Source organism: Mesocricetus auratus, unplaced genomic scaffold (genome assembly GCF_017639785.1).
Source record: "Mesocricetus auratus isolate SY011 unplaced genomic scaffold, BCM_Maur_2.0 Super-Scaffold_6730, whole genome shotgun sequence".
NCBI lineage: Eukaryota > Metazoa > Chordata > Mammalia > Rodentia > Cricetidae > Mesocricetus > Mesocricetus auratus.
This window is the reverse complement of record NW_024429184.1, coordinates 100,807,307-101,095,664: the sequence shown is the minus strand read 5'-3', so window position 1 is coordinate 101,095,664 and position 288,358 is coordinate 100,807,307. Positions and strand designations below refer to the sequence as shown.

The window sequence follows — 288,358 nt, the reverse complement described above, 5'->3', positions numbered from 1 at the left end:
AAATTTGCTCAAATATAGTTGTATTTGGGTTTGCGTTTTGTATTTCCTTCCTTCCTATCCCTCCCTTCCTTTTTCTTTTTTTTTCTGCCAGAGATATTTTCTTTATTTTTCCAGCCAATTCTGCAAGCAAGAATCTGAGGAAGAGAGTTCTTAGAAGTTCTTTTTATGGAAAGCAAACTCAGTGCTTTTTCACAGTAAAAAGGAATGTTTTCTGGAAATGGGCAACTCCTTCTCAGACACAGTGATCTTATCTATGGTAGAAGATGTCCTGAGCAGACATTTCTGGAGGCTTCTAATGCTATCATGGCTTCAAGGTGTCTTGCTCAGTTATTCTTGCATTTGGTAAATGGCTTCATTCAACCCTCAGTTTCTCAAGCTATGAAACTTGGTGGGCCGGCTATCCCTTCCGGCACCATCACCCATGGCCAGCTATAGCTCTGGCCTCCAATTACTGTGTGATCCCATTTCTCACCCTTAGGCCTCTGCCATTTCATGTAGGCTATTGTCCTACAGGAAACAGGCCACTGGATAAGCTCCTAAGTAATTACCTTCCTCCTCAACACCCGCCCATGCTTCTCATACACTATACACAACATTATGCAGTATTTCTCAATCACAAATCCAGTTAGGTCTCTGCTTATGGCTTCCCTCTGGGATAAAATAAAAAGCCATTCACTCTGCTTCATGCAAAGCTGCCTGATCCACACCCTCTTGTTTTCCTCCAACATTTACTGTGGCCAGCCAGGCTGTGCAGGGGTGCCTCTCATCGGACATCTGTGGGCATGCCCACACCTCTCTCAGAAAAGGCTTCTGTTTTGGCCCTGTGGCAGACTTCTACTTAACCTTTAAGATCCACTACAAACATCATCTTCCCTACAAAATCCTTTCTTATCCTGAAATATAGTTATGATCTCTTGTCCTTAGAGATGATTATTTATATATCTGTTTCCCCTCTACTCCATGATGCCCTTCAAGATTGGGACAGTAACACCATCAGCATACTCTAGACAGTGCCTGTTGTGAATCGATGGAAATTTGATTCAGGGCTTCTTGAGTGCTGGACAAGCACTTTCCCAACAGAGCCACATCCCCAGCCTGAGGTTCAGAATCTTTAGGAACAAAACTAAGAGACTGAGTGGTTAGCTGGGAGCTGCGTTTATTTCCAGATTTGTAATAAAATTCTACAATACTGCTCTCTCTGGGTTGTGGCAATGACCACTTCTCCCTTCAGCAAAGGCACTTGAAGTTGTAAAATTCAGAGCTCAATTTGGCTGGTACTGATCATGGGCTCTGTGTTCCTTATAGCTCCATATTTATACAAGTAAACACCTACTCATAATAACAAAGCAACAATCGTATAGCCATTTTGGAATTAGTCAAGAGAATTCTTATGTTGGCAATAGAAAAGCTTTGGTGTTGGAAGATTAAAAAGTCAATAATGCATTCATTTTACAGTCACCATTTTACTGAGACCAGAACAATATGGCATTGGCATTGTGCTTTCTGTGTAAATCACTCCCAGTGGGCCACATAGGAAAGTCCACTGAGATCCTAAAGAGCTGGTTGTCATGTGTGTGCTGGAAAACTCATGTAGGAGCAGAAGAAGCCTCGCCACCACTCAGCCACTTCTAGCGGGAGCAATGTGAAGAAGGATTCTTAGTGGAATGCATAGGTGCATAGTGCATTGGTCTAAAAGACAGCACATATAGTTCCAGATCATTGTTTCTGCCACAGAGAAAAAGAAGTGTGACAACAATGAAAATGTAGGGGTACATCACACACTTTGCCCCAAGACAGGCCAGTTAGTCTTTGTACGCTCAAAAGGATCATTTGGTGACTTTCTGTTGAAAGAAACACTGCCCAAGCATAGCGCGACAAAAATGATATTATTTGATGCACCACTACTGTGACAGAATCCCTTCCCTTCTCTGTCACAAAGATGCTGGCCTTCTGTAGTATGACCCTGAACACTTGCTCCCATGTTCCTCTCTTCAAAGTATCTGTGATGTTGTATGGCTACTAGGGATATCAATCCCGAGGTACCAGCTGCTGGCACAACATCGTGTGATCCTGCTAGGGTAACCACAACCTTTCTAGTTCTAAGTGGATCGCCTCACAGAGGAGGATTCAGTGGTTTGAACGTGTCAGGAGGGCCAGGGCTATAGCTTTGTGGGTTAAGTGCTTGCTTTGCAAGCATGAAAACCCAAGTTCAATCCCCAGAACCCATGTAAAATGCTGGGATTTTAGCAAGTACTTGAACCCAGTGCTGGGGAGGTAGAGAAAGGGGATACCTAGATCTTAGTCTAGCCTACTTAGTTCCAGGTTCCAGGCAGCCACAGACCCTATGTATTAAAAAAAAAATAACAATGAAGGCAACTCTTATAAAGAGGAAAACATTTAATTGGGGAGGCTTACAGTTCAGAGGTTTGGGCCATTATTGTCATGGTACAAAACATGGCACCATGCAGGAGACCTGGTGCTGGAAAGGTAGCTAAGAGTTCTACATCTTGATCTGCAGGAAGCAGGAAAAAGACTGGGCCACAGTAGGCCTAGCTTGATCATCTGAGACCTGGAATCCCACTTCCACAGTGACACACTTCCTCCAGGAAGGCCACACCTCCTAATAGTGCCAATCCCTATGAGCCAAGCTTTCGAACATGTGAGTCTATGGGGGTCATTCCTATTTAAATCACCACAGACAACATTCCCAAATGAGGCTTTAGTGACAGTACCAGGATTTGGGATTGTGTTTGGAGAGTATACATTGGGAATGTTTGTGCAATAGCACCTGCAGGATAAATAAAAACCTAAGCTGTAAGTTCTTGTAACTTGCCTCCATGGTTCTTCAGGATGTAACCCTATCATCATTTGCTTCCTGCTTCCTCAGTTGGCCCCATTATCAATGAATCCATTGTGAGTGATCATCAAACCCCTACCGGGGGCTCTTCGATTGCAACAAAGCCATTCCCTGTGTGTGTTTGGTTTTGCTGGGACTGGCTCCCTCACAGGGAATGTTGTCCAGCCCTGCCTCCTGTCTTACCTGTTGCCAACTTATTGTTACAAGTGAAGTTTGGCATCACAATTTTCTTTGATTTTGCATATTAAATAAAAAGTTCAACTGTTGATTTTTAAAATTGTAATTATCCTTTGAGAATTTTATACATATATAAATGTATTTTAATCATGCACACCTCTATTTCCTACTTCCAACTTTTCCTCCTAGACTCCCTATCTCCCCTTCTCAACATCTTACCTTTTTTTTCTTCTTTTATAATCCACTGAGTTCATGAGCTAGGTATGGTGACACACACTTTTAATCCCAGCACTCAGAAGGCAGAGGCAGGGGATCTCTGTGAGTTCCAGGTCAGTCTGACCTACATAGTGAGTTCCAAGACCATCAAGGCTACACAATGAGACTCTGTTTCAAAAGCTAAAAAATAAAATATAATTCACTGAATCCAGTTGGTGATGTCTTCATGACCGTAGGTGTAGGACTACCCACTGGAGTTTGAGCAATCTACAAGTGGTCACGCTTTTGAAAAAACTGCCTTTTTCCTCAGCAGCCATCAATCGCAGATAACTCTTTGCTAGGAATAGGGCCTCAGAAGGTTCCAAGTGTGTGGTGTCATAGGCAAAAATGTCTTCCCATCAAGTTCTGGTGGACAACTAAGAGCAATGACACTACCCTATATCGTTAGTGGGTATTGAGAGCAACCTGCCCCACCATCTGCCTAGCCCTGCTACAATTGCAGTTCCCAAATAATACACAAGACACTGTATTAATTATGAAGCTGTTGGTCGTTTGCTTGTTTCTTATTGGCTATTTCTGACTTAAGTATTTACTCCATAATTGTTAATTTAAGTATTTCTCTTACCGGAGAGAGACTTCTTACCCCTATGGCGGCTACATCATGACTCTCTGTGTTTCTCCTTCCCAGAGTCCTGCTCGACTCCTAGTCCCACCTATCTTGCTCCCCTATTGGTCAACAGTGCTTTATTCAACAACCAATAAGAGACAGATTTACAGAATGGTATCTCCCATTAAGTGGGGGCACTGGGGCACCCCTGACCAAGAACTTCAAGGGAGAAATCCCCAACTGGCACTCAGCTTTCGGTTTGATAACGTAGCTTCTGAACAAATGACGTGTTTTAAATCAGGAGACTCATGCAAACCCTGCACTCCAGGCGTCTGTCTGGTAGCACTGTCCTGGTTTCCAGGGTTACAACACAAAACTATCCCTGAGCAGAAATTATACCAGACACTTACATCTCACAATTCACCTTCACTTGCCCCCAGGCCTGTGACACATACTTCTACTCACACTAGACCGGGTTGGCACTTGAGTTTATTCTCTAGCCCCAGAAGGAGTTAAAAATGAACCATCTTCTCCTCCAGGGAATCCTCAGCCAAACCTGTCCCTCCCATTTGCTCCTGAGGAAGAGAAAGCAACACACATCACGTACGCACACACACCCACACCCACACCCACACTCACACCCCCACACACTCACACACACCCACACACACTCTCACACACTCTCACACACACACACACACACACACACACACACACACTCCTCCCACACCACTTTGTTCTTTTTTGGCTTCCCTTTCTCAGGGTCGATTCTGCACCCTGTAAGTAGAGTCAGTCTTTAAGCCACAGCATTGCAGCCATGGCATCAGGCTGCTGCCCAGAGGCACCATCTCACCCTGAAATCCCTAAACCCTTCTCATTGCTGTCTGCACTTTTCTGCTTCGGGCATGCAGCAGTTGTTCGCTCGCTTTTGCCTGGTGTCGCTAATACTAAAATGCCATAGAAATTAGAAACCACCGATAGAATGTGTTCAAACCAACTTATCCCCAGAACATGGTTCTTCCTAGGCAGAGATGAAGTCTCACTAGCCTAAGTTTTTTGTGTACCTGGTAAAGCTGCAGCATTTTGAGTCATTGTGACGTAAATTATCAATGAACTGCAGAAATGGGCATTCAAAACAAAGGATTAGAATCAAGTAGAGCTGCTGAAGGTGCTTGGGAAAGCACATGGTTTTTAGGAGGATCTATAGAAGTTTCCAGTAGCATAGGCTGTGAGTGTGTAGGCTTGGGCAAAAGAGGACATCCCATTTTTACCTCTACATCATGATACGGTTGAACAAACCAAATGGCTAATAGGTATGATATGGTGAAGACAAGCCACTGGCTCTGGCACTGATAAATAATAGGGACTTTGGGGCAAAAAGTCATTTTTATTCCTAAGAGAGGAAGGAGTTCCAGTGCTGAGAATCAAAAACTAAGCTGTTATAAGGACCAAGCAATGGCTTGGAAAACAGACACACCCCATCTAAAGGGGAAACTGACACAAAGCTTGCTTTAAAACAACCAGAAAATTTTGTTTTCCTGAAACATCTAATATTAAATGTTGTTGGTTCACTAACATATTTCACCACCTTGCCCATTCAAAGTGACATGGACCGTTCACTGAACGACTTTTGTCCAAAGGGAAAGAACTCAGCCCCTTGCTAATGCTGGCCCCACCCAGGGATGGAATTTTCCTCATCGGCTTGCCTACCCCAGAGCAGTGCCTCCGTACTGAATCCCCCCTAATAATTCACCATTCTTCACTCTCTCCTTAAATTGCTAAAAAGATTGAAACCAGCCATCAGCCATCCAAGAAAATTTTAATTGAAAGAGTAAATTGCTGCAATTACTCCTCTGCCTTCCTTGGGACCTTGTTTTCTAGAAGCACAGGGAGCTTTGAAAATCTTCCCAGTTCTGTTGCCGAAGCAGAAGCTGGGGGCTGAAGGAAACCCACCCAAGGCCGCAGTTTCCCTGTAAAGATCAAAGATCACGGTGGGATGGCCTATTCGGCTGCCCAGCTTCAAAGCCTGCCCCACTGGCCTCCGGGAGCCTTATCCTCCGTGGCTTGCACACAGTCAGCTTGACCTCATTTCCAAGGATACCCTTTGCCCTTTTTTTTTCTTCTTCCAAAAAATGAGCTGTACACATTCCCAGAGTCATTTCAGCTGTCTGTCCTGATTCTAAGATGGTCGTCAGGGCCCATACAAATGGCTCCACTTCATCAGGACTTAGCGTCAGAGAGTTCAAACCCACTATGGCTCTCTCTAGATAAAACAACAGGATGTCTGGCCTAAGGGGTGGCTACTGTGTGTCCTGCCTAAACAACAAAATACTTAACTCAGGAGATAGTCAGTTACTTGACGTTTCGAATATTGAGAAGGTAATTACACTTGCTTATTCTTTGTTTCTTGGTAAGGAAGTCTTTTGCCTTCTCCCCCTCTTTTGATGGAGGTGTAAAAAGACTGAAAAATAAACATGTACGGTTCAGTATTCACTGGACACCCTCCCTGCTCTATCTCTTGTCTCCTGTATGCCTTTCCTCAGTCCACACTCCCCCTCTCAGGTACACACCTGGCAAATCGGCTGGGCCTGACAGAAGTCCCACACATGGGCTACAAGAAATGTTCAGAAGTACCCCCAGTCAAGAACACAGCACAGTTTAACCAGGAAACCCATCCTCTCCAGACAAGGCTGGGATTATTCTGTTCCTTCACAGGCACAAATCTGTTCTATAAGCACAGGAGTGCATTTTTACACCTGAATTGCTCTCTGTTATATCCTGAGGGTGTGACTTGGGATATCTGTACTTTCATTTGAGACACGTAGCTCCTAGTTTTGCAACAACTGAACCCACTGTGTGTTGTGGTCAACTGAAGAAGACAGCTCTTTGAAGGCCCTGTCTTCAGGGCTGGGAAATAAAAGAAAAACTTTTGTTTGGCTTATTTACTATGATTAATGGACTGTTACATTTGCTCATAAACCAGTCACATTTTGAGAAGTGGTAGTTTCTTTACAGTTTCAGAAAGTGGCCCACTGTGTACCAACATAGTTTCCGTAATAAAATAATTTTCAGTAAATGAAAGCCTTTGGCATTGGTTTGGATTGCTTTTCTGAACTTTTCATACAAAACACTTCTGTTCTATTAGTATAATCCTATTTGGCTTGCTTCTCTTGGTCAAAGAAAGCGGGGAGGAACTATTATGAGAGAACCAGGAACAAAGGATTTCCCACCACTCCTTGGGCCTTTGATCCCTGCCTGGTCATAACAGGCCTCAGACAACAGCCAATAACTTCCGGCTTCAAAGGAGGAGAAATAGGCTTAAAGGGAATGTGCCTCCCAGTGATCCAGTGATGGCAAGAGGCTTGTGGCTGCTCGTCTGACCCCCCCCCCCCGCCCCCGCCCCCTGCAAAACCACTTCCCGCCCTCTGTGATGGCTACAATTACCATTTTACCTACAGAGAAATCCCCACTACTGTTTTATGGCCCATGAATTTGCCTGCCCAGTCTAACACAGGCATGGTGTTGAACTTTACCTTTCACACTGTGCATGGGTTAAGATAAAGAATGGGAAACCCTGAGAACCTTTTGTTCCCTTGCAAAAAGATTTTCAAACAATCCACCATAGCAAGGTTTTGGTACCTGAGTCTTATTGTTGATGGAGCAGTTGTTTTACTCAGAAAAAAATAAAAATAAAAATTTGATACAGGCCTGGATCTTCACAAACGAGGAAAAAAAAAAGTCATAATTTGGGGAAATTTTTCCATCTTAGAAACTCTATCAACGTTCAATTATCCGCAGGAGCTGGACTAACACTGCTATCAAGATTAGCTTGAGAACCTCCGGAAACCGTTAATTTTTTTAAATCAGACTTCTTCCGGGTTTTTTAGGTATCTCTTCTCTCCTTTCCATAGCCTTCCACATACTCTGCCTCCTCTCTCTTTGACTCCTTCTCTACCCACTCCATCTACAGCATCTCAACTGTGAGGACTGCAGGAAGACCCGGCGTGCCAGGATACTGCAGGAAGAAAACACTAACTTGAGAAGTTAGACAAAGTGATATAATCTACTAAACATGAGAAGATGAGTTGCTTCTCACAAGCAGTGCTTGATCTTTCCCAGAATCCTTTTTCCTTTTTCATAAGTCCTTTCCACTGACATCCTGTCTTCCTCTAACCTTTGGCCACATTTTAGTCAGTACCATGCTCATTGGAAAGTGCATGCCCTGAATCTACTTAGAAAGATCTGCCCTTCATCTCAGAATGCTGCTAAGTTCTCACACATATTTTAGGCATCAAATAAGTGAGAAAGCAGACCATGAACTACTTGCCCTCTCTTAAATTCATGTAGCATTCACTGTCCAGGGCAAGAATATATTCATGTAAGGGAGTTCCTTTGAGTATCTACTGTATCCCCAACATAATGCTAAGCCCTGCACTACAGCAGATCTTTTTTAATGCATAAAATTACTCAAGCAAGAAAAGATGACACATGACACAAGTATCTGTATGACAATGCAGAGTGTGATGAGTGTCACGAAAGATATATAAACTAATTTTATAATTCAAAAGAAGAGACAGATGACTTTTCTCCCAGGGAATTGCTTCAAGGATTTGCTTATTGTGCCAGCCTAGAGGAGATGCCAATCTCTATCACATTAGCATCTGTGGTCCTGGAGTCATCTGTCTGCTTTCCCCACGTGTGGCCTCTGTGTTGCTCATTCACACTTGCAGAGGCTGCCATCTTGACAATCCAACTAGATTACAGGCTCAAAATGGTGTGGATCTCGTCAGTTTTAATCCATTGCTCCATGGCTTCCTACATAATAGTCATGCAATAAATGGTTGATTTTACCTAACAAATTGTTATTTAGCCCTTATCACTTTACACACTCTCTGGTGTATGCAGGGCAGTTACAAAAATAAACACAATTGTAATACCCATTGTCCTCGTAAGTGAGTTCACAGTCCAGTACTTTCCTCAACACAGTGTGTGGCACACCTATACACCACACCTTGAGAGTCACAACAGTGGCAACCAACACTGTCCCTGTGTGAAGGTGGAGTCCAAGGAGAGTTTGTAGGACAATGGCAATTTGCCAGATGGACAGACAGAAGTGTTCCTGATGCAAGAAAGACATGCCCAGAGACCTAAAACAGCAAAGAATGTGAAAGAGAAGTTGGGGTAGGAAATGTCTTTGCTGGTCACACTAATATCTTGTCATAATGTCTGTTTATGAATGAATGATATGGATTTAATTCATAAACCATCCTAGCAGTAGGGTTTTCTTAAGGAACATATACATTTAACATATATGTATATATCATGTACAATATTTATTAAATCAGCTGACTTCAAAATAGCAACAGCTGGCCCACACATTTTTAGTCCCAGTACTCAGGAGGCAGAGACAGGCAGATCTCTGTGAGTTCAAGGCAAGCCTAATCTACTGACCAAGTTCCAGGACAGCCTCAAAAGCTACAGAGAAACCCTGTCTCAAAAAATAAAAATTAAAAAAAAAAGTAGTAACAACTGTCTCACACCTAAGAGTCTAAGCACCCAGTAGTTTCTTGGCCCTGTAGACTGGGTACTGTAGTTTTTCCTTTGTTTGCTTGGTTGCTACCCAGCTCACAAATAAGTCATGGAGACTTATTCTTACTTATGAATGCCTGGCCTTAGCTTGACTTGTTTCTAGCCAGCTTTGCTAACTTAAATTATCCCATCTATTTTGGCTCTGGGCTTTCACCTTTCTTCATTCTATATCTCTTTCTGTGCTTCTTCCTCCATGGCTGGCTTGTTGCTGGGTGGCTAGCCACTGGTGTCCTCTCTCCTCCTTTTTTTGTTCCTCCCTTGTCTCTCTTCTATTTTTTCTCTCTGCCTGTCATCCCCACCTATCCCTCTCCTACCTAGCTATTGGCCGTTCAGCTCTTTATCAGCCCAATCAGGTGTTTTAGGCAGGCAAAGTAACACAGCTTCACAGAATTAAACAAATGCAACATAAAAGAATGCAACACATCTTTGTATCATTAAACATATTCCACAGCATAAATGAATGTAGCACATCTGAAAATAATATTCCACAGCAGGTTACCTCAGCATCAGGAGTAGTCCCACTGTCTCAGACTAGAGAGGAAGAGAACCCAGCAGTTGCTTAGGCAACAAGTTGGATGTCTCAACAAAGTCTGACCCTCAAGAACTAGAGGATTCCTGGAGAAACGCTGGTCCTTAATCACTGAAAACAGCTGGAAAGGTTGGTGCTGCTGTTAGCAGAGGACTCAGCAGATCCACAGCAAGGCGAATCTACTTGGTGGTAAGCAGGGACATAACCTTCCTCCTGCCATGCCCTTTTTTACCTGGGGTGTACCAGAGGCTGCCACCCACATTTGGGATGGGTCTTACTCCATCTTTTAAGCCAGTGAAGACAACTCCTCAATATGCCATCACAATCCTTAAGCATAACTTCCTCTTTAGCATACGATTGTGAACTGGAACCAAGCTTTCCTTATATTATGATTTGGGATCATGAATTTCCCTTTCTCTCTGCCTCATAGGCCCTCTTGAGTTTGTGTCCCCCAAAATAAGCATCTTAGTCAGTTACTCCATCTTAGGGCTATGACTGTTTCAGACTGTAAAGGAGAAATAACTTGAGCACATACACAGGTCATTGCTCATCAGACACGCTATGACTGCTTCCTAAGGAAGCATTCCAAAAATGGTTCCTTTCAAGCAACTTGTCAATAAGCACTAGAACTCAGAAACTGGTAAGTCAGAGGCCTTTCCAGAACAAGTTCTAGCCAATGGCCACTCCCATGGAGCTTCTCTGAGATTTTCCATTATTGTACAAGAGGCAAGCAAACGGAAGACATTTGAACCTTCTCTATAGATAGACTTCATCACCACTCACCACTACTTCCCTATGGCTACCTTCCCTGCAAAATTGATAGTAATCTCCCTATCCTCATGCCGTCTAGAGACTTCTCTCCATGGTGACGGAAAAAATGTATGCCACTGAGCTGGTGGACATTGCACTTCCAAATTGCCTCTCCTATTAGGACAGTTCTAAAGGTAGCAACTTGGCCAGCAATTCTGAATTCCTGTTGAGTGTGATCTGAATGCAAGTAAGTACCCCACTGAAACATTAAGAGACAAGAAATAAAAGTGGACCTCGCAGCTCATAAAATTAAGAAACAAATTGTATAGGAGTCCAGGCAAGGGGAGGAAGGGCAACTCATTTCCAAGGACTCTCTTAGGTACTCAAGGGATATTGATGATGTTAGCAGGACGTAAAAATGAATGCAGTGTGTGTCAGGCAGGACAGGGATCGGATGTTCATAGCAGAGATTTCTACTTGTCTTCTTCGCCAGTCACCGCGCTTTCCAAGTTCCTACAAAGCAAAGGGTTTTCTCTGGAGTAGTAGTGACCATGTTTTTACAAGTTTTGGAATAATCCAACTTGATTCTATCCTGCAAGCTAGGAACTCAATTCTAACATTCAAGCTAGGTAGTATCTGGTCCTGATTACTGTTCTGTCCTCTTTATCTCTCTTAGGATCTGTGCCAGGCTGTGGTCACAGGACACAGCTCAGGCTGTCTTTTCTAGCTAAATCTGAGTTCTTTGTGCCATCATGACTTCAAAGGCAGTCAGGGTTATCCCCACTGTCCCTTACTTCTGCCCTTCTCTGAAGGGTCCCTCTGTATCACAACCCCCCATTCTACATAGAGCCCTTCCATACATCTCAGCAACTCAACACCTTTCACAACAACTGTGAATATGAATTTGCTACTTCCTCCCCCCTCCCCCTCCTCTTCTTCTACCTCCCCCGCCCCCTTCTTCCTCATATGCCTTGATCTGGATTTTGGTCTTGATCTCTCTAAAATGTGAGCAGGGAAATTTTAAGGGAAAAATATTAGCCACTAAATTAAAATGATCTACAAAGGAGCCAAACTGAACGCTATATAACACAGTAATGTATTTCTCCATCACCTGGGAAAACATTGCTATTGAGGACAATAATTATAATGGCTTCCAGATCTCTGGAAAATCGTCAAAAGTGTGACCATCTGTGATTGGCATTTATTGCCCTGCCCTCTGAGGTTACAGCTCTCTGTAACTTTGCTGTGGTTGAACCAAGAAAGAAAACATACACAGATTTCTAAAGCAATGAAGATTCATGTCTGTGGTCTGTCCTGCCTCCTGCATCCTTGATGATGTCCTTGGTCCTTGCTGCTTGCTGCTAAGGGCCATGTGAGGGTCCATGGTCCTACTGCATCCAGGGTTTGTGCTGATGTCTGTGCTCCATGTTACCAGGTAGGCCAGGTAGATCACATGGTCTGTACTACTGCCTGAAGTCGCATTGGTATCCAAGGGATATGCTGCCATGGAGGTGGTAGGGGGGTCATGTTGATGTTGGTGACCTAAGATGCTGGCAGGAACTATAATGGTGTCTGTGGTCAAGCTCCAGTCAATGACTGTGTTGATGTCTGTGGTCTGTGCTGCACCCGGAGACCACATGGATATCTGTGGTCTTTGCTGCCACCTGAAACCATGTTGAGGCCTGTGGGCTTTACTACCACCTGGAGCCATGTTGGTGTCCATGGCTGGTGCTGCCACTAGAGGCCATGTTGATGCTTGTGGCCTGTGCTGCCACCGAGGCTATGATGGGTCATGCAGCCAATGTCAAAGGTCTGTACTGCCACCAGAGACAATGCTGAGGTTCATGGTACTTGCTGATGCAGAAGGGCTTATGGATGTGAAAGGTCTCTACTTTTGACAGAAGTCATGTGGAAGTCCATGATCTATGCTCTCATGGACTGTAAACGGCGAGGGAGCTAGTTTGGCAGTGGTATTGATGACTGCACACTCACAGCTGAGAAAGACAGACAGAGAAGGCTTCTGTGACAACCCTGACCCCCACCTCACTCCACCCCACTCCCAAAAGTCTAACATCCAAAACAGAAAGCTATTGAAGAGAACTCTTAAAACCGTGGTTAGAATGCTGAAGTGGGCCAGGCGTTGGCGGCACACGCCTATAATCCCAATCCCAGCACTCAGGAGGCAGAGGCAGGTGGATCTCTGTGAGTTCGAGACCAGCCTGGTCTAAAAGAGCGAGTTCCAGGACAGCCGCCAAAGTCACAGAGAAACCCTGTCTCCAAAAAAACAAAACAAAAAACAATGCTGGCGTGTAGCTCTGCACGATGATGGCTTCTGACAGTGATGCAGGTGGAAGACAACCCAGTTTTCGTTAAGGCGCTGACTGCTTGGCATCTGACCATGTTCCAGTAAGTATATGGGCAACACAAATCAGACATGGTTCTTCTTTGTTACTTGTTTGCTTTACTTTAGGTTTTGTTTTTATTTTTTCTTCTTTTTTTTTTTTTTGGTGGAGGGGAGATCAGCAGGAGGGCATTCTGGGAGGACTGGGAGGTGAGTATGATCAGGGTGCTGTTATGTAAAATTCCCAAATAATCACTAAAAATATTATGTTAAAAAAACAAATGAAGATTCTATGAAGACACATTTTAAAGTGTGTGTGTGTGTGTGTGTCTGTGTGTGTGTCTGTGTAAATACAGAGATGCTTATGAGGTCAAAGAAAGGCATCAGATCCAAGAGCTGGAGTTACAGGTGGTTGTGGCATGGATGCTGAGAACCAAATTCCAGTACTTTGCCAGAGCAGCAAACATTCTAACCACCGAGAAACCTCTGCAGTCCATTCAAGAAAACTTAGGAGTATGGTGTCTGTAAAGCAAAGTGATTTTTAATTAAATTTTTGAGATTGTCACGTACAAGTACTGTATTTACATCGTTACACTCTTCCCTTTTCCCTCCAAATTCTCCTTGTTCATCTCTCCTCCCTTCCCCCACTGCGTCTCTCCTCAGCATTAGCCCACATCATCTATCACAGAGTGGATCTGCTGCCCACTGGCTGTATAAGGAAAGACTGAGGTGGGAATCGATGTCCCTGAAGGTAAAAGACTAAAAGGTATCAACACATCTGCCCGGTGAGGCACTAAGAACACTGGGGAAAGAAACACAGGGACTGAATCTAGGGCTTAGCTGGATGCCCTTATGGACTCCCAGTCTTGAAGTTATTGCACTTCTAAAGCCAAAGAATGGAAGAAAAGAGACAACGCTGGTTTATTTTGTCAATAGTAGTAAGAATGGGCTCTACGTTGCCAGCATGACAGGCTAAGCTAGTAGAATGGGTTTTCCCTAGCTTTGATCTCAAGGGAGCTGATCTCAAGTCTATTGTCAGCAGTTTGTTCACACTGAGAGCTAAACACTGTCTTCTGGGGAGTGACCTGGATGGAAATGGCTGGTTGGTCCACTGGTTGGTCCCTCTGGGGATTTCCACTTAAACTGAATGACTAAAGCCTGAATGAAGAAGGCCTCATCAACTCCCATAACCCCCCACAGGAAGTAGAAAAGGGATTTCAAGAGGGCTATCCTTAGGCTTCTTTGGCCTCACCCTTTGAGTCTGGGGAAAACGTCTTTCAGAAGGGCCTACTCAGCCAGTGTTCCCCCCTCTTCTTCCTCACAACCCAATTAATGCTCCACCAACATCCATAGCACATAATCCTGTAAATTCAAGTCACACTTGGCCCCTTGTCTCCATAACTGTTATCGTTTCCATTCAGCCAATCACAGAATTCTATCCAGTTATCTCTAAAATATTCCTTGACTCTGTACTCCCTTTGCCTATGTCTTACACATGTCCTAGACCACCGTCATCCCAAGTCTAAACCCTGATTTTATAAACATATGCCTCTCTTACTGCTCCCAGACTAAAACCCATTGATGTCATCTCATTACTCACCATTAGGATATGTCTTCTACATTTTCAGATAACCTCTCTTTTGTGTCAATTTTAACTCTGGTCAATGGTTGGCTTTTGATGGTCTAGTGTGGTGGTATCTTTGTTGCACAAATAAAGCCTGTCTGGGGTTCAGAGAATGGAGCTTGTCACTAGCTAACCATAGAGGTCTGGAGGTCTGTACAGACAGACAGGAAGTGATATAGCTAGAAAGAAACAGGATATAAGCAGGGACAAACAGGAAATCTCTCTCTTATCTGCAGAGATGCTTAGGAGGTAAGATGTGCTGTGGCTTGCTCCTTCTCTCTGATCTCTTAGCATTTCCCCCTATATCTGACTCTGGCTTTTTATTGTCTAGACCAATTAAGAACTCCTTTTACAGTCTAGATCATAACAGCCTTCCCAGTCTTGCCTTCTTTTCTTTGCTATTCATTCCTGCATACATCAGAACTCTCCCTCTGCAGACACTGATTCTGCCATATCGAACACTCAGCTTTCTATATAAGCCACATTCTTCCTAGTCCCTACCAATGGAATGCCTTTCCCTTTCTTTCTGTCTTGGAGGCTTTGGGCTCTCACATTTGGCCTGCTAAAAATAAATATTCACTGCCTACCAGTTGGGAGATCCACTTGCAATAGCTGTAGGGCTAGGACAAGATGACAATGGAAACTCACGTTATTTCAGGATTTCCTTCTGTTTTCTCCCATCACAGCTCAGTCATGGACTGATATGGGTCTGGCATTCATGAGAACACTGCAGTCAAGCACCCAAGCTCTGTCCACAATCTTTCTTTTAAACTTCTGTCTCTGCTCAATCCACAGCATTAATGTCATATGCTCTGGAAAGCTGGGTCTACCATAAAGCCAATTCATGTCCAAGAGACTTCTGAAAATATGAATGCAGGATATTCAGAGGTGAACACCCTCAGTAGGCTGGAAGCAGTGTGCTTTAGACAAGAGTTACCCTGCTGGCCTCAAGACTTCTTACCTAATGACCAGATGGGACCTCTAGTAGGACAGTGCTAGCTGGGGACAGCTGGCCTGACTCAGGGGGAAGTGCCACCCTTGCCATGATTTTAATCTCCAAATGAAATGCACTTGTCACACAGTCTTTAGCACAGCACGCAATAGCTGTTCAATAAATATTGGCTAAATAAATTAAACGCATTACAAATTTAGGGAGACAAAGCAGTGATTCTAGGAGGACTGATAAAAATATGTTAAATTTATTTTTCCCTCATGAGAGAAGCACTAATGGAACACTCAAAGTAAATGAGTTGTGGCCCTGCATTTAACTGGTTACAACAGCGAACATAATGCTCTTTACCATCTACAACTATAGGAGCTCATGGTGAGAGATGCTCTTAGACGTCCATTCCTTTTTTGAAAGAATACTTAAGGTCTTTTAAAGCATATGAATACAGGTATATATGCACATATGTTAATATAGGTGCCCTCAAATTCAAATAAGGATGTCAAATACCCTAGCACTGGAGTTTTACGTAGTCACGAGCCCTACGTGGGCACTAAACATTGAACTTGTGTCCTTTGAGAGGATAGTATATGCTCTTAACCACTCAGTCATCTCTCTAGTTTTTGACATTTATTTGTTAAAGTAAAGTATTTGCACAAAGAGATCAGTAGAGAGTTAAAATATCTCCATGGTAGGTGAGCATGCTTGGTACACAATTTAACCATGCTGGTTAATTTACCCACATCAGATTTTCTATAGATTCAGAAGCATTTGTCTTAGTAGCTCCTCCTGTCTGTGTCTATGCCTGGTCAGTGTGCAATGTGAAGTTTGTCTCTTTATCCTGTCCACCCTCAGCATGAAAAGCCTTCTTAAATAATTCTACCTTCCTGGGCAAAGCAGTGGTCAGCAAATGGTAACTGTGTAAACTGGAGCACTGAAGGGAGAGGGGAGCAGCTGATTGTGCATTGTGTTCCAACACAATGCTTATTACTATTCTTTGTACAAAACCTCTGATTGACACAGACTGCAGAACGCAAAGGATGTAGGCTTGCTGGCAACTGTTTACAGAGGACTGATGTGTTTGTTCCTGCAATCACAACTCTATGTCTCTAGATCTGCACAATTTCACCATGCTTTTTAATCTTCTTTGGTAAGCATGTCCCCTGGCCTTGAGGTCCTCCCTAGCCGGCTCCATTTGATTACAATTGTTTGTCTTCATTAGGGACTTCACCTGTAGATGAGTGCATTCAAGAGAGAGTGTGGTGAGTGTTTTAACCCAACATGCCGTTGCTTTTATGCTTATAATCAGAGGTCACATCTGTACCAGGCTTTTTCTTTTGGGCCACCAACCAGTTCCCAAATCATGACACAGAGACTCATTATTAGTTATGAATGGTCTGCCTTATCTTAGCTCTTATTTTAATCTGTTTCTCTTCATCTATGTTTTGCTTCGGGGGTTTTTACCTTTCTTTCTGTATATCTTACTGTCCTATTGTCTTTATGGCTGACTGGCTGGCAGCAGCTTGGCTTCTGGCCCTGGGTGAGTCTCCCTCTTCCTCCTCGTTACCTTCTCCTTCTTCTCTTCCCTTCTCTCTTTCGAGCTTAGAGTTCTCCTCCTAGTTATTCTCTCTGTCTTCCAGCCCCACTTATTCATTTTCTACCTAGTTATTGGCTGTTTAGCTTTCTATTAGACCAATCAGGTGCCTTACGCAGGCGAGGTGAAAGAGCAACACATCTTTTCATAATTAAACCAATGCAGCATAAACAAATGTAACACACGGTTAAACAGTTAAAGTAATATTCCACAGTACAAACAAATGTAACACATCTTTACATAGGTAAATACTCCACAGAACACATCCTGTAGATTGTGTGCATGTCTAAATCTTTGATTTGGTGACTTCAGTAACTGGTTAGACTGGGTCTCTTTAAGGCAAGCCAGTATTAAAGGTATTACTTGGCTAGCAGCCAAAGACATTAAGTCTCCCTTTATCTTTCCCCATTTCTAGTTTAGCAGACATCAAAAGCCTTCCAAATGACTTAAGTCAGTGGTTCCCAACTTCCCTGATGCTGTGACTCTTTAATAAAGTTCCTCTTGGTGTGGTGACCCCAAATCATAAAATTATTTTGTTACTGCTTCATAACTGTAATTTTGATACTGTTGTGAATTATAATGTAAATATGCGATATGCAGGATATCTGATATGCTACTCCCCAAAGGGATCACAACCAACCCACAGGTTGAGAAACACTGGTTTAAATTGTCATATTACTAGAAATAGATGGACAATACCACGAGGTTTGGAAATCTTTTACTTTACAGAGACTTGAACAGATGCTCAGAAAACTTCCAAAAGGTCATGGGATTTGCTGCTCACATTTTTTGACTACAGTTTCTTTTTTATTTTTTTAAACTCTTTTCTTTGTTGGGATGTCAAAGTCTCATCCACCTTACTCCCCTAGCTTTCCATTGTTTCTTTCAAGTAGCTAGGCTCACTGCATTTGCTGACCCAAGGGAGCAGTTGCTGAAGCAAAAGGCAAAGCTGAGGAAGTCTCTGAGACTGCCATAACAAAAACCAGACAGTCTGCTGACTGATTTTACAGATGATTGTGTTCTTTCACGTTTCTGGAAGCTGGAGAGCAAGTGACCCTACTAGTCAGGGCTTTTGATAAGGGCAGTCTATCATGGCAGGAATGTGTGCATATCTTCAGCCAAGAAACCTAGATAGCACCTGGCTAGCATTCTAAATCTCCTCCTGCTAGATACCAGCTCCTAAAGATTTATAACACCACCCCAAAACACAACCACAACCACGGATACCTAAGCATTATTTATGCCCCTTGGCCTCAGGCCTGTGGCCTCTACAAAAGGGTCAGCTCTGGAGAAATCCACTTACCATCTGTGAGCAAAGTACTTGCTTGCTCCAAGAAGCCATGACATTTTCTTTTTATATTCCCACAAAGGCAATGTGTCCCATGGAGGAGTCTAGAAGATCACATCTCTGGGACAATGATGTCACTCTTGTCCCAGATTCTGTCAATCCTGATAATCTAACAATATTTCCAATAAATTACAATACTCATGAGCCTTCAAATGACCCAGACATAAATTCTTCATAGGAAGCTGACAATGGAGTTAGTTTCAATTAGCTTGATACACCAGGGAAGAAGAAACCTTGTGTGAGATTCCATCATATTGGCCCGTGGTTATGTCTGTGGAAATTTTCTTGATTGCTAATTGACCTAGGAGGAACCCAGTCCACTGATACCATCCCAAGGCAGGGAGGCCTGGGCTTTATAAGAAAGCAAGCTGAATGTAAGCATGGAAGCAAGTCAGTAAGCAGCCCTTCTCCATGGTTCTTCAGTTCCTGCCTCTGGGTTTCTGCCCTGAGTTCCTGCCCTGCCTTCTCTTGATGATGGACTATATCCTATTAGCCAAATAACTGTTTCCTCTGCAAGTTGGTTTTGGTCAGTGCTTTATCACAGCAACAGAGAAACCAGCTAGGATAGCTGGCAATATGAAAGGATTAAGGTCTTACAACTTTATGGGGTCCAACTGGGTTCAAACCTCCTCAAGCCCTACTGCTTCCATCATTAGCTCATGACCTGATTTTAGTAAAATAGACTATCAGGTAAAAATTTATAGGAAAGACAGAAATACAGGGGATGATTTCAATTCAGTTCAATCAAATTTCCCAGAAACTAGCAAATGTTCAAGGAGCCATCAAGACCAACCAGTAAGCCATCTTGTCTTCTTGACAGCCAACCACTGCTGTCCCATTTTGGAACTCTATAGAGATGGCTAACTGTCCCTGTTGATGGGTCTCTGGATGTCCTTCTCATGTGGCCAACAACTAACTCTGACTGTCTGCATTTGGAGACACTAAAGTGACAGTACTTATTAGTCAACTCATGTTGAGGAACCGAACTGAGTTAACAAACCACATCCCTCTGAAGCTACAGATCAGCCCACTGGAGAGCTCAGCAGTAACGGGACAGGTTCAGTGCTTCCAAAAGCACTGTGAGCCTTATGTTTATTCTAAGACTTAATAGACAGAAACAGGGTACCATTCAAGATGCTATACAGTCATTTCTGTCATAAATTCATGGACACTTGTATTCTGACAAAGTACATGCCAATAATAATAGGACTTTGAAACTGAAGGTTCAACCCCTCCTCCCCCAAAAAAACCCTTTCTTTTCTTAAGTAGCCTTAGTCATGGTATCTTGACATAATAGACAAGTAACTAAGACATTATCTATTCTTAACACTGAAGATGACATTGCAATGGTAGCTTCAGCTTTCCTCTTGGGTTCTTTGAGTATGACCAAATGTTTCTCCTTAATTGTGATGAAACTTACTCCTAATGACTTCAAAGCATTCTTGTGCCAGGGAGACTCTTAGGCAAACCACATGACTTCTGCATTATAGTGACTGCTCCCCATTTATGAAAGGTAAGGCTGGTACAGTCACATTAAAGAAAGCATTCATTTTAGCAGGAGGGACAGCAGGGCTGCCGTTGTTCTGGTCTATGACAGAGGAGGCTATTAGAATGCCACTGTTCTCCTGGCGTAATGGATTTCTACTGCTGGTTAGAAGTAGAAGCCTGCACATTAGACACAGTAGGAAACAGCAAAAAGAATGTTTAAGAAAGTTAACATTCACTCAGGTTTTCTGTGAGCTGAGTCTGGCACCACTGAACTGACAGATTACACTGAGGCAAATGTCCAATTGAACAAGACAACAGAGTGTGCTATCCCTCTGTGGGTCCTGTTAGGGTGTATGTTCAGAGTCTTTAATGAGAACTAGAATGGAAGACCTACTAAGTGAGCAGCCAGAGATGCAGCTCAACCCCATCAAAACAAGAGGAAAAACTGAATATACCTAGAGGGTTCCTTCCTCATAGGAAGGAAGGAAGGAAGGAAGGGGAAGGAGACTGAGAATCATCTGATTTCTAACAGGTACCTAAACACTAATGATGAAGTATGGTGTGGACTTTCAAATTCATGCCGTGAACCTGACATTGTGTAATGCTGTCCCTTGCTCTCACAAACCCATTTCCAGGGCCGCCACAGTAGGCAACCCACAATGCTAATTACTATTCTCAACCCACAGGTGAAGTGAGGTCACCCCATGAGAATTGGTGTAGGTGCTAGCTCAGCACCAAGGAGAGCTCCTAGCCAACTGCAGACCCCTCCTTTCTGACCTCAGGAGGAAATCAAGTCCACATGCTGCTTCTCTAGGCTCTTGGCGTGTGGGCTGCAGGTGGAATTCAACTATCTATGCTGCTCCCATTTCTGGTCAGCCTGGCCTAACTCACTACATCAGGCCCCTGCTCCAGAATTTGTTCCAGAGTACAAAGGGGGAGAAATCAATTAGAGCAACATTGAACGTATAAGTGTCTCACTAAAAATGGGATTATGGGATTAATAGTGTCCCACAGATCTCCTGTTTATAACAGTGTGTGTGTTTGTGTGTGTGTGTGTGTGTGTGTGTGTGTGTGTGTGTGTGTGTGTGTAAAAACTTGTATGTGTGAAGTCAGTTCTCCATTCAGGAATACCATTTTATGGAGACAAAATCTACTATCTCTCCAAAAACTCTGAAATTGAGATATTACTAAATATTAGTCAAGTGGAGTTTTCCTCAGATGAAACATGAACACTGAGTTTCAAACAAAAAACCATTTCACTTTAGTCTTGAATCTTAATTGTATCTGTTTTTGTCCATTTTCATTCTCCCTCCCTGACATCTGCCTTGCCTTAAAGAAAGGGGGAACTAGAAATAACAATAAGAGCATGGGGGGGGGAGTGAGCTATGACTCACCCAGTATTTTTTTCTTCTTTTATTGCAAAAGAATAATCTGGAACAGGGAATACTTTTGTGAGGTAAACCAGATGATCCTCTAAGACGCCTGCACATTGTGTGAGTATTATTGATTTTTCTTCCTAAGTCATTTCAGAGATACAATCTTGAGCCGAGTGACCATCGATAGTAAATGATTTCCAGCCAGACACTCAATCGTCAGGCCTGCTTCTCTTAAAGGTTTAGCACTTCTAGTGAAAATACATACAGGGATTTGGAGGCAGTAGTGGGGTGATAGGAGACCTAAACTCCAGGGGACTTTTACTTATTATAATAAATGCTATACCTTGTATTATAGAGGTAAGAAAGAAGAAGGAATTATATTTTCTGCTATGTCTCTTTATATGTTTTTATTCTATTCTTCAAAAATTACATTGAGTAACTAAATCTGTTGCTTCCTCAGCCCTAAACCTAAAGGGACAATATTAAATCCTCTAGGATCAGATTTCTCATATCAAGGAGCACAAGAGACAAGTGACAATGTATCTTGTAGTAGCCATGCCACCTCCAAAGAGCAGTGACATCATTTTAGATGGACAATAGGGTCAATGGGACAGTCTTTTCTGTTCCTGGTGAGTTCCCGCTGAAGCTCCAATGAAGCCCATACTCAACATTATAAACCTCTTGAGCTTTACAAAATACCTAGGATTTGACTCCCAAATTCAAAGTCTCTGATGAGTGTATGTGTTCACATGTGTGAGTGTTTGTGACTATGCATGTATAAGAATGATGTATATTCATGTTTTTTATTTTTGTTTTGTTTTGAGACAAGATACCTCACTGAATCACAAGCTTACTGATTCAGCCAGGCTGACTGCCCAGTGAGCTCCAGCAATCCTCTTGTCTCTGTCTCCCGGGTGCTGAGATTACAGATGCGCACAGCTGCACCTGGCTCTTTTTTTATGTGAGTGCTTTACTTATTGAATAATTCCCTGTCCCTCCCCCAAATTCAAGTTTCCACATAGCTCTTAGGAATATAGCACTAAGAGTCCAAATTCATGGAGGTTCAATTCATTATTTCCCAACCACGCATATTGTCTTTGGAATGCCTTAGGGCCAGGATGATTCTGGTTGTTTTAATATCAGCTCTTGGAAAGTTAGAGTGCCAATGAACTCTACTGACATAGCTAACGGAAGTGAGCAGTTAACTGAGATAAAAAGAGGGATGCTATGCAGGGATAACTTCAGGTTCTAGTAGGCTCTCCCAAGATCATTTGTGCAGAGAGCAGCGTTTGAGTGCTCTATTGATGCAGCATAAGTGTGACTGAGCAAGACACACCTATGGTGTTTGAGAAGCCCACATGGTGCAAGCTTTATCACCTGTGTAGAGAGAATTTCCACAGGTTCACAGGCTCATAAATTTGGCCAGCCAGGTGGCTGGGTTTTATCTTTGTTTATGGAAAGGCAAGTCTTCTCACCAAGTAGATATTCATTAGATTTGCGTGTTCCAAACAACCCATCGCCTGATATCCAGCTGATCAGTTTAAATTACCACTAACTTCACTATAATTGCGTCTCTAATTATAATGAGGCTGAAAGACTTGGGAAATTACCGTGGCTTCGTCAGCTGACGTGAGCTTTAACCTCCCAAGTCTTAATGATGGGAATCTGCCCACCCCACCCTACCCCACCCTTCCAAAAAAAAAAAAGAGTCCTTGAAAATAAGAGAAGGTAGAGACAATGAAATGAGGTAAGTTTCTAAGTCCAAAGACTGGTTTGTTTGCAAGGACTTTTTCTTATCTCAAATATAAGAGAGTCAAGAAGAGGGTGGACAATTTATTGTAAGATGGGTGGCTTACAGACTGACAAAGTGCTTGCCTATGATGACAGGTACGTAGAGGGCTGCTCAGAGATCAATCAATACACTGCCTTCTGCTCCAACTGGTGGCAATTGTCATATAATAGCCTGTCATGTGCCTCCATTCCACACTATTTTCTCACCTTTGGACTATAGTTCCCGAGTTTTAGTGGTAAACAGTAAAATGTCTTTCCAGTGTTCTCACTCCTGTCTCCAGCTTCTTCTTAAAACTGAATCTGCTTCTGCTAGTCTTCCAGCAAAGAACTGGGAATCCAGAGGGAGAAAACTCAGTATACAGCCTGGAAGCTACCTTTGAGCTGAACTTTTACCAATGAGGACCACAGGTGGTGAAACAACTAGGAAGCAGCATCTACACACAGACCCATAACTCCCCTCGGCCTCCATCACCCTACCCAGACTGCATTACTCCCTCATCTATGCTGAGGTCAACACCTATGGCTGAAGGTGGGTACTGGCCATTCAAACTGTATGTTTCCCAGAGTTTAGGCCAGATATTTCTTTTAAATTGCCTAAGGAACCCCAGAAGCAAATGTTACACCACCAAGGTCCTTCATCTTACTCAATGTGAACCCAGTCCACTGGGTAACATCCCTGTTTATTCCTTTGAATATCATTTGGAACCATTAATCACTCAAACAGCCATCGCTTCTCATAGGAGATGTGGGGAAATGATAGTGTTTTATGTGAGTAATTAATCCTGTGGCAGATGTGGAGTTTCCAAGACTACGGCCATTAGTGAATTGACAGTCTTCTGAACACACACTCCAATACTGGTTAGTAATGATTTTAATATGCTAATACTATGTCGTTCATAAATAAGAGCCATTTGGGCCTTAAATTTCATGTAAGAGTTATTATTTGTTTTTTTTTTGAGAAAACTTATGATAGGTGTTGTATATTCTTATGCTGCTATAAACAGTGTCTGGTTAACATACTGGCTGGAAGGACACCATTCCTCAGTATTTCTTCTTTTTATAGCCGTCAACATTTTGTAAAGTGAATAAAAAATTTAGATGAAACAAATTCCCATTTAAGGAAGGTTTTTTTTCTAATAATATGGGTTTTAGTCTTAAAAATTGCAAAAGAAAAGAAAAAGAAATAGAGGTACAGAAAGAAATGAAAAAATACTGACTGCATTTATTTAAAAGATTTTGTCATACATGCTAAGCTGGCCTATGACCTGTCCAGGCTGGTTGTGTTAGCGCTATCTCAGAGTGACCTGCCATTCTTAGCTTAGCTGTTTATCCAGCATTGACACCTTCTAGTCAGAAAAACTCACTGTTTTTTTTTTTCTTTCTCCCTGGCTTATGTCGGGTAATAATCCCCAGATAGTCCAAGTACCTTCTGTCTGCCTTTCTTCTTGTCACATTTTCACTTTAAATATGTTTTAGTATAATAATAAATTGCCATCCACGGTAAATGTGCTTCATCATAATTTCGCTTCATCCTGAATTTGTAAGAGGCCCCAGTGCTGACAGGCAGTATGTAAAGCTAACAGCAGCAGCAGCCTTGCTGCAGGAGCTCACTCAAGGTCAAACTCTCAGATACAGAGGATAAAAAGCTGCCTCTTGGAGAGTATTGTTTCTTATTTTGTCACTTATTGTTTAGTGTTTAACTTGTTAAGAGGAAAGGGCTGCATCTACTAGAAAGGCATTGTAATAAATAAACATTTTTTAATTCCTTAATACAACAAATTGGGCAACATTTGCTTGTAGGTGCTTGTTGAGGCACAGTGGGGGGAAGGGAACTACCAAAAACCAAGGGACTTGAGCAAGAGTGGGCTTTTGTTTACTGTCCCTACAGATGGACTCTCCTTCATTCCAATTTATCCCATCAGGAGGGTGTGTCCTTGGCTTGTTTTGTTCCGGCAACTTTGCTACATTTCATGAACAAAATGATCTTCAGGAATATGGCCCAGGCCACCACACAGACTCCATGACCAGGGTTCAAGCACAACACAGACCTGATGGTAAGGAGATGTCAGGGGCCAAGCTCTTTTCAGAAGGTGTGGTTTCTGCAGGTACCTAGAAGCCCCCCACTTCCCACCCCGCCATTTCCTTTGTCTTCTGGCTCAGGGGAAGGGTATTTGATCAGTGTCCATGAGGACAGCCATGTCCCCAGCACTCTTCATTTAGTGCTCAGAGCAACCTTAGGAGACCAGAACTGTTTTCTCCATTACAGATGAGCCACAGCGTGGATAATTGAGTTACTGCAGGCCCAGAGATTCAAATCCAGTTTTGTCTGGCTCCAAATTCAGCTTTCATTATTTCCTCTCCTCATCTTCCCAATACCAATCATATTCCCTGGAAATTATCACTGAACGGAAAGTAGGGTACAATTACCTCTGCTTTGGAGAAAGCCGAAATTTAGCTAACAATTTTGAAATGTATTCCTTATATTATCTGAAGACATTTCCCCTGACAGGATGTTTGCTAAAATGAAACAACAAAAATCTAGATTTACATGGTAACTCTCACTGAAATTGAAAAAAGAAAAAAAAAAGCAAGAATAAATAAAACGTGCAACTGACTTGAAGCAAGCAAGATGGCTCAGTCTGTAAGGCACTGGCTATGAAATCCAGAGATGTGGGTTTTAGTCCCATTTGCATAGTGGATGGAGAGAACTGATTCCAGCAAGTTGTCTTTTGACCTTTGCACATATAGTCTGGTGTGAGTACAACTACACCCACAATGAATATATGAATAAAAGTAATAAAAAGTTAAAAGAAAACTGCAGCTGACTAAAACGTTTGGATACCTAGTCACTTCTTTTGAACAAAGTCAGACATGGGTTTCATGAGACAGTGGAGTGCCATACCCATCCAGTTATATATCTTACAATCAAGTCAGCAATCTTAGTGCCCCTTAACTATACCTCAAAGGTTAACTGTAGCAGTGCTTCAAAGATTGAATATTACTACGTGCCACACATCTAAAATAATAGGCTACCAATTTGGTGAGTTGGAATCAACTTAGATCAGTGGTTCTCAGCCTCCCTAATGCTGCAGCCTTTTAACACAGTTCCTCGTGTTGTGGCGACCCCAACCATAAAACTATCTCCTTTCTACTTCATAACTGTAATTTTGCTACTGTTAGGAGCCATACTGTAAATATATGGTATGTGGGATATCGGATGTGCAGCCCCTGTAAAAGGGTCTTTCAAAAGACACCCAAAGGAGTCAAGACCCGAAGGTTGAGAGGCATTGCCCCACCTTAGACACTACACAATTAGTGAATGTCTTCATAGCTTTCTGCTATCTCCTTGTTCTTCTGGGCAGTGCATGACGATTTGTGAGGTCTGTAGCATGCATAATCACAACCCTAGATAATGTCTGTGGAATCTTATGTCCATTCTCTGTTTAGAAAACTCATATTTAAAACTGGGTACGGTGGCGCATTCCTTTAATCCCAGCACTTGGGAGGTAGAAGTAGGTGGATCTCTGTGAGTTTGAGGCCAATCTAGTGTACAAGAAAGTTTCAGGACAGCCAGGACTCTTACACAGAGAAAATCTGTCTCAACAACAACCCCCCAAAAAACAAACAAACAAACAAAAGAAAACTCATATTTCTTCAATACATTACTTCACTGATTCAACAAGCCATCTCCCTTCCCATGAGATGCCAGAGCAATGTACAAAGGACAGTGACTAAGAAGCTGGGACAGGTGGGCAGATGGCTGAGCAAGTGCAGGGATTGCCTTACGTGCACCAGGACTGAGGAAGACTCCAAAATTCAAAACAAAACAAAACAAAAACTGCCAAGCTTAGTGGCTGGAATGTGCCTGTAATCTCAGTGATGGAGAGGCAGAGACAGGACAGGACGGTTACTGGGCTTCACCCACCAGTCAGCCAAGCCAGCCTGCTTACCAAAGTTCAGACCAAGGAAAGACACTGTCTCCAAAATAATAAGGTGGATGCACATCCTACATACATCTCACACACACACACACACACACACACACACTCACACACAGAGAATTCTAGAGCATCTAAGGCAGAAAGATGGATGATCATTCCAAGTCTCACAAAATAAAACATACAGAAATAAGTTGACAGATTATTTACTCTTTGCAGCTCACATTCAACATCAGCAAGATAGAGAATCATTTTCCTTTAGGTTTTGGTAGCTCATATATTCTCCAACACAACAGCATGCTAACTTTTCACACGTTAAACCAAAAGCAGCCACAGAAAGTAAATTAATGAGCATGCTGCTTTCTAATAAAAGGATACTTAGAGAAACAGACAGTGGAATACACTGCAGCTTATAGTTTTCAGATCCTGGCTCTACTAGATGTTGTTATAGGTCTTGCTTTTTATTATATACATTATCCAAGGAAACCATATATATGTGTGTACGTATATATAATATATATATATATATATTCGTTTTTAGAGAAAAGGTCTCTCTCTGTGTTGCCCTGGCTGTCCTTGAACTAACTCTGTAGACCAGGCTGACCTTGAACTCACAGAGACTCACCTGCCTCTGCCTCCCAAGTACTGTGATTAAGACATGCATCATCACTGCCTGGCTGAAAACCAACATATATATTTAGGTAAACTCTCTCTTATAATGCAATTGTAGAGTCAGAGGGAGTTAGTAGAAATACTATAGGAAAAGTCTGAGCATCGTTCTCTGAAATGATATTTTCAAAAACTAAGCCAAGCATCACAAGTGAGATGTAACCTGTCAGTTCAGGAATGCTGCACACGGCCCTTGTGTTGACACACCCACTTTCCTCACAACCCCCACACCCCTCTTAGCCTCTGCTAACCATTAGGGTCTGTGAAAAGCCCCCCAAAAGACCGCCAATCACAATGCAATCAGCAAGAGCTTGTATTACACCACATGCATGTGGGGTCTCACACTATCACCAAATAACGACAAACCTGAGAGAGACATGTAAACTCCTTTTCAGCACAGCTGCAGGAGTTTTGACAACAGTGTGACCATTCTACCTAAAATTGGCTTAAGCAAGTGGGAATCATATTAGTACATTTCTAATTGGTTAGGCCATAGTTTTTCCATTCTTGGGCAAGTCTAGACATGTCCCAGTCTTTGCTCTTATTTGGTTATCACCTGTGAAGGGTGTTGGGGAAGTCTTATGTCAATAAAGCACTGTTGAGCCAATAGGAATCTAGATAGGAGGGACTAGGAGTCGAGAAGGATTCTGGGAAGGAGAAACACAGGAGAGTTCGACATGTAACCACCATGGGGTAGGAAGCCCGGAACTATTCTCTGGTAAGAGAAATACTTAGATTAACAATTATGGGGTAAATACATAAGTCAGAGCTAGCCAGTAAGAAACAAGTAAGGCCAACAGCTTCATAATTAATACAGCGTCTTGTGTGTTTATTTGGGGAGTACAATGCGGCAGAGCCCAGGCGGCTGGCGGGGGATAAACCAAAGCAGCTAGCAAAGAAAAAGCTTCACTTAACAGGAGGGTGAGGGTGTGGGGAGTTGGCCCAGGCCTAGTACCTGCAGAACTGAGGCCTATGTCTTAACTGAGTTATTAGGGGCCTGTCATGATATCTGCCTGGCCCTCTCAGTAAACAATCATTTCTTCATTTTCATAGCTTCAATGAGCAAGCATAATGCTCTTTTTGGATTATAATTGTTATTAAGACAGCACAGAGAGTCACTTCTTACTCTGCACTTAGATTTTAAACCTAGAAAGTTTAGAAAATTAATAGCATCAATCAGTCTGCTTTGGAGATATACACACTAAGTCACTGTGAATGAGCTGAGCTGGCAGTACCTTCCATGGTAGACCAGATGGCTTTGTCTCTGCCCCAGCATCCACAGCAGGCACTAACTGGTATTTAAGTTATATATCTTGAGTATCCACTGTAATTGAATCCAATACTTAAAGAAAATAAGCATATGAAAGGTGGCATGGTGGTACATGACCATAATCCCAGGTCTTGGGAGCTGAGAGAAGAGGAACTGAAGTTTAAGGCCTGTCTGAGAGGCAGAGCAGGTCCTACACAAGGATCCTGGCTTTAAAAGGTGTGTTGCCAGGGTAGTGGGTAGGGGGTGGGGGTAGAAGTGGGGGTGGGGGATGGGTGGAGAGCAGCAGCATCAACAACAAAGCTACCAAAAAAAACCCCTGAAGTTTCCTCTTCCTGTTGCCAGGGACTGCCACATTTGGTCATTGAGCTGAATGTGCTTTTCTGTCCCCCTGTGTCTTTTTTTATGGTTTAATGCAAACTGCATATTGCTTACTAGTACATATGGAATTCCTTTGCTCGTCACTGGAGCGTTCACAGCACACTTCACGGTTTGGGTTGAGCTCAGCTAACTCACTAAAAATAACCAAGCTGCTGCCTGCTTCTGGGTGTGTTCTCTCTATCCAGTTTGCCTTCAGCCAGCTGGCATCTGACAACTGTATCTGTTATCAGAAAAAATAAAAATAAAAACACTCTTCTTTTCTTCCTTTCAGCTGACATTATACCACTTTGGTACTGTAAGTTTTGGCATAGTGCGTGAAGAATCTTATCTAAAATGGGCTTTTCATTGTACGTGAAGAAGACAAATAGACTTGATTTATTTTTTCCTTTTAATCTCTCCCCCGCAGTGTAGAATGCAAACATCTATAGAAAGAATTGATTCCAATCCTAAGAGTTTTGTTGTCTTTTGATTTTGAAAGACCTTGGTTAATGTCAAGAAAACCTGTACGGAGAGAAGATGAGAGAAAAGGCACACACTATTCACAAGAAACTGCGTGGTATAGCAAGTGCACCTGCAATAGGAAATGCCCCACACAAAGAGTAGTGACCTCAGAAGCTCACTTTACTATCGTTTCCTGGGAAATATTTGAAATACTCAGGTGTCTTCTACCTTTTTCCATCTGCATGCCTTCTAAATTTCCTTGTACAGGTGGAGGCGTGTGACAGAAAAGCAGTGTGAGCTGTCCAGCGTGTTCTGTCAGATTTCTGCAGTAAGCTGTGCCCTTCACATCAGTCGCTTAGCATGAAAGGAACGTCATTTCACTTCTGCCCAGCTGCACACCCGTCGACTGTTAGGAAATTGGAACTTATATTCCATTCAGGAGCCTAATCCCCAGAGCCCAGCTATGGGGGTGAGTAGCCACCCTCCCTCTCTTCCTTCATCCATCCCTCCCTCTGTTCCTTCATCCCTCCTTCTCTCCCTGGATCCTAGCTTTTGCCTACCTTATGGTCTTGGCTCCATTTTAGCACACATATCTGGTTGCCTTTTAAGGTAATTTCTATGATACCTGCTTCAGTTGTCCCAGCAGGTCCCAAGCTCTCATGAGCATCATTCTGGAATAGCATGTGCCACAAACCCTGGCACATAGTAGACACTCAGAAAATCCATGCGAGAATAAAGGCCTTGAGAAATATGCTATGGCTGTGAGTGAAGAAAGTCTGATATATCAGCTTGATTTGTCCACCAATCAAGGCAAGCAGCCGCAGCAACTTTTTAATACAGGGTGAGGAATGTGGGAAAGGGGAATTCTGGTAAGGGAGACAAATAACAGCAAAGAAGCCTAGCTGAAGTCGAATCCAGAGAACAATAGCAACATTGAATCCGAGGTTAACCTGAGGGTGTAAGAGTGGGGTGTGCCTTGGTGGTACAGAGCTTATCTGGCATGTTTAAATCCCAGGATTCCATCTGCGGCATCCCTAAAACTAATCCCAGGGGTAAATTCCAGCTCTGGTGCAGGACTCAGGTGGCTAAATCTTGTGACTGTTGCAAGATGGAAGACCGAGTCTGGAAAATGCACGCTAGCTAGCCTGGATCCTCCTAAGAGTCAGAGGAGTCCTGAGTCAGTAGCCTTTGACCCTGCTGTCAGGGAGAAGCGAGCTCAAAGAATGGCTACCGCAGGATCATCTCATTCCTGGAGATTCAGACAAATCCAGGTGGCAGTTACAACACTGAGAAGTCACCAAGCATGCAAGAAACTTTCTCAGGGCATTCCACAGAAACCTGCCCATCCAGGAGCACGATGATTTCAATATAGGGCCCTAAAAGCTGTGATTGTACTCAGGGGCAGTGCAAATCTGCAATCCCAGCACGTGGAAGGTGGAGGCAAGAGGCTCAGTGCCAGGGTTAGGTTCTCCAGAAATGGGCTAGGACAGAAAAAAAGGAAAAGAGAAACAGAATTCTTCTATTTTATAACTTCACCATCCTTAACACAGTCTACATGATGCCTGGGCTATCTCCCATCACAGCCCATTCCTGCCAACATGAAGGAGAAAGGGACAGACATGAGGAGCCCCCTTCCATGATACCATTGCATTGTACAGATGGTTCCAGTCTTAACTTCACTTGTCAGAACATTGTCATAAGGCAACAAAATGTTTATTCCTTGAAAACGCATTCCAGTCGGGCTGGGAAACCGACACTGAGAGCAACCCTTGCCAGCAAGCCTGACAGGAGTTTGACCCCGGGGGACCCACACAGTGGAAGGACTCACTCCTACAAGTGTTTTCTGACCTCTACACCTGCATGCACACATGCTGGTACAAATGCACAGACACACACACACACACACACATAAACAAATTAATTAAAACTATACCAATTAAAAATCAAAGATTACTTCTGAATGTGAGTTTCTGTGTGTGCACACTCACCAGCGCATAGTGTATGTACCTGTATGTGTGTGTGTGTGTGGTATAATTATTATATGTGTACATGTGAGTGCATGCGGACATATCATAATTACGGTTTCGATTGCTGTGAAGAGACACCATGACCATCGTAACTCTTATAAAGGAAACATTTAATTGAGGTGGCTCACTTACTTCAGAGGTCCAGTCCGTTATCATCATGGAGAAGAGCATGGTGGAATACAATGGTGCTGGCTACATCTTGATCAGAAGGCAACAGGAAGTCAACTGTGACACTGGGAGTAGCTCAAGCATAGGAGACCTCAGAGCCCACCCCCAGAATGTCACACTTCCTCCTACAAGGTCACACCTACTCCAGCAGAACCACACCTCCTAATAGTGCCACTCCCCATGAGCTTATAGGGACAATTACATTCAAATTACCACAGCATGGAAGACCAGAGGTTGACATCTAGCATCTTCCACTATTATCCCTCCTCCCCACCACCTTTTTTCCCACAGGTTTTCTCACTGAACCTGGTACTCATTGACTGGGCAGTGAACTCCAGGACCTGTCTGTCTCCGTGGATCCACCTGTGTCTGCCCCTAACTCTGACACCAGGGTTACGGATGAGCACAGCCATACATAGCTTTTATTAAGTTGGTGGAGGGGACATGAGTTCAGGTCCTTGGGTTTGTGCAGGAGGCATTTTACCAAGCAAGTCATCTTCACAGCCCTAAGGATTGCTTCTTTAAAAGGAGAGAGACAGGGGTGGGTCAAAGGGTTTTCCTGTAAGGCCGGCTTCTTGCTGCATTTTAAGGAGAGATCCAAAGCAAACATGGCAAAATCTAGCATCAGTTTAGTCTTTGTGGTGATCAAAAAACTATACTTTTAAAGAACTGGATGCCCACTAAGCATGGCCTCCCCTTCTCTTGCCCTTACTAGTCTTTGACAAATATTAGTAGACTTCATTTCTCTATAGGTTTACCTGTCCTGAACATTTGCTGTATAGTGCAATCACACATCACGTTTTATTTTTAGCATGGACAATGCAGAGAAGCAACATGCAAATAAAAAGCACCAGCCGTGTTTCACCCACAGGCCTCACAAATGCACTTGAAAATAGCAGCATTGGAATTTGGGTAGCAATTCCTTCCATTTAGCTTTTGCACAATTGTTAAAGCAACCTTGTATTTCATTTACTTTCTTTTCCCCCTTCTTGAGGCAGGATTTTACTGTACACGCCAGGATGGTCTTGAATTATCTATAATCCTCCTGCCTCAATTTCCCAAATGCTGCGATCACATATGATGGCACCACATTCAACTCATAGCTGAACATTTAATATTGATGTATTTTTTATTTTCTTTTCAATTTACTACACCATAAGTGTTTCCAATAGGTTTTTACAATTCTTCTGAAAGAATATTTAATGCTCTTTTAAAAACGTAATGCTGGCAAGTAATCTACTACAAAGATAAATCATGGTTTAACCCTCTATTGTTTGACATTAACAACTTGGAGGTACTTTAAGTGAATTTCATATTGTGGGCTCTAATTGTACAAGATTTACATTCTATTACTTTGTCTCAAGATAGTCAAGACAGAAGGAATCACTTGGCAATCCATGGGTTCAGTCATGATTCTTCAAGGAAGCAATTTCTGTTGTGCTAAAATAATCTCCCATGAAACTGATTTCATATGAGTCTTAGATTACAAGACTCTTGTCTTCAGACGGAGAAGCACAGGCAGAGACTCTGGCCCTTGAAAAAAGTCTCTCTTTCACACACACTCTCTCTCTCTCTCTCCCTCTCTCATACACACACACACACACACACACACACACACACACACACACAAACTGGGGTCTTCTGAGAAGAGGGGGCTTCTGTTAAGAAAATGCCTCTGTCAGATTGTGCTGTCAGAAAGTCTGTGGGCCATTTTCTTGATTATTGATTAACATGAAAGGGCCCAGCTCCCTGGGAGTGGTGCTGCCCTTGGGAAGGGGGTCCTGAGTTGAACAGAAAAAGCAAAGTGAGCAAGCCATGGAGAGCAAGCAAGTAGGCAGCATTCCTTCCTGGTCTCTGCTTCAGGCCCTACCTCTCTGTTCCTGCCCTGACTTCTCTGATGAACTAAAAGCTGTAAGATTAAATAAAACCTCTTCTTCTTAAGTTGCTTTTGTCAGGGTCTTTATCACAGCAACAAAAAGCAAACGAGGATTGTTACCAAGATGCTAATTTCTTTCATATGTTAAGTTCATCTTATGAATGAGAAAAATTTTTATTTGTGTGTGTGTGTGTGGTCCCCTCTTCACTCATATGCTTAGTAACTTTCGATTTAAAGGAAAAAAAGAAACACACCAAATTTTACCTTCCTTAGGCATTTTCATGGATCAAATTTTTGTCACACATGCATCTAAACATATTAGAACCATGTACTGAAAGACAGTTCAACCTTATTAAAAAGGTGGTCATCCATCTCCCTTCCTGCTAGTTAGCTGTGAACATGGCTAACCGCAGCCAGCTGTAATATCAACCTGCCAGGCAAGATGTATTCATTGATGCAACAGTGGCATGTCTATTATGGGGGTATCCAACTTCTCTCTGCATTGAAGTCCCATTCCACAAGAGGGAATTCATTTGTAGTACTATAAACCTGGTTTTTGGTTTTGGGTTTTGTTTTTCTAAATGCTAAGGAGGATATAAGTACTAGGATAAAGTTACGACTGTTTTTGCAAGTCTGAAATGTTATTAAATTGCCTTCTAAATACTTACATCAGCCTAATTTGGAGAAGCCCCTTTGCAGTGAACAGCAGCCAATGCAGAAACTAATGGATGGTTAAGGTGCTAAGAATAAGTGACTATCAAGTGCCCTGAATTTATATCCACCCTTCTAAGGCTCAGGAAACCCCATGGAAGGGGGGCCTGATGATGGGGATAAGGCCATGACACAACCACTATATATTAGTCAGGCTGCTCTAGAAGCACAGAACCAAAGGAATGGACATATATTTTATATTTATGAATTTATCAAATCAGCTTATGTGAAAACGACGACTACACCTGGGAGGCTAAAAGTCAGTATTTTCTCAGTGGTACTTGAAGCTTGGTGTCTCAGTCACAGGAGTAGTCCCATAGTAACTAAGCAGCCTGACAACCTGATAGTTGTTCAATCCCCAAGACAGGGTCCCTCAGCAGTCCCCAAAACCTGGAACCTTCTTAGATAACCACTGGTCTTTAGTCCACAATGGAAACCTGTTTTTGCTGTCGGTGATTGAATCAGCAGCAACAGCAGTCACAGCGATTTGGGCCACCTACAGCCTTGATAGGTCATCCCTCATCATTTAAGGCTAACAGCACAGTTCTTCAAGTGAGGTTCCCTACTCAGGTGATTCTAATTTGTGACAAGATGCCATTAAAACCAACCATAAACATGCTGCTTCAACAGCAGCAGGTGCCTACAGTGGGCCTGCACCAAGCCTTCCAACAGTCAGTGGTCCACAGGGAAAGGGCTCCTGAGAACCACCCTTCTCAGTGGAGTTCCTGGCAATGGATGGATGCTGGTAGGGGTAGAAGAAGTCATTGTCCTTAATTGTGTGGACGCTAGTGAGCCCGCCAGCATCTTGTGAATAGGTCCACACCTACGGTCATGTGAAATGCCTCTGCTAATAAACCTAGGGGATGATGAAACAAGTCGACATGAATGTGGAAAAGGACTTTGTAAGGGGCTTTTGTGGTTGGTGGGGTAGGAGAGAGATAAGAGAGTAATCAGAATGAATTAAGTGTATTTCTAGATTTGCTGAAGAATAAATTTTACTACTTTTGGAGAAAAAAAGATAAAAGTTATTTAGTACAGCTTTTAGAAAAGCTTTCCAAAGAACTCCAATTTGACTTGGTCATTCGTTCACCAAATATTCATTAAGCACACGTAGACTCCATTTCTGGTGCTCTAGGAACTGAGAGACTAAGCATGGATGAGAGAACAATTGAGACATGTGACGACTGTTGTAATTTGAAAAACAGCAAGCAAGAGAAAGATGCCATGTGACAGAGCGTGGGTGGAGGGGTTTTTTTTTAATTGGGGAAAAGTGAATGGGAAAGTAGGAAGGGGAAAGGGGAGACTGGCCTCTTGGGACAGGAGCAGCAGAAGAGAAGAGAGAGACAGAGAGAGAGATAGGGATAGAGGAGAGACAGAGACAAGCAGAGAAGGAGAGCGAGAGAGAAAGAGAGAGAAAAAGGGAGAGAGAGAGACAGAGGGACAGAGAGAGATCGGAGGTGGGCAGGGTCCTTTTAAAGAGGAACATAGTGAATGTGCGCAGGTGGTGCTCTTAGTGGCTGCAGCTGAGGGCATATCCTCAGAACCCCAAGGTCAGGCCAGTACAGATGCCTGAATACTAACAATGACATCTATGGAATGTGACAAAATGAGCTTGCAACTGTGTATGATGTGTGTAGAATAAAGATCTCCTCTTTTCTTTGATCTATGGATGCACAGTTGTTCCGGTCCTCTTAGATAAGCACTCAGACTTGAAGGTTCTGCCAGATTGCAGGGAGTGGTACCCTCTCCAGAGCCTCCCCTTGCTGCTCTTGACTCAGCTCCTCACAGCCGTTCGTTTTCATCTCCTCCTCACCTTCGCTCAGGTGGACTCTAGTACATGTTCCTTCCCTCATCCTTAGATGAATCATCTTCAGCCAGCCATATTTTGGGACTCGTGTCTGCTTGGATCTCCCCAGTGCTGTCATCATTATACCACAGCACAGTGGCTCCTAGGCAGATTCTATACGGAAAAGCGCACAGAACAAATTGGATAAACTCCACTAGTGCTTGAATTATCGTTAGCCAGCTTTTCAAAAATGGACATGGTAAATGAAACCCACAGTAAAGAACCAATAAATATTTGTTCAGTGGAAGAAAGAATAAATCAATTACGGAGCTTCTAGCGTCCGCTTAGCAGACTGCTGAGCACAGAGACTTCGATACATTTATTTCCCTTGTGGTGTGAAATTATGAATGTGGCAATAAAATTTTTTAAAAGTAGATACTCCTTTTCTAGTGATGTAGGTTGATGATTTGTCTAAAATATAAATTCAGTTATCCTGGCAGTACCTTTCCAGAATGTGTAGTTAGGTCTAGCCCTCAGTTCTGAGGTAGTAGATAGGAAGCTTTGTTTAACAGGTTCCCCACCCCAGTCCAACGGTCTCTGGAGGCTCACATAGGCTAGAACCCGTCCAGTGATGTCCAGTCTCTGAAAAACATGTAAAGGTCTTTCTATGTGTCATCTGATGGTATTTCTCTTAGGGGAGAGGTGCAGCAGTAAGAGGGTACCCAGAAGGTCAGATAACATTTCCCATGTGGCTTCCATACAAGAATCTACAGTGACATGTTCTGTTCTCTTCATACAGCCTGGAGAGTGTTCTCCAAAAACCTCCTATGTTGAGGTCCTAACCCACTGCTTCAAAATGAAACTGTCAGAGGATAAGATCTGAAGGGAGATATTTACAATAAAATGAGGTAGGTGGGATAGGTTCTGATCCATTAAGGCTGACGCCTTGATAAGAAATGAAAATTCGGACACAACCATGCACACACTAAGAAACACTGTAAAGACACAGAAGCAGACAGATAGACATCAAGGAACCAAAAAGGGAGCCCTTGCCAGAAACCAACCCTGCTACCAGAAACCAGCCCTGTTACTACCTGGATGCCAGACCTCACAGCCTCCAGAACTGTGAGAAAATAAATAAGACAGTCAGGGACTCTTTGTAATGTAGCTTTCCATTTCCAGTAGCAATACCATAGGCACACCATGTAACTTGCTTTATCATCACTACTATAATAAGGAACTATTGGAGACCTACCTGTGTGCTGATAAACAAGCAAGCTGGAAATCTATCAGCCAAATCACCCCATTCTCTGTGTGGCACAGTATGGAAGACCATCTCTCCCCTACCAGCTCTTATTCTATGACACTATGTTACTGTCTTTGTCAGTCCTAGCATAGGTTATGACCTATAGTTAGGTTACTCACCACCTTTCTTTCTAACAGGGTTATGAGCTGCATAAGGGCAGAGGTCATTTCTAACTTGTCCTTGTCTTTATCCCACATGGCCGACACCGTGCTGTACCCAGAGTCCTCCATGTTTGGTGAATCAGTCCACTTTATTCTTTTCATTCCCTTGAGTAAGGTTTTGATAAAACAATGCAAAAATAGGTTATTTTGCTCTTTGTTTATAATTCTCTATGTGTTGTAAACATTCCAGTGACATTCCAGAACTTGTCTCTTGGAAGAACCTTGAAGTAAAAGCAGATATCCTGGGCTCCCTGTGCACTGGCCCGCCTGCGGGCCTTAGATCACAGTCTTTATGATGCTCGATGATGTGGGAGACTTGATGGGGGAGAGGAGCAGGGCATGATCCTCAGTAAAATGATCCAGCATTCAAAGGAATGCCCCCATGAGGCATGTGTTATAAATAATAAGATATTGCCGGGCGGTGGTGGCAAGTGCCTTTAATTCTAGCACTTGGGAGGCTGAGGCAGGAGGGTCTCTGTGAGTTTGAGGCCAACCTGGTCTACAGAGTGAGTTCCAGGACAGGCTCCAAAGCTACTCAGAGAAACCCTGTCTCAAAAAAAAAAAAAACACAAAACAAAACAAAGCAAAAATAGTAAATAAATAAATAAATAATAGTACATACCAACTGTGCAGGTTAATTTATAACTTGCTCTCTGGCTTCTGTGCTGATAAACCAGGCAAAGCCTCCTCTTGATTTTGATGCCACAAGTAACTAACCTTGGAGAGTTAATGGCTAATCCTCATTGTCAACTCAATGAGATTTAGAGTCACCTTGGAGACACCACTGTGGGCATGGCTGGAAGAACCTCTTCAGAGATGTGTCAGTCAACCCTAACCTAACCCTAACCCTAACCCTAACCCTAACCCTAACCCTAACCACCCTAGTCCACCCTGAAGGTAGGTGGCACTAGTCCATGAGATTGTGTTGTAGATCGAATAAAAAGGTCAGAAAGTGACTGCAGAAGCAATGGGCCCAGGTGACTCTCAGTCCTGGCACCATGGCATCCTGCCATGACAGACCACACCCTTGTGTAGAAGAACCCCTCCCTTCTTCACATCGCTTCTTAAGTGGTGTTTTGTTGCAGCAACAAGAAAAGTAGCTGACACAGAGGGTTGGTGTGAGAGGTGGGGCTGCTGCTGTGGTAATGTGACAGTGTGCTTTCCAGGCATTTGGAACTAGTTGGCAGAACAAATATGGATTTCATGATGCATGTGTGGGAAACTAGAATGCCAAGAGAAATGCTGTCAGGAGATTTCAGAGCAGAACAAGGACTCTATCAGCTATAGAGACCATTCTTGTTACACTCTGAGAATCTGGCTGCATTCAGCCTATATTCTCAGACTTTGAGTGAGACTGAGTTCAAAAGTAACACATCAATTCTTTGGGTGTGGAAAATTTCAAGATAGGATAGCACTGGGACTGTGTCATGGTTGCTGCTCACTGCTCTTACCCAGTCTGTAAGAAAGGACAACAGAGAACACAGAACTGTTTTCTAAATGCACAGTTTGGACTACTGACATGGGTCAGTAAATAAGGGCATTTAGCACCAAACCTGATGATCTGAGTTCAGTATCTGGGACCCTCATGGTAGAAAGAGAGAACTGACTTCCATAAATTGTTTTCTGACGTCCACGCATGTGTCATGGCATATGCACTACCTCCAACACATACAAATAAATAAGTAAATAAATAAATGCAAAAAATGCTATGCTCTGTGGTAGAAGGAAGCATGAACAAGTCTGAAGCTTGGCAAGTCTAGTGTGGAGAAAAATGGTGCAATCATTAAAGAAATCATGATGGCCAATCTTAGTTGTCAATGTGGCCATATCTGCGGTCAACTAAAAGCCAAGCAGCTGGGCACATCTGTAAGAGGTTTCTCTTGGATCACTGAGATGAGAAGACTCACCGTAAATCTGGCTCACACCTTCTGGTGGCAGCCCCCATCAAAGGACATGGGAGAAGGAAACCTTTGCTTTTTGCCAGCTTGCCCTCAGTCTCACTGGCAAGTTCATCTCCTATTACTAGCACATTCATTCACCGGTACATAAACCTACTTCTTTGGGATTTGAAGGTACACTGAAGACCAACAGCTCTCTACCACTTGATGTGGTTGAGAAATACCTTGAAGACAAAGTTCTGGGCATATTTGGAAGAGCTTCTGCGAAGTTTAGCTAAGGATGGAACACCCACTCGGAATGGGTGATCCCGTACTACGGACTGGGATGATGAAGTACTAAGTACGTAAACAAGCCACATACCAGCATTCATTTCTCTCCTCTTCCTGACTAAGATGCAATGCAACAAGGTGCCTCACACTCTGACTGCTGTGACTCATCTCCCTACTCCGATGGACTCTCCCAACTCACTGCGGACCAAGGTAAACACCGCCTGCCTTTTAAGTTGCTTTGCTCAAATATTTTGCCACAACAATGAGAAAAAGGAGTAAACACACCCTCCCAATGAAATCTTTACCTCTTTAGTGTGAAGATTGCTCATACATTTTTTTAGCTTACCAAACAATGAGAACTCCACTGAATGAACTGGGCAGCCCTAGATTTTGCTTAAAGCCAGTGGCCTAAAATAAATAAATAAATAAACAAACAAACAGCATTGACCTTTGTCCCTCTCTATGCTTCTTGTCCCTCCCCCTCACCACCAATGGCTTTCCCTATAGACAATTTTCCACTGAAATCAAGATGATCAGAGAAAAAACTGGCCAGGAGCTAGTGCAGGAACAGAGACTGGAGTGTGAGGTAGGGATCAGCGTGAACAGTGGAGCTGTGTTGCTGCCAGTTTGTTTCAAAACCTTGACCCCAGCTTTCATGAAAAAGCCTCAACATAAAAAAGCACTACATTTTGTTTTAATTATGGGGGTTTATTATTTATTATAGTGCAACTTTAGAGTTGGTTCTCTCCTTTCACCACATTGGTTCCAGAGATTGAACCCAGGCCGTCAGGCTTGGCACCAAGTACCCTAGTTTTCTGGAGTTGGCCCATGGGAGGCAGAATGTCTTAACTCTCAGACAGACATTAGATCTGTTCTGGGACCCTGAGCAATCACAGAAGTCACATATGATGTGGCCAGGGAAACCATGGCTATGTTTCCAAAGCTATATTTTCCGATGATCAGAGCACTGCTTCCGTGGCTAAACATCATTGAAGTCACACATAGGTTGTTCCAACTATATATTTAAAACAAAAACTAAGATACCAGGGTATTTCCCACACACATCCAGTAATGAAGGACATGGACCCATCCTCCCTATGTGGCTTTTATAGAGGAACATGTAAAGAACACCCGAAAAAGGAGCTATGATACACTGATTGGGAGGGAAAAAGAATTACCTTAGTTCATGCACATACTGCCCACCCCATAAATATTCATGAAACATCTTCAATACCTACAACGAAGAACCCACTATGCTTCTGACCCTCTTTGGGACCACCAACTCCAATTCCTCTTTGGAGTGATAGCTTTGTTCTGTTAAACAAACTTCTGATTATATTTCTTTGTTTCCTTCCTTCAAGAAAAAAAGAACTTACATGTCTTAGTCTGGGTTCTCTAGAGGAATAGAACCAACTGAATGAATGAATATATATCAGATTAGCTTCCACAGTGCACACTGGGGAGCCCAACCAACAGTGGCTGTCAATATATGGGAGAGACTGAGAATCCAGTGTCTACTCAGTCCACAAGCCTGCATTCTTCAGCAGTTCCCATCTGGCAAGATTCCTGGAGAATCAGTGGAGGATAGAAGCAACAAAGTCATCCATAGGGTAGGTTCACTCACCAGCAAGGGTGAAGGCGGGCAGGCAAAGAGCAACATTTCCCTTGGCCTGCCTTCTACCTAGATCACTCCTGAAGGTGCTGCCCAGTCTGAGGGATGCAGCATCTTCCCACTTCAGTTACCAGAGCTTTCTGGTCTTCTAGAAGATTTGAGTTCAGTTCCCAGCACCCATGTCTGACATTCCGCAACTGTCTGTGATTCCAATCACAGAGGGATCTGATATCCTCTTCTGACATTCTCAGATACCTACTCCCATATGGCACACACGAACACATACACACACACACACACACACACTTATACATGCACACACACATACACATGCACACACACAGACACAACTAAAATAAATCTAAAAAATAAACCCTTACAAACCCACGTAGATGTATGTCTCTTAGTTGACTCCAGACCTAATCATGTTGATAACTAAAATCAACCACCACCCTGAGAAACACTTGTATCCCAAGCATCATAACAGTTGTCACTTTATAGTACCCTTAGAAAAATAATCATAGATGCAACAGATTGAGCCTTGTAAATTGCCTAGAATATGGGGGCACTTGGGAATTAGAAGTCTCCATTGTTGGTACTATTCACATAGTTATTAGATTATTGTCAGTATGAGAGAACTTCAGGGCCAAATCCGGAGCACAGGAGCTATAAAACGGTTAATCCCAATCCAGAGGCAAGCCCGTACAGGATGCTCTATTCCATCTACTGTCCAGGTTCAGCACTGAAGCAGGTGACAGAGGCAGCAGAGACCCATGAGAACACAGGGCAGATGTGTTGGAAGGAATGACAACAAAACATTTAGAAGAAATGATGTGTTAGCCTAGTGAGCATGAACCAGGAGAAAGACTTAAATGAAGGTTCATGAGGGTAGATGTAAGAGAGACTTTTTTTTTACTTGAAAAAATGCACAGCTGTTCATAAAGAGAAATAACACACAAAAGTAGCTTGAATAGCCTTTTTAAATTTTTTATTTAAATTAGAAACATGGATACTTCACATGTCAATCCCAGCTCCCTCTCCCACCCCTCCTCCCTAGGCCCTCCACCAGCCCCCCCAGCCCCCCATCCAATGCCCACATCATTCCCCAGGGAGGGTGAGGCCCTTCTTGGGGGGATCTTCAAAGTCTGTCATTTCATCCAGGGCAGGACCTAGACCCTTCCCCATGTGTCCAGGCTGAGAGACCATACGTCTATTTGGAATGGGCTCCCAAAGATAATTCATAAACCATGATAAACATTGATTTACGTCCCAATGCCCCAGTGATTTCTGTGGCCTCCTCACTGAGACTACATTCATGGAGTCTGGATCAGTCCCCTGTTGGCCTCTCAGGCATCAGTCTGGGATTCAAGAGCTCCCCCTTATCCAGTCAGCTGTCTTTATGGGTTTCACCATCATGGTCTTGACCCCTTTGCTCATCACTCCTCCATCTCTGTCACTAGGTTCCAGGAGTGCAGTTCAGTGTTTAGCTGTGGGTATCTGTCCCTGCTTCCATTGGTCACTGGATGAAGGTTCTAGGATGGCATATAAGGTGGTTATCAACCTTACCATCAAGGAGGGACAGTTAATGTAGTCTCTCCACTATTGCTTAGTTTGCCAGTTGGTGTTATCCTTGTAGATCTCTGGAGATCTCACTAGTGTCAGCTCTCTCCTCAAGCCTATAATGACTCAATCTCTCATCCTGCTCTCCTCTATTCTTACCTCAACTCAACCTTCCTGTTCCCCCATACCTTCTTCTCACATCCTCTTACCTCCTCTCTTTTTCCTGGCTCCCTCTCCCCTCCCCTGTTGTTCCCAATCTGCTCAAGAGATCTTGCCTCATTACACTTCTCTGGGGTATCATGCATCTATCTTGGGAACCTCCCTGTTTCCCAGACTGATTGGCACTGGGATTGTAGGTTGACACTCCCCTGATCCATGTCTAAAATCCATAGATGAGTTTGTCTTTTTGTGCCTGGGTTACCTCACTCAGGATGGTTTCTTCTAGTGCCACCCATTTGCCTGCAAATTTCAAGATTCCATTGTTTTTTTCCTGCTGAGTAGTACCCCATTGTGTAAATGTACCACACTTTTTCTATCCACTCTTCAGTTGAGGGGCATCTAGGTTGCTTCCAGGATCTAGCTATTACATATAATGCTGCAATGAACATGGTAGAACAGACATCCTTGTTGTATGAATGAGCATCTTTTGGATATATGCCTAAGAGTGGAAGTGCTGGGTCTTGTGGTAGACTGAGTCCCATTTTTCTAAGGAATCTCCACACTGATTTCCATAGTGGCTGTACGAGTTGGCACTCCCACCAGCAGTGGGGGAGTGATCCCTTTTCTCCACAGCCTTTAAGTCAAAATAATTCCAGGGTCTGAGGAGATGGTTCATCTGTTAAAGTACCTGCCTCTCAGGAATAAGGATGTGAGTTCAGTCCCCACCAGGAAAGTAAAGAATCAGGTATATACAGCAGTGTGAGTTTGTGAACCCTGTGCTGGGGAAATGAGAAAGTTGTGTATCCCCCGAAGTTTCCTGGCCAGCCAGCCTAGCCTAATGGCCAAACTCCCAATCCCAGTGAGACCATATCTCAAAACACAAGGCAGACAACCCATAAGGAACACTAGTTGAGGTTGACCTCTGGCCTTGCAGGTGTGCGTGCACACACACACACACACACACACACACACACACACACACACCTGCATATGTACACATGTAAAAAAAAAAACAAGGAAACCCCAAAATTGACTAGTATTTCATTGTCCCTTGGGACTCTCTTCAATATTTTCATTTTAAGCAGCATGATTGATAGCTGATCACTTAAACATCTGTTCTTCCAGTCACACTGTAATGTAAATGATGTTCTGCATAGTGTTGTTTGGGTCTGGAACTATCTCCAGTGAGGGATGGGTCACTGATTGTCTAACACCAGACGGGAAAGTCCAGCTCCAGTGTAGAGAGCCACTGCCTGTGGGAGAGGGGCCAGTGTCTGCTTCCTGGGAGTGAACACTGCCCAGTGAGGCTGTTTGAGGCAGCCACGTTGACCCCTGACCCTTTGTATAGTATTGGACAGTGGACAAAGTACATTGTATATTTAAATCTACAGCATCTTCACAATTCAATAAGAAACAAACATTATCCCCATTTTTCAGCAGAAGAAACTGGAGACTCAGCAAACTGAAGTGATTTCTCGAAGCCATCCGGCCTGAAAGACATGGCTTCTACTCTCTGGTACCCTTTGCATCACACCTCAAATTCAGTTTATGCCTCCAATTCCAAAATGAACCAAGTTGTCCTTTTTTCTGCTCTTCTTATCCCTATGCTACCACCAACACAACCCCAGTTGTCCCTTCCAAACCAGTGAAAGCTCAGGTAACAAACAGCTAGCGACAGCAAAATCACCTGATGCTCACTGGAGCCTTGACAACATCGACAAAGGCCTTGGCAGGCCCTTCTACTTTTGTGATCAATGGTACTGCAGCCAGGAACAAGCCACCCTGGCTCGGGGCTGATTTCTGCCGTGAAAATGTACACACAGAGTACACGTTCGTTTATATTCTGAGCACATGAGATGAAATCACTCTGCCTCGTGTCCATTTTTGTGCTGTTAAGGCAGACAGTTGCTTTGCAAGCAAAACAGTAGACTTTTATTTGCCAGCGACATTCCACCAAGTGCTTATAATTCAGCGTTAGCTTATCAGCCATCCGATCTCCCACTCGGGGGAATGTGTCAGCCATCAAAAGCAGCAGTGGAGGCACACTGCATCTTAATGGCGCTCATTTCATCAGCCTTACTTTCTTAAGGGCATTTAATCAATGAGGACAAGTCGTAGGCAGATTTTTAAATAAATGTGTCACTTTAGGTTAATCCACAGCACAGTCGAATGTATTTGTTTATGCGGCTCCCAAATATGTCTCTCTGTTGCTCAGCAGAATTGAAAAATCTGTAAATCAAAACACATTACGAGTAGTTTCAAACAGCTTTATTTGACCTGCTTGAGTAGAGCTGGCCAGGAGCTTCAGGTACAAGGGTGTTGAATGTCAAAGCTACGCTCCAGTGAAATGCCAGCTCCACTTACGACAAAGCTTTCTATTCAGCCTTTCTTCCTCGCTTTCTCTAACCAGGTGAACAATGTGCTTTTAGAAATGTGTTTGAGGTGACAATGAAGCGAGCCAAAGATGGTAAGCCCAGAAGCAAGGGGAACTACAGGAATCTTCTCCCTGTAGAAGAAAAAGAAAAGGAAAAGTGAACAGGGACCATGCTGCTGGGTGCCTGTATCACTTTGCATTGATAATACCAAAATACTAGCCCCTGTTTGCTCTCTCTGCTTTTTACATCCTTAATGTGGCTCAGGCAAACAGCAAGTCTGTAATTGTGTAAACACAGGGCCATGGCAAATAGAATCCCCACCCACCCACCCATCCGTTATCAGCTATCAGAACTGTCAAAATATGATTGTCACATCTGCTGGAAGTGTATTGGCCAGGTTGGGATGTAAAGGTGGGGGTGTTATTTTCGATTGATTCTCCGAATGCTTTCCCTTAAGTGTACCCTGTGCAGGCTGCTGGAGCCTTTCAGTTCTTTGAACAAAGCTTGAACTGTGTTGACGTTTGTCCCCAGGCAGTGGTGTCCATTTGGAGAAGGACCTCTGCTGAGGCTTTTGTGGCAAACGCTTAAATAATCTCTTTCTTCCGTTTCTCTTCTGAAGCAGAGAATGTTTACCAAATAAGACTGAGACTGTATGATCCTTTCAAGACTGCGGCTAATGACAGTTATTAATATTCTGTGGGCTTCAGAGCATGGATCTATTTAATGGTTTAAAAAATCATTCAAATCCAAGGCACAGCCTTCTTTGTAGCTTTTTATAGATAGAAAAGGATACCCAGATTCATTCTCCCCCATTGCGTGTGTGTGTGTGTGTGTGTGTGTGTGTGTGTGTGTATGTGTGTGTGTGTGTGACATTGCAGGGCAGATTGAGGCTTGATAAGAACTTAACAAATTATGTTCCTTTTCCCCTGTCCCTTTACAGACAGCCATAGAAGAAGCTGGCTCTCCTGGCCTTGGGAGATGGCTGTGCTATGCTGGTATGCATGAATGAACCCTATAAAGTGGCTTTCTATTTTGATTCATTTGACTAAATCATTTAAACAATAATGGCTCATCTCTCTTGAGGTGTAGAAAGGACTCTGTAGAGTTTCAGAATGCCACCTCTGGTACCTCAGGGTGCCAGGACCATAGTTGCTAAGACAAGCTACTCCCACACCTACCTCTGAACATATACAATAGTCATCTTACAAAAGAGGTGAGGCAGGGTGATGTTTATCAACCGGCTTGCAAACCAGTGCAGGTTCCTTCCAATGGTAAGACAAATTAAACCCATTCTGTGCATTCTGGTGGGCATGTATAATTACCTTTCACATGCTGTGCTATATTTGCTTATCATATGAAGCCTTTGAACATTCAAGGTCAACCCCTCCAGTCCCCTGTAGCAGTCATCTGAAGTGTGTCGCTCCCATGTTACATAAATCAAACCATTTGGTAAACCTTGTTGTAACCTTTTCCAACATCTCCGTGTGTTAGCTTTAACGTCATTATAAGCCATTGTGATGGAAATGGACTCTCTGTAGCTGGCGATAATGAAAATAGCCACTTTCCACAGGTTCTGCATGCAATTATCCAGGCTTTTCTCAGACTCCAGAGAAATCTAAGCTAATTGCTTTGGGACTTTTCCTACATTTCCATAAATTCTTTGTTAATTTTTCATGAGTAACTGTTATTGCAGTTGCCCTTAAAACTCCCATTGTATTCAATAATGTAAAGAAGTCATTATGGAAACAGAAGTGGTTTGTTAGTGTCCAGGCCAGAACCCAATCCCGTTGATTCTTGTATATTCTCAAGTAAGGTGGTTCCCTCCCTCCCTCCCTCCCTCCCTCCCTTCCTCCCTCCCTCCCTCCCTCCCTTCCTCCCTCCCTCCCTTCCTCCCTCTCTCTCTCTCTCTCTCTCTCTCTCTCTCTCTCTCTCTCTCTCTCTCTCTCTCTCTCTGGTGCAAAGCTCTTCTTCATCTGCGTTTACTCAAAGTCAATCTAAAAGCAGTTCTGTGTGGTGCCTACCTCGTCGTTACAGGACAGGAATTGAGTTTGCTTTATCTGACAGCTTGCCCTGAAATTGCTTTCATAGCTACTCAGCAACCCAAAGACAAAGGACTCTGTTTTAAGTGACAGAGGAGCTGCTGAATGAGCCCTGCTTCTCAGGGAATGCTCTGAAATTACCTTAGATGTTACCTTTGATTTATTGATTGCTTCAAGCCAGACTCACAATTTCTGTAGTTCCAATAAAGTGCAACCTTAGAACTCCTTGGATGGACTGAAGGATTCCGACCCCCCACCCTGGATTTGTTTCTTTTTTTCTTTCTGTTTTGGTCTGGCTTTCTCCTGTGAAGACTTGGATAAAAGAGCATGTCACTCTGAGGACACAGTCTTTCTCCTCTCCAGCAGCACTAAGCACAGACCATCCTGGTGCTTAAGGCATTCAAAAGTGCACACAGAGGAAGGGAAAGATGGTAGCCTTACGTTATCCAGCATCAGCAAGTGAGGCTATAGCCACACTACCTTGAGTGTATCTAGGGTCAGAAGCTAATTATGGTCAGGCCCTGTGCATGGCAGAAAGCACCACAATTAGCAAGCTGAAACCCTACTAAGGAAACTCTTGTAGTTTTAAAGATATAATACTTGTGTTTTATAGCTAGGAGTTCAAGATACATTTCAAGTCACGTGTGGGAGACAGACAAATTCATCACCTCCACTGACGATCTGGGTAGGCTGCTGTGGGAGGGGACACTGTCCTTGAATGACATGCAGAAGGGGTAAAGAAACAAAACCAACTACCTGATCTTATCATTTTCTGGAGTTTCTAAAAGCCTTGCTACAGCTTATGGGAAGAAAGTGAGCAGGGGTGTGGGGGGCAGTTACCAGGTCAAATGTGGCATGCTTGACCTCTGATTTTACAGGTTTGATTTTGGCTGGGCTTTTTAAAAACCATAGACACTCCCTGCTCTTTGTACTCTGTGTTGATGACATTATATGGAATTTTCTTATAACTAGGGAAAGCACAGAGTATCTAGACTCCACCCTTCATGTGGGGACATGAATGGTTGGTGGTCGGTGAGACACAGGCCTTTCCACAGGAAACAATGGAAGGAACTGACATTCCACGATGGGACAGGAAGGAACTCTACTTCCTGAGCTCTGTGTTCTCCAGGGATACTTTTAGCATGCCCACTGGGAAAACTGCTCATCTGCAAACAGACTCATGTAACAGAGAAACTGAAATTGTCTAAAGTCATTCAAGCTCTCTTAAGGGAATCAGAATAATCCAACATTTTTTTTTTGCAAATAAGAATTAAACCCACTGCCTTCCATTGTCATAAAAGCAAAGTTCTTGAAGACGATACCTTGGGAGTGTTTTCCCAAGGTACAACAACCAGTAGGCAGTTTTCCCGAGGGGTAATTGGGAGGCATCTAAACAAACATACTCTAAGTTAAATGAAAACTAAACAAAGTTGGGCAATCTGAGTGCACTCAGTTTAGGGTGTCTGAGTAGTTACCTGGTTCTTTGTCTTTGATGGGAGCTATCAAGTCACTAAAGGTATCCCAGCTTCTCCCATGTGGGAGTCACCCATGGCTTTACCCACGCTCTTCCTCCAAATCAAAGTGTAGCCAGTAGTCCTTTCAGTCACCATCAGAGCACTTCCTCCTCCTGTCTTACAGTAATGTTTTGGACTGGGAACAACTCCACTAGTCATACTGTGTGCAACAACAGCAACAGTTACATCACTTAGAACGTGAAATAAAGGAGCTCTGAAGTTCCGGTTCTTCATAGTTGACAAAGTCAAAGCTGGGTGTTGAATTGCAAGAGTGTTCTTTTCTTTTCTTATTTTTCTTCCCAGTAAAACCCATACAGAACAATTTCTTACATACCAGCACCCCCTTACCTAGCCCTGCCACCAGTGTGATTCAGGAAGCATCATTCCCGCTATACAGACAAAGAGACAGTTCTCAGGGCTGGGATAAACTGTCTGTGATGACCTGACAAGCAGCTGATCTGGGAACCCAGCCTACATCTCCACGGAGTTTTATTTCTTCTGTGTCACATCCAAGAACCAGCTCCTCTTTGGCAGCAGTTCTCAACCTTTCTAAAGCTGTGACCCTTTAATACAGTTCCTCATGTTGGGGTGACCCCAACCATAAAATTATTCCATTGCTACTTCATAACTGCAATTTTGCTACTGTCTGGGTTGTAATGTAAAATATCTGGTATTCAGGATATCTGAGAAGTGACCCCTGTGAAAGAGTTAGTTGTTCGGCTGTCCAAGGGGTCTCCACCCACAGGTTGAGAACTGCAGTTCTGTGTGCTTGTGACCTACTGATTAAAACTGGAGATAGAGACTGGATCCCAAATCAGCAGTTCACAGAATGTCTTTGTGGCTTCTGGTTCCTGGATCCTTGTTATCTCTTACCCTGCCTGAAAGCTATATGTGAGGACATGACTGAACTGAGATGGGACACCTGGACATTTGGACCAACTAGAGTGACCAACCAGTTCACCCATCTTCCCAGGCCTTACACCAGTTTCTGCTATAGTTTCTTCTTAAGGCCCCAGTTTAGCATTTTGATGCTATTGCATTCCTAGGGACCTTTCCTGCTACACAGGAGCTCTCTCTCTCTCTCTCTCTCTCTCTCTCTCTCTCTCTCTCTCTCTCTCTCTCTCTCTCTCTCTCTCTCCCCTTAAGCTCCTATAATAACCTTCTCCCTAAAATTACCCTCCGTTGTCCTTGAATTTCCTTCTTTGCACTGGCAAGACAAAAAAACCACTGGCTTGGGGAAGCCCTGGTGGCCTTTGAATTTTCCAGGACCCTAGCTCCAGAGCTAAGACCCACTGGGGTAAGAGAAAAGGCTAACTCAAACACACTACAAATTTGCTTTTATCACTATAGACTTGAACCAGAATTTTCCCCTGGGTTCTGGTCCCCTGCAGCATTCTGTGTGAAATTCTTCCACCGTATAGTATAGGATCACTGATTTTCTTTGTGGGCTTTTTACACTCGAGTACTCTGATAAACATCAACCTAGCCTATTGGTCCTGGCCTAGGCACTCGTGTGTTAGGAGAATGCAGATGCCAAGTAAATGTATACCAAGACAGAAGAACAGAAGGAAATTCAAAGAAGTAGAACCCCAGTCTTTCACTACCAGATTGGCCAGTATTAGAATGTTTTTCTAAAACAGGGTTGTTTTCCAGGGTAATAATGCAGTAAGGACTCAAACACTTGGTTGATTTGTATCAGCACTAGAACAATGATATATCATAGTGATACATACCCACACTTTTAATATACACTCCTTCCACAGCTAAATAAAAACCGTGCAATTGCACAGAAACCATTGCAGAAGTATTATTTGAAGTAGAAACAAAATGAAAGTTTCCTTAGGTGGGCTGTGTTTTGGATCCAGAGTGTCTCCCAAAAAACACAGTTGTGGAAGGCCTCGGCTTGAAGCTATCAGAGGATAGTGGGAAGCTTTAGGTAATTGAGGGCAAGTCTTTGAAGGAGATTGTAGGATTTTATGTTCTCTTTTCTGTCTCTGTCTCTCTTTTTTCTCTCCCTCTTCCCTCTCCCTTTCTTTCTGTATCTCCTCTCAACATAGCCATGAGGCCAATAGCTCCTCTACATATTTCTCCCAGCATGCATTACTTTGCCCATGCCAAGTGATCATAGTCTTGAAACCTGAGCCAACATAAACCTCTTTGTTATAGGCTGATTGGCTAGAGGATTTTGTTACAGTAACACAAAGCCAACACAATCTCTTTACTGTTTCATTGGTTTGATACCTGTCAATGCTGGAATACCATCTTATGAATAAGATGTAGTCCAACTGTTTAAGAACAATAATAGCAGCCGGGCGGTGGTGGCGCACGCCTTTAATCCCAGCACTCGGGAGGCAGAGGCAGGCGGATCTCTGTGAGTTCAAGGCTGGGCTGGACCGATAGCCTCCAAAACAATACAGAGAAACCCTGTCTCGAAAAACAAAACAAACAAAACAAAACAAAAAAAAACCCAAAGAACAATAATAGCTGGGTGTGTTGGAGATAGAAGGAGTGTGAGGTCAAGGCCCTCCTCAGCTACATAGAAAGCTTTAGGTAAACATGGGCTACAAGAGGCACTTGTCTCTTGGGAGGCAGAAGCAGGTGGATCTTTGTGAGTTTCAGAACAGCCTGGTCTACAGAGTGAGTTCCAGAACATCTAGGGTTACACAGAGAAATCCTGTCTCGAAAAACAAGAAAGAAAGAGAGAGAGAGAGAGAGAGAGAGAGAGAGAGAGAGAGAGAGAGAGAGACAGAGAGAGACAGAGAGAGACAGAGAGAGAGAGAGAGAGAGAGAAAGGGAGAGGAGGAGAGAGAGAGAGAAAGAAAGAAAGGAAAAGAAAATCATATCTAAATCTCTCAATTCCTTATTTCACCTTTTGCAAGGCAGGCAAAATATGACTTACTTCTTAAGACTAGTAATGGGGGTCAGGGCATTAATAAATGTGAAATATGCAATGTAGCACCTGGTCCCAAGTAGGTCTCTAATAATTATGATAGATACCCCATCCTCTGACTCCTGCAGATGCTGGCTTTATTTATTAGCCATCTTCGAGTGCACAGAGCTTGGAGTCTGAAAACAGAGAGAAATCCTAATTAGTGGGTTTGGGATGACAGCGACCTACAGAAAAGATTCGAAGATCAACGCAGCATTGAGAAGCGGACGATTCTCCAGTCTCCAGTCAGCTGTGCATTTCGTGCTTGCCCCAATGGATAGCGACTCAGGTTTACTTGGTACAGTGAATTGTCCCCCATCTTGGGCAGGGATGGGGTGAGGGATAGGGAAGTGGAGGCAGTCTTTGGAAAAATCGAGATAGCTGTTCACCCTGTAATTGATCATGTGCAGGACATTCACCTCTCCACCCTCGGAGCGGGGGTGGGGTGGGGGCAGGGGCTGGGGGGGGCGCTGGGCAGGAAACCAGTTTCACCTGAGCTAACCCAGTCCTTTTTCCCTTTGCCCTGGAGCTTTCCCAAATCATGCAGCAGCCAGAGAAGGCAGCTTTTCCCAGCAAGGCCTACTGGGGGAAGCTTTTCAGAAACCAAGCACATAATTTGCACGTCAAAGCCATTTGAAAGAGCGGTCCTGCCCCGGCTGGTCCCTCCCAGGGACAAATGGAAAGGTCTGTGTGTGCTTGTGAATGCACGTCATTCTCTTTGCTTTGCTGTGCTATCTGTCACCTCGGATGGCGAGGGTTAGACAAACAGTTCCTTGATCTGTTTAAAGGAACACTGGCCCTGCCCAAACAAGCCTGACTTGGATTTTCTCAACCCAGGGATAACGATAAAGAGATTGGACTTCGGCCTGTGCGTCCCAATCCGGGACCTATTGAGGGATTGAAAGAGAATGCACTTTTCCTTAAAAGTGGCCACCAAATGAAAGGGGGGAAAGGCTTTGTTTAGGTCTGGGCTCCTCACAAGCCTGGCTTTCATGGACTCCAACTGTGCAGGTCAGTGGCCACAAAGTACCTCCCTCAGAGACTCCCTCCACAGCTGCCCTTCCAGCCTGCTTTGCTGGCTGATGTGGGCCCGGCATTCTCCCTTCTCAAACATCAGTCCTTATTCAGAGCAAACAATCGGTTTTTTGACATCCTCCGAGAAGCCAGCATTCCATGCTCCAGCGGGGGAGAGTGAAGAGACTCAGCCACACAAATTTTAAGCAGTGAAACTGCCCCCTCCCACCCACCCCCATCCCCGCTCCATCTCCCCCCTAACCTCTCCCATCCCCCACCCCAACCCCCACCCCCGGCTCCAGCCGTTGCTGTCAAGACGGCTTCCCCAACCGCTGGTCCAGGTTTCTTGAACAGTCCTAAAACCTGGGTGGCCCTGAACGCCAATCCCCAGCAGGATGGCGGCGAAGTGTCCTGTGCCTCCCCGAGATGTTTATGGTTCCATTCTTTTCAGTGGTCACCCGGAATTTTCAGAGCTGCTGTGTAAAAGACAAGGACGGTTCTTTGCTTAGAGATGCTGTGTTATGATAAGCAGCTAGCCTGCCATTATTTAGCAGCCCAGGCGCTATAGTGAGGACACGGGCCTGTTGTTTTTATTAAAGGGGTTGTCAGGATAGATAATTCACACATCATTAGCTGCTTCATTAGGAAGACAGTAGCCCTGTGGGTCCTAAACTTGTAGACATTTAAAGACAAAGCAAGTGAAGACTCCTTCTGTGAGGCAGGAAGCATTTCTCCACAGTACCTCCATCAGTGGGAATGTCTCAAAAACTGCTATTTTTCAGGGGCGGGGGAGGGTGAGAAGCCTTTCCCTGACTCTGGAGCCTAAATGTGTAAAACATATTCACTTAAAACTGATCTGATTTAAGTTAAAAGCATTACTTTGCAATGAGCTGCGCAATCCCACATCATCCATCAAAAACCAAGCCATCACGAGCGGCAATGTGGAGTCACTTAAGCATTTTCATATGCCTGAGCCTTTTTGTGGAATAAAAAGCAAGACCATGAAATACACAGAAGGGAAAACATCAAAAAATGTGTCCATGGCCCATGACATTGGGATTGCTCTAGCGTGGATTTGACTAAGCATCCTTTATACAAACAGTGGAGTCAAAAACCCTGTTTTTCTTTCGTAATGCTTGTATTCTCAGCAGTAATTCTGCAGATCTTGAAATGCAATATGGGGGGCTCTGGTTTCCTAGTGAAATCATATGGTTGACCTGTTTCCTCAAACTACATGTGCCATATGGATCTGGCCTCAAGGCTTGCCGGCCTCAAGCTGAGAACTAGCCCAAGATTCTGTACCTCTTTTAGATCAATCCGCCCATGTACAGGCCATGGTTTTTCAAGTTCAATTCTGACCATTTTTTCACATGCTTTCCAACTGGTTATTTGAGTACAGTACTGCCTCTCTGCAGGTTTTAGTTTAGGTTATAGACTCTCCAGATTCTGGAACCAAAATTCATTGCCAGAGCCTGAGACTGTTGCGTTGTTTTGTGTGTTCACTGTATTTACCTGGCTAAGACTTCATTTTTTGTCAATTTCCAAAAGATTCATATCTTGGCAACTTGATCCCCAAATTCACATTAACAATTTGGAGGTGAACTGGATTAAATGATGCCCCCCATGATGTTAGTGGCTTTGTAGTAGGAAAGACAGCACTAGCTAGTTTCAAACTAGTACAAGCGAGTGCACTTAGTCTTGCCATGAAATCCGCTTTGCTGTGCTAGGATTCAGTAAGAAGCCCTTAGCACTTTCTTGTCAGACTTTCTTTGGGTTGCCAACTCCCCGATAATGACAATGACATGGAGACTTATTATTAATTATGAAAGCTTGACCTTAGCTTTTGCTTGTTTCTAACTAGCTCTTATAACTTAAGTTAGCCTACTTCTGTTAATCTACATTTTGCCACATGGCTTTTTGCCTCTCCTCCACTCTTCAGATCCACTCCCTTCAAGGCTTGCTGGTACCTCCTCACTCACCCCAGACTCCTGCAAAGTTCCCCTCTCCCCCTAAGAATCCCACCTATCCTCTCCTGCCTAGGTATTGGCCATCCAGCTCTTTATTATGCCAATCAGGTCCCTTAGGCAGGCAAGGTGAAACAGTGACACGCCTCTACCCAGTTTGCTCAAATATCCTGCAACACTCAGCAAATGCCAGCAGCATGTCCTTGAATTTTCTAGTCGCCACTGAGCTGAATAAACTTCTGCTTGTCACAAATCACCCAATCCATGGTAGTCATTTAAAGCAACAGAAAGCAGATACCTCTCCCCACAGCCTTCTTTCTTAGAGGTGTACTAGGGAACTGGAGAAGGAAGCCACACTGCAATGGAGCTGATTGGTGAGGTAAAAGACCCTTTGCTCTTAGCACTTGAACTTACGATTCAGTCTTTCAGTCTCCTAATGAGAAAGTCAAGTACAAATTATAGGTCCTGAGGGATGGGGTTACCACAGCTGGATTTGGAGAAGGCCTCCCAGCACTCGAAATCACACATATTAGCAACTGTCAGAACAATGATTCTCTGTGTGTGGTGCCCAGACCTGGTTACACCAGCCTCAGCCGAGGATTTGTTAGAATTTGGCCAGTAGCATCCCCGTTTTGCTACTTCAGGAATTCTGAGGTTGGAGCCCAGAGCCATGATTTTAGAAAGCAATCCAAGTCATTTATATTGCACATCAAAATTTGAGAGTCACGGACCTACACTGGTCACCTAGGAGAGAGCCAGAGGTCAGGCTCTCTTGTGAAAGTGTTCTGAGGTCTGGAAAGATGCTTCAGTGCTTAACAACACTTATTGCTCTTGCAGACAACCTAGGTTAGGTACCCAGCACTCACAAGCCAGGCTCCCAAGCACTGTAACTAGTTTCAAGGCAACCCGACATCTCTTCTGATCACCTCAGGTTTATGCATGCACATACCCAGACACACACACCTACACATAAAACTAAATAAATATTTTAACAAGATAATAATAATAATGATCATGGTAACAAAGTTTTGTTAAAGAACCCAGCATAGCAGCACATGGCTGTAATCTCAGCACTTAGGAGGCTAGCAGGATAGTGAGTTCAAGGTCAGTCTGGACTGTAAAGCAAGATCTTGTCAAAGAAAAGAAGAGGACTATGGAAGAAAGAAGGGAGGGAAAGACAGAAGGAGGTGGGAAAGAAAAGGAAAAAGAAAGGATTCGATTAAAGGCATGTTCTCCATAGAAACCTGTGAGGTGCAAAGTCTCAGAGAAAAAGGAGTGGCCTAGGACTGGTGTTGTCTTCCTCAAAGGCAGAGGGCTCTGTTGTACACAGCAAGAGAGCTGTCCACCTCTTGGGCTTCAGGTCTGGACTTAAACAGATAGACCAAGACAGACTTGTCAGAAGAATTATTAACACCACAGACAGACAGACAGACAGCATATCAGTGGCTCTGAGGAGAGTTCAGGCCCCCTTGGCAGAGTGAGATGGTCCTGTTCTTGTAGATCTCAGAGGAGGTTCCATGCTAAGGTTGGCGCATAGTCTATAGTGTATGCTCATAATCAGACTGTAGCTTCTGTCCAGGCTACACAGCTGGGTAAGGAGTCTCTCTTCCTGAGGACGGAAAGCGATTCATTTAGTTCACATGTATTTGTCATAGGAAGTGTGTCTTTGCTAGTGGCTGCTAGTTTGGAGTCTGCTAGCCTGGGGATCATTTGAATAATCAGCTACCACAGCTGCAGATGGGCCAGGCCTGAACAGCATCTGGTTTGGGATCTAACACCAAACTTTTGAATATAAGTTATGGCTCTTAGTCACCAACAGTGGGGAGGAAGGAAGCTTCTCTTTAGCTGAGAGCAGGTCTCTGGAGAAGAGGAAGCTGTTTGTCATTAACGACTCCCCATGTCCCAATAGCTTGGGGGTGAGCATGTTTCTATGGCTTGACTGTGTGTTCAAAAATTCATGTGATGGAACCATAATCCTCATTGCAGCAGTGTTGGGGGAATGTAATTCTAAGGGAGGAATTTCAGCTCAAGAGGGCTCTGCCCTCAGGAATGAACAGAAGCCAGTTATAAACGGGCTTGAGGGTAGGGGTGTGAACTCTTGCACCCCACCCCACCCTTTCTTAAACTTCCATTTCCTCAGCAAGATGATGCAGCCAAATGGTCCCTGATTGATGCTGACAGATTAATATTGGCCCTCCCAGCTCCTAGAACTAGAAACACTCAACTCATTGTCTTGATACATCATCTAGTGTGTAGTATAGTCTTAAACCCAAAGTAGACAGGTTAAGTAGGGAAGCATTAAGAAAAGGTGAATATAGATGCTACCAAATATTCAGTAAGCCTGAGGAACATCCATGTCCTGCTGCTGTCACAGCAGATCAAGTGGGAGACTCACCTATTCCTTCTGGGAACCTGAGACTGGTCGATCATGGGCCTGCTGCACCTCTAAGCTGCTGGCCAGATCTCACAGCCTGAAGAAAGCAGACTTGCATCCTCTACCCTGCAGGTCTCACTGAAACAGAGTCAATAAGTCATGATCTGATAATGACTGCACAACCCTTAATTTAGGATCTTGCCAAATCCCTGGCGCCTCCATGGACACTGGCTCCTACACTGTCCCAGACTAAATCACACGGTACGGAATTCCCCACTACCTCCTCAAAGGCTATAAAAGCCAGATGTCCTCTGCGTCCTGGTCTCATGATGGTTCTGTTTCTTACTCTTACTAAAAGCTATAGTTTTTTGTTTGTTTGTTTGTTTGCTTGTTTTCTGAGACAGTTTTCTCTGTGTGGCCCTGGCTGCCCTGGAACTCTCCCGGTAGACCAGGCTGGCCTTGAACTCAGAGACCGACCTACCTCTGCCCCCCAAGTGCTGGGATTAAAGACATGCACTACCACATCTGGCTTAAGCTATGCTTTTAAAACCTCTTCTCCCGATTTTAAATGGAAGCTTAATTTTTCCCATTAAGGTCCTACCATGTGGTCTTGGATATGATGTACTGTCCCTTTTTAATGTTTTCCTTTGCCTAGATTCCATCATGACTCCATGGATACATGGCCCTCTCTTCTAACAAAGCTCATTCTTGAAGACTGATTTAGTATCCGTTTCTTTTTCTATAGTCTTCTTCTCTCTTTGACAGAGTCCATTTGAGCATGTAAATAGGAAGCTGGAAAGACCAGAAACCATAGCCCAGCCCAGGGTAGTTACTAAAACCAATACCTACCTTGGTCATCTTTTGATAATATTAAGTATAGAATAAAGTTAGTTTGAGAGCATGAGATCACCGTGGGCCTTAATTGCCCTATATCTGTTTTTCCTTTCTTAAACAGGGCACCTTGTTTTCCTTGGGGGTATCTACCCCTTCCTGTTTTACATGGGTGTTGGTCAAGATGCCAATTACCATTCCTGTCTTCAGGTGGATAAGGGGTGAGGCACATTCCTCATCCTGAAGTTGATGGGCTGATTGCCTTGAAATTAAGTTCTTGATCAGAGTGGTACAATTGTGGCCAGAGGACCTTCAAGAAGTAATTGAGTCTTAAGTCACAGTTTTAGCAGTTTTTTCTACCAAGGGCTCCAAAGACCTCTAAACCTGACCAGGATTATTCCTTCATGGCCTTCCAGCCCCACATTCATCCAATAAATTCTTAAAACAAACAAACAATAAAAAACTTCAAACAAACAAACAAACAAAAACTCTTATTTTGAGTGTTGTTGCTTTCAAAAAATGAATCCTGCCTGACATACAGGTCCCATATTTCTTGATATGATAACCCATGTTTTTAAATCTGACATAAAATCCTGTTTGCATTATTAGCAGAACAAGCCATTTCAAAACCTGGCACTGTGCTCTGGGACAGAGTGTGGCGAGATGATTTCTCTCTTCTCCAAAATGTTCAACACCAAAACTCTGAAGACTGGAGTGCCTGGGCATAGAGGGAAGAGTGTCACTCATCAGCTAGGCCTGGATCATCCTGGGTGACTCAGAGTCTCAGTATAGCTGATCCACCTATGACCTTTCCATGTGACTTGGGCTTCCCATAAATGGTAGCTTTATAATATTTAAATGTCTATAATGGCTCAGGACTCCCAATAAAAAATATCCCAGCTAACAAAACAGAAAGCGATTGTCACTTATAACTTGGTCTCTGAAGCCATAAAGCTTAATTTTCAGTTCAAAGATTTTGTGTCTTTGGAGCAAGGGAGATGGCTTGGTGGGTGAAGCATGAAGACTGACTTTAAATTCCCAGTACCCACCTAAAAAGCTAGACGTGGAAGCTTGTTCCTAACATCCTAGTATCAGGGAGCAAAGGGAGGAAGATTCCAGGGATCCAGCCAATTGGTGAGCTCCAGGTTCAGTGAGAGACACTGTCTTAAACAATAAGGGTAGCGAGCAATAGCTAAACTTTCACCTTGATAGAGTAGAATCACAGAATTTGTTGACATGTTTTAAAATAAAAATAATAAAGAACACAAAGTAAGTACATATAAATCACCAAGTACATAGTTGGGAAAAAGTGTGTATGTGAACTTTCACACATTTTTGCCCTTGGAACCCTAGAAGTTTTCCTTATATCCCTGTCCAACATGGCCAGGACATGACTCACCCCTTATCTAACCATTGTATCCACTCTATATATACTATTCTCATAATTGTCACTGTAAGTCTTTTCAGGTGTTACATTACAATGTGTTCATGGAGACCTTGTTTCATTTAACAATGGTCTCAAAGCACAGGGCAATGGTGTGCCAAAGAGAAAACCAAGAAGTGTGTCCTTCAAGCATCACCTCATGTCACCACAAAGGGATGAACACCGTGCAATGCTAACTTTAGAGAGAGAGACCACACCTACATAACTTTGATTGTAACAGCCTGCTAAAATTTTTTTTGTTTTTTTGTTTTTTTGAGACAAAGTCTCTCTGTGTAGCTCTCTGGCTGTTCTGAAACTTACTCTATAGACCAGGCTGACCTTGAACTAACAAAATCCATCTACCTCTGCCTCCCTAGCGTAGAGATTAAAGGCTGGCACCACCACCACCACCACCCAGTATCATTTTTATATTTCATTATTAATATGCATTTTTAAGAGTGCAAATATCTCATTTTTTTACATTTTATTTACTTTATATATATATGAATGTTTTGTTCATTTATATTCTTGTGCACTATATGCATGACTGATACCTGAGAAAGATAGAAGGGGATGTTAGATCTTCTAGAACTAGAGTTACAGAGGGTTGTGAATCACCATGTGGGTGATAGGAATTAAACATTGACTCTCTGGAAGAGCAGTCAGTGCTCTTAACTACTGAGCTATCTCTCCAGTTCCAGTGTTAGTATATGTATGTATGTATATATGTATATGCATATATGTGTACAACACACACACACACACACACACACACACACACACAGTCATCCACTGGCTCCAAAAACTATCCATATACCCACATAGACAAGTGGAAAGTCCTTTCAGAAGCTTCCAGACTCCAGTCTGAGTCCTCAAGGCCACTTACATGTTTCTCATTGTTGTTGTTCTGAGTCAAATTCCCTTGCATACAGAACTCCCATACGGTTTGAGTTTTCTAGACTGTCTACCCATCTTTTTTAACATGCCCAGCGATTCCTTTTTGCTGCCTTTCTTGCCTTTACCCTTGGACTTGGTTATTTTAAGGAAAAAGAAAGCTACAGGAACAAGCCTTGGTCACATCTCAGCTTTTGCTTTATTGTTGTTGAAGTCATTCAAGTCTGGATGTGGAGGAGTCAGAAAAACTGCATAGGCTGTCTTACAGGACCCCACACCGTGTTAAACAAAGTGCACACTGTCTTATTGTACACTTTGATGTTAACCTAAAAGTGCCAGGCAGAACTTAATTGATTGATGATATGCCAAAGATCCATTCGAAATGTGCTAAGCTCATTTATTTTACTTCTGCTGACCATGAGAACAGCATGTTTGTTAGCATTAAGGCAATCTTTGAGTAAATCCACTGTCAGCGATGATGTTGCACAGGTCTTTTGACATGAGATAGGAAAATTCCTATCAACAATTTTTAATGGAAATAAATCTCAATTTAAATTTTTTAGCCTACCCTGTCAGCCCTTACAAGCATTTGTAAGTATCTGAAGTAGCTCTCTCGCGCGCGCTATTTAATCATTTTGTAGTTGGCCAGTGTAATCATAATCTTCAGGGGAACTATTACTGAGAAACAGACTAGTGGGGGGTCTCTGATGTGGGAAAAGCCTTTTGTTGACAATGAAATACAGATAACTACTTCACTTTGGTGTTTTTGTGTATAGGTCACAAATTATAATAGAGCCTTGGTGTAATTCATCACGACACGCAAGCTACAAAAATGACAACTCATGAAAAAATATCATTAGCCATCATTTACAAACAATCACAGTGTTTCCTTTCTCCTGAATCACCTCAAGACTCTATTTTATTTTCCTGAATTGGCCCTTCATCTTCCGCTGATCCGTTTATGCTTTGCGAGGCCTGATGAGAGGGGGTTGCTCAAGTCTCCTCATTTTCTTCTACAGGATGATTGCTCTTGCTCATCACAAGTACCAGGGTGCTCTTGTATTTGCCACTCGGAGAGACTCAGGAACAGTCACCACCACTACGTGCGCACGCGCGCGCACACACACACACACACACACACACACACACATAAACACACGCGCGCAGAATCCAAACCGCTGACATCAGTCTTGACTTAGAAGCAACATTCCCAGAGAGATTTAAGTCTAATGCCATCAGTTATATTGCTCTTCTCTCTGGAGGGGCAGCAGGCAGCAAACAAAGCCTGGACCATCCTTCTCACATGACGGGCGGGGAGGAGGCCTTTCTAACTCTACATAGCAGCTAGCAGCTCTCAGCTTAATTGCTGTGCTTTGATGCTCGCACTGGATAGATAGTTAGGCTGATTTTGAAGTGCCTTGAAGATGCTCAGCAATTGCACAAAAATAGTTGGTAATAGCATGCCTCCACCTGCGACGTGTTGGTACATTTCAATATCGATGTGTAGATTCTGATGCTTCAAAGATTTATTCTTTGCAGTGGGGTATTTTTTTAGGATACTTAAAGTATATGACTCTATTAGCCTTTGAACAGGACTGTGGGAAACATTAAATAGAAACTAGGAATACCTCTGCTTTGCCCCTGCATTAGTTGTTCTCATTGACCAGAGAGCCCTTGACGTATTGAAGTTGGAGCCCTACTCTGTACTTGTATGTCACTCAGATTGTTCGTTCCAGTACTATATTCAACATAGCTTTTCCATAAGGTCTCAGTTGAGTAGAAGTAAGTTCTGATATTGCTGAGGCTATATGCCTTTGAACCTTGTCCTGGTGCTTGGCCTACCTTTCGTATGGAGATATTCTCCAAACTTTTGAAACTTTGTAAATACTTCAGTGGTGGAATATTTCCAATGCCTTGCAAACAGAATAATTTTAACCATTTAGGAAAATGACCATCAAGTAATGTTCAATGATGTAATGGTTTTTGTTGTTGTTGTTGTTTTCATTTTGGGAGTGTTTTTTTGTTTGTTTGATTTGCTTTTTGCTTCTTGTTTTTGTTTTGTTTTTCGAGACAGGGTTTCTCTGTATAGCCTTGGCTGTCCTGGAACTCTCTCTGCAGACCAGGCTGGCTCGAACTCACAGAGATCTGCCTGCCTCTGCCTCCTGAGTGCTGGGGTTAAAGGCGTGCGCCACCACTGCCCGGTTCAATGATGTAATGTTATAAAATGATTTCATGGCTAAGGTTTTTGTTTGTAAACCCTGTGGCTTTCCAGTCCATTGTTACTACCCAAGTCAAAATCCCGAGAATGGGATAGAGAAATGGCTGAAAGTGCTTTCTACAGAAGTCGGAGGACCTGAGTTCAAATCCTCAGAGAGCACATAAAGTTGAGCACATAACACACATCTGCAATCCTGGTGCTTCTATGCTGAGACAGGAGGAGGGGCTAGGAGGAGCTAATTGACCAGATAACCTTCTCTCAAATAAGACACAAGACAAGGGCCATGACCAGATGTTGTCCTCCGACCTCTTCCTAAGTATATAAGGGGCAAATATTTCAGTGTGTGACTTGTAATTTCATTTTCTTAATAGTGTATATTACAGAGAAGAAATTACATTTATGAAGTCCCAGTTTATCACTTTTTCTTTACATGTTGGGTTTGTGGTGTCCATATCTAAGAATTCTTTGCCTCATATAAAGCTACAAAACTGTCTTTGTTTGTTCTAGAAATTGTATGGTTTCGTGTTTTACTTTTGGATGTTATCCTTTTTTACTGAGGTTATGTAATTTGAATTTAAATAAAAAAAACCAACTCAAACAAGGTTGCTAACTGATGGGACACTGGACGCTGGGCTTGACTACTCTGTGTCTTAGATCTGAGCATGACAGCGAACCTGTGACCATAGAAAACCTGGAAGTGTGAATCTGGGCTCCTAATTTTTCATTCTGCTTCCCTTAAACCTATTTCTTCTTTCCCTGGTTTTATGTATATCCATTAGATTGCCTTTTGGGATCCTTAATTACCCCTTTCCCTGGGTTAGCATTGGGGAATTTCTGAACTTTGACAAGAGAACTTCGGCATAGACAACTACACAATATGAAAGTCTCTCTCTCTCTCTCTCTCTCTCTCTCTCTCTCTCTCTCTCTCTCTCTCTCTCTGTGTGTGTGTGTGTGTGTGTGTGTGTGTAATGTAGATAAGACAATTTATCATATAGAGAAAATCATGAATTTTATCTGGTGTCTTTGAACGGTGTGTGTCCCTTCTCGCGTGTCCTGCTGGATACAGCATTAAGTCTATGAACGGCACTGATTCCTTGAGATTGGCTGGAGGCACACCTATCAGGCAACTTTGCTCCACTTCTCTGTGGAGCGCACAGCTGGTTGAAGGTACAGAGAAGAAAGACAGAACCAGACCCTTACAGACTGGGGTCTCCTTTGACCCAAGTGCAAAAGAACCTCACCATTTAGGTGCTAACTGTACCCAGTGATATTAAGTACAGCTGGTGACACTGGTCATTTGGCCTCTAGCTCAGACAAACCTAATGTTCCAGGCCTCTCTTAGGTATTACACTTCCCAGTAAGCCCAGCTGAAGCTATAAACTCTACCTACCTCTTTTAGCACAGCAGCATCCTGATTCTACTCCACTACCACAACAAGCTAAGCTACTTCCAGGTCCTGTAAGAAGCAACAAAGCTTGGGCCTTCATTTCAAAATACAAAATCCCAAAAGTTGAAATACCAGAAAATCAAAGTCCCCAAAGTTTAAACCTTAAAAAAATTAGAATAATACTATGCCAAAAAATTTTTAAATTCTTTTCAAATGTTATTTTAAACTTTATGATAAAAATTATTGTAAATCAAACATCATGTTATTTAAATTTCATATTTTTCAAATAATCTATATAAAATGTGACAATATGCTTTATAAGCTAATTTCTGAAATAAAATAAGCAGTGGGAGCAAACATACATATTTTCTCAAGCACAAGCCCTCAACTACTCCAGGTCACACTTGTATCCATGGTTATGAGAAAGAAGGTAAAAGAGATTTATGAAGAAACAGGTCAAAGCTAAAAGGGTAAAGGAAATAAAGCGCTACGGTAGATGTGCTTTCTGTTGATGAGGAAAAATAACTGAGATAATCAAAAACAAGGAAAAGTTCTTCTTTTCCCATCTACTCCCCACTTTTGAGGATTGCTCCAGCTGCCCAGATGTGCTCTGAGGCCCCAGGCCAGAGCCAATTTTGGTTCCTTCCAGCTGCCGTCAGGATTATCTACTCAGCCTTCAGCAGCAGCAGTCTGGAGGTAGAGGGTGAGATGGTCATCAGGACAGAGGGTAACACTGATGACTCAGTCACTGATGGAAATGCTTGGGCTGAAGGCCAAAGGAGACAGGGCCAAAGGCACAGTGAGCATCCATGTTGATGCTGTCGGTAGCCATCACCTACAGAAAGTCAGTTGTACTAAAAAGGCATACGGAAGGTACTTCAATGATTACATTAACACACTCAGAGGAAATTCAAAGAACCAAGACCAGAAAGAACAAAGCCCTTTGTGATGGGTGGCTGCAGAACAAATAAGGCACATTCTTGCTGATTTCAGTAACTACCAGTGGGAGCATGATTCCAGACAAGCTGGTCTCTCTCGTGGACCACTGTGATGATTGTGTGACTCCAAACATGATTTTCGTTTAGGATGGTTGAGAAGTGGAGACGTGTTAACAAACTGAGCAATTGCTTCGCATCTGTCACCTGCCACCGTAACTGGCTCCTGCTTGTCATTCACAGGACATTCATATAACATAAGTGATGCTGATGCCCTCATGAGCTCTGTTGTTTATCTGTGCTTTATTTGGAACAGAGGTCTCCTTGCTGTTCTTTGCTTTTATGGGTGTGTTTAAGCGGGGGGTTGGAGTGTGGTACATATGTTCATGGCTGTGTGCCTCGTCACTGAAGGGTAAAAGCCTGGCCTACTTCTATTCCTTTGATACAGGGTTTCTCCCTGAGCTGGAGCTAGGTTGACAGCCAGACATTTTACTGTCTTTAGCACCATAACAACTGGACTTCTAGGTAGGGGTTTTTACATGCGGTCTGGGGAATCCCAATTCAGATCCTCATACCTGCAACAGCAAGCACTATAACCACTGAGATACCCACTCGCTGGCCTCTGCAGGGTTTTGGGGGGAAAATGTGTCATTTATATTGTCTAAAATTAAAGTGAATTTAAACTCAGAGGAAGAGGAGGGAGGAGGAAGAAGAAGGAGGGAGGAGGGTAGAGAAAAAGGAAGAGGAGAGGGGAGGAGGCAGAGAAAGAGGAAGTCGATCTTTGGTTCCCAGTCTCAGTCTGTGATAGTGTCTCTCTCCAGCTCTGGGCCTATGGCAACTCCACACATCACAGCAAGGGCGGGTGACGGTGACAGAGCAATGCTCCTTAGTTCCTGGCAGCCAGGAAGCAAAGTAGAGGAATAAGAAGGGCCACGGTCCCTACTTCAGATGAATGCTTCCAATGACACAACCTACTACCACTACCCACACTTTCACCACACCTCAAGAGTACCAAAATCTAGGGCTCACACCGCCAGCACAAGCGCTACCAAGGACTAATTTAAAATCCAAACTCTCCCAGCTGGATATTGCATGTTTCAGCTTTCGGACTGTAGTCATCTGTAGGCGTGCCCTTCGGTGACTAGTCAGAACCGGAACAACACCTCTCAAGCAGTTGCCTGAAGAGCTAAGACCTGGAGACATTTTCCCTGTCATCGCCGCAGCTGTCCAAAAAAGGACGGCAATCTCTTCTTCACTTAGTAAAGCACATTTGACTAAGAATGTCACAATCACACATAATCACCCAACACTTAAACACAGAGTCAGTGGTGCTAATGCACGTTCAAAGAGAAGCCTTCCCAAGAAAAATGCATAAATGAGTCACAGCGCTAAGGAAGTCCGTGCTGCTGGGAATAGTAGTCTGGTGAAGTTACACTCAGCCTCTAGCGCTGTTTCAGCACATCTTATCTACATGCCAAGTATCTGGAACAAGGAGAAGACTGACCCGAAAATGCCGGTTTTCATTACAAGGCGAAACTTCAAAACATAGTGATTGGGTTTATAGAGACCACCTCTGGAGGCTAGAGGTCAATATTAGTGTCTTCTTCAATTGTCCTCCACTTTGTTTTGTGTAGGGCAGAATTTCCCGCCTAACTTGGGGCTTAGAGAGTCAGCTAAACTGACTAACCAGGAAGCCCCAGGATCCTCCTGTCTCTGCCTCCTTCTTACTAGGATAGCAAGCACCCAGTTTCAATGAGAGTCTGAAGATGGATACCCATGTATATACAGCAAGTAGTTCACCAAGAGAGCAACTTCCCAGAATTAGGATCTGCACTAGAAAGAAGGAAAACTCTGCAGAGACAGACTTTGTGTGAGCATATTAGACTACGTGCTCGCCTTCCTGGTTCCAGTCTGATGGCTAGAGGGACCCAGTCTCAGACTTCCCCCAGTCCCCAGATGAACATCAGAAGGGGCAGGTAAACCAGATCTCTGTGTCCTTACCCTCAACTTACTCACTCACTCAGGTCAAGCATCTTATGGCTCCTTCCTAACTCCCCTTCCCACTTCTTCCTCCAAACACCTGCAGTTAGAAGACAGTCATTACCCTCCTATCTGGCCCTTTCATTAAGAAATTGCCTATAGTGGAGTCCTTAGAAAAACAAATCACACTAAACAATCATGGACTGTTATCCTAACTTTACCACTATAGGACACTTTTACTTCCATCTATCATAGTTTTGTTTTTTAGGGTTTATTTTTTAAATTTATTTTTATTTCATCTGTGTGTGGGGAGGAGGGCCGGGTGCCTAAAGAGGCCAGAAGAGAGGATTGGATTCCCTGGAGCTGGTGTTACAGGTAGTTATGAGACCCGGGTGCTGGGAACTGAACTTGTGTCCTGTGGAAGAATGTCACACGTTCTTGCTCTTAATTGCTAAGCCACCTCTCTAGCCACTGTGATTCTTATCATAACCTGGAGTGACTGTTAATATACTCCTGCCTAACTTACGATAGGCAGGATTGCAAAATTCCTAAGGGTGTGTGTGTGTGTGTGTGTGTGTGTGTGTATTTAAAAGTCTGTCTTGGTACAGCGTCAGAAACATGCAAGATGTTCATTGAATACATGAATGAACTGTGGATTTTTCACCCCCATACCCAGACCTGAAAAGGGCAATCATTCTTACCTCTGAGAAATTACTGAATGAATTCTGGATAAACAACATTTGCTGAAATACAGGACACTGTTAAGTAGAAATGCTCCTGAGGGCTAATACATGGAAGATATAGGAAGAAGGGGGAAGGCGGGACCATGTGAGGGGAAAACTAGAGTTGGGCATTGTAAGCACAAAACAACCATTTCATTTTAAAGTCATGGCTAAGATCCAAATCCAAGACACTTTCTGCCTGAGCACCCACCTGCCCCAAAGGCGGCATAATAAGGATGTCAAGAGGTACTAAGCAGACAGAGTGAACGCAGATCTGAAGAGAAGGTTCTGATGGGCTAAGTGAGGCCCCTTGTCTTCTAAGGCAGGTGATGGGAGCTGCACCTTATGGCTGTCTACTGCCCCACGCGCCAGGCCGAGTGGAAAAGCACTCTGTCCTCTTGGCTCGCTTCAGGTGGCTCCCAAATGACCTTCACAATCTTCTGGGCAGATGGAATGGATGTGTGTGTATGGCTTGCCTCCCAAATCTGAAAGGGGAGCATACTCCTTAAGATGGCCGAAAATGAAGGCCACATTCCTTCTTCCTGAGGGGTTGAACCAACGAGCTGTATTTTGCAGTTCACTGTTGTGATTTCCATTTTGAGATTTTTGTTCCATCTGGAAGGCTGAGGTCATGGTCCAGCTTGGAAAGAAAGTTTGTACAGACAAGTAGAACCAGGCAATGAGCCACTAGAGGTGTGCTACCTGGTTCCATTCACACAGATGGCCTTCATTCGGAACTCCTGAGCATTCCAAATGAAAGGCTCTTCTTCAGTGGGAAGAAAGCAAAAGCTGGTGCTATTCTCCAGTCAAAGAAGAAGTTTAACTCATGAGGTTCTACCTCGTTTTGTTAGCCAATATGATATCTAACTTTATCTGTGGGATAAAGAGGAAAAATAACACTGTATATGAATGAAATTACCAAACACAAGATGAAAACGCCTGCATGAACTATCCTTTTTAGACCCCCGGCATCCCTCTGCTGATTCATCCTTGCCCTCCATCCTGGATTCTCTTGTTCTCCTGTATCACAGCTATAAACACAGAGAATTCTGAGTCTTGGTTTTGTTATTTGTAAAATGGCCTCTGTGTTAGATAGTTTTGTGTCAACATGACACAAACTACAGTTATCTGAAAGGAGGGACCCTCAATTGAGAAAAAGCCCACATTAGATCCAGCTGTAAGGCATTTTCTCTATTAGTGATTGACTGGAAATTCTCAGTCCACTGTGGGTGGTCCAATTCCTAGGCTGATGGTCCTGGGTTCTTTAAGAAGGTATGTTGAACAAGTCATCTGGAGCAAGCCAGTGAGCAGCACTCCTCTACGGGTTCTGCATCAGCTCCTGCCTCCAGGTTCCTGTCCTGTTTGAGTTCCTGTCCTGACTTCCCTTCATGATGAACTGTGAAGTGGAAATGTAAGCTATATATACACTTTCCTTTCCAGGTTCCTTTGGACATGGTATTTCATCACAGCAATAGTAATCATAAGACAGCCTCTATATCCCCTTTTTATGATAATCAAAAACTAAAATGTGTGTGGGTATCATTGTACAGGACAGAACACAGCTGCACATCCATCAGTGATAGCTTCCCTTTTCTTTTCTGTTCTAAATGGTGAGGACCCCACATGTCATGGGATTGAAATGTCATTCTCCAGTATTTGTGCTTACACATTTCTGCTTTGGCTTTTCATATGGCAACCCAAATTAATTAGCTGCATTTGGCTAAAAATGACCACAATCCCCAAAACCACATTAGATAAGAACTCAAGGGCACTGGAGATATGGCTCCATGGTTAAGAGCACTGGCTGCTCTTCCAGAGCACCAAGGTGAGGTTCAATTCCTAGCACCCACATGGCAGTTCACAACTATCTGTGGTCCCAGATCTATAGACTGTTAGGAGTGAATTGCCATTAATTATTTTACTCAGCCTCTACATCTTGCATGCTACACTACTGACCAGTCAGGCAAGATGTTGTAAGACTGCTTCAGGCATGTGTGCACACAGGTACAAGTGAGAGGATACACACACACACACACACACACACACACACACACACACACACACACACGCTTGCCTAAGTACATGTAATCTTAAAAATATACCTGTGAAAAATATTTGCTCTAACAGTGGTGATCTCCCTTGGACCAGAGACTAACAGACCATTAGTGGACAAGCTGGCACTAGAGAGGTGGGAAGCCAGAGGAAGGGCTATGAACAGACAGGTTGAAACATAGACCTGTGTTTTATAGTACATCCATCCTCCATAAATCTCAACTCAAGGGAAGCCTAGCATCTGTGCCTTACCGATTATCCTTCTGCGACCCTCCAATAAACTCCACTCTAATTTCCACCAAATAACATGCTCAGCTGTGGAAGAAACAGGCCATGTGAACTCATCTTAGACCCAGTAGCATCTGAAGACATGGCCTGTATCTTATTTGGGGTTTCTATTGCTTTGAAGAAACACCATGACCGTGGCAACTCTTATAATGGAATATATTTAATTGAGGTGGAGGCTAACTGTTTCAGAGGTTTAGTCCATTATCATTATGACAGGGAGCACGGTGGCATGCTGACAGACATGGTGCTGGAGAAGGAACTTCTACATATTGATATGCAGACAACAGGAAGTGGTCTAAAAGACACTGGGGTTGGTTTGAGCATATATGAGACCTCAAAGTCTGCCTCCATAGTGACATACTTCTTCCAGCAAGGTAATACCTACTCCAACAAACCCATACCACCTAATAGTGCCACTCCCTTTGATGGTCATTTTCTTTCAAATCACCACAGTCTGTTATGGATTTGGGGTCATTCAATGATTCACCAGTCTGACTGTGAATACATTTTAATAAATAAGAGGCTTTACTAAATACTGGTCAGCTCCATGGAGACTGGCCAAATTACACTGCTCAAGGGCTTATAAATGCAAAGCCCACATGGTTATGTATTTCCCACTTTCCTCAAGGGCAAGCACGCATCCTAACGTACCTCCTGCCTGTGTTCCTCCTGCCTACAAGTGACCAAGCGCACGTCCTGTGTAGTTGAACCAACCAAGCTTGTTTACAGACAGGAAAGCACATGGCTTGTTACCTTCCATGAACAACAGCCCCCAGCATTCCAAGAAGTTATCTGTCCACGGGTTTACAGGTTAGAGGCATTTTGTTGTTGTTGTTTTGTTTTGTTTTATAGATCTCTAAGCATAATAATTTAAACTGAAAACATAACTTTAGCCACCACAAACCTACCTTTCCCAAACCTGACTCAGCATACCCAGACTCATTAATTCTATTTGTCTTTGAGCTATATGTAAAATAGAGATCATAGCCCCAATTTGGCAATCTTAAATGTTAGCAGAAACTCATCTAAATTCCTTGCGTTAGGTATTCATAGGGACAGCCAACCAGGGAAATTACAGGACGTTTTGCCAAGAATGTGTGCAAGAAATAACTATGCAGACATTCCTTTGTTATCTACTAATATCAGTTGCCTGGCACTCTATCAGCAAAGGGAAAATAAGTGACCCTGATCTTTCAATTTATACATTCTGAAAGAGATAAGACGAAACAATAGATCCTATTTGGGAAGAAGCAGGCTGTTATTTTTGTGGTAAACAAAACAGGCTTTGAGTAAAGTCCTGTTATCATCAGATAAATAGCAGGAAAGATTGGTGGCTGAGATTAGAATTCTACCGTTGAGTTGGTAGGAGACACCAACAGCAGATGGAACTTGGAAAACTGTTGTGAATGTCAGAGAGCAGAAGCCAGCAACTGGGTTAGCTCCACTGAAGTAAATGAAGACGGCTGGAGCTCTCCAGGCTGCTGATCCTCAAGACAAATCAAAGATGTAGGAGCCTCGTCTCTGCCTGCTCACTCCAATGACTATACAATAAATTGCTGAATGTGTTTTTTCCCTCAATATATGTTTTTATTTAAATTAGAAACATGAATGCTTCACATGACAATCCCAGCTCCCTCTCCCACACTAAAGGTATTTTATGTAATCAATATGCACAGATAGATCAAAGTTGGTAAACACATGACTTTTAAAGCCAATTATTCTTACTTCACGTTAGTGGGAAACTCTGCTGAGTTCCAAAAGAGAACAATAGCATCCATGGAATAAAATCCTGTTGGGTTTTCCAAAAATCTGGGTAACCAACCCCAGCAACACTGAAAAAGCAGCTAGGGAAGGCAGATGCCAGCGGCTATTATGACATTTTGAATCTTAAATTTTCAATTAAAAACTGCATTCTTGAGCTTTAGAAAACACATTCACATCAGCTGCTAATAGGTTAGGAAGACAGGGTTAGATCTTCTATGTTCAAAATATGACAATGCAAATCTTTCTTTGTTAGCAATAAACTGCAATAGAGTAATTTCTTGTTTTTCTTTGTGATAGTCTCACTCCAAGTAACCCTGGCTGGCATGGAACTCTCTATGTAGACCAGGATAGCCTACAACAAAGAGATTCTCTTGCCTCTCTCTGCCTTCACAGTGCTGGAATTAGAGGCTTGGGCCAGCACTAATAGCAAAGAATATTTCAAAATTCGTCTTGATTAACTACAATATCATGCACATTATAAAATAAAGTACAAGTTAACAGTAGTCAATACAAAAGAGAGGGAAACAGCAGGTGGTGGTGGCGCATGCCTTTAATGCCAGCACTAGGGAGGCAGAGGCAGGTGGATCTCAGGGAGTTAGGGTCAGCCTGGTCTACAGAGCTATTTTCAGGACAGCTAGGGCTACACAGAAAAACTCTAAACTGTCAGTTTCTGACGACCTAACAAGGATTCCAGGGTGTTCAGTTTAATGCATATATTGGCATTCTTTCTCTATAAAATACAATAATCACACGTGACAGAATCTCAGGCTCCCAAGATTTGAAGAAGCAAACATCACTTGCTGAAGCCATTATTTATTTTCATAAAGCTGACAATAAAATAATAGTATATTAATATTCATAACAAGGGTGCAACTAGGCAACAGATACAGACAGCTGTGCATGGCCACAACTACAGCCAAGTAAATAACTGTTATTCTTTCTTTGTTTGTAGGCACATATGAAGGGATGTTGATGAGTTCACATGTCATAACTGGAAACAAATTCCATGTTGTCTTATGGTCTGAGATGAAGATTTTTTAATGTTCTTTACGGATAAGGAGATGGCTCCATGGATAAGACTGGGTGTTGCTCTTCCAGAGGTCCTAGATTCAGCTCCCAGCATCCATTTCAGGTGGCACAGAATTGCCTATAATCCGGCTTCAGAGAATCTGATGTCAAGCCCCTGCCGGCACCTGCACTCAGGTGGCATACATTTACACACACATAAATAGATAAAAATTAATTCATTTTAAAAATATTGCTGGGCAGTGATGGCACATGCTTTTAATCCCAGCACTCAGGAAGTAGAGGCAGGCGGATCTCTGAGTTTGAGGCCATCCTGTTTACAGAGAGAGTTCTGGGACAGCCAGGGCTACACAGAGAAACCATGTCTCGAAAATAAAACAAAACAAAAAATGTCAAATAGACTTGGGCTCAGACATCTAGCTAGCTAGCATTCTGTGTTGTCAAAAGTGTGCCCATGTATAAGACTGTTTTGAGGGCAAAATAGAGACAGGCTGATAGATATTTCCTGGTACAAAGTGTAGACTCAATAAAGGCCAGCTATTGTGCCACTGTTATGAACAACAGTATCAGTACCCTAGAGTGCTTACACGAGGCTTTGCCAATGCAAAAAGCAAGCTGGGAGCTGGGGCTTAGGTGAAGGCTTCCTGAATGTTCACCAGAGCTATTTCCACTAAGCCACAACCATCACTTCTGTTTCGTGCAGTTGTTAAGATCGCATTTCACAAAACTGATGAATGTGGCCTATCCCACTCAGCTTCACCTCGCCTGTGCAGTGAAACCGTGGGACTTGCGTGCAATAGGAGAGGAAATTCCATCGGAATGGGGTCTTAGGGCAGTTGGGGAAATTCCTCCTGTGCTCCATTAGTTTAATTATGACATAGTTCCTGACTCTGAGAAACAGTCAACCTGGGAACACTTGTTCTTCGAGCCATGCAGGCCATTGGCTGTGGCTCTATCCCATTCCTCAGTCAGGTGTCAGAGAGGGCAGAGATATAAGCACGCAAGCAAGTTCTGTTTAGAATACCTCCAAAAGCCAGCCAAGTGGCAAATGTGGACATCTGTGCTAGACTGTGGCTGTCCTGTTCCTGTTTTTTCAGTCTAATCTGTCGAGATAACCATTTCCCCATTCTCTTAAACAAACACAGACTTCCTTGTTTAAACACTCTAACAGTTCCAACCGAACACACAGCTTTTAATCATTCGGTGTTAAGTACACTCGCGAGAGCCCGAGAAAAGAATCAAAACATCTTAAATATAAACTAGCTGATTGTGCTCCTTTGTGAATCCCAGGAAAGAGAGAAACCTGGAATTCGAGATAAAAGGAATGCAGGAGTATAGAGGAAACTATCGGGGATTTAAAAATAACAAAGGAATTAGAAATTTGGAAATGCAATTGCAAACTCAACCCATCTATGAGAGAGAAACACACACACACACACACACACAGAGAGAGAGAGAGAGAGAGAGAGAGAGAGAGAGAGAGAGAGAGAGAGAGAGAGAGAAAGAGAGAGAGATCATGTTTTAGTTTCTTGTTCAGTAAAAGCGTTAAGTTTCCTGAGTATAAGTCCCTGTTTTCAGGTTGTTTTGCATAAGCTTCTAGAAGCTGGAGTGAACTCAAGAGGCACCCTGTTCTTAGGAAAGCTATTTAAAACCAGTTGTTCCCAGTCAAAGCCTTACTGAAAGCCCTTTAGCAGAAACCTGTCACCGTTGTGCACATTCTTTCTCACTCATGAAGTGTTCTGGGTCATTTCCTAATATTTGAGAATAGAAGTGTGAAGAGTTGGGGAGGGGACCTTCCCAGGGGAATAAACAAGAACATTGACAGCGCTGACAGGCTCTACACCTTTGGTCTTGCTACTCTCAGGTTCACTGGCAAAATATCTAAACACAGTCTCAGATAGGAAGTTAAAAACCTATGGAAAACCTGATTTTTTTTTTAGAGGAAAATAAGGGAAATGATAAATAATTCAACTCCTCATTGTCCATGCTTGACTTTGAAACATAACCAGCTTTGAGTCACATCCAGGAATCTTCCTGAGTTTTATTGAGACAGGGTTTCTCTGTGTAGCCCTGGCTGTCCTGGAACTAGCTCTTGTAGACCAGGCTGGCCTTGAACTCACAGAGATCCTCCTGCCTCTGTTTCCCAGGTGCTGGGATAAAAGGTGTGTGCCAACACCGCCCAGCTGAGACAGTTTCTTCATCTGTGAGATAAGACAAAAAGTCTATTCTGAAGTTCTTGGGAAGATGGAAGGACACTGTATTTATGCTGGCGAGTGCTTTACAAAATGAGCACTTACCAAATAGGCTGTCATTAACGCCTCATCATAATTAGATACCATTCCAGCTGATACAAAATTTAGGTTAATAGAGTTTATATATAACTTGAATTACCAGCTTCATACAATTAGAGATTAATTTAATGTTGCAATACAAAACCTGTTTCAAAGATATGACACCCTGAGTGACAGTCACATGTAAAAGTCCCTATGGAAGAAAAATTAAAAAAAACAGTAGCTAGAATGTTCAGGTTTTCCAGTCATCCCAACACAGCTGGTCTGCAGCTAGGCTCAGGTGGGCCTGGGACTCTGAGCTCTGGCACGTGTCCATTTGGTGGGAGGTTGTGTGACAATGCCATCTACCTGGCTGGAGAACAGTCAGAGACTGGAACTGGCTGTTCCTATCAGATCTCCTCGGAAAAAAAAAAGTCAAGGTTGAATGTCGGCAAGGATCAAGAAGAACTAAGCTTGCAAAGTGACAAAGTCCCAGCACGGGAACACCAGAGGCCTGTGATGAGGGGTCATGGGAACCAGTCCAAGAGCACTGAATTCGGACAGAAGCCAGTTATGGGCAGCAAATGAGATTAGTTCTAATCACACGTTATTGCTTTATGACCACCTACATCACACACCCTAATTGAAGCAGACCGCATTGGTCATCATTGTTTTGTGAGTTCAATTTTCAGTCCTCATTGCATCTTCTGTGGTTCTAAAGTCAGTTGAATGTCCCAAGTGCAGATCGCTCACAACTTTCACTTGAGATTTTATTTCTGGATTCTGATAGCTGCTACCAAAGAGTAAATGATGAAACTAATCAGGGTTTCTCAGGCTCAAGCTACCTCCTTTAGTTAAATACTTATTAAAAAGCTACTAAAAATAAGACATACTGCTAGGCAGAGGGAACAGCTAAAATTAAGTTTTCTTTGGCTCTTTTTTTTTTTTTGGTTTTGTCTTTTTCTGGATTGCTTAGGGGTTTTTTTTTGTCTTATCATAGTTTATTTTGTTATTATTCCTTAAATGCCTGTTTGTTTTCTAAGAAGAGACAGAAAGGGTATAGAGCCAAATGGGATGCAGTTGTGGAGATACTGAGAGGAGTTGGTGAGGAACTATAATCAGAAATACATTGAAAAAAATCAGTTTTCAATAAAAGGGAAAAAATGGATCCCATACTTTGACCGAAATGCAAAACTATGAAACAATGAATGGATTTGAACCTCTTTCTCCTCAGAAGAAGGGAAGCCCAGGGAGCATGTATGCACCTGTTCTTTCTCCACCAACCGTTAAGGTTTGCCCTTCCGGCTCCTCACTCACACATACTTCTGAGCTGTGGTGATGATGCCTTTCAATTGTCAATTTGATGAAGCTTGTCTAGCCGGGGTCGGCTTATGGACAAGTCTATGGGGGGTTTTCTTGATTGTCTTAATTCATGTGGGAAGCACCAATCTACAAATGGATGAACGGCACCATTCCTTTGGACTTTGTAAGTAAAGAAAGCTAGCTGGACAGTAAGCACACATACGTTCATTCTCTGCTCTTCACTGTGGGTGTAACATGACCAGTGGCTTCAGCTTCCTGTCCCTTCAACGCCCCTGTAGGAATGGACTACAACATGGAATCGTAAGCTAAAATAAACCTTTTCTTTTCCAAAACATAATGATGGTAATAACATTAAAAATGTAGCTACTGCCCCTCCCCCCAAATAAGGGTTTCCCTTCCAGCAATATGGGTCAGTGGTTAAAGACAATTGCCACCAAGCTGACAACTTGAGTTCCATTGCCACAACCCATAGAACCAGCTGACCCGAACATATGCATGGTGGCACGTATGTGTACACACACACACACACACACACAATCAAACAGGCATACACTTAAGTACAGCAAATAAACTAATGCAATTTTTTTTTAAATTCCAACTTGATGATGTTGGTGGGTTCACAGGTATAATTGGTTAGCGGATGAGGAATGCTAAAGAAGGAGCAAATGATCAGCCTCCTGGTGTGGATAACTGTAAACACCTTGAAATACAAGTGAGAGTTTCACAAAACAAAGCCGGTAACAGGGGAAGGAAAAGGCTGGGTAAGGACAGTGGGTGTTATTTAGAGAACAGTCAGTGTGGTTGCTTGGCTGGTGTGCAGGCAGTTTGCCGAGAGAGATAAAGATAAAAGGAAGTTTGGAGCCTGGGAAGGAAACACTTGTAATATCAGAACGGAGAATTCAGTTGGTTTAGTAGGTAATGGAGTCTAGTGAGGTTTTTGAGCAGGGGATGATATAATCAGCCAAGCTGGAGTCTGACACTCCCACTCTTGAGTAACTTTTCTATAAAAATAAGACTTTATCAAAATATCTTTATGAATAAAATAATGCACACTATAAAATAGGAATAAGCAATAGGAACACGATAAAGATTAAGAGAGTAAATGGTGTAATGTTTAGGCACAGTATGTCATCCATTTTGCTTTGGCAGAGAAAGGTGTCACTGTTCTCTCCAAATAATCACTCCAGGCAATTGCTTCGGCCAAATTTCTCTTTCGAGATCATGGAACAGACAGATGCTTGCTCTTCATCTGCTTCTTCCTTAGGCTGCCACGTGGTGTTGATTTGATGGATATGACCTGCTCGAGAAGAAACTGCAATGTCCCTTCATAATCCCTGTGCATAGATGGCCTATTTTATGGTAAGCAAATTATCGAGTGCAGTAAGGGATAAGAAGCATACACATCCATTGGCCCAGCAAGTCCATGACTGGGTGTCTAGTATCAGGCAAGACATTTTACAAAACAGAAGTGGGGGCGTGTGAAGATGGCTCAGAGCACCGGATATAGTGTTCAATTCCCAGCATCCACATGGTGGCTCACAAACCCTCTATAGCTCTAGTTTCAGGGGATCTGACATCCACTTCTGGCCTCCAAAGGTACCAGGCACGAAAGTGGTGGAAGACATGCATGAAAACAAAGCACCCATACACACTTTTAAAAAAGTTAATTAAAAGCAAAGCAGAAGGAAGTGATGTGAATTAATAAAAGTCAAATATTATGTACTGATATTCACATATTATATAGTGATTACAGAAGCAATTACAGTAGCAATAGAAATGCATTATACTTATGAAAAGAGTGAGCAGAAACTTTAAACTTTTTAAACAGAAGGAGTCCTAGATATTGAATTGAGTATTTCATGATCCATTTATACACCTAGTTTAAAAATTCTGAAGACTGGGTAGGAAATATAGCAATGGATCTATGTGGAGAATATACCATTATTTACAAATGATGTAAGCATCAAACCACTGTAAGAGGCTAAAAGACAGTAGATTTAAAACAAACAAACATATGATAACACCAGTTGTCTCATGAGCAGGACTTCCCTCTATTTTATTTCCAAAAGCTATTATATCATTATTAAAGAGTAAAGAAAAAAAAAAGGAAAGCAAATCTCTAATGATACAACACGGAAGAAAGAATCAAATATCCCTGAGTGCTTTCTTTCCCAACAGATGCCACAGGAGTTCGGAGTGCTATGGAATTCCCCAGAAACCCTTAGGCTGCCAAAGCCACACAGTGCCTAGTAAAACATGAATATCACAATGCCCTCTTTGGTTCTGAAGAGGAGAGTGAAGCAGGATGTGTGTATGGCATGTGGCTGAGTTGTAAAATTAGCATGCGACTCAGCCTCATGTCTGTTCTCCAAGACTACACGGTGTATGCCTGGCTTCCTCCTTCCAGAGTAAGGAACAAGAAATACGCAATGAAACACTGACAATAAAACCAGCTTGCCAGTTGATGCCAGCCCCGCCGACTCAAACACAGAGCTTTCTCTTTCTCTTTTTAAGCGAAAACAAAGTGCTGTCCTCACGATGAGGCCATTAGCTGAAACAATGATAAAGACTTTAAATGTCTTATCATTAGATAGTTTCTGGCCTCAGATGGGCATAGCATTATCTCTAGATTTGTAAGAATTATCTTTTCTAAGGAGTTCCTAAAAATAATTCTAAAGCATGCACAGGGACTAAAAGAAAAAGAAAATAAATCACCGCTACATACAATCCAGAAATTAAATTATTAGTTCACAATTATTTAAATATTGCTCAATGATAAATGTTGAGCTTAGACTAAAAGAGTTTTAAAGCGAAGGTCTGATGCAAAGGCAACTGTGCCACTAAATGAAATATTCTACTTTGGGAACTTAATTATTTACATGAGACTTTTATCATTAATTTAAACTTGGCCTTTGGCAAGGATACCATTCATATCGTATAAGACAGAAACAAGTATTCTCCCCTGAACCCATTTTGTGTGTAGCTTCTCCCACCGTTGTTGAAGGGTCAGACCTGGTTCTATGACCCGGAGTTCTCTTCTGTGTGTGCTACATACATCTTTCACACTGCTTCTCCTGACTATTGTGAGGGAAAGTGGACCAAGTCTTGGCAGAATTTCACACTTCACTCCAAGAAGAGGCAGAGGTTAAGAATGAGGAAAATTAGGTAGACAAGCATGTGTGACTGGGAGGAAGGCTTTGTATTCTGCAGAGGCTGAGTCCCTGGACACCAGCACAAGAAAGGCCAGTGAATGAGATCACGTCAACTTCCTCTGCTCGCACAGCAATGCTGGCCACCTTCCCTTCGGAAAGACAAGTCATCCATGCAGCAGAGTTCAGAGTCTCATTATCAAATGTTTTCCGAACTCCCGGTGACAACATACTGACACAGGTCCAAGGGACAGGCCCTCGAAGGCTTTTCCAGGTCTGGCCTCAGAGTCCTGTGAGAATTCTTCCGAGCTAGCACTCTGCATGCCAATGAAATTCAAGCCTCTGATTATGCAACAGACCACGACGGTCTAAAAACATGTGCTAAAGGAATGAGCCAGCATTCTGAAGAGGAAGCCTGTCTTCCAGAATCTCGGGATGGCGTTGAGTTAGGCTGAGGCTTCATGATGAATTTTTTTTTAATGTTCAGGGGGGGTGACTCTGGGTGTCTTTGCTCCTTATACTCATACAGGTAAAATTATCTCAGAAATCAACTCTAAGTCAGAAGTAGGGGTTTTGTTGTTGTTTTAATGTAAATCCATTGATTCACACCCTTGATTTCCTTTCTAATTCTGGATATATTATTTTTGTTCTCCCACAATGACTCTCGTCAGTTATGACATCAGTTCCCAGGGCAGACTGAAAGACTTGACATCACATTTCATGTCTTATACAAGAATGAAATTGCCGTAGCTAACACTGTATGCTACACAATTGTATACAGGCCAACTGGCCTCTGCTTCACTCAGCAATCTAGTCAGATGTCGCTACGGAAATTGCACATTAAAATCAGATGTGTACAAATGTCTTCATTTAATTTTTTGGCATATATGGTTTTTTTTTTTTTTTTGGTTTTATGAGACAGGGTTTCTCTGTATTGTTTTGGAGGCTGTTGGTCCAACCTGGCCTCGAACTCAGAGATCCGCCTGCCTCTGCCTCCCGTGTGCTGGGATTAAAGGTGTGCGCCGCTGCCGCCGCTGCCACCACCACCACCCCGTGCATATATGAATTTTTAAAGTCTCTGTTACAAATAAGTTGAAGAGACCCTGTTGCTTTTCCTTCCTTTCTCCTTCCTTCCTTCCTTCCTTCCTTCCTTCCTTCCTTCCTTCCTCCCTTCCTCCCTTCCTCCCTCCCTTCCTTCCTTTACTGACATGTGACTAGCAGCAATGCTGTCAAGTGGCTGCAGAGTGACTAGTATTGTTCCAACATCATTCCCTCCTCCCTTCAATGGAAGCTTCCAGGAAGTCAGTTATCTTCACAGTCTGAGGTATACCTTAAGGCTTCCAAAAACAAAGATATTTCTCCCAGCTCATTTGACAGCACAGTAGATAGTGTTAAATAACCCCCAAGTAACCAAACCTGTAGACTAGGTGCTGTTTTCCCAAGGCCTGGCTCTCAGTCACCACACACAGATGGCTCATCTTATCACTAACAAACTCCTTTTTAAACAGAATAACTCAGTAGTTCTGTGGCATCGTAGTTCTACTTCGTATTTTCTAAGAATAAGTTACATTTGCTCCTAAACTTACTTATATATACGATGTCTTTACACTGCACTGAAGAGCAGAAAATGACACATTCCTGAGGGCTTAAAAGAAGGAGTGAAGAACTCTGAGGAGTAGGGAGAGGTGTGGGAGGTAGCAACTTGAAAAAACATACAAAAATCCAGGAGACAAAAGCTGATGGTGCCAGGCAGTGGTGGTGGCATGCGCCTTTAATCCCAGCACTTGGGAGGCAGAGGCAGGCAGATCTCTCTCTCAGTTTGAGGCCATCCTGGTCTACAGAGTGAGTCCCAGGACAGCCAGGTCTACACAGTGAAACCCCATCTCAAACAAAGAAATAAAAAGATGATGTCTCCTTTTTGTAACCCAGAGCATGGCAGAATGAAGCAGGAAGATCACTATGAGCTGAAGGCCAGGCTGGACTACAGTATATCTCAAAATATAAACACAGTGTTCAAGTAGAAATATTCTGATGCTGTAAAAACAAACAAAAAATGACACACAAGTCTGAAATTTGGGAGAGAGTTCAATGAAAATACAGGTTGCAAATACCACAGACAATAGCAGTTAAAGTCCAGAGGCTTGAAGAAATGTAAAGAAAATCAAGACATAAATGGCTTAAGGGACAAATCTGTGATGGAGAGGGAAAGTTTGTGAAGAGTCACTAAGGAGACAAGAGGCTTCAAAAAGCGAAGAGGAGAATTAAAATCCAACTTGATTTTAGAAACCAAGGGAGCAGAGAATTGAGGAAGTGACAGATGGTCAGGGACATGGTCTTCAGGTAAGTGTCATTTAATCTGTCAGTCACCAGGTTCTCAGTGGAAGGATGAGAGAACACAACAGACTTCCAAAGGCTAAAGATTTAGTGTGGAGTAAGGAACAAAGGCAAGGACAATAGAAAGTTCATTAGCTTTGATGATTAACAGAAGGGAAGACAACATTACATAGTTGGAGGCAAAAGAGTAAGCATCTAAGATTGTTGAGGATAATGAATGGGGGAAAAACCATTTAAGATGGAGTTGTCAATAGAGATCAAAAGGAGTGGCTGGGGATTAGTTAAGCACTGGTTTCTCTTTCAGAGGACCTTGTCTCAATTCTCAGCGCACACATAATAGCTCACAACTGCCTGTAACTATTGTCCCAGGGGAGCTGATGTTTTCTTTTGGCCTCTGTGAGTGTCAGTCATGAAAGTGGTACACAGACATACATGTAGACAAAAACACCCATACACCTATTTCTGTCCAGATGGTCTGTTATTAGAGAAAGTGGAGACTGTAATCACGTACTAGTAGGTTGATACTGAACTCTGTCTTTAATTACAGTACATTTCTTAGGAAATTAAGAAGTGCACCAGAGTTTGGCGCATATATGTTTAGAATAGTAATGTTTTCTTGGTTAACTGTTCATTTGATTAGAGGGAAGTGTCCTTTATGTCTTCTAATTATCTTTGGTTTGAAGTCTATTTCTTTTCAGGTACCACAATAGGGACATCTGCTTGCTTCCCTGTCGTGTTTGTACCTTTGGGCTTCCCTTTTCTCTAAGGTGTTGTCTGTCTGTAAAGCTGTGTTTCTTATTGACAACAGATAGATGGGTTTGCTTCTTTATTCACTCAGCCTTCCTGTGTCTTTTGACTGGAGGATTAAGGCCATTAATATCTGAAGTTACTATTGAAAGTTATTGATTAGTCATTGTGTTCTGGATTTTTGGTGGTGGTGGTGTTCTCTGTGGGATTTTTTTGTTTTGTTTTAGTAACAATGGCTTCATATTTCTTTCTACAATCTCTTGGTGATTTTCATTCCTTTCTTCAGCCTCAAATACTGCTTCCTATACTTTCTTTAGCTGTGGTTTGTTGAATATAATTGTTTTAGGAGTTGATATTGTGAACAACTGTTCTTTTTCCTTCACCTTGTTGGGTGTATTAGACTAGGTTGACTGTCACAGTATTTTAGGAGTTGGAATGAATTGCTACAAGCTCCTTTGGCTTTTAAATTTTCCATTGAGAAGTCAGCTGTTATTCTGATGGGTTCTCTTTGTATGTGATTCTTGTTTTTTCTCTTGTAGCTTTCAATACTCTCTCTTTGTTCTGTACTTAGTGTTTAAACTATGATGCATGTGTTGTGGGAATTTTCTTTTCTGGTCCTGTCTGTTTGATATTCTGTGTGCTTCATGCACTTGTATGAACATGTTTTTCCTTAGTTTGAGGAAATTTTCTTCTATGATCTTGTCGAAGGTCTGGTCTATGCCATTGATCTGGGATTCATCTCTTACCTGTTCTTACATTTTGAAAGTTTGTTCTTTTTATGGTGTTCCACATTTCCTATACGTTCCTTTCCTGTGTTTTAAAACTTTTTTCATGTTCTTTTATTTCATCTAAATTTTCTACTCTATTTTTGAGTCCTGGAAGTTTGTCTTCTGCTTGATTCATTCTACTTATAAGGCTTTCCTTTAAGGTTTCTGATTGGGCTACTGAGTTTTGTTTTGTTTTTTTCAATTTTCATTTCTGCTTGAATCTTCTCCAAGGTTTCTTTCTCTTTAGTGAACTCCATTTTCAAATCCTGATTATCTTTATCATGTCCATCGGCCTTATGTTTGCATGTTCTTGGCATCTCTTGGGTAGAATCCATTGTGTTCTTTCTCATTAAGTTCACTGAGCTCTTCCTTTAAATTCCTTGAATTATTTGAAGAAGTTTGTATTTTTCTTTTAAATTCTGTATCCCTGGGTCCAAGTACACATTTCTATAGGACAGGTGGCTTGGAGTGAGATACAGTCTTGATCTTTCATATTGTTTGTATCTTTGTGACAATATCTGGGCATGTGAACTCCTTTTTTTTGGTTCTATGTCTGACAGAGCAAGTTGGAGCAGAAGAGTGGAAATATGGGTCAGGTTGGGCCTAGAGGTTGAATAAGCCTTAGGTGGAATGAAGTCAAGTAGACACAGGAACTGGACTGGTGTATAGAATGTGTATCCTGTTCCAAGCTTAGAGTTTGGAGGGTGGGGAGGGTGGGGCTGATGGAAGGAGAGAAGGACCAGGTGTATTCATCTAGCTATACACTAAGGAAGAATGTGTAGGATTTGGCTGGGTGGAAAGATTGGGTGTGGCTTGTGAGAGGTCTGTATGTTGGGAGCAGGGGTGATCAGACTGAAGCAAGATACTGAATATGGGATCCAGCTTAGGTACTGAGTTGGGAAGGATGATTTAAGCCTTGGCTGTTAACTAACAAGTTCAAGGCTAGCCTGGAGAGCATGAGACAGTTTCAAAAGAACAAAACCACAAAACCAAATAAACAAAATGAAAAAGCAAAATTGAACTCTTGTGCTTTCTATCACTGTTACAAAAATACATGAACTCAAACAGCTTCAAAAATGAAGAGCTCATTTTGTTCCACAGTTGCTGTCATTTGAATCCATCGCCATGACCCTCCAGTTTTAAGTCTGTGGTGAGCCATGTAGTATGGGGAAGGAAACGGTTCCTCTTACAGCATCTGGGAAACAAAGACAGGAAAAGCCTATGGTCTGATAGCCACTTCAAGAACACACCACAAATGACCTAACTTCCTCCCATAAGACTCTGCCTCTTGAAGTTTCTGTCCTTCCTCAATAGCACAATGTGCTGAAGAACACACAAATCTTTGTGGGACATTCCAGATATAAACTATAGCCCTCCTTCTCTCCTTTCTTGAAAACAAGAGAAAGGGAACAAAGAGGGAAGGGAACAAAGATGACCAAAGTTTCCTTGTCTACTAGCTCCATTTTGCTCAGTCACATCTTCTTACAAAAAGGTCAAGTTGGTGTTTAATTAATAAACATCATGAGTGTTAGTATGATTAGTTAAGGTAAGGGCTGATGGTTCTACACACACAAGGTATGTAAGAGAGGTATTTATCAAATGGGCAAACCATTAATAAGTCATGCAATGAGATTACAAGCATTCCATACCACTCAAACACAAGAAAAATACCTTTTGTTATTTGTTTTTCAATTTAGATAAACATTAAACAATTGTGTTACAGGTGGGCCCAGAAAAAGATTATATTCATATTTGGGGGCGTTCTCTTGAAGTTTGGTTAGGTAGCATAGTCATCTGGAGTCCCACTTTTCATGAGACAATCACATTGTGGAGTAGCATGCATAGTAGCATCATTGTTTTGCCAAATACTTTGTCCCTCCAGTTTTTACATAAGCCTGAGTTCAACACACACATTTTCTGTGGGTGCACTTGGTGTTTCTCAATGAAGTTTTGTCAGGCTCTGTGTGTGTTTTCTTTTGAAAAGTAAAACCTTGCATTAACAATAATAATTTCCTGTACCCTTGCTATAGAAGCCCTCCTGATGTGTGTCTTGACCCAGGCACAGCCAGTTAAAAGGGTTGACCATTAGCCAGGTAGATTCACATGTGCACTGTAGAAAGCCTTAAGAGACAAGGCATTTGGAGATAAACATGGATGAAATCAAGGATTGCTAGTTTATTTCTGTCTTATTTTGAACAAGGACTGAGCTTCCAGGAGCATGGAAAGAGATAAACACCACATCCAGTGCTCACGAACAATGCCCTCACAAATGTTACAGGGAGAGGCAAAGAGAACATGTTGTGGGTTTGAAGCATGCAAAGCCTTGCTTTCCCAAGATATCGCTCCCATGAGGTTGCCCAAGTCCCACAAAGGCTCATTTCCCTCTTGCTGATGAGGACACCACAGTGAGTCACCTCCCTTTATGAGTCACCTTTAAGAAGAGGAAAGCCCTAGAGAAGAAATTATCACAAGAACGTTACAAGTTAGTGGGTCAAATTAGCCTTTTGGCTATGGAGCTTTAGATTGAGAACAATTAAGGACAGAAAACAAGAGGACCAAAATGTCTCCACTCTCGATGAACCAAGGAATAGCCATCCTGGGTGGCAAGCTCCCCAAGGTGGATGATCCCTGAGTCATCAGCAGTGCTCACATGGGCCTTAACAATCAAGGGACTCAGTGGCTCATAGATTGGACCAATTCCTGAAGAAACATTTACCAAGGTCACAAGATTAGAGTTTACCAGACTGCTCCACAAATAAAACCCTAGTCTAATGACCCTACCTACCCACCACACACACACCACAGTGGTTGGATCTCCTCCATTAAAGTGAGAGAAGACTTCCAGGTGGACGTTAAAACTGGATTGCTTAGACCTTTTCTGACATCCAGTCTGGGATGCTGCAAATAATACTGCTACAAACTCACAAGGCTGAGCTTAGGATTTCCAGGGTTGTGATTAGCTAAGAACGAGAGTAAACATTTTGATTTCTTTAATTAATGGAATTATTACAGCTCAATTTCCATTTGTTTCTTGACTGGATACAAGTACAGAGAAATCAGAGGCTTGCAAATATATTCATTAATCCAGGTGAGGGAACCTATCCCTTTCATGCTCAGCTTAATATTTTTGGTTATTTTTTTGAAATTGAGAAGTGTATTAAAAACAAACAAACAAACAGAAAATGAAATGCAGGAAATGGCTATTGCATTCTTTAAACTTTATTTCCCTACTTAATTCTCTTCAATACCAGTTGGCTTCATTATTCACATTTTTAGATGAGATAATGGATGTCATTGAGGTTAACTAGCTCATCCAATGACACAGAATTCAGAATCTAACAAGATTCGTTTTATACAGGGAATACATCATCTCATCCTTTGAGGTACAAAATAGATACTTTCCACATATCACCCTGCATTTGGTGCTGAAAGTTAAATGTAGTTCTACAATCCAAGAATAGTCCCAGTCCAAGTAGGGTTCTTACTAAGTATCTCTTACCAAATAAAGAAGTTTGGGGACCAGTTCTGTTCACAGAATAAAGGTCAACAGATTGAAATGCGGTAAACCATTCTAGAAGTTTAAGTGCCAGACAGTAAAATTAAGTTTTGTTTGCTTTGTAAGTTAAAACAAGGACTCAAAGGCAAAAATGGGACGAGGTCCTTTAAAATGAACACATACTTTCATGTATTTCCAGGATGGCTGTCCATGCACACCCGACTAGGATGCGTAAGATGACAATGACCTAGAATAGAAACTATTCTTGTTTCTATCACCATTGCAAATCTGTTTTTACTCCTTTGTTTAACTTAAATGTTTGCTAAACTGATAATTAGATTCCCTTGAAATATAGCATCAGACTTGCTAGCAGTTATGTAATCATTATTTTTTAATCTATTCTCTAGTACAGAACAAGCTAGCAAGTAGGTCATGGATTTCCTTAAGTTAGAGTGAAAGAAAAAAAATAAGTAGGTTGCGTACCATATTACTTGAAAATAGTTTTAAGTGACATTGAAAAAAATAGATATTCAAGAACCATTTGACTATTTCTTTTTTTCTGTGTTGTTTTATTTTGCTTGTTTATATCTACTTTATGAGAGACATCTCTTCATTTAAAACAAAATGGGGGGAGTATTGCAGTGGCAGGCTGAACCCTCAGCTATATACAGGTGTGATATGGGTCAGCTGCTAGTGGATTGTGTGAGACACCCACAATTCTGAGCCAGAGGAAAAGAGACCTTGGCCAGTGCCCAGGGAAGCTATATTAGAGGTTGTGACACTCCAGACCACAGGGGTTGAGGACAAGGGACCTCTGATGGCAGTAAGATGGACGAAGTTTGCAACTTTGTTTTGAAATTCTTGGGGGAGGGGAATGGCCATTTTTAACCACTAGGGAAAAGGAGGTGAGAGCACAGTTATCATTGCCTGGAGGCCTGAGGGATTTCAGAGTCTGTGCCAAGTCCAGGGACCCAAAACATGTGTCTCTTCCCATAAGAAGAAGCAAAGGTAGAAGAATCAGGAAGTATGTGACCTTTGACCGCTTCTCCAGCAGATGCTACAAATCAGTTTATGGGTCAAACCTTACTCTAGGACTTTAAAGAACACTGCAGGAGCCCCGAATGGTAGCTGTGGCTCCCTCTGACTCTCTAGTCATCTATGAATGAGCTAACACATCCTCCATTTTTAGAATCATAAAATGGTAGAGCTCAGGATCTAGCCACTTCCCATGGACTTGCTAAATGCCTGGCCCAGAAGAGGAAGTAGGTTTTATCAAACAGTTGTTGAGCCTCCTTGGGCATTAACCATCCTTTTCTGCAAAGATGGTTTCCAGGTGTAACTCAGGATGGAGAGAATCATGCAGATACTTCCAAATTCTGAGCACACTTCAAAGTGAGTGTTGTTGTTCTCTAACCATTTTTGAGTTAGTATCTTGGGAAATTCTTTTCCATGCTTACATATCTGATTTTATAATAGACATCAATAGGGAAATGGGATTTGTTTTTGCAGAGATTCACTTTATAGTCAAATTTACTAGTGTGCATTTCATAATGTGAGAAATGAATTTATGTATGTTGATATCTATCATCCCTACATGTGTCTACATCTCTGGGGCCTTCTTCCTGCAACATCTGACACGAGCAAATTGACTGAGAGGAGAAAGTGGTTAATTCAGCAAATCCACCAGACTGTGTATGGGAGAGCACAATGTAACTGCTGTATCGTCGTCTCTCAGAACGCTAACACACAGAGTGTATCATGCCATCCTCTCCCCACTCCCTATGTAAAAAGAAAAGCAAACTAATGAAGGAAACTTATTCTCAGTCTGCTGCTCTCATCCTTACTTTATGAATCCCAAGACAGAGCTTCAGCAAGGTTATTTGATTTTTCTGTGGTCTCAAAATTAGGACGTATACCAGGAATACTAAGACAAATTTTCCTGCCCCTTACCCCAGCCTCCTGTATTTCCTTTATCCATGAGACAGCATTGCCAGAATTGATCCATCTACCAACGTACTGACCATTCTTCTTTCTCTTGCCTACATGCAGTCCTACTTTCCTCTCTGCCTATTCAATTTCAGTATCGCCTTCTTCCCCCATGTGAACTAAAGCAGATTCGTGAGTTCCAATTTCTCAGAGGCTGACTTTTCACAAATCGTCCCTAAAGTCTGTGATTGGAAATAAAGTTCTTGCCAAGCTTGCTTTCAGGTTAGAGCAATCTTTAAGCCAAACTACAGACTTAAAACCACAGACTTGGTGTGTGTTCGGGGGGTGTGGGGTGGGGGTGGGGGGGTAGAAATGAGGCAGTCTAGACACCCAGATGGGCTCTCTAAGTAGAATTTCAACCAACACCACCACTTAAGAGTCAGGAAGGAGACCCAAAGCACAGGAGTCTCTCTGAGCTTCAGATTATTCACTTTCCTAACTAATCAATAATTGTTATAATTAAAATTGATAGCTGCAAATAACATGACAGAAGGGTGCTGCCAGAATACTGATTGTGTCTTTGGCTTGGAAAGATAGGCAGCAGAGTGGAACACTTATTTTCCAATTTGCTTTTAGCTGTGTGCAAATTGCTTTAGCTGTATCCAGCTGATTTAGACCTTGCCTGGAGGTGCACTAGATTAATTGGCGGCCACACATTCATTGCTTACAGAATGGACTCTGTAATTGGCGAAATTTGTTAGTGCCAGTTATAAAATAACCATATAGTTCTACTTTTAGCTGTCCTTTCATTACTCTTTCCATAAGAGGCCACAGGAGGCAATTAGAAGGACTCTGATGATTAAGATGGGCTTTTCCACAAGGACTCAGAGGAACATGTATACAGTCGATATTTTATCCAAGCAAGCAGTGGTGTGAATATGGTATCGATTTTGTCCAAAAGTTGAAAAAGCACTTGAATACATGCAGGAATTTTTCCATCTTTGCTGTGACTGAGAGTTACATAAGAGAATCCACTTTGTTAGAATGGTGAGCAGGGTTTTTTTTTTTTAATGATTTTGTTCTCTCTCAGCCTCATTGGGTTATATAGAACAAGTACTCTTTCTTTCTTACTGTGAATGGAAGCAACAAGAACAATCCTGAGGCTACAGCTGGGTACCTGCAGTTTGTAGTTTTCCTTCTGCTCTCTTCTTTGTATCACAGGATTCCGTAGGACAGCCTGCACAGCATACTGAGGACATCAAGTGAAACTAAATAGACGTTTAAGTTATTTTTGTCAGGAAGGCTCTTCCCCCCCCCAAAAAGCAATAACTGGAAGGCCAACAATAAAACATAACCTATAATGACAAGTGAGCAAAATAAAGGATCTCTCTCTTTTCTGATAAGAGTCTCAAAAGTTGTTTTGCAGCAAGACATGTTGACTCACACTGGAAATCCCACCACCTGAGAGACTGAGGCAGAAGTCTAGGCCAAAGAGTGAGAATTTGTCTCAAAAACAAACAAACAAAAAACAAAACAACAAGTATCCTGTAAGACACACAAACATACAAAGCAATTACATCCTTGTATCCTCTTGGTGTAATGCACCAAATGGTACTGAGGTCAATCTCCGTTCGTGTAGATGATCAACACACACGTGTGCACAGAACAGAAAGACCTAGAAAGATCCTGCCACTCAAATGACAAGTCCCATTTATATTCATTTACGCAAACAAAAGGTGTTGAGAAGGGGCTGTGGTTCCAGTCTCTGGGATACAGCAAGAAGACGCTGTGTTTGTTGGATGACACAGTGGCTCCAGAGTAGGTCTTGTCTGCACTCCTCCATTTCTGACTTCTGCTTATTCTGTTATCTTTACCTGAGTAGAGCATAGGAACACTGTGAAGGAGGGAAAGTCTTCATAGAAATACTCAGGTAGATACCAAATGGAGAAATGGGTACTAGGCCGAGACAATAGCAAATGACTGTCACATGAAAGCTATGTAGCAAACAATTAGTGAATCTTTTTAATCTTTTATATTCTATGGGAACTTTGGGATCCAATTAAACCTAAAGATCATTTCTTCTAGAAAAGTGCCCACGTGATTACAGTATGGAAAAGGCTACTGCTTCAGAAGGATCCACACATCCCTAGAGCTCAATCACTAACATGAAGAATAGAAAGTCTTTCTGAAGTAAAAGACCATTCTGTAGGGCTGAGGAAATGACTCAGTAGGCAAAGGTGCTGAGTGCAAGTATGAGGACAAGAGTTCAAATCTCAGGCACCCCAGAACTGAGGGGCTCAATATAGGCAGACCCCAGAGGCTCCCTGGCCATTCAGCCCAGCTGAAACAGCAAGCTCCAGGTTCAATAACAGATCCTGGTTCAAAATATGAAATGGGGAAATACAGGTGGACATCTGAAGTTGCTCTGTGGGGCACGCACCTGCTTACCCAATCTCATTCTAAGCGCAAAAATTTTAGGTTTACTTTTCATTCCGTCTCCCCTTCCCCAAGTTATTCTTTTTTTTCTTAAATGGAATCAAGCTGAGGCTTAGTAAACATATTTTAATATAAGCTGTAGCATTAGGCTTTAGAGAAAGAGAGGTATCCAGAAGAAAGTAAGACACACCCACCTGAGAGCATGGGTGTAGGATTCTCAAAGAAGCATCATCTCTCCAAGTAATTCTGAGGATGGGAAAATCTCATGTGGTTCTTTGTCACCACTGAGCTCTACAAGCTCAAACTGTGCCAGTTCCTATTTTGTCCAAATGATAGGTGGTCCAGGACTAGAGGCCACACAAGTGATGCCCATTCTTTATTTGGCAGAAGAAAATGAGTATTCTGCACCACAACTTTGTGCAGAGTGTAATTTAAGCGCTCAGATTGAAGATAGAGCCAGCAAATATCAAATTTGCTTTGATCTTCTAACTTTGTATAGGAATATATGTGATCACCAAGGAGGAAAATTGAAGCATCATAAAGCAACCTCTTTTATGGTTAGGATCAGAGGGCATGTTTACACATTAAAGGGACTGCTCAAGAAAAGGTATTTCAGAACATTTACGTTGGAAATGTTCATTTGAATGTGTTTAAATTAAAATTATTCTTGTGATTTGATAAAAATGTTAGCTGTGTAAAAAGATGAAAATACTTTTGTAACTCAGCTGGTGAGATATCTCTGAAGGTAAGATATTTCTGTGGGTGAGGGTGCCCAAGTCAGGTTACCTGAGTTTGAGCCCCAGAACCCACATAGTGGAAGGAGAGAACTGACTCTGGGATATTTGTGTGTGTACATGCACATACACACACACACACACACACACACACACACCATACGATAGATACATAGATAGATACATAGATAGATAGATAGATAGATAGATAGATAGATAGATAGATGTTAAAACTTTCATAAGAGATAGAGAGGCTGGGTATGGTGGCACACACCTTTAATCCCAGCACTTGGAAGGCAGAGGCAGCTGCATCTTTGGGAGTTCAAAGTGTGCCCTACAGAGCTAGTTCCAGGACAGGCAGAGCCACATAGAGAGAAACCCTGTCTTGAAAAACCAAAAAAGAGAGGGAGAGAGAAAAAAGACAAAACCCTGAATAGTAGCAAAAGGCAAGATCAAAGTCATGAATTTATGTATAATACAACTTCTCATGCATACATAGAGAAATATTTTGTTGTGGACCATATATTTTCAATAAAAGAGCCAGAAAAAGAAGGAGGGAGCCATTTCTTTATTTCAATTCAGTTATACATGATTTCTGCAATGGAAACAAGCTGCGTAATTGAAACAAGATAAGGTATGACAGTGAGGATTTATGGAACAAACAAAAGGGCAATCTGGTTTGAAATATCACTTGTCTTTTTATCACCAGCCAGGCGATAGAATATAACAACCAGTCAGGACTAGAAAAAATATCCATAAACTTATATATTAAGTTATATAATAATATCACTAAAATATCACCAACTAGTCAGGGCTAGGAAAAATATTCATAATTTCTTTTAATTTTATTATTATTATTTGGTTTTTCAAGACAGGGTTTCTCTGGATTATTTTGGAGGCTGTCCTGGAACTCTCTCTGTCTCCGAACTCACAGAGATCCGCCTGCCTCTGCCTCCAAGTACTGGGATTAAAGGCATGCAACTCTAACACCTGGGCATCAAATCTATATATTAAGAATTGCTGAGCACCAGTGTCTACCCAGGAAGGTGGCTCAGCATGGACCCAGATCAGATTAGAGCTCTCCCTGTGTATGGAAAAATATGCCTGTCCACCACCGCAGAAGCAGTTTTCAGAAAACTGGTAACTGATAAAAACATTTCAGAAAATTGGAGGCTGGACAGTGTGGCTACAGCCAGGTCTGCAGTGGGGGATCCCCCGACCGTCGGTGGCAAGGCTTCAGAAGAGAAGACTGGGAACCCCATGAGTCAAGCTGCCCTGCAGGTTTCTAAAGAAACCTTGCCCTGATGAAAGCAACCTGAGAAATCCACGGAGTAAAGCCAAGCAGGTTAAAATCTGCAAAGCTACGATGGAGCTACCCGGGAGCTGGGAGCCAGATTCTGTTCCTGTGATGACTCCAACTTTGACCTGGTGCAGCCGCAGAAGCAGCGCCTCGGGTGCTGCAAGGCTTCCCTAGGGAAGACATGCTTCTTGGTCGGTCTTGTGGGCCACCATTCAGCCATTCGGAAATGCCTCCTAGGCAGCACCGGAAGGACCTTTGAGTGAATTACTAAGCCTAGGATTTTACCTTGCCTACTTCCCATTCCCAGCCAGAGGTGATGATGACTCTTAGTCCTAAACCCCATCTGTCTTTAGCTGAATTACTGTTTATCTTAAAAATGATTGTAGGTGGAAATTAGTTGTGTATGCAGGAGAACAGAAATGTTTGAGTCAGACAGCTTGAGGCAGATAAACATTCTTGGACTAATTGAACCATTCACTTTGCCCTAATTACATAATAGTGCAATAAGCAAATATGGAACATAATAGAACATTATGAAGAATGACCTGTGAACTGAGGTCAGTCTCTGAGCCCAGCCAGACTGGGATAGTTAGGTCTACCAGGAGCAGGCCTGGCCATCACCCAGAGCTGCTGCAGCCTGGATCACTTTAAGTTCTCTGTCTTGGGATTTACAGTCACAATAGCCCTGTCCATATCTGCCCTCGCCTTCATCCAAGATGACTTTTAGCTCAGACACTCTCAGGGTATACACTTGCATAGTTAAAAGATAGGAGAGGCTGGATGTGGTAGCACATGCCTTCAGTTCAAGCACTGGAGAGGAAGAGACAGGAGGATCATGAGTCCCAGGCCAACCTGGGCTACTTAGGAAGAATCTACCTTAAAAACATATAAAAATTAGTAATAAAAGGTAAGTGCCACCAATTAAAGAAATCAATATTTTTGCTCTTCTTTTTATTTTCTCAGTTCAATTACATTTTAGATACATCAATTCTAAAACTGTTGGTTTCTAGAAAGGACATTTGCTTGTAGTCTGTGATTAGTAGAGGAATGTTTGTTTACATGTCCATGCAACACAATTGTCATAAATTGGCTTTGGAATGAAAACATAGAACCACACAAAGGAATGCTGTTTTCTGGCTTGCTCCCCAAGCCTTATTCAGCCAGCTTTCTGATACACTTGAGGCCCATCTTCCCAGGGAAGTCACTGTTCTCAGTAGCATAGGCCCTTCCACATTCATTATCAGTCAAGAAAACACCCAGCAGACGTGCCCACAGGTCAGTCTGTTTGATGGAGGCAGTTCTTCAAGTGAGGTTCTCACTTCAAGCCAGGTGACTTTAGTCTGTGTCAAGTAGACAGAAACTAACCAGCACAGAACATAGGGCCTCAGATGACCAGTAATCAAGTTTTCTGAGGGGAGAAGAGCCAACATAGGCAAAGGCTGGGCTGTGGCTCAGTCATACAGGTCTTGCCTAGCCTAGGGGAGAGTGGGACATTCCTGGGTGACATTTGCCCCTAACACATATACCCAAATGTATCCAGTTGCCAGGGAAAATAAGTCAGAACAATCTACACTAAAACGTGCTCTCATAAATTAGTGGAGATTAAAGAATAAATATTAATCTGTGTTGTAAGAAAAAAGTAATCAAGTCATTTAAAATAAGATTGTTTTTAAAGTATGGAAGATGTTTTTTGTGGTTCTTTAAAATGCAATTAAGTAAAAAGCCAAGGGCTGTAAGGAAGCATGAAGGCTGTATTTGGTTTTTGATTTAGCCTGCTTGGTTTAGCTTTGTGAAACTATGTAGCAATGGTTAGATTTGAGCTCCCTATGTAGAGCAGGCTGGCCTACACTTGCCTCTGCCTTCTGAGTGCTGGGAATGGATGCATGTGTGCCATGACACCTGGGAAGGCCTGAATTTGGATTCTAGCATTCATGTAAAAACAGGTATGCCGGGCATGGTGTTGCATACCTAGGCAGATCCCTATCTGTTTGAGGCCACACTAGTCTACATAGTAAGTTTCAAGGCAGCCAGGGCTACGTAGAGAGACTGTCTCTACTAAACAAAACAGAAACGTTAGGTATGACCACATACACTTGTAATCCCATCTCTAGCAGGGCCCAGGGAGTCAGTGACAGGAGGGTCACTGGAACTTGCTGGCCACCATCCTACCAGAAAAACATTTTGAGTTCCAGGTTCAATGGGAGACCCTGTCTTATGGAAATAAGACATTGATGGACGGAAGAAGGCCTCTTCCCTCCTAAGTGGGCACGTAGAAATGGGCACATGCAACCCACACAGACACAGATACACAGACAGACACACACAATACACTATATCTATATATTTTTAGTTTTCTTTTTATATATGTTGTATATATCCACAATTAAAAGTTGTAATAAGATAGAAAACAGAAGAACATAAAAGCATGTTCTTTACACTGACAAAGCACGTAGGTAGTAAAAGTGCAATTGGCGCTATAAAGATGACAAGGAAAATATGACATTAAACTTGGAGGAAGGAACATACACAAGGAAGAAAGATCATATAAAGTAATTTATCACTGCAAACAGCATGGGACAGAGAAGACCAGCAGCCTTTCTATGAAGTGACCTTCAGATGAAGTAGACTTTGCTTGAGGTAATTCTATCTTGTTCTTTTATAGTTCTGGGTGTTGAGCCAGGGCCTCGTGCGTGGTAATCATTCACTCTACTGGTCTACCAAACCCCTCTTGAGGTAGTATATCTTTAACACAAGCAAAAAAAAAAATCATGTGAAATGTCTATATAAAAATACAAAGTGTTTGTACAAAGGAGGAGATGTTGCAGCTACCAGAGGAACTATGTTTATTAAATGAAGTAAAAATCACAACAAAAGAAAAAAAACAGAGCAGAAATAAACTTTTTTCAGAGCCACCAACAAAAACAAACTAAGCTTTATTCAAAGAAATCAATTTTTGGATTGGAGTTCTAAGAAACTTCTCTCTCTAGCCTGCATAAAAACAACATTCAGGCATTGATGGAGAAAAACACTCCAGGCCAAGACAATATATCAAAAATAACACCTAGTTTCCATTACCATGAGAAAATGGGTGAGTATCTAAGATGGAAAACAGAGCATTTTCTCCAAGAACTTGTTTGGGAGTCCTTCTGGGTCTTGTTCCAGTCACTTCCTGTAGGCCTGGGGAGACAAGGCAGGAAGAAGAAACAGCCTGTGTACTGTGGACACTACCAAACACCCTCTTCCATGCCTTGCTAAACATTTGAGTCCTGTGTATTTTCTGGCCCCAAGAGCATCTAAGTTACCCTTTTACATCATACCCCATGATACTGATGAGGATACTCGGGTCTAGTCCTCAGTGTAAGCGAGGCTTTCTCTCCATCATTGCAAAGTGAAATAAGATATATATTAAAAGAACTGGACGTAGATGTGTCCCCAGTACCCTGTTTTAAATTGTGGGTTATGAAAATAGATGTCTCCACAGCAGCCTGTTTTCAATTGTGGGATATGAAGTACCATATGAAGGAACTTACTCTATTATTAACGAGGGCATCTGTTCCTTTGCATCCTCTCTGACACCTGATTACTTTTGATTTGAGTCATTTACTCATAAGGTTTGTAACATAACGCATATCACGTTATCCCCCAAATAAAACATCATCCATTAATGGGAAGGAACAAACTTTGGAAAGTGTATTTTAAATTAATATCATTGTGATAAGCTCTTGAGCTGATTGATAGACATTCTTCCTTCACTGAAGACATACTAAATTAGTTAAGTCAAGATTAATTAGGTAAAGAGCGATTTCAAAAGAAAGATGATGAAGTTACAACATGCCACTTAGTATTGGTGGGAAAAAATATCAGTTTATTTTAAAATAATTCATGTCTGTCAGATTAAAAGAACCAAATGGTTCGTGATTATATTCATTAACAATTGAAGTTTCTTCTTTGGGCACTTTTCCTGCTTTTCTACTCATCATAAATAGCTATCATGCATAATTTGAGATAGTAACCTTCTAGATCTTTCTATCAATACAAATATACTGCACAAACACATATGCTTATGTATAAATTCAAATATTTAACATTTTGACAAACATATAAGTATATATTTATCTATTTAGAGAAAGATTTTATTCTAGTACCCTATGTGCAGAACCCAGAAGAATCAGTTACTAACAGCATATGTGAATTCATGGAGACTCCTTTAATTTTTTTCAACATAACATATTATGATTGTGTATGGGTATGCCTCCCTGATTAATATTTGAGTAGCTTTCTATTGTTTAAAATGAATATTTCTGTACAATATCTTTATGAGTGAGAATGGTTGTTCAAAAGGAAATTACTATGTAAAGTTACATATTTGTTTTGTTTTTATGTATGTATGCATTATGTATGTATGTATATATGTTTTGTATTATGTGTGTTTGTCTATATGTGGGTATGTGCATGTGAGTTCAGGTACCCAAAGAAGTCAGAAGAGGGCATTAGCATACCTGGACCTGGAGTTACAGGCAGTTGTAACCCATCTGATATGGGTGCTGAACTTGATACTCTGCAAAAGCAGTACATGCTATTGATATATGAGCCAGTTGTCTAGCCACTATACTTATATTTTTTGACATAGTGCAAAATGTGTCTCTACAATACTTCTCACTAACAATGTAAGAATTTTGCCCTCATTGTCACTAACACTCCACCTTTGTCATGTTGTTGTATGAGAGATAACCTAATATCCTTTTTGTTTACTCTCTGACTACACTGTCACTCATATTTTCTTCAGTTATTATAGTTCCTTTTCTCATTGTCAATTTTCATACTTTTAGACTGTGGGGTTTTTGATTTAGTATTTTCATTCTTTTTAGACAGTAGCTGCAGCTTTGGCTGGCCTGGAACTTGTTATGCAGTCCAGGCTGATCTGGAACCCATAGAGATCCATCTGCCTCTAACTCCAGAGTGCTAGGATTAAAGCCGTGAGTTAGTTTTAAACTTTCAGCAAATAGCTTGAGTAAAAAATTGGTCCTTTGCCTAAGAAATATTTTACCTTACAAATATTTTCTTCAGTTTTTTTGTTTGTTTGTTTGCTATTTGACCTTCTTTGCGATATTATTTTCCAAATGAAACTTAAATTTCTTTTAACAATGTGATTAAATCATCCATTTTTTAATGGCCGCTGAACCTTATGCCCTGAACAAAAGTACCACTCCAATGGAAATATAAACAAATACACCCATGCTGGCTTTGATATTTCACTAAAAGCTTTGTCCATCTGGAATTCATTTTGTTTTAGAAAATTAGATGGGATTCTAGACTAGTTTACTTTGGTATAGCTCTCCAGTGTGTGAAGATATGCTTAAAGGAAAAGCATAACAAATTTGTTGGTCTAACTTTTTTTAATGATTGAAAAAACATTGCGTTTATTATTTGTGTAAGTGTGTGTATTTTATAGTGTGTACGCCATGTCACACATGTGGAGATCAGAGGACAACTTGGGGGAATGCATTCACTCCTGGAACCATGTGGTTCCCAAGGATCAAACTCAGCAAGAGCCCTAATGCACGGAGCCATCTTGATGACCCCACAAAAACAATTTGAAATGACTTTTTCAGAGTTGTTGAAACAAGTTTTCACACCTGTTCTGCTTCATAATGAAACCATAATACTTTTGCGAAGTAGAAAATATTTCAGTATTCTTTCCTAGGTCACTGGAATTGTAGGGATGTAGAGTTAAATAATGTTTGCCTGCTATTCAAAAATCTACTCCAATGGGCCTAAAGACACCTACAAGAAATAACAAGACAGAAGCACCTCATAGCAATAGGTCCAGTTAATTGCAAAGACTTTTGATCTTTGTGTCTTGATCTTAAAGGTATTAATTTATCTCCTACACTTCCGCTAAAATTTCCAGGCTGGGTGTCTCTGTTTCTGAGATTGATGGATGTCTTTGTCCTAGCAGTGCCTACTTCTGTTCTTCCCATCCTGGGAAGGCTGCATTATCTCATACTTGTTTTTTGCTGTTCTTCTGTCAGCATAGCAAAATCACAATGGCTGGTAAGCAGAGAAGTAAAATTAATATCCATGAACCAAGTTCCCCTGCCCCCAGGCCAGGTGACATTCTAGTCACCTCCCACATGACACCATTCTAAAGCCAGTGCTCCTGGCCTGGGTCCTGCTCCCTGCCTTTCCTAACCTCTTTCATAGGTGTGAAGACTCATCTACAGCAGATCCTAGTTAATAGATGTCTCTCCTACCCACCTCTCCACCCAGTTCTTGGAACCAGACAATGGATGTTTCTGAATAGAGGACATTCCATTCTTCTGTGAAAGACAACAAAATAAATGAGATTGATGGATGTATATTAAAGGTATATTAAATTATTCACTCGGGAAATATGTCAGAGGAACCAAGTAAGTAGAGCATAGGTATATAAACCTAAATAGAAAGGAACAGGAAAAAAAAAGTCCAAGTCAACACTAAATATTCATGATACACTAAATATACATGAAATGCATGAAGGACTGAATATTCATTATATCCTAAATATATATGAGGGCATAAAATACTCAATATCCATAAGGTCTTACTTTAACCACTTAATGGTGACAGCTGCACACACACACACACACACACACACACACACACACACACACACACACACCTGTCTCCTACCCTCCAGCCCTTGGCTAGGCAGTTCAGTAGAGTAAGGGGGTGCTGATTGAAGTCTCTCCAGCCTTCCTCACCCTCCAATCTGGCCCTGGTAACTGTACTCTCAGTAAGAATGACTGGGCTACACAGAGGACAAAGGTGTACCCTTTGTGCACTGCAGAACTGGTGGAGTGTGGTAATCTGCTCCATTTCTCTGCACTGTATGTTGGGCAAAATTCCTTCAGTAAACTGGGTAATCTATGAGTTCTTTATGGGATGGCTTGCCTGGCTGGATGCATGAGAGGCATCAGCAAGTGAGTCCTGTACCACACAGCATCCCATCTGTCTCTGCTTTCTGCCTGGAGCCCAGCCACTCCATTCTCCTTGCTTTCTTTGAAACACTTCAAACACATTCTTCCTCTGTTCTTCCTCTGTCCTCAGGGTCTCTGTACTTACTCTTTCCTCCACTGGAGATGTTTTCTCCTGGCATCTTCATGTGTTTTCTCCTCTTCCCTTCCAGAATCTCCTCCCAAAAGTACTCTGTAAAATTACATGGTGTCGTGATGATTACTTATTTATGATTTTTATGTGCCTGTGTGTATGCACCTGTGTGAATTTATGTACCCCACATGTGGGCAAGAGCCCACAAATGCCAGAAGAGAGCAGGGTCTTCTGCAAATCGAGTTATAAGCAGATGTGGGCTTCCATGTAGATGGCTGGAAAATGAGCCCCTGTCCTCTGCAAGAGCATATAATAAGTGTTCTTAAATTTCATCACTTTCTAATAATTCTCTTTATAGTCCATTGCCAAGTAATACTTTAAAATGCAGCTCTGACACTTCTCTGCTCCTAAGATAGACCCAACAGGCTAAGTATTCAGTCCTACAAGACTAATCTATTTTCAGAAGCCAGCCACAAATGGGGTCCTCAAAGTACCTGGCCCCTACAAGTCTGATGTTTCCATGACCCTTCACTCTCGTGCTTCCTCTGGTTCAATAATTTGCCAAAATGACTCACAGAATTCAAGACTATGATACCTATAACTATGATTTTTATCATAAATGATACATCCCAGGAACAGAGGTAATGACACATAGGCAACACGGGCATTGGGAAACAGGATGCAGGGCTGCCAGGCCGAAGGTATGGAGCCAACCTTGAAGTTCCTTGAACTTTTCCACTCAAGTTTGGTATCCCATTATTTAGACATTACTGGAAATCATCAGCCTTTGGTAACTCAACTCAATACCCAGTCTTCCTCCTCAAATTACTGACCTACTGGTCATGTGACTGATTGCTCTGTTGACTAATCTCCAATCTGAGACTCAACTCCTTAGCATGAATCTAAGTATGGTTGGAAGTATGGTTCTTTACAAATGACAAATGGAGTCAGGAAGTTAAGAGAAGTATATTTTCAAACCAAGAGTTGAGAGGGAGCAGTGACATGATGCTCCCCTCTTCCCTCATCTGACTTCTTCCCTCATCTGACTGCACTCATGGAGTGAGTATCCAACATAGAAAAGGAGGAAAACCCACAAAAACTCTACGAACATATATAGACTATATCAGATCATGGGAAATGACAGACCAGTAAAGTGAGGCAAAGAGGGCTGAAAGTGCTTAAGGAGAACAGGGACATTTCTAGTCTGGATCTGTAATTCCAAAAGTTACGTAGTTGGCTCTTTTCTCTACGCCACTCCCCCTCCTGTAACAGGACTCCTAATCACAGGCATGTTGACTGTGCTGGGCTACATAATGCTGCCAACATTTCCCATGCCTGTACCAGCCATGTGTGGTAATTTCAATGACAGAAACCTATTACACCTGGCAGGGGATTTTGGAGCATGCACAGAAAGATGGGCCAGTTAGATGATGGTGCAAGTGAGCCAAAGTGAGCTTCAGTGCTACCCCAAGGCTTTTCCAATGGCAGAAGCAGGGAAGCTGAAATCAGCAGCAGAAGCAGTAGGAGGGACAATGCTTCCAGAGAAGTGTGTGACACCCCAAGATTAAGGGTTTTGAAACACCATGACTGGCCTGCCAGTTCCCTTCTTGCCCTTCAATACTATGAGATACTCTTGTAGCCTTTTAGCAAACCTGGTTTGTAAGTAAGCCAGTCTGCTTCTGCTATGAATGTTGTTCGGCCAAATGACTTAGACTGCAGTACTATATAGGTCTGATCCAAAGAAGCCCAAACCAACAACTAATCTAGCAGCCTCTTGCTGCTTCTTGCCCTTCACTGTGTCTCTTCAGCAGGCAGGTTCATCCCTTCCATGGGACTCATCAGATCCCAGCAGGCATATCCCAAATCCTGCCCCCGTTGAACTTGAGCACACTTTCTACACCTGACCACCTGAGAACGCCTCTGCCCTTGGCATCAATTGTTTTGCTTGTGTCCCTAAGGATCTTCTACTTACACCTGCAAAGACTTAGCCAAGGTGTGGTGGCACTGGTGAGTCAAAAACAAACAAGGAGCCCTGCCAAGCATGCAGAATGTTCAGCAGAGCCCATGCAACTATTCCCATTGAGTCAAGTGATATTCTATACTCTGTCTTCCAGGAGAATGGCACATTCATATTAGCTACCGATTTATCCATGTCCACCACTGCATGATACAAAGTGAGGTCTTCTAGTCAACCTTGAAATGTAGCTTCACATTTTTCAAAACACCCCACTCATCGGAGTTAGAGGACTCTCCCTGGCTCTGTAGGTCACCAGCATATTGCTGCAGTGGGCAGAATGGAGCTGAACCTGGGTTTCCGGTGGAGGTGTGGCTGTGGGGGAACTCACTTGCCTCTGAGCATAAGCCTCATTAAGTAAGAAACAAGAATGTCCAGCAGACTCCATTGAGGTGTAAAATCAGCCTCCATATCTTTCTGCCTATGGAAACATCTTCCACTCCCCGATGGCCAAATAACAACTGAGTTCACAGCAACATCAGGTCAGAGGTCTGGTGATATTCCAACCAAGCTGTTGGTCAAATCCATCTTTTATACACCCTATTTCACTTTGTCTCCCTCTTTTCCCAGGGTCTTCTGTAGCCCACGCTGACCTTGAACTTAATATGTGAAAGAGGATGACTCTGATCCCCCTGCATTTACGTCTTCAGGGCTATGGCTATAAGCATGCACTGCCACACTCAGTTTATATGGTGCTATGGACTAAATTTAGGGCCTTATGCACACTAGGCAAGCCCTCTACCCACTAAGCTGCATCTCTAGATCCTTAGTTGACATCTGTGTGTCTTATTAGTGAAGGAATTATGCAGGTTTGAGAATATCTGGTTTACAGGCATCTGGCAATTTCTGAAGCTTTAGAAAGTTCCACCAGAGTTCCAGTAGATACTTGTCTGCACAATAGGTCTTAAGGTTTGGCTTTGTTTGGCTCTTCAGAAGTATTCAGATTCTGCCAGAGGAGAGGGCTGTCTATGAAAGTCAATAGGGTAATGTCTAGACTTTCTGTATCTAGGAATCCATGAACTGGATGGAATCCTGACATCAACCATTTCCAAAGTTCCACGTTAGGTCTTTGTCAACTTGACACAAGCTAGAGTAATTTAAGAATTTCCTTAACTGAGGTAGTTAAGGAAATACCTCCATCTGATTGGCCTGTGGGAAAGCATGTTGGGCATTTCCTTGATTGCTGGTTGATGTGGGAAGGCCCAGCCCACTGTGGATAGTACCATCCCTGGGCAGGTGATCCTAGGGTATACACACAAAAGCAAACTGAGCAAGTAGAGCAAGCCAGTGAGCAATGTTCCTTCATGTCTTCTGCTTCAGACCCTGTCTCCAGGTTCTTACCTTGAGCTCTTGCCTTATCTTCCCTCAATGGACTATGACATATAAGCCAAATAAACTCTTCCCTTCCCTGGTACTTTTGATTGGGGTCTTTATTACAGCACAGAAAGCAACCTTGGCCACCCTTCTTATAAAAATAAGTTTCTCTCACCCAAAGATTCTAGATATGGTAGGTGGGCCCTAGACTATCTGTCCAGGCAAGAAAAACTCAACAAGTGACCATTTAGTCCTCCTTCCACTTGTGTTAGTGCTTTGTGTAGGAAGTCCAGACAAGATTAGGGAAGGGCAGGAAGCTGTGGCTACTACTTCTTCTTCTCTACATGACAAGTTCCACTGTGTGGAGGTAGAGATGACAGATCCCCTTTGCAACTAGACCTCCCTAGGACTTCCTCCCTATAGGTCTTGAATCAGCAGTGTCATTGCTTTCTGAGATCTAGGCAAGGATCTTCCTTGACCTAAGGCCTTAAGTTTCTCCAAGCCTATTAGGAATTCAAGTCTAAGAGCCTATCTAGGACTCCAAGTCTAAAGCTCATCCTCTCCAGGAATCTTCCTTGTTCCTGACACAGTGTGATTCTCTCCCTGCCAGTGACTAACCCATCCTCACTCTTCCCATTTTTGGTGTGCTCCAACACATGTGTTGTGTAACATCCATCCAAATCCTCCCCTCCTGTTTTTGTCTCTGGAGAAGGAATGTCCCTTTTCTTTCCTATAGAGGATAGTTGTGAGGCACTCTATATGCAGGAGGTAGGTCTATGTAGAATCCTGTGTGTGTATTTGAGAGAGAAAGAGAGAGAGAGAGAGAGAGAGACAGAGAGAGAGAGAGAGAGAGAGAGAGAGAGAGAGAGAGAGAGAGAGAGAGAAGTGTTAGGGAATGATGGGTAGGGACTAGGCTAGCATCTCTGTTCTCACAAATAGAGTCATAATTAACTTTGTCATGAAATAAAATGAAATCCAAATGTGACAAGTATGTGACTTACCCTTTCCTTTTCATTTGGGAGCTCAGCTCCTGCATCTGTAGGAAGGCCAACCACAACTGAGGCTCTCTGTGAGTCCCACTTGAGCACTCTTAACTACTACCTGCCCCATCCCCCAAAGTCATAGGTGTGGGAAGCAGTTTGCAGGGGCCTTAGTAATCATTTTCATCAGAAATGGTTTAGGGAGTGATCAGGAAAGGTTTCTTCATTCCTAAGAGAAAGACAGACAAGAAGATAGAATGTTCTCCCTGGGTAGTGATGCCTCTGAATGTGTGTTCCAAAATTACCTTAAGCATAGATCAAGCAGGGTATTGCAGAGGAAGAGCTATTGTAATTTATAAAAAAGCAATGGGAGAGAAAAGACACCCCACAGCAGACCTCCTGTGGCGGGTTTTTTCTTATTAGGGGACAGGTGATGGGAAATGGAGAGCCTGTGGAGATAGGAGCAGCAGAAGAGAGAGGCAGGGAAGGGGGGTTGGGGAGACAGTGATAGGTAGAGAAGCATATAGAGAAACAGAGAGAGAGAGAGACAGAGACAGAGACAGAGACAGAGACAGAGAGACAGAGACGGGCTAAACATAGTCAATGTGCACAGGTGGTGCTCTTAGTTGCTGCAGCTGAGGGTGTATTCTGTCAGAACCCCAAGGGCAGGCCGGTACAGATGCCTGAATACTAGCAGTACAGCCAGCTATATGAAGAACATTTTGGAGCTCACCAAACTTCTGGCTTCATACTTGGGGAGAGAAAAGCTCTCCTTGTAGAAGACAGGTTGTTATAGTGTAGGCTGCATGCTGCTAAAAGCATCCAACTGTCCAGCCACCTTGCTAGAACCAAGCTCCACCTCCAAGGTCATGCTGAATGCCATCCCTGTTACACAGGTGATCCAAGTTGTCCTCTCTGTGCAGAGCTGTGGGATAAGGGCCCACCTTTTGTTTCTGACCTACTGTCTGTAGTGATTGAATAAGGACAGGATGACTCTAGTCACCGACATGACTAATTAGCACATTGTGGCTCTAGAAAATTGCATTTGAAACAGAGTAGTTTCTAAACAGGATTATTTGACCTAAACTCATTGAGTCTGGGGAAGTCCTCCATGGTGGGAGTATATCTTGTGAGGACCTTCTTGCTGCATTGTTACATGGTGGAAGACATCCCCTGGTGAGGAAGAGGAAAGGAAAGGGACCATCCTTGTGTCCCTAATCCATTCACAAAGAATCCCACCCCATGGCCATTAACCACACCTCTAGAGCACAGCCCAATTAAGGCTTACCTCCTACCACTACTTTGTTTGGGATAAACTTTTGGATACATTCAAACCACAACACAAAGGTCTTTTGCCCAGGTCCTTGCTGTGTAATGGACAGAGTTCCTAACATCTGCACTCTGCTGCTTTCAGAAAACATGTCATAAAGTCCCTGGAGAATTAGGGCCAAACCAACTCGCCTTTGCTGATGTTGTTCTTTCAGAGAGTCTGATGAAGGAAGCCCAGTCTATTTCTCCTGTCATGAAAGAACATGGCAAAGTCTATGCCAGAGCAAGCCTCAACCCCTGTTAAACTCTAAACTCAGGCGGAGGCCTCCTCAGGAGCTTGGGGCCTGGGGACTCCCTGCTGAGGGCATTGCTGCAGTTGCTGTTGGGAGTTGTGTGCTTGTCCCCATCATTTTCATGACGTCAGATACTCTGTAATGTCCACTTGAACGCCAAAAGCCTAGAATGCCAAAGTTTGGCTGAGGGCTCCGAGGCCGAGAGGGAAATGCTGAAAGGGTTGATTCTAGTAGACTGCCAGAGGGCCCAAAACAGGTCGTTGCTGTATGCTGACAAAAGGTCTCAACTTTGTACTTAATTATTTCCAAACGATGACATTCTTCTGGTCCCAGAGGACTTGTGAGTAAGTTAGGAGAGGAGGATGTTTAAACCACAACTTTAAACTTATTTCCTGTAACTAGATCTCTCCTCCGGTACATTCTGTATGCACCGAGGAAGTAAGCAATGTGAAACATTGATTTGTACAATGTAAATGTTTAAACTAGAATTTCCTAACCTTGAATTAGAACTGCTTTTATTAGAACAAAAGCCTCAAAAAAATCAACAAAAACCAATCTAAGATGTGTCTCCTCCTCTTTCTCCCTTTCTTCTATCTCTCTCCTGCTCTCTTTTCCTGCATGTCTGCAAATGTGTGGGTCTACATGCGTGTGACAATTGATGTGCGCATGTGTACACACGTATGTGCAGCCTGAGGTTGATGTCCAGAATCTCCCACTATAACTTTCCTCATGTATTCTCTGAGATAGGTTCTTGCAATCAACCTCAGAGCTCACAGATTAGCTGTCTGGATGACTAGTCCTGGAAATTCCCTGTCTGTGTCTATGAAGGATGGACTTGTAGGCATTATACCAGCACTATGGAAATATCACTTTAATCTAAAATGGAATCATTTCATAATCTAAAATGTTTATGAGGTTTAAACCAGCAGTTGTATCTGTAATGCCTAGAATAGTATCTAGTCCATAATACTTAACACTATAGGTATTATGATGTCACCTACCTGTTATGGCATTCTATAAGACATAGCAGTATTCCTGTACTCTTACCTAGACAAAAGGAAAATTCTGCATGGTATGGTGATAGACACAGTAGTGGTCTGTCAGTGTCTGAGCCCTGAAATCTCTGGGCATGCTAAGTAACAGAGTAAAGAGTAAAGAGGAATTGAACTTGCAGATATGAGCCAACGAGATGACTCAATCAGTAAGGGCACTTGTTGTCAAGACCAACAACTTAAGTTTGATCTGTGAGACCGACGATAGAAGGGGAAAAGTGACTCCTAAAAGTTGTCCTCTGGCCTCCACACATGCACCGTGACATGATTCTGATTCCTATTCCTTCACTTTTCTGACTAGAAGATTAACCCGCAGCAGTGGTGGCAGGGTTGGGGGTGGGGTGGGGGTGTCCTTGAAAGCTATAGGATGGGGACACCACCTGTTCTTCTGAGGTTCAGTCTCTTGCAGAGATGGCAAGGCAGGCTCCATGTTGCATGTCAAGTTCAGTCTGTTCCCAGCAGGGCTGCACTGAGGTCTCCCTCACACTCATGTAGACAGACAGTGCTGCTGGGATCATGTCTGCTCAGGTGACAATTTCTGCACCACCTTACAAGCCATCCCACGTGAAAAGGCTTGACTGCAGGCACTCAAGCGTCAATCCATAGCCAGAGCAGACCCTCCTCCTGGTCCCAGAACCTGCGTAGGTATGGATGGTATTCCTGCCTCATGCTCAGTAAAATCTGGAAGATCTTAACTTCCCCTGTTTCTCAGTGTGTGTCTAAGGGGATAGAGGGAAGATCACCAAAGCCTATGCTGTATCTGATTATTTTTTTTAGGTGAAATGAATATCTCCATGGGAAGAAAACTTAAGTTAAAATAGAGCAAATCACTTAATTGCCCATTTTCCCAACTTACCCACCTTCATGCTCGGAGACAATATATGGGAAGGCCAATACAAATAATATTGCAGATTGATGGACTGCAAACTGAATTCAGCCTCAGGCATGTTTTTAAAATCACATTGAATTTCCACCTGTAAAAACAGTACTAATGGTTGTGTGAAAGTTTAGACCAGGGTCTTCTGGGTGGCTCAGTGAGTAAGGCTACTTGCCACCAAGCCTGACGACCTGAGTTCAATCCCTGGGACCCACATGGTGAAGGAGAAAATTGACTCCTATGCCACATATCCTCTGATCTGCACACATGTGTTGTGCTCTGTGTGTGTTGTGTGTATCTGCAAGCAATAAATACATAATTGCCACACTCGTACTGTAGGGATATGTGTGTGTGTGCGCACATAATAAATAAAATGTAACATGCTTTAAACAATAATTCAGAACCATCCAATTCTTTTAAACACAATCTGTACCAAACCTGTACAATCTGAGCTACAGAGCAAACTTCTCTCAAAAGAGCAAAACAAGTGGTAGATCTGACCCAATTTGGTCCACCACTAGTGAACCTACATTATGCCTCTACTGTGTTACCTGGAGCCACTGAGAGTTTTATTTCTGTGTACATGTACGTTCCTATGTACTTGTGAGCATGGGTGTGCATGTACCACAGTATACTTGAAGAGTTGAGAGAACCACCCCAGGTATTGGTCCACGCCTGGATTTGGAGAGGTTTCTTTCTCTTATTTGAAGCAGTTGTGCAGATGAGTCTAGCTGGCCTGTGACCTTGTGTGGGTTCTCCTGTCTGTTTCTGACTTTGCAGTTAAGAGTTTTACTATTACAAGTAAGTGCCACCAAGTGCCTGGCTTTCTGTGGACTCTGGGGCTGCAAACTTGGGCCCTCATAGTTGTGAGCCAAACACATTACTCATTGAGCCTCCTCCCCCACCCAGTTTCCTTGTTTTTTAAAGTAACAAAGGACAAAGAACTTGGGAATCTACTGTGCAGCTGGGACTGGGCAGAAATTCTAGACTCCCTGTGCTAGTTGGTGCTGATAGCTTGTTGGGGAGGATGTTTGCATCTCATCCTGGGTAGTGTGGAACATCCCAGAGCACCCAGGGATGTTTCCCAAACAAAGCACTACCTGGTCCAAAATGTCAGCAATGCTGAGGCTAAGAACCAGTCCCTGATTTGCATATGATTTGTTTGCAGAGCTAAAAGAGGATCCCTAGTGGAGGCCTGACTAATGGTCAACTTTGGGGTCTTCACCATTTTCTCTCCCCCAAGTTAACCGAAAGAAAACAGCATTTATGACTCAGAGGGCTGCAGGAAGAGGGAATAAAGTGACTGTGGTTAGTGACACACACAGGCATAAATGCCTTTGCCTGTCTTGTTTCTTTTTCAGAGTCAGAAAGAGACTGGACTGACCAGTAATTATCATTAAACGGCTGTTTCATCCTGTCTCAATCAGCTCTATTCATTCAGGTCATTCAGGGAGCCTTGGGTTGCAACCACGTTAAGTCAGGGTCAGAGCCAGTGTGAATGGAAAAGGCCAGCCTTTTCACTCTGCATGTGTTAATGACCTGGGCTGAACATCAATGGCAAGCTTCCATGAAAAAGCCATCTGAGAATCTAACCTAGAAATAAATGGTTCTATATAGAGCCCATTGCCTTGTTTTTAATATTCAGCATTCAATGGGACCGCAGCTGTAAACAGCTCTTCGTTTGCATTTCACCATGAAGTTAATTTGCACTCTGCCAGCACTGCAGGCTTTTTGCATATGTTCAGGACAAGCTGATATGAGCAGGCCTGGAATGAATAATGTTTAGTAAAATCAATAAACCCTATTATTAGTCACTAAGGGGACTGATTTTATGTCTATAAAAGTAAAACAATTAGAAGCATATTAATGGCAGATTCATCATAGTAATATAATGGAGCCAACCATGCTTGTCTTTGGGGAATCTTTAATTTACCATTCGGTGCTGAATATAGACTTTAGCCAGAAAAATGGCATGCACAATGTCAATGAGTTCTGGCCTTTGGCAACTCATGACTTGAGTAAAGACACCAATGGTAACCATCAGGGTAGCAAACAAAATTTCATTTTCTCATCACTGTAAACCGGTCATGAATAACATTCCAGTAAAAGCAGATGAAGGCTATTCAAAAGGCCTGGTGCTTTTGGTCATATATCTCTTCATATTTATCAGCATATCTCTTCATAATTATCAGCATTGCCATTGACTGCAAAAGTAGACATAAGCATGGTCTAATGTACCTATTTGTAATCTATTTAGCCACCTAAGTAGGAGTGATCAGAAGCCTGATAAGTGTACACGCAGGATTATACAACTGAAAGAGAAGACTGACTTCATGCCTATTATTTGAAAAATGCACAGCACTGAAAGTTGGGAAATCTTCAGAATCACACAGCATCTCCCAGCCCTCAACAGGAACGTGCTGCTATAGCTGGGGAGGGTGAAAACTGACCTGAATTTTGTTCTGATGTTTTGGCAGTTACAAGGTTGGTCAGGAACTGGAGTTGCAGGAAAGCCACCAACAGACAGACTAGAAAGCAACTGTTTGAACAGAGGAAACACGCGTGCTTTTGACTACAGAATACAGCACCACATCTTTAAGGAATAAAAAGATCTGGTAGCTTGAAGACATGACAAAAATTAGGTAAATTAGATTCCGGAGCAAATGACACACCAAGTAGCTTTGCCATAGCAGAGGAAATATTGCTCTGTGGTGACAAAAATCTATTTGTGAAGGTCAAGCTAAACAAATACACCCAGACAAGTTCCGTACTTTTAAGCACTTCTAAGTGAACCAGTTGGTAGAACTGTTATTAGCATTTAGAGGAAAGTCAGACACTGATGACTGCAATGAGTCAAGACAAGGTCAAGGGCTGGGGTATGTACCTCAGTGACAGAGGGCTTGTTGAGCATGCATGATGTCCTGGGTTTGAGCCCCAGCACAAGAAAAAAAAAATGCAACCAGTCCAAAGACAAAGTAAATTTGCAATGGCAGACTCCTGTGCTGGCTTTACCATGCCACTGAAGTGCTTCTCCCCCAAGTTTCCATGAACCTCCGGATCATCAAGTTAGTAACATCTTCCCAGACTACTCTAATCAGCCATACAAACTCCCACACATATTCAGTCAGCATCCTTCACTATTTTCATAGCATTTATCAGACAACCTACTGTGTGCATATATTTTGTTGTATGTTTGCACTGTCAACTAGAAAAGGCAAGTTCTGTGAGTATTGGGATTTCTGTTTGTTTTGTTCATGTAATCTATCCCATCTTAGGATGGTGTAGGTGGCACCATGAATGGAAAGAAGAGGTGGGGAAGAGAGGTAAAAATACCCTGGTATGTCACTCTAGTGCCAACTAGTTGACCTTTTATATGTTCTACCTATTGTCCACATGTCACAAGACTTACATCTTTAGGCTGAGCATAGTGTGGTACATGCCTGTAATATGATCATTGGGAGGAGGCAGAGACAGGACATGCCTTTAATCCCAGTACTGAGGAGGCAGAGGCAGGTAACTGGATCTTTGTGACTTAGAGGCCAGTCTGGTGTACAGAGTGAGTTCCAGGACAGCCACGGCTACACAGAGAAACCCTGTCTCAGAGAGAGAGAGAGAGAGAGAGAGAGAGAGAGAGAGAGAGAGGTTGGGAGATGTCATTCTGTAAATCTGTCTCTTATTGGTTGTTCAATAAAGCACTGTTAGCCAATAGGGAAGCAAGATAGATGGGACTAGGAGTCAAGGAGGATTCTGGGAAAGAGAGGCAGAGACGGACACCATGTAGACCACCAGAGTAAGAGATCCAGACTCTTTTCTCTGGTAAGAGAAATACTTAGATTAACAATTATGGGTTAAATACTTAAGACAGAGATAGCCAATAAGAAACCAAGCAAATGGCCAACAGCTTCATAATTAATATAGTGTCCTGTGTGTTATTTGGGGGTTCAGACAGCATGGCAGGGCCCAGATGACTGGCAAGGAATATTACACTCTACAGAGAGAGAGATGGGGGGGGAGGGAGGGAGGGAGTGAGGGAGAGGGAGAGAGAGAGAAAAAACAAAAACAAAAGACAAAGAAAGATTTATAAGCTTAGCACACTATTCCACCATTGTTTACTAATTTGGGGTTCTTTGTGTCCATGGTCTAGACTACATGCGCTCTAATTATGCACATATTCACTGAACTGAACACGGTGTTTGGTTGTTCTATCTGTGTGTCATGTATGAAGAGTTGGTGTCTGTGTGTTGTTGCCTTATGCATTCATAGTATGAAGAGCTTCTCTAAAAGTTAGACTTACTCCCAGCCAAGGAGAAGTAACATCAGACACACAAGAAGCCATTATTTAAAAAAAAAAACCAAAACCTTTTTAATTCTGATTGCCAAATTATTTAAGGCAGGTATAAAAAAGGAAAGCATTCAATATACATTTTACATAAAATAAACTAGATTACAGCATAAAACAAGTAACCAGGCAATGGCGTTAAAGTCCTTCTCCTCTAAAACTGGATAATTGTAAACATTAAAGAAAAGAAAAGAAAAGAAAAAGACTGCAGGGCTATTCAAGTAATAGAGCGGTCACAGATGTCTCTGGTATGCAGGCTATTGGGTTTTCTGCCATTCAAGATTATCAAAAAATGACACCTCATTATTCACAGATGCTCATTATTTCCCCATCTTAATTTTTACATTATATATACAACACAGCTTTTGTGGTTCTGGCAACCCCATGCCTTCCAAAAGTATTTATTTCCACAATAAACAAGTACAAACAGTGACTACGGGAACATTTTACACTGATGAGTCTTTAACAGGAGCCACCAATTCGACATCTAAATTGTACCAAGTGTCATCATCACAGTTCGCCTTTCTGAGGGACTTCATGGGAGAGAGATGAAGGATATGCAAGGTTCAGGCACACTGATACAGAACATTATTTATTTACAATTTAAAAGTAAAAGAAAGTAAGCAGCCTGTTGTGGCTAACACTTTCAACATGACAAATACATTTTTTTTTATTTCCTTTACTGAGTGGTTTGCAACTTGGCAGCAGACCCTGTGTGTGCGAGCCTGGTTACTGTTACAAAAAAGTAAAGAATATATATATGTATATATATATATATGTATATATACAGATATGTATACGTATATATATATATATAAAACAGAAGTTTAATTACAGCAACATTTGTTACTCTGTGATAAAATCTGTAATTTACAAAATGAAATGACTGGTTTTTGCCTGCCATTAAGGCATTTCAAATTAACACCATGGAACTGATGTCTATATAAAGCGCTTCCCCATGTGATCCAGTCACATGACACCGGACACTTCCGATCCTGTTATTCTCTGCAAAAGAAGAACACACCTTAGTATCGAGTTCTCTCAGCATTCGACAGGAAGACCTAAAGTCAGTGAGACTGAAGGACTTCCTTGTTAGCTCTATTTCATTTGTGGACTTCCCAGGGAAGTGAAGAAACACAAAGGAATGGACTACATTTTGAGAGAGTGTTAATCGTATACTGATAATCTTCTTTTACATTTATTTTTCCTTCTTATGACCACTTGTAGGGTAACTTAAATCACCAGGGCACAAATGTCAGCATTATAATAACTCAGTTCTCCACTTGCAACTTTATTTTTAAGTATAATAAAATGAGGGTATTTGTGTCCTGGTGTTTTATTGTATAACACTGAGGCTAGAACCTAGGACCTTGGGCATGTTAGTCAAGAACTAACCCACTGAGTGACACTAGCCTTACGAACAAAGTTGTAGGGATAACATTTCCTTAACCTAAGGACGTTACTCTCGTCTTAAGATTTTAAAAAATCAATCATTTCCTTACTGGTGTACATCACATTTGTGGAGTGAGGCTCATGGAATCTAAGTCCCATGTGAAGCATACTGTCATAATATGCTCATTCATTACAATAAAATCAAACACAAGGCATCAAGTTTTCCATTTCTCAAGTCTATCTTCTCTTCCTTGCAACCATCCTCACATCTCTGCCAGAAAGCTAATTTCAGGTGTTGAAAATATTTACCTTCTCTGTGCAGGAAACATTCCTGATGCAGATGCCTGGGCAGCCACCTGCTGAGAGGCAACGAGGGCAGCAGAGGTCAAGCCTAATGGGAAAAAACACAGGGTTCTCATGACCTGGGAAAAGGCAGGTGTAGACACAGGCCCAGTGGTAAAGGGCACAGAACCCATAGCAGTGATTTGTCTTGCCCTAAACGGTCACGTGAAACGTTTCACGTGGCTAGGGCAGACTACAAACTACTCAGTGTAGCCAACATCTATTCTTTGCTGAATATTTGATGGTTTTCTTAATAGGTATTCAGAGGATATAGCCTTCCAGCTCACTGGCTCTTCATGGCGCTAAGCGGTTTGCGAGTATTCCTGTTTAGGAAGCTCAGGATAAATAATAGGTACCAAGTAACAACAGGAAGCAGAAGCCAGAGAATTGTAGAAACAACATGCTATTTTGTTTAGAAAACTTTTATAATGACTTCTTTCGCTGTAACATTTTCCCCAGCCACTTAAACATGATGCAACCCATAAAGTACCCGGGATAAATTCAGATAACGAAATCAGAAAATACACACTTTCTGAGTCTGTATCAACTTACAAAAAATAGTCCGAATCTGTAAGACAAAGGAGGCAGAGACCTGGACAACTTCAAATAAAGAAGTACTTGAGTCCCATAGAAAATGGTCCCAGGGAAATAGGCATGGTAGTGCATGCTAGTAATTCCCAAGGTAGGGTTCAAGGCCAGTCTCAGATCTTCCTAGACTAATGCCATACAAGAAAGAAAAGGGGCCGGCGGGGGCGGGGGTTGGGGGTGGGGCAATGGAAAGATGGCTCAGCTGTTAAGAGGACTGGTTGTTCTTCCAGAGGACCCAGGGTTCAATTCCCACATGGCAGCTCACAACTGTCTGTAACTCCAAGACCTGATACCCTCACACAGACATGCATGCAGGCAAAACAGCAGTAAACATAAAATAAAAATAAATTATTTAAAAAAGAAAAGAAAAGAAAAAGGGAAATGCTATACAAGAAACAAACAAACAAACAAACAAAATCCTGAGGAAAACACAGTAAACAAAACAAACAGGAATATTTTTCTCTCCTGCCATGGTTTTTATTTGGATATATTTTCTTTTTCCAGGGATAATTTGAGACATTACAGCAACATACAAAAATGATGAGATGTTTATTCTGCTCACATATACCCCTCTACATCTGTGATGTGTTAGAGAGAGAATTCATTTTCCTCTCACACTTGATGATTTGGGAGATTGTGTTATCTGCCAGTCTGTCCGTCTGTCTATCATATCCTTCTTATTTTTTTTAAGTGGGAAGTTTTATTGGACAAGGGGAAAGGGAGGAAAATGGAGAAAGGGAAGGGAGATTGGGGAGAGAAGAGAGGGAGAGAGAGACAGAGAGCGCTTTCTTTTAACAGCAAGTAACAAATGAATAAAGAAGCCCAATTCCCTTGCACTCTCTGTATTTGGAAGCGTTTTCCAACATCATCTTGCTAAGCATCTTGGCCTTTGCCGTTGCTAAATTGCCCCCTACCCAGCAAAGATCCCATGTTGAGGTCCAGATTCCCAATTTGATTGCATTTGGACTCAAGAGCTTAGGCAGAAATAATTAAAATGAAATCCTAGGGTGGCATACTGATTTGATAGGCTTAAATGTTCTTGTAGATCCCAGAAGCATTGCTTCGCTGCCTTGCCCAATGATGAGAGAGTAGGAAGTCCCTCCCCCATGCTACTAAGAAAGGCTTCACCAGAAATGGCACCGGGCACAATGGACACCAGGCTCTCCAGCTACAATTTCCAGAACTGTGAAAAAATACCAATGCCTTATGAGGTGATAGAGATGGAATGGGTAAGATGTGGTCACCTAGTGTGTCCTGAATGCTATCTCTTGTTCTTGTTTAGCAAAACAAGTCCCATCAGTGAAGGATGCATAACCTTCAGTTGGGTTATGAAATGTTAGTTCTTCCTGGCCATGCTGGTTACTTGTGTGGGAAAAAGGCAATGTAAAAGAACTGGAGATATCAGAATAAATGATTTCACCAAAGCCACTAACCATGGCTCTGTTTTCTCTATAATTTCCCCGAAATAGCTATCTGATTTTATGATTGTTTTATTTGGTGCCCCAGACACTGGCTGCCACCCTCAGTTGGTGAGATAACATCTCCCGGTGACAATTATTAAGTGTGAGCCACTTCAAGTCTCAATAGAATACAAACAGCCTTAGGTGTATCTCTCAGGAATACTGAGAAATAAGTGTTAGGAATAGTCCCCATAATTAGTGTTAGTCAAAATTCAATATTTTCATTTTAAATTAGTGACAGGAAGACAGCAACTGTCAACCAAAGCAGAATGGTACCGATGAGATGAGCTGCTGACCTTGAAAAGGGTCGTATTGACCAGGGATGAGAGGGTAGCCCATGCCAACATGGGTGTGGTGATGAGTGTGCAGGTGCCGCTGGCCAAAGGGGGAATGGCGATCCCGGTCCCGCTCCGTCTCCCGTTCCCTCTCTGTGGAAGCTTTCTCCACAGGCTGAAAAGAGAAATGCCTTCTGTAATTCCCCAACACACAAACATCAGAAGTACCAAAGCCCCCTTTCCCCTACTAATACTTCATTCAGGTCACTGAGGAGACACAGAGACTGAAAACCCTATACCAGTGGAAGATAGCATCAAAGGACATGCCTTTGTCTTACTAGAACTAAGCTCACAAGAGAGAACCTACCACAGTGAGCTAAACAGCACCAAGGTTTTCTGTGACCATTTCCTAAAAATGATCTCAAGATTCACTATTCATTGCCCTTAAGAATCCACTTGGTGTCTTTCGGGAACAGTTTTTCAATACATGAATTTTTTTAAAGGGAGTTTTTGCGACTATTCTTAAAGGCTACGTTTTCTAGTTTTACTTTTATTTATACTTTTGTCAAAGGAATTTGTCTGATAAGTTTGAAAAGATAAATTTTTTAAAAAGCTATATTGACGAACACCTTTGGTTCCACAACTCAAGAGGCAGCCATGGCTACACAGAGAAAACTTGTCTGGAGAGGGGGAAAAAAGTAGCCATGGTGTTCCTACAAAAATGCACACCTAAACTCAAATTCACACAATAATACACAATACTTGTTCACACAGCACACATATTATAATCACTTTATATTTCTCCGTTCTGACTGTATTCATGAGCTCCACTTCATGATTTAGCTAGCTCGGATCTGAACATTATGAAGGAAGTTAAGACTTGTTTAGTCACCACGATTCTCTAAACAATGCAGTATAAGAACTCTTATAAAGTACTTTCGTTGTAATAAACACGTGGAGGTGATCGGGAAATACAAGGACGAATGTTGGTTTATGTCAAATACTATGTCATTGTTTTACAAAGGGGAATGGGGTACCTTTAGACTTGGTAGTCCCCAAGAGGTTCAGGAACCAATCCCCTGCACATTTGGGGGTGAGCAGACTTGACAGGAAACCACTGTTCTGCCCACATTCCAGATTCTTCATTTCTGAGATGTCATCAGAAATTTCAGTTCTTCCACATCAGACAAGGTTAAGGACTGTGTCTCAAATATATTTCTCCCTTTAGACCCTAGCAAGCCTGCTCTGGGCTCTCTCATGGGAACAAAGTTTGTGTATGTACTGAACAAAGGAATTACAAAAAAGGGATCATGCATGGATCATCTTTTTTAGTCTCACTGTAATGCTTGTGTTCAACTTGTAAACATGCTATTTCAATCATTTCTCTTCTTCCCTAATTGGGAACCATTGCTTTTCTTTGGTCTCTTTAAAGGAGCAGCAGTTGGCATTTTCTGGGAGAGCCTGTTTCACAAAGACATTTTTTATTACTTCTGTGGAATGACAGGGACCGGATAATGCTACCAAGGCCAACAAGCAGTAGTTGCGGCCTTATTCCCCAGCCAAGTGACTCAGGCTTGCATACGAGCCCCATGCTGCACAAGACTCAAATGAATGTCTGAATGTAATTAATTGTTATTGTGTGTCATGGACCCCCAGTGTTGTTCTACAGGAACAGAATTCTGACTGTGCATATGGACCATGGGAATACCCAGGTCAAAAGAAGGATCTGAAACTTCAGGTCTACTGAGGTAAGGACAGTGCAGGGGGCAGGGGTGATGTCTGTCTGGTCACCTTTATTTATGTAGATATTTATACACAAGAGGAGCTAGACTGTCTAGATTGGGTTTCTTTTCCTATCAACCACTGTCACGTAATTGTGGGCTACATTTGCTACTGTGTGAACAGGAAGCACGTCTTTCAATTTGTACAAGAAAACTTTGATTTTTGAAAGTTGTTTCTGAGGAAACCATTTATTTGTTTTTAATTTGTATCTTTGCTGTTGTCTGTTTTTCAAGCTAGGGATGTCACCTGGGCACATGATAGGTAAGTGCTCTACCATTGAGCTACAACCCCCATCTTTTTTGCGGGAGTGGGGTGGGGGGCATTCAAGACAGGGTCTCTCTGTATAACAGCCCTAGCTGGCCTGGAACTAGCTCTGTAGACCAGGCTGGCCTTGAACTCAACAAAGATCCACCTGCTTCTGCCTCCTAAGTGTTGGGATTAAAGGACTGTGCCACCACCACCTGGCTACAACCCCCATCCTTAAGAAAACATTTTGCAAAAGCTGAATTTGTCTAGAAGGTCAACAGTTAGTGGCATCTGAACCACTTCGTAAGAAGGATGGTATAAAATAGTCCTCTGGCACTTCCTCTGCTAACGTTTTAACAGCAAACATTTTCCACAAGAATTCAGTATAAATTTAAATAACCCCCTTCCACACCTCCTCCTGGGGGAGCAAAGAACACCATACTTTTACAACCGAAAAGCTCCCCACTCCCACAAAGGCTTCAATGGCACTTTCCCCTCCTGTGTGACCACATCTTATATTTCAACGTTCCATTCTTTATGTATCGGAATAGAACAGCATCCTGAAATCCCAGCTGGGTTCCTAAACCATTTCTCTTTCAAGACTCTGCTGTTGCTTGTCCTCCTTTCCCCCCCAAACATGGCCTTTTAACTACCAACAAAAGGAGGCTTACAGCAGGGGACTTGCTTCGGTATTGGTTGGCGTGATGTTGGAGCAGGTCCAGGGCTTTGGCTTCACTGGCTGTTTTTGTGTTGATGCTGGGGCTGGTATTGACTTTCTCTGCCTCCTCTCTCCCAGACATCTTCCCATAAACAGGATAATGAAATCCTGGAGAGAGATAGGCCCCTGCAGATAAACAACAAATGTCACATCACGTTGCAGGCTACATCTTAAAAACAAAAATCAGCTGGATTTTGTGAATTTTGGGTACGAGTCAGACATCTTAAAATAAGGGGTTACATTAAGAATGGGCTACATCATTGTTTATCTGTGTCTAGGTTCCCCGATTTTCTCCTCTGGTTAATTCATCCTGATGAACGGAGGATATAAACAGAATTGAGCTTACAGCTACTTCATCCATTTATGTGTCCGCTTAAGTGAAAGAAACAGTAACTATAATGATTATGACAGTAAGTGCTTAGAATATTTCCACAGGCAATAAAGTATCTGTCAGTCTAAACGTGTTCAGTAAGCCATCAGGAACTATGGAAGCTAGAGCCTGAGGACGCTTGGCATTTCATTACAAAATATAAAAATCTCACATTAAATCAGTTTCATCTTTGGGACTTTAAGTAGCATTAAAAACAAGCAAAACAAATGTCATTCCCGAAGCTTCTAATTTATCTTCAGTTGTTAATAGCTATCATTTGAACACAGCCTCTTCCCTCCAGTGTAGTTTGAACCCACAACACGTACCAGGGTAACTGTGCATTAAGACAGGAGAAACAGCCCGGTATGCAGGGTGGCTGGGGTCATACATCTGTGGGTAAGGATAAGCATGCAAGTACTGTATGTACGACTGATGCTGACTCATGGGTGAGGACACAGCCACTCTTGTCCCCCGAGAGTCCTTCCAGTTCACCGGAGTCTTTCGATCGTCATTCTTCAGCTTGCTTTCCTCCACGGACTGAGAATCAGGGCGCTTGGCCTCTTTGGGCTCCTCTTTGATGCTTGTTAATGACACAGGAAGACTAGGCACACCACTCTCCTTGTTAGGTGTCTTCCTTGGACTGTCCTCTTTTAATTTCTTTTCTCTGTCAAGTTCTTCTGGCTTTTGCTGATCTAGATACTTGGGCTGGTACACATAATGATGCCATGTCCTTGAATCTGGATCCTGGTTTTAAAATAAAGGTCTAACTTGAAATTTCATGGTTTACAAAGCAAACCCATTAATTTACACGACAGCACTGCTTACTATTATTTTATACTGGGTTACCATGTGCTTTTCCTCCTGCTCTGATAAAGTAATGATGCCTGAGGTAGGCTTCGTCATCAATCCTTGTACCACACGCTAAACTAAATGCCAACATCAAGGTCACATGGCGGCTGGGTTGAAGAGCTGGAACTTTAAATAATATCCTCAGACATATTTAATTAAGTCTTTACTATCTCACACAGGTAAAGGGGATTTCAAAAACTCTATCTCAAGCCGATAGAAAATTTAAGTAATGACTACAGTTATGAACATCAATTAGAAGGAAAAAAAATGAAAACTCTTGGTATCTTAACACATTTTCTTCATTGACTACAACTAAGACTTGTTATATACTGGGTCACTTCTCATTAATAGGCTAACATTTTAAACCCCAAAATATCAAATCAATGGCACATATTATGATTTATTTATCAGAAGACAAACCCAATGATAAGCCCTCTCAAATTGTCTTGTTTTACTGCAACCCTGGGAAACAAGAGCCTGATTTAGTGCCATGGAGGGCATGGAACTAAAGATCTAAACCGCCTTGATGACTCTGCACATTCATGGCGTAAATCCCCACAGGGTTCAAATATTGAATGAGTATTTGAAGTTGGTACTGGGTCCCATCTTTGGCCGGAAATATACATAGCAGTAAGAACTCTTGCTCTGACTCACTAGGGGGCAAGCACAGGGAGTTAAGTTGCTGGGGAATACCAGAGTTAGGGCTCACAGGGCAGCAGTGAGTCAGGGAGACAGAACAGTGTGTCTATGGTTTCACGGTGACTGCTCTTCACGTTGCCTTAGGCTGACTGAAGGAACTGTTAAGACTCATCACCTGCAGCTCCTGGCCCCTTGAGAACCCACAGCACAAGAGTTCTACTTTGGGTTCTAATCAGAACGTCAAATAGAAATCTCAGCATCGGAGACCCTTTGTGGGAGATATCTGGTGCACAAACTTCATTAAACAGTGAATGGGATATGACAACTTAGTGACCTGGTTTAAAAAATCTTAGAAGACACAGGAATTTGGTGAATAAAAAGAGTCAGCGTTTTAGAGGAGGCTATGAAATCTCAGGGTTCAAGAGACTTCAGAGGTACTCCAGTGAAATGCCTTCACCTTAAACTCATGAAGAGACCTAGAGTCCTCATCAGTTACAGACTTAGGAACCCCACTCAGGGCTTTACATACTAAGGCAGGTAAACAGCGGGTAATGTGCATTTTAGAGTTGTACAGGAACTCCCAAGGATCTTTAAGGATATTTCTCAAGAGAAGAGGGGGAAAAAAACCCTATTGATGGTTTCCTCCCAAAGTAAGATGTCTAGCAAGATCAAGCCCAAGACATGTGCACAACTCAGACTGCTCCCTGTCTGTTGGGGCCACACTCCACAATCTTACTTGTTTAAATCTCGAGGTTGGGTCTACACCTGTCTGCTTCATAGAGTCCATGACAGACTTCATTTCTACAGCCTCCTTAATAAGCTGGTGGTTTTCCATCTGCTTAGTTTTGAAGCTGTCGGCCTGAAGCTGCTGCTGTTGGCTGGAGAGAAGCTGTGATTTACCTGTGTCCTCAGTTTTATTAGGCACTGATGGCCCTAATTTAGAATGGTTTTTGTTAGGCTCCGGAGTAGAGGGAGCTTTTGAGATTGTGGCCGATGGCATGCTTTTCTGTTTATTGTCGTCCTTGCCCAGTTCTTTCAAAGGGAGTTCTGCCTTTCTTTCACAGTCTCCTCTCCCACTCTGGGCCATTTTCTGCTCTGCCAGCCTCTGGTCCTCATAGTACTTCTCATACTGCTGTCTGTAGGCAGGGCTGGTGGCCATCAGCGATTTCTGGTCCATATAGAGCCCATAGGCATACTGGCCGTAATAAAGTGACTGAGCCAGGGCAGGGTGCCTTTGTGTGATAACTGACTGATGCTGAGGCTGTAGAGATGTAGAATTGTGGTCCACTTTCTTACAGTCTAACTGCTCTACCTTGTCTTTCTTGTCTGCATCTTCCTCTGACTCCTTCTTGATCTTCATGCCTTGCGTGCTCCCACCATTCCCAGCTGTGGGGGCACCAACCTGTCCAGGGTGCATGTAACTTGGAGAATAATAAGGCTCGTAGCCATGGTAATAGGGAGAATGGGACTCTTTCAGCTGAGATGATTGTGCTGAAGTTGAAGAATGCCCTTTCGCGACACCGTCTTTATTAGAAATGATATCTGATGGGGAACTGGCCTTTGACCTCATGCCCTCTGACCTGCTGTCCGAACCACCATCATCAGCAGCATCCGATATGTCTGAATAGGCTGGGCTGTTGGTCTTGGCAGCTGAACTCTCAGCCCCATTCTGTGTCAGCACATGCAGGGGGACCATGGGCGCCTGCCCATTCACCAGGGTGCTGCATTCCATGCGCGAGGCACTCCCGATGGAAGGGCTGGGAGCATTGTCCGTGAACGTGTAAACCTTATCGGCCTCGGCTTTGATGCTGGCCATGCGGCTCTCCTGAGACTCTGACAATCCGTTGGCCAGCCCTTCACTCTTACTGAGGTGGTCCTTTAAAAAATGCCCAGACAAATCCTTGCCAGCCGCCTTGGCGTCCTCCAGCTTCCCCAGTTTAGCATCCATTTTGGGAGCCCCAGTCTCTTTCCCGTCTTTGTCCTTTAGCTTCCGCTTCTCCTTTTTCTTTTTGTCTTTGAGTGACACCAGAGCTGGGTTCACGGTCATGGGCTCCCCCATAATTGTGGGCTTTGGCTGAATAGGTTTCAATGGAGGGCTCTTTGGTGTAGCCTGGACCACAGTGGTTGTGAGGGAGGGCAGTCCAGGTATGGTCCCCGTGGTAGTGGATGTGAAGGCTGCAGTCGGTATAGCAATCAGCTGTGGGGGTGTCGGGGCTGGGGCAGGGGCGATGGGCCGGGCACTTTTCAGTTTAGAGAGGTTTTTTTCCATTTTGCAATTGTTTGCTTTTTTGCCCTTTTCTTTATCTCCCAAACTTTTTTTGTCAATCAGTCCTTCGGCTTCCAGTTTGGGCATTTCTGCAGCTAAACTGCTGTCTGCCGCTGAACAACTATCTAGGGTGGCTGTCATGTTAGAGATGACTGGAAGGTTGTTCAGCTCATTGTTAAGGCCCTTCTTTTTGCCAGAATTCTTCCCGGCTTTCGAACCTATAATAGAACCGGGACCATTGCTCATGAGCTCTCTCTTTCCCTTGGGTGTCCCAGGGGGGTTCCCAGCCCCGGGGGATGAAGGCGCCTTCACCTGGTCATATGCTGACACACTCGTGCTTGGCTCACTGCATTCGAGGGCCACATTACTCAAGGCTTCCTCACAGTCTGAGATCTTGTCCTCGCTATCAGGCTCAAACTCTAGCTTGTTTTCTGGGTCTAAGTGTGCATGTGCCTGATGGTACCTCAGGCCATTTATGTGCTTGTATTTTTTGTTGCAGTTTGGGTGGGGGCAATCGATTAACACTGGAGAGGAGCAGCCTTGATCCAGAAATGTAGTCTCTGGTTTCCCTTGAGGGGTGGTGGGGGTGCTTCTAGAATTGGTGCGGACCCGTTTCCCGGGTTTACTGTCCTCAGAGCTGGAGTTCAGATCCAGCTCCATCGGGGGCTTGTTCTTCCTTTTGTTGGTTGAGGAAGGGCTGGCTTTGATGTCCTCTGCAGCACAGTTTGGGGGTGTCCTTCGTCCACTGGCGTTGAGGCTGCCACGCCTCCCTTTCCCATTGGCCCCCCCTCTGTTCTTGCTCTGCAGCCCTCGGGACTCTGTGAAGCTGACCTCGGAGCCAGGGGCAGCCGCGGCAGACCTGGCTCTCTTCCCTCTGCCCCGGCCCCCTCGCATCTCCAGGTCACTCGTCGGTGATTCACAAAACCTAGGGAAGCAAGAAATGGGGGTCATAATGAGCATCTCCAAAAGAGCCAGGTGAGATCACAGGGACCCAAGGGAGCACAGAGCAGACCCAACCTTGGCGGCTGGAGGGTGGGGTGCAGCCAAGAGGAGGACATTATATTTCAGCATGGGTACATAGGCTGCCAAATGGATTACATCCACCACAGAGAATCACAGGAGAGCAGCTCAAAGAGCCGGCTTTTCAATCAGTTCAAATTCCCGTTTTGAAAAAGAGAAGAAAACAAAGGAGAGAGAGGGGAGGGAGAGGACAGGGGACCTGACAGAAAAGAGAGCCAGCATCTGCACTTTACTGGCTAAGGCCTAAATGGCTCATTTCTCCTTTGCCTGGTTTCAATTACAGGAAGAGCTTTATATCTTATTTCTTTCTTTAGTTTCTTTGCAGAAACGGGAAGGGGGAAGCAGAGGAAGGAGCAAGAAAGAAAAGGTACCCACCTAGGAGGGGCCCAGTCGTGCTTGGTGCAGTCTAGCAGGGTCCCCACATATGTTTTGTTCCTCCAGGTGACATTGACCACTAGGACACCTGTAGGGGAGAGGGGGGATTAAAGGGGGCACATTTAACATCGATGACTTGATTTCCACTTCATTTATTGTTATTATATTTACCAGCAAAGCTCGATTCTCACATGGCTTTCAAAAGCTGTGGTTTGCATTCTTCCCCTTTCTGGTTTCAGTGACCTCAAGTTAAAACCCACAGGAAGTGAGTGTGTGTGTGTGTGTGTGTGTGTGTGTGTGTGTGTGTGTGTCGCGCATGCGTGCATGCATTCACCAATGTGGTACAAAAGGGTGAGAGTGTGTGAGGGTGTGATCAAGATATTGCTGACAGAAGGAAATGGTTTTTGCCATGTCCTGCTGTAAAACAGTAACATTCACCTCTTAATTTTTCTATTATTACACATAATTGCTTTCGTTTGGCAGGCAGCCAATGTAAACCAAGCCCGAGTTACCAGTGCTTAAGCCAGAGGATGACTGAAAGGAATCTGGTTTATAACTCAACAGTATAAAACAATGGTGACTTTTTTTTATTAAGAAAAGAAAAAAAAACATTTGCAGATATGTAAAAATAGGCACGGTGGAAAACGCAGGGCCTTGGGGCGGCTGTGGGCTTTTTCTTCTTGACCCTCTCTTGTTGACTGTGTGAGACAGCAATCGAGCTCAGAATGGGCTCTGTTTGGCTGTTCTGTCTTGTCTCAGAGGCTCTTAAAATAGCTCTCTTAAGAAAATAAGTGTGCACAACACATTTGCTCTTGGGGTTCTCGTCAGTCAACCTGGGTAAGCTTTGCTACAGAGGATTGGAAGAGAACACTCAAAACCAACACACGTGTTTCCTTCCAGCCATCCTGCTGTTCCTCTGCAGCTCTGCAGACACGTTAATTCAGCTCTGTATCTGCAAATTATTGTGCTTAAGTGCGCTTGGTGCGCCAAATATCACCGAGGAACACCACAAAGCACCCTGCTCCTTTCTCTGGAGGACAAGTGCTGCTTTCAAAAGGAAAAAAAAACAAAAACAAAAACAAAAAAACATGTCCTTAAAGCATATTTGGAAAAGAAGCTAGGTTCTGAGATGTATACAAGAGGGAGGCAAGTAAATGAAACATTTAAATGAGCCTGTTTCTTTTAGAGTCTGCCTTCCCACCCTGGGGGACCACTCCTCCAGTCTTAACTGGATGACTCGCTCACTTGTACTGTCTACCATTTTGGGAACCTCACAACGTGAGACTCTTTTGACTGGGGAACCCTTAAATAGCATCTGGGTGCTTGGGATTCTAGTACTGGGTAAGGGAGATTTTTCTCTCAAAAATCTCAAAAGGAGATTTTAAAATTGTTTCCCATATGGTCGGGGCTGCTATTAGTTACGTGACAGCTGAATTTACTCACTATAAATTCTGCCTACTATTGTAGCAGTCATCCAGCTGGGGAAGAAAAGCTAAAAAGAATCGCAAGCATTGCCTCAAATAATGCTTGATTCTTTTAGAGTCTCCCCCTGCGGGGGGGGGTAGTAGTTTTTAACCATTGAGTATGAAAAATCCCATTGTGATGAGAATCAATAGTAATTAGGCATTCGGTCAGAAATTGCACAAGACAGAACAATCGGAAAGGGTTCTTTCTGAGCACATTTCAGGAAAGAGGGGTGGGGCGTGGAGGAGAGGGGCGAACGGAGCTGGCTTTCTCATCATCTGCTCTCTGGGGCACCGTGTGTGGTGTCACAGACCTCTGCAGCTGTTTAAAATTCTTTAGCATGTCAGCTATATTTACAGTGCAGGAATGTATCTGTATTGCCAGAAGGTTACTGCTTTTTAGCTTCAGAGGCAATAGGCTGAAATCACTGCGTTCCAGAGTCCCTGATGTAGCACAAATGTATAATTAAAATTGCTTGAAAGGAAACATGAAAGAAACAACAAACCCTCCATTCTTGCAGTAATAAAATTAAAAACAGGAAAAGTCTGCACAGACACTTAACATTTGTCTGCAGTGAAAGGCTTTTGTTACTGCTTCTCCCCTAAGGGTTTCGCGTTTCCAGCAAACGCGGGCCGCCCATTGGCCAGTGCCTGCTGCGAACGCTCGCGTCTGATTGGCTGGCCCGATGCAGCTGGCCCGAGCACAGGAAGACAAGGCCAGGAGAAAGGCTGGGCAGGAGGAAGGATGCTCCCTGTAGCGGGAAAGCTGAAGCGTCACCAGAGCCCCCACCAAGGCTCTGGAAGTTGGAAGCAGCCCCCCACCCCACCTCACTGCCTCCGTCATTCCCACCACAGGGCTGCATACAGCCAACAGGCCAGCCCGCCCAGTACCCTCACAGCCAAATCTGTGGCCTCAAGCCAGGCGAGGCAAAAAGAAGGAAGGGACCCAACATAAGCCATCAATCATTGGTTATCTTGGGCCACAGGTTGAAACGGTCACAAAGACCGAACTGCAGTTGCAACTTCCACACGAAAAAAAAAAAAAACCAGTTCACAACTGGTACTGCTTAGAAACCACATGAACCACGTTGTTGCCTGTACTGGAAGGAGTACTTTCAACTCCAGGGAACCTAAATAAGTCACCCTAATTTTTCTAGAAGCCCTCTGAACTTAAAATGCTCAAAAAAAATGCTCCATTCCCAGGGAGTTTTTTGTTTTGTTTTAATTCATTATATTTTTTAACAGTCTCCTGGAGGAGTGCTAATTAGATTCATGGGCCTGTGGTGGTCTGTCTTTACTTGTGCAACCCTCGTCAAAGTGCCATAGTATTAAATCTGCTTGTAATTCACAGTGAATACAGACACTCTGTTGAGACTCTGGTTTGGAGAAGAACTTAAGGAATCTTCTTCTGAACTGCAATGTACTGGTGTGTGTGTGTGCATGGGTTCGAGCATCTGTCGTGTGTGTGTGTGGGGGGGGAGAGGCATCCACCTTTAGAAAGCATGCCATTGTGAAGGGCTCTGAAATACGGACATTTCTGGGAGTGGTGACACAGGTCTTTCCTTCCAGCAGAGGCAGGTGAGTCTCTGTGAGCTGGAGGCCAGCCTGGTCTACATAGCCAGTTCCAGGCCAACTAAGGGCTATAGAGTGAGACCCTGTCTCAGTCAAGTCCATAATTTTTTTTATTATGTTGATGAAATTATAAATTTCAAATGTTTTGTGACCCAAGGCCATATAAAGCATAACTTCCTAAAGGCATAGAGAGTGATGTAAATCAGATAAAAGTTAATCCTCAGAAAGTACAGATTTGAATTTTATAACCCCTAGATTAAAGTTGTGTTTCTCTCTAAATAAATTAGACATATACATACATTAGTTCCCTGAAAGTTTGTCTTTTCTAGCAGGCTTATTCTCCTGAATGCTGCACTTGTGAGTTTGGAACCAGGGCTCTCTCTGCAAGCCCTTTAATGTTTATAAGAACAAGGATCTCACTGAGTTTATTGTCCTTCCCTTTCCGCTAAGGCTATTTGAAAAATAATTGTGGTATATTAACTCTTAAGCAAATAGACAAAATGTACAAGGATGGACCTGGACGCTCACCCATATGATTTTCTTCTTTGTATTGTTGACGCTTTGTCCCAGACACCGGAATGCACACGCACGCGCACACACACACACACACACACACACACACACACACACACACACACAGGGTGGGGTGGGGGGCTTCATGAAAAATCATGCTCTGTTCCCTACTCAGGCCGGTCAAGCAGTGGCTATGTCCATTGGGTCTTTATTAAATACCTCTTTGGTGCTACTGAATCATACTTTGCTGTAAATTTTGTTCAGCTTCTGTACTTACAGGGTCTACAGCCAAGATAGACATGCATCACAATCTGGAAGTAGAAGCATAGTTTTGCATATTACATGTACTTAGAGAGTGGGCTCTTTGTTAGACTCGACCAGTCTTACATTAGAGCCTGGGAATGATGCTGTGTCCTCACACCCTGCTCAGAAAGATGTCTTAGACCAGCAAGCTCTCATACCAGGAATCCTAAACCTGACCTCCTATCGCTGGATGAGTGATGAGTACCTGACGCAGAGGCCACCAGATACATTCATGTCAGGAATCTGGATTAGTTATGTGGAAACTTAGAAATGATGATACAGAAAGAGGTCTAAAGATCTGTGTGTTAACCAAGAAGACCAGGATGGACAAGAGCCTCAAAGATGAACAACTAAGAGATGAGATAAAGTTGCCAAGTATTGGCACAATGCCTCAACACTTGGGTGTGTGCGAGAGAGAGAGTGTGTTCCTGAACACGTGCACACACATGTCCTCTTTTCCTCTACGCTTATCAACAGCAGAGAACTCTAGCAGCGCCCAATCAAGGGTTACCTGGCTACTATGCAGTCAGCTTGTTGAAAAAATGATTCCTTGTTTCACACCAAAAATTCATCTATGAGTACCTGGTTCATGTTTCTGCCTTTGGAAACTGCTAGGAATCATCCCAGTCATCCTCCACCCAAAGGTATTGTTTCCTGGCAGAATGATAACCAACGCTCATTGTTTCTCCTCCAGCTTAAATCCTCCTTTGCCCCTTTAGCCCCAAACAAGTTTCTTCAGCTGTTCTTCATGTCATACTTTCAAACAAACATTTATTCAGTTTTCTGTGTGTGTGTGTGCACGTGTGTGTGTGTGTGTGTGTGTTGGCACATGCCTGTGCGTGTGCTTACATACCATGCACACACATTTGGGAGTCAGGGAAAAACTTCTGAGAGTCAGTTCTCTCCTTGTACCATGTGGGTCTTTGAGATCAAACTCAAGCCACCATGCTTGGCTGCAGGCTCCTCGGCTGGCCCTCACACCCACTTTTAACTCCCCCAAAGAAAGCGTGAGTGCCTATGTAGAAATCCTCAAGGACACTTGAAATTCCTAGTAGATCACGACAAACTCCTGTGACAGCACCTGTCCATCTACAGACACATGTCATGCTACCCTCCAAATCCATGGTGTCCCCTCTTTTCCTGGTTTATAGCTGGCTTCCCTCTGCCTCCCCATCTGCCCCTGTGAGAACAGTCTACTGAAGGAGAGCATGACAGAACAGTCTGTACGAACTGCCAGGACATTCTTCTAGCCTGCTCTCCTTTCTGTTGGCTGGAATAGCAAAGACTGAAGTGACCTTAAAGGCTACAGCTCAAGGTGGCAAAGCCTCCCTCATGCGGGAACTCCGGTCACAGGTAGCTTTCTGCTCACTAGGAATACTCTGTCCTTAGGTGAGAAACTCATGTAGCATTTTAACTCGGCTGAGGATATGTGTCCTACCCTGATGGGATGTTCCTTTAACGCTTCCCTCCACTCATATGCGCATTGAGCTGGCCTCTTCCAGCATCTTTTGTATTTGGCACCATGTCTGGACACACAGCCCTAAGGAGCACTGCACCTCAAATACAAGTTCACTGAGCACATTGTTACCTGCGGGACTCTCAGCAGAGCCTGCACCTTTTGTTGAGGTCTCCATGTTGCCATATTTTTCAGTAAGGGTAATCTCCCGCTAGCTTATAGACGACAGCCTTTCTCTGTGGGGAGATTCTACTCCAAAGAGGTTAGACACGTGGCTCATGAGTTACATGAGTTACTGTTTCTTGTATCTGTGCAGCTGCTTCCTCGGGAACTGGGCAAATGCTGATTGCCCAGTGCCTCTGCATAAATCTGTTTATATTACAGTTTAACGACTGTCTGAGTCTTAAAAGAGCCTCGTCCTTGGGACTGAGGGCATTGCCAAGCATTGCAAATGCTGAATTTGGGATCACATGGTTTTCCTGAACTCTTCCTCAGACTGCCACATCTGGACGAATTCTGTGTGCACTCGGGCAGAAAAACCTCATTCTAACAACACCAAATCATAACCTGCTCCTGCTGTAACCTCCCCGCCCCTACGGTTACACCCTCTTTCCTTTATTGGTTTTTTATTTTTTTCTTGAGAAACACCAATGATAAGAGAAATGTCACTATTTCAGATGCCCGTTTTATCCTAACTTGTCCTGGTGTGACTACTGCATAGGGTGGGGCTTACCAGCATTCCTTTGTGCAGAATCCCTTTCCAAATAGTTCCTTGGTTTTGTTTTGTTGAGTGCCATCCTGGTATTTTGGATTTTTTTTTTTTGTTGCTGTTGTTGCTGTTGTTGTTTTTCAAAGCAGAAGCTGACAGTGTGTTTATACATGGGTCTGGCTTTAGACCGCTTTACTTTCAACCAGATTCTCTTTAAGAAGACAATGTTTGTAATTATTTGAGAAATTTTTAAATTTACAACTAAGTTTGCCCATAAAATACCTGCCAGTTGAAGTGCAAAATGGCTTTCCTATTATCTATACCAAGGATGTCTGGTGCAACAGGACAAGAAAAGTTAATGCTGTCACGTGACGATGAACCAGTCTTTTTTTTTTTTTTTTCATCTAAAGGGAGCCCTACTGCTGGGCTCAATGTTTGAAGAGTCACTTTAACCACATCCTGTAATCAAACCATCTGGAACACAGTTCTGCGATTAGTCACCCTGAACATTGGGCTTTATCTGAACAAATAATGTATGGCAATGGAGCTCGTGAAATAGGGCAGGGCTGACAAAAGGAAGTATAATGAAATACTTTATGCCCTAGTGTACCGCCACCCCAGTTGTAAACCCAGAGACACACTGTTCTGGCGTTAATGTACTATCTTGGGAAAGCAGAAGGAGTTTAAGGATTAAAGGACAGACGGGCTAGAGTTTGCTGGTCTAGATGGATCTCTGTCGGTGGCTGGAATATGTTGACATCATTGTATTTTTGTTAATTATAACCCCTATATGACAGTCCAGCATCCCATTTTGGTGCTATTTTCAGGGCATTCAAAACAGGGTTCATTCATGGCAGATTAGTTAGGGCTGTTTGCCAGGAGTTAATGTGAATATCTAGACATTTGTTTGAGCTCCTATAAACACCACCATATGTAAGAAGAAAAGAAATCTCAATCAATACCGAAAAGCAAAGAAACAGACTTGCTCTAATCTAATTAAAAATATTTGAGCATCTATATACAATCTGTGTAGTTCTTTTTGCTTTAATCTGGATTTCTCTCTTGCAAATATACCTAGTAAGTCTTTAAGAACACACACACACACACACACACACACACACACACACACACACACACACACACAGTGCCAGAGAAACCTTGTTTCCCCGTGGGCCTTGTGCTTTAATACACAAAAGAACACAGAACCACTTCCATCACTGTCACCTCCCGGCAGCCTTTGTTCTGGGGCCTGATGAGCTGTATTGATTTGGGAAAATCATTGAGCTTCTTGGAAAACTCGACTCTCACTTATTCACTGCCATCTATTTCTTTCCCAGGAAGACAGGTGGTCAATATCCAGCTGGCTGGCCAGCTAAAGGAAGCCCTCGCTAGCTTTCTTTTCCTTGCTTCCCTAGTAAGGATATCCTCTGTCATGTCCATGAATTACAATGGCCTGTTAAGAAGTCTACTGGTGAAGAACAAGGAGGCTTTGGTTGGGGTCACCAGAAACACTGAAAAGCTGTCCTATGTGTATCTGCTGCATTTGGCTGCCTGTGAAGAAAGGGACAGAATGTCCTCTGACTGAAAATCACCCCTGTAGAAGTCTGAATGAACATCGTAACAGCCTGAGAACACACTTTCTGAGAAGCAGCAGGACAAAGGTGGCACATGACTGCAATCCCAGTACCCGGGATGATACAGTAGCCAGAGAATCAAGAATTCAAGACCAGCCTAAAACACATAAGGCATTCCATGCCAGCCTGTGACACAAGGGAGGGTCTGAGAACAAAACTGTTTCCTAACAGGTCATTCCAGATAAATTCCTGTTAATTGCAGAAAGAGATGCTCTACTTTGCTTCAGTAGTCAGGACCTATGCTGTGCAGGCAGGTTTCCTACTTACAAAATGCCCTTGGTTTTCTAACATGCTTCAAATGTCAAGGAGGAAAATGCTGCATGGAGGTCTCCAAAAAACAGTGTGAAGCATGATCAGCAACGAGAGCATTTGTTTTTATGGTAAGCAGACAGATTTCCTAAAGAGTATGGACAGTTTTAGTGTACACACGCTCTCTACACAAGCAACACTCACATCACCACATGTGCCCTTGCTGCTAACAAGTTTCCCTAACAGTTTCTGCTAAACTGTCCAGAGTCCCTACTTGGGGGACAAAGTGGAAAACAAGTCTGAGATGACAGTGCCAGAACAGGGAAGAGGACATCTCTTGGGGTAGCATCTATAGAGCGGCAAGCCAGAGACACTTCACTGGGCACCAGGCCAGTCCCCGCAGGCCACAGCTGCCCCCCTCCCCCAGTCACCACACAGTAGGAAGGAAAGGACAAACAGACACGGGGGGACATGGGGGTTGAGGGAGTCTTCAGAGACAAACATTAGGAGTAGCCTAAATGCATAAACAGGGCAAGCAATGCCCCTCCATGTGCGCGGTGTGTCTCTATATATTTGCGTAAAGAGGCTTTATATCTATATCTGGCTTTTTGAGTAAGCTTTCCAATAAGCAGCTTGACATCATGGAATTCAATGCTACTCTAACTTCTGATGCCTAATTCTTCATTCTATGGCTTATGTGAAATCTGACCTTCCATGATGACTTCCAATGCAGCCTGGCCTTTGAAGCCTCATTGCAGAAGGAGAATGGCTTCTTACCTTTTCAACCCTCCCCCACAGGAAGGAAGAAATCCACTTCCCCTTCCACTGACTTTTATTAGTTCATTAGGAGATATTTTCCTTCCTTTAAATAAAGGCATTGAAGAGTGTGGGAAAGGCATTTTATAAATGGTTGTTGAATCACGTTTACTAAGAGCTCTAGTACTATTACCTCCTAAAGAGTCACTCCTTCCTAAGAGCGTTATCTCGGACACAGCTATGTGCAAGTGGCCATGGGCTGTGTGCCCAGGGTTTCCACAGAGAGATGGACAGAGCCTCCCCTCTATCACTGTCAGAGCTGCTGAAGATGGACAACCGAAAGGATGCAGCCTATCAAATCACTGCCCCATAGTTCTCTCCATGTCATTTGACCCTACTGCATCAGCAACTCCTCCCTACCCAAGCTCTCCATGTTGTCACGGCTTCAGCTGGGAAAGCCAACAGCCAAGGTGGAAACAGTTACTCAAGGCCAAAAGGCCCCCTCCAGGTCATTTAAAGGAGAGTCCTCTGCACTCAAAACAGGGGAGTGCACGTGCTATGAATATGGGGTCTTATGACAGACAGCTTGCTCATTTTTCTCGATCAGGCACTGGGGAGAGGGAGCTGCGAAGAAAGGAAAAGGGACTCTAAAGAATGGACACAGAGGAAGGGAGAGGTTAGAATGAGAACCTCAGGGTCTTGGGGGAAGATGGAGGGATATGGAGAAGGAAGTGGTTCTCTACACACCCATCCTCTGCCCTAAATCAGGACCAGGGAATTTGCAGAGTTTCGGGTTTGAACATTATTGAATGGCTTGTCAAAATATGAGTACCACAATTCTACATTATGGGACTGTGTTTTAAAGAGAAATTTTACCAGCTACGGTTCTAAGTTATAAGGAAACAGTGGGAACCAATTGACAATTATGCTCCACATCAGAAGGCTGCTACTGATCCGTATATCTCGCTGGGACTGAAGAGCTAGGCTTCCTATAAATTAGGATGCTTTATTTAAAGTCAGGGCGCTTATTTGCTTTTGTGCCAGCTCGGGGCCCTTTTCATCTGTAGCTCGCTAGGCCCAGGAGAGCACAGATGCCTACAGCTCTGCTGCCCACCAGCTGTGTCCTCTGTAAATCACAAGGCCTCTGAAGGAGCCATTCTTTACAAAGGCCAGCAACATTTACTGGAGATGATCACTCAGCTATTATTCCACTCGCCGAAATTTAAAATAGCAATTTACAACAGCAGCTCAAACTGGGAACTGCCGCTCTGAACTGCAGGGTGTGTGTGTGTGTGTGTGTGTGTGTGTGTGAGAGAGAGAGAGAGAGAGAGAGGAGAGAGAGAGAGAGAGAGACAGAGAGACAGAGAGACAGAGAGAGAGAGAGATTCTGAGAGCGTAAGGCATACAAAGAGATAACTGTTACACAACAGAAAAAGCCACCATCTTGGCCAATCTAGAATGGAAACAAAGGACAGGCCATAGAAAAATTAGGCTTGGCATACTCTTGATGAAGGAATTCCACCTGATGGAAGGTTTTGCTCATTCCTGCTCCCAGTGCAGTAGCCATGTCCAGCCAGCACAAGAGTGGGTCACTCAGGGGATGGAGTCACACACTACGCTCAGATTCAGAGAGCAGTGTGGGAAGCTGAAGGTGTGTTTCCCAAGGGTGTGTGTGCAGTCAGTTCTGAAGACTAGGAAGAAAGAATGTCAACCAGGAAGGAGTACCTTGCCCCATTCCCAGCAAACGCAGACAGCCCCTCCCCATTCTCAGTCCCCTCCAGAGCTCACCTACACTTCCCTGAGGCCCAGTTTTATATGCTCTATTAATAAGACTCAGCACAGCCACTGTCATGTGACCACTGCATCTTTTAAGCTCTCCTTTAACTCAGTCCACAGCCAGCCAAAGAATGGGAGGCAATGTTAAAACAGAAGGTTCTCAGGAAGCAAGCTGGTCTTCCCGCATTCCTTCCAGGTGAAGCAACTTTCCAGTCAGGCTTCTGTAGTGTGAGAGCAGGCCACAGGTAGGACTTATCTATGTTTCAGAATCCTAAGGGCTGCAAATTCCAACCTTGAGACCCTTTTATTGCTTCTACATACCCAGTACTAATCTCAGCCAATAGGGACTTATCTCTCCTCACAAACACAGTCATTGTTTAAAGCAAATGTTTCCTTGTCTGACTCTCAACTACAACTTGAAATCCCAGAAGCCACTCTTCTCAACTATTTTTAAGGTAAAGAAAGTTCATTTGGAGGTCTCAGGAGCACCTCACTTTTTCGAGGTCACAAAAAGGCCAAATTCCCAGTTCAGTGAAGACAGCAAAGAGACCTCTAGGACCTGGTTCTGAGGGTGCAGCCCCTTAAAAGCCAACTCATCTTTCCAATTCTCATCTGAACAAACCAGTTTTCTTTGCAATGGTCTGAGGTCCCTTTGTACCCTCCCCCACCCCGCATTCCAAAGTTCTTATCTTTCAGGGAGGGAAGTTCCCCTGCCGCCGCCTCCCCTCCCCCAGGCCCTATGGAGTTACAAGGATTTCAATGGCCTGCTTAGAGACCAGCTCGTTTCTGTAAACAAACCTAATGAAGTGTGACTAACAGTGCTCTCCTAGTGTAGGGTGAAGGTAAAGGGGCCTTTGTTGGCACTTACTGGAGCAAACTGTCATTTTGCTGGAGGAGGACAGAACCTGACTGGTTATTGATTGACCAGCCCTGTTCCGTGTCACTCGTTGTCTTACTGTCAATTTCTAGGGGCTGTGTGAATACAATTTTGTGTAGACATCGAGATTCCCCCTACACATGCGTGGTCGTGCACAACCATCGAGGCTAACTCTAGGTTCTGTTTCTCTGCAAACCAGAGAGAACTTTCAGGCATCTCGCCAAAATCCAATTCTCCTCTGGGTCCTTGGTGTTGCCTGACATTTCTCTGTGTTGTCACTACCCTGAGACTTCAGAATCTGTATCATGAGGACTTTGCCCAGTGTCACTCAGAGCTGTTTCAAAGCCACTCAGATTTTAATTGTCATGGTCATGACACTCTATCAGGGGTCTGCTCCATAATATCTGTAAAACTGCTGCCCTTCCCACTGCCCATTTCACTGATGGATTCTGAAACATCAGACCACATTGCCAACGGTTAACTGAAATTCCATGATGACTTTTAAAGATCTTCATTTTAATTCCTATTTGCTTTAAGTGTTATCAAACACACCCAAAGATACTGTGGGCAGGAAGACCAAGTTCTTTCACACTTCTTCAGCCAGGGGAAGGGATTCAAGTCAAAACCCACTTTCCTGGCTAATCTAAGCACAAATTTCTGTATAAATTATCGACTGCACTTTGGCCTCATCAGAAACATTAGCCCCACAGGCTGATAAGTTCTGACCCCAGGTGGCACATCAAGCCCTCTCAGAAGAGGCAGAAACATTAGTCCTTTGCAAGGATGACTAGGGCACAGGAGCCAATCAATCAAGCTCTCTGACAGGTTTTACAGCCTCTGGGCATTAGGCTCAAGTCAATCCCCACGACTCCTATGGCTGGCATTGCTCTCGGCCTCTCTGGCCTGATGAAGTTAGGGTTAAGTCCAAGGCTTCCGCAAGAGAGAAAGGCTATTGTTAGTAACTCAGTCTTTATTGACTCTGACCTCCAGGGCAGCCAACTTGAAGTCTTTTCCAGAAAGTAATGCACTGTTAATTGGTGCTCGTCACTGGGATGTGTTTTATACACCTCTTCACACTGAAAGACCTGACTAAACATTTCAAATATCTTCCTGGGTTGTTTTGTACTTCTGTCAAGAATGAACCCAAACTCAGGCATACTGCAGACACACAAACACACGCATGCATACACACAGAGGCACACACACACACACACACACACACACACACACACACACACACACACACACACACACAGAGAGAGAGACAGAGACAGAGACAGAGAGAATCTGATTTCTATCCCGCACTGCAAACAGAGGCTGTCTGTCTAGGCAGACCCAAGGCTGGAAGCTGGCACAGGAAGCAATAGATAGGGCCTTTTGTTTTCATAACAATTAGCTGTGGGGTTAGTACACAGGACAGGAAAATGCCTGGTGGAAGAGTGAGGTACAGACCTATTATTTCCTTCTGATGTCTTTTGCTTACAATAACTAAAGATGTTTTCAGTAGAAACCGGGAGCTGTATTTATGAGCAGCTAGCAGCAGAGAGATGGCCTTGGGGTGAAGAGAACAAGATGCCACTCGGCTTTGTTTGAAGAATCCCAGCCCTCTAAAGCTGCTACAGAATTATTGGGCCAAAGGCTTCCTGGCTTTCTTTGAAAGAAAAGGCAAGCAAGCTATTATCTCTTGTGCTCTGGGAGAGGGTGTGAAAGCAAGTGGCTGTTGGAAGGCAATCACTGGAGGGCCCTGCCTGGCCGATTTCTCACCATACCCTGGCCCCGCCAGGCAGGCTTCCTTCTGCATCCTGGGCTGGCCCAGTGGGCCGGCTAACCACTACTCTTAGGCCCTGCCAGGCCCTTTGACATCCCTACCAAACACCCTTTGTTGTTGAAAATGGTAAATAACAGAGCAGGATCTGAGGGAAGAAATCTTATATTGACATTTTGGAAATCAATATTTTAGCGCGGGGGGGGGGGCAGTGGCTAACACTTTTGAATGGCTAAATCAAGTTTTTGGTTGAGAATTTTTTTGGGGGGCGGGAGTCACAAAAGCTGTTGACATTTAGCCAGAGGATTGTTATTTCTGGTAGTGTATTCCAGGGTATGGCTCCGTACACATGAATTTCCCTAGATTTTTTTTCCCCAGGAAGCCACCGTGCCTCTGCCATGTTAAAGTCTGTTCTGTGTGTGCACCGTAACCCATGGATGCCTAACGGGTTCCTAAACTGAGCTTTAGGAAAAGGGTCTTGAGAACAGTACCCGCTATGTGTCCTGCTTTTCTGTGGGGCTGCCGAGTCGCACTCAATTTGACTAAACACTAGAGAAAATAAAATCAAGGCAGACTCAGCTTTGCCACAAATCCTTGCTCTTTACATGGTAGTCTTGCACCTGTAGCTTCACCATGTTTTATAAATCCTGTGTATGTTTACCCATGGTCATAGCAGATTAAACTCAGAAATACAACGGGCCCCACCCCGCAAAGGCCAAAACCCATTTTGGGAAGAGTTCAAATGGAGAATGACTGTGTGGCCTGTTTTCACATAGGAAGCTTTCCCAAAAAGTCCCTTTTGGGTTTGTTTGGCTATGTTTTGTTCCTGTAGGCCAGAGGTAAGTTAGGAAAAGAACCAGACAGACACAACGTAGCTGCCTGAATAAAGTCAGAGTAGACAAATCATCCCTTGGGATCTGGTGACTGCTTTTAGGACAGACCCCCTCCTCCACTACAGGCACTAAAAGCTGTACATACAGGAGCACAGTACTTGCATAAAACCATTGTACACCTCTCATATTCTTATAATGCCTAAACAAAAGTTATGTAAAATGTTGTGTTATTTAGATGGTGTGACAGCTAACATCTTGGTTGTCAACTTGACACGCTTAAGAAGAGGAAACCTCACTCAGAGAACTGCCTTCATCAAACTGGCCTGTGAGCATGTCTATGGGGGCATTTTCTTGGGTGCCTAGGTGTGTGGGCCTGGGCTGTGTAAGCCCGGAAACGAGTCAGTGAGGAATGCTCCTTTGATTATCTCTGCTTCAGTTGCTACCTCCAGTTTCCTGTTGCCTCACTCTCTGCCCTGACTTCCCTTGATGATGGTCTACAGAGTAGAAGTATAAGCGAAATAAACCCGTGTACCCTCATGCTGCTTTGGACCACTGTGCTTATCACAGCAAAAGACGCAAATTAGAACAGGGCTCGCACTTTTTTATTTGTAGTTGGTTGGATCTGAGGATCTGGACACTCACACCTGTGTGACAAGCATTTTACCAATTGGACCATCTCCCTTGCTCAAGGGCAGAGTCTTGGATTTTAGACTTCTTCAGGTCCCATGTTGGAAAATAATTGTCTGCTCATTATTAGTTACCTAACCCCAGGAATTCTTTCAGGAAGAGATTTAGGACTCCACCATTAGCCACGTGGCGCTCTAGAGGCCAATACGGATGTGGTAGCAAAAGGTCAGAACCACGCCGCTAACCACACCTACTTTGGGCATGACTAGAGACAGGGCAGTGAACTACGCAGCTAGCCAGGCCCACTTTTGGGCGTGGCTAGAGGCGTGTATGGAGGAGGGAATAAAAAACCAAGCAGCAGAGCCTCTCACCCTCTTTTTGGCTTCCAGTTCGGTAGCAAGAGCTTCTTGATTCGTCTGGGTTGCCCATTTTCTCTTGTAAGTAATTTCTACAATAAACAGTTACCTATACCCTCAACAAGTGTGCCGTTTATCATTACAGCGACACATTCTGTTGTAACTGTACAAAGTTTCCTAAGGCAAATTCAAAGGAAAACTGAATAGGAAGTTTTCCTCCTGACACTTGGTAGAGTTGAACCTGGGGTGGGGGTGTTCACTGAAGCATCAAGAAAACAACTTAAAATTAATAAAATAGCATTATTTTACATATTAGGTGCTTAACATTTGTATCACAGTTACCAGAAGGAAAGATAGGAAACAAGGAACGTTGACCAGAACTTGGCATACATGAGTCATAAGAATCAGTATTTTCACACAGATCATCTCGTTTGTTTTTGCAGAGCTTGTGTGTCAGGTTCTGTAATTATTATCTTACTAATGAGGAAATTAACTCTAAGGATGCTTAATTGATGTCCCCTAGTTAGAAAGTGGGAGACATGAACACAGTCTGACTTCGGTTGTCCTGCTCCCGATGGTATTAGGTCATAGAAACATGGTTTTATAAATAGCACAGTTTCACTCAGGAACTACACCAGCATGGATGGAGATCCCCCACTGGTAAGCAGGAGATGGCCAGAGGTATACCAGAAACACATGTTGCAGGTCACAAACCTCAACGTTAGGTTCAGCGGCATCTCCTTAGAAGCTTGAAAAGTGACCACAGTGGTGACATGTGCACAGCCATGAAAGCAATGGACACAACTGAGCAGGACTTTCCCTCTGCATCTCCCATACTAGGGCCACACGGTCGATGCTTACAGTGGCATTCAGTGGTTCCCACATTCATTTCTTGCCTCATAATGCTCTTTGTTATAGAAAATGATGTCTGGAAAAAGCATAGAATCTCAAACCCCTTCTAAATCTATGTTTAACCACCTGGGAGGTAATTTAAAACCTGAGGTAAACAGAGTTCTGACATCTTACAACATGGGCTGCCCTTCAAAGGAACCAAAATTCACAGTCCAAACGCTGTCTGCTGAAACTCTCATTGGTCATTAGGGAGTGCCTACCTTGTCCTCTTCATAACTGAGGCCACTGTTATATCCACACCATGGACCACTTCCAGGTGTGGCTTTGGTTTCCATTGGTACTGTCTACTGCCTCATACTTCAAGGTGCCTTTAATCTATTCTGGGACCCAGCATTTTTTTTTTCAAATTAATCCTTTGTTTCTACCTTCTTTGGGCCTGGAGATCACCTTGCCTGGCCTAATCTTTGGAATTCAAGTTCAGGAGCACTGAATTCCAGCCTTTGCCCAACCCTCTCACAATCCCTGGGGTATTCCTACCAAAGCAGTTTCCCGTAAGACGCAGGGTCCGGAAACCCACCAGCCAGCTCCTCCTGGTGTTAACAAAGAGTGAGGACTCCACCAAACAGGTAAGGCGAGGGCTAGATATTAAAATGAACATAGGGTAGATATTAAAATCAAAGTAGGGTAGATATTAAGAGGAATGAAGGCATTAAGGGTGAAAGCTTCATGCCCACAAAGCTCTCAGATACTGCCCCATGTCTCTTCTCAGAGCAGGGTCCCACCCTAGGCAATGATTCCCACTTGCCAAACAATCTTATAATCCAGACAGAAATCACTTGGCTTTCCCTATATGTTCTTTTTCTTTTTCTTTTAATAGAAACTTGTGTGGAATGAGCAATCTTGCAAGTAAAAGAAGCCAGGAACCTTCCTTTGGGATTTCAAAAGGCATTCTTTCCTTTTCTTTTCTCTTTTCTTTTCTTTTCCAAAAGCAATTGAAGAGGTACATTTGTCACTCCCCTGACACAGAGGCTCTAAACACAGACCATAATCTGCCTAGGCATGGAAGATCCAGACTGTTGGCCTCCCAGACTACTTGCAATTTAATGAACAGTCATATCCAACAAATCGCATCCCAATAGCCCGCGAGTGGTTATTCTCCCAGACTCGGAGCCCCAAAGAGAGATCTGTCATTGCTTAAATAAATTTTACAGATGTAATAGATAAAGGCAATAAAGAAACCAGAGCTTTACCTAAAACAAAGTTGACAGAGCAGAAAGCTTCGTCTCCATAATGGGCATGTGCATTTGTGCCTAGTAGGCTGCTTGTATGTACCAAAGAGCAAGAGCCAATGAAGGCTAGGAAGCATGAAATGGCAGCCTTCTTTGCCTTTCAGGGAACGTACATTTTATTTGCTGGATGTAAATATTCAAAAGCCGTGGTTTCCACCTCCGTGTGTGATCAGCAGAAATTGATTTCAAGGAGACACAAAATTATTCAGCTTGTTGCTTGGCAATGTGGAGCTCGGAGATCACACGTTCACAAGCATCCATATCAAACCACTCAGAGGGTGCTTTTCTATTGTGACCAGCGTTGGCACAGATGGCTTCATGTGCCCTTGGTGAGGAGTATGCCCCAGACAGACAGAAGTGAACACAGTCATAGCTTATCTTCAACAAGTGCCTGTGACCTGTACTAGGTGTTTTCTTAACAGTTTCCTTCTGGGGAACCTTAAGCCTTATGTTCCAAATAATTCAAACACAGTAGTTTCATTTTAAATGTCAGATGGCCAACTTTTTAGGAATCATGTACTGGCCCCTAGTATAGAGGACAGACATGGGTAAGTATTAGTGGTAATATTCTTGTCCGCATGGCATATAGTAAAGGAATATTAAGTTATGTTTGCTCTATATGTGTGTGTGAGTACACTTGTTGGTGTGTGTTTAATTTGTTTAGCAAATCGTGGCCTCTGATACTTAATCAGCTAATTATTTGAATTAACCAAATTTCATGTGGCTGCACATTGAAAAATAGAAACTATGTGGATCGAAACCCTGACACCCAGGCATGCGTTACACAGGATGGGGCAGAAACCACATAAGCATTTTTTTGCAGTGAAACCTGTCCTTCAGAAAGAACAAGGCCATCATAACATCCCAGTGCAGATGCCGATGTAAGTCTGGTCAACGCTGCCCTGTCCTCTTTCCATAGGATTACAGAAATGTAAATCCCATTTACTTAACCCAATTCAAGCTCAAAATGATGGTGGATTTCAACTCAACCTTATAAAATCACCTCTCCTTGGACTGTGTTTGGAACCCCAGTCTTCTCATGAAAATAAAGAATTTTATACCTGTGCATTTGGAAGTTGTGATAGCAGGATAAAATGGAGGAGCTTATGCAATTTGTACACAGCAATTAGTTGCCAAATGTGTCCTCAATCAGGGTTTCTTGCAATTTACATTTCACCTCAATCCAGAGAATAGCTACGTGGGGACAATCGGAGGAACTGGGTCCCAGGCACAAGCACGGTTTCCTACATGTCTCCACTGTCCCCCACCACAGCTTCTCCTTCACATCGCCTCTGTTGGATACACACATACGTTAGCCCCATTGCTAGTCACTGCAGTGACCTGCAAACTTGAGGAAATCCGAACATAGGGAACTTGCTGGCTGGCTAGCGAAAAGCTCCTTAGACTGTTTCTAGAATAAACATTATTATGTACAACACAGGTGTGCACTTTCGTTCATTTAATTTAGTGGAGGGCATAAAGTGCTGACTGTGTGTTAAACACTTTTCCAAGAAGCTCATAAATATTAATTTACTTAATCCAAAAGGGAGAGTCCTCTCAAATAAATTAGCAAATAAACCAAGACCCAAGAAATTTTCAAGTGTCTTAGGGACCTTTATTGAGAAGGAAACAAACAGCATAAGGGCCCAGAGAGATGAAATAGTTGGTCTTGGATTCCCAAGACCAGTGAGAACAGAAGTGAAACCAGAGACCCCCAGGGCATCTCTCACTCTCTTCCCTTCCAGTGGTCCTTTGTCTTGACACGGTGGCATGGGTGTAGATACCCATCTAGAGCTCTTGGTGCTTCCTTCTGAACTTGAGGTTTGCTTAAAGCCCAACACATTGAGGAGGCCTGCCCCATACTTAGAGCCTCAGGAACTGAGCTCTAGTGAGGCTAGCACACACTCACAGGAGGACAGGAGATTCAAGAAGGGATTTCTTGGACTGAGGATGTAGCTCAGTTGGCAGAGTGTTTGTCTGGCATACGTGAGACCCTAGACTCCATCTCCAGTGGCACATAAACCAGGCAGAGTAGTGCACACTTATAGTCTCACCACTTGGGTGGTGGAAGCAGGAAGATCAGGAGTTCAAAGTCATCCTCAGCTATATATCAAGTTTAGAGTCAGACAGACTATATGAGAAACTCTGTCTCAAAAACAAAATCCTTTCAGAAAGAAAGGAAGAAAAAGACTGGACAAAAAATGCACTGGGTAGGACTGAAGTCCTATGGCAGGTGACATAGGAGTCTTCACTCAGTAAATCCTGAATTTCTTGACCCAGCTAGGAAGTTAAAACTAATGGGGGTTATGTCAAATTTATGGCATATAATATCTAAAAAGATGAGCACATACATTATTCATTGCAATGGACACACTACAAAATCAAAATTCAACTTCTTTAAAGTCATGTTTAGAACTCCAAGAAATAAGCAAACAAAAACAAAAAAGCAACTCTGGGAGACAGGGTTTCATGACCGCAACCACAGACAACTCAGGACAGTACCCGAAAAAGACATCCTGTGACACAACTGTCCTGTCCCTGAAAATCACATTAGGATGTAGGGTTTATCTGACTCATACCAGGAGAGTCTCGTCTACTCTTGCATTATTTTATCACAACATCCAGAAAGTAGTTACTAATGGCTGAAAGATAGGGGTCACATCTTCCGGGATACATTTTGCAAGTGTTCCAACAGTGGAAGTGTAGGTGTTCCCGGAATGGTGGTGTCAGTCTGTAACTACTCTGAAAGCCTGGAAGAGCAGTGTGAAGCTCACAACGGCCAAACCAAATGGGGGTGTTGGTGCATGTGGGCACCACAGGTGTCAAGACTCTAACTTTCTCTGCATGGTGAGAATCAAGGTTCTAGATCTGTCCTGGGTGGACTACAAAGAATGTGAATCCCTTCTCCTTGATGGTGTATCTGTATTTAAACTCTAGGCACACTGCATATTTTCCTCAAACTCTCTAGGTTCTAAACAATCCCTTTGACTGCTTATTGAAGATTCTAATTGCTAACTCTACTCAAGAGGACGTAAGGTGGCTGTTAGATTCACCAGGCTAATGGTCTTTAATGGAAATTTTATACAATAAGATAAATAAACCAGACCCAAACACTTCCGGGGGGAAAAAGGGAGCCATGATTTTGATGAGTTTCTTTACCATACTCTCAGGTTGAATGTGGGAAAGTAACTAAGGTGTTCTGTTAACACAAGTGAGGACTTTTAGCTGCCTGAGCCTTTTGACAGTAGTGTTAGCATAGCAGCTTCACCTGATTTATGGAGAGGATTATTCCGCCATCCACAGTGATCTCTCCCGGCAAGAGGCAGAATACCAACAACGGGTCCTCACAGAGGATGGCCTTTCTTTCATAGACAGGAATTTGGAACTTCTCAAAATATTACTACAACCTCACTTATGAAAACAAAGTTGCAGAGAATCTTATATCACAGAAGCTCCCTACTCCAATCAATTTTGAATGGAATGTATCTATAGCATGCCTATTTTCCTCAGGCCTATTACACATGCACACACGCTCCTGTCAGCGAGTGTAGCTTGTGCACGCACAACAGCATACTCACAGGCCATAGAAGGATGCCAGATGTCCCCCTCTGCCACTCTCCACCCTATTCCCATGAGGAAGGGTCTCACTGAACGTGGAGCTAAGCTGGTAGCCAACCAAGCCCCAGGGAGTCTTCTGTTTCAGCCCCACACAGTGCTGGGTTTTTTTCTTATTTATTGATTTATTTGTTAACTGTGTGTATGCAGGGGGTGGGGGTGTACTCCTGTCCCAGGACACATGTAAAGGTCAGAGGACAACTTGTGGGAGGAGTTTCTTTCCATCTACCATGTTGGTTGTAAGGATTGAACTCAGGTCCTCAGGTTTCAGGGCAAAGACCTTTACCCACCTGAGGGGTCTGCCCTAGACCCATGTCCAACTTTGTTAATGAAGTTGTTAAGATTATGACCTCGGGTCTTTGTACTTGTGCGGTGAACATCCTTAGCTATATCAAGCCATTTCCCAAGCCCCAGCGCCTAAATACCAACATCTTATTGTACTGTTGCAATTGCATGCTAGTTTGGCAAAAGAAATACAACTAGACAGGTCATGGAACATGATACACTGGCTCTGAGGAGCGAACAGCACCGCTTGCTTTCCATACTCACACTGGGCAGGGTGCCTCTGCCGAGGGGCTGTGTGGGAAGTGACTACGCACACCTACTCAGCCACCAGGGAATCTGTGAACCAGAACCTTTCCAATGCATTTGTCAAAGACTATTCTTCTAAAAAGGGTGGAAGAGAATAGAACAAACTTGCCTTTTCTGCCCGGTTCCACCACAAAACCCTCTTGGGAGCGCCACAGAAACAACAACTCAGCAAAGAGGCGCCATTGGAACAGCCGCCGAGTCAAGTGTCCAAGTCCTCTCCGAAACTCTGCTTTCAGTGAATGCTTGCCCAATGCCGCCTTAGCTGCTCTTAAACAGAAAACGTTCCGGCCCTCCCCAGCGCCTCTGGAAATTTGGTAACCATAGATTGTGCATCCCGCTGAGGCTTGATATGTAGAACTGTATTCTACCTGCTATTAAGCTGCTGATAGCAGTGTTTCTGTGGCAATTTATGAGCAATGTCAGCTGAAGGCACAGAGTATTGTACACACTATATTTTCCCAGCTGGAGATCTCCGTGAATGGAAAGCAAAAACATGAATACACATGGGCTGTGGGGCTGGAGGGAATAAAAAGGCAGGGGGAAAAGTCTGCAGTCTAAAATCAGGTGGGTGGTCTTGATTATAAACCAAGTAGATAATAAAATATTCAAAGGAAGCACCAGCTAAATGGTCAGGAAATACATACATAAAGGGAGGAAAGGCCCAGAAAAGAGGTTCTCTATTTGTACCTTGCCAACCGAATTCCTAGATGTGCCAAAACTCACCTTCCTGCTTGTGGTTTTAAATAGCTCGCCATAGCCAAAGGTCACTTGAAACCACAAAAACAAAACCCGCTCTACATCAAGTTTCCAAGAGCTACCTCAGCAGGCAGCAATGGCAGCACAGCCAATCCTACACCTCTGCCCACACTCTTCCTCAAAAGGCAAATTGTTCTTAACCAGAAATATTTTACATGGAGTTTCTTTAGTGGTTAGGAAATGGATGCCTCATATTGTACAAATGTCCATGGGCTTAAAAAAATGGAATACATAGAGAAACCATCAGTTCTCAGAACCCAATTCTACAGAGAAAGGCTCAAATCACAAGTCAAGAAACTGACAGGCAAAATCCCTAGAAAGCTATTCTTTCCCTAAAAACTCAGCTAAGAAACACAACAGGAAATATTCCCAGGGATCTAGTTAAATGAGCTTCATTTAACTTCTAGCTGAAGAAAATGTAGAGCTGCTTTGTCTGGGTAGCTGGTTTCCAATTGTGCTGTGTGTCATACTCATGGGGCTTTGTTTTTCTAAGCATCATGCTATCTATATGGCCTGATCCCTAAGTAGTGTGGTTCCGTGGACCTGAGTTCCAGGTCAGTTTTAACAAGACAAGAGTCTAATGGGTAGGCAGGCCTGAAATCCAGCTGCCTCTGTTCTTTCAGTGGGAATGGCAGATCCCCAAAATAAAACCACATAAGTAATAAATAATAAATTATTTAAAAACACACACACCAGATCTCTGAGTTCAAGGCCAGCCTGGTCTACAAAGCTACACAGAGAAACCCTGTCTCAAAAAAAGCCCAAACCAAAACAACAACAACAACAAAAATCCACAAACACACAAGCGAATCTGTGTCCTCCATTACTGCAGTAGCCTATATTCAACATGAAAACTGTCTTCCAACACATAAATGAAAATCTCACACATAATGAGTAATAATAAAAACCAAAAGGGTTATTTGCTTTTTTCCAACATTTTAATAAGTAACACTGGAACAGATCTTCAACCGAAGTATTCATCTGTCTTTTAAACCTGAATTTAGGAGATTTTGATTCAGAAAAATTCATCTCAAAGTACCAACAAAATAATATAAAAATAAATAAATAAATAAATAAATAAATGAAATAAAAATGCTGAGCCTAGGCAATTTATCAAGCTCAGAGCCAAACGGGGGGAAAGTAATTACCACTTGAATATAGCAACATGAAATTCTTTGAAGGAATATCCTTTTGATATTAGGTCTCAAATGCCAAGAGGCAACAAAAAATAAAAAAAAAAACAAAAACAAAAAAAAAACAAAATTCAGATCTTAACGTTGTTCAGAGGAAGACCAGAGAAAACAAATGTGTCTCCTGAAACTCCTCTATTTGCAGTCAGTAGATGGTCTTAACAGTAAGATTTCACTACCTAATTGCAGATTCCCTGAGAAATACTGGGAAGAAAGGGAGACTACACCCAACCTGAGGGAAATGCATAGTCTGAGAGACTGAGCACATGCAATTACATTTCTAGATATTACTATCTGCTAAAGGAAATCTCACTCTAATGAGTCCCAGCATCTCCTGGTATCAGAAGATTGTTCATCCTGTCAGGGTTAGCATAAAATTAGGAATGCTTGCTATTGAACCTGGATTCTTCTGTCTGTCTGTCTGTCTGTCTGTCTGTCTGTCTGTCTGTCTCCCTCTCCTCTCTCTCTCTCTCTCTCTCTCTCTTTCTCTTGCCCTCACTCCCTCTCTTTTTTGTTTTTCAGGACAGGCATTCTCTGTGTAGCCTTTGTTTGTCCTGCAACTCACTATAGACCAGGTTGGCCTTGAATTCACAGAGATCTGCCTGCCTCTGCTTCCCTAGTGCTGGGATAAAAGGTGTGTACAACCACCTTCTAAACTTGATTTCTTAACACACACCAAAGGAACTATCTTTGCAAATGATTGGAGATTTCTTATAAATGATCAGAAATGCAGGACAGCTCCATACACACAATTACTTAACAAGTTGGTAAGTTAAAAATGGATTTTACATTGTACAGGCACTTTTATAGTTAACCTCCGACAACAAGACATTAGTATACTTCTAAATTCCTTTCTTAGTTGCTTACACAACGTCACACATAAAATAATTTAATAAATGCTATTGAATGCTCTTGGGTTTTCACATTGCCTTTTGTTTGCTTGTTTTGCTCCCCCCTTTCTTTGTGTGTCTTTGTGCGCATGCACACACACACACACACACACACACACACACACACACACACACACACACAGGTGTACTCCATACCTGCCCAGGATGTAAACTGCAGTCCTCAGAGTTGCATGACTCTATCCACTGACCTGTCTTACAAATGTGTTAGAAACACACACACACACAGACACACACACACTGTGTGTCTCCACACAACAGAAGTCATAAAAATGAAAAAGAGCAAAACACAAACCAGAAAACTCCGAATTAAAAAAAGACAACAGGAAGAGGAAGGAAGGAGGAGGGAGAGCCCTCAAATATAATGAGTCTTTTCATCAGTTCTGGCTTTAATTACCTGAGATAGCTGTGCTACTTAGAATACAACTAAGAATTTTCCATATTCCTATGATCAAATACTTATCTCAAAATAGGCTGTTTATTTCAAGGATTTATGTCACATGTAGTTTATGATCATTTAACTACAGAAAGAAAGCAATCATAATTGTTCCCTGAAATGGCATAATTGACACCTTTTGCTGCTTTTCTGTATTTTTCCCTAAATATCAAAGTCTTTAATCTTGATTATTTAAAAGGTAGCATGTGTCTGCAAAGCAGGATTCTGTGTTCAGTAGCAAAGCAGGTAAATTATGCAACAATTTGTTCATAATTGCAATATAGTAAGGGGGGTCTAAGATCTGCATTACAAAGCACATATACACCCATATGAGAGAGAGAAAGACACCACACACACACACAGAGAGAGAGAGAGCTCACCTGGAATTCTTAGCATTTCTCTGGATAGAGAGCTGTGTCCAGGAATATGCATAACTGAAAGCATTACAAATAAATTATAGTGACAGGTGACATCAGGAAAAGGGACACATCTATGTTTGGCTCTGAAACCGGCATCTGAGTGGTAATGACTCAGAAACTGCTGTTCATTAGGACCACCGTGGGCTCTTTTAAATATTCTGTTACCCACCCAGTTTCAACCAGTGTCAGTGGAGGGACTCTAAACAGCTCCATGTTTTAATATCTAGGTGATTTGAGAAAATAAGTACATTTGTGAGGTGACATCCTCGTATAGATGAGTAGTAGTTGTCAGCTCTGACATTTCATCTGCGTAACAAGCAGGAAGTTACAGGCTGACAACAGTAACTTGAGAAGGAAGGAAGGAAGGAAGGAAGGAAGGAAGGAAGGAAGGAAGGAAGGAAGGAAGGGAAGGAAGGAAGGAAGGAAGGGAAGGAGGGAGGGAGGGAGGGAGGAAGGAAGGAAGGAAGGAAGGAAGGAAGGAAGGAAGGAAGGAAGGAAGGAAGGAAGGAAAAGAATATCACTGCATCTTAAACCAAGTGACTGCAAATCTTTGGTCCAGAAGTCTGAACCAAAGTTAGAACACCATACTTTTTTAAGTTCCTAAAATGATCTGAATGTGAAATCCAGATTAAGAGGAACATAGTGGATTTTAAGGTTTATAAAAACACACTTAAACAATTGTAATAAATTTAGCCAAACATACTTTCTTCTCAAAGCAGAAGACTGTGCCTTGCCAAATACAATGCATTTAAAAAAACAAAATAGTTTCTCCTATGGTGGAAACTGAGCTCATCTGGTCAGGTAAATGATATACTAAGGACAAAGAGCAAGAGAGTAGTACAAATACTCCATCAATAAGGGCAATACTTATAGAATTCAGAATATATTAAGTGTTGAAAAGAAAATACAAGTGTTTTTGTCTCTTAGCTAAGGGCATAGAGCATTTAAAAGCATCCATGAAATGTAGAGTGTCTGAGACTCACTTGGAGGAAAGGGTTTGAAAAAAAGTGTCCTCCAAAGCCTCCAAAGGTGACCCTTTCTTTCTCTCTGAAGAATGCCTTTTCCCCCATAGGTGAGGTCTGTAACTTGTTCAACCTAAAAGCCATCAGTGACCTGAAGAGTTGTGAACTCTTGTATACTTTACACATCAGCTTTTCCTCTTTTTTTCAAGACTTTATTTTTTTCATATATTACCATTTACTACTTCCTATATCCTTAACCCCATTTTGTAGGTAAAACAAGACCAAAGGAGTTTAATGACTTAGTTACACATCTTGTGCTCCTACTAAGATTCATTTTCATGAGGCTACAACCATCATTTATTTAGAAATATCTTCAGTCTATGTGTTACTTAGGTACCAGTAATTTCCTAAGCCTGCTTTTAGGCAGTACAGTGCAGATGGACTATAGCTGTATGCAACAAGAAAGATTTTCACACTAAGGAAATAGCAGCACTTTTAGTCATGATTTCCCTGAAAAAATTAACCAGGTAGGGGTCTGGGAGGGATTTTGGGGATGACAGTCAAGGAATGCTTCACAGGAGAAATAATCTCAGAGCCAAGAGCTGAAAGCCATGAGACAGCAGGTCATGAAATGCTAAGGTATGCAGGCAGCAGAACAGAGGACGCCAAATCCAAGAGATGCCATCAAAATGCCTCTGGTGAATGCCCACAGACACATGAGCAGAATTCCAAAGGGACAAATGAACAAATGCTCTGTGGACCCTTGCAGAGGTGAAAGTAGCCTTGCTTTTTTCCCTATTTATCTTTTTCATCTTAAAATTCCACTTGATTCCCCAAGCAAACTTTAATGCAACACGTTGTGCAGCAACAATGGCTTTTATCTAGATGGCTGCAAAGAGGAGGGAAGTCAAACTCTGGTGCCCTTTCCACTGCTGTGTAAATGCACACCCCTCTTTGAAGTGTGTAATAAGCGGCTGTTTCATAATCTGTAATACCTGAAATACTTGGTGATGTACCCTCTTAGCCAAACAAACCTTAAGGAAAAACAGCAGCGTACTGTTTAAAGGAGACTGCTTGTTTAAACACAAGCTTGGAAACCAAGGAACAGCATTTGAAACAGAAGAGAACTGGTCACAATCCAAAAGTTCATGAGCACAAGAATGAAGAAATAATAAGGATGTATTCAGGCAGTGATGAGCTCCAGCTCAGCGCTAAGTGAAAAGAGCAAGTCAAAAAAAGATCCTGTGTGTGATTCTGAGGAAGAAAAGCTAAGCAGCATCTTGTGTAGAGTTTAGAGGTCTGTGATAAGACATGAGAACAAGCCCACACATTTTAGAATAGAGATTTCATGACTACAAGGGGAAAGAGGAAGACAAAGACTACAGAAGGTTCATCCAGAAGTTTCAGAAATTAGAAAATTCCACTCTTATTCCTTTGTGGAAGATGGGTATTTGTTTTCACACTATTCCTTGTAAGTGATGAATATTTTAAGTAATATTATGCATATATTCGGCATTAATAAAACAAGATTTTAGGTTCTTCCTTTAACAAGAATCCATATCTTGACACAAATGACACTCCTGCTTGTTCTGTACATTGAAATCCCTCTATTAAAGCTGATAGACACCTTTCTTGTATTTACTCTATGCTTTATTGAGCATAGTGTCAAGGAAAGGAAAAGCACTCCCATTCTCTGGAATGAAAAGAAAATGCAGAATCAACTGTGAATGGAAAGATTCAGCCAGGAGAAACTCAATTGTGTATAGCCATCTTTTTTGTTGTTGCTTGCTTTACTTGGTTTAGTTTTTGTTTTTTTGAGACAGGGTCTCACTATGTAGCTCTGGCTGTTCTAGAACTCGCTATGTAGACCAGGCTGGCCTCCAACTCACAGAGATCCTCCTGCCTCTGCCTCCTAAGTGCTGTGACTAAAGGCATGTGTACCACTACGGTTTTGACAGAGCATTCTGTGGTGTCCTGAGCTAATTGACATGTGACATAGCACAGGGTATTCTAGGAACACTGCAACTGCCTTCACTGAGAGTGGTGTGTTTACAGAAAACTGAAGACTAATTTTCTCAAGGCTCATAGGCAAGTACTTCTAAAAAAATAATAAAAGCATTACATATCCATGCAAATCAAAATTCACAGAATAGTGGCAGGCAGCCAACCCAACTATTTCAGGTCTGCTGTCCCATCTGCTTGGCCTGTTAACTGTCGGAAAATACAAGCGAATCACTTCTTCTGCAACTAATTCACAACAGGGTTCCTAAAAACCAGACTCCATGATGCAACGTTAATAAAACCAAACAACTTATTATGATCAATAAAGCAGAGCCTTCCAGCAGTTCAGAGGCAAAAGTTGGCTCAAAAGTCTCTTTGGTGGACGTGGGACCCAAGTCCTTGCCTGGCACTGTGGAAGGCCCACAGCCAGGAAACCCTCAGACGTCAGGAAGCAGTTCTCGGCCTTGATTCCTCTCTGCATATGAACCCAGAGGCATTCTCTTCCTGCTAGACTTTATTAGCCCCAATATGTGGTAATTAATTTACTGAAGGCTCTTAATTCATAAATGGATCAAATAAAGCCTTCCATGGCTTTTGGCATCCACCCCTTACTAAATTATGGTGACTAGAAGTTGCTTCAAATGCTGATTCTAAGTCAGCCCCTGTAGCTTGTAAAGTTCAATTAAGGAGTTCTTAGCTTATTGTGCATGCTAAACCTTCAAAGAAGGAATTATTAATGCATTTTCCATCGCCAAATAAGAAAGGAAAGCTGGCAATGAAGCAATTCCTAGAGTGTTGATCCAAGCATTACCAAGAAGTTAAAACGCTTCCTCCTCAGTACCAAAAGGCCTGAACATGGTAGAGGAGAAAGCAGAGAAAAGAATAATACACTAAAATTAATAATGGAAATCTAACTACCAAGGAAGGTTCTGGACAAGCAAACACAAACAAAAACGATCTGGTTGAGTTGAGTTTTGGTCTCTGTGTTCCCCTGCTCAATGCCACCAGCAGGTAAATATAGTCTAAGTTGGACTTGGAACTTTACTGGCAACCAGGGAAGGCAGATTGAACTGACATCATCACAAGAGGACTTCCACTTGAACCTTTAAAAACAAACAAACAAACAAGGAAAAAAACAAACCAAAACAAACTATGGTCTCACATATTACAGGCTTTCCCCAATCTCATTATGAAGCTGAGGATGACTCTGAAAGCCTACTACTCCAGATTCCACCTCCCAAGACTGCACTACCATGCCCAGTACAAGGGTGTTGGGGATTGAACTCCAGGCTCCGTGCATGCTACTCAAGTGCTTTACCACCAGTCTCAGTTCTTGTGTGTATACCTTGACTGGCCCGAATGGCTGGCCGGGCCTAGCTAAGCACTGCTACCAACCCACCCAAGGGCAGTACCTAATTAGCATGTCAGCTGGCATGTACATGTTCTGTTTGCTGTCTACTTCTACCAGGCTGCTGGTGACTCTGCTCAGGGCTGGGACCCAAAATCTTTCCCTTTGATTCTTCCCATCCCAACAGGTTGAGGGCTGACTTCCAGTTCTTCCTGTAGCCAAGTCGTGGTTGCCCCAAGATATGAAGAAAAGAAGATAAGTGCACTTCTCCCCCCAAACTCCATTATTCAGAAATGTTCTGTGCAACAAATCCCCATGTCTATCAGTGAAATAAGCATTTCATCATGCCATTCTGTAAACACATGGTCTTCCCAGAGCCCGGCAACACACTTAAATGAAGGAAGAGGAAAAGAATTCCACTATACACCGGCCTGCCTGAGAGGCCAAGCCTCTAAATCTCCTTGAAGCCGAAAACAAATTAGCAGCTTTGCCTGCACTGACTTGGCCATGTTAAAAGTGCCTTCTCTTCACTCTAGCATTCCAAGCAATGCTTCTCCAAGATAACCCTTTTAAGGCTATAAAAGCTTTTCCTTCAGCTTACTGACTGTCTGCCCATTGACTTGACTGACTGAACAGTAAGAACCTTAAGCCTGTCACCCTTCCACTCCTCAACCCAATACCTACTTTGTGCCAGTACAGACTTGAACAGGGTGGAACAGAGGTGTGGGAAGGAGGAGCAGATTTCAGCACTACCGTCTAGGTTGGCAAATGAAATTCATCCACTCAGATGGTGTTGGGACTGCTCTGCATTGGTGAAGACCACAGATATCTCTGCCTCAGAGGCATCAATGGGATATGCATATCATCACAGTCAAGGAATACAGGAAGGTACCCTTTGCAACTCTGCAGTGGGTAGACTAAGCCAAGCAGGACTTTTCTAGACAAGTAGCAATACTTGAAAATGTAAGTAGTTGCATGTGCTGTGGTTACGTGGGCAAAGTTGCCCAGAGGCACACCAAACACACCCCACCCAAATGTGGTTTTACTAATGAATAGAACACTGGAACCTGGCTTTATTTTTTTTTTCAACGCGTCTTTCCCTTGGAGAAAGAAAATACTTATAAAACCCATGTCAACTACAGCTTCATGAAAGTTCAACAAAAAAGGAAGTAAGAGTTTTACAACAAATACTGAAAAGGGTTTGGGGGAAATATAAAAATATGCTCAATGGTGTGAGCAACTCTTCTTGTTCAATAAAAATAAAAAGAGTAGAGTTCTGGCCAAAATAATGACTGGTAAGGATCCATAAGGAGGTAGGCAGGGTAAGGGCTGCAGAAAGGTCATTCCAAAAGCCTCTAGACTTGCTTAAGATAACTAATAAGCAAACAACAACAAAGTAGTTTGCTGACATTAGAAGTTTCATTTCCTGTTTTAAGTTCCCAAACTTAGAGTCTGTATGAAAATCAAACACAACAGAAGCCACATTTGTGGGAATAACTGTGTCAAAAAATCCATAATAACAGATTAACCATAATGCCAGCCCTTTGGAGTTTGAGGCACCAGGACCCCCATTCTTGGGCGCACAGAAAGGCTTCAGCTTAAAACAAAACAAAACAACCACCGAATGGCAATAATCTTGAAAAAAATTGATCGCTGTATGTAATTGATAATTACGGTGGCATATCCCATATTAACTAAAATGATCTCATGGTGGCTACCAGAAATGCTCAGCTAAGGAACTATAGTGTGAGGATAGCATTACAGTCATAAGTAAATAAATAAATAAAAGTTAAGAGGACGAAGGTAAATTTACATAATAGCCTTTGGTTCCCTAAAATTGACTGCAAGAAAGATAGCAGTCAGGAATGTAGAGGAAACATTTATTAGGAAATTGATAAAAGCAGACTAAAGTTAAAAGATGATCTATAGCCCAGGGGCACTCTGGAAATGTCCCCTCTAGATTCTTTTATGCCATCATCGACTCCTACCAAGGACAGCCAAGAACCCACAGACATTTGAGGAACATCACCACTGTGTAATGGGAAGCCCAAATTAGACACAATCCAAAGAGAAAGAAATTAAAAATAATGCTGAGAGAAAAATAAGACAGGAAAGAAAAGCATTTTGGGAGAAGCAAAAGGAGAGTTAGTCGTGAACTAGAATGAAAGGCTTAAGGGACAATACTGTGTTTTTTTAAGCTTTTAGAAATGAAAGATACATGAGAACAGATTTGTCAGTGAAAAAACAATGACAAATTTGGGGGAAAGTCTGTTGAAATCAGAAAATACATAAATGCCTATCTATAAAGGAGAGTTTTGAGAAAGGAGGGAAAAGAGGATGTAACAGGAGGCTCTACATGAAAGGACTAAAAAGAGTGGAATGTAAATCATAGCCACTCCATTGCAGTCTGTCGGCACAGCCTCTAAAAGGACCCGATTCCAGGCAAGAACCAAGCTTAGCACTACAGATTTTAAAAGGACTCATGACAAAGGATGTCAACGAGATATGTCACCATGCTCTCGACAAAGGAAAGATGAAGGCTTAGGGGACAAGTCAAGGATCAGATACAAGACCTCAAGTTGGGGTGGCATTACACATCCCCAACGCACCACAGGGGAGCTCAGAGCAGTGAGGCCCCTCCTTCAAGGGCCTCAAGTCAAGCAACTCCCAACAGCCCTTCCGCTGCCACAGCATTAGCTGAGTGTGACGATGGGGGTCTTCAGGATTTCACAGCTTTCATCTCCCATGAACACTACCAGAAGATAGACTCCCCCAGATTAGGACAGACCAAAAGAAGAGGGCATGCAACATAACCAGTGATGGTATCTTCAGCATGCTGTAAAATAGCAACCTGAGATTTGAAGAGACACGAATAATGCTCTTGCAATCAGTCCAGACTGAGCAGGTCAGGAGACTGGGGGAAACCAGTCCAATATGTAAACGGTGTGGGATGCTTGATGCCTTTCAATATAATAAGCAGCAATTTAATTCCGGCAGGATAATGCATGGTGAATTGGTGATGGGCTCAGAGAATACTGAGCAAACAAAATAAAAGTCAAACATTAACTCCAGGGGGAAAGGTAGATGAAAAGAAAGGTAATCACAATACACTGCTATGCTGTGGGTAGTATATTCATAACTACAATAATGTAAACATTTCCAACAGAAAACTACTTGTGGTAGGCAGCCTCTATAACGGTCCCTAAATCCACCACTTCTTAGTACTCAGGATTTGCTTGAAGTGTTTTAGCTATCAGGTTTAACAAAAGGATGGATTCTAGTTGGAACTTTTTATCTATCTGCTATTGATCATCTATCTGTCTATCTATCTATCTATCTATCTATCTATCTGTCTGTCTGTCTGTCTAGCTACTATCTATCATCTTTCTTCTTCTCTTCCTTCCTTCCTTCCTTCCTTCCTTCCTTCCTTTCTTTCTTTCTTTCTTTCTTTCTTTCTTTCTTTCTTTCTTTCCTGATGGAGAAGCAAGCTGCCATGCTGTGAGGGGTTCTGTGGAGCCCATGTTAAGGTCTTTGGCCTAGTAGCCCACAACAGATTAAAGCTTGCCAATAACCACAAAAGCGAGCTCAAAGGGAGTCCTTCGGGTTCAGCCAAGTCTTCAGCCGACAGGAGCACTGGCTACATCTTGACAGAAACCTCAGGAGACACTTTGGTCAGAAGCAACCAGCTAACTCACTTCCACATTCCACATTCTTGAACCAAGGAAACTGTGACATAATATATGTTTGTTATTCTAAGGCTCAATGTTTTAGAATAATTTGTCAAACAGCAATAGAGAGCTCATAACTCATAATTATATTGGGAGTGTGGGTGGGGTAAAATATATTTGTGTTGGAGGGGACAAAGAGCTTAGTCATTAAGTTTCCAAACAAGAAATTCTGTAAAACATCCAAATCAGAGCAAAATTCAAAAAATATTTACAAAAAGCAAGAAAGAAAGGAAGGAAGGAAAGAGGAAAATATCACCTAAGAGTTCAGAGTAATTAGTTGCCTCAGAAGAACAGAAATTGAGTGAAAGAAAAACTGAAATATGAAACTACTGCTTTTTTAATTGACCTATAAGAAATCTGTAGACTTTTGAACTGTGTGTGTGTGTGTGTGTGTGTGTGTGTGTGTGTGTGTGTGTGTAACTTGGATAGAAGTTAAAAAGTAAATGAAGCTGCACTCATGGGTTCACTGTCCTGTTAACACAACATATTATCTCTACTTCACAGCAGTGCTTGCACAGGTCCCTTAGGCCAGGGGCTTCAGGATCTGCCAATGGAGCTGTCTTGGCCCGGGATGTACCTTGTTTGATAAGACAAGTGGGATCCTCCTCAAAGAGAGAGAGCAACAGAATTCACTCCTGCAGGAGTGCTAACAGTTTGACTTGTGGTTTAAGTAAATAAGGAGTCCTAGAAATACCAGTTTATGAAGACTCAAATCAAGCCTCATCCAACAGGCCATGACACTAGGCCAGAGGGTATTTAAGAGTAATGCCATCAGAGTGATTCTCTGTAGAACCCTTCAAGTCTGAGATTACTCTGGCATGAACAGCTAAGATCATTACACTCCTTTGCTACCAGAACTTCGTGTATCAACAGAAGATCGTGCACTCCGGCCCACTCCCTTTCACACCTAAGGGAAAACAGGCCCAGGGCCAAGAGAAAACAGCTAAGATGAACATTGAGGCCATAGCCTAGTGCACGCATTTTCTCTCCCTGTGTACTTCTATTTCTGTCTCTCTTTCTCTTTTCCTCAGGCTGGCCTTAAACTTGACATCCTCCTGCCTCAACCTTTCACATGTTGGCATTACAAGCACGTGCCACCAAACCCAGCACTGTGTTCTTGACATCTAAGCCAGAGTTCCTTTCATTCGCTGTGCCTTATTCATCTTCCCAAGTCCCAAGGCACGTCTGACTCACATCCTATCATTTGAGTTATGGATGATGCATTAACTGTCAAAATGAACAGAGGATCGTGTCTACAAAAGCAGGGGAGGCAACATTGCATTCAAATTCATACAGGTATTAATGTAACAAATGGGGACCGAGGAATGAGACCAGACCCCAGCCAGGCCTTCCAATACCGCCACCCCCACCCCTACAGGCTGTCACACTGTAGCTGCCCCAAAACTCACTATGTACCCAGGGTGGTGTCAAACCCGTGACAATCCTCAGTTCTCAGCCACCCAGATGCTGAGGTTACAGGTGTGAACCATCACACTTTGTTTGTCCTCTCCTTTAAAATCAACTTATTAGGCTTGCCTTGGGGCTCTGGCAATTCAGCCACCTTAGTTTAGGTTTATTGCTGTGGTTTGTTTGTCACTTTAATCTGTTTTCCCTTAGTTTAGCTCCCCATCTTTTCTCAAAAGGTGTGCAGCTAGGAGTAGTCAGGACTGCATTCCTAAGGACTCGAGGATTCTACCATAATGTCTTGTTTTTCCTTAAAAAATGTGCTAAATGGAGAGACAGTAGAATATTACAGACAACAAAAACAAATATTTCTAAATTAAGTTGGGCAGTGGTGGCACACGCCTTTAATCCTGGCACTCAGGAGGGCAAATGCAGGAAGATTTCTGTGAGTTCCAGGCCAGCCTGGTCTACAGAGCAGTTCATGACAGGCTCCAAAGAGAAACTCTGTCTCAAAACAAACAAACAAAAGATTTCTAAATCAAAACTGTTTATAGATGCTTCCTGAGCTATGGAATCATGCCTCTTTGGGCCTTAACAGACAACGTTTTGTATGAAGTATAAAATACTCCTTCTGAGTGGTTATCACAGGAGATGAAGATGCAGAATTTTCAGTCAGGTTATGCCCGCCTTCTTACTAGTCACGCTTAAAAAAGAATGAATGGGGGCGGATAAAGAAAGAGAAAAAGGAGTCCACATGCAGTAGAAGAATGGCCCTGGCTGCCTTGCAGGGATTTCCATGTTTCCATTTTGCACTCTAATCAATGTAAGTGTGCCTACCAACAGACCAGGAGTTCCTGTTAATACCCTTTCATCACTTTTCATTGATGACCACAAGGAAATACAAGAGGGTGACATCCAACACTGAACCAAAACAAGTTGGGATGCCAGAATTCATAGTCTGAGAACACAAAATTAGGCTCCCTGACAATCTCTTCTGCAAATGGGTCCTCCTTCTTTACAAAATACACCCACCACAGTTTCCTCCCAGTGAGCAAAGAGGACCACCTACCTCTTGCTGGAATATCTTCAACCCCCATAGATGAAGTATAACACAAAGAGTGAGTCGCCTCACCACTGTGGCCACAAGAGGCACACCTAAGGGGAACAGTAACTCCTCATCAGCAAACCTGAAACTGAGCTCCCGGGGCCTGGGCTCAGCTGCCAGGTTGACTCTTCAGAGGAGTCCAGTGTGGTGCAGTCCATTCTCTCCTGGAACTCTGAAGTGGATTCAGAGCAGGGCAAGTAGATCCCTCCCAAGCCATCACTAAAGCCCTGGAACTTTGTGCCTCTCAATTGTCTCTTGGATCCTGTCTTGACTGCACAACAGGGCATAAATTCCCCATACCAATTTATTTTCTTCAGTGTGAGAAAATAAAGATGACGAATTTAAATCAGCCTCGAAGGCTTAACAATACATCTGACATATGATATGCTTCATTGAAATTCCATATTTAGAAAACTTGTTGCTTGCAAGAAACTGCAGGCTCAGGGGGACTAGCCCAGCTCACGATATTTATTTCAAGAAGATATTTAATCCACAAGCTAGGCATAAAATGAGATGTTCTGGAAGGTATACACATAGGGACTTCTCAAGTAACTGACTGGGGGTTTAAGGCAACCCTGTCCTCCTAAGTCACTAAAGATTCATGTCAGTCAATACAATTCTTTTGGTTGTTGTTTGTTTGTTTAGTTTGTTTTGGTTTTTAAAGACAGGATTTCTCTGTGAAACAGTCCTAGCTGTCCTGGAACTCACTCTGTAGACCAGAATGACCCCCAACTCATAGAGATCCACCTGCTTCTGTTGGGATTAAAGGTGTGTGACAACACCACCCAGCACCCAGTCAATATAATTTTAAGTAGCTCACAACATGCTCTTTCTTTGAAAATGGGCCCCTTATTCTCCAAGTCCCATTAGGTTTATTTGTCCCATCATCAATTCAAAACTAAATAAATAAAAACGAAAACAAAACAAAACACAAAAAACCTCCCTAGTAGATTCATTACCTTCCAGTCTTCCTACCAAGCAGGGGGGCTACAGAGAGTTCAGTGTGGAGCTGGTGCCTTCCAGAGGAGAGGATTCCAAGTCTGCACTGGAGTACTCAAACACTTGGTAAAAGCAAAACACCTCTCACACAACCATATTGCTGCAGCCTCCTTGGTGACAGGTTCACAGTGCTCCAAGCCAACATGACTGATCCTGACTCAGGTTCTACCCAGCTTGGGTATTTACTCCCCCACACCTGTTAGGACAAAAAGTCGTTTTGTACCTGTACAGGAGAGGTGCCAGTAAGACATGACTAACTGCCCATGCTGTCTGAAGTAGGCTTGTTTTCATATTCTGAAAAGCGACCATGTCTCTTCAGGAAGCTAAGGAACAAGACAGCTGCCTTGGTTGGATTTCACTAAACAAGCTGGCCTTGGCGGCTGCTCTGGTAAAGTAAGATGTGTTAAGTGTTCTCAGCTGGCTCTTTTGACCTGAGTAACTTCAAAAGTTGCCTGTCAATGTAGATATCAATGAGTCAAGGAGACGTATACATGGCAAAACGCAGACTTTGATGTCCATAGATGTCTCTGAGAAGTTGGCAGGATCCAAGCTTCCTGCCAGCTCAAGAGAACATGTGGTGCCCCCTCTCCGAGGAAAGAAAAATGAATGGTTGTTTTTGATTTTTCTTGATATGAAGCACATAACTGAAAACTACATTTGGGGTATTTTGTAAAAATATTTAGTGAATATTAAATTTTTTAAAAATTCTCTCTATAAGACAAACTGAGTTTTTCATGTATCAGGAAAAACCTTAACAGACAGGAAAGTATTTATTTGCTTTTTTTTTTTTTGGCAGTTTTAAAAAACTAGTTACATTCATCCACACACTCACAACCAATTACTTTAGTTAGGAACTAGAGATCGTGAAAAAGATGCTGCCAATAGTCACTTTGTGTAGATGTTCTGCTACTCTATATAACAACTCTTAGAACAACGGTCCTACCTCCAAGGGCATCACTGGGCACTGGGAAAACTGTAAGAACCAGATGTTGGGAAAGACAGGGCTACTGTTCTCATGAAATCGAGAAGCTGTGATTTCCTGACCCAGACCTCTGCAAGATCAAGTCAGTCAACAGTCCAGCTGGGAGCGGGTAAGGGTACACGAACATCCATGCCTACTTGAAAGCTGAGGGTGTGACCTCTGGAGGGTGATCGTGCTCCAAGGTGTGGCCTGTACCCATGTGCAGTACGAAATGGACTCATTGGGTTTTAAGAAAAAGAGAGAGAGCCTGGAGAGAGCAAGAGAGAGGAGAAGACAGGAAGTTGGAAGGGGTGAATCTGGGAGGAGTAGGGGTGGGGGCAGTGAATATGATCAAAAGACATTAAATGCTTGTATGAAACTGCCAAAATATTAACTAAAATAGTATATATAAAAAGAATGCACTTTCACATAAAGGACATGATGGCGAGAGCATGGTGCGTGTGTGCTAATTTTCTCATTGCTGTAACAAAATACCCCAAGGAAGTCGCTTAAATGAGAATTCGTTTTGACTCATGAATTCAGGGAATTTCAGTCCATTGCAGCAAAGAATGCCTGATAAGAGTTTTAGGCAGTCAGAACATGTGGCCCTGCACAGGAAGCAGGTTGGCAAACCAAAGCTGTGGGCAGGCACAGCCTTCCAAGTCCCGTGCTTAGTGGCTAACATCTACCAGCTATGTCCCAAAGCTTGTATAACTTACTCAAATGGCACCACCATCTGGGAACCAGGTGCTCAGAGTGTGAGCTTGACAGAGGGGCATGGCAGATTCAAGCCTTAACAATAAGGAGCTCCCCAGACCAAACCTTTAAGGGTACAGACACAGACACCAAGTGTGTCCTGTGTCACATAGGCTCAGGTGCCACCTTCCTAACATTCAGAAACTGAAATGTCACAAAAGTGCCTCAGATAGCTATTGAGTCAGGGGTTTAATTATGGAAAAAATAAATATGAGCGTGCATGTGACTGCTCGATTTAGTATTCAGTTATAAGAAATTACTAAATGAGCTTACCTAGTTGCACTTTTCATCTGCCCCTCTCTTGATCTCCTGAATGAGTGATGTCAGACCCTGCTAGACACTCTGCAGTTGTGCCCATGAGCCTAATTCCTGCAATTTTCTTTGCTGAGAACAGCTATCTGGAACCTATGATATGCCTTCTCCCACATTACGGCTTATTTTCCCTTTGCCAAGGAAATACCAGCCAAGCTTTTTTCTGAACAGGAAGTGGAGGAGGGCATACGGGCGTGCTTTGGTCGACATGATTGCTCAAAGTACCCAGATAGTTCCACCTACCAAGGGAGGAAGCACAGGAGGCAGGCGGAGGGGCAAGGCAGGGCTTGGATGTGTCAGAGAGAAATCTCCCAAGTGACAAATTGTGTATTATAAACAGGTTATGACACTCAAAGGGTTTTCTATGATTATCCTGTCCTTGCTTCTTCCTGCCTCTGAGGAAACAAAGCTGAACAGAGAGACATTGGGAAGATCAGCCTACGTGGCCGTGACTGGGGGCTGGACTAATATTTCCCTGATGTGGGTTGGAATTTGCGGTGTTTAAAAATCCCTTTTAGCTTCCTTCACTTTTTTTGGAGGATAGGGCGCTACAAATGCCATTCCAGACGCAAACAGAGGCAAAGCCAAGCCTTCCTGTGATGGAGAGCAAAGGCCTCCACTGAGACAGAGCCCAGTGAACTTGGACCACAAGCCAGACATAGAACTGGGAGCCAAATCCCATCTGCTGTTGAAATGAAGGTGGGTCCAAAGCTGGGTAGGTGAAGAAAAGCACTTACAGCCTTCCATCTAGGATGTGCACACTGGTCCAGTCCGTTCCAGGAAGGCAATACCTGTGTAGCCTAGTACATTACAAATGCTTGTGTTCATAGACTTAGCGTTTCTTGAAAACCGATACCAGCACTGTAATTCCAAATGAACAAAACAAACAAGCAACCCCCTTTGCATTAATTTATACCATCCTATGAACTTTTGTTCATTCAAACCTTGAAAGCAATATGAATAAGCACTGAAGAAATGTTAATTAAACCAATTATATCCATTCCATAGAACATCCTAAACCCATGAAAAACGCTTCTTAGGAAGGTAGAAAGTGCCTTCCTTTCTAAGCTATTGTCACATCGTGTTAGCATAGGCGCAAATATGCGACTCTTCTTGCTCCAGCCTCTCAAATGTTGAGTTGATACAGTCATGCTCCACCACACTGAGCTTCCAAGGGGTTCTAATAACAGCATAATATCTCACATGCTCAAGAGAGTGTAAGAGCCAGAGGACTGGGAAGTCTGCTGTAAGAAAAGACGAGTACCCCAACAATATAGCTGTCAAAACAAGACCTGAACAAGGACAACCCCACACCTAAACAATGAACAGAGAGAGTATTTTATTTTATTCTACTTTACTTTTTAACAGGGCTTCTCTATGTAGCCCTGGTTGTCCTAGAACTCACTCTGTAGACAAGGTTGGTCTCACACTGACAGAGATACACCTGCCTCTACCTCCCAGGTGCTGGGATTAAAGGCATGCACCACCACCCAACTGAGAATTAGTCTTTAAAAAAAAAGTTTAAATAGTTTTTAAAAGAAAATAATAAAGATGGTAATTAAAGAAATGACTTTATAAACACTCACATAGATGTATTTTTTATTTTTAAAGGCAGGATTTCACTTCTCTGTTTAACTCTGACTGTTCTAGAGCTTGTTCTGTAGTCCAGGCTGGCCTTGAAGTCAGAGATCTGCCTGCCTCTGCCTCTAAGTGTGGGATTAAAGGTGTGTGCCACCATGAGCAGTTGTATTTGATGAGGGAGAAAAAAAAGTAGAGAAGGTAACATTCAACATAACTATGTAGAACTAATGTGTGATGGTGCCAAGACACCGGACACAAAAGTCAGTCATTTTACTGTATCTCAGCAACAAACGAGTGGAATTTAACACTTAAGACAGATGGCTGTTAAGATGGCCCAGCAGGTAAAATGCCTGACCACTAAGCCTGACCACTTGAATTTCATCCCCCAGTCCACACTGTGGAAGGAGAGAACTGACTCCTCCATGCTGTCTTCTGAGCTCCACGTGTCCACCACAGCATGCCTGTGAGAGCACTAAATGTGAATGCATGCACATGCTCACTAAATAAATGTGAGGAACACTTTAAAGAAGATTAAATTTAAAACACATGGCATTTTCATCAGTGTCACAAATCCATAAAATAATTCTAACTAAACGTGCACAATGTCTACATAAAAGAAACTATAAAATTTGATTAAAGCAAACCAGGAATTGGATAAATAAAGATACCACATTTGTAGAGTGACTTTATAGTCAAAATGTTAATTTTTCCCATTTCATATACAGATTCAGTGCAATATTAATCCAAACCCCAGGAAGTTATTTAATGGACCATGGTAAACTTATTCTAATGGAGTGGCAAAGAGCCAAAAACATAAAAAATAGCCAATACAAAGCTGAAGGAGAGCCGGGCGTTGGTGGCGCACGCCTTTAATCCCAGCACTCGGGAGGCAGAGGCAGGCGTATCTCTGTAAGTTCCAGGCTGGGCTGGACTGATAGCCTGCAAAACAATACAGAGAAACCCTGTCTTGTAAAAAAAAAAAAAAAAAAAAAAAAAAGCTGAAGGAGAAGAACAAAGCGAGGGGAACACAATGTCATGACCTCAAAGATTACTTAAGAGTATATAAAGTATACACTTTAGACCAGTGGTTCTCAACCTTCTTAATGATGCCACCCTTTAATACAGTTCCTCATGTGTGATGACCCCCAACCATAAAATTATTTTCATTGTTACTTCATAACTGTAATTTTGCTAGTTATGAATTGTAATATCTGTGTTTTCCAAGGGTCTTAGGTGACCACTGTGAAAGAGTCATTCAAACCTCAAAGGGGTCATGATTCACAGGTTAAGAACCACTTCCAGAGAGTCTAACTATAGTAATCAAGATTGCAGTTTTGACAGAAATGAATAAAGGTATTCCAACATAACAAGGCAAGAACACATGTTAACATAGTGAATTGATCTTTGACAAAGGCGCAAAAGCAACAGCTTTAGAAAAGTTCTACAAGAGATGCATCCAAAAATACCACTAGACACAAACCTCATACCCTTCACAACAGTTATTCAATATAGACTACAGACCTCAACGTAAGTGCAAAACCATAAAACTGTAAGATAGCAAGAAGAAAATCCAAGAAGCAGGAGGATGGAGAGGGAGAAAACCATTTCAGGAAGAATAAAAGACAAACTAAGGGCTGGGAGAAAGTATTTGTTACCTAAAGTGGGAAAAGAGCTCTTCAAAACATACAAATGGCAAATAAGCCCAGCGTCGACCTCCTCAGAGAAATTCACCTAAAACAAGGCTCTCATCACATTGGTCAAAATTCAGAGCTTGGGAACACTAACTGCTATAGAGTAACAGGAGCTTTTATTCACTGCTGGTGGGGGTGCAAAAACGGCTCGCCCACTTTGCAAAGGCAGTGTGACACCGATTTTTAATGAACATATTAAACATTTGTTCAAATCCATATGAAGTGTATCTGGTATATGAGCTCAACTATCCTTTTGAATGCACAGGAAAATGCCAATCCTGTGGGAAGCAAGAAGCAAAGCAGTTATGTAAAACTAAAAGCTTCCTCATAACAAGGGAGACATTCATGGGGGGGAGCAGGCAGCAGGAGGAGTGGGAGGGAGCAGCTTTGAACCCTACATTGGACCGGCAAAGAAAGAACACTAGCAAAAACCTCTGATAAATCAATTTTTCACAAAATCATCACAAGACTTGAGCGTACATTTCTCCAAAACACGTGCACAAATGGCCAACAAGAACATGAAAAGATGCTCAAATACTAACCACCCAGAAAATGTAAATCTAACCACAGTGAGATGCCATCTGATGCCTGCCAGCATGGCAATAATTATACAGAAATCAAAAGATCATAGTCACACTTCTGGATGCCTACCCTCAAATGTAGAAATAATGACCCATGGGAAGAGTGGATAAAGAAATGAGGTGTGTGTACACGTGGAATATTAGGCAAGTCAGAAAGAGAAGTGAATCCTGTCGTGTGTAACTTCATGGACGAACTCTAAAACTCTAAGAACTGATGAGAGTTGAGAAATGATTCTATGCTAGAGTCTCTTGTGCAACATTCTACCTATAGCTAACAATCTTAAAATGCTAAGAAAGTTAAGTGACACATTAAGGTTCACCTGCATAGTGATTACAAATTATTATGTATTTTTGTCTTTATTCCCAAATGGCCCTACATGAACCCATCCAGAATCTATTTGTGACCATTTTGTAATGAGAAAATAAAAATCATTTTGAGGATAACAATGAATGTATAAACCATTGCATTCATTTGCTTTTTTTGTGTGTGCATGATGTGTGTATGGAGGGATGGGCATCCCATGACTTGAATGTGTTAGTCAGAGGACAACTTTCAGGAGTTAGCTCTCTCCTTTAACCATGTGGGTCCTGTGGATGGAACTCTGGTCTTCAAGAGGCAATTGCCACATTCTCTGAATTATGTCACCATCACTGAATGAATAATGTTGATTATGCTTTCTTTTTGTCCTGATTAGTTAAATCATAGCATGGTTAGAAGTGGAATTATGTTTTACAATCTGATTTTTCAATAGGTTTTTAAAAATTAACAATAAAGTGTTTCTAGAGCTAATTTTTCATTTTCCAAACCAAACACAATTTGTATCCAACCTCCATAGGTATTTAGCCTGTATCACTTGGCTCCATGAACTTATCCAACGGTTAACAAATACGCATGCTTGTGCTTGATCTGTGCCAGGCATGGAAGATCCGACACTGACACAACAGTGACTCACACCTAAGCAGCTCTCAGGAGAGTGGGGCTGGGAAGGACAGTGTGTACATCTCAGTCCCACTGAAGTCTCAGGACAACTGCCAAGTCAGACTCGGGAACTGCAAAGGAATTCTTCCCACTTCAAATGAAACCTCCAGTTACCACACCATATCCCTCCCTCTTTCCACCCTCTTTCCACGCTGAGGGAAGGAAAGCAGAAATTCAGAAGGCATGGATGTCATGCTTAAGTAAGGTTTCAAAGTCCAGCCTCAGTGAGTTCAAACTCAGACTCCCACTCCCCAGGTGTGCTGCATAACTGACCTGAGTCCCAGGTCTCTATGAAATGGAGATGGTGAGCTTGCTTTGGTCTAAATAAAACCATACCTGACAAATGCCAGGCACAAAGAAAGTACTCACCATCAACCCTCTCTGTCTTATCCCAAACCCCGCATTTACACATGAACCAGTAAAGAACCAAAAACAAAGATGAGAACGTCACTTGGGGAGGAGTAAGGCCCTGGGTTTCATTTGGGGGTGATGACAACCTTTGAAAATTAATTGTAATGATGATTGCTTAACTCTAAATGCTGTGAAAAAATCAATGGATTGTACAGTTTCAGTGAACAGATTTCATGTCATGTGAGTTACATTTCAATAAAGCTATGAAAATTGTAAAAAAAAATCAATGAAATGCTTAAATCGATGTGTCTAGATGGATCAGTAGCTATTCTTTGCAAATAGTGAGATCCTTTCCATCTTGTAATTATAAATGTATTTTCAGTTCAAAGTCACTGTAACGTCAAGACTCCTAAAATTTCTTTATAAATTCCTCCTTTTGGATGAAAAAAGTATGTCAGTTATTTATATATATATATATATATATATATATATATATACACACACACACACACATACACACACGCACACGTACATGCACACTCACACACTTTTTATCTTTTCTCACATCTAAGTCCTAAGAAAAATTTACTTCTGAATGATTGGAGTTCTGTATTCAAATACAAAAGTTTGTCTTTGACATAAGGCAACAAAAAAGGTTTTATAAATGTCTTCATAAAGTAAGTTCAAAGCTTCTGTTCCATTGCTTAACACCTGATGTCACCACCAAAGGACAGATACAGATAACCAAAAATTAAACGTTAGTTTAAAATCATGAAGCTGAGTCCTACTGGAGAGCAGCCTGTTATCTGCATTGATAAGAGGAAAAGTGGCTTTATTGGCTTTCCAACAAAACAGTCCTTACCCTGATTGCATCCACAGTTTGCATAAGTTACTTCATCAGAAAGGCGTGCCTGCACCTCAAGAGGGTTCTGCTATCACAGATCCTTTTGCTTGTTTGTTTTTGTTTTTTGAGGCAGGGTTTCTCTTTGTAGCCCTGGCTGTCCTGGAACTCACTGTGTAGACCAGGTTGGCCTTGAATTCACACCTGCCTCTGCCTCCTGAGTGCTGGGAATAAACGTGTGCAATACCACCACTAATTTTATAAATCTTTTTGTAATTTAAAGATGTTGGATCAACTACTTAGTAAGCAGAAGCAGGCAGATGCCTTGTTCCTAGGACAACTTGATAAAACGACCTCTAAAGCAAAGCAAGACAGCCACCCTGCTCTCAGAACGAAAAGAGGAAGCTAAAATGGTTTGTGTTCAACGAACACTTGCTTTGGTTTCTGATTTGGGCTTCCCTTCCACGTGACTGTGCACTCTGAAAGACAGCTTCTTCTTGGCTCTGCCACCAGTGATGGTGGCTTTCAAGAGACTACCTTGTACACTCACTGGCAGCCTCCTTGTAAATTGGGCAAGAAAGACTTAAGTTCATGTCAGGGGCATGCAGTGGTATTAATTATAATTAGTAGTTCTTGTAGCCCTTCAAAACCTCTGTGGGGTTCTGTAGAGGGTCAAAGCTAGTCCCTTTTTCTCACCAACATAGTAACATAGTAACTGAACGACTATTTCTGACAAACCTATGAACTGATAAACCTCAGCTGAGCACTGGTCACTGGCTCCAGCCACCGTTCATCTCAACGTTTGCTGTGACTGCGTGGTTATCAGTGATGGGAGAGGGTAATGAAGCATGAAAGTCAACAATGTCATTTCACGCCACTGTGGATCACAGTCATATTCATAATGACACAGATAGGTACCTCAATAAACAGTTTCTCACTCAGCAAAGCACCGCACAAACTCTATGCTCACATCACAGAAAACACGGCGTAAGCCTGGATTAGTATGTAATCTCTTCTCAAATTAATCAGAAATGTAAAAGAAACGTTCTGTTTGAAGTAGTGGGATCAGAAAGTAAATACGGCAGACTGGGAATCATAATGCTATATTTTAGGTTATCCTCAATTACGCAGATCGTTTGCCTTTTAATGAGTTATCTTGAAACTCTGCACTGCACATTTATGACTTCGGAGAGCCAAGAAAGGCGGAATTTAGGAAAACCTCTAGTGGTTTTTAAAAAAGAGTCATTTATTTCTTCAGTTAATTACCTTTTTAAAACAATCATTTTCTATGTCTTTGTCTTTTTTTTTTTTCCTTTTTTTAACTTGGAAACCAAAGGCATTGGTGACGAAGTTCCTATATGACATTCCCTCCATCAGTGAGGCTCTGTCTTTACAATCACACTCACTGGGCCACTGGTATTCTACCGTCTCCCAGGAAGTCCCCCACTGATGATCTAAGCAAGGCTTGTCTGCTTGTTTGTAGACTGGGTCTCCCTGGAACCCAAGCTGGCCTCAAGCTCACATCCCTCTTGTCTCCTGAGTGCTGGAGCTATAAGTGAGATCCATCTTGTCCAGGATATATGCTACATTAACATTACTATTGGTTTCTAGACTATTTCAAGATTAATTCAGCAGAAACTACAAAGAAAGAAACCTATTGTGCCTGGCTCATTTGAAAACTCAACAGTAGGTGCCTCCCTCCATATTAGGAAGAGTGGTATTACTGGATTGTTCCTGAATACTGTCACTCAAATTCTCCCTGGTTCCTCTGGATGGATGTTCAAGACTCCTGCCTTTTCTAGTAGCTGAATAACTGTGCTCCCCTGCCATACGTCAGCATCTTGATAGGTCTTAGCAACCATCAGGTAAAGGCAAATGTCCCTGTCCATTTTATGCTTGGGAACTCAACACTATAAATACATGTGAATTCTTCAAAGAGAAAAGATCACGGAATTTGCAAAGTGCCTAGTGTTCTCCCTTCTGCTCTCCCCCCCCCCTTTGCCCCTACAATCACTTTTGGAATATTAAACCACCAGTGGCAGGTCAGCGACCAAATCAGACCAATGCCCACATGCATGCCAACTCAGATTGACTCAGTACCTAGAGTGGCACCTGGGTATTTGATGGTTCTAAAAGCCATCCCTTCTTGAGTGAGTCAATAGCACAGTGCTGAGAACCCATGTTCTGTTTTTCTGTGGGTGTTCAAGAGGCCACCACTGGCAAATGGCAGTTTTCCTTTCTCTAATGGATTTGCTCATTAACCATTAGAACACTAAGGGAAAGGGGAATGACCGCCCTAAGAATGGATGGAGGGCACACATGAATCAAGTCTTTTCTCTCATATGTGGCCACGCACCCAAAAAAGACTCAGCAAGAAACATAACTGAGGGAGTGGAGAACTGGTCCATCAGTCAAAAATCCAATTGCCACTTGAACCTGTGCCCTGCGGCTCTTAGCCACCTGTCACTCCAGCTTTGGGGCTCCAAACCCTCTTCTGGCTTCCTTTGACACCTGCACTCATGTGCACATATCCAGAGATGTACTCATGTGCATATAACTTAAAGTATATAATAAGCATTGAACTCACCCACTTCAATAAAATGCAAAAGAAAATACATCCAAGACTCCTAATGGCAAGCTCAACACATGTATTTACACACAGTGCTAAATCCCCCAATTTTTTCCCCATTTTTTCTGAAGAACAAATTTTCAAACAAACTCTTATACTTTAGGCATGTGTTTCCCAAATGTCATAGGTGAAATGCTATGGAAATTCTTCGACATCTGTGAGTAATTTTGTACAATTCGTCATTGCTTTTAAACACTCACCTTAAAGAAGAAAGATCAGAGTAGAATAAGCAAACATCCACACCTAGTAATAGTTTTCCTCTCCTATTAAGTGTCTCTGAAGCTGGCTAATTTTTTCCAGAAACAACTCTACTATAAGCACTTTATTCCTGAGAACAACTAGGTTCTTGGACAACTAGAAATTCATTACGGGCAGTAAAAAGAGGAACAAAGCCCACCTAAAGAAAGCCATTTCTAATGAGGGCTTCTTAGAACAAGAGGCAGCTAAGTGTTTAACCCAATGTCAATTCCAGTTGCACTATTCCTCCCCAGCCTCCAAGAGGTTACAAGAATAGCCAGTATCCCCAGGAGACTGTAACTATGAATTCTTGAAATTCTAGGGTCTGAAAACACAGGCATATACAACCTCCACACATGTGAATTAATTATCAAATTAAATTTGGGAAAACACTACCCGTTATAGTAGTAATGGAGGGATTTGACTCAACTCAGTTATACGGGTGCCTGACAATTTTATAAGTGCGGAGACAAGCAGCTCTTTCTTTAGTGAAATCTCATAGGTTTTAGTGAAACCTCATTGTATCTTGCTTTGCGTTCCCCTTTCCTTAAAATTGTTCATTTTTGAGCTCTGCAAAATAATTGTTTGTGTCTCTCTTTGTTTTCCATGAAAAAGAGAAATTAGTAGTCAATTGAGTTTAAATAGGTGCCTTAAGCACACGATACCAAGAAAGAAAGCAAAAGGTAAATGCTCCCTTCTTGAAAATGGGTGTGTATGGAATGCATGTCTCAGGAGCCAGGCCTTCATAAAGATTAGTTCTTTACTTCTATAGAGGTCAGAAATTTAGCTTATTCAGCAAGAATAAACCTGTGAGTGGCTCTGGCTCCACAGTGAACAGTCACACATGCCATGTCCTGGCACGTGTGAGACAGCAAGAATTGGCCCTGTCTGTTGTTGGCTACTATGCCTTGCTTCTATAGCTATGAGTTGGTGCAGAGACGCCCATAGATGTGGCTGGGTAGAGGCATAGAAAGCCAGTTAATCTGGAGACCACCAGGCATGGTGGCACTTGTTCGGAGTCCCAGTAGTCAGAAGACAGAGTCAGGTGGATCACAAGTTCAGTGCCAACCTCCAGCACAGAGTGAAATTTTGTTTGTTTGCTTGTTTGTTTCAAATCAAAAACCATCTTTTAGAGTCTAAGGTTGAAGTAGTATAGCTTTATTTATATTTTATCAAAGCAATATCTTCAAGCTATTTAAACACTGGACCAGAGCATCAGACTTCTACTTCAGTTCATGTACTCTTTGGCTTTTAATCACAACCTCTCAACCCCCGTGTTCTAAATAATCCACTTTTATAAAAGGCCAAGGTTAAAAGTCAAAACTAAACAAACTTATAGGCAAACTGAAAACTAACCCAAAGTGTCCCAGAAAGCTTATGGCTAATTTTATAACAGCTACCACCCAGTAAGATTATATCACAGGAAGCCTGTCCTACTCCACATCTACATAACTAAAATCATGACAAGCAATAAACCCATTAGGAAACAGGAAGACAGTGCCTCACTTTAATGAGTGAATTTTCCAGGAAACCTCCATTTCGAGTTTATAGAATCCAACCCCTATTTTCTCCACATCTTTTTTTTTTTCCTTGTTGCTGAAAAACCTTTATGTAACTAATGAACTGTGGTGTTGTTAATGTCTTGAGACGTCAGTCCAAATGTCTTTTCCACCAATTCGGCTCTATAGGGAGAACCCTAGGGAGGAAAACTGTACAACATGAAGGGTATAGGGGCCACACAGAGACTGCGCCTTGGCCTTGGAAATGGACCTTGAATGCACAGGCAGAATAAGAAAGATTTCTATTCATCTGCTCTCACATCACTCTCTAAGACTCATATTCTCATAGTATTGTGTTAACCAGTTTTCTAGAGTGGCGAGAAACTCAAACTAAAACTTCAAAGATGGAGATGAAAATTAAAAAGTCAAATTACATTGTAGGGATCACACTTCTATTTAAACAGACAAGAACTAACCCTGTAGCAGCTATTTTAATTCCTTTTCACTGTACAATTAATTATTTTTCTTTATTATTGGCATCAGCTGCAATCTTTGTTTTTAATTATTAATAAGAAATAGACCATACAACAGTGCATGGAATGCTATAGTGGAATCCAAAGATGTCTCCAATAGTCTTTGGTTTTCTCTTGAAACAGCCAGAAATAAAATATTTCATTTTCTGCCCAGCAATAAGCCCCCCTAGGGGCCCCCGGAAGCCTCCCTGGGATGGCATCTGCCTTCTTCCTTTGGTTCTTCCTTTGGTTCATCCTCAGCCTTCCCCCTTAGCAGAGCCAACCAGTGACTCAGTCTCCACCCACTCTTGTCACTCCCAGCCTTGTCTTCTCACAGGTGCCCAGATATTTGAAGCTGTGGTTCATCTCCATTACCCTTGCCCAGCCTAGCTTAACGGGGCAGAGACGATCGCATGCTCCTTGTCTACCTCTCCTCCTGAAACTAGGGTGTTCTCTCCCTCATCTCCCTTGCTCTTCTCGCTGTGCTTGGAGCAGGCTGTTCGCAGGCTCTGGGGGTTGCTTTTCAGTATCTTCTGGCTTGTAAATGATGCATGCCACTTGGAGTACTCCACACGCCATGTGCTACGAGACATGGTAACCTGATCTGGACCCACTATCTGCATGGCTGGTACTCTTGACTTATATTCCCAATGGCGGTGATAGATGGGTCCAGCTTCCCCAGGCGGATTTTCCCCGGTGACTGATGGGCCACACTTGCCAAACGGCTTGCTGAGTTAAGGGGCAGGAAAGGTTCTGTCTGAGGACGGAGAAGAGATGACTGGCTCAACTGGGCCTTAAACCTTTGACTTTAGCTTCATTAGCTTTGAGCACCAATCAGCCTCAGCTCCATCATGACGACAGCCCTGGCTGTGGGCAAGAGCCATGGCTAGATTCAGAAGGTAGGTACACAGAAGACGCCACAGAAACCAACTGTCTAGCATGCTACAAATAAACTGAACTTGAGCTCTGTCTCCTTGACAGCTTTTAGGAGAAAGTCGCTCCTGGCCCTGCTTCTCACACATCCTCCGCATTAGCCCTCAATATGGAGAAGAAGCATTTTAAGGCTCTTTAAGGTACAAGCAGCCAGGAACACAACAATTAGGCATCGCTATTTAAACCCAGTCAGAGAGCCTACAACCACCTTTCTGCCCTCTCAAATCGTAAAACAAATACATTCCCCCTCACAGATGGACAGAGAACATCATGGAGAAGAGGGCAGAGGGAGATAAATAAAAATAAATGATATTTACCTTCTTCTGTTTCATGCCACACGATCCCTTCCAAATTGACACTGGTCCCAGGTTCACAGGGCCCAAGACACTCTGGCTCTGTCACTACTCCAACTTCACACGTATTGACACCCACGGACCGAGTCCGCACCAAGAGCTGCTCGACTGGTGCTGCAATATTGGATGAAGATGGGGAAAAGTAGGAGGGCAGAATCTGAGGTGCGAGACTGCTGGCAATCGGCGGCGGTGGTGCCGGCACTGTAAACAGGGGGTCAACCTGAAAGACAGACAGGCTTACTGCAGGGGTGATGCATTCCGGGAGTTCTCTGTAATGCAATCTTCTTACATGGCTTCTAGAACAGATCATCATTCTACATTCCATTTGCAATTACCATAGACTTTGAGTGCTCTCGAAGTGTCAAAATAGCTGCAGACCAGAAATGAGCACTTTGTGCTTTCAAGTCCAAGAAGGTGAAGGGGGGGCGTTAGCTTCCCGAGCGAGAAGCGGGCCTTCTCAATTCACCAGCGGACTATCTTTCAGTCTTTAGAGATGTGAATGAAAATGCTTTGTAAAATTACCACTATTTCCCACTCAGACAGAAACCTCATTTTCAAAATTATAACATTATCTAAAGGAGAAACTGATAAATACTAGTAAAGAACAATATCTGTGTTATTGGACATTTGAATAAAGGAGATGGACTACAATTGTTCCCAGAGAACTTTATAAACCATAATGAATTAAATCACTACTAAAATATATTAACTTACTCTGCTGAATCTATAAAATTTATAACTTGATTATACACAGTGAAGCACATAAGTTGAATATTAGCCTGTGTTAAGAACCAATTCCTAATTAAGTGCTCTAGCGTGAAGTTTAGCAGGAATTCATAAAGAGGATAAATAAATGTGTGTGCCTGGTATCCACACAACCTGAGCCTCCCCGCCCGCAAAACCTTCAGTGATGCACTTTATCAAGAAGACCCAGGATCTTGCCTGACTGAGGCTTGGTAGTCCTTCCATCCCTCAATCAAAATAAAAATGGATATTAGAGCCATTACAAGGCCTTGAGGTACAAGAATGTCCCCTTTGCACCCCTAACCTCAGAAGGACAGCATAGGTCTTCTTCCCAAGTTTAGACACCAGACTGTGATGAAACCGAAGTCCGCAAGTGTCTGAGACAGACTGCCAGTCATTCATTGGTTCACTTAACAACTAGGAGTGTTATTGAGCAGCTTTGATTTGACCTTGGAAACAGGTGTGGAAAAAGACTCAAAGGGACACACCTGTGTACTAGGACTCCAGATTACCTGTGCACTGTGTGCAGACAGGGCCTCAATTCAAGGGACAGCGGTCTGCGTTCATTACCGGATGGGTAAACAAACAGTGAATGTTATGAAGGATTCACAGATGGTTGACCCAGTAAAACTCGATCTCATCTGCTGTGCATACATCCCTGGTTTCATAAAGTCTTTTAGCAGCCTTTTGGCTATAGATTTAGTATTATATATAAGGTCTATAAATATTTCAATAGAGACAGATGAGGAACTGGGCTCCTTGAATGGTGGAGCAGCCAGTCTGTGTGGGCTCCCGGGTGAAATGACCAGAAGAACGCTGCAATTTGCATTCCACCTGAAGTGATGAACTGACATTCACTTGCCTGAGCGATTCTAGATGCTGGAGAATTGCTAGCCCTTCACCCAGCTGCATGTTAAAGAAACTTAATTTCCTGCTCTCAAAGCTGCCGTAAAACTTCTTTCGCACCATACTTTTTATTGTCCTGCCTTCCTGGTCCTGATGGCAGAGTCTCAGAAAGAAAAGCCCCCAGCAGGACCAAGTTCCCAATAAGGTGATGATTTAGGCCTTCAGAGAACTGCACACGGAAGAATGTGACTCCAAGTTCCCACTGAAAGCTCCTATTTTAAAGTGGGGGCTCACAAATGAGAAAGGGCCTTCTGAGGAAGGAAATTATGTATGGTGGAGGGAGAAAGGGCTAATCCTAGCTTCCGTCTTTATAGCAGCTAAAACCTGTGAGACATGAGGATTACCTTCCAAAATGAAAAAAACAAAACAAAACAAAACTGTGAGGTGACGTTAGGTGGTGTGAAGCTAATGGGACAAAACAGTTATCTGAAAACAGCCTCAGGTGGCCTGAGCCACTGCCCACATTCATGCTGAGAACAAAGACAGCTTGAGCTGATGTGTAAGAAACTGCACCAGAATACAAGAAGCAAGGAGTCAAGAGAGCAGGGGTTCAGAATCGGGAGGTGAGGGCTGAGCGGACAAAGGATGGGACCTGTCTGGGTACGGCGTGTGTTCGTACTGGGTTTCTGACTGGGGGCCTGACCGTCTGTGACCTTCCCTCATCCCCTCACCTCTCTGAGGCCCACTTTCCTCAAATGGAAAATGCATTCTTCAGCCTTCTAATACTGCTAACAAATCTTACTTCACCTGATTCAACTCAGGATCCCATCTCAACAAAACCCCACTTATAGACAGAGCTGTCTGTGACACCCCTAAAATATTTGTGATGCTTCTGTAAATTCCAAAGAACAACTGTCCTTTTTAAAATTTTAGTTGTACAGTTGCTGCTGCTGCTGCTACTGTTGCTGCCATTGCAGAGGCCAGACCCAGGGCTTGGAGCAGGCTCAGTCCATGCTCTAGCACTGAAAGAGACTCCCAGCCCAAAGTTGGAATTTCTGAAGAATGTGGGTGTCTTGAGAGCAAAGACCTTCCAATAAGCTAGTCATGGTTATTTCCATGAACACAATCCAAATGTAATGATCAAAGCTGAGTTGGTGGCGATCATATGGAAACCCCACCCAACATGTTCTCTAACGAGGAAGTGAGGGTTCAGAGACTTTGGCGATAAACACGAACTTACACATAAAATGATAATAATCTCTGTGAGTTTGAGGGCAGCCTGGTCTACAAGGTGAGTTCCAGGACAGCCAGGGCTATTATTACACAGAGAAATCTTGTCTTAAAAAACAAATCAAACAAAAGAAAGGAAGGAAGGAAGGAAGGAAGGAATGAAGAAAGAAAGAAAGAAAGAAAGAAAGAAAGAAAGAAGATAATAGTCTAAAGCCCTTAATACTTGGCATATCAAATTTTCATGTCTTTGACTGAATATTATCCTGGTTTTCCTCCTGGAGCTCAAAACCCTTCTTTCCAGCAGAACTAGATCTTTCCCTACCCTGCATTCTCCCCCACTGCCCTGTGAGTCCCTCAGGGTGGGGCATAGAGACCACCCATGTGGCCTACAGCAGACCCTCCTCCCTAGAGATCACCAAAGGGAAAGAGGACTTTTGGGGTGGGAATTATACCCACTCCCAGAGTATTTTACTTGGCAGATGCACTATTTTTAAAAGCTTTCCTGTTAATTACCAATACTTAAGAGCTCAAGGAAGAACCTGAATGGCCGTTAGCTCAAAATTGGAGGCTACACTTCACAGAGCCCACATTCCTCATCTCCACCACAGGCAGCCCTGTGTGTCTGAGACCATCGTCACCGAATGTTCCAGCAAGAATGCCACCTGGACAACCCACTCAATACTAGAAGAACTTGTGTCTCCTCCCCCCTCCCTTTTTTTTTTTTTTGGTGCAAGAACGATAAGCTAGCAACCGTGTTAGCCAGCAGAGCTGAGAAGAACACACTATAGTGGGGAATTCACAAGGGAATCACCTATCCCAGGAGACTAAACCAGACTGCAATACTCAGACTATGGCCAGTATTTTCTACCAGGTAACGCCCCAGTGGAAATGTTCCTCTGAAAAGGTTTCAGTTCTCTTGTGTGTGTCATGGTGTTACACACGGAGCACTTATACCATACAGAAAGCAGAGCCTTAAAAGATATTCCACAGTTAATTTCCTATTTGCTGAGGCAAGGGTTCCTTAGACTACATAGCCTTGGCTTCAATCTGGGGGCTCTCCTGAGCCTCTCCTCTCCCTCGTACTGGGATTTCAAGGCTTCACTGCCACTCCTGGCCTCAGTAGTAATACGAAAAAAATCAACTCTGCTGTGCCCTGATTTCTCAGGTCGCTGATCCACACTGAGGCCATAATTTCTTCAGCCAATGAAGCTTGTTAATGCAGAGAGGCTGGCAACCATTTCTACAGGCTGCCTGCTGGGAGGCAGCAGCTTCTTTCTGAGCAGGCCAGCTGAGGCAGGCGGGGTCTAGGGTTAGGTTACCATAAGGCCAGGGCTCCAGTCCTGCCTCCACCAGTTCGTGCCTTGTGGGGACCCTGAGCCAAGGATGGGACATCAACATCAGAATCTAAGAAATGGGGCGGGTAATGACCATCACCCACTCTCGGCTGCAGAGAAGACTGAGATAGCCCATGCCAAGGGAGTGCTCAGTACAGGGTGCAGCTCAGTGAATGCTGGCTGGCTTAAAGGATGGGGGAGTCCTCAGTGTGATATTCCAGCTCTCTAAGTCGTGCACACAACCTTACACAGCTGCTTTTTAGATGCTACTATATTTAACAGAAATCTGTAATCCCTTCCAAACGAATGGTTAAAGTGTGCTAAAATGCAAGAAAAGGGGGTTTAGCCCAGAGAAGCTCAGCCTGGGGAAATACAGCCTCTTTCAAACACGGAGACCTGGCAGCAGTCGGCTGGCATGATTTACCCCTTTTTTATAACTTCATAGCAATGATGAGAGCACCCCAGAGGTCCTGATGAGCCCTGAGTTACTCCAAGATCTCTCTTCTTCTAATCTCCAGTTGCCCCTCTTTTTCTCACATGGCCTCCCCGAGTCTCCTTCCACTCACCTCAAACCCCTCCACACCCACTAAAGAGCTCCTTCTATCTGCCAGCCTTTGGGCAGCCTGCTATAAAAAAGAATGGCCCCAAGTCCCTGTGCCCCAAGGCTTCAAGCTGCATCAAGGGAATCAATCGACACTAATTAAACAATCAGAAATGGATCGGAAAGGCAAGTTCAGCTGGAGAGATGCATTCCAGGGAGGAGTGGAAAAGGTTGGACATTCGTGGTCAACAGTGAGGTGCAGACAACCGCCTTTAGAGTGAATCCTAGCTTGGCCATTCACTGCGGAACCTCTGGCAAGGCACTTGATCTCCGTGTGACTCTGTCTTCCCCTATCTTCACCTAGCTAAGGTGACATGGAGTCATACGAGCAACCCTAGTTTAGGGCATAGAACAGAGTAACACTCACTAAGAGCAGGAGCTAGTCCTACCATCAATATTCGGGTAATTGCAAATCCATCTGAGACCTGAATGAAAGGAAATTGATGGGTGGTTTGGTCCTGTGAAGCCAAAGGTTAGGCTTTACTACATTCAAAAGTAATTCAAGTGAGACAATTCCTCATTGCTTCCTAGAGGAAGAAACACACTCCTAATCAGATGATCCTCATGTAAAACTCACTGGGCTTATACAGGACTAATAACGAGAATTAAAGATCAGAACAAAAGTACTGGCAGTTTTAGCAAGGCTTCCTTTGTCAATGCTCTTGTCTGTCATTTTAAAGGGATACTGATGCAACCTAGTAGAGGCCAAAATAGAAAAGCAGCCATCTCCAGTTGGGGAAAGAAAAAAAAAAAAAAAAGACTCGTAAGTCTAACAGCTGGTGGTGGCAGCCTGTCAAACTGAGGAAAGTTAATGTCAAGAACAGACGCGCCGCAGCCTCTCACTGTTATTTTTGCATGATTATTCCCAGGTGTTGGTGCACGCTGTGCAGTAGCCTGGCTATTTATCACGCCAGAGAGCCTAAGAGCAGGGGGCGGGGGTGGGGGCTGAGAGGGCGGAGGGAGGCGGGGAAGAGAAGGTTATTTACACAGATAGTGGCACTTAGTGTGTGTAATCAGAGGTGGGGGAGGGGACGACGGGGACGACTCTGCCGAGGTCCTGGCAATATTTTCTCTGTTCACCTTATTTCAAGGGCTTCCTGACTGCTGATGGGCCAGGAAGGCTCCAAAACTGGAGTGATGGTGGTGGCTGCTTTTCATCATCGAGCATTTGTGTCAGCCAGGAAAGGTGTACGGTACCAGGAAACCCAAAGCTAAATACAGAGGGGTCTCCCGGGCATGGCTGAGGGGCACTGCAGCAGGCACTCTAGACCAACAAAGACACATCCACGTGGCTCTGCTGCAGGAGACATCCGGTACTGCCATGAGGAGAGAGAACGGAAAGCCCAGGGCTGCAGACAGAGGAGCCTCCTCACTGTAGAGACCACCCCCATCCCCACCGCCACCCCCACCCCACCCCCACCCCGAATGGCCTGCATCAGGGCTGAACCCTGACAGGGAGGGCAACGTGCCCTGGGTTTCTTCCATCTGTTCTCACAAATCTCCACACGGGTCCTGTCGTTAACCCCTCAATCCTGGGATTCTCAGACTGCCAATCGCCAGAGGCGGCAGGAGTGGTGGTTCATTTTGCAAAGAGTCAATGTTTTGATTCTCTGTGCATGCTGGGGCATGGATACTTAGGGCTCACGTTTTCTTCATACCCTGGTATTTGGCTCTTTTATTGGCTGGCCCAGTCACCTCTTAATTTTAAAAGCATTAGGCAGAAGACTGCTCTGCCAGAAGTGGAAATCCCAGCTCTTTGGAGGTGACCACTGGCAACTGATGGCAGCAAATCTGTGCTACGCATCTGCTTGACGTCACTGTTTCATTAGTAGAGTGAGGATGGCTTAAAAACATGTCCCCAGACACTGAACCTCCAGCCAAAATTAATCACTCTTGAATGTCCAGCCCTGGTGGACAAACCAGAAGAGCTCCAGCTTTGGTTGTTATTCTTAGTTTGGCCTCTCCTAAATGCCGTAGATGCTTCTGAGAGCCAGGATCAAAGCAGTGCAAAAAATAAAGGGGGGGGGGGGGAGGAACAAACTCATGCTTTAAGGGACCAGCTCTCCTGTAACCCAAAGTCTCCATCACTACCACTTTACAGAGGCACCTTTCCCAAAGCCCTGCCTGCCTGGTGGTGCTTTCGGCTTGCTTATATAGAGTTCATACCCTGAGCTACTGTTTACCACACACAGCATAAAGGGATTAGAATAGTTTTCAAACAGATACCATAGGCAGGATTGTACTGTGCACTCTTTCTCTTTTTTTTTTTTCATTTGATATTCACAACGTTGTGAGGGGGATGAGAGTAACCTTGGAGGGTCTCTTAGAGGGGGTGGCCAAGCCAGAATTTGAATCAACCTAAGCAACCAAAAGTAGCCTCTTTTAAATGTAAAACAAAGCATAAAATGGAGAGAAAGCCTCTTTCAAAGGGAGTTTCTGAGTCCTTTGTGTACACAGGAAGCTACACACCTGAAGGACTTTAAAAGCCACAGTGTGATGCTCTCCCACAAAGACTGTGATCCCTCCAGAACACCTCTACCCACCCCCAAGAAGAAGAGATGACTCAGCAGTTAAGAGCACTTTGTATTTGAGCACCTTGAGTTCAAATTCCCCAAACCTATGAAAAGATGTTGGGTGTGGTTGAGCACACACCTGTAAATCCGGTGGTGGAGAAGTGAATGAATGCTGAGAGAGAAGATAGCTGGGACTTTCTGGATATTAGCCTAGCTCTCAGGTTCTATAAGACACCTCGTGTACCACTCCTGTATACATACAGGGACACACACACACACGCACACACGCACGCACGCACGCACACCACAGGGGATCAGCTCCATGGTAGAGGAATTGGTACAGCATGTATGAAACCCTGGGCTCAATTCCCAGCATCTAGAGAAACAGCCACCTGAAACCATGGCTGAGATGCTGCCAAAGCCTAGCCATGACCGTGGCTCTGGTCCCCTGGGGCCAAGAAGGCTGCTTCCATTTCCAGCCAAGACAAACAGAATGCTGGACACACAGGATGCCAACAATCTAGGCTCTCCATAATGCTGCTTGGGGGAAAAGGGTGTCACTGTCCATGAGAGATCACCTCAGAAGTGGCCCCGTGTGCACACACATGTAGAAAACATCCTGAAACAGTAGCATGACTTTAAACTTCCTTCTCTAGCCTTGGCTGTTTTCCAAGCACCATCCAAGGTATGAGTGTGTACAGACAGTGTAATTACACCACTCAGGCCAATGCTTTAAATTTTGTTTTGTTTTGAAGCTAAACTAAGTCTACTCTCAAAGACGCTCAATGTATAATTTCATAGGGATCTGGGCCTCAAGAACCATTCCACCACACTGTATCAGTTGTCACATACTTAGCCTCATTTGTGTTCTCTGAAAGACTCCTGCCCCACTGCTGAGCCACAGACACTTAATCTATTCTGAAAGTGCCGCTGACATTTTTCACTGCTCAGAGTGGGGTGTGCTTTAAATAGTAGCAGTAAATGGTCGGTGTTGTCATATCTGGTTCAGAGGGCTTCTCTGGTTTCCTCTCATCATATTTCCAAAGATGTTTAAAACATAAAAACAAACCACAGGGAAAGGCGGTGGCGATCATAGAAGCTACTAGTAGAAAAGCCTTCTTCATTCTGGGAAGAATCCTTTTACTGTCTACTTGGTACAAAGTCAATTTCCAAGAAAAGTTCCACCCAAATTCCATTTCTACCAATTAAGTTTCATTCCCTTCCCTGTACAAAGACAGCTCAGAGGTGAGCTCGAATGCTGTTCAGCAGCCGGTGCCTATGAGAGCCGACAGGTCACTTTCAACTCAGCTGAACAAGGCAAGTATTTTAGTGGCTAGGAGGCGCGGATATGCATACGGCCATAGTTCCAGGATTCCTGAATTCCTATGAAGTCAGGTTGCAAAAGGGGGAATAAATGGCCAGGTTTCACCTCACCCTGCCAGATGTGAACACAACTTCGTGAAGGCTGGGAAGATGGGAAAGAAAGGACAAGAAAGTCTAGTTGGAGAAAAATCCTCTTTTTCCTGTTCTCCACTAAAGCCCTTTCTTTCTCTACCCAGGTTAGGTGACCTCTTCCAACTACCCAAGCGGATTCCTGTAAAAATGTAGGCATTTGCGTTATACAATATGTGCTGCTGGTGACAAATGACAAGGGACTGTCTGAGTCACATCAGGTCCTGAGGCAGTGTCATGCTAAGGGTCAGAGTTTGTTCATGGGCCAACCACAGAGAGTAACAATTTTGACTTTGTCTATCTTGGTATCAATACCTACCTATTTTTAAGGACACATTGCAACACATTCATTCCTTCCATGCCTCTACCAAAAGGCAGATGTGAGTCTCCTCGTTTGATTTTGAGAAATAAGGAAACAAATCCAAAAGAGAAGCTACCTGCCCAGGTCAGGAACAAACAAACAAATGAAAGAAAAAAGAAAAAGAAAAAGGAAAGGAAAGAAAGAAGAAAAGCAACAAGAAATAAAACAGAAGCCACGAATTTCCCAGTAATGTCTGGAAACACCCTCTACCAAGCTCACTGTCACACAAATCCTTTTAGGTGTTTGGTATTGAGGGTCAGACACACCCAGGGCTTCAAGCAGATTAGGTAAATTCTCCTCCAGCCCCATAACACAACCTAAAAAACCAAAACCAAAAAAAAAAAAAAAAAAAAAAAAAAAACTTATGCTAGTAAAGTTCTACATGAGTAGCTTGAAGTTCCCAAGTTCAGAATTGTTTTCCCTCTGAGAAAAGGATGGATTTGAAAACCCAGTTGGTCTCTCTCTAGAGACAACATTTTTCCTAACATTTTTCAAGTGTCCTCTGAGAAACTTTATCCATATGATAATACATAGGGCAGGGGGCCATTCTTCAGCTAAAGTCCTCAGTGTCAATGGCACTTGTGTCATTTTAAAAAAATTCTCTCGCTTGCTGTTGAGAATGCCTCACACTATACCCTTACGCTGCCCCAGAACTCATGGTGTAGCCCAGGCTAGCTTCAAAATTTCAGCTTCCAAAGGACTGGGATTACAGGTGTGAGCTAATATACCCAGAAAATAAATAAATAGAGTGAGTTAAAAAATTATTTTCATGAAAATGATGCTAAGCCATTTCGTTTAGAGTACAAGCAAGCACCTGAATGCAGAGGCACAGGACTGTCTTCCCAGGACTTGGGAGGTGGAGGGAGGTGTATGAGGAGTTCAAGGTCATCCTTAGTTCCATAAAACCTGAGCTATATGTGAATCTGTCTCACAAAAAAGAGAAAGGGAGGCATGGAAGAACTAATGAAATCCAGTACTGAGGGAGAAGGTGTGTAATAAGAGATTATTATTTAACTTCCCATGCAAGAGGTATTGAGCAACGCAGAGTAAGCTGAGGTGTAAGCGCCTAGTTTTTGTGACAGGAACACCATGTATTGACCCGTGCCCTCCCCTTCCTAAGAGTTGCTAATAAAAGCTGCCTCACTGTTAGGGAAGTCATCTTCTTATCCAGTATCTTTCTGTCAGGTGCCTCTATGTGGCAAACATTGCTCCAGGAGAGATGAATAGCCACTGCAGAGGAGAGACTATGGTCAGGATTCAGGTGGTCAGTTAAGCCCAAGGCATTATGGGAGCATTGAGGGGGTGGGGCAGGGAGTGTGCTGAGGTGGATTTATAAGATTGTGCAGGACTTGGCCTAGAGAAGAGGTTACCGTAGATCTGAGCTATCCTGAATGAAGCAGTCATTAAGGGACTGGCAGTTTAGAGAGTCAGGCATGGCTAGAGGGAATTCCAGAGTCTGGGCAAGGATGAGAACCTAGGGGTTTCTGAGGCTAAAAAACAGCATGGAGGTTTCTGCAGTAGGAGAATGGGAACATTAATTGGGCTCATCTGATAAAATTCACATTGGATGAGAGAGGGCAAGGGTGGGCAGAAAGAGAAAGAGAAAAACAGAGAATATGAATGTGTGTTACTATGCTATGGCAGAAGATTTGAGAAGGTGGGGGATGAGGACAAATCCAAAGATGAGTCTCAAGTGTCCATTTCCATTAGGAGAGAGAGTCAGTCTCCAAGAAAGGAAACCTGGGCAGAGGGCTAGGTGTGGAGAAAGGTTTGCTGGGCAGGCACAGGACTCAGGGAAATGAGCTATACTTCAGTAATCACCAGCACACAGAAATATGAAGCCAGTGGAAGGGTGAGATGGTTGCAGTGAAACAGGAGTGTAAGGAAGGAAGCCAGTAGACCCCAAGAGAGCAGAGGAAGAAAGGAGAACGCTCAGAATGGTGGTGTGGTCCGAGTCATCAGGAGTTGGAGACCAGATTTAAGAGGAAGCTGGTCTCAGAGGTCTGATGTTCAATACCACCTGACTGGCTGAAGACCTCTCTTTGTCTCTCACATACCAAAAGAGTGGGGATGCTAGCCTTTTAAAGCATCTTCCATATTTTCACCATAACAGCCACAGGCCACCCTGGTGTGTGGTCCCTTCACCAAGCCAGGCTAAAGGACGTGACTCAGTGTCAGCACCCTTTGTTCCCTCAATGACTCATGGTCTTTGAGAAACCCTTACATGTCTCAACCTTTTGTGTATCACTGGCAGCCAGGATGGCAGATAGTGTGACCTTCACCTTATGAGGAACCACAGAACCTGTGGGTATCAAGCTATTTCAAGCTCCCCTACTAGCTCCTGCTCCACCCAAGATCCCTAAGGGCAGCAAGCTCACAGAGTCTAATTTGTCACAAGGCTAACAAGACTAGAGGAGCATATGACAGACTTGTTACTCGGGCTTCTGAAAACCAGAGGTTGTTTTCCAACCATGATGAAAAGTGAAAAGCTTTAAAATACCTGGAAATTGATCTATAATTAAATATTTACAGTTACTTTGAATCTGATATATGATGAGATTTGAACAGAGGGTGCTTTTTTTTTCCTCCTCTAGAACCCGTATGCTGAGCAAAAACCCTAGCTGAAGACTACTCAGATTCTTCTGATGTCATCTATAAAATGGCACTGAGAACACCACTTCCATAATTGGAAAAAAAGGGGGGGGAGCTCTTTATGAATCACAAATGCAAATGAAAACCAAAGTGAGAATATATGATTCACACTTACTATGCCTTTTGTTTATAGAGACCCCCCCAAATAAAGATGGAGGGGGCATTAACAGGGCAATCATTCTCCAGACATCCATGTTTCCAGAATACTTTTAGATGCATTTTATTTCAGAAGAGAATTTAGATTGTCATGAAAAGGTACTAAGACTCATTGCTGGCTGGACAGATAGTTCAGTGGTTAAGAGTGCTTACTGATATTATGGAGGACCCTGGTTCAGTTCCTAGCACCCAAGGGGGCAGCTCAGAACTGCTTGCAACCCCAGTCCCAGGAGATCAGATACCTCTTTCAGGCCAGCCAGAACTATATAGTAAGACCCTGTCTCAAAACCAACAGCAAAACCCCTGCAATCACACACACAAACAAAAGTAAATCTCAACAGGAAAATAAAATGAAATTCCAGGGGGCTGGGAAGGCAGCTCAGTCAGGAAGTACAAGCATAAGGACCTGAGTTCATGTCTCTTGTTCTACTGAGGTAAAAAGCTAAGTGTGGTAGCATGTGTCCATAATCCCACCCCTGGGAGGCAAACACAGACAGGTACCTGAGGTTTGTAAGCCAGCCAGTCTAGCCAAATTGTTAGGTTCCATGTTCAGTTAGAGACCTATACCAAATAATGATGCAGAGAATGGCTGAGAAAGATACTTGAAACTGACCACACACACACATACACACACACACACACACACACACACAACGGTTGGGGGGAACTAATTCAGGGACCATCAACCTGACTTCGTTCATGCTTAACAAATAGTATCTGTTCTAAAATCGTAGTCACATGCAAGTAGAAGAGATGACTTCCAAATGAACACACAGCTACACCTTTCAGAGGGTTATTCCAAATGTCCAGGAATTCTTAATAAGTGAGTCATATTTTATAGAATGTGCCCCTCCAAAGATGACAGGGACTTATTCCATACACTGTTATCAAGCTCCTAGCACTCTTGTGACCTCCAGAGTTGCTCTTGTCTGCCTTAAAATACATATTTCCATTCACTTTTCCAGCTAGTCAAGAAACACCTGCAGTTTTAGCAGGAGTCTCAGCTAAATTTAAATCAAGCTGACTTGAGTCATTTAAATCATCAGCCAAGAAAAACTGCCATCTTTTAAAATTAAAGAATCCATACTTATTTTTGCCACAATGGCAATATACTTCATAAAACTCATGGGTGGATTATTATTTATAGATGCAGGGGGAAACCTCTTCAAATATTCTCATTATTTTATTTTTAATATCCTAACTGAGCCCTTCTACATACACATTTTTATAATAAAAACTGCACTCCACACCTCTTAATGCATTTTGTTCACATTGTACAGCTATTAGGAACCCTACATAGCTGATTCTATATCAAAATTAAATGGAGCATCTATTTAAATAGCCAAAGAACTATTTTCTCAAAGTTAATCATGGATATTTTTCCAGTGTATTAAAGTCTAATAACCTTAACCCAAACAACTTACATTTAAATTGTTTTTGTTTAAATAAAGCCGGAATTACTCAGAACCATCAATCATGGTGAGATAAGCAGCTGCAATAAGTACTTTTGTTAATCAGCATTAACACTTATCAATAAACATTCAGTCCTTGATGGTAGTGCTAATTTTAATTACAGCATTAAAATTTACTAGGAAAAAGGAATGCTCACGGCAAGCCACTGCCGGCAGATAAGGAATATGTGGCACCTAGGATTAAAATATCAAAATTGGGCTGGTGAGATGGCTCAGCAATTAAGAGTTTGTACTTTCAGGGGATTTGAGTTCAGATCCCAGAACCTATGGTTCACAACCACCTGTAATCCCAACTTTCAGGGATCTAACACCCTCCTTTAGCACCCATGTGCACGTAGACACACTCACATAATTCTTATTAAGTCACAAAAAAAAATGAAGTACTGAAAACCTTAGCACTCAGAGATCTGCATGGCTTTGGTTTGGTTTGATCTGGAGCTGTATTTTGTTGAGTTAGGGTGGGGTGGACTGATGGGAAGGGATGGGCTGGTGAAATTTATTTCAGTAGCTTTGATATTAAGTGCTTCATTTTTGCTTTGAAATGGTTTTTTAACACCTCTTTAAACTATCAGAATGAGCAAACCCCTTTCCCAATATTTGCCACATACTTTTACCCTTAATAAACCTACACATTAAAAAAATACCCACTATTTATTTGGATGGGGGCGGGCATGAGCCATTGAAACGTGGGCATGTGGATGTCAAAGGACAACTTGCAGGAGTTCCTCTCTCCTTCTCTCCTGGAGACCAAATGCAGGTCTTCAGGTTTGGTAGCAACCGCCTTTACTCAAACCAGCCACCTCACTGGCCCAAAAAGCTACACATTCTGGTAAAGCAATCAACTTCTAATACACCTCAAAACTCTGTAAGTTTCTCTTTAAAGTAATATGTTTTCATTCTTTTCAGTGAAGCATAAGTAGCACACCCCTCTAATCCCAACACTGACCAAGGAGGCAGAGACAGAAGGATTACTGAAAATTCAGGGTAAATTCCAAGCCAACCAGGGCCATATAGGAAGACATTGAATCAAAAACAAACAAAACTCATCCAGGCACAGTGCCTCATGTCTGTAATCCCAGAACTCAGGAGCTGAGGCAGGAGAATCACCAATAATTCAAGGCCAATCTGTACTACACAGTGAGTTCCAGACCAGCCTAGGCTACATAATTAAATCCCAATTCAAAAATACAATAAATCTGATTTGAAAATATCAGAATTTTGATTTAACCATTTTTTTGAAAGCTAAACATTTGTGATCTCAAGAATTTATGGGTTCAAGCCAGGCATGGTGGGTGTTGCAGATGGGAGGCAGAGGCAGGCTCTTGATGAGTTTCTGATCAGCCTGGTGTACACAGGGAGCAACAGGGAAGTTAGGACTCCATAGAGAGACCCTGTGTCATGTCTGCATGTGTACATGTGATATGTGTTTGTGTGTGTATGTGTGTATATATATGTATATGTGTATATATACATACATATATATACTAATATTTTAGCAAAAAGGACCTCAGAAACTTTGTAACAACTCAAGATGATATGCAAAATTTACAGAAAAGCAACAAGAAAGATGATCTAAGAAAGTCGTTTCTTTTGTTTTGCACTTTTCTAGATGGTAGAAGTAAGCTCAGAACCACAGGAGCTTGTGGCCAAGTAAACACCCATGACTTAGCAGAAGTTCCCAGGCATAGCCCACTGCAAACATTCATCCTGCAACCTGATTTCCATCTCCAGAGCACATGGGGGACTCGGGGTGTATCTATGGCCTTAAATGTCCCCAGGGAATGGTGAAGGACAGCAGACAGAAGTCCTGTGGCTGTTACCTCATCTAGTAAAACCTTCTGGCTCCTTCTTCTTGACCTTCCATAGAAGGAAGTCATACCTGACCTTCTTCTTGACCTTCCATAGAAGGAAGTCATACCTGACACACCCACACCGGCTCAACACACTGTGACTGAATGGTTACTGTAAGCTCACAGTTCTGGTTGCCCTGCTCGGGTCACATGTCACAATCTGAGCACAGGCACACATTCTCAGAACTCCCTCCTCTCTTTGTCTTCCACTATGGCACGGGCCACACTCCGCTCACCTTGAAGAATGGCAACACTAGTGAAAATTCCATCTGGCACGCAATCTGTACATCCTTCTAGGAGAGAACTGGTCATCTTTCACTGCGTATCATCCTCCAACTGCCTCGTTAGAGAAACAAAACAAATTCCCTCTTATTCGAGTGAGGGAGTCTAATATTTTGTCAAACAGAAATGAAAAATAAACCTAATCTAAGCTGTCAGAGAATCATGAAATGCCCCCTGGCAGTTCAGTATGGACTCTTTGAAGAAATGAAACTTCAGTTTATCAAGTGTGATTTATAAGCAACACTGATTTAGCTGGTAGATAACACGACTGTCTAATCATTAGTCAGACAACAGCCATGTGAACACATCAATTATGGGCCACTGCCAAAAGCCCTTGAGATCTTGGAGATTAACAGCCAATCCTCTGTTTTACAAGCTCACATCAAAAAGAATATTAATAAGAGGAGGGGCGATGTGAAAGCTTGTCAGAGTAATTCAGCCACTAACACAGGGATTTTTTTTCCCTTTGCCTTCTCTCTTTGTTGAATTGGGCCCAGGAAGAAGCTGGCATCAGCTACAAAGTACAATCCTGCCAATTTCTTGGAAAATGTTTTTCACTAACATATGGGAGCTTGTAAGGGTCTGCAAACTGCTATTTGGTGAATAAAGACAAGCAAGCCTTCTTCATGTCCCCTTGCAAATGCCAGGATGACACAAATTAAATCGTTATTGAATTATTTTTAAATTAGCATGCACAGTAGAAATAGCCACTGGCTTACCTTAATCAGAATTTCTGTAAAATCTCCTATGTATTCCATTCCTAATACTTCTTCCATCCACTGAAATTTAATTAAGAGGCACTATAGCACTAACCTACACACTAATGAGTTTCTCCAAATTTAACACAGTGCTTTCCATTGTCGAAGAAATCACAATGTGTGCTAAGACTTCCATGTCTTCTCTCCAGCTCTCTCAGGGAAACAGGTATGAATTCACTGATATTTCTAGAATTAGAATTAAATCCATTTTCACCACCCACATAGGTGGCATTTACAAACGTGTGTATCAGAGACATAGCACTCATTTTGGGTCTAGCAGTGTTTAACTTGCTACTAGTGAGGATGGCAGTGTTTTTGTAAATGATCAGATTAAAGCAAACAGCTGGCAACTAATTGTTTAGCGGGGTTCCAGCAGGCTCCCTAATACATGAACAGAAGCCACGACAAAATGTGTGGCCTGGGTTTCCCCACCGCTTGCAGATTTGTTTGTGCTTGCATTTGTGAAAGACTCAGTGTTTACGAAGTGTTGTCCCTATTATTTCATTTGCTGTTCTTCATTTGAAAATCAGCAGGGGGTGGTGGGCAACCGTTAGGAAAGGGAAACGAAGCAGGGGGTTCCTGTTACTTCTCCATAGTCAGGCTGCTTGGTCCCCAGTAAGTCACTTAATTCAAGGGCTTGTTGACGAGCAATTTTAAATCAAGGAGTCTGTACTTGGGTTCAAACACTTTGTAGAGGCAAAGAAGCCCAGGCAGTCACAGGAGCTCGGGTTTGTACTTTTGTATGTTTCTCCTTTCTCCTAATCCCTGGAGACAGGAGCCAGAGACGTTCAGTTAAGACCCTAACTTGTTCACCTAGAGGCAACTGAGCAGCCAGGAGGTAATTCAGGCAAGGGCTGTGCCATTTTTTCATTACAGTCAACATTCCAAGAATTGTTTTCAGTCAGGTACGAGAATTCTCTTCTCCATCGGTTTTTGCTCAAACTATCTTTTGTGCTGTGCCTGTAATTTTTGTTATGTTTTTCAAAACAGGGTTCGATGGTGTAGTCCAGACTAGCCTCTAACCTGCAAAGGCTGCTCCTACCCCAGCTTCCCCAGACCTGGGATTACAGGAACAGACCACTTTATACAACTAAAACCATTAGATATTAAGAAAGACACACACCCAGTAGAGGCTTTCTAAAAGTCACAACCATTTCTATGCAACAGAGAAGCAGCAGAATTCATTCATCTACAACAGGCATTTAATCATGAACATGCATAAATTTGATTGTTCACTAGAAAGAATATCGTTAAAAAATTGTTAAACTGGGTATGGCACAAGCCTTTAATCCCAGCACTCAGGAGGCAGAAGTGGCAGGGTCTCTATGAGTTCAAGACCAGCCTGGTCTATATAGTGAGTTCAAGGCTAGTCAGAGCTACATAGTGAGACCCTGCCTTGAAAATAAAATAATAATAATAATAATAAATATGCTTAGATAGCATGTTGAGGTTAATGTGTAATTTAAAGGTAAAAATATAACCACTGTTCAACTCTTTTACAGGCAGGATCTCACTATGTAACTTCTAGGCTGACTTGTAACTTGCTATAAAGACCAGGCTGACCATAGACTCAGAGATCTGCTGCCTCTGGGATGAAAGGCATGAACTACCCTACATGACCCACCAAAACCACTGTTCTTTTCAGCAGCATTTATAGCTAATGATTACAAAGGAGTACAGACAATGATATACAGATACCCTCAGATAGGGTAATATTCCAAATTCTTCCATGAACTTTAGCATAGCGGAAAAAGGCTAAATTGATGCTTGATTTCTTTTTCTTTTTTTTTTTTTTTTTTTGGTTTTTTTTTGGTTTTTCGAGACAGGGTTTCTCTGTGGCTTTGGAGGCTGTCCTGGAACTAGCTCTTGTAGACCAGGCTGGCCTCGAACTCACAGAGATCCACCTGCCTCTGCCTCCCGAGTGCTGGATGCTTGATTTCTTAAGATCTCATCACACTTCAAACACAAGGGCTGACTATTTCTATGCATGTATTTGGTGTACATAAGTGTGCCCGGGCGTGCACATGTCTAGAGAGGCCAGAAACTGACTTTTGGTGTCTTCCTTAATCACTCTCCACCTTAGTTTTGAAGTGATGTCTCTCACTGGACCCAGAGGCCTCCATTTCTGCTAGACTGACTGGCGAGTACCCCAGAGAATACAGTCTGCACCACCCCAGGCCAGAATTATAGGTGAGCGCTGCCACGCCTTGCTTCTTAACCGGGTGGTGACAATCTGAAGTCAGGTCCTCCCGCATACATACCACACTTTTTACCCCCTGAGCCATCTCCCCAGCCCCTACCCTCTCCTTTTTATTTCCTTTGCAAATCAGGTTTGCTTTGATGTAAATTTTTCTATTTGTATCTCTTCCTTTACTTTGAATATTGAGGGTTTTTATTTTTCACTTTTGGAAGAGTAGCTGTCCATTTAGCCCTGGGGGTTTTGTGGTTAACAAAGAAACCATCAGACATAAAACTTCCAACATGGAAGACATCACTGTTATCTGTTGTTCTGACACAGTATAAACTTTCCGAGTTCATCATCTTTATCTTTGTTCTTTAAGTTTCAACAGACAGGCCTTACCAGACTTGGGAAGCAGATGCAATCCAACCAATTACACAAATAATTTTGAAGAATTGAAAGTGCACATAAATGCAAGACAGACAAAACCCAGACCATTCCTAACAGTATCTTTGCCTACGATCTCATAAGAGAAAAACAAAACAAAACAAAACAAAACAAAAAGATCTGGCCCCGGGAAAGCCACCATGAAGACTCGCCTCTACCCTGTGACTGCCATACAGGAGCGCACAGCTCAACAATCACCGACAGGGATAAAAATAAGTAAGAATGTCTTCAGGGGTCCCCGAGCTCACAAGGGAAATGTGTGCGCACAGATCACAGAACAAGATGGAAACGGTGTACACAAAAGACGTTCTCACCTGCAGTGCTGAAAGCAGAAATGGGGGTGGGGGATACAGCTCTTGGGGAAACGGAGGAACATTCAGAAAACTGAGTCCCAGAAAGAAAAGCAGAAACAAATAACAGGAGTCCCCAAGCGGTGACTTTCTCCCATCATCATAAAAGAAGTCAAAGCACAAAGAGGTGACCTGCACAGGTAAGACTGCAGAGGAAATCCACGCAACTGAGTGTTTGGACACTCCCTGAACTTCTCCCCTAGCCAAGGCCAGTGTCTGCACTGCTTAACCAATGGGCCAGCAAACACAGAGCAGCTCATCTCCTACCTAAGCAAATTCATTTGCGCGGGGAAGTTTCTGACCCAGAGTTCTAGGAATCAGGAGGAAGCGTGTCCCAGCCTTCAATCTACCTGGGACTAGACCTGCATAGTCAATGCTTCTAATTCCAGCTCCCGTCTGGCCGCATCCGCAAAACTCCGCAAGGAACTGGCATTTTAAGCAGCAATACGGTGATTTTATGAGCTCTCTTTTCTAAAAGTAGATTTGAATAACTATTCTTGAGAGGGAGGGAGGATGAGAGAGAGAGAGAGAGAGAGAGAGAGAGAGAGAATCTTCAGAAGACTGGCTTGAATCTTAATCAAAATGCACACAATGGAGCTCGGGAGGCAGGGCACCTGGGACTCAGTGTATAGGGAACTCGGAGGAGGGATTAAGCATTCCTTAGGTAACTGAGATATACAACTGTGATCAAAGCATAATGTTCAAGCCAGGCATGGTGGAGCCTGTCTGTAATCCCAGCACTTGGTAGGCAGAGGCAAGCAAATCTCTGTAAATTCAAGGTCAGTCTGGTCCGCAGAGTAAGTTCCAGGACAGTCAGGTCTATATAGTGAGACCATGTCTCAATAAAACAAAAACAAAAACAAAAACAAAAAGGCTTAAAAGAGAGTCACAACATTAGGAGAGCAGTAGGAAACAATTTGATAATCTTGGAATAAGTAAGGTCTCCCTAAGCCAATGCATAGCCTAGCAGTCATGAAAGGAAACTAATTATGGACTTGATTGCACAGTTTAAGAATTTTGCACAGTGGAGCTAAGAGATGGGAAAAAATATTTGCAGGGGGCTGGAGAGAAGGCTGAGTGACTGAGAGCACTGTCTGCTCTTCCAGAGGACCCAGGTTCAATTCCCAGTACCCACATGGCAGCTCACACCTGTCTGTAACCCCAGTTCCAGGGCAACTGACACCCTCACACAGACATTCATGCAGGCAAAACACCCGTGAACATAAAATAAAAATAAATCATACAAAAATTTGCAAACCACCCACCACGGAGGCTTGCTTAGATCTCAAGGGAGTGTGAAAGGATGAGTAGAAGCAAAACATTTGCAAAATGTAAACAATTAGTGTGTTTAGTTAACATACATCTGAACTTCTTCAAGAAGTGGTTGGCTCACTATAAAACCAGGCAAAGATTACAAGCTCTCAGTGCTTAAGAAAATACAGAACTACATACAATGGCTTGTACTGATGAAAAACACATATTGAAATGGTAAATTGCCATCAGGTTAACAGCAAAGCCACAAAATCATAGCCCATGGTAGTAAATTGCAATGAAACACACATTGTATAGTGTTGGGTGATCCACAACATACAGTCAGCTTGGAGGAAAATTACATTTTGAGATGTACATATGAAAAGATGTTAACTGATATTTTTAAAAAAGATTTATTTATTTATTACATATACACCAGATTGAATTGTAGATGGTTGTCAGCCACAATGTGGTTGCTGGGAATTGAACTCAAGACCTCTGGAAGAGCAGTCAGTGCTCTTAACCTCTGAGCCATCTCTCCAGCCCCCTTAATTGATATTTTTTATAATTGAAAAATAGTGGCAAGAGCCTCCATGGTATCAGAGCAGCTAACCTGTGGAATCCAAGGTAAAAGAGTAATTTCAAAATATAGCTAAGTGATAAGGGCAATGAGCAGATCGATCTCTTTAATGTGCTCTCAATTGTGCCGAGACTGGAAGAACAAATTCATATGATTAACAGGCAGGGACTACTTCAAGAAAGACATGGAGTCTAATGGGGACTGACTCTAAGGAGCAGGCTAGGAGGGATGAGGAATTGGGGAAAGAATGCCATAAAGGTGTCCATTATGAGATAGATAATTATAACTTCAACTTTTCCAGACTCCTGTACTGACTTCTAAAAAAATTTAAAGTTATTTGAGAATTATCTTAAATCAGAGGAAGGAGAATCTCCAGTTTAAGGCCACTTGTACCACACAGAAGATTCTGCATCAAACACAACAAAACAAACCAGCAATTTACTAGACACAACTAATTTACTGATGGGGAATGTTCTTCTGTATATATGTTTCTCTTATTGGTTAATGAATAAAACACTGATTGGCTGATTGGCCAGATAGGAAGTGATGTAGCTGGACAGAAACAGGATGTAATCAGGGACAAACAGGAAATCGCTCTCTTCTCTGCAGAGACGTTTAGCAGTCACCACGTGAGCCACCACAGGTTTTAGGGGTCCGGACCCTTCTATGGTAAGATAAGACGATGTGGACATACTTAAATTAATAGAAATGGGTTAATGATGAAGACAGAGCCACCCAATAAGAAACCCTTGCCAATAGCCACCAATGGCCAACAGTTTTATAACTAATATAGAATCTGTGTGTTCATTTGGGGCTGACGCAGGGCCTAGCTGAGACAAAAGAACCTCACGTTACAACAAGGCCTCTCTGTGATGTCCAGGCTGGCTTCTGACTTGCGATGCTCCTGCCTTGGCATTCTGAGTGCTGTGACTAACAGCCTGTGCAACAACTCCCAACACGTAGATGTATGAGACTTCAAGGAAGTGTGAAAGTAGAGGGGTGTAAAACAAGAGGTGTCATCACCCATCGGTTTTTTACCTCTGTTGTTTGTAAATGTAATAATAGTCAATTTTATTTATAAAATACAGTCAGTGTGTATGAGTGAGTGTATGTATGTGTGGCTATGTGTGAGCTTATTAAATGTGTGTGCTTGGATGGTTATGTGTGTGCACCTGTGTGTGCATAAAGTGTGTGTGTTTATACATGTGCTGCTGGGTATGAGGGTGTATGCATTTATAAAGTATGTGTGTGTGCCCCTAGAATCTAGGAAACACTCCCTTCTTCATCAATGTCTTCTAAAGAAGGTTCTAGCTTTCCCATTTCCCATATCCCTCACGATTGGCAGTGTTCAGTGTGGAATCAGTGGGCATAATTCACACAAGATAATACCTCCATCTTCCTTCACCTCTTTGAAATGAAAAATCAAAAGAACTAGGAATGGAGCCGAAGTTTAACAAAGATCACTGAACTCACAGCCTACCTCCCCCACACACATACACACATACTACCACCACTGCACCTCCTTGTATTTTCCTCACCAGCATCCAGTTCAAGACACTCTAGAGACTGTATCTCCTCAAGCACACAAACACTTCTCATCTCAGGAACTACTATTCTCTGGGATCTTCATTCCATCCACAGGTCAAATGGGTCTTGACTATACTCAGGTCCTACTTGAGCAGAACACACATAAACTCTCCCTTCTATCAGTTCACTCTTCCATCCTGCCCTGCTAGATTTTCCCTTACAACACACAACACCATAAAACAAAAGGGTTTCTTCATAAAAAAAATAGACTTTTTCACTTCACAGTACAGAAACTCCTGTTGCTCTCTACCATGCTTTGGAGACCCAGACACGGGCATTCAAACATTACTTGTTAAGTGAAGATACGGATAAAGGCATGGATGGAAAAATAAATTGAGACATGTATATGCTTGTATATCCTGAACACAAAATAGTCAAAGAACCCTAAAACACAGGAGGAATTAAAAAAAAATTGAATACACAAGTGTTGTCTACAACATCTCTATTAAAGAGATTTCTAAGTCCCTTAACACTGTAACAACTGGCGCAGATGGTAAAATAAAATCTTCCTGGCCAGGGATGTAGTTCCCCAGCATGCTTAGCATGTGCCAGGCCTATGCAGTCACCAGCAAAACTCTGTACACGTTGCTGTTGTTTTAATCAGAAGGGGTTGTTTTGTTTTTCAGCCACAAATTCCATCAACCCTCTGTGTGTGAACATATTCCATCTTTCATTCCACAGTAGAGGACTTGTTCAACTACAAACGTCCAAGGCAGTCCCCAGGTACCCAGTCTCCCTATCCTGACCCTCATACCTATTAAAGAACATTTATTGCCTTCACTCTAGTATAATTATATCTCCAACTCACCCCACCCAGTTCCACAGCAGCACACAAGCAGGCTATTAAAAGTTCCCTTACGTTTTGAAAATGACATATGTTTATTTTTCTTAAAACAGGGTCTCGTGTATCCTGGGCTATCCTTGAAGTTGCTTTACATCTAAAGAAGACACTGTGGACCACTCTCAGGACTTTGTGCAAGCTGAACTACATCCACAGCTTCAGCCCCTCCTTGGAAAATAACAAATATTTAGATTAATATTTTCATCCTTACATTAACCCATTTAAAAAGTATTGATATATTCTTATTTTTCCCACCCTCTACAAAATAACCTAAGTCTTTGAGCAGTTGTGGTGCAAGCCTTTAATCCCAACACTCAGGAGGCAGAGGCAGGCAGATCTAAGTGAGTTCGAGGCCAGCCTGGTTTACAGAGCAAGTATCAGGACAGGCTTCAAAGCTATACAGAGAAACCCTGTCTTGAAAAGCCAAATATAATAATAATAACCTAAGTCTTTCAATGACTTTTGTGTTTCCCTGCCCCTGTGTTTCAGGAAGGACTACGATTGTTGAGTTTAGCAGCCACTGATTCTGAGTCTCATCTTAACCTTGGCAGCATTTGGCACAGATGATCAGAGCCACCTGGACGGAATTTCTAAACTTGCTTTCCAGAAACACCAGATTGCCTGGGGTTTCCTCTTCCACAGCACCTGTGCCCCCCGGCTCTTCTCAACACTCCATGGATCAGCTCTGGTCTCTGTCTTTTCCTCAGGACACTCACTCTCTGGGTGACATTTCACAGCTCACCAACTTGAGTTCCTCCTAGTCTGTGCTAACCCTAACCATCTAATTGAGTGAATGAATGTCACAGACATCAGTTTGCCTTTGGCTGTGTCAAAAGTTGTCATAGCTGAGTTCCCTGCTGTGTGCCGATATTGACAATACTCAGAAGGTGAGGGAAGGATGGTCAGAGGTTCAAGGTGATCTTCAGATGTTTATTGACACCAGTCAGGAATACATGATAACCTGTTTCAAAAACTGAAACAAATAAAGTGGCTTATAACTCCTGATTCCACCAACCCCACCCCCACCCCATTCAGTCCTTGTCCTTAGCTTGCACTGTGTCACAGCTTCAGACTAACTTCTAGTCTGTCTTTACCTTTGGACAGCATAACTACTTTCAACCAAACTCTATAACTAACGAAGGCATCTACTGTGTCTCATGGGAGCTTCTGAAAAAGTCTTGTAACCAATTTCACTGCACCTCTGGCAATCAGTTCTCCACACTGAACAGAAGTCTGAAGGAAGTTTTTTTTAAAAAGCAGACTAAATCATGTTATTCCCTTGCTTAAAATTTGGAATCTCATTTCATTCCAACTAGAATTGGAACTTCTTAACCATGGCCTACAAGGCCCTGCATGACCGGGCTAGGCCCAGGTCCCAATCCAATCTGGACACGGTCTGTGCTAAGCACATGCCTTGTGTGTTATCTCAGGGGATTTAACAGCATGTGCAGTCAGCCAAGAAAAAGGCTGGGAAGCACATCCAAAAAAACAGTGCTTGCATCCAATCCAATCAATCCATATTCCAAGCTCAAGCCCCCTTGAGTCAGCATCACTTGCTGGATCTGCTGGTGCAGCTCTTTCTACTCCAACTGCTCTTCCTCTCCCATCCCAAGCGTACACTTGACAGGGCTCTTTACCCTGTAATAAAACTTCCAGCCGTAGCCACCTCAGCCTCTGAGATTCAATCTCTCCCATTAGAGCAACTTCCTGCCACTGAAAGTCTTAAAGAAGCATCCTGTAGTTCACAAGCAGGATGAATCTACATTTTTCCAGTGACCCTCTTTTCCACTGTGTTGTTGGTGGTGGCTGTTATTTTTTTTTTTTTAACTCTTTTGGCTCTTTGGAGGAGCACCACCCAGCTCCCAATTAATTACGTGGAGTCTTATTCTTATGACTGCCTGACCTTAGCTTGGCTTGTTTCTTGCTGGCTTTTCTTAAATTATCCCATTATCTTTTGCCTTTGGGCTTTTATCTTTCTCTACTCTGCATACCTTTCTTTACTTTTTACTCTATAGCTTGCTGTATAGCTGGGTGGCTGATCCCTGGAGTCCTCCTCTTCTTCTACTCTAGATCCTTGATGTCTTTTCCCAGATATCTCCTCTTATTTATTCTCTCTGCCTGCCAGTCTTGCCTATCCTTTCTCCTGTCTAGCTATTGGCTGTTCAGCTCTTTATTAGACCAATCAGGTGTTTTAGACAGGTACATTAACACGACTTCACAGAGTTAAACAAATGCAACACAAAAGAATGGAACACATCCTTGCATCATTAAACAAATGTTCCATAGCATAAACAAATGTAACACATCTTCAACTAATATTCCATGACAATGTATCTTAAAATAGTCCAGAATTTCTAACAGAAAAAAAAAATACACCTGTGTGCTCTGTCAACCCTAACTCCCATTGCTCAAACAAAGACTTGGGACAAAATAAATTGTACCATTGCTTGCACAAATCCTATCTTCTTACAACCCACTGTGTCCTTGGGACTCCTGTAGCCTGAACTATATAAGGCAATCCTCACACCATCAATGTTACATTCTGCTTTAATCTTATCACTTCCATTTGCAATGCCATCTTAAAAGAAATCTCTACCAAAAAAGGATAGGGGTTATTGCTCAGTGACAGAGCGTTTCCTAGTATGAATGAAGCCCCAGGTTGGGGAGAAGGACAAGGGGAGGGAGGGAGGAATAAGAAAGAGAGGGCAAGAAGAAAGAATAGAGGGAACTGATTCTAAAATCAGCCTGACTCACAGGAAGAAAGGAGGACTCCTCAAAGGGTATTACAGAAGACAGCAAAAACACCCTCCAGTCTGTCTTCCTACCAGACAGTCCCTACATTTGAGCCTTATTATCCTGGCTTTTATCAGTCTATTCTCCATGGAGAGAGCACTACTATCTCAAAATCACCATTAGGAACCATCCAAAGGATTGCTAACAGAGGTCAAAGCTCTTGATAAACAGAGGGAGAAAAACCAGACTATCAACAGATAGGAGCCTATCAGAAGATGGAGAAAGATATTTTTGCAGGAATTTAGCCAAGGGTGGCAAAGCAAAGATCACTTGAGGTAGAGAGCTAACCCTGCTGGATGTAACAGCCTCAACAGACTTCAACTTACTCCCACACAGGAAGCACTCTCCCCTGACTCCTCCTATACATGTCTTTTCGTAACCTGAAAATCACTATACCAGTATGGCTGGCCTCCTTCTTTTCTTTCTTCTTTTTTAAAAAAATCTTCCTTTCATACAAAACAACCTGGTTTCATTCCTTGGGCTATTTTAAAGATCCCATCATCAGCTATGCAAGCAGTTGGTATATGGAAAGTATAACACATCGATTTAGCTCTCTGAGCTCACTCCTCTACACTTCCTGATGTCTGCTACATTTCTATTCCTGTGCAAGAGAAATGTACCTGATAGACCATTTTCCACAGCCCATGTCCACTTTACTCAAGCAAAACAAACATTGTCAATAGCCACACAGCCTCCCCTTCTGTCTGCTAGTTCCTGAAGCCATTGGTACATCATTTCTTTCTCTCCCTATAAATCCAGGTAACGCAAAAAGAGTTCGGTATAGAGTCTATTAGCCTACCAACTTCAAACAAAATTTACTGGGGAAAAGAAAGATAATATGTGAGGTCAAGAATTAGGTCATCTGTATCCTGACTACAAAGCATGAGAGAGGCAATGTCTGTGCTTTCGGTGCCTGTCTGCATAAAAGGTGATAGGAAGGAGGAGGTCTTGAGCAGTTTTGAAAGCACCCTTACGGATTATTTTACTCATCCTGTCAGGGCTGTCATATGCAAGACTTGTGAAGAAGAAATGGATGCTGATGTCAAGCTTCCTATGTCTCTGGGCTACACAGCAGCAGTGAGAGAAACAGGCAGGCCCAGGCCTTTAGGTCAAGTCCCAGGCGAGAGCACAATCAACTTTAATGTCTAATGAATTAAAAATCCATGACCTTAACCAAGAATCTCCAGTGATGAGGAAGTGGGGGACCTTGTCATTCTTGTGTGGAAGCTGCTCTGAGCTCCGGAAAGGCTAAACACGTGAGTGTTCGGATCAGACTATAGTGGAATCACTCTTCTTCTGCATACCAACCCTTTGTGCTGCTGTGATCACTTTAGCTTTCCCCTGCCTGCATATACATGTATATGTGTGTTTAAGACTATGTGCGTGTGTGTTTATAAATATCAAATATACATATATGTTATGTTTAGTAATTTATGGTTACTCCTAATTCATTTTTGTTGTTTACTCGTTTCCCACACTCCCCCCAAAGGGTACTCTGAAATCTTTCCAGTTTTTACAATTAAACCTAACCATCTGGACAAAAATCTTCACATTCACTAAATGAGTCACAGATTTTGTGGGTAAGCTGAGAAACTAAATGCTATGCTCAGCGCTAGGATTTAAACCACATCTACCACAGCAAAACACTCTCTCTCCAATAATCTCTCCAATTATGCACGCACATTCAGACTCAAATAACATGGAGGCGACCATACCCCACTGCACAGAACTATTTATCCAGTTAGTTTCATTTTTTACATCCTGAAACAAGCGACAACAAACTCCAAATGAGGGAGACTCGAGAAACCTTTAAGAATTCACAAGACAAAAGAGAAATCATTACCTACTTCTTTACCACCATTTAACTCTTACCTTCCACTGGTGTACAGTGGCAAGCCACTCACCAGACTAAAAAGCAAGCCGAGGGGCTGGGGAAGTAGCTCAGCAGTTTAAAAACAAAGTATACCCTTGGTGCTGGAGAGATGGCTCACAGGTTAAAAAAAAACCTATACCCAGGGGATTTAAGATTTAAGTTCAGCTTCCAGCACCCCTGCCAAGCTGCTCACAACTGCTGTAACTCTAGCTCCAGGGTAGAAGATCCAACACCTCTGGCCTCCACAGGCACACACACACACACACACACACACACACACACACACACACACCATTAATAAATGAAATAAATCCTTTAAAAATCTACTTGAAGGAATCTGTATGTTCAGTGTTGTACTGTAGTAAGGATGTCAACTAAATAAACAATTCAACTTTAAAAGTCTGCTGGTTTCTTCAGTGTTTACCACAATTGTCAGAAACTCAAGGTGTTTAAGACTTAAAATCCAAATGGCTGAACTCTAACAAGGCAAGTAACCTCCTGTTGTCATCTGATCACTGGTATGCAGCTAGTATGAGTTCCCATCACTCTAAAACTGGGCAGGATTAGCGTCTGGAACTAACTGCAACTACACTAGCTCGGGGCCATGGAAAAGATCGGCTGGTAGTAGGAAATAATGTACGCAATCTTGCAGCAAGCTGGGGGATTCTCGTGGCAGTCTTTCAGAGTGCACCTTAAGCCTTTAATATAAGCTAAGATAGAAAGTATTAGACTTGGTGTAAGCAGATTTATAAAATCATTTTCAGAGCCTCTCAGGATAGCTCTCTCTCTCTCTCTCTCTCTCTCTCTCTCTCTCTCTCTCTCTCTCTCTCTCTCTCTCTCTACACACACACTTTATGCTGGGAACAAAAAGGATCCATCCAAATAGCATATAAAACAGGCTAAAGAGGACCAGCAAGGCTAGAGAGGAACTCGCACATTAAGTTGTGGGAGCAGAAAGCTCAGCACCTGCCTTCCCCCATTCTTTAACCTATCTGTGAATGCAAACTGAACACTTGAGTAGAAAGCGTGTTTAGGTGGTGACTTCTTAAAAGCCTGGCAACTAGGTGGAAGGTGGTGGCTCATGCCTTAATCCCAGCACTTGGGAGGCACTTGGGAGTTCCAGGCCAGCCTGGTCTACAGAGTGCATTCCAGGACAACCAGGGCTACACAGAGAAACCCTGTCTCAAAAAAAAAAAAAAAAAAAAAGAAAGAAAATAAAATAAAAGAAAGAAGGAAAAGAAAAAAGAAAAGAGCACTGAGCTTGGAGGGCCGGGTTCAATACCCAGCACCAAGGCAGCTCACAGTCATCCCTAACTCCAGTTCCAGGGCATTCAATGTCCTCTTCCAGTCTCCCTGGGCACTAAGTCTGCACTTGGTGCACAGACACAGTTGCATCACAAACACCCATACACATAAATCGTTAAAGAACTCATGGAGCAGTGAACAAATGGTTCTGGTGCTCCAATGGGATGGCTTTGATCGTGGCCAGACAGATCAGAGGCCGTAAAAGTATTTGGATCTGGAGTTATCAGAAAGTGTGACAATTTGTCAACAAAAGAGTAGTTTGAAATAAAGATTTCACCCACTCGTTTGATGTAAAAATGTAAGTAACGAATGAGGAAGTGTTTAGACTGATACTTCTGGAAAACAGTAGTTTCCTGCAGACATCCCTAAAGCTTTTTATCCAAAAGAATAGAAGGCTGAACTCCAGCTACTGCAGGAACAAAGGCCATTGTTTCTGGTATTCTCCTGAACCAAAAAGAATTCACCTGTTGTTTTCTAAGAGAGAATCACTCTAGCCTCAGACTTGCAGACAACAGCTCTTTGGCCCCTTGATTGCTCATGCCTTCCTGGAGAGTCCCTGTCTGTCGAGAACCATGCTACTCAATGAAATAGGGGATATTTCTAACAAATGTCCCAACAATTCTGGAGAATGTGTTGGGAAAGACCTTGAGGCACCAAGGGCCCTCCATTACCCATCCTCTTGTGCAAACCTTTCTTGACTGCCCACCTAGAGCATCTCCCTGCTTGGCCCTCTCCACCACCATCACAACAAAAGAAAAAACAAAACACAGCCAGAGTACTCAAGTCCTTCTCTCAGCTACAAGACCTTAGGGTTTTAACATCTTGACCGGGCAAGAAAGCAATAAGCACCTGCCTTCCAACCTCCTACCTCATTTTTTTTTTTTAATAGTTTGAGACATGTTCCTGGCCAAGCAGTCTTCCTGGTAAATAATTAAATAAGTCCTTCTTTTGCCTCCTTTACATGCAAAGAAGGGACCTGGGAGAAACACTTGAGCATGATCAAAAAACACAACCCTGGGTAATCAAGTTCTAGTTTATAGCCTCATTTTGCCACCTACCAGTTCATAGGACTTAGTGAGAAGTAAGTCTTAGTGTGTAAACAAATGGTTTGCTCTACAATTAAAGTCTTCATTCATCCTTTTTTGTTGTTGTTTAACAGCTTGGCTGCTGCCCAACCCCAGAAACTTCTAGATTCATCCATTATTTTGCCCTCTCAACAGTTAAAAGGGAATAAGCTCATTCCAAGTTTAGAAAACTGTGCACTATCAACAAAAGCATGTAATGCTTCCAAGATGCACAGTGGCTTCCAAACACACAATGAGTAGCTGTGTGTAGCAGCACCGCCACCCTGAACACAAATGCCAGGCCCCAATTAAGCACCCTAGGGGCCTTCAAAGAAGTTGTGCTAAGTTGCAAATACAGCAAGATCCACTTGAAATCCAACTGTCCTGTGTGCTTTTCCTCCCAAGATAGAGAGAAAGACTGGAACAGGCTGACCTCATTAAGGGGTAATTAGTGAATCCCAGGAGTAGAAGGGCTACCACAGCCATGCCTATTGTGAGGTTTGGTAAGGAGAGGCAATGCTTTTTAAGCTAGGAGGTCTCCACAGTCTAAGAGGCCCATGTTTTACAATTTTAGGGATTTCAATCTGCCCATTTTTCTTTTTGCTACCAGACATTAAGGGAGAAGGAAAAAAAAGCCATACAAAAGACTTGCCTATTGCTTTTATAGAGTTTGCATATATTTAAATAAAGCAATTTTGTAGAAATAGTTTGAGTCATTTATATTTCATAGATAATAAATTAAATTTTTTTATAAAATCATCTAAGTAATTTATATTCCTTACATAACAAATAATGTAAAATAAGACCTGCTTAATGGCAGTGAAATAAATACTCCTCCTTCTTGATTACAGAGATTGAAAATTTAACATAAAAAGGAAGGTGGGAAAAAATCAATCAACATGGGACTTTTATTATTATATGACAATGACCTTGAAAAGACAATGGTTGCATCAATTTACATGTGAAAGTGTTACTTGGAAACTGAGTGACATGATCAACATAACCACTTTACCATCAATAAAACCCTTCACACCGCTTTAAAGCCCATTACTGTTGTTGGTATCCATCTGCCAAGATGCTTGAAGATGGAACTCTCCTATAAAATGTGCCAATAAATTCTGCTGTTTATGCCCTTTAACGTCAAGAGTAGCAAGTCTCCACCAATGCTAAGCCATAGATCCACTGCCATGTGTACTAAAATTCTCCAGTACAGTATCTGAGAAAGTAGTTTCCAAGGGATGTAATAAAATAGCATTTTTAACCTTTCTTTCTTGGCCAAGATTAAAACACTTCCAATATTCACACAAATCAGGTGGACCAACAACTTTGTAAAAATTCATTGAAAAGAAGGAACTAGAGTAATGAACATTATTGTATAAAAATTTTTCCACAGTAGAACCAACCTGAAAGCCAGAACTGGTCCTTTCTCATAGTATGTGAACTTCTGTTTGGGGGTTGGGGGACACCAAGGATGATAATACAAGGACACCAACATTCCCAAGAGATTGTGCTCCAAGAACTTGAACACAGTTTAGTGTACTTGTTAGTGTCTACAATGACATCATTAATGCAATCCTATTTATCAAGCCAAGTGATGACCCAATTCCTCTATCTGGGGTTACAGCTTTTGGCCCTAAAATGAAAGAATTTTAAAATGTAGCATGTAATCGTGTCTGGGTCAAATATAGCTGTGCTTTATTTAGTAGTAAATTTGTATTTGTGTTCTATTAAAACACTCCACAGGGACCCCTCCTTAGCCAAATATTCTGTTTTGTTTATTTTAGAAATTCTACAAAAATTTTTTTTTGCAAAACTTAAACATATGCAATACATTCTGGGAAATTTTGAAAGATGACTGCAGTAGGCCGAACCCTGGCCAAAGGATTTCTCTTGTTTTACTATATTCCACATGTGACAGTGGAGAAGGGGGAGATGTGATGCCTGGAAGTCGTTCCTAATGGTCAGGAAATAAATAAATAGACAGATAGATAAATAAATAAATAGATAGATAGATAGATAAATAAATAGATGCTATTGAAGGGCATTAATTTGTTTCTAGATGTGTGCATGTAAGTAAAACAGCAGTCATAATGTGGAAATTTCAGTCACATTTTACAACTAATTGGAAGCAGATTAGAATTCCGCCTCAGGGGAACGTTGTCAGACTAGAAGCTGGAGTAAATGAAGAAAGAGGTGAAGGCATCCCGAAGAGCTGACAGATTTACTGCGCTCAGGGCCATAAACGGGTCCCCGGCTGTAAGAAGGACGCGCGTTCCCGCAGTCCAGGAGCGCGCAGCACGGTCCCGAAAGCCCAGACCACGCCCCTAGGGAACCAGACCGGACGGTATCTGGTCCACTCTCACACCCAAAATAAAGGAACCTGCACAGTGACACACGGGAGGATGCCCAAGTCCAAAGGAGAGGCCTTTCTTTGCCGGGTGGGGGAGGGGAGGAAGGGGGAAGCAGCTTGTGGGGGCTCATAGAGCCATGAAGTAATGGAAACAGCTGCTGGCTTTCGACTTCAGTGTCTTCATCTGCTGCGCCATCACGGGAAAGGCTGGGGAAGGATTTGGGCAAGGAATGTAAATGGAGACAATTGCCCAAATGGAGCTGGATGTAGGGGGTGGAGGGAGACCAATTGCTCCCTTCTGACACCATGCTGCTCCCTTTGGGTGGCAGCAGCACACATGAGGGACTTAACTGAGCTTGCACCTCCCAGCAGTCGACGGATCTGGGAATGCTCAGCGCTTCTCCATCAGTTACCAAGATGTCAGACAATGCCGGCTGCCTCGTTGACCGGGTATCTACCATTCATCAGTGCTCTGCTCAACTTCCACACAGCTTCACGCCGAGTTAAAACGGACTACTCCATTTCTCTCACTTGGATTTTTTAAAATCACCGCTTACTTTTGATCTAGGTCAAAGGTCAGGTTCTATTTGTTGTTGCCCGTTTTCTCCTTTGCTTCCTAGATTCGGTCCTAATTTCATTTCCATCACAAAAGAATTGGAGCCTGGGAACACAGAACCAAGTGCCACTCTGCTAATCATAAACCCATAATAAAACCCAGACTTGATAGCATTATCCATGTCCTGAGGTGAGCCACATGCAAATAAACACTTCTCTGTGAAGAATGAAAAGCCAAGGTTTCAGTCCTTCCAAGTCAAACATTATTGTTTTTAATATGAGCTATCCATAAAGTCAGTGAAGGAGATGACAGGAAATTCAAAAGTAAGCTGGTCTGGCTGAGAACAGTTTGAAAAAGGAAAGGAGGGGGGAGGAGGACAGGAGGAGGAGGAATGTTCTCCAAGTTCCCCTCTTATTTTAAGTGAAGAATGAGCTAAACTGTAAAATCTACACAGGAACATAAACAGTGATTTTATGTTAGCAGAATTCAAAAGTGTGGTGAGGCAGTAACTCACCCCTCTAACACAGGCTGCTAACCTAACAGGGAACAACTTGGACCTGACCTTTGAACCGCCAGTGACTAATGTGAAGGGAAGCAGCCAGCCAGGTAGGCTTTCTACCAAACCAGGAGTTGTCTTTAATCAAAAGGGAGAACAGTAACTTTCAGGAGTTTACAAAAGTGAGACCAACTGGAACTTTGTCATCTGTTGTTGATTGATGCATATGAGTCCATTTCTTAAAACATATTACAAACACTTTACACACACACACACACACACACACACACACACACACACACAGACAGCCACATGACAAAAACCAGAATCAAGCTCACTGGTAGAAGATCAGTACAACCAAAGACCAGGCTATTATTTCAAACTGTCAGGGGAAGCCAGTAAAATTGCTACCAGGTCTCTTTAAGTTACCCTTCAATAAAAAAGAAGCCATCAGGGAAATAAGAGGAAAAGAAAACACATCAAAACCTTGAAAGTCCCTTTAAGTAAAATTATACGTCTGTGGCACCATGCCATCTGCTCTCTGGTTAACATAATAAGCCCATTCTCAACCCTAAATGCGTGCTTTCTAAAATTATCATAAACAGCACAAAACATAACCAATATATTTTGATTTACTCCTAAACTGTGAAGCCTACAGTCATTTGGCATTATTGGGAGATGCCTAAATGTGCCCCCCCCAGTACATTTTTTCTTAAGGTACTACTGACAATGAAGAGTCCCAGGGGGAGAAAAAAAAGTGGCTGAAAGTCACGGTGAATAATAATCAGACTGTGTTGGGTGATATGGGAAAAAAGAGGGAGTGACTTCAAAAAAGTTCACAGTGATGTCCGTTCACCATTTCAAGCCCACTTGTCCTAGCACCCTACCTTGTCAGAACACCCTAATGACTGCCTTCTCTATTACAGCTACATGTAGACTTTAAATTTTCATTTAGCTTCCCTGGGGGTAAAAACTTCTGAATATCAGATGAGATCCCTCTAGTTTAAGGCCCCTTGGCCTACCAAATACAAGTATTTGCTTTGTGATCAAAACCCATAATCACTTCTACTACATTCCCAAAGGTGTTCCTAAGCAAAACTCAGCAGACATGTAACATTCAGCTTCCAGAACAAAGTGCCAGTCTCACCATTTTGAATTCCCCTGCAACTCCCAAAATGGCATTACAAACAGCCCAACTGCTGGTCAGCCAGCTAAAGGGCTTTTAACGACCTTTCATTCCCTTGCAATGGCTTTGTTCCAGTTGCCAAAACCTTTAGCTGGAATTAGGAAGTACTTGTAACAGGAAGCAAGCAAGCATTAGTGAAATTTCAGTGGAGAGACAGAACTGGACACTGAGGGAGGGGCCTCCTTTCTCTGGAGCAGAGTGAAATGCAAAATTAGTGGTACTGTTGTTTTTAAATTTCATTCATTCATTCATTCATTCATGGGTGCATCTGCTCTCAGGTGTGGGGGTGTGCCTCTGCCACGGGACACATGAAGAGGGTAGGAGGACAAATCACAAGAGTCAATTCCCTCCTTCCACAATGTGGATCCCAAGTAATACACTCAGGTCATTAGACTTTATGGCAAGTGGCTTTACCCTTTGAGCGATCTCAAAACTGTGGGGTTTGATTTTTGTTTGTTTGTTTTTACCTGTTTGTTTTGTGTTTTAAGAATAAAGCTCATACCAACTAAGACTACCAAAGCAACATCTATACATGCAATGACATCATTTAGACTCACAGACCTCTATGAAAGACCTCCTACATGGTGACCACCTAAGCCATTACTGGAGCAAAGTTTCACCTGTTTTCTGTCCCTACTGTATTCAATGCACATATTATTTGCTGGTAATGATCCTAATAAAGAAGTAATATTCTCACCGTGATGCTACTGCCAAGGGCAATCCAATGTTTCCTTAGTTCTGGCTTCTACATGACAGGGGAATGCTATTCAGGTAACTTAGAAATAAACTATTTAGTATTCAAGCAAAACCCTTGATGTTCAGATCACTGGCAAGTTGAGAGCTCTGGCAATCAAAACTATGTTGTGCTACAGTAATTACTATGACAAACTTCCCAATGCTTAATATTAAAGAATAGAAGAGCACGATCCCTCCACCTCTTCTGCACCTCTAGAGTGTTTTCAACGTGGCAATTATCTTCGTTCAAGCAGCAGAGTTTAAATTGCATTGAAACTCAATTATACCCATGACTTTTTTAAACATACACTTCAAAAGGTAGGTTTCATTACACTCAAATCACTGAGCAAAATCTCTTTCCCAGCTTATAAAAAAGGAGATTTTTATCCCCTTCCCACGAGACATCTTCAAATATAAAATTGGATTCCCTGAAGCTTTGTATCTACTTTTATTTTTTGTTTTGTTTTGGTTTTTTGCCTGTGAATGTAGAAGGAAGGCTGAACAATTTTGAAACACAAAGAGGGTGCCTACCTGGTTTTAAAACAAATGATTTAACCTGAAGTTTCCCCAAATGTCATTCATTCATTACCAACAGCCCCAACTGTCACCTTCAAAGAGCACAATAGACAATTCTTAACAAAAACACTTTACTTTGCTACTCTATTTTTAAAAAATGCAAAGGAACTAGAAGTAGTAAATTTATGATTTAAGTGCTTGTGGCTAAAATAGCTTTCCAATTATCAAGGGCCTCTTAGACTGAGCAAGAATGCATTATGTGCTAATGACCACAACCAGGGGTCCGTTCTCCAATCCTTTGTCAGAACCCAAGCAGATACTCCCCTGCAGCTTCACCATTAACATGTCTGTTTCCTGTCAGCCCACTCAGAGATAATGTCATTTATCTCAGGAAGGCACAAGCCCAGTCATTAGCTTCAATAAAAGACCTCAAACAAAGGCCGGATAATGTTTTACCCAGGGTTCCCACTAAGCCCAGAACCAAGAATCCTGGAGTCTAAGAGTTAAGGACTCAAAAGTTAGCCTTAAAGGAGTATGTTGCTGCTTATCAAGGATGCTAGAGTATGGCCTATGTATAGTAAACACCAGTCCCAGGCACTATCACCCAAAATTAGATTAATGAAGAGTGATGACCAGGGTCAACCCTGGGGAGCCTTTCCCCCTGTAGCCTCCAGGAAGAAAATTGACAGAATCATTTAGATCTTTGAAGAACTGACCCCCTCATAGTGAGGGCCTGTAGAAATGGAGTAACCCATAGAAAGTGGTCAATGGCTGAACCTCTGGAAACCCTCCAAATATAAGTGGAACTGGTTAAAAGAAATGTGGGAACATGTGTTTTCACAATGGTGCTCGTATTACTGCAATTTCAACTCTCTATAAAGTACCAGGTGAACTTTTTTAAATTAAAAAAAAAAAAGAACACAGACATCGTCGAAATTGAGGCAAAATCTCAGCCATTCATTCAATCCCCATGTTTCACGCTGGAAATGAAGAACAGATGGTACTTTGCATGTTGTTTGAATCTGGTTATTGAACACCTCTGTGGCTAGGGAGATTTCTGCTTAGCACTTTCGCCATTCATGTCATTTACTAACTATAAAATGCTGCTTGGAAAAAAAATAAGTCTTTATAATACTCTAATTAAAATCATCTTGCACCCAAGCAATTTCACTTGAAGATCATATTCCCAGCCTTAGGACATTTGGACATCCACCCCCTCCTCCTGCCTTTCTCCCCCTTTGTATTGCAGGCTATTTGACAAGTTATTAAAGTAGCTGGACATCACCTTCTTTAGCTCAATTTGTGCATACTTCTACTTTTTTTTTTCCTCCAGCAAACATAACAGATTTCAAATGCTAAACGGAGAGTTCAATGGTGGACGTGATCACACAAATACTACAAGACCCATGTGTTCCCAAAGATACAGCTGAACAGCCCCTCTGTCACCCTCCCAGGATGTCTATTGGAAAAGGAGGAGAAGCAGTGATGACAGGAAGCCACTTCTAGCTAAAGCCACATGTAACTTTCAAAACAGTGCCCTGTCCAACCACAATGGACTCAGTTGCTTCATTAAAGCGAGCGACCTTCCTTTCATTGCGCCTTAGATCAAATGCACTCCCTAATTCACAGGACACACTCTATTATGGGGGGTTGTGTGTGGGGAACATATCCACAAAAGCCATTAATCAAAATATGTTCTTAAACTGCTCACACTCACTTAGAGAATGTGTCAGGATTCCCTAGTGAAGTGTAAAAAGGCTTCTACAAGGAGAATAAAACAGAATGAATGATGTCCTGTTATAGACAGGTCCATTTATAAACACCATCTTTGGAAAGACAAGGCCCATGAAAATGAAAAGAGTTTATAATATCACAGAAGTGACCCTTCTTGGAGCACATACTGCATAGACCCCTAAGACATGTGCCTTTCATTTATTTCTGTTTAAGTACTGGCTGTTTTCTGGGGACTTCTTTCTATGTGTTTCCCAACATTCTAGTGATTGAATAAGCCCACTGAATGTAACAGTACTCAACATAACTGTTTAATCCAGCCCAATGACTCCTTCTCTGCCAAGTCTAAACTATAAGATGAGGGCGGGAGATAGGGGAACAGCTTCAGTGCAGGACCATTATGCTTTGAAAGGAAGGTGAAAGAAGGTGGAGAGACAGGTCTTAACAACCAAAAGCCAACCCATCAAATCTACTTACTCAGACGTGTCACTGGTGACTTAACCACAGAATAGGCTATAGAAATACGGCTCAAGCATCTTGGAATTATGGCGTGTTTTGATTTTTTTTTCATGTATTAAGGGAGTGGCGACTTTTACAACATACTTGTGGTTTTCACATAAAGGAGCCAGAATACTCATTGATTTAATGAGGTTTCATAAGGTCCAATTTATCATGTTTTACATGACTTTGTGTAGTGAAGAAACAGAAGAAATAGACCAAAAATAGACATTTAAGCATGCTGTGAAAGTTATCCAGTGACAGCAAGTCTTACGAATCTTGTCTAACCTTCCAACCAGGAAAAAAAAATACAACACACACATTGCCCTTAGGTTTTTAACGTCTTCCCCCTGCACACACAAAAGCCACACATAATTGCTGCAAGTTAATCATTTTTACCCTGGGGGCACTTGCTCTTCAATAACCTGGTTCTTCAAGCAATGTTGAACTTAAAACATTTAGACTGTTAACAAAAAAAAAACTTTAGATATGAAGCTTTGGTTTTTTTTCAAGTCAAGTGGGCCCTAAACAGGCATTTTTCTGCCGTTGAGAAGTATTTTCTAACGCAAAGCCTAATTTGACACAACCAGTAGCTAGTGGAATTAGGTTTGCTTTCCTTCATGGTATTCAAGCCTGAGAGTTGGCATCTCTGGGAGCCAAGGATGGACATATTATTAAGTCCTTTGGGGGATGGGGAGGACAGTGCTTAAGGGATTGTATCTGAGATCTCAAGCCAACACCTCAGCTTGTAAAGAGTGGCCAACACTGTGGGTTGCAGGTCCCTGGAAACCATCCTAAGAGGGTGTCTGAGCCAACTCTAGTGGCTGAGCTTGGTACACAGTTTCCATTTTTCTGGGCAGTGTTGTCTCTCTTCCCTCCCCCAACCTCGGTCCCTACCATGACTTGTCTGCTCTTCATTTGTGGAATTGATGTGATTCCATTTGTACTGCTCTGCCTGAAGATGCATTGCATGTGTGCGAATAATTCCACTCCTCACCCACTTTCCTCTGTGGCTGGGAAGGCAAAAGAACACAAAAACTGGAGAACCTACACCACGCACTAATCTCAGTTGCCATGACAGCAGCCTTTGAGACCCTGAAATGTTCCGATCGCCAGCTAAACAAAGTTGTTGAATGTGAACATTTGGCTGGAAGATTAAAAAGGCTAAGGGGAACGCCAAAGGGCAGAGCCTCCCACATTCCCAGCAGCCAGTGGATCCAATCAAACAGCTCTGACTCCTTAACCACAGCCTTGTGAGCGCTGGATTAGGGCAATTCATCCAGACGGTTAAAGCAGATTAGAGCTGCAATTTGAAGACTATTGGCAACAAAAGTAAATGCCCCACTGTACTAAGTAATAAGAAGATTTCAAAACGTCTTTTTAGGAGAAATTATGTGAAACCACACATTTAAACTAAGAAGCAAAATCTGAGCATTATTTTTTTAAAGTTCATTTAGATTCATCAACGTGAAAGGCTATCTAAGAGGATTTAGATTAAAAAAGTAATCAGTGGCCTTTTGCAAGTTTGACTCTGTTGTCTACACCTTTTTTCTGCCTCCATCAAGGTCTACAATCAGAACTTTACTCCTATGTTGTAATTTAAATCTTGGGCACATGAAGTCAAAAATAAAAAAGGATCAGAGAACTGTGACCATGCAGAAATAATCCCCAGGAGATTCTTAGCATCACTTACAATTCTGATCAAGAAAGAAAAGGCAAAAAAAAAAAATCATCACATCATATAATAAGCACATTGGTAGAAATACTACATCTGCATGCTACAACTTGTGGGATGAATCTAAAGGTTAATTTCATAGAAACAACACTCTCACCTCACAACCAATGCTCCTGGTAGACACAGACCCATCTGTTGCCAGACATTACCCCAAAGCAGCTGCATCCCAGACGAACAAGACCCAGGCCTCCATGTCTAAGCAAGGTAACACTGGGGACAGTTTTCCCAGTAGTGTCTAACCAGGGACTTTAAAACAATGACCAAGAGCGGTGCAAGGGTCCAAATGGCCTAAGGGAAGCATTGTTAATTGCAGCACACATTTCCAGTATTCCCCTTCGCTGCTGCCACCATGCCCCCTTTGGTTAGAGAGTTACATTTCAGGAACACCAGCCAAGTGTGCTTTCCAGTTCTTCTTACTGAGCCTCCAGTTGCCCAGGCAAGCTAAACACCAAGGTGATAGCAGGCTCAACTCTAGCTGCAAATTGGTGAGAGAGCAAAGGGAGAGAGTCCTCCCCATCACCAAAAACATCACACTTTGGCTGCACGGTTACTAAATCAGTGACCAACACTCCAAGCCTGGAGTACATCCTTTGACAGAACTATTTCGGGGAAAGTAACAGAACAATGACTGTACATAACCCTTCACATTCCTTTCCACAGAGGGAACTAGAACCCGGTTCCTAAGGACACATTGTTAACAATAACACAGACGACAATTCTTCTTAGGGAAGAAACCAGGACGAAAGTCACTCTAGTGCAGCAGCAGGTTTTCTAGTCAAAGCACACGGACAACTTGCTGGCGGCCAAGGAGCCCTTACAAGGCAAAAGGCACTTAGGACACCCAGAATCTCCCACCCTATGACCTTTCAAACCTGGCACCACAAGCAGCAGAAGCAAGAGCCAAACACTGCACTCATAAAGGATGACAGTCATAGTCACAGAGAACCCCAAAGCACTAGGAAGTGTAAAGCACCCGGAGGCACATCCCACATCCCCAAACAGATGCACACTTAGTGGGACACACAAGAAGGCGACCCTATCCTACCTTCTCGGTTTTCAGTTTCTTGATTCGCCTGTGGCTCTCCTCCTCCTCCTCTTCCTTCTTGACCAACATAGAGTTTCCCATGAGCGCTGAATCCGCAGCACTTTTGCTAACTTCCCCTGCAGCCGCGACGCTGCCACTCCCAGCGCCCCCACAGTGGAAGGGGCTCGCACCACTTCCATTGCTCTTGGACCCAAAGCCATAGAGGTGACCACCGGAAGGCACCTGGCCTCCGCTGCCATTCTGGTGGACCTGCAGCAGGTCATGCTTGTCTTTTCGGGATCTTGCAGCATCCTTATCCCGCTTGGCGCCTCGACTGCTGTGGCTTTTCCCTGGCTTTTCCTCCTTGCTTTTCCCACAGGAGCTTGCCCCCGCGGTGGCAGCCGAGGTCCCGGTGCTGGTACCGTTGCTGTTTGGGTTGCCGCCGCCGCCGCCGCCGCCGCCACTCACACTTTGACCCAGCGCTGAATTCATGCCAGTAGCCTCTCCAGGGCGCCCTTGGACTTCCTGCCTCTTGCCAGTGCTGCTGATCTCGGGAATTCCATACAAGGCAGCAGAAGGCAGAGATTTATTAGCATCCTTAGAAGTTTTAGCCCTTTTCACTTTTGATTTGCTGGTCTCTTTGTGTGAATTCCCCTGGGGAGCGGAGGGCTGAACAGAAGCAAATTTTAGGCCATCAGCTAAGGCTGAGGTAGTACCGGTCCCATTGGAGGCCGGACCTCCACAATCCTTAGTGTTGCTGTTGGTAGTGGTGTTGGTGGGATTATTCATCTCAAATTTCTGTCTGTCCTTCTCCAAATCGGCGTCCAAATCAATGATTAAATTTCCAACCCCGATTTCCCAATCATCGCCACTGTCATAAGTATCAACTGTATTTGGATCCACACCTTTTCCTGCAGTCGAAACGTTCACGGACATCCTGAAGATGAGGTCTCTAGATTAAAAATCCGATGAACTTTCCTTGGGAAGTGAGGGGACATTCGTTTAGCTCCTCTGGGCTTTCTCTTAAGGAAAAAAAAAAAAACAAACAAAACAAAAAAACAAAAAACTTCCAGTCGTCCTCTGCTTTTTCCTGCCCGGAGAATGTGTCCAGAGATCTCACACCCTTCACTCCAGGTCCACCATCTCCTGTGGAGGGGAAGAGAGGCGAATGTTTCTTGTCTGGGTGTTACCAGAATAGAAAACGATTAATACTGGGGAGTCAGTAAAAGGGTACAGGGAGGGACAGAGAGTAAGGGGCTCATTATTGTCTCCACAGTCCAATGCCAGGTCTTAAGAAAACAGCCAGACTTGAACAGCACCCCCTGACAATAAGCATCTTACAGAAGCTAAAACAAAAATCCCTCTCAACAGGGGAATAGCCAGTTCTTTAAAAGCATTAAAATATCTCCAAGGATCTGATTAAAGCACAGAAAGATTTTTGTGGCTTTTTTTTTTAAGTTGAACATTTTTGCCTAGCACATGGGCTATTTCAACCCTAGGAAAAAATCCAGGACACTCAGACAAGAAAAACATGGTGTTAAACGTCCCTAAACATGTCCTGGCTCTTGCAGTGTAAATAACCAGGCCCTGAAAGTTCTCTGGGACCCGTGTTCAAAAATGATGTCACTAAGTTTTCCTCCTTTCTCATTTTAATACTTCTTACAAATTGCCTGGGCAATATAGGTTTTGTTTCCCATAAGAAACAGGAAAAAAAAGATAAAAAAACAAACCACTCAACAGTGGTCCTACACACTCATACACACACACACACACACATACACACACACCACCACCACCACCTTTCCCCCCACAACCACACAATTCTTTTCTGAAATACATACAGACTTCTCCAAGAGCATTTCTCTCAGTAAAAATACAGTGTGAGAGGAAAGGTTACATATTTGCCTCTTGAGGAAAAAAGGAAAATCCATCTAAACAATTCTGCCATACCCCTGGGTCACAGAACTGCTCAGTCTGTTAAATATGGTGCCACTGACTGTAGGAAAACTGATTAAGACATACACTTTAAGTGATCCACACCACAGTGGCCTCAGTGACCACAAATGAGTGTGTGTTTGACAAAGAGCAGTTAAAACAGTTTTTAAAGGGATCAGCCCCCTTTAACAGTTGATTGTCAAGAAAATAAATAATAAATAAACAAATGCACGCTCACACACACAACACACACAACACACATAACACACACACACAGAGAGAGAGAGAGAGAGAGAGAGAGAATGCTTACCTTTTAATCCTTTATCATTTTTTTAATTAGGCCCGAAAATCAAAAGGTATTTCTCACTCCAGTCGGCACACAAGCCAGTGCCTCATTTTACTTAAACACCAAATGATCAAAAAGGAAAAAACCAAGTAACACATCTCAGCCAAAATAATCACTCAATAACATTATTTCACTTCCCCATCCCCCTTTTGGCAAAAAGCTCTGGAGTCCTTTTCTCCTTAAAAAAAATGTGTCACTGTGCAGCTGGGAGATGCTTCACATTCACAACCCAAGCACCGAAGGGTGTTTTTCCTCTTAACAAGCATTCAGAATAATAGGGTGTTGAGAGAGGGGGGATGGGAGGGGAGGGGAGAGAGAGAGAGAGAGAGAGAGAGAGAGAGAGAGAGAGAGAGAGAGAGAGAGAGAGAGAGAGAGAGAGAGAGAGAGAGAGAGAGAGAGAGAGAGAGAGAGAGAGAGATTAGAGAAAAAACTTTTCCGAACTTCGGATTCCGCCTTCAGTTGCAGACTTCAGAGTCACCGTGATCAGTAAGTAATGATCTCATGTAGCAAACCTACAGGCGTCCTCTAGTAACGAGACAGAATGTGCTAACATCGGGATAAATTAGTGAAAGGGAAGAAAGAATAAGAAGAAAGGACTGAAAATCTGGGCTGGATTCCGCCTGTTAGTCGGGAAGTGGCATTTTTCCGCTCCTCCTGACATTTGATTTCTCCAACTAACTCACGGAAGGGGTGAAAGGATGAGGGGGAGGAGGAGGAAGGAGAAAGAGGAAGAAAGGGTGGGATGAGAAGCTGGGCTGGAGGAGAAAAAGAAAGGTGTGGAGGAGGAGGAGGGAGCAGACGATGCAGGGAGCTGATAAACCAGTTAGAGCAGCTTTCGCCCAGGGCGGGGGGCGGTGGAGCGGGGAAAATAACGGCGTCTAAAAGGGGCTGTCTTGGAAACCTGAAGGATGTGATGTTTTCCTGTTTGTTGTTTTTGAGAAAAAAAGAACCGAGTTCTTAGAATAGTCCCCGAGGAGGGGTTAAAATCCTCCGCCGCGCAAGCCGATCTGTCATGTGGTAATTCGATAATTAGAGTCAAAAAGATTTTTTTTAAGGCGACCTTTTTCCAGGACAATTTTTTCCTCTCTACACGCAGCAAACAGTGCGTCTCTATTTTTTTTTCCTCCTCTCTCCACCTCTCGCCCACCCCCTCCTGTGTTTAGTCAGATGGCCTCAGAGCTTGGCTTAGTATTTTTAATTAGCTGGCGTTTGGAAGCTAAAAGCAGTAATGAATTGTTGATGGATTGGAAGTGGAGAGTCGCTTTGCTGGAAATGTCGGGGCTGGGAGAGGGGGATGGGCGCGTTAGCAACACCAACCATCTAAAAGGAGCGATTTTGTTACAGTGCAAGCCTTTCACATCACGTGAGGATCAAGGGCTCAATTGGTTGTCGTGAGAACAAAAATGGTGACAAGCGTATCAAGAAAATACTGATCTGGTCTTTAAAAAAAAAAAGCTGAAGGTCTCTCCCTTCCCCCCCGGCTGCCCCTCCTCCCCCAGCACGCCCTGCAGTAGGCGAAGCTACAAGTTATGAATGTGAAACATTTCTCAGCCATCTAGGATCTCGGAAGTTCGGAAAGAGGGAAATGTAATGGCCACAAGAGCAAAGCAGATGTTTTAAAGAAACACCTTATAAACCTATCCTCAACTGATCTCCAATTTGTCGGCTTTCCCAAGGATGCCAGGGCGGGGACTCCTGGGGGAGGGGGCAGGGTACCTCGAAGTTGCTGGGATTTTAGGGACCCCCCTTCATGTATTAAACAAAGGAAAACATTTTGCTAGCTCCCAAACCCAGTCTTGTAATAAACACACCATTGTTACTATTTGTGGGTCTGTTTGGGTTGGGTGGGGCTCCCCCCCTTCTCTTAATGATGTTTTTTTCTTCCTGCTTTTTTTCTTAAAGAAGGTGGAAAATGGTAGTTATAGCCATTACATGTAATGGATGAATATTCCCTAGTTTACTATTAAATTACTGAGCAGGAGGATGTGACAGGAGAGAAATCGGCTTGTTCTACCCGGGTTCCCATTTGCCTGCCTCGGTCTGGGCGGGGGTCTGCTCAGCTCCGGTAGGAAAAAGGGAGGAGGGGGAAGGTGCTCGAGAGAGCTGACACGGCGGACCAGGGTGTGTAACTGAATCACTCTCAGTCTCCTTTGGGTTAGAGCCCAAAAGGTAATTTACTCTAAGTTAGCCCAAGTGCCCAGTCAAGCTTAATTTGTCTAAAGAAGTTACAAATGCTTCACCCTCCACTGAATAAAATTCACCCTTCTTGGGTTGTTCTAAATGCAAAGCCAAACCTTGTAACTAGTTCCTCATTTCAATGCATAAAACTCGCACATTCCCCTGCATGAACACCCCACTAAAGTGCTATATAGCGACACACCACGCAACCGTACTTACGGTCTGTATGGGAGCGAGTTGACCTTTTCCTTCTAACTGCATTGAGTGTGTTTGGTTGCAGCCGCTTTATTTTGGAAATTATAATTTCTTCAATTTTTTTATTATTAAAGATGGACCAGCAAATGTCACAGACCGTCCCGTGTATTTTTTATAAAAATAAAAAAACAACAAAACAAAGCAAAAACAAGAACACAGGAATCCCCCCGGTGCACACACACACACCAAGCTTGTTCTGGAACAGTGGAATCAGAACTGAAACACAACACACGCACAGGGGGAGTGTAGCCAGAAGAGCTCTCAGCCTGTATACCTGAAAGGGACTTTTCTTTGTTCCCAATGCCCTTTCGCATAGAACCAATCAGAGAGCAGCTTTTATGAAACTGGGCTCTCTCATTGGCTAGCTGCTTTCTCTTGGCTACTGTAGGGGGTTGAGATATACACACGTATAAAACACACACTGAGCTCGGGTGGGGGTGCGATGGGGGGTGGCGGTGGAGACAAAGCGTTTTATTTTCCAAGCAGATTGGGGTTGCGGAACCTCCCGCAGGACGAAGGGAGGGGGGAAATGGGGAGCCTGTTTCAATTACTACATCATTCACATAAAACACTTATTTATTAAAACACATCTCAAGCAGGCTGCGAAGAGAGGATGTCGGTAAATGCAAGTTTGATTGTGTTATCTTGGGGGAAATAATGTATGTGATCGCTCGGTGGCAGAGGGAAGCCAGCTGAGCCACCGGCGCAGAGCGGGGACGCCGCTCCGTGGAAACCCACGCGAGCGGTTTCCTGTTGTCTCTTCCCATGTCCCAAGGACTCGGCGGCCCAGCTCTGCAGCTTCTGCCTCTCAGCCCTACACACACGCACACACACACACACACACACATACACACACACACACACCCTACATTGCTCTCTCACACAGAAAAAGCCACGAAGGGGCGGGGGGGGCGGTAATGGGGGGGAACAAGTAACCCTTTTGTTTCCAGGCTTCGGGTCTGCAATCACTAACGTGTGGATCCCGACGACCATTGAGCCAACCTTATGAATGACTCTCTTAAATTAGCAACAAATCTCCCCCACCTGATCTTCGGCGACTCGACAAGATAAATAAATATAAAACATGGCCTCATTATTGAAAAATAAATCGATTTGTGGAAGATAACATATACTAGGCATATTAACCCCTTAAGCAGTCCCTTGTTCTCAATTTTTAACCATCTGAATTATCTGTCAGAATCCTTTTTCCAAATCTTTAACCCAGGCGCGGGCAGAGATTCTAAATTCTCTGAATGCTCTGTCCACAGCCTACAAACATACAAAATGTTCTCGCTTTTATAGTTAAGACAAACGCAGGCAAGTTAATGGGACTCATTTTCCAGGACACGAAGCTAATGTGAAATAACAACTCGTTAATATATTTAAGCTAATGTAGTCTTACAAAGTAAGCCTTTAGAACGTGGTTTATTTTTAATTTTGTGCTGTTATTTATTTTCAATTATTTTAGGAGTCAGCCTATGAATTTTAAGCAAACCTATTATAACCCCCAAATTGAGGGAATGGGTATTATTTGGATTTTTGCACGAGGCAGCTGGAGTTTTAGATGTACCTTAGCTTAGGCAAATGGGCACACAGAGGAAATTACCTCTGGCAGAAGACAGTTATGAAGTAAATGGTTGATGGCGACTTTGTGGATCAATAAAAACATTTATGCTACATGTTATAAGTAATGGCTATTGACTAATGTTTGTGTTTTTAATATATTTAGTCCATTAAAAAATGCCAATTTGTTGTTTCACTCTAGATGAACTAGACTAGATGTTGCAAACATTAACAAACAACAGTTTCTGACCTTTATTGGAAGAAGACAGACAAAGCAATCTATGTGGCTTGCCCTAACTCCTTTTCACTCAAATCGAAGCTAGACATTAACAAATAATGTGGGACAAATTAGATGTCTAGTGCCCACTCATCTTCCGTGTCAGCACTGATGTCTATGTAGTATTTTTGACTGTACAGGTTTTACATTGTGTATGGTTCCTTGGAAACAGCACAGTACCATATGGAGAGTCATAACTTGTTTTAGAAGTGTGGTTCCTCATAAGACCAGCTCAGGCTTCTGCACTTCCTGTGTCCCTGGGGTGTTCTCCCCATTTCAGGGTGTGGTTACCCCATATGTTAGATTGGTTTGGAAAAAATCAATGCTTATTTCTTAGAACAAAAAAACTTGACAAGGGTATTTAAACATCACCATCTAGAGACACCAGGAAAGGGCAAAGCTCTTTCAAAACATCCCCTTACTAGAGAAATCACAGAGTTGGACCACAGGTTTAGTATAACCAGGTACAAAACTTAACCACCCAGATGTGTAATTGAACCTTTCCCTGACTTCAACACCCATACCTCAACCTTAAACACCATTGGCCAAAGATAAGGGTTTATGCTCAACTTGACTGCAGACTTAATTCAAATTATTTTGGCAACTTAAATCCTCTTTCTTTTTAGTTTAGCATTTGCACAACCCTTTATTCTCCACCCCCATCTCTCCCGGGCCCCAAATTCTTCCAGGCAACTTTTGAATAGGCTACTATTGTTATGCTGGCTTTGTGCCTATTTGTTTTTTGTTTTGTTTTGTTTGACAAGGGGTGGGGGACAATCAGAGGCATCAGAGGCCTCACAGTTAATAGAAAACTGAAAGAAAGATAATTTGCTACCAGCTCTGGGAAATGGAGTTACTCTCCTCCCTCACAAAATTGGAAAGTTTTGTTCTGTTTATAGAGTCGAAATGTTTCATCATGATTATTTTTATTTGACTGAATCGTTTTGTGGATTTCATAAGTGAATATTGTGTTTCCATAATCTCCACCCTTACATTCTGCCCCTCCAACGCCTCCTATGTTCTCTACTCCCTTTCAATTTCTTGAGCTCTTCTTTATTATTACCTACACTTCTTACCAAGTTCACAGTGTTGCTGTCTTCCTACCAACACCTACTGCATTTACTTGATTACACCAGCACACTCTTTCAACATGTGCACTTTGTAATTTTACGTTTCTCTGGTTGTCTACCCAGAGGTGTGAGAGACAGAGGCGGTGTCTGGGGAAAAGGGCAGCCTTCAGAATTGAGGGGTGGGGAAAGCATGAGGTCAGTGCAAGGGAGGTAATTAAAGTGTGTCATCTTACCTGCAATAGTAGTCGCCATCACCCCTCCATGGGCCCCCAAATCCACTCAGCACTACTTGTAACACATCGTTAGCAAGGAGGTGGAAAGATTCCTGGCAGGAGACCTGGCTTGGCTTTTTTCCCTCTTACCTGCAAAGTACTCAAGAGGAAGCCAAGGTCTTCAAGCAGCACCACAGCAAATCAACGTGGTCATTGTGACCCTTTCTTCTGATTGGGAGTGTATTAACAGTCAGAAATCAGTTTTACCTCCTTCCTTTAAAAAAAAGATTTATTTATTTATTACATATACAGTGTTCTGCCTACATACCAGAAGAGGGCACCAGATTGAATTGTAGATAGTTGTGAGCCACCATGTGGTTGCTGGGAATTGAACTCAGGACCCCTGGAAAAACAGTCAGTGCTCTTAACCTCTGAGCCATCTCTCCAGTCCCCCCCCCCTTTTTTAAACAAGCATTTCACTAGGTAGCCTAGATCAGCCTCAAACTTGGCATGTTCTGCCTTCCAAGCAGTAGGATCATAGGAATGTGCCATCGTGCCCAGCAGACATAATTTCTTAGGTTTTATTTACCTGGAAACAAGTAAACGCTTTTCTAAAACTACACACACCACACACTTGGGGGTTCTTGGGAGTAAGAGAAGAACTAGAAAGAGAAATCCTAGATTATGAATTCAATGTAGAATGTGGAAATGAGCTTAATTTATAGAAAAGGGAAATTAATTTAGATGTAATGAGAAATGTATTGGCTATCCAACAAGACTTTAGGGAAAGATTCTTGTCTGCCTGGAGTCCTTAAGCAGTGGTCTGTCTGCCTGAAGGCAGTGGGTAGGCAACCTGTTCCCTTCTAGAGAACACAAGGTTGATTAATGAAACACCCACACAAACATTAGAAGGTCTTCACTCTTTTCACCTTCAGATAATTGTTCCTAGTTGTTAAAGAGTCACTAAGGGGGAAGAAAAAGTAGACAAAACAAAAACCACAATACAACAAAACAAACAAACAAAAAACCTGCATACTAAACCCAACTCAGATTTCTTTGGACTACTTTTAGCAATATCTATCTCTGGGTAATTGTCACCAAAGGAGCCAAGCAGTGTCCTCTTGGTCAAATGTGTGGTGTTTTACATTATTCTGAAGTAACCTTGGACCAAAATAAAGTGTCAAGGGGAAAAAAAGGTCTTATATACAGAACCATTTCAAATCCTGGGTAGAGAGAGGTGAGGGGTGGAGAGAGGTGAGGGGTAGAGGTGAGAGGTGGAGAGAGGTGAGGAGAGAAAGACCTCATGCTATTCCCTGCTGGAAAAACACATTTCTGATAGACATTCCACAAATACAGATATTCTTCCATACCCTCTAATATTGCTGTATTAGCTGTTAAGGTGGGTTTATGTCCTGTTCACTCATTTTAGCCTAACGTCTCACAAATCAACTCACAATATAGAGAGAATCATGCAGTCTTGACAGCTCTTTGTAATATAGCTTAGCTTAAACAACTGGAGATGATAGAAGGCAAACGTATCAACCGATTTAACATTGCAATGAATTTTAATAGTAGAGAAATAAAAAGCGAGCGGTATAGTTCCATGGTAGAGTGCTTGCCTAGCCTGCTTGAGGGCATGGGTTCAATACCAAGACAGAAAGAGAAAGACGGGGTAGCTTCTCCCTGTATGCTCCAATAACTCCTGTTTTCTCGTGCAGTTCCAATGCCTTAATAGAGAAGAAAAAGCAGAAACCTGAGCCTGCTATGTTTCACTTTGAGAGAAGCTAGCACAACACATTTTTTAAAAGGAAAACACTCTTATACTGCTTGCATTGAGAGAACAGCAATGTAGGTCAGTGTTAAGTGTCTGAAATCATACCTCGGCTTGGCCCTAGGTACTATCAGGGTGGTGTGGGCTATGTCTGCATGGGTGCCCGAACAGGGTCTGGGATCAGCTAGCAAGGTTAGGCAATTTCCATTGCAAGCAATGAAGCCATTTCTAGGAAAGGATTCTCTTTTATGCCTGTGAAGACCGGGTACATAAAGAAGATCAAAACACAAGCTGCGTTTTTTAGAACTACTTATTGGAGATTGCTGTTGCTGGTTTTATTACAATATGTATTTTACAGATTTAGGTAATAGCCCTGATTTTTCAAATCGACCTCTGTTTAGACACGTTTCACTTTGGGCTGTTTCTTGTCTGCAAAATTACAGTCATTTGCACGTTATTACAGTGAGTAGGAGACAGATTGTATTTAGCTCTGGGTGGGGGAAGGGTTATTATGGGAAGTGATCTGCTACGGTCAGCACATAATTTCAGCCTGAAGAAAATTGCTTCTGAATGGCTGGTCTGTTAGCCAGCCAAGGAATGGTCACTGGGAAAGCCTGCAGAACAGGTCTGCTTAATCTGCATTGCGGGGTTAGCCTCATTGCCAGAAAGAGAGTCCATGGGGAAAAATGTTTGCAAAGCAAAACTTAAAAACGTGTAGCTGAAATAGTGTCACTGCTCTGTGTGAATTTAAAACAACAGAGTAGAACACCACCAAGTTGGGAAAGGACAAAGGCTATTGGGTGCAGCCGTTATATTGCTTGTCCCCTTTCTGTGTCCTTCTGTTGGGAGATTCCATGATTTACTGAGCTCTGGCTCAGTTGTAGGTACAAACATTTGTGACAGCATCATGGAACACACTGATAAATACATCTCTGAAATTTTCGGGCATATATGATTACAGGAGAGGGGGGAAAAACCAAACCAAACCAAGCAAAATACGACAGCTTTGTTATTGAGAGTGGCATAACACCCTTAACTACAAAAATGCTCAGTATATTCAAAAGTGTTTTCATACTTTGTGAACGTTATTCTCTTCAGATTTCATAAAGTTGACACACATGCAATAAAGCCATGATGTTCATCAAAATCAGCAAACCCTAATTATTGATGTAGGATTCTCAAGCAGCTCCTAGCCAGTCTTCACGTGTTTGCTTAGAAGAAATCAGGAGCCTACCACTGATTTGAAAGAGGACTTCTTCAGCGTCTTGGCCGTCTAATGCCTCTGGTTGTTGAGAAAAACGGTGCCTATTCTGTTTTCTAAACAAGCTTTCCTAAAGGACAAATCGCTACAATCATTTGGAGAATATGCAGTAAACAACAGAGAGTTGTTCTGCTATTTTCTCAGGAGAGCGTTTCCTCCCCCATTCTCATGCAGCTCAGCCAGCCTACTAGCCAATCATCATTATGGAAATGTGGCTCTCAGCCTCCTGATTGGTTGGTTCCTGAGCTTGCAGCTTTCTATAGCTCAGGAGGCGCTGTCAGGCTAGCCTGTTGGATGGGTCTTTTTCTTATAAAATTATTTTAATCATTTTTTCTTTTTCTTCCTCATGCCCCATTCTCTACCCACATTAGTACACACACACACACACACACACTCACACACACACCTGTAAGACATAAAGCATAACGATTTTATTGGAAGCAGTTTAAACATGGAATGTTTCTGTGTGAATGTATGTCACATGTATACATGTATGCAGGTACCAGAAAGGACTTCAGATCCCCTGGAACTAAAGTCACTGGCAGTTGTGAGCTGAACTATGTGGGGACTGGGAATCAAACTTGGGTCCTCTAGAAGAGTATCAGCTACTCGTAACCATTGTGATACCCACCTCTCTAGCCTCCCAAAAGAGATTTTAATGTACTTCTCATCTAATGTTTGCTGTTTAGGTTCTTGCTGTGTGGCCCTGTTTCTTAGAGGACTCCCACAAAGGTTAATAGAACAAATGAAAATTTGCTGTCATTTTAAATATTAAATATTCTGTTCTGAAATGTTTTAGCTTAAAAATCTTGAATATAGCCAGGCAGTGGTAGTGCATTCCTTAATTCCAGCACTGGGAAGGCAGAGGCAGGCTGATCTCTAAGTTTGAAGCCACCCTGGTCTACAGAGTAAGTTACAGGACAGTCAGGGCTACATGAGAAACCCTGTCTTGAAAAAACAGCAACAACAAAAACTAATAAAAACAAACAAACAAAAAACAGATTATAATTCAAGAAAACAGCAACTGGAAACATGTCTGACTTACATGTTGCAAAAACTTTCCTTCATTCTTTACGTACATTAACATATTTACCCTTTATACCAGACAAGCAAGCTAAATACAATTCTCATTAGATGAAGAAACTGAGAACCAGGAACCCTGTGTATTTTGCTGCTGTACTGGCCTGCCACAAAATGTGTATTGACATCATAACCCTTTTAAGTCACGCAAAGGAGCATTAGAGGGGTGAATTCTTCTCCTGCATAAAAGAATTTAAACATTTTCTTTTTTAAATTTTTATTTATTTGTTATGATTACATTGTTCCTGCCTGAACATCAGAAGAAGACAGCAGATCTCATTATAGATGGTTGTGAGCCACCATATAGTTGCTGGGAATTGAACTCGGGACCTCTGGAAGAGCAACCAATGCTCTTAACCTCTGAGCCATCTCTCCAGCCCCTAAAGTAAACATTTTCATATGAAAGAAAACTAAAGTGGTAAAGCTTCCACTAAAGATCTATATTATGTCAGCTAGAAAGCATGACAGTGATGAGTGACATGATTTTTTTTTGAGAAAATATGTTATCTCTGGTCCTAACACTCAGAAACATGGACATATGAATGTGTGTGTGCACGCACATGATTGTATTACACAGGGAATGATGTGGGGTGGAGAGATGGCTCTGTGAGGAAAAGATGAGACTGAAGATCCAAGTTTGATCTTCAGACCCCATGGAAAAAGTCAGTTAGGATTGCACACATCTTTAATCGCAGCACTGGTTCCTGGTGATAAAAGGCAGAAACCAGAGCATCTATTTGAAATTTCAGGATTATGCAACATAGCATCAGCAACAACAACAACAACAAATGAGACAAAGAGGAAGGTGAGAACTGACACCCAAAGCTCTCCCTATGCACACCTCGGCTTGCACATGCCCCTAGGTGCTGACACCTCCAGCCCCTCCATTACCAACATTACTCACACAGTGTATGTATGAAATTCTCCATACTAAAGTTTGAAGGGAAAAAAGCTACCAGGATTTGGGGGAAGAAGCACTATTTGAAATTACAATTTAGCCAGGCCGGTGGTGGCGCACGCCTTTAATCCCAGCACTCGGGAGGCAGAGGCAGGCGGATCTCTGCGAGTTTGAGGCCAGCCTGGTCTACAAGAGTGAGTTCCAGAACAGCCTCGAAAGCCACAGAGAAACCCTGTCTTGAAAAGAAAAAAGAAAAGAAAAGAAAGAAAAAAGAAATTACAATTTAACCCTTGGCATCGCAAACTTTTTCATGTTCCCTTGATCTCCAACCATCTCAAGTGGCATTATAACACATGCAAGCAAGCAAAAGATTGCATCTGAACCCTAACCCTGTATTGGTGCAGGTTGTTGTTTTTTGTGTATGTCTGTGTAGTTAATAAAATGTACATTTAAGCTCATAAATGGCGCAAATCTGTAACATTCCATGTGTAGTTCCAGCATGCATCTCTGAGATAAGCTTGAACATTTTACAGCTTTCTTCCACAAAGTACATTTCAATCAAGAAGTAAAAATTTCAGTCCCATAGGGGAAATAGAGTCAATAGAAATTAGGAAATAAAGATTCAGTATTTCATTACTGGTATACTATACTTCAGAATAAAGTGGGGGAATGATAATTTAGATTTCCTCAGCATATGACTTTTTATTCTCTCAAAACACAGAATTGTAGAAACGAGGCCTGCAGAGTTCAGATGAAGAATTAAATTCTTCAAATAAAATAGCAACACACAGTGAAAGACACTTATACATGCAACATTGAGCAGAATTTGACTAAAGGAAGAAAAGAAAGAGGTTTAATCTTTTCACAAAGGGGACTAAGAAGCTGACATGAAAAGAACATTGGAGATAAAATCATGGTAACAGTTACTGTTCTTAACAAATAGGATATCATTTTGTGAAATAATGAGATTATAATACAAGGAGTCACTGATAAAACTGTTATAGCAGAAAATGGATAAATCATTAAATATAATGAGATTTAAGTATCACTATGAGAGAAATGATATGTAATTAGAAAAAGGAACAGAATATAAAAGGAAAGCCGTGATTCCATCCATGGTTCCACACTCGTAGGAGTCTAGTAATAAAGAGGAAATTATCTGGGTCTGTTAATAAATTATAGACACCATTTTCAGTAATTACAATAACAATAGTCCTTCTAAATCCAAGCTTATGCCCTATCAACCTCTCTCTTTATTTAACAAACACCTGTGTAACACCCTGTGCACAGAATTACACTAAACATTAGATAAATATTACCTCATTTTCCATGATTAAGTTTGGAGCATTCAGGAGGTAATTCAGCCAACCTCTGTGGAGATTTATGAGGTCCATGGGAGACATGAAAAGACAGAGGCCATTCTCTGCCTTAGATGATTCTTGGTGAGGTAAGGTGCTTGCCAAACTGAAAAGGAACTGAATTATGGTGATAAGTACAAGAAGTGTGGCTTGGGGGAAGAAGAAAGGCATGCTTTATATAAGGAGTCTGTCCAGGCTCTGGGGAAGAAGCAGGTGAAAGGACTGCCATGCTTGAGTAGAGATGGAGGAAGGATCTGCAGAGCAGATAGACGAACACTGATGCAGAGGGAGGAACGGATGGGGCTTTGGTGTCAGCCCAGGTAGACTGACTGTCGGAAGCCTTATAGGACAGCAACAGCGTGTGGAGTGAAGTCGTGTTGCAGATATGACTATTAGGAATGGATACTAAAATCTCCTTTGGGAACAATGGCAGGAGGCATCTGGCTACCCTGTGCTTGTAAGTGAGCCCTTGGCTCTGTGCTGTGTCAACCAAAGGCATGGCTGACTGATGTCACAAGTCCTGCAAAGAGAACTTCAAGTTAGTCACAGGGTGGTAGTCTACCCTTAATAGTAACTATGAGAAACCCTTCAATAGCTTGTAATTTACAGGCTTTTTGTTGACATACATAAGAAGTATTCTGAAAATGTTTGAAAGTTAATAAATGCATCATATAATACATGTATGGGCAAGTTTTTTAAAAATAAAGATATTACAACATTAAAAAAAAGACATTGCAATATGTTTGGTATTAATTTGTAGATTCCCCAGAAGTGCAGGGAAAGAAATGAATGGTGAGCAATCAGAATGCAATGAGATATCATTTAAGCTAATGAGTACATTCAGTGGGCAGAATGGAATCAGGCTGCGGATGTACCTCAGTGGGTAAGTGCTTGCCTAGCATGTTCGATCTGATCCTCAGCACTGGATAAACTCAGCATGGAGACCCTTGTCTATAATCCCAGTACTCAGGAGGTGGAGGCAGGAGGATCAGAAGCTTAAGGTCATCCTCTGCTATGCAGCAACTTTGAGGCAAGCTTGACCTACACCATTCCCTGCCTCAAGATGAACAAATAAACAAAAAAATAGATAACAATTTTTTTTGGACTAAGGAAACCTTAAATTTATAAACTCTCAAACCAGAAGATGCAAATTCGATAAGACTATTCTACAGCCTAATTAAACTAATCAGAGCAAGAGAAGGGCTTTGTCAATGAAAACCTGAAGAGTGAGGGCTCCCTGTAAATGAAAAATTGGCTTATTAAAAAGTTAAAGTAATTAAACAGAACATACAATCGAAAACGGACCATCAGAGAATACCAACATATAAGTATGGGGCAGAAAATACAAAGCTCTGAGCAGCCCAGTATAGTGGTACATACCAATAATCCCAATACTCAGGAGGCAGAGGCAGGAGGATCACTAACATTTCAAGGCCAACCTGGTCTATGTAGCATCTGCACTAAGTTCCAGCCTAGCCAGGGTTGCATGTAAAATCTGTCTCAAACATAAGGACTTGAGCAAATAAAAAGAAAAGTAAGTTTAATCAAAACAAAAAACAAGTAAGGAATTGGGAGTATGTCTAAGGAGCAAACAATCACTGGTTACACACAATTCAGGGGAATCAAGTGATCTGTAGTCTGGAAAGCTTCCATTGGTTTTATTTCAGGGAAGTGTAAAATTAAATGAATTTTAACATTCAGCCTTGCAACCATCACCACAATGTAATTTTAGAACAGTATGATTACCCCCAAAAGAAACTCCATGTCTATTTATAGTGGCATGTGGGTTTCAAATAGTAAAATTACAAACCACATTTACATGGTAACATAGTAGTCACATAACAGTTATGATTAGAAAATAATAAGGCTGGCAAGATTGCTGAGCAAGCCTGATGACCTGAGTTCAATCCCCAGATCCCACATAAAGGTGGAAGAAGAGAATCAACTCCACAGAGTTGTCCTCTGACCTCCTACATGAGTACAATGGCATGCATATACTCACATACACATATCACACACATGATATTAATAATTGTCTTTTCAGAAGAAATGAATGAGTTTGATCACAGCATATGACCGTGACTGGTAAAATACTCCCTGGAAAACATCGGAGCAGTCCTTCACAGAGCTTGAAACGAGAAGTTCAAGCTATCTATCCTGCAGTGAAATCCTGGCACACAACCAACAGTAATTCCAGTTTTCTCTCCTTGGCCTCTCTGAACTCAGTTGACCCACTCTATCTGCTAGGCAAGGTGAGTATGATTCCCTTCAGATGTTTTTCCTTGCTGGCAGGCTCAATGTTGAGTATTATTAGCAGCAGGTGCTGAAGAAGAATTGCAGAAGGAAAGAAAGGGCTGTGTGCTTTGGTTCCTGCGGGTTCAGCTGGTAGATTCTCTGAAGCAGAGGAAGTCTCTCCAGAACCAGGGTTCAGCAGTGAAAGACTCACGGTCCTAAAGTGGAGAGGAACCAGCAATATTCAGTCACACTAGTTTCCACCTCAGGCCTGGGGGCTGTGTGCAGCCAAGGCTACCTATGAATAGCGCCTAAAACAAAATTGTAAACCTAAAATATTGTGAGGTTGTGTGTGTGTGTGTGTGTGTGTGTGTGTGTGTGTGTGTGTGTGTGTGTGTGTATTTGGCTGCTTGGCTTGTGTTAACTTCGTAGATGACAGTGCAATGTCAAAAGGTTGGCTCTATCTTGGCCTTCGAGATTTCCTTGGTACTCTCCTAGGCAGTATGGTATCTGAATACCTCTTCAGCTATACACCAGAGAAGTGGATTTTCCAGCATCTTCCTGAGGAGATATTCCTTGTATGTTCTTCTTGTGTGACTCCAGTGGGCTAGAGCATTCCGATTTTTTTTTTGAGACAGGGTTTCTTTGTGTAGCTTTGTAGACTAGGCTAGGCTCAAACTCAACAGACATCTGCCTACCTCTCCCTCGCTGGTGCTGGGATTAGAGGCGTGTGCCACCACCGTCCTGCTGATCATTCTCTTTTTTTAAAGGTATTATTTTGACTGGCAGAAAGAGAACTCAGTTTGGATTGCTAGAACCTATACAATACCTTAATGATAAACACCTGTAGCCCCATCTCTGGGGCTAGGGATGAGGAGACAAGTGGATCCCTGCAGCTCACTGGCCAACCTGCTTAGTCAAATAGATGATCTTCACATTCCTTGAGAGATCTATCTCAGGGAGGTGGAGGGGGACAGTTATTGAGGGGGACATCAGCCACTGAGCTATAGCCTCCACACCAATGTGCACACACGTACACATACGCTCACATTAACAGTACATATACCATTTATCATGCCACACAGACATTGGTGTGGTTTGTTTGGTTTGGTTTTGAGAGAGGATCTTACTTTGTAGCCCTGGTTGTCCTGGAACTCACTCTACAGAACAGAATGCTGGGATTGAAGATATGCACCACCATGATGCCTGGCTACCCTCGAAGATGTTCACTACAACCTTGAGTGTGTGTGCCAGGGTGTGTAGGGTGAGAGCATTACTCCTGGGCTTCATCCCAATGTTACATTATATCTTATAACTCGGATGCTGCATACTCTACTTGCTATTGTGGACAGAAGTTTCTGTCCTGCCTGGTCCCTCAGCTGTTTACAAGCACTCTGCCCATGAGTTGTGTCCCTAGTCCTTATGGGTTTTTGAGTGGATGCAGGTACCCAAAGCACACAGAAAAGGCTATTGAATCCAGTAGAGCTGGAGTTGCAAGCTGTTGTAAGGCATCTCACTGGGATTCTGTTCACTGACCTCAGGTCCTCTGGAAGAGCAGCATGTGCTTTTAACCCTAGGACCATCACTCCAACCCACGTTTAATTCTTTTGTTATTGCTGTTGTTATGTTTTTGAAACACGTTCTCTCTTTGTAACTCTGGTTGTCCGGGAACTCTGTAGACCAGGCTGGCCTTGAACTTGGAGATCCACCTACCTCTGCTTCCTGAGTGCTGGGTTTAAAGGTATGAACCACCACCACCAGGCTCCATAGTTAATTTAAAACTTCTCTAGTTAAACTGTTTAGTTATTCTTCTCTGATTATCCAAGAGTAATATAAAAATATACCATGAACAAAGCCTACCCCTTAAAAAATTTCTTATCCCTATGTTCATTTCCTTATTAAAAGGGTGTTGACTCTATGTAGACCAAAATAGTAATAATAATGAATAAAATAGTAAAGTCTAGACAACTGTATCTTAACTCAGAAAGGGAATTCATACTAATTTTGAAAAGACACATCACAAGGTTGGGTTCTGGTAAACACTGGACCAGTACCGAAGCATCCTGGGAATCTATGTGGTTTCAACCACTGTTGCCAATATCTGTAGCTTTTTGTCAAGCAATGCCCAGACCTAGAAACTTCAAGCATAGCTGACCCTGATGAGTTTCACAGTTTTGAATGGCCGTAGTAAGAGCACATCTCCCTGGCAAATTTTTCTGCTCAACGTGGTGTCAATGGAGGTGACTTGTTGGCTGTGAGATACAGCACCCTTGGAGGGTCCATGGCAACTTTCCTCACAGTCTGGCACCTTGTAGAAATGGCACACGTGACCATCCACTATAGTGGTCTCAAGACACTCGATCTCTGAGAGTAAACTTCATGACCCTTATGAGCCAATCTTGGAAATTACATACATCAGTTACTCATTTCTGGTTACTCCTCTTCCCAATTTGTTGGTTAAGAGTGGACTCCTGGAGGACTCTCAGATAGTTGGTCACTAGAGCCAAATGTGTCACTGAAGAAGTTTGATTCAAAGGGAGGAAACACAGATCTGTCTCTGTAGGGTTCTATAAGAACATATGAAGCAATTTTGAATGACAAAAAATTTTAAGACACCTGGTTTTTTTGATTTGTTTTTTGAGACATAATTTTTCTGTAGCTTTGGAGGCTGTTTTGGAACTCGCTCTATGGGCCAACTGGCTTCAAATTCACAGAGATCTGCCTGCCTCTGCCTCCTGAGTGCTGGGTGGTAGTGGCATATGCTTCTAATGCCACCAGCTATTTAAACAGAGTCTCAGTGGCTTCATTTCAGTGAAGAGGTTTGGAGTAAATGCATTCTAAACTTGATCCAGCTCTTACCATGAAGTTATCAATGAGAAGCAGAAACAGAGAGCTCAGGAACTCTCTCTGTAAGACTGCATGCAAGAAATTAATTGTGCACATGATAATTATATTGATAGAGATATTTTCCTGGTTTACTTATTATGCTAGTTTTGATTTATATGAGCGAAAGCAACTTGGGGTTTATTTGACTCACACATCCTCAGCACAGTCCCTCACTGAGGGAAGCCAAAGCAAGAACTCAAACAGGGCAGGAACCCGAAGGCAGGAACTGAGGCGGATACCATGAGGAAGGCTGTTTACTGACTTGTTCCCCATTTCTTGGTAATATTCTTTCCTTCATTATCTTGATTTTACCTTCCTGGAAATCTTTTTTTTCTTTTTTAAAATTTATGTGAATTGGTGTTTTGCCTACATGTATATCTGTATAACTCCTTGAATAGGAGTTACAGACAGTTGCAAGCTGCCATGTGACTGCTGGGAATTGAACCTGGGTCCTCTGGAAGAACATCTAGTGCTCTTAACCACTGAGCAATCTCTCCAGTCTGCTTCCTGGAAATCTTATTGAATTTTTGTTTTTTAATTGAGGGGCATCATCCATGCTTTGTAACCATTTTCTCATACTTCCCATGTTTTGTTGTTTGTTTGATTGGTTGGTTGGTTGGTTTTGCCTGTGTTATTTTGCCAGGACGAACTATCAAAATGCAACAGACTCTTGGAAGCTAGGAGTGCCGGTCAATCTGGTGTGTCTGGATGTCCCTCTTCTTGCTCTCCCCTTATGTGCTTTCACTATGAACACACACATGTGGTATGTATTTTCATGTTTTCAGATTTCATCCCCTTTTAAGAGTGTCAGAGAGATTGGACAAGACTCATTCTTAGGACCTCATTTAGCCACAGTGACCTCTCCTATGATGCTGTTTCTGTACATTCACACATTGAGATAAGAGGGCTTAGGGCTTACACATCTGGATTCATGGTAAACATAATCAGGGCAGTACATTATCCTTTCCCCCTACACTCTAGCAGACCACTGCAATCAATTTTCTCACTCATACATTTGATCATAAGGCATCAATGATGCTGGTTTTTGATGGGGGATGTCCTTCTGTATTCTGCAAATATGTTTCTTTAACTAGGTGATGGATAAAGCTGTTTTGGCCAATGGATTTAGCCAGGGGGGAAATCCAAACAGGGATAGAGAAAGGTAGAAGGCAGGAAGGTATGATGCCCGGGTATTTTCCGGTAAGATAAGGCCATGTGGACATACGCAGATTAGTAGTCATGGGTTAAAAATTAAGAGATCCGGCCAGCAATAGGCCAAATAGTTTATAATTTATGTAAGCCTCTGTGAGATTATTTTGGATTAAAGGACTGTAGGACCAGGCAGGATAGAAACTTCCATCCATGGGTTTTCTATTCACAGAGCACTTCTATTTCAATAATCTTAATGTTTATTTTAAAGGGTTATTTTTATATCATCTTATCTTTTCACCTATGCTATATTTCCTCAGATCTCTTGGAATATTAATTTCTCTTTGTTTAATTGCATCTTTTCTCCTACAGAGAATTCTGGTTCCTGAATTCTAACTCTGTCTTCCAAGGTGTGTCTGTCTTCAAATTGTTGGTGGCACATTAATTCAGGCTTGATGCCCAGGAGGGGTGTATCTCTGATTTACCCTCTGTTCAAGATGTCATCTCGCCATATCTATAGTTGCCTAGGTAAGGCCTGTAGTGACAGCCTTATGAAACGTCTCACTTCAGAGACATCAGTGCAAGGGTTTACTCTGGGTTGCCTCCAAAAAGCTTTGGTGATTTGGTTCAGAACCTCAAAGCACAAGGCAGAGTATTAATCAAGCGCATCAAATAGACTGCAGCAGAAACTATTATTACACCACTACTATATGTGGAAAATGGGAAATATTCCAAGAAAACCCATTTAATTGTCCCCCTTATGCCTAGGATTAACATTATTAGGCAGGAATAGAGCAAAATAACAACAACAAACGATGTAAGAGTGGCCATGGCTGAGCATGAGAGCAAAGGTCACATCAAATATTTGCTTTCTGTGGCTCCTGTGAAGTTTTGTCATCTCTGAACACATAGCCTTGAGCTGTTGGAAATCTAACATGTGGCTCTCAACCATCCTCATGCTGTGACTGTTTAATACAGTTCCTTATGCTGTGGTGACCCTACCCAACCATAAAATTATTTCATTGTTACTTCATAACTGGAATTTTGCTACTGTCATAAATTGTAACGTAAAAATCTGGTATACAGGAGGTCTGATATTTGACCCCTAAAGGGGCCGTGACCCATAGGTTGAGAACAGATGATCTAAAAGGAGCTCTCTGCTCTTGGCCTTGCTCTGTATTCTTTGATATTAGTCTACCATGAGAGGGTATTTCTTCTGCTATTTAGTTTTAATCTTTCTCTTGTTTTACACCAACTCAGAAAAGTATTCTTCTCATTTATCTAAGTTGTTATGTCTTCAGATTGTAGCTCTATTTTGGTATTGGTGATGACATAGGCTGTGTTGCTCTCCTTTGGGCCTGTACACTACTATTCACTCACTTATATGATTTTATTCAATTTTTTTGTTGTTTTTGTTTTTTGAGACATGGTTCTTCTATGTGTAGCCCTGGCTATTCTGGAACCCATTCTGGTAGACTAGGCTGGCCTGAAGTCACAGAGCCTCTGTCTCCCAAGTGCTGGGGTTAAAGGCATGTGCCACCACCACCTGGTGAAAATTTATTCAAGTCTTAATCTGTGCTCACCATCAAGTAATAATATTGCTTGTGGAGCGAGGTTGGAAGGGAGTAGAAGCCTGAATGTGATATGGTTTGGGGCACAAAAGATCATCCAGATGATACCTACTATTATAGGCTAGAGATGGCAAGCTTAAATATGAACCCAAGCCTCTTTGTTAAATTCATGAGCATGTATTGTCTTTCTAAAATCAAGGCAGTAGACTGTATTTTGGCTTGGCTGTTCCCTTCAATAGAGTTTACAATCCAAGGCATTATAGTCCCGAGTTGACCATAGATTGGCATCGTTTTTTTTCTGTAAGTGCTGCAGGAATAATCTTGGGATGCTGAGACAGAATAAAAGTTGTTGTTATACTATTATGATATTTTTTTTAGTTATGAAGACTTCAATTTCCAGATCAAGTTCTCTGGCTCATTTCTTTCTTTTTATCTTTTCTTTGCTTTCTTTCTTTCTTTTTTTGAAAGACTTTAAAATTTTTATTCTATGGGCCAGGTGGTGGTGTCACATGCCTTTAATCCTAGCATTCTCTGTGAGTTCTGTGAGTTCAAGACTAACCTGGTCTACAGAGTGAGTTCCAGGACAGGCAAGGATACACAGAGAAACCCTGTCTCGAAAAAATTATTTTGTGTCTTTAAGTGTTTTCCTACACAGAAGTGCGACATGTGAATGCCTGGTTCCTGTGGAGCTCCAAAGTTACAAGCTGTTGTGAGCTATTACATGGGTATTGGGAACCAAACCCAGGTCCTCTGCAAGCAAACTCAGTGCTCGTAACCTTGGAGCCATCTTCCTTGTCCATATGGTTCATTTCTAATTAGATCCTTTTCCTGAATCTGCAAATAGAAAAAGGAAAGAGAAGATGGGGAGAGAAGTACTTTCTTGGATTGTATGTATCTTTCAAGATGTCAGTGCACATTTACACTTTGCACATAATACTTAATGTTACTTTTCACATAGTTTATGTTTGTTTCAAAAGAATTAAGCTGTGGCTAGACATGTCAAAGAATGCTTGAGCAATCTATAAATAAAATTTGATTTTGGTATTTAGCATGCATTTAGTTTATTTATTGCTTATTGAGCTGGTGCTCAAACTTTGTTAGTACCTTTGAGGTAAGCGCTCTACCACTGAGTTACAGACTCAGCCCAGACTTTACAAATTTACAGTTCAGGAAACCTGGAAGTAAAATTACTATAACACATGAGAAGAAAGGGGAGCAATGATACAAGTTGAAAAGGTGATGAAACATTTCAAACCTCTAGGCTTTGGTTGAGAGAGATTAATGGCAGTTCTCCATGTTGTAACAGTAATAAAGTTAGCAAGGTATGTTTTAGTTAGCAAGAGTGAACATCTGACCTCAAGGTCACAACTAGACCTCCACAGTTCAAATGGTGACCATTTTTCACCCTTTCCCACAAACAGCAATGCTATCTGCTTCTTCACTAAGTCCTCGTGCGTGGCGATGCTTTTAACGCTGATTTTTACATTGTTTCCCACATTAGAGGACAAATCGGAGGAGGTAAGCATACACAAAAGCAGAGCACATCCGGGGTCTTAATCTCTAGTAACAGGTGGCATCCACAGTTGTAAACCATGTCTGTGCACCTCCACTAGCTTTTCATCTGCATGGAAGCAGATATTTGTATGTATGTTGACATAACTGACTCAAAGACCAGTTCTGTGTCAAGGAAGTCATGTAGCCAGTGGGTAAGAGAGATCTCCTACCACTGTGAAGGTTTGGTAATGGGCATTTCCTGGGGCGAGTCAGCCGCTAAGAATGGGGGCAGGCAACATGGAAATAACCCTCAACTGAGAGTGAGAGTCCTGGGTTCCTGTCCTACTTGTTACTAATCAACTGTAGTGCCTAGGGCAAGCCACTTCGGTTTTCTGCTGTGCCCTAGTTTTTTGTGTATAAATTGGGACGATAAGCTTGTCCTACTTACCTCATTAGTTTGTTGTGAGGGTCATAGGAGTCAGTGTATCCAAACGTACTTTAAGTCTCGTAAAGCTCTAGAGGTGGCAAGGGACAATGTTTCTCCTACCTCTCTCCCCTGGAGAGTTACAGCTGATACCTCTCTGACCAGGTGCAAGCTAATAAGAAAAGCCCACTAGATTTACTCACTCAGAGCTCTGTTCAACATAGAAGCCTTTAGGGGGAAGACTTGGGGAAAAATGTCTGTGTCATGCTTAGGGTTTGTGAAGCAGGGTCAGTTGTGTAGAATGGGAATGGATTAAAATGATTGGTACACTAGTAACAGGCTAAGTGGGCCAACTGGAAAAGCCTGTCTGTTTGGATTTTTCTTGGACTCCTTTCTGTAGAATTTCTTCCTCCTCATCATGGAGTAAGCTCTTCCCTGGAATGGGGTCTTATCACGTACTGTCAAACAAGGGTGATCAAAGAATTTCTTTATGGCCAGCACTTACGGAAAGTTGGAGGTTAGAGCCATGTTGTAGGTTTTATGGCTGCTTTGAGAAGAAGGTTCTAGTTTCTAGGAGGGGCTTTAGGGAAAGAGGAGAGGTTAGAAAACTGAAAACAGGAGGGGCTCACAAATAATTCGCTGCTGGGATCTTCACTTGGGGACATTTTTCTGAGTCCTAACAAGCCTGCCCACAGAGGCAATGCATTGTTTTTGTTTTCTTTATACGTTGCCTAGTAGAGCTATCAAACCTATAATCAGATGGCATTCCATCTTGACTGCTGTGGACTAATATTGAAAACTTCTGGTAAAAATCACTAGAGGAGTCTAACTGTTCTGGATATGTGTGCATACAGACACCAAATGGTTAGAAATGGACAGTGGTAAGAGATGCTGAGATATAGAACAGCACGTATGTAACATTGGTTAGATTGTCTAACATTGGAGAAAGCAGGGAGATGTGATTCCTTGCCACAGAAGAAATCTGACTGTTCCTCCCTGTCCATTTCCTTCTCCTCCTCTTCTTCCATGCTGAGAAGGGAACATGCGGCATGCTAGGAAAACACTTCAACTCTAAGCTACACTCACAACCCTTAGAGGAGATTCTAACCCAACTCTTTTCATTTTAACGATGAAAACGTGGAAACTCCGTTAGCATGTGGTTTGTCCATGGCTACACATTAAAGACAGTGACGATAATTTTCTTTGGCACCAGTTTTTAAGTCCAAATAAGGGACTGAAGGAAGGTGGCAGCTAGATTTAGGATTTGATCCCGGGATAGACAAGATGCACAGTGCTGGTGTGGACATGGCATGAAGCTCAGGCACAGCCATGGTTGAATGAATCATTTCAATGAAAGAGCAGATGTAACGTGGATAATAAAAACCCAGAGACAGATACTGGGGCTTAAGCTGAAGATCAGAGAAGCAAAGCAGTCAAGCACCAGAGAGCTCTTACCTCTATCAAGGCTGGGGCAATCCAGTTAATCCTGAATGTCCTGCTCCTATTTTATATACCTCTCTAGTGCTCAGATTAAAGGTCTGAGCTCTGTTTCACTTTTAGACTGATTCACTCTCCTGTAGCCCTGGGTGGCCTTGAACTCATAGAGATCCATCTGATTCTGTCTCCTGAGTCCTGGGATTAAAGTTGTGTACCATCACTGCCTAGCTTCTTTGACTGTGACTGGCTTTGCATTAGCTCTTCGGTGGCTTTATTAGCTCATAAACAATGTATCACCATAATCAGATATCAACCAAGAAAATTTCATAAAAGAAAGTCGTCCAGGCTGGGCTGGTCCAACAGCCTCCAAAACAATACAGAGAAACCCTGTCTCGTAAAAAAAAAAAAAAAAAAAAAAAGTTGTCCAAGCTAGCTGCAGGGAGATCTTGAGTCAGAGACATGTAGACAGAAATGAATCAATTTTAGAAGTTCAGTCTAGCTAGCTAAGATGGGTTTGGAAATAACAGAAACAATAATACTTCCAGTAACTGTAGTTTTATCGAATGCTATCTACTAGTCATGATGCTAAGTATCTCACATAATTCTCAGCTAAAAATTAAAAACAAAAATGAAGAAGTAGGAATAATGATCCCGTTTATGGTGAAGAAGCAAGTCAAGGCATTACGGAAGAGCTGGAGCTTGATCTGTAGCAGTTCAAATTCTATCACTGAAGTATGGAGAGACAATTAGAAGATGTGTAGTTCTAACATCACCAGTTGGAGAGTCAAGACTCATTGGTAGGTATACAATGTGGGAGTCCTGAAAACTGTCAATGAGTTTAAATACAATAAGTTCCCCAGAACCTACATCTAAAATTGTCTTTAAGTCATAGATTAGCTTATAGTTAACATCTTGTGTTGATTTCAGGTTACTTATTTGCAGTTTATGTTTCCATTTCACTGTAGACACCAAAAAATGGTGGTGGTGGTGATTGGATCTTGTCAAACAGTAAGTTCTAAAGGTTGAATGTTTATATAAAACAATAATCAAGTAATTTGAATAGCAGTTAAATATCTATAAAATTTTAGAATAAAAAAATCTACCAAATGTTAACATACATGTTTAAAATCTGCAATTGATTAGCTGATTCTTTCAAATATTTATTGAGTGTCCATAGTATGTCAGGCTGCATTCTAGATGCCAGAGATATCAAAATCTTTATCTTAACAGGACTTAAATTCTAATGAAGCTGCATTATAATAACTAAACAGCCAGCAAAATATGGTGATTTCAGATGGCAACAAGTGATATGAAAAAAATAAGAAAGGCTGACACACAGGAGGCAGGGCAGAAGGAATTGATCTCTTTGTCTGCTTCCCTTTCTGTACAAAACAGAGTAGTGGATGCAGGGGTGGGGGGACTGAAGTCGGGGACTGTCAAATAAATTAATTAATTAAAAGTAAAAATTAAAAGAAAAAAATTAGGCCAAGTTGAAAATCCATATTGGTGTCCAGGAAACTCCCAGTCTTGGTAGCATCATTTCCATAATGTTTCCATTTCACTTTCACCAGTAATCAATAATATTGATAAATATGGTATAACACTACACAATAAATAAATAGACACAGAGGTAGACAGCCTCTATTTTTATGGGACTTATATTCTAAGGAAGTTGCAGTATAATGTCTGGGAAATGTTGATGGCCGTATGTCAGCACATGAATACGAGCCTTCGACGCAGTTCATACATGCACTGCTATGCAAATGTGCAGACCTTATTTCTGTAAGCTCCCATTGTGTCACTGCGGTTAATACAGAACTTGGCTCAGGATGCTGCTGCTACCATGCACTATGTAGGGTGTCTGCCTGTAATCCCAGCATGCAGGAAGCTGATGCAGTCTGACCCCAGCATGAGATTCGTAACAAGACCCTGCCTCAAAGAACATAATGACTGAAAAATTTAAAAGATACTGCTTTTCGGAAAAAAAAGTTAAAAACTCACAGTTTGGGGGTAAACAATAGCGGATGGAGAGAAAGGCTGACTGTATGTCTAGGAAGGTGAAGGGATTACCCACCCCACTGTGGGGTCTTCACCGCAGATCCATCTTGCTTCTGACAAGGAAGCCCTGCTACCAGGTTGACATAGAGATCTGGGTGACTGTCACACCTTCTATTGAAGCTATTCCTCAAAGAACAAAACCAGTGCCAGGAAAGATGGTGGACACTGAAAATCACACTTGGCTTGGACCAGAATCCATAGGCTTTCATTAGAGAGCTGTCCCCAGTGTTCTTTGGAACCAGGGCAAGCAATGCATTTTCTTTCAGTTGATCCAGAATCCCTGTGGGATACTGACTGCATCAAATGCAGATTGACATCTATTTGCAGTGCAAGTAGAAATGGCAGTCTCACTCTGAATTATTTAACATGGCAACATTTTGCACATATAAATCATGTCCAGCTTTATTAGATTAGGCCAATTGAGGAAATATATACACCTGCCTGTCATGTAAAGCCCTTCATCTTGGGGAGCAGACTCCCCAGGGGGACATCCCAGGAAGTAAATTGAATACTGAGTGGCTTACCCAGTGATGGGCCTGAGTTGAAAATTGAAATTCTTGTACGGACATTGAAATTCCCTTGAAAAATAAAAACCTAGGTATGTCTCCTGGTTACCAGGGTGCTAATCACCAAAGAAGTTTAGATTGGCACGACTATGGCGGTTGGTTGGCTCCCTGTCTTTATGTTGGAGCTGGGCCCTGTTAATGTGGTAGTGTACCGAAGGTCCTTTCCGGTCTTCAGAAGGAAGACGGTCTACAAATGGCAGGCTGGTTACCACTTGCATAAATCAACCAAGTAGCTTGCTATGATTCCTCTGCTTTTGGGGGGGAGAGGCTTGTCAGAAATGGGTAGGAGATGACGAGTGTTTTACAGCAAACTAAAGCGCAGAGATTAGCAGGCAATGACTTTTTAATCACGCAGGGCGAGGTAGTGATGTTCAGCAGATAGGTTTAATTTCTACTACAAGAGGCGAGGGTGGGGTGGGGGCGGGGCTACAACCAACAAGGCCTGCTCTCTCCGTACTCATGAAATTCCAGCGGAGAATCTCTCAAAAAAAAAAAAAAATCCAGACTGCATCTCAAATAACAGCCCCGTGTTAAAGCTCTTCCCAATTTAAGATGGGGCAGGGGTGGGGTGGGGTGGGGTGGGGGGAAGAAGTCACTTAGTGCTACTTGTAGGGACAGCATTGGGAAATGGCATTGTGTCTCCCCTCTCCCCCACCTCCCCGCCTTAGTTAGAGGGCGAAGCTATTCCTCTGAAGGAAAAGGCTCTGTGAGGGGACCCAGCGCCATTACTCTGAGAGCTGAGAGAAATGAGGAAAGAAAAGGCCACTGGTCTCAGTTTACTGCCACAATGGCCTTTTATGAGAGGGATTAGACACGCCAGGAGCTGGCGCAGCGTTCAGCGGTGCCCCTGACGACAATCTGGAAAAAAGATGATAAAATCACTTTGTCGTAAGGCTAAATCACCAAAGACTTCCTAGATAGGGTTTTTGGATTCCCACCGCCCCCTTCCCCTCACCCCCGGAAAGAAGATGAGAAAAAAAAAAAAGGAAAGAAAGAAATATGGGTCGAAAGCTGATTTGTTTTTTCTTTCCCTTTCTTCCCCCAACTCCCTGTGTGCAAGATGTAGCATTCAGAAAACACGTTGAGCGGGTTGAAGCATTAAAAAGATCAGTCTTTGGCGGCTGAATGAAGAGTTGCTGTGCGTGTGACTCACATACTAAACGGAACCTGCCTTCAAAGCCCATTTTACTGCCTAATTATATATACACAAAATGTAGCTGTCTGTTTCAATCAAATCATAGGAAAAGGAATAAAACTCCTCTAAAGATGCAATTTTCATGGTTTGTCATAACCTTAGAAACACTGCTAACGCCAAAGCAGGAAGTGCAGCTGCCTGGTCCAGATAAGGCTCCAGTAATTGTTTTTCTTTTAATTATTACTTTATAAAGACATTATACCTCCTCCTCCTCCTCTTCTGAAAGTTAGTGTCCTCTGTCTTCTCCTCTCTCACACTTCCCCTCCCTTCCCATTTTCACAGGGGCTGGAAGCCAGCGTAGCTATGGAAATAATATTTAAGTAACCACATAACTACAGGCTTTCCAACAGTTCCAGGGAGGAAACCATTTTGAAGTTTATGTTCTAAATTGAGTGGAGCTTTCCAGAACATAGATAGAGCAAGGGAATGCAGATGAAGTGCACAGGCCTAGACAACATTGGCACTCAGGCTTCACTTGAGTCTTTTCCACTCGTAATAACTAATATGCTTATTTTTTAATTATTCATCGCATGGACATTTTCATTCTTGTCAGCCTCACTGAAGAATGATGCAATAAAATGCACAAAAGGCTTTTCCCTCCCCCTCCCTAACATTTTGTGTATTGAGATTTTTTAAACAATAACCGAAAACTGTAAAGTTTAATAAGCCATTACTAATTTGCATATCTCATAGATTCAAATCATTAAAATTCAATGATATTTTGATAGCTTAATATATATCCAATTGCAGATTAAACATTTCTAACAATGGAGATGGCATTGAATATACCACCAAGGGCCACCAAGTGTTGAATTCAGGAAACATTGGCTCTACCTAACATTTCTTAGAGACTTGGGATTCATTGCTGGATGAGTAAACTTGTTATAACAGGCATATTCGTAGAAAGTCACAATCTTAGCTGTCATCCCTCCCTCTTCCTAGTTTCTCCCCACCCTCCCCTAGTTCTAGCTCAAGCTGTGCTGTCCAAATCCACAGAGAAAAGAACCTGATTTGTGATGTGGGTCAGGCAGTTCCTTTTTGTACAGCTACTCCCAACCACTCTGAGTGCTTCTGGAGCAGAAGAGACACACCAGCAAATCAGGAAGAGAAAGAGTTAAAGGGACTTAATGCTCTGGGAAGCATTGCTTGAACCCCAGGTTCCAAAGCGGAGCAAGTGACCTATTAGGAAGAAGTGTGCATGATGTTTCTGCATCATTATTCTCAAGAGCTGAAGGTGGAGCCAGTCCAAATGTCCATCAAATGAAGGGTTAAACAAATTATAGCACGCACATATAATGAAATATTATTCGGCTGTAATAAGGAACAAAGTACTCATAGACGCTATAATGCAGATGAACCTTGACACAATTATACTAAATGAAAGAAGTCAGACATAAAGGGTCATATGCTAAATGATTTCATTTACCTGAAGTATGCAGAATAGTTAAATCCAGAGATACTGAAAGTGGAATAGCAGTCATTAGCTGCCAGGGGAGGAGGGAATTGGGTGTAACTGCTTAGCAGGTGTAGGGTTTTACACACGAATGATGAAATGGTTTAAAATCTGGTGTGGTGATTGGGAAAAAAAAAACTAAATACAAAAGAAAAAAAGCTGTTTTTCCTAAAACTGTTTCGTTAAGAATATTTTGCTTCGATGAAACAAACAAACAGAATCTCAGCACTTACACATTTACTCACTCACTTATGCATTTTTTTTTATGTCAAAGGGCATCTATTTCCCACCAACCATGGGTCAGGCACCTTGATGGGCACTGGGGGGACTCAAAGCTGAATCAGTTGAACAAACCTCAGGAAACTTGAATTTTAGCTGCGGAGAAAATTCAACAGAACAAGCATGGAATTTACATTTACCATTTTTATTTGTTTTTAAGATATTCATGATACAGTGCAAGGCCAATCACCTGCAAATAGGTAGCCCAGGCTGGGTTCCAACTTTTGATCCTCTTGAGTGTTGTGTTTATGGACATGACTAGACAATACCTATCCAAAAATAACTTTAATGACTAAGTTGGTTGCAATGAAGTGTCATATTTGGAGAGGCCAGTGAAGGTCTTTGTGACAAGCTTCTATGTAAATTCAGTCATGAAAACTAAGAAGCCATAGTAGGAAGAAAATGACTGGGAGAGGTAACAAATGCAAAGGTAAATGCTTTTCTTGTTGCAGAGAAGACAGTCTACTGTAGTAACAAAAGGCTGAGACAAAGACATCAGGAGAACCTCCAAGAGGGAGGCGTGAAGTTCTGTGCGGCTTGATAAACATCGGCTATGACTATTTCAAAATTCTCTTACATCATGGGTTCTAGACCCTTCGCTTCAGTTTTTATGGTATATCATGACATTGTGCAAACTGATGAAAGAAGGAAATTAATAGAACAACAACAACAAAAAAAAAAGCCTGGGCAAGAGTAAGCAAGAGAAGGAAGTGACCTTAATGTCTGGCAAGCAGAGGACCATGAAGGAATTTATTAAAAGATTACTGAATAGTGTCAGGATGAACTTGAGAAAATGGAAAATGGAACAGGAGAAACCACTCTGAGGGCCATGAAGAAGGACATTTCCAGAGACCAGTTTTCGTTGTGGAATAATCTTTTTGTACACGTTTTGTGCATGTGAGTCACACTGGTTTAACAAAAAGCTAAACTGTCAATAGCTAGGCCAGATTTTTGGGACAGAGAGGAGGCTGGGAAGAAGAAAGAAGAAGCCAGCCAGATGCAGAATGACTCAGACACACCAAATGGGATAAAGGTAAAAGTCACACGGTAGAACATAGATTAATAAAAAACCATGGGTTAATTTAAACAGTTGCCTTTAATTGCAGCACTCAGGAGGCAGAGGCAGGTGGATCTCTGTGAGTGCAAGGTCAACCTGGTCTACAGCTGGAGTTCCAGGACAACCAGAGCTGTTACACAGAGAAACCCTGTCTTGAAAAACAAACAAATAAACAAAAATCAAACTTCTCCTCACTTGTAGGGATCAAATCCAGAGATGGTGTAGTAGGCACACACTTTCCCAGTGAGCTACATCCCTTCCTCTGTTTTCATTTGTCAAAATAGAACTAGTCAATTTGAAAGAAAAATTAATGTTGTAAATATAAATTCTGATGACATGCTATGAAAGGGTAAGTGATGAAATCTGAACAAAGAGTGATTTGAGTTGAGGTGTGACTGATTAGCCGTCCAGAGAGATTTCTAGAGGCATCAGTACTAAGACCTTCTGGCCAATATTTTGTCATCTACTTTGCAGAAGCCAAGGGGAAGGAAAGTGATTATTAAATTTGACACACCACTAGGAAGGCAAGAAGATATCTAGGTTGATAGAATGTGGATTTAGACAAACTAGGATGAGAGTGACAGTAGTGAGAAAATTGAACAGGGACGGAGATTATGTGTGGTACTTAGTGACAATTTGGGGAGGGGACATGTTGTGCCCAAATTCTGGATCCCCAAATCACCAAGAGACCCATTTCGATGCAAAAGCAAAAGTCCTTTATTGTAGCTGTTTAACCAGCTAGCCCCATTAGCTCTGGCCTTTAATCTATTCACACAGCAGGTGACTGGAGAAAAGCCGCCCCCCCCCCCAGAAACCGAGAGGGGGGGAGGCGGAATACATCAGATGGCGTAAGGGGAGTGTCTAGGGGCACACAACAGTCTCAAGATTGGCGCGATTCTGGGCTTTAATGACCTGTCCTGTGTTGATTGGTTAACTGTTTGTTACAGCCTGTAGGACCTCCCAGGGTGGTTGCTGTGTGTCACTGTTGATCACTTGTCCCTAAAGCACAGCCCCGCCAGCTAACTTCTGATTGGTTCCTTGCCACGAGGAGGGTATCTGACTTCCTGGTGACCAGGGGAGGCCCAGCAAGGTCAGACATGTGCTGCAGAGGCCTACATGTCTTTTCTGCAGCCTGTCATGGCTGCTAAAGCAGGGGGCTGGTCCCTTCAGACAGAATTAAGATTTGTGTTGGAACAAGATTGGGGGCAAAAATCATAGGAGATGGGACCTTTCAAAAGTTCCCTATTAATTGCAAATCTGTTCTCAGACCACACCAAGGAAAAGGAAGCAACTGGGGAATATGTCTGTCCTCTAACTATCATCAAGTCCGGGAGGGGAATTGTGCTGGGTCCTGAAGGACTTAGAGGACAACATGACAGCATGTATCAAGCTACAGATGCTGGAGTGACAGATCCTGAAACCCTCCAACAGGGAGATTTTTTTTTTTTTTTTTTGGTTTTTCGAGACAGGGTTTCTCTGTATTGTTTTGGAGGCTGTCCTGGAACTTGTTCTGTAGACCAGGTTGGCCTCGAACTCACAGAGATCCACCTGCCTCTGCCTCCCAAGTGCTAGGACTAAAGGTGTGCACCACCAATTCCCGGCCAACAGGGAGATTTTTAAATGACTTGAACAGCATTTGATCAGGAGCAACTTGAGCTATCTCTAGCTCTAGATGCTAGACATGAAGTGGAAAAACCAAAGTTTGATACTCTGTCTTGTGATACTTAAAACTGAGTGGATGAAAATAGATCCTAAATATGAGAAAACCAGTAAAACAGATAATTTTAGGAGATATTAAAGATCTCCTGATAATTATTAGGAGAAAAAATAAAATAACAAAAGAACAGAGAGTTGGTTCAGGCAGCATTTCATAGAGGCCAGAGAACACCTTTATAAGGATAGAGCATGGACACTCCATTGAAGAGCAGGGGAGACTAGAAGGCAGCATTTGAAATGTAGGGCAAAGCTCTCTGTGCAGAGGAGCAGTCCATGCAAAGGCCACAAGGCAGGGATGGGCTTGGTGTCTTGAGACAGAGAAAGAGGACAGAGGCCAGGGAAATACAGAGAGGGTAAGGGAGCTCTGCTGTTACAGAGACATGGATAGGAATGAGGTCAGGCAGGCTCGTCCAGTCACATGGAGGAGTCTAGCTTTCATTCTAAGTGAAAAGGGAAACCACTGGAAAGTACTAAGAGAGAAATGATAGGATCTGACTTGCGTTCTTAAAATGCTGAACGGGCTCTTATCTACAGAATGGGTTATGGACCAGATAAAAGGCAAAATGGCATGAAGAAATGAGATGGAAGACAAGGTAGGATCAGTCACAATCCAAGGGTGGGTGGGTGGTAGCATGGATGCTGGCGGTGCTGGTAAGAACCTTGAAAGACAGCATTGTTCCAGGCTATATGCTGGGCAGCTTCCAGTCACTTCCAGACAGAACCTGAAACACGACATACACGGCAACTGTGACAAAGGCCATCAGATAAAAGGGAAAAAAGAAGACCAAATTCAGGTAAAAAACCACAGACATGGGCAGATGTGAAAAACAGTTGTCAGTGTGACAAAGATGCTTAAATTTACGAAGAAAGTCATCCATTCACACATGTTAAAAGTAAACACTGATGATGCATGCCAGTCAAAAGTCAGCCCTGACTACATATTAAGAACCTCTCTAAACCATTCTTATCTCCAATAAACAAAGCAACAAAATCAGAATTTGCTCTTATAAAAAGATCTGTACAATAAAACATTATTTTCATGGTAAGATAACACTCTATACATGATGTGAATTTTGACATTTGCTACAGCTGTCTAAACACCTTCCAGTGTTAACACTTTGGTCACTATCTTAGTCACTCTTCTATTGCTGTGAAAGGACACCAATGAACTCATAAAAGCATTTAAGATAGGTGTTGGTGGTGCATGCTTTAATCCTGACATTTGGGAGGCAGAGTCAGGTGGATCTCTAAATTTGCAGCCCACATGGTGTACAGAGTGAATTTCAGTACAACAAGGACTATGCAGAGAAATCTTGTCTTGAAAAAAACAAAAACAAAAGAAAGCCAAAAAATAAAAAACAAAAAACCCAAAATGAAAGAAAGCATTTAATTAGGGGCTTGCTTACAGCATTGCATTTTCAGAGGTTAAATTCATTATCATCACGACGGGGAGCTTGGTGGCAAGCACATGCTGAAACAGTAGCTGAGAGACAAGTTCTGATCCACTGGTAGTGAGAGGGATTCTGGCATTGCCTTTTAAAAGCTCAAAGCCCACCCCCCAAAACTCCTGGTGACACACTTCCTCCAACAAAGCCATGCCTCCTAATCCTTCTAATCCTATCAAGGAGTTCCACTCCCTAGTGACTAAGTATTCAAATATATGAGCCTATGGGGAGCATTCTTATTTAAACAACAGTTTCTTGTCCACAAAAGGAGCTATTCTGAGATGTCAGAGACTGATAGACACCCCCACAAGATGCCCCATTTCTTTGCCAAATAAGCTCCTCTCAAACTGACTTCTCTTCCTGCTTAGACCATTAAATCTCAGGTACTGAGTCCTGCCTCTAATCCCCTTCTTTTCTTCACCCACCTGCAACTCAGTAGCCATGACTTTTGTTCTACTACCTTGGGTTTTTACTTTTTCCCATTATCTTTCCCTTGTCTGTTTTCTTCCTTATAGCCATATCTGTTACTTTTGACCAACCTATTGGCAGTTGGGAGCCCCAATACCACAAAGTCACGGTAAGCATCTCAACTTCCAGCTCTGATCCAGGGAAAGGTTTGCCCAGTGTAAGTGTGATAACTCTGCTCAGGAGAGGAGGGCTTCCCCAGCCAAGTTGTCACAGCTCTGCTCTGCTCTATTCTGAAGAGGTGTTACAGCTCTGCCCTGCTAGGGGAAAGTTTCCCCAGGGAAAGTGTTACAGTCCTGCTCTGCTCTCCTCTGACTCTTGTTAAAGTTGTTATAGCTGGGTTCTACTCTCGTGGAAATGTCACACCCTGTAACAAACCTCACACAAGAAAGGAAGAATCCAGAAGGAAGGCTGCCTCTAGGGTGAGAAGCAGCACCAAACTTAACAGGGCACAAAGCTTGTATAGGGTTACTTTTGGGGGGAGAGGGTGCTTTCCATGGTGACTTAAGACTGGTGAATTTTTGGAGCCTGATTCTGCAGCAAGCTTAGTGTTGGTGGGGTTTCATGAGCAGGTATTGGTGAATTTCGTGCTCTGGGAACTTAGGGATTGATAGGATTCTATAGCCAACTCTATGCAAATTTAGGGATTGGTGAGATTTTAAGCCCTGGTTCTGGGGGTCAAGTCAAGGTAAGGTCTAGTCAGGGGCAGGGTGTTTCTTCCTTAGCCCCTTTCACTTTAACCCTTCTCTTTCTCCTGTATGCCCCCTTTCTTTCATTGGGGTACAATTTCTTTGTCTTTTACATCTAGGCTTTGATGGGGGAAGTCCTGTATATATGTCAATAAAGCACTGTTGGCCAATAGGGAAGCAAGATAGGTGGGACTAGGAGTCCAGGAGGACTCTGGGTAGGAGGAACACAGGGAATCACGATGTAGCCCGCCAGAGAAATAAGATGCCCGGAACTTTTCTCAGGTAAGAGAAATACTTAGATTAACAATTATGGGATAAATACTTAAGTCAGAGCTAGCCATTAAGAAACAAGCAAGGCCAACAGCTTCATAATTAATACAGTGTCTTGTGTGTTATTTGGGGACTACAACATGGCAGAGCCCAGGTGACTGGTGGGGAAAAAAATCAAAGTGGCTGGGAAGGAAAAGGCTTCTCTCTATAAGGCTTGGCCACCAGAGGCGCTTTGGTCAATAGGACATTACTGAAAGTACAAACTTAAAGTGTTCATATGTGGGCTTACTGTTTTTTGTTTGCAGTTGTAACCTTGAGATCACACTATAGATGAATTTAAGCTGCCCTGCCACCTATGGGGAGGAAAAGAGGAGTCCAGAGAGACAGATGAGATGTTTTAGAAGGAGCAACCTCAGCGGACTTAGTGTATGGCTCTGACCTCATGTCTGACTTCAAGATAGCAAGAAGCACCTGTGGAACCCCTTCTAAAGTGTTGGTCCTCATCCTTTTCAGCCATCAGATGGATATTGTTTTAAGCTTGCTTAATTTGGGGCTGCCTCTTAATGCAACAACAAATAAGTAATTGGGTGGGGGAGTTGCTCACATTTCACAGGAACCAAAGGGCTGGAGCTAAGATCCCAGCTGAGGTGTCCTGACACAGAGTTTCAGCGCTGTTATAAAATATTTCAGAAAAGAGCTCCAGACAAGTTCTTTTGGCTCAGAGTTTTGGAGGTTTTAGACAATCAGGGTAGGAAGGCAGCCAAAACAGTAGCCCACACCATAGCAGTCTGGAAGTAGCTAGAGCTAACTGGCTCTCTTCATTTTACTGTTTAATCCATGTGGACCTGTAACCTATAGAACAGTGGTGCTACTACATTCAGAATAGATTAATCCTTAGTTAAAGTCTGTCTTGAAACTCCCTCTAAAGATACACAAGTGTGCTTGACTAATCTCCTAGCCACTTCTTAACCTAATTCAAGATTAAATATTACACTGGGATATACCCTAACATATCTCCCAAAAGACACCAATGAGCTTAAATTGTGTGTTAGTGAAGAAAGGATGTTCACACACATATTGGATATCCTAAATAGCGAGATAGTTCAAGAGACCTCAGTGTATGGTGAGACTGTTTTCGTCTTTAAAGGAGCAATGCCTCCAGGCAATGATGGAGCACTCCTTTAATTCCAACACTTGGGGAGGCAGAGGCAGGTAGATCTCTGTGAGTTTGAGTCCAGCCTGGTCTACAGAGCTAGTTTTAGGATAGCCAGGGCTTCACAGAGAAACCCTGTCTCATAAAGAAGGAGGAGGAGGGGAGGAGGAGGAAGAAGAGGAGGAGAGATAAGAAAAGAAGAAGAGGAGAAGTAGGAGAAGGAGGAGGAGGAGGAGAAGAAGAAGAAGAAGGAGAAGGAGAAGGAGAAGGAGAAGGAGAAGAAGAAGAAGAAGAAGAAGGAGAAGGAGAAGGAGAAGAAGAATAGCAGTCCTTTTTAAATTTCTTGTGGTGGTTTAAAAGAAAATGGCCCCCATAGCTCATAGGGAGTAGTACTATTAGGAGGTGGTCTTGCTGAGTAGACATGGCTTTGTTAGAGGAAGTACCAGGTAGCTGCAGGTAGCCTTTGAGGTCTCAGAAGTTCAAGCCAGGATTAGTGGCTCAGTTTCTTCCTGCTGCCTGCTTCCAGCCATGCTTCCCACTATGACAATAGTGGACTAAACCTCTGAAAGTGTAAGCCAGCCCCAATGAGATGTTTTCATTTATAAGAGTTGCCATGCTCATGGTGTTTCTTCACAGCAATAGAAATCCAACTGAGACAGTCTTCAACCAAACATATGTGATTTGTTCTATGTTAGGAAAAAAAAGCCCTTGAACCCACGTTTGTATGTCTCTAGAAAGCAAAAAATATCTGTCAACAATCCTTTTTCTATTAAAAAATGTTTTAAAAACATTTGAAGGCTCCAATCAACTACATCAACTCTAATCTGAGGGATGCCCCCATTCCTTTGCTATTGGGGATATTGGACAGATTTTCTTATGGGACTAACATGGCCCTATGCCAGAATGATGGGAAAGCCAGTGGACTGAAGTCAGGGTTATATAATCTATATGTGAATAGCCTCTCCAGGAGTTGCATAGCTTGCACAATAAATCACAAAATAAGCCTGACTGTGGAGCCAGGAGGTGAAGGGTGCCTGTTGTCAAGCCAAAATTCAATGTCCAGGGCCCATATAATATATTAACTGATTTGTAAGGTTGTCCTCCATCTATACACATGCTCTGTGGTTCATGCATACACGCACACACACACATACACACACACACACACGCATACACAATTTAAAAGTATGTACTTAAGTACTGAGTCTGGGATATCACAGCTTAGTGAATGCCTGTGGAATAAATGAATTACCATGTAAGAATGAATTACAATACAATACCATAAAATACCCACTGGAATGCATATACTCCTTATCTGGATTTTAGCACACAATTCAGTAGTTTGTTTCTTTCCACTGGACAATAGCCAACTCTCGAACTTTTAATACTAATGAAGATGAGGTCACTTCAGCCCTCTACTTGTTCTTTCTAGGTCTGGAGGCAATCCAGTCATTGCAAAGCTCCAGGAGAAAAAACAACCCCCTTTTCCTCAGACTCAACAAGAGACACACCCTAAATCACCGAAGAATCTTGGGTAAGTTGTAGTTAAATTGTAAACACTAACTTTGTGTATAGTTTTATGACTCAATTTTCCCTTTTTATGGGAGTATAAAACGTATTTTAAAAATAAATAAATATTTAATGTAAGTGTATGATGGTTGACATGGGAAGTGTCTGAATCTGTCACGTACAATGTAAGTACATATTAAATATGTATATTATGAACATTTAAAACAGCCATGGCTCAAGATAATGTTAAGCGTCTTATTTGAAAAATTGCTCTCTAAATATGAACCTACTAGCATCTTAAATACACATTGCATTACACGTATGGGCAAACATTGTAAAATATTTTAATCTAATGTTTATTCTTCAATTTTTCTGTCTTTTAGAAAATATTGCCCTACATGCCCACTTTACTAAGACAAAAACATAAAAATTCTTCATCTGTACTTTTTGTCTTAATGTAAAAGCCTATCGCATAAATAGAAAATAGTTTCTCTTCCATAATTCCTTTCCTGGGCTCTCTGTGTTTCTATTTACATGGCGTTAACATTCTCATCTTCTCTTATGAGATAATCAGATAATGTATCTACTAGACCCACTGTCAATCATCGGTGCCCTAATACCTAGCCCAACATCCTAATAGGAATCACCACTTAAACATTCTCCTGACTGCCTGTGCCTCTGCCAAGAGCATTGCTGTCTGTACATTTAACACAATGAACTAATTTGCCATCACCTGGGCATAGTTTCCCTTCACACCCCCTCCTCTGGCTCCATCCAGGAACTCAAGCGAGTGGCCCTTTCACATACAGCTCCCCATCCTTTCTCCATTCTGTGGTCTCAGTGAAGCTGTTGTGACAAATTCTTGGCATGATTGTCACCTCCTCTTTGGAGACAGTGATTTTAGTCCCTCACTACCTGATCTGCCATCAGTCCACCCAGACCTCAAACTACAATCGGTGTCTAATACAACCAGGCTACCCTAATTTTTCCACATAAAATTCTTCACAGACTTCTCATTGCTCTTCAGCTATGGTACATGTTTGTAAACCTTTGTAAATTGGCTCCAACCTCCTCTATAATCCTATCTCAGGCCACTCTCTTCCACTTTTGTTTGTTTTTGCTTTTGCTTTTGAAGACAGGGTTTTTCTGTGTAGTCCTTGCTGTCCTGTGACTCACTTTGTAGACCAGGATGGCCTCAAACTCAGAGATCTGCCTGCCTCTGCCTCTGAAGTGCTGGTACTAAAGGCATTGTCACCACCATCCAGCTCTCTTCTACTTTTTAAACAGGGTCCTTGTGCCCTACCTGTCCTGTGACAAGAGGGAAGCACACAGCATCATGGTCCCTGCTAGTACTCTACAGGTTTTTTTCAGTCCCCTTTGACTGATTGTTTTCTTGCCTCAGCTTCCAGTATAATGTTTTTTATTTCCCCTCACACTGAATATTCTTCTGTTTTCTTACTGCACATGCCTGTCGTCAGCCTACCTGGGTGGACCACAACTCCTGGAGGAGGTGAGGAAGAGGGATGTGTCTCCATTTCTTATACAGACAAACAGCTAGGATGTGTCTCCATTTCTTATACAAACATCTAGGTGGTGCCTGCTGTTGTATATGCCCTGAAAACTCTGTTTGGTGAGTGAATGTTCATTCACATCTTGGGAAAGACCTGAGATTGACCTATAAACTTCCAGAAACAGGAACAGGGGGGCCCACAGGTTCAGAGGCTTATATGACCACATGTAGTAAAAGCAGGCCAGCTATGTCTAAGACAGAGTGCAGCAAGTTAAACCCCTTTTGCCTGTCTCTCTGTGTTTTAACAAATGTCTAATTTTAGATCCTTTTCACCTGCTCCATTTCCAAGGTTTAATGTTCGTGATTAATCTGTGTTTGCCTTCATACAGCTGAGACTGTGTCAATGACCTCAGCTGAACTGACAAATATGTTACATGAACTGAATAAGGAATTAAAACCCAACCCAAACCAAAACCAAAACAAAATCCCTCTAGATCCTAAATAAATATATTCATGCCAGATTCTGTCTTAGACCTTTGCTCATTGGAAAAATGTTTCATGATTCCAAAGAGCAATGGTTGGCTGTAGTAAACAACATTAAAGGAAAAACAGTCCTTGTTAACGAAAATGCTGTTTCAGGCGAAAGTCCCAGAGATCATAAAAGATACATGATGTGATAAACAAAACGAACCAGACAGGCCTGTTCAGTGACTAACCACTGATTGAATTTCCAAAACCTGGGCTGTCTGAGAGAGAGAGCACTCATAAAAGGTCCAAGTTAAATATTAGATTGTCAGGTTTTTCTTTTCCTTTTTTATGTTTCTACTGAGGTCCAAGAACACTTGAACATTTCCCTTCCTCTTTCAATTTTCTTCCATTTCTTCCTCTTATTGGTTGTTTGTGTTTTTGAATTTTTTATGATGTGTGAAGACTGGCAAACAGTTGCTATGATTGTCAAATGCCTTAAATCAAGAAGAGAAAAATACCATAAAACAGTTTCCATGGTAACCCACTGCAACTTAGTACCTCTGGATTATGAGCCAGCTCACATCCATGATCATTACTTGTTGACAGGCATAAATGGAGCCTAAAAGCATTAATTTTAGAGATAAAGCTGAGATGTAGGGCTACGTTATAATAACGTTCCAATATTTCCAAGGCAGCAACAGCAAGCGGACACCAATTGTGCCACCATTTAGATGACGTTAATAAACTGAGAAGAGCATTTTGGAGAAACTGACAAGCTTTTCTCTCTAGGTGGCATAACAAATGCGCACTCCCCTCTTGGGGCTGCAAGTAGTTGCAGACATGTGCTTGATGGAGTTAAAAGAAACCTAATGCCAGAAATTATATGGAATGATAGCTGGGCATGTTAATGAAGGAATAGCTCCAATGTGGAAATGACTCTTTAAAATGTGGGTAGTAGAAACTCTCTTAAAACAAAAATATGCATATTTTAGTAGGCAAATCCTTTCTTCTTTTTTTTTCTTTTAGAGGTTTGTAAATTGTATGTGTATCTGTGTGCGTGTGTGGTGTGTGTGTGTGTATGTGTGTGTGTATCTGTGTGTGTGTGTATGTGTGTGTATGTGTGTGTGTATGTGTGTATCTGTGTGTGTGTGTGTATGTGTGTGTATGTGTGTGTATCTGTGTGTGTGTGTATCTGTGTGTGTGTGTATGTGTGTGTATGTGTGTATGTGTGTGTATCTGTGTGTGTGTATGTGTGTGTATGTGTGTGTGTATGTGTGTATCTGTGTGTGTATGTGTGTGTATCTGTGTGTGTGTGTATCTGTGTGTGTGTGTATGTGTGTGTATGTGTGTATGTGTGTGTATCTGTGTGTGTGTGTGTATGTGTGTGTATCTGTGTGTGTGTGTGTATCTGTGTGTGTGTGTGTATCTGTGTGTGTGTGTATGTGTGTATGTGTGTGTATCTGTGTGTGTGTATGTGTGTGTGTATGTGTGTGTGTATGTGTGTATCTGTGTGTGTGTGTATGTGTGTGTATGTGTGTATGTGTGTGTATCTGTGTGTGTGTGTATGTGTGTGTATGTGTGTGTGTGTATCTGTGTGTGTGTATGTGTATGTGTGTGTGCGTGTGTGTGTGTGCGTGTGTGTGTATGTGTGTGTGTATGTGTGTGTGTATGTGTGTGTATGTGTGTATGTGTGTGTATCTGTGTGTGTGTGTGTGTGTGTGTGTGTGTGTGTGTGTGTGTGTAGAGGCCAGGAGAAGGTATTAGATCCCTTGGAGCTCACACGTAGTTGTGAGCTACCCAACATGGATCTAGCACCCAAACTCCCATTCTCTGTAAGAGCTTTAACTGTTGAGCCATATCTTCAGCCCCTTCTTTCTTTTTTAAAAGAATAGATTCAATTAGAATGTGGACAACCCTGTGTTTTTCTACACATTCACACCCATATTGCCATCAATAGCACTTATGCTATCATCAGATATTTTAATGTTAAAAAAAATATACTGAATATAGCTGCTTCCAGCTGGCTTCCACAGTTCCCACTAACCAATGTAATCAACAATTGAGAGACAACACTTTTTAAAGCTGTGATAGTTCTAAATATATCTTTAAGACAATCCATAACATCGGAAAGAATTTAATATAGTCTATTATAATAAAATTGGTCCGTTTTCTCACCATTTAGATTTCAGCTGAGAGATAATTTCATTTCTTGGAAGACCTCTGAATTCCTTTTCCCTCCAAAGCTTTTTAAAGTAAGAGATGGGATTCTGGGCCAGCAAGAGAGCTTAGCAAGCACAGGTGCTTGCTGCCAAGCCTGATGACCTGAGGTCTAGTTCTGGAATCTACATGGTGGAGGGAAAGAACTCTCACAAGCTGTCCTCTGATGTTCACATTCATGCCACAGCCTGTGCGCCCTCTCTCCACAATAATATGTAATAAATAGAAGAAAAACAAGAGACAGGCTATTACCGATGGACATGGTAACTGCGTGGTGGAGGCAAGATGATCAAGAGTTCAAGACCAGCTTTGGCTATTTTCAATTTTGTAGGCTGGGGCACATGAAACTCTATCTTAAAATAGACAGTGTCAGATAGCTGGGGGTGGTGATGGCATGCACCACTATCACCACCATCACCACCAGCATCACCACCACCACCACCATCACCACCATCACCACCACCACCACCATCACCACCACCATCACCACTACCACCATCACCACCACCACCACCACCACTACCACCACCATCACCACCATCACCATCACCACCACCACCACCATCACCACCATCACCACCACCATCACCACCACCACCACCACCACCATCACCACCATCACCACCACCATCACCACCACCACCATCACCACCACCATCACCACTACCACCATCACCACTACCACCATCACCACCACCACCACAACCACCACCACCACCACAACCACCATCACCACCATCACCACCATCACCATCATCACCACCACCACCACCATCACCACCACCATCATCACCATCACCACCACCACCACCACCACCATCACTACCATCACCACCATCACTGCCATCATTGTGTCCTGTGTCCTCCATTGTATTTCAAGTCTATACATGCCTAGAAATGTTTACCAAATTGAGTGTCTATTTGTTAGCTGGATGTTAAAAGTGGTTTTAGTAATTAGCTTTGTTAGAGTGTGTGAGATTTTCAGGAAATTTGCTTTTGTGGTCTTTCTTCATTTGCTTTGCACGCTTAGAGATTCATAAAGCCCTCGTTAAGGGAGCTCAAGTGTTTTGCGCAGGAATGCTATCTCCTAGTGTCGCCAATTGGTAGAATTAAGCCCCTAGGAATACTGCAGGGCCTCTGAACCAATGCAGCCACAGACTGTGTTTAACCTACTGACCTGAGTGGCACATGTTTAAGCATTCTCTTTATTTTCAAGCAGTGATTTAGAAACTTGCTAGCTACTTCAAGGTTTTCAATTATTTCTCTTTGCTTGGCTTATAAAGAATATAACCATTTTCCAATACAATTAATTTTCTTCTGGTCTAAGACTGTGGATTATGTCAACACAGCATTTAGTTTGTCTTAAAAAAATATAGACACAGACCTGCTCCTATCCTGTTTTCAGGATTCCTTATTGTTAGGAATCTGCATTTATTTCTAGTCCTTTCTGTTTGCCTTCCTCTGTGTATATATTCTCATATGTAATCAGTCTCCCTGTCGCTCTGCCTCTGTCTTTTTCTGTTGTGAGCCAGTGTCCTTGTTCTATGAACACAGGAAAAATAAAGTTTATCAGGTTCCACCTTGTTTCCCTAGTCTCCTAACAAACACTTAAGAACTTGCTGGTACATGGTTGTTCCTGGTTTTTGAAATTCCTAATGATGTTTGCCCCTTATCTGAAAGAAGAGGCTTCCTAGTTTTAGAATAAAGGTTTTTTTTTAATGTTATTATTTGTTTTCTCCCTATTGATTTGTTGACTTTTAAAGATAGGGTCCCACTAAGCAGCTCAAACTGACTTCAATCTGGTCATCCTCCTGCATCATCTTTCCAAACTCTGTCTTCAGAGTCATGTACCTCCACATGCCACTGATAAGGTTTTTGTTTTATGATAGTTTGGAGTGTGTTTTGTGTGCTAGGTGCTCTCTCCTTGTGCTAAGGATTATTACTGATGCACTTTCACCTAGCAGACACAGCCTTAGGAGGTTTCTATTGCAGGCACTGCCTTTCTTTTGCAATGGTTTCCTCATAGTCACCAATGCTCCATTTTATATTTATATACATTTAAAACTTACTGTTGAGCCGGGCGGTGGTGGCACACGCCTTTAATCCCAGCACTCGGGAGGCAGAGGCAGGCGGATCTCTGTGAGTTCGAGGCCGGGCTGGACCGATAGCCTCCAAAACAATACAGAGAAACCCTGTCTCGTAAAAACCAAAAACCAAAAACAAAAAACAAACAAACAAAAAAAACCTTACTGTTATCTTTTGGAGGGGGGAGGCAACTTCACACCAACATTTACTTATTTATAATTAGTACGCAAATTGTTGGGTATCATGCGGATATTTTCAAGCTGTATTTTGTTGCAGTTGACATGCTTTCCCCTTCACTGCCTGCCTCAACACCGTTGTCCTTTCTGCTTTCGTGTCACGTGTGTCCTCTGCCTTTGTTCAGCCTCTCTTTTTCATCCTCTTTCGGCTCCTTTTTTTTTAGGCTTCCCCCACAGCCATAGTTTTACATGAGAAGCTCAGATTCACATAAGAGAGAACACGATTTTTCCTTCTCTTCGTCCTTCTGAGTTTGGGTCACCTCCCTTATACAACACTTCCGGGTGTTCTTCCACGGTTTCGCATATCCCTTGAGTAAATGTACCCCGGTCTCACTATCCGCTCATCTACCGATGGCATCTTGGCTTCACCCTATCATCAGGAAACTATTTCACAGTTATTTTGGCTGTCTGTGTAGGAAGAAGCTCAGGGGTAAAGTCTGTTTTCAGCTTGAGAGACTTGACTGTCAGACCCAGCGTGACTGCGCTGCCATGGACAGCAGAAGCAGGGGTGATCGTGGATGACTCAGAGACGAGTGGCCTCAGTTTTGGGGTGCTGCTGTTCCGTCTAGAGCCCACTTTCCTTCACCCTAGGGAAAGGCATGACCTAGGGGCAGCAGGAAGGTGAGAGAAGGATATTGAACCTTCCCTGATTTGGTCAGCCAAAGGCGTGCTTGCTGTGCCGTCCCCACGGAACCCCAAATGCCTCCCCACCTTTACAGGGTTCCCCGGAGACAGTGTCTTTCTTACTCTGCATTCTCATATTCTTTTCACTACATGAGAATGATCGTGCTAATGACTGTATTCCCCTTGCCAGGGGATGCCGATCACACTGGAATTCGCTGCACTTTAGCCATGCTCACACGGTTTCCGTGCTATGGAGACTTTGAAAGCTTGTAATGAAACGGTGAGGAAAAAAGTCAATGGCCCAGTTTGCCTGGCAGAGACTCTGTTGAGGCTCAGTAAAATGATCTCTGAAAATTGACCTCTCTCAACTTCAAAAGAAGAGCGGCAGAGGCAGGCAAGGAGTTCCTCTGAAGTTTCCTCCTGGACCTCAGAGGACAGATCTTCCTGGAGACAGTCAATTGCTGTGACTCCTTTCCCAAGGTAGCTCATTAGCAGGGGAGACTGGTGTGTATCTTAAGGACAAGTGGAGTCGGTGCCACTCCCAGAACCCAGAGAAATTTACCTCAGGTTATACCATCTTGCTTTAGGTCCATCTGTCTCCCTAAACTCACTTATTCTTTCTCTAATATTGCCTACATCTCCTTTCACGCTCCCTTATGCAGGAGGTAAGAAAATTTCTAGATCACTTCCAATGGTTACTTTTCACATTGTCCAGTAGTTCGCTGGCACCCTTTCCTCCTGTTTGACTATTGATATGTTATTTCAGCAGGTCCAGTGATTGACACACAAGGGGGGGGTCTTTCACCTCTACATTCCTGAGCTCCTCATACCCCCTGCCCTGTGTTCCAGCTTCAGCTCCCAGAACTGGCCCCTAGTCTTTGACTTCTACTGGAATATGAAATGATTGCTTTATGAAGACTCTGGGTAGATTCCCCTCACTTTCCTAAAGACAATGCAAGGCAGGAAGTCATCTCCACTCTCTAAGTTCAGTCTCCAATTCTCTGTACTGTTTTACCGATCTGCTACCAATCTCACTTAATTATTCTAATCTTCGAGTTACAGCTTTATCACTATCTGTTATTGTCTGGTTGATTTCTTAATACTTATTTTGCATGTATGAATATTTTGCCTGCATGAATGTAAGCTCTTCTCATGTGTACCTGGTGTCACTGGAGGCCAGAAGAGGGCATTGGATCTCATAGAACTGGAGTTACTGATGGTTACAAACTACTATTTGGGTTCTTGGAACCAAATATAGAGCTCCCAAGTACATTATCTTATGAGCCATTTCTCTACTCCTGTTTGGTTGACTTTTGAGGCAGAGTCTCCCTGAATTGCCCATGTTGACTTTGAACTCTCCATCTCTCTTTCTCCTACTGAGCTGGCTGGCTCCAGGAAGCCTAGATTAACTTTGTGCCTTTCTATTTAGAATTTGTTTTTAAAATGACAGGACATTTGTGTTGTTTACTATTTCCACACTATAGAGAAAATATCTAATATCCAATGATAGCTGAATCAAACTTCCCTGGATTTTTCAAATAATAGGTAGCATAGACTGGTCAGGTATCATTATGATGTCAAATTTCTTGTCTGAATGGTACTTTAGAAAAAGCATTGGTGGAACTCAGTTTGCAATGTCTTTATCCAACTTTGGAAACAGCTTCCCCATCATTATGAGAAGAAGCAGAGAGAGGATTGAAATACAGATTCATGGACATTAGTGGACAGAGGGCTGAGCTGTCTTGCCTTCTTGCCCTGGAGATGGGTCTTTAGCGATTCCACCTTTATCTGCTCCTTCGGGAAACTGTGATCTCAATAGCATAGCAGCACATCTTGGAAGACAGGAGAGGGGCATCCCCACCCCATGTCATGGATGCAGAAACCATGGACATTCTGAACTCATTCACCTCTCTACTTAGCTCAGCTTTGTCAAGGTAAGGCCTTTATTGCACCATTCCAAAGGCTGTATAGAGGAAGTAATTTACATGACAGTAATTATGTGGCTATATTTAGAAGTGTGCTCTTTACTCATTCCTGCTAACTTGCATTTGCTTAACCATTCAATGGGCTTTTGAAAACTCAGAAGGCTTGTACATGTTACTATTTAAAATATGACATTTTGATGAAACACAATATTGGTGCATCATCAACCCTGTGGAGGTTCTGGGAAGGACCAGAAGAATACTAACTCCAAAGTTCCTTTGTAAATAATTCGGTGTAGAGAAAAGAAAATTGCCTGTGCTGACAAAAGTTGGAGTTATTTGAAAGGAGGGAACCTCAACTGAGAAAATGCCTCCATAACATGTAAGGCATTTTCTTTATTAGTGACTGATTGGGGGGAGCTCAGCCCATTGAGGAGGGTGTCATCCCTGGGGTGGTGGTCCTGGGTTCTAGAAGAAAGCAGGCTGAGCTAAGCCAGTGAGCAGCAGTCCTTCATGGGCAGTGTTCTGGGGTAGCACATCCGGAATCCTATCCATGTCTGATTAGAGGGAAGCTTCTATGAGTGCTCTGGTTATTCTCTTCAAGTATTTTTATTAATTTTTTTGGATATGGTACCTTCAAGCTAACACAGTCTTTTGCTTGTTTTGTTTCTTGTTTATTTGTTTTTTAATATATGAGGTTGCAAGACACAGTGGTTTATAGTTATAATCCCAAAACTGGAGAGCTTGAGTCAGGAGGCTCAAAAGTTTGAGGCCAGTTGGAACTACATAAAGAAAGAGTGTCTCAAAAAAAAAAAAAAAAGAGAAAAAGAAGGAAACAAACCACCAACCCCCACCCCCCCCAAAAATCCAACCTGACATTGATGTATTTTCTTTATCCCTGAGGTTCAAACAATGAAAAGGAAAGCAACTATTTTGTGGGACAATTTATCTGAAAACTTGACTTAATGCAGGCCCTACTAACATTTATTTCACGGTGCTAGTTTGTTTAACCTTTGGACTTCGCAAACACAATGAGTGAGGCCCACCGGAAGTTGACTGGCCATCTGGGCTGTGTCATATAGAAGAAGGAAGCATGGGGCTTTTCTTCCTCTTCTGGTGCCGTAGTCTCAAGGATTTAGTCAAGATAACAGTGCCGCTCTTTCTTGTTGATATATTTCAGTGTCAGAGTCAGTTCTAGAGGAGATAACACACACAAACATACACACACATTTCCTTTTCTTGTCTGCCATTTGTGTCACAAGTCAAGGCTTTTAAAACAAAATAAGATCAAAAGTAAAAGCCACGTACACTGATTCACTACACATTTTATGCGACACAGGTGCCCTCATAAGGGAGTGAAGAAATGGGTTAACTTGTGTAGTCCTGTGCTTAGACTTAAAGAAGGGTGTGCTGTGGTGGAGAAATGAGATTGGAGGATGAAAGGGTAATATTTACTGGTAACAAACAGGCCTGTTGTTTTGGTTTCAATGTGAAACAAAAGCTAGTGTGCTCAAACATTTGGTCACCAGCTGGTGACTCTGTTTGGGGTGGTTGTGGAAACTTCAGGAGTTGAAGCCTCATTGAAGGAAGTGGGTCATGGATCACTAGAGCAAGCCTTGGGGTCTTGCAGCTTGGCCTCACTTTGCTGTTCACTCTGTTTCCAGAGTGTGAATGCCATGTGATCAGCCAGCCTCTCGCCCCTGACACAGTGCCTTTCCTTGTGTGATGCTGTATTTTCCCAGGCAAAAACAAACAAACAAAAAAACAAAAACAAAACCCAAAACTGTATCCTTCTACATCTCAAGTAAAAAATATAATCCTTCCCCCCTTAAGTTGTTTTTGTTAGGGTATTTTATTACAGCAAAAGACAAGTAGCCAAAAGACTTGTTAGTTTGGACTTTTTGTAAGATCTTTGTGTCTTTTGTCCCTTACACCAAGGAACCAGGACCATTCCTCTCATGTGAGGACCCTATGACCTTTAGAGGAATTCTTCCTAGGATTTATGAGCTGGTTCAGGAGAGAAGCCTTCCTATTCTCTTTCTCAATTCCTTCAGCTTAAAATGTTTAGTATGCCAAGGTGTCATGTTTCAAAAGTTCGTGTGTCATTGATCTCATAAGGCCTTTTCCAAAAGGAAGGCAATTGTGCTTTGCTGGGAAATTATGCCCTCCTTGTTGCAGTGGGGAACTATGCACCTATGCCCTCCTTGTTGCAGTGGGGAACTATGCACCTATGCCCTCCTTGTTGCAGTGGGGAACTATGCACCTATGCCCTCCTTGTTGCAGTGGGGAACTATGCACCTATGCCCTCCTTGTTGCAGTGGGGAACTATGAACCTATGCACTCCTTGCTGCAGTGGGGAACTATGCACCTATGCACTCCTTGTTGCAGTGGGGAACTATGCACCTATGCACTCCTTGTTGTAGTGGGGAACTATGCACCTATGCCCTCCTTGTTGCAATGGGGAACTATGCACCTATGCACTCCTTGCCCATCCTGTCAGGTGAAACTCATCTTCCACTTCCTTGGAGCTATTTTACATGTCTGTGGGTAATTTATAGACATGTAAATCTTCCCTGTCTGGTAAAAGTTTAACTGACTTCACTCCTCTATCACTGGGGGAATAAAAAGAAAAGAAACCCAATGTATTTTTCTGTCTCATCCTCATTTCAATTTCGTCCTTCCATGTACCACTTACCATCTGCTTGAAGAGGTGACAGTATCTGCTGACTCCTCCTTGATTAATGACCAGGATCAAATCTTGAACACGTGCTCATTTTTATATCTTTAGGAAGGTCATGATTTTACCTTTCTCTTGAAAATGATTTTATAATACCTTTATCCTTGGACTTTAACTATCAAGTTTACCTATGGTAATTCTTTATGTTTTTGTTGTTGCTTTTTTTTTTTTTTTTTTTTTTTTTTTTGGTTTTCTGAGACAGGGTTTCTCTGTATTGCTTTAGAGACTATCCTGGAACTCATTCTGTAGACCAGGCTGGCCTCGAACTCACAGAGGCTTCTGCCTCCCAAGTGCTGGGAGTAAAGGCGTGCACCACCACCGCCCAGCAATTCTTTATGTTTTTAAGTAGGGAAATTTTGATTCCTGAATTTGATAGTTGGCAAGGATAACCATTTTTGCATGCATGGTGGGCTACAATACTAAGGCCCAAATGTTCCAGGAAATCTAGAATTCGTGGTTCCAAAACAGTATTTTTCATAGAACTCTAAGAACAGAAAATGCCTCAGGTTCATCTGATCTTCATTGCAGAACACCAGCACGATGGAGGTGGATGGGGAGGGGGTGGTAGTGGCAAGGATGTTCCTAAGTTCAAGGTTGTTGTTGGCTATGTGGAGTTCAAGTCAGTCTTGACATGACAAATCCATTGCATGCATACACTCCCCAAACTCTGGTTATCTACACAAGAATTGTACAAGGTCAGGTTCATCACTATTCCATCACGCAGGGGAAAGGAGATCACGAGATTCAACAGCTTACTGAAGGAGGACAGGCAGGTAATGGGTGCTGGGAGAGGAGGCATCTTACCTTCTTCAATGGTGTAATTAACCACTGATAAATTGTTCCTATTTCTGTAAATGGCCTCCACTCATGCTCACGTGAGCAATCATCACTAAATTCAGTGGAAACAGACAAAGAAACATAAAAGCAGGAGGGACTTTGTGGGGGAACAAGGGTTGCATTGGAAAAGAGGTATAGGAAAGGGGAAATTGAAGGTGAAAATGACCAAAATCTAGAATAGACATGTATAAAATGATCAAAGAATTAAAAAAAAAATCCTAGGGACTGGAGAGAGATAGGTCAGTGGTTAAGATCACTTCCTGTTCTTCACGGGACCCAAATTTAATTCTCAACACCCAAGTCAGGCAGTTGACTGCCTGTAACTTCAGACCCAAGGGAATCTACCCGTATTTTCTGGCCTCTGTGACCACCCACACGCACGTGCACAAACAACCACTCACACAAATATGCATAAATAAACACACAAAATAGATATTTTTTAAAAAATCAAGTGAAATTAAAGCCAAAACAAGACAAACAAACAAATGAAAGTGAGCAGGATTATACAGGTTTGAGGAGTCACAGAGTTGAGAGTTTAGGTTGGACACAACTTTTCTTTGCCATAACCAATGAGAAAACTTAATTGCCCATGTACCATTATTGAGAGCTGATGTGAACTTTAAGAAGTATTAGTTATGGTGCCAGAGTCCTCATGGGTGGCTTAGTGCTTTTCTCCTGTGACTGAATGCCCTCCTGAAGAAATTTAATCAGCCCTCTAAGGACCATGTGCCTACTTGGCCATAGCAGTGAGACTCTCAGCAGGACCTGAGCACAGGCAGATGCACCATTATGGACTTTCAGCCTCTCGAACTGTGAGTAAACTACACATTTCCTTCTATAGCACCTACTCTTGACTATTCTATTATAGCAGGAGAACACAGAATAAGGAGGATAAAACTCAAGCCAGACTGCTTCAGATGTTAAAGTCTAGAGGGTCACAATAAAATTACCCCTTTGAAAGTGGGGATTACAAGACAAACCTAAACATTGTCAGACTTATCCAACGTCATGCAAGTCTCTGGTGCTCTCTTTGGCACAAAGCAGAATGATAAAGAGAATGGCCCAATTTGTATATCTGATTGGTGTCCTTAATCAATAGGTATACTTTCTTTTTCACTTATATTTCTCATAATGCCTAAATGCCTGGAAACATCCCATTGAATAGACTTGATTAGAGTCAAATTAGTTATGCAAACCAACCTTAGCTGATTTTACACAAAGGTTCCTTTGACTGTAGCTCTTGAAGGCGAGGGCATGGTGCTTTTGTGACTAGTTCTAGCCTAACCTTGATTCCAACCACAAATTCTAAAAATAGACGAAGCAGATGAGTAGTGAATAATTTAGAATCTAGAGCATTGTTGTAACTGAATACCTGGACCTACTTTCTGTCAGAAAAAAAATCACTGTATGTTCTGATTTGCATAGGAATATTACCACAAGGGCTTCTGCATAAGCAACTGTCCGGCTAAGCCAGTGGGTTCTCAACACAGGAGTTTCGACCCTTTCACAGAGGTTGCATATGAGATAACTTATTACAATCCATAACAGTAACAAAATTAGAGTTATGAAGCAGCGACACAAATAATTTTATCGTTGGGGGTTACCACACCGTGAGGAGCTGTATTAAAGGGTCACGGCATTAGGAAGGTTGAGAATCACAGCTTCTCAGCAAATCAGTGGCTGTGCTTGACATTCAGTAGTTGCTTCCTTCCCCAGCAAATGTTCTCAGGTCAGAATTCAGCTCAGGGGCCTGAGTCAGGGCAGTCTTAGCACACCGAGAGCCCTTTAGGTGTGTGCTAACAATATTTTGATATTCTCTGCTTCTCCTCCCCCCAGGCTGTTTCCCTCACTGCCTGAACTGTTTGGTAATGTCTGAACTGCTGCTGCTGAAGCCTTTTCTGGCAGGCTGCCCAGGGAGCAGCTCGCTCTAGATTCTGCCTCTCTCCAGGAGTTGCTTGCTCTCTGTATAATAGGCAACACTGAAAGCAGCAAGGCATTCGGTCGACAAGGTCAGAGTGCCTTTCATTCCTGCAATAATCAGCCAGGGTAGCTCTTCCTCAGACCCGGAGAGAGGGAAGATAGGAGTCAAAAGAGCAATTACATTTCACATGGACTCCAGAAAAGGCTTGGATCACAAGACAGAAAAGAAAAAGTGGATCCTAACCTCATTCTTAGCTGGTCCCCTTCTGGTCATCTTTGTGATTGACACAGCTCCAAGGCCATAGCGAGTTTCAGCTTGATGACATGAGAAACACATTTTCTGCCTGCAGATGAGACCCTTCTTAGACATTTAGCACTGTCAGCATATTGCAAAAGAATGCAAATGAGCTGCAGGATCTGTAACCAGAGACAGTAAGCAAAGGCCATTAATTATGTTTTTAAAAAAATGTTAACCCTAGCAGACTGTATAACAAGCAATTGTGCTAATTTCAATCTGTAATCAGTCCCTACATTAGCATAACTTTATTTATTTATCATTAAGGCAACCATTTAGAGAATATAATTTGGTTGGAAATGTCAGTAATTTTGCAGTGGCAGATTGCTGTTACCCAGCTACCTCTGTTTGACCTTACAGCTGCCAGGACTAATTACTTTAATTGCATTAATTGCACTGACCATTCTGGTGGTTAATGTAGTTGCTGTTACTCTTTCACCGTTGAGCAAATCAGCCTGGCTGCATTCTTAGCAAAATGGGCCAATACACCCCTGTGACGGTTTCTGCGGATCCCTTTTGTGTTTGAGAGCCCGGATGAGTCACTTGTTATTTCATCAGTGCCTCTCATTGACAGCATGAATTTTGAAGAAAGCCTCTGAAAGCTGAAAAACAAACCACCAAGCCCTCCCAAGCCATAACACACACACACACACACACACGCACGCACGCACGCACGCACGCACGCACCCATGCAGAGAAGCTGTTGAGTCTCATTGCTTGTTGGAAGCTGACTAAAGTACAGTCAGCTCACTAATGACAAATGGTTAAGAAATGATTGGGCAGTTTCCATAGTAAATTAAAACTCTTTCATCAAATGTTTTGGAATGAAGATTTCTTGAAAGCTCAAGGCTCTTGTTTGAACCTTATACATTGAACAGGTAGCTTCCCCGGAAACTAGACTCAGCAGAGATTTAAATATTTGACTCTGATGTAACTGAAGGCCCATGGTCCTGAGAATCTATAAAACAGATACTTTCTCCTGCCAAGAGATGTTCCTCAGGACATCTGATAAATAATTTACTAGTGGGAACATATCTGTTAGGCAAAATGAAGTCCATGTGAAGTTATTGAGTCTGCAAGTCAGAAAGCTGGATCATCTAATGCATTAGCTTATCCCAAGCAGCAAACAACTGCCTGCTTATTCCAGGGGACCATCCAACCCCAGGTGCTTCACTCTTTATTTCAATTTTATTTTTGCACTACTAGGGAGTCAAAGCCAGACCCTTGTGCATGCAAGGCAACCACTCTAGCATTGAGTGGATTCAGGTGTTTTTAAGTTGTATCATTCAATAACTTGATTTGCAAAAGCATAGTTTGATATGAAGTGGCATATGCTTATCTGTTTTATAACAACTTATACTCATTGGCTAATAGTAAAAGTTGACATGTTCTGAGTGAGTGCTATGTTCCAGGCACTGTTTAGACACTGACACCCCCACCTCAGACTCACTAAGTAGCCTAGAATGATCTTGAATTTTTGATCTTCCTGCCTTCACCTCCTAAATGCTGGGATTGCAGGTATGTGTCACCATTCTTGGTTTATGCAGTGCTAGGGACTGTACCCAGGGCTTTGTACATACTAAGCCAGCTTTGTGCGAAATAACTGTACACACCCAGTCCTGTTTTTGACAGGAACATATTCGTTAAACACTCCCGACAATCTGTGCAAAACACGCTATACACAAATGCTACTATCTCTGGGAAGTTGTATAATTCATAGCAGGATCAGGCTTCCCCAACCCTTAAGAGAAATTTAATTTTATATAGTGTGTGTGTGTATGTGTGTGTATGTGTGTGTGTGTGTGTGTGTGTGTGTGTGTGTGTGTAAGACCAAGGACAACTTGCTGGGGTCATTTCTCTCCTTCCACGTCTCTGTGTTGGATCAAATTCAGGTTATTATGCTTGCCTGCTGTGCTAGATTGCCTTACAATTGGATGAATTCTTCCTGTAAGGCTGCAGAGAGCTGATGAAACAGCTCTCCTATTCTGCCAGTAACTCCTAGCTAGCTGTCTCTGGTTTCTCATATCACGGAACTCCAGTTTGGCAATATGTCTCCTTAAAGTGAGACAGCTGGATCTGAATGAATGTTAACTCGAAGAATGCCTGCACTGCTGCTTCAGGCTAAATTCTACTCATCTTCAAGTTTTCAGACCATCTGTCACTTCCTTGAGAGAGCCTTCCTTACCTCCAGTCTATCTTCAGAAGCTTTATCATAAGCTCTAGTAGTAGTGCTCACAGCCCGCATTTGAATAATTAATAATACCAATTCTTTACCTTTAATAGGGAAAGAGGGATCACATTGTCCATTTACACCAGCTTTACTGTTAACTAGTAGATCAACTAGTTAACTAGCTAGTTAATCACTACACAAAGCTGAAAGAGATTCATAAATTCTTCTGGGTGTATTCTGTATTGCTATCCTAGTTTGGTTTGTAATACTATAATTGCTTGGGGAGGAAGCGATTTCTGTGGTTTACACATCCCAATCAAGTCCATCACTGTGGAAAGCCAGGACAGGAATTCACGGTAGGAATCAGGAAGTGTGGATTGAGGCAGAGAATGTAGAGGAGCACTGCTTACTAGCTTGGTTCCCATTGATTGCTCAGCCTGTTTTCTTCGACCACCCAGGACCGGGTGGTCAGCTTGATCCTTCCACATCAATCAATTCCCCAAGACATGTCTACAGTCTATCTGATGGAGGCATTTTCTTAATTGAGGTTCCCTATTACCAGATGACCCCACCTTGGGTCAAGTTGACCAAACTAACCATCAATCCTCTTCTGAAAGTATGTTACAATTTTTTTTGATTGTTTGTTTCTGCTTTTGTTTTGAAACAAGGTATCACTACTTAGTCCTGTGTGATGATATCTTGCTTGTACAAATAAAGCCTGTCTGAAGGTCAGGGAATAGAGCCTGCCACCAGCTAACCATAGACGTCTGGAGGTCTGTACAGACAGACAGGAAGAGAGATAGTTGGGCAGAAACAGGATATTAGCAGGGAGAAACAGGAACTCAGTCTCTTGCCTGCTGAGACACTGAAGAGGTAAGGAGTGACCTGGGCTTGCTCCTTGTCTCTGTGATCTCTAATAAGCAAGAAATCACCACAGCCTTGCCTGGCTCAGAGTTCACTATGTAGACCAGGATGACCTGACAGTCTCAGAGATTTCCCCCTTCTCTGTCTCCCAAGTGACTAAAAGGCTTCTGCTTACACATTTAGATAACATAATGAGAAGATAAACGATGGAAGGATTTTCAGAGACATGGACTCATGTAGCTCAAGCTAGCTTGGAATTTGATCTGTTGCTGATGTTGTCTTTAATTCCTGATCCTCTTGTTTCTACCTCCCAACTGCTGGAAAGAAACACAGATGTGCTCCCTCACACCTGGCTTACGTGTTGCTAGAGGCGGACCCCAGAATTTCAAGCAAGTCAGATAAGTACCCTACCAACTGAGTCATGTCTTCATCCCACAAATGGCTTTTACTTGAAAAATCCACCTCACTGAGCATAGTGATGGCTGTTTACAGTCCTGGTACTTGGGGGTGGGGGGGCGGCAGTTGAAGAAGGATGATTGTGAGTACCAGATCAAACTGGGATATTGCAAAACCTTATTCCAAACCAAACCAAAACAAACCAAAACAAACACCTTAAAACCAATCATGTCTAGAACTTGACCAGATGCAGAGCCTACATTATAGACTTTCAGATAGGAGGTAAGTCCCTTAGACCTAGTCTTTCTAGTCTTTTCTCTATCACCCCTTTACACACAGCTAATTCCATGATTACATCATATACTGTCAGGTCTGAATTCGGGCCATCATGCATGCCTTAAACATCCTTCAACACAGATCAGGGACAGAGGGCAAGAGAGCAGAAGAAAGGGCTCACACTCAGAGAGCACCACAGCATAGAAATGCCAAGATGAAACCCATTAATTTGAACAAATAATGTGTCTTTAAAAAATCACAATACAAAGCCAAAACCAAATCAAAGCCGGGAAGAAACAACCCAACTTTCTGTCTCTATCATAGTCAGGTGTAGTTCCTCTGGACTCTTACTTTCCACACTCTTTCTGGCTTTCTCCTTCTGGAACCCTTTTCAAGACACCCCTCAGACAGCATATCCTACATTTCTCTAGTCAACTCTGCATTCTCCAGTCGTGCTTCTCTCTGGTCTCTCTCTATCCTATAGCATGGCCTCCCTCAGTTCTGTACTGCCTGGTCTATGTGCCGTCATGCTAGTTGCTGTTTCTGGTTTTCAGTTTCCCACCTCTGTAAGCCACATTGTATTCTCCCATGGAGAACCGCTGGAATCCCCCGAGGGATGGAAACCATGTTTGTCATCAACTGCCAGGTATCTATATTTGCAGTTCAAGGTCACTCTTTGCCAGGAGCAAGATCAGAGGTAAATCATTCCATTTACTGTTTGTCTTAATGTTCCTTCTTGATTTCTTAGAAATATTACTAGCGATTCCTTATTCATAGTCTGAGCAGAATGGAAAAAAATAAAATAAACTCAACATTTTTAATCTTTGTTGTTGTCAGCAGAATTGCCTTTTTTTAAAAAGGTATAATATGCTTATATTTTTTACACATTTTTCACATGGATGTGGATGTCAATGGAGTTCAGAAGAGGGGATCAGATCTCTGGAGCTACCTGACTTGGATGCTGGGAATTGAACTCAGGTCCTGAAAGAACAGCAAACACTGTTAACTGCTGAGCTATTTCTCCTGCCTGCAACTGCATTTTTTAAGCTTCCTTATTTAGTTTTGTGTTCATTTGTTGGTTTACAGACTGGATCTCACATAGCCCAGGTTGAATCTGAACTCACTCTGTAGTCATGGATGACCCTGAACTACTGTACCTCCTGTCTCTACTTCCCAAGTGCTGAGATTATAGACACACACCGTCACATTTAGCTTAAACAAACACATACACAAACAAAAAAGAAAACAAATGAAACCAAAACAAAAGAACTACATTCATTCTGTTTTGGGGGGGTAGGGAGAAAAGGGTTTATTTCAGCTTCCATGTCCCAATCATAGGCCACCATGAAATGAAGTCAGGCACCTGGAGGTGGGAAGCAGATCATGGAGGAGCACTGCTTACCAGCGTGTCCTTCCTCAGCCTGTATCACTTTCCCTCTCATCCTTCAGACACTCCCATGTACTCTGCCCTTTGTTCTCTTTCAAATTCATGGCCTCTTTTTCTTAATTATTGCTGTGCACATGCGTGCCTGTGTGTGTGTGTGCGCGTGTGCTTTCCTAAATATAAAACATGCCACCTGCTCAATCTGTATAGTTACTTGTATGTATGTTTATAGGGCTGACCATGTGGTATTGAATAACTCACAAGTGTACTATTCCCTGGGGAAGACCATTTCTCCTAATCACCTGAAGTTCTTGGTCTAGGGCTGAAGCCTCTGAGCTTTCTTCCTCTTCTTTTTCTTTCTTTTAAATTTATTTAACTTTATGTGCATTGGTGTGAAGGTATCAGATCCACCAGAGTTTCAGATAGTTGTGAGCTGCCATGTGGGTGCCGGGAATTGAACTTGGGTCCTCTGGACGAGCAGCCAGTGCTCATAACCACTGAGCCATCTCTCCAGCCCCAAACTTTCTTCTATTGGTGTCACCCTTGCTCAGGTCATGTTTAGGCAGCCATGTTGGTAAGCAAAACTTTATTCTTTACGGCACCATGCTTCTAGGGTGTGCTATTGAATTTCTTTTGTTCTTGGCTACATGTTCTCTCAGCTCCTAGGTATGCTTTTAAAAGACTGAGCTCAAAGGAGAGTTCCCTAAGCAACCGTATTGATTTCTTTAGTTTTCCTTCCATCTTTAATAATTTTTATTGTATCGTTAGAATTTAATTTTCTTCTCCTTCTGGGCCTCTCTGGATTCTTTACAAAAGCAAAACAAAAACTCTCTGAACCTGGGACCAAACATGTTTTCTTTGAACTTTCAAAAATTTGTGTTTTTTTCCACACTGGGATGCATGGACAATAAAGCTCAACACTTGTGTCCTCTTATTTGAATTTTATGTCTCTCTTCCTTCTCCCAAGCTTAGCTCTTCTTTGTTCTACAGCTGTCCTCTCTTGAATATCAGAGTCAAGGTCACAATAAATGTGTCCAAGCTGGCAGGCTTCCTTTCCATTTGTCCTAGTTGTCTGGTTTCGGGGATCATGGGGAATCCCAAATCCTATATGCTTAGCAATGACCACACAGGGCTTTGCTCTGGTTGCACAGGAACTAGCCAGAGATGCCAGGGGACCAAGTGACCTAAGGAGAGGTACTCACTCTCCTGACACTGGGCTGAAGGCTACAGGTCACTCTCATCCCAGTGATTGATACCAGCAGCTTCTTGTGCCTGAAGGATGGGAGACATGCCTGATGGATTGGAGACATGCCTGAAGGATTGGAGACATGCCTGATGGACTGGAGGAGACATAGGACCCAGACGGGAGAACTTGCCAACAAGGGAGAAGGTGAAGAGGTGGTAGATGTTATGATGGAGACTGTGCTGTGTCCCAGGACCTGTGCTAAGCATCTATGCAAACTCACATTTGTTATTGCTAATGCTGTTGGAATATAGAAGAAAACTGAGAGATACTTTAATCATTTTCTCAAAGTCACATTGACGGGTGAGCCTTAGGGTAATGAAAACAGAACAAAAATACAAAATAGCTGAAATAGTTTAGCGATTAAAAAATACTTGGCTCTCTTCAGAGACCTGGCTTTATTCCTAGCACCCATATGATGGTTCACAACTATTCACAACTCTAATTCCAATGCCCTCTAATGGCCTCCGTGGTAACTAGGCATATGGTGTGCATGCATTTGTGCAAGCAGAACACTTATACACATGGGATGAAAATGAATAAATATAAAAGGTAAAAAAGTGAAATAAAGGCATTTTATCTATGTACATTACAAAAGCAATGGCCTTATGTCATGATTTTGTCAATTTGGCATAAACCTAGACATACCTCAGGAGAGGAAATCCCAACTGAGCAATTATCTCTATCAGATTGGTCTGTAAACATGTCTATGGGACAAGGACTTGATTACTAATTGATAGAACATATCCTAGGCCACTGTGAGCAGTCCTGGTTTGGGTTAAGAAAACTAGCTAAAGGGAATAGAAGTCTGAAAGCAAGACAGTAAACAGCATTCCTCCATTGTCTCTGCTTCAGTTTCTGCTCCAGGTTCCTGCCTTCGCTACCCTTGATGAAGGAATGTAAGGTACAAGATGAAATAAACCCTCACTTCCCCATGTTGCTTTTGGTCAAGACATTTATCACAGCAACAGAAATGTAAACTGGAGCATCTTATTAATGAAGTATTTAGTTGGGCTGTGGTGGCCCATGCTCTTAATCCTAGCACTGGGGAGGCAGAGGCAGGTGGATCTACAGAGTTCCAGGACGATCAGAGCTACACAGAGAAACCCTGTTTTGAAAAACTATATATATATATACATATATATATATATATGGTTTATACACATATATAAATATATATGTATATATATGAAATATTCAAATTTGTGTCTGTTACAGCAAAGTTTGAGAGATCAGCTTCTTGATATATTACTAATAATTTTGGCATTTATCACTGGGCTTTTTACTATTTTATTTTTCAGAATATGTACCTTTTATGTGAGTATATTTTTGCTAGGCAGGTTTTTGTTTGGTTGTTTGCTTGTTTTCAGCTTTGAATTCTATTGATGAGATTTCTAAGCAAAATTGGAGGGGAAAGATGGGTACCACCATTGTGGTAGTCACGGATTTTGTAGTCTTTAAAGGATCTGGTTTTCTTGGTACATTACTGTCAGCTAAACAAATAAATGTTCTTTGAAAAGTCTGCTTTTAAATGCTAATGGAAATATTGATTTTTCACCTCTTTTTTTTTCAACCAGAAAACTCCTATTTACCTCCCAATCTCCGTTTTGAGTTCTGCTCTCTTAAGTGTTAGTGTCGTTGCAGGTAAGTGCCAAGCCAAGGTGACTAAGTGGGTGTCAGGCCAGCCGCAGAAACACAGGGAAGACTTAACTAATGACCCAGGCCTTCCGAGTCAATGGACCCCATCTCTTCTCATTTCTACCAATTCACCACAGGAACCTGACAGAGGCAGATGTTAAGTCAGCTTTAAAAGCTCAAAGACAAAAGATGGGGGAGAGATCCAATTTCAGAGTCAGGTAAAACACCATAATTCAGAATAGATCTTTATTATTGATTTATAGCTGCAGACTGTTGTCCAATGGTTTCCTCTTTAAATTAAGAATGCTAATGACTTTGCATCCTGAAATAATCCAAAGGCTGTAGATATTAGAAAAAGGGAATTGAATGTGTTATTCAGACAGACAGTGTCAATGACTGGGCCCTGAGTCTGTTTCCTCAGCAACTGGCCAGCAACTTGAGAATCCTTGCTTTCAGGGGGCTGGAAGTTTTGATGGAATAGCCTGCTCAGGCTCCCATAACATCCAAACACAATGACTTTCTGATAAACAGATAGATTGAGAATAGAAGTTCTGCCTAAGTAGTTTGGAGACTGGAAGAGGCAACATAGACTCCATGCAAGGGATTCTGGGAAGCCTGGACCTGGGCAAAGTGATGATCCTTTCTAGAGAAAACCAGCAGTTGCCAGGAAACCAAGGAAAAAGAAAGAGCCCCACCACCACCACCCAGGAATACCAAATGAATGTCAGATATTGCTGTGGAGTGGTTCTAATATTGAGTATTTTAAGTTATTTTGTGCTATTGTGTGTGTGTGTATGCAGCTCACAAGCTGCTTCTATGATATCATAGAGAGGAAGGGTTTCTTTCTACCATTAAGCAAGTAGTTTGTTCTGTGGCTGCAGACCCCTGCTGGGTGTCCTCTAATGCAATTAAGTCCTGGCACTGTGTACCTGGAGACAGCCTCCGATCTCTATCCACAAAACTGCCCCTGCCCTGAGGTATCAGCCATTGTTTTTACCTGGACATCTGACTGACCCTATGTGAGAGTTTCCGTAACTCCCTCAAAGAGCAGTTCAGAGAATGCTAGTTTACTATACAGAGCACAGAAAGTTCTTCCAAGGAGATGCACAAGATGAGGAGTGAGAGAAGGGCTACAGAAAGTCCAGTCTCCTTTAGGACTACCCCACCCTACCACAGCTTACAGCACAGTTCGTCCTCACAGGTTCTCAAGCTCTGTGCTTTAGCTGTCCCTGAAGCATGGATGGCCAGGCTGCAATGGAACTGACAAATGGGCTATGATGGAGTGCAAATAGACCCAAATGAAACGCTCACGAGGGCCTGTCTGTCCGGATTCTTGTAGGCCTTCTTCTGTGTAGCATCCCTTCCTTGTGGGCACGGGCCAAGACCTGCTTCTGCGATAAAGGTCTTATCATTGACGATTTGTGGCCCTCTCCTAGGCAGCCAGGCAGGAACTCCAAGATAGAAAGGTGAGGGAACAGTTGAGCTTTGATAACCTTCCCTGGAGAAGAGGAGATTTAGCCAGTATGACCTGCCTTGCTGAGAGAAAATAAGCTAGGAACTGTAGTCAAAAACAGTGACAGCAAAATCATACACATGGCATTATCACAGTTCCTCGGGGCTTGTAGGGGGAACTTTCCCTGCATCTATGACATATGGAGGGATTTGTTAGGTGAGTTTGTGCAGTTTAAGATGCATCCTATTTGAAGCACGATGACACTGCTCTGCGGATTCATGGTCCGGTTCATTCTTCTGAAATGACTGTTAGGCTGGGCTGAATTTCCTTTGTGGTTCCTTCAGACCACAGCCAGCTATGAAAAGCAGAGTCTGGGCTATTCCCTTCTGAAAATAGTGTCTACCGTTTGAGTGGTAGACACTTTCATCTTTCTCCATCGACTTTGTAACATCTTTAACTTGCTGTTTCTTAGAGTTATAAAGTCGAGGAGGAACAAGGTCTCTGATGACTTCAAAGAGGCTTTTGGAAGTGTGTCTTCCCTCTCCCCCTTCCCCCTTTACCCCATCTCACTGAAGCATTAAGGTATACAGCATAGTTTCCCTCTGGTCCCTGTCCTTGAGACCTCTGTACCAGATGATGACAAGCAGAGTGCAGCTGCCTCCAGTTACAAAGGATTTTACTGTCTCCTGTCTTCAAATGAAGCTGAGCATTTTCTGTGGAAGTCTTTACCCTTTTAGCAACTAGACGCTGGTAGAGGCCCCAGGGGTAGCTCACTGGCAGAGTGTCTGTTGAACTGTATAAGGCTGAGTTTGATTCCCAGTACCAAAAGAGGTAACTAAACAAAATACAACGTAAGGAAACCACTCTGCTCATGTATGTGCTTTCATTTTGATAAATACAGTGTATTGGAGACCATGGTCAACACAGAAACCGGAAGGAAGAAGCCCAGAATCTCAGTCTGGTGTTGGAGCTAGTGTTCAGGTGCAGGCTTTCATTTAGGAGACAGCTTGCTTTCACACAACTAACTCTCAGTGACTACACCAGTGGTTTGCAACATTCCCAATGCTGTAATCCTTTAATACAGTTCTTCATATTGCGGTGACCCCCAACCATAAAATTATTTAAGTTGCTACTTTCTTAACAGTATGCTATTGTTATGAATTGTAATGTAAACATCTGATATACAGGGTATTTGTCATGTGATGCCTGTGAAAAGGTTGGTTGACCTCCCAAAGGGGTCATGACACACAGGCTGAGAACCACTGATCTGAACACTGTTGGCCTCCAGAGTGTCCAGTTAAAGATGGAAAGTTATAGATTAGTAGTTCTAGGCTCTGCCTGTGCTCCGGACACATTGGACACATTAAAGGAATGGCTGGGGAGATGCTCAGTCAGAAGGTGTTTGAACCCAGGACCTGTGCTTGATCCCCAGGAGTCACATAGTGAGAGGAGACTCACTCCTCCTCCCTGGTTGTCTTCTGACCTCCACAATGCACTATGGGGTGTCTATATATGAGCATGCACACACACACACACACACACACACACACACACACACACACACACACGGAGAGAGAGACAGAGAGACAGAGACAGAGATAGAGACAGAGAATAAAGAAATGTAGTTAAAAACACTAAAAAGAAAAGGGAGGGAAGAGTTGAGAATAATGAATACACATAATTTTTTTTAAAATCCAAATTCGTTGTAAGCAATTGTTTCCTCTCATCTCTATCTTCAATTGCCCAGGTTCCAAATTCTGCTCTATAACTGAAAATTATATAGATGTCCAACTTTTGCCTCTGTGAATTTTTGGTGTGTTTTTAATGAGTTCCCGAGGTGATCCTATTGCCCTGGCAGATTATGAAAATGTGATAAAAGGAACAGGATGTCCCACTGCGGAGGATACACTTTGTGCCGAGTGGGCTGGGGCACTGGCTAAGTACTACTTCCAAGTCAGAAGCCGCTTCCTGTGCTTATGAGGGGGAGGGAAGGTTTCCCTTTCCAGATGGTCTTTGACTTAACAAGATCAAACTCATCATGGTTTGGCTCTACAAAAGTACAATTGAATAGACACTTTGCCCTTTTTTTTATTTCTTTAAATGCTGGAGACTAAATCTGAGCTCTTGCATATGCTGGGTTAGTACTCTACTACCAGACTACATGCGACACCCCATATATCTGACTTTGAATTTTTATTGTTGCACAGGCTAGGATGCCCTTTGCAATACTCTTGGAATGCGTGAGTATGCCAGCCACTAAGCATTTGCAGTTAGCCTCAGCTCCTGGCCAGTTATTCAGTCAGTAGGAGGAGGAACTAACTAAATACCATACTCTACAGTATCCTGTCATCAATAAGTTTCATGGAGCATTCAATACTTTAAAAGAAGGTATGTTAGGTAATTTTGCACAACTGAAGGTTAATCTAAGGTACTAGTGGCAGGGAGGTAAGCTGGGTTGAGCCATGATAGTAGATGTGTCATCAATACATTTTCAATGTATGGGATTTTCAGTTTACAATAGGTTACTGTAGGTCACGCAACGTCTGCACTTACAGTGTGAAGTGAGGTAAAACAAAACAGTCCAACAACAATAAAACAAGGTTGTAACTTTGAACTTAAGGGAATTATCTAGACCTGATTTCATATGAGACCTGCTCATTATGTACTCTGCCCCACATTTGAGAAAGCAGGGATTGGACACAGTGAAATCAGGAAATCTTTCTGTTCTAATACTCTGGGGTGCAAAAAGATCAATAACTTGTTCATACTTCTTCCTTATAGATCCCGATTCTGTTTAGATATGAGAGATCTACCACAGCCTGAGTACTTCAAGGGAGGCAGATTCCTACAAGTCTGGCAGACTCTCCCTCCCATCAAATATGGATAACAAGCATCATGGTGATGAGGACCATTGTGACACTCCCGTGACTGAGGTGAAATAAACCTTTTCCCTGAGCTAACGCTGACCCAGGAGTGAAAGAACTGAGACTTGTGTCAATGTATTGAGCTCAGCATCCACTCTCTATAAGCTTCCTGATATATGAGCCAATAAATCTACGGCTTGAGCAATTTGGAGCTGACTTCTCTGTTACTTGAGACTGAAGTCCACTTTGATAATCCATCTTCTTTAAGTCTAAACCTCTCATTCAAGATTTTAATTCATCCCTCAATTTTAGGGATCTTTTATTAGTTTCTTGACCATTTACCTTGTCTTTCTTTATTCTATTCTTTTAGCTTTATGGGCCTCAGATGACTTAGGACCTGTTCATTTGCCATTTTTAAAAAAAAAATCATTTCTCTTTTCTACTCTTGGTCTACAACAAACTGGCATTCAGAGCACTGAAGTATGTGGATAACATGAGTATCCTGGTTCTTGTTCATGCCCTAGAAATACATCACCCAATGACCAAAAGAGAAGTAGTGTCATATGGTCACTCATTTCTAAAACCTAGTTGTCTTATAGGAGATACTGTCAATGTTCCATTTCCAGAGGCTTGAAGGACTTTTTTGAATCTTGATGCTCATGGAATGAGAAAAAGTTTCAAGTGATTTAGACAGCTTGCTTTTCTATCTTGGGAAGTCAATTTTATAGACACTTAAAGGAAGGAATCAATTTCTTTTTCTGTCTTAATGTCTCAGAGTTCTTTCATAGGTAGCCAGTTAAGTTTTACAAAAAGCAGTAATGGAGATTATTGTTATTATGATTATTATTTAATCTCTTATTACAGTTGGTACATTCAAAGGTTTTCCTTAAGGTCATTCAAGCCTATATAAGAGCCAAAACCAGCACAGCCATCTTTAACCCTTTATCTGCCCTCCTGGTAACTTATTAAGTTTTGCAGTCCTGTTAGGTGGTGACCTTGGTGAGCAGCTGGTGGCCTTCGCAGGTTCTGGCTTTGCGGGTTTATGGCTTCAGTTTCTCAATAGTTCCTCTTCGAAGGCAATGATAAAGCCCAGCTGCCTCCCATCCCCAGGCCTGTTGTAAACACAAGATCACTGAATCAATGGCTGCTTCCTGTCTCTACTTCCCTAGTTTGATCTCCCTGACACATTTGGGTGGTCTTTGTGGTCCCCATGTGTGGAATTATAGCCTTGGTTATAGCTGCCAACATCGTAGATCTTTGAAATATATTAGATTGTTCACAGTTACCCACAGCCTTGTTCATTGCTGAATATCCCCCCTCCAAGTAATCCATTTCTACACTTACTGGAAAGTGACACTGTGCCAAGGAAAAGACATCAGAAGTACCCTCTCACGTCAAGCTTGAGGTACAAGGAACTACTGTGCTTTGGATTCACATTGCCAACATCTATACTTCTGAAAATTATATTTACAGGGTAACAGCTACATAAATTCTAGATGATCCAGTCCCAAAATACAACCCAATCCTTTAGAGTCAGTATGTGCAACAGGTCATTCTTGTTTTTGAAGTTACTATGCTTGGGGGTAGAGCTAAGTTGGTAGCGTGCATGAGGCATTGGCTCCTCTGACCAGGACTGTATAAACTGGGAGTGGTGTCACACCCCAGCACTCTGAAGGGAAAGACAGAAGGGTAAACATTCAAGGCCATCCCTGACTGCATAGTTTGAGGGCAGCCTGGACTACACGTGACCCTGTCTCAAGGAAAATAGCAATCTCCATTATCCTGACTCTCCCATAAGCTGAGGGAAAGGAGGAGAAGAAATAGACACACCTACTTGATGTTGCTTACGTGTCAGAATTTTTATGCTTATGAATCTATGTGTTCATCACACAAGCTCCTCAATGAAGGGCACTGGAAACCATGTCCCTCGCTCTTCATGATGATAAGTGACATAGTGACGTACAGAGAAGTTGATGGTGCTCTCTCTCAGGAGTAACTAAGTAGAGACTTGAGGTGGTCTTGTACCAGTTTCTTCACACGCATTCCATCCAAAAAGTACCTATTGTCTGTCATAGTTCTGGGGGAGGCCAAAAATCCAAGCTCAAAATGTCCAGCGGGCCAGGGTCCTTGCAAGGATGCAGGGACACACACACACACACACACACACACATACACACACACACACACACTTGCGCATTCTGGCTAGTGGACATGCCTGGTATTCCTACCTCTGCTTGTGGCAGCAAAACACAGAACCCAGTCTTTTTCTTCACAAAACTTTCCCTGTGGATCCTTAGGTCCACTTCTGTTTCTCCAAAGACATTCACTAGAACAGCCTCAAGTTTAATCTAGTAGGAGCTCACAGTCAGTTTCCTAAACACAACTGCCGAGTGTTTCTTTAAAGTAGATACTATTCCGAGGTTCAGGACAAACACTGATTTCTAAGATGGTCCTACTAGTCAAGTCCCTACAGAAAGTAGGAATACTCTGCAGATTGTGTGGCTATGTCGGTTACAGGTCTAGTTGGGAGTCATGGTTAATTGCTACCAATTCCTCTTTATCACAGTTGCAGAAACAGCCCTTGAGGATTCGAAGTAGCTAGCTTTGCGCAGGGGTCTAGGACTTAAAATAGCTGGGGGAAGGAGGGTGAGAGAAAAGGGTAATTAATGAGGCTCCATGTAGAGCCCATTTAGCAAGTTTGGCAGTGCAGAAGACAGACTACAAACTTGAGCATTTTCAGTGGGAATGACAACATGTCGTCCGTGACAGGTGGGGAAAGGTTAATTTAGGATTGAGGCACTAGCAGGAACACCAATACAGAATGTCGTTTGAGGCAATGAGGTGGGAGGGTTTCAAGAGCTCAGAGAAAGGACAAGAAACCCAAGGGGAAGATGTGAAGTGAAGTTGTGCTTGCCAGACCCTGGAGTGCTTGGAAGCATGTAAGAGGGACATAAAGAAAGACTGAGAATTACTGTTTGGGCTGTTTGCCTTTACCTGACATACTCCTGTAAACCAGGTTTGAGTATTGGTGAATTTGTAAATGTTAGACACACGTCATGTGGAAGTCAGTGAAAATTTCTAGCTATTCTGGTGTTTTTGTTTTGAGTATTGCCCAAATCAGGGAGAAAACAATGATTCAAATATTAGGAGAAGAAGTGATCCAGGGAAGGTCAGAAATGTCAGGAGGGGCGGGGCATCTATGCTCCAGCTAATGGGGGAATCAGATTTACAATGGTGAATTAAATTGAAATTTAAAAGTTGACCTTGGCTTCTCTGAGAGATGTTTTCTTTGGCCTCCTCACAAATTCCTTTTGGTAAACTTCAGCATTTTATGACAGAATGCCAGGGTCCTCCAGTTGGGGCATCCATTGCTGAAATGGATGATACTTTTCAGGCTAAAATAATGAATGTATGACAATGCTACTGATATCTCAGAGACTCATCTCCCAGAAGTCTGGAGTAGAAGCATAGTTATGGAGGCTGGACAAGGAGGGAAAAGATGGGGTGCTGTTGACCTAAGGGTGCAATGTTTCAGTTAGGTCAATGTGAAGTAAGTTTGGGGGTCTACCCTGAGACAGAATTGTGAACTGTCAATCAAAAGTGGTGCTATTGATATATTTTTAAAGTCACCATTTACCTTTAAAAGACCTTTTTAAAAATAGCACATGAGGAAACACACACATACACACTCATTTGCACAGACTTGGAAGCTGGAAGGGAAAATGTATTTGTATTAGTTCACCCTTCTTTACCATTGCTTGCCAACAGAGAGAATAGAGTATCAATTAAAAGTTTGATTTCATGATGAGAAATCTGCCCTGTCCTCTGCTTTCATATTTATAATCCAGCTCTGATCCCCTCCCCACCAAGTTAGTGGGGGATGTTCAGAGTCTTGAGAAGTCCTCAGTGTTTAGAGAATGGCACTGAGTCAAGTCCCTTACAGCAGATTTAACAAGTGAAAAATGAGGAAGGTTTTTTTTCCATCTTACACATTTTCAAATATAATCTTGGCAGAATGCTTAAGAGAAAGATAAACAAAATGTCAGGAACATTTACAAAGGAACAGTACAACAGAGAGGCCAAGGTGTCAGGGCGGAAATGGATGGCCATTGTCGGAGGATGGTGGCCTCGGCTGGAACGGTAATGATGTGGTACTGAGTGTCCTTCATGGACCGGATCTCACTTTTGATAGCATGAAGTGGAAAGGCAGCCTCTCTCCTTCTCTTCTCAGACCCACGAGGAAAGTTGTAAAGTTGTTTTCCTTAGCTCATGGCTATTTACTCACTGAGATGCTGTAAGAATGAGCGGAAGAGTAAATGCCTGGCTTCCCAAATCACCTTCTTCTTTGGGAAGCTTCATGAAAACCTAATAAGAGTCTGTGTGATGCTTCAGATCTGCGTGTTCTAAGCATCCGCAGATGTTTTCTCTTGGCACAGATAATAAGGATCTAAGATTAAATGTTAGCGTTTAATAATTAATACTGTTCAGGCTCTCGGTCCCTTCTGTTGAAAGCTGGCACTGTAGCACAATCACCAGTGTGCTGGCATTCTACAACACCCAATGTGCACATTCCCAGGCTCTTGTAATGTCACATCTGGGAGAAAAGTACTTTTAGCTTTTCAGGATGTCATAAGTATATTTTTCAAAAACCAGACCAGATGTTAGAATCTGCTCATATACAATTAGTG

At 42.6% G+C, this 288,358-nt stretch overlaps 1 protein-coding gene and 2 long non-coding RNA genes across 6 annotated transcripts; 2 read left to right on the top strand and 1 right to left on the bottom strand.

Annotated features, from left to right (window-relative positions):
* Positions 1-112,900: 112,900 nt before the first annotated feature.
* On the bottom strand, positions 112,901-222,235 carry Znf608 (zinc finger protein 608). Of its 3 annotated transcripts, none has more exons than XM_005069106.4 (10): positions 221,958-222,235; positions 217,301-218,425; positions 175,896-176,151; positions 125,224-125,311; positions 122,299-124,753; positions 120,401-120,818; positions 119,658-119,830; positions 116,980-117,133; positions 114,603-114,684; positions 112,901-113,906 (listed from the first exon to the last, which is right to left on the bottom strand). In XM_005069106.4, exons 2-10 carry the CDS (start codon positions 218,213-218,215, stop codon positions 113,900-113,902), a joined length of 4,548 nt encoding a protein of 1,515 aa, XP_005069163.2. In that variant the 5' UTR covers positions 218,216-218,425; positions 221,958-222,235; the 3' UTR covers positions 112,901-113,899. The 3 variants fall into 3 exon arrangements, with proteins under 3 accessions (XP_005069163.2, XP_040597733.1, XP_040597734.1); XM_040741799.1 differs by lacking the exon at positions 221,958-222,235 and adding an exon at positions 219,525-219,796; XM_040741800.1 differs by lacking the exons at positions 112,901-113,906; positions 221,958-222,235 and adding an exon at positions 219,525-219,796 and having other exon boundaries at positions 114,599-114,684.
* On the top strand, positions 219,909-221,382 carry LOC110340729. Its single transcript, XR_002382527.2, has 2 exons — positions 219,909-220,046; positions 220,905-221,382. It is a non-coding gene; the product is annotated as an uncharacterized LOC110340729 (long non-coding RNA).
* A 42,476-nt stretch (positions 222,236-264,711) lies between the features above and the next one.
* On the top strand, positions 264,712-283,875 carry LOC121138865. 2 transcript variants are annotated; one of them, XR_005875740.1, is made up of 4 exons: positions 264,712-265,605; positions 274,742-277,862; positions 279,293-279,359; positions 283,588-283,875. It is a non-coding gene; the product is annotated as an uncharacterized LOC121138865 (long non-coding RNA). The 2 variants fall into 2 exon arrangements; XR_005875741.1 differs by having other exon boundaries at positions 283,014-283,875.
* Positions 283,876-288,358: the final 4,483 nt, after the last annotated feature.

What these genes read in the sequence shown, in the direction of transcription:
- Znf608 (XM_005069106.4), bottom strand. Translation starts at nt 218,215, where the DNA reads ATGTCCGTGAACGTTTCGACTGCAGGAAAAGGTGTGGATCCAAATACA. An exon ending in AGAAACTGAAAACCGAGAAG is followed by an intron (nt 176,152 to 217,300) that starts GTAGGATAGGGT and finishes TCTGTCTTTCAG; the next exon opens with GTTGACCCCCTGTTTACAGT. An exon ending in CACGACTGGGCCCCTCCTAG is followed by an intron (nt 124,754 to 125,223) that starts GTGGGTACCTTT and finishes TTGCTTCCCTAG; the next exon opens with GTTTTGTGAATCACCGACGA.